Here is a 288,358-nt window from a genome sequence, read left to right on the forward strand (position 1 = left end):
GGATCCATAGTAATTGGTAGTTTGGATTCAGAATTGGCCTGCCCACAGAAGACAGAGGGTGTTAGTCAAGCTGGAGGTCTGTGACCCGTGGTGGTCTGCAGGGATTGGTCTGGGACCTCTGTTGTTTGTGATGTATATAAATGACTTGGATGAAAATGTAGATGGTGGGTTAATGAGTTTACAGACTGCATGAAGATTGGTGGAATTGTGGAGAGTGTAGACGGCTGTCGAAGGATACAGCAGGATATAGATCAGTTACAAATATGGGTGGAGAAGTGGCAGATGGAGTTTCATCTGGACAGGAGTGAGGTGTTGCACTTTGGGAGGTCAAATGTAAAGAGGAAAGTATACAGTTAATGGCAGGACTCTTGACAGCATTGATGTACAGAGGAATCTTGGGGTACAAGTCCACAGCTCCCTGAAAGTGGCAAAGAAGGCGTATGGAATGTTTGCCTTCATTGGTCTGGGCACTGAGTATAAGAGTAAATGAAGTCATGTGGCAGCTGTATAAAACTTTGGTTAGGCCCCACTTGGAGTATTGTGTGCAATACCAATCGCCCCATTACAGGACAGATGTGGAGGCTTTGGAGAGGGTACAGAAGAGGTTCACCTGGATGCTGCCTGGATTTGAGGGTATGATCTATAAGGAGAGGTTGGGCAAACTTGGCTTGCTTTCTCTGGAGCATCAGCGTCCGAGAGGAGACCTGGTCCAAGTTTATAAGATTATGGGGGGCATGGATAAGGTAGTCAGTCAAAGTATTTCTCCCAGGGTGGAAATATCAAATACAAGAGGACATAGTTTTAAGGTGAGAGGGGAAAAGTTTAAAGAAGGTTGAGGAGGCAGATTTTCTTGCACAGAGTGGTAGCGCCTGAAGCGTGCGGCCAGGGGAGGTGCAGGTAGGTACAACTGCAGCATTTAAGAGTCATTTAAGCAGGCACATGAACAGGCAGGGAGTGGAGGGACATGGACCATGTGCAGGCAGAGGAGATTTAGTGTAACTTGGCATTGTGTTCGGCACAGACATTGTGGGCTGAATGGCCTGTTCCTGTGCTGTACTGTACTGTTTGATGTTCTAAAACTGCACAGTATTCCAGGTGTGGTCTCACGGCAATTGGTGGCAGATCTTTGGAATTCTCGACCTGAGGTTCCCGGCGTCAGCTGCTGAGTTTATTGGATTTTCAGATATTCGGGGAATCAGAGGATATTGGAGCTGGTGCAGGAAAGTGGGGCTGAGGGAGAAATTAACCGTGATCTTACTGAATAGCAGAGACAACATGAAGAGCTGAATGGTCTACTCGTGTTTCTCTTTCTTATGCTGTTATCTTCAAAGCCATTGGTGAGCAGTTGCAGCCCGAGCCTTAAACTGAGCCACATTCATGCAATACCACCCCACAAGCCTCCCCATCCAACACACCGCCACCTCCAACGGGATCCCACCACCAGGCACGTCTTCCCCTCCCCTCTCTCCGCTTTCCGCAGCGATCGCGCTCTCTGCAACTCCATTGTCTGCTCATTCCTCGCCACCGATGACCCTCCCAGCACTTATCCCTGCAACCGTGCAGTGTCACACCTCCCCCCTCACCACCATTCAGGGCCCCCAACAGTCCTTCCAGGTGAGGCAACGCTTCACCTGTGAATCTGAGAGAGTCATTTATTGCATCCGGTGCTCCTGGTGCAGCCTTCTATACATCGGTGAGACCTGACACAGATTGGGTGACCGCTTCATCGAGCACCTTTGCTCCGGCTGTCACAACAGCCAGGACCTCACGGTGGCCACCCACTTCATTCCCACACTGACATGTCTGTCCATGGCTTCCTCTACTGTTATGTTGAGGTCAGACGCAGGTATTGGTATGGTATTGGTTTATTATTGTCACTTGTACAGAGGTACAGTGAAAAACTTGTCTTGCATACTGATCGTACAGGTCAATTCATTACTCTGTGCATTGAGGTAGTACAGGGTAAAAACAATAACATAACTCCTGTCCAGGTGTTGTTCCTCCAATAGGTTGGAGGAGCAACACCTCATATTTCTGTCTTGGTAGTTTCCAACCCGATGATTTCTCTAAACTTCTGGTAACCCCCCCCTCACCCCTTCTGGTCACCCTCACGACCTGCCCATCTTTTCCCCACCTCCCTCCCTTTATTCCATGGTCTGCTGCCCTCTCCTACCAGATTCCTCCTCCTTCAGCCCTTTGCCTCTTCCACCTATCACCTCCCAGCTTCTCACATCACTCCCTTTCATCCCCCCTCCCTCCCCCACCTACCTTCCCCACTCACCTGGACTCACCTGTCACCTGCCTGCCTGTGCTCTTCCCCTCCCCCCACCTTGCTATTCCAGCTTCTGCCCTCTTCCTTTCCAGCCCTGATGAAGGGTCTCGACCCGAGATGTCGACTGTTTATTTTCTTCTGTAGACGCTGCCTGACCTGCTGAGTTCCTCTAGCGTTTAGTGAGAGTTTTGAAAGAAGTGGCTTTAGAGGTAGTAGAAGCTCCATTGTGCCTGTAGGTTGCAGGCAGCAAATACTTAGGAAGGGAGGGAGAGAGAAAACAGCAAGCTAAGGACCTGTTAGCCCAATGTCAGTAATCGTGCAAATGCTGGACACTATAGTGAAGGATGTAATGACAGGACCCCTGAAAAAAATAGTCATAGAATCCTATGGTGCAGGAACAGGCCCTTCAGCCCACCATGACAATGCTGACCAGCAAGTCCTAGCTAAATTGATCCCATTTACAGGCACTTGGTCCATAGCCTGCTGGGCCTTGTTGTTTCAAGCTCTCATCAACATGGTCCTTGCCTGCTGTGAAAGTACCTACGTCCACCGTGCACCACCTTCTCGGTGTGTTCCAGGTGGCAAACAGTTCTTCCTCAGATCCCCTCTAAACCCAACCTTAAACCAATGCCCTCTCAGATGCTCTAGCCCTGGGGAAAAGTTAACTACTCCCTACCCTACGTATGCCTCTCCTAGTTCTGTACTCCTCTCTCAGGTGTCCCCTCAGTCTGCTTGAAGGAAAACAAAGCCAGCCTCCTCACAACTGAAACATTCCATCCTAGGCAACCTCCCAGCGGATACCTTCTGTAATTACTCTCATAGAGCCATACACCACAGACACAGACCCTTCCATCCATCCATGCTGACCAACGTTTCTACCTGAGCCAGTCCCACTTGGCCCTGTTTGGCCCATATCCCTCCCAACCTTTCCTATCCAAGTACCTGTCTAAATGTCTTTTAAACGTTGTAATTGTATCCACCTCTCCCACTTCCTCTTAGGATTCTCCTTTACCTTATCTACCGAGGATACCTGATGTCCCTTTTTTGACCTCCTGATTTCTTTCTTAAATGTACTCCTACATCCCTTATAATCCTTATGATGCTAGCTGCCCATTCCTGACAAATGCCACTTTTTCCTGACCAGATCCTTTAATATCCCTAATCAGCCAGGGTTCCCTACTCCTGCCAGCCTTGCCCTTCACTCTAACAGGAACATGCTGGCCCTGAACTCTCCCTTTACCTGCTAACAGTCTCTCCCAATCCTTTGCAAATTCCTGTCTAATGCCTTCAAAATTAGCCTTGCCCCAATTTCAGACTTTAACTTGTGGACCAGTTCCATCCCTTTCCATAACTATTTTAAAACTAATAGAATTATGGTCACTGTTCCCAAAGTGCTCCCCCACTGATGCATCAGCCACCTGCCCAGCCTCATTTCCTAAGAGGAGGTGGAGTGTTGCCCCCCTCTCTAGTAGGGTCGTCTACATGTGCTTGAGAAAACTTTCTTGTACACACTCAAGAAATTCTGCTTCAGCTAATTCCTTAGCACTGTGGCAATCACATCCTTACTACAGTGGTGGAACTGCACACAAAAGTCCAGCTGTGGCCTCAATAAAGTTAATGTCATAGTCACAGTCATACAGCACAGAAACAGGCCCTACGGCCTGACGGGTCTGCACCAACCGTTAACCACCCGCTTACACTAATCCCACATTAATTCTTTTTTTATTATTCCCCCCCACATTCCCATCGACTCCCCCCAGATTCTATCCACTCACCCATACACCAGGGGCAATTTACAGCGGCCAAACGTCTGTGGGATGTGTGAGGAAACCAGAGCACTCAGGGAAACCGATGCAGTCACGGGGAGAATGTGCAAACTCCGCATAAACAGCACTGGGGGTCAGGACTGAACCCGGGTCACTCAAGCTGTGAGGCAGCAGCTCTGCCAGCTGCACCTCTCTGTTGCCCTTTTTCTAAATTAATTTTTAAGTTGTTTAGGTAACTGGAAGCTTAGGGTTATGCCTGCAGAGAAGTTCAGCAAACATTTGTTCTTTCCAGCATAGAAGAGACTTCATTGTGAGCAGTGAATACAGTATCCCAAGTTGAAAGAAATACATATTACCTTGAAGGAGTGCTTGGGGAGCATCTTTACTTGTGATGTTGGTATTTCTTTTGAATTGGGGGATTGTCCAATGAGGAACAAGTAAGCAGATTGGGCCTTTAGTCCCTAAAGTTCAGAAGAATGAGAGGTGATCTCATTGAAAACTATAAGATTTTTATGAGGCGTTTAAGGTGGAGGTGTATAGAACCATGCACCACAGTCTCAGAGTAAAGGGTCAGCCATTCAGGACTGAGATGAGAAGACATTTCTTCACACAGAGGGTAGTGAGTCTTTGGAATTCTCTAAAGGTGATGAGGAGACTCAGTCATTCAACACATTCAAGACAGAAATTGATAGGCTTTTTTTGAATGTTAAGTGAATCAAGGGATACAGGGTCAGTCACAATTCTAAATTAAAATGAATTTAGAAAAAGGGCAACAGAGAGGTGCAGCTGGCAGAGCTGCTGCCTTACAGCTTGAGTGACCCGGGTTCAGTCCTGACCCCCAGTGCTGTTTATGAGGAGTTTGCACATTCTCCCCGTGACTGCATCGGTTTCCCTGAGTGCTCTGGTTTCCTCACACATCCCACAGATGTTTGGCCGCTGTAAATTGCCCCTGGTGTGTGGGTGAGTGGATAGAATCTCGGGGGGGGGGGGGGGTCGATGGGAATGTGGGGGGGAATAATAGAAAAATAGAATTAATGTGGGATTAGTAAGTGGGTGGTTAACGGTTGGCGCGGACCTGTCAGGCCGTAGAGCCTGTTTCTGTGCTGTGTGACTGTGACTGTGACTTTTCCAAGGGTGATCTCGGCGTTGTTTCCTGGTGAAGAGATTGGAGTCCTGTACCTGAGAGCAGAGTCTGGGAGAACTTGTGTAAACTTGGATTTTCCTGAGTCAGGTTTTCCGTAACCTGGGATCCCCCTGCCCTCCCCGGGGCCTTACCATTCATGGGAATGTCCTTACCCCTCTTAGAGCTCCCAAAATATATCACCTCACACTTATCACGTTTAAATTCAATCTGCCATTGCCCTGTCCAGCTGACTGACTGATCAATATCGTCCTGTAGCCGAACACTACCATCCTCACTATCAACAGCACCACCAATTTTCACGCCATCTGCAAACTTACTAACCTTACTGCCTACATTCACATCTGAGTCATTAATAAATACAGCAAACAGTAAGGATCTCATTGGCAACCCCCCAGTGGTCACATATGTCCAAACACAAAAACAACTCTGTCTCCTAGTACCAAGCCAATTTTGGATCCAATTTGACAATTTGTCTTGGATCCAATGGGCCCTAATGTTTTTGGACCAGTCTACTGTGTGGGATCTTGTCAAAGGCCTTACCGAAGTCCATGTAAACCACATTAACCACACTGCCCTCAGCCATATGTTTAGTTACCTCTTCAAAAATCTCCATTAATTTCATCAGACTGCATCTCCCACCATCAAAACCACGTCAACCATCACTGATCAATCCCTGCTTTTCCTGTCCCTCAGAATATTTCCCAATAATTCCCAAGGATTGAGTAGTGTCAACATGGATTTATGGAGGGAAAGTCATGTTTGACTAACCTGTGGGAATTTTTTTGAAGACAGTACACTCTTAAGGGCAAGACAGTGTTGAAGAGCAGAGAGACCTTGGGGTGCAAGTCCATGGCTCATTGAAAGCGGCTACACAGGTTGATAGGGTGGATAAGAAGGTTTATGGAATGTTTGCTTTCATTAATCAAGGTATTGAGTCAAGGAGTCAAGAAGTTATGATGCATCTCTATAGAACTCTGGTTAGGCTGCATTTAGAGTATTGCGTGCAATTCTGGTCACCTCACTGATGTTGAGGCTTTAGAGAGGGTGCAGAGGAGGTTTACTAGATGCTGCCTGGATTAGAGGGCATGCGCTATCTCGAGAGGCTGGGCAAACTTGGGCTCTTTTCTCTGGAGCGGCGGAGGCTGAGGGGTGATCTGTTGGAAGCGTATAAAATTATGAGGGGCATAGATAGGGTGGACAAGCAAAATCTTTTTCCTATTATTGAACGATCCAATACAAGAGGGCATGAATTTAAGGTGAGGGGGGTAGGTTCAGAAGAGATGTGAGGAGTAAGTTTTTTATTCAGAGAGTGGTGGATGCCTGGAATGCGTTGTCTGATAGGATGGTGGAGGCAAATTCATTGTGGGCTTTTAAGAGGGGCTTGGATGGGCACATGAATGAGAGGAAAATGGAGGGATATGGGCTTTCTGTAGGTAGGAGGGATTAGCTATGGCGGCACAACATTGTGGGCTGAAGGGCCTGTTCTGTGCTGCACTTTTCTATGTTGTTCTATGTATAACTAACAGATAAGGCGGACCAGAAAATTTGATTTTGGAAGGCTTTTGATAAAGTTGGGCACAGGAAACTGGTTAACAAGGTAAGGATACACGGAATTGAGAATTGGTTATTGGACAAAAGCGAAGATTGGGAATAAGCAGATCCCACTCGGGTGACTGGGTGTGACCGGTGTCGTACCACAGAGATCAGTGATCTGGCTGAGGGTGCAAAACGTCCTATTTCAAAGTTTGCTAATGATACCAAACTGGGAGGTGTGAGGACGGGGAAGGATGTAAAGAGACTTAAGGGGGATATGGGCAAACTGAATGAGTGTACAAGAACATGGTGGATGGAATGAAATGTGGTTTATTATGAGAGGGTTTGCTTGCAGGTGTAAGCTGCAATTGTGTGGAGTGTTGATGAGATCCCAGGAGCATTGTGGACAGTTGAGGTCACTTACCTAAGAAAGGATGTCCTTGTCATAGAGAGAGTGCAGCGAAGATTCACGGGACTGGTTCCCGGGATAGCGAGTTTTCCGTGAGATTGAATAGACTGGGTCTATACTCCCTGGATAAGGAAGAATGAGAGGAATTCTCATCCAGAATTCCTGCAGGGCTCCATGGGCTGGATGCTGAGGACCAGGGACACCGGTTCAGATGGAGGGGGACCATTTACCACTGAGTGGAACAGAAAGGGCTCCAGTCAGGGGGTGTTGGGGGCGGCCCAGCCGGGAGGCAGCAGGGCTGGGCCCAGAGCAGAGGTGGTGGGACAGGGGGAGGGGCTCTCAGGGATAGCTGTCACCTTGGGGCAGGGAGGAGGGGCTGCATGGCCTCCTCTCCCCGGCGGTGGGCGGGGCCTGTCAGAGGGCGGGGTCTGGGGATGGGCGTGTCCTGGTGTGAGGGGCCAGTCAGTGGGCGGGGCCTGTGGTGGGCGGGGTCTGGCTGTGTGAAGAGCCAGGCGGTGGGCGGGGCCTGTCGGCAGGCGGGGCCTGGCGGCGGGAGGAGCCAGGTGGTGGGCGGGGCCTGTAGGTGGGAGGAGCCAGGTGGTGGGCGGGGCCTGCGCTGCCTGTCAGTCAGTCGGGCGGCCGGGCGCTGGCGGCAGGATGGGGAGCGCCGACTCCAAGCTGCACTTCAGGAAGGCGGTGATCCAGCTCACCACCCGGACCCAGGTGGGCGGGGGACCGGGGATCTGGGCCGGAGGTCGCCGGCGGCTCCCGTCAGGCTGCCGCCTCCGTGGGATCGGGATCGGGCCCGGGCCTGCGGTCGGCGGCCGCAGGTGCCCGGTGAGGCCTCCCGGGACGGCGGCACTGAGCGGCTCTCCCTGCCGCCGCACCGCCTTCCCCTCGCCCAGTCCCTCTGCCGGCGCCCTGAGTCTCTCCCTGTCCCGATCCACCCTCGATCCATCCCCCTTCCCTCCACCTTCCCCTCCCCTCCCACCCCCACCTCCCCCTCCTCTCCCACCCCCATCTCCCCTTCCCCCCCACCCCCACCTCCCCTTCCCCCCCACCCCCACCTTACACCTCTCCCTGTCCTGATCCCCCTCCTCACACCTCCCATCCCTCCCCCTTCCCCCCACCCTTTCTCCCCTTCCCTCAGACCCCTTCACTCCCTCACTCAGACCCCCTCCCTCCTTCCCTCCCTCACACAGAACCTCCCCTGCCCTGCCCTCCCTCACTCCCTCAGACCCCCTCCCTCACTCTAACTTGCATCCACAGCCCTGGGTGACATCTTCCAGATGGGATGTTGCTCGGGAGCAGAGAGAACAGGGACGCTCCTCACTTAATCCTCTTAAACTATCGTTCACTGAGAGCGTTGTTATTTGTGTGAATTTGCTGCGTTTCCCGTGTACCTTTGGCTGAAAAACTCATTGAGATGGTCTGCTAATTTCTACCTCAGTTTTGGTGTTGTAGTCATCCTGTTACGGATATTGAATAGCCTTTTCACTTTTGTGTTTGCAGTCGGCTTGATAGCTTTGTAATTTTCTTTGGAGCTCTGTCAGATGTGTGACGACAGTACACTTGTCAGGGTACACCATTCATCAGCAGAGAACAGCCACTGTCCATTTCACATCTGCCACGTAGGTTTAGATTGTTTGTCACCAAATCATAAATAAACTGTTCACTGTGTACTTAACTGGGTTTGAGCAAGGTTATTACTGGGAATACTGTGGCTATGAAAATTGTAACTAGCAGTCAACAGCAGTTATCAATTTTGATCAAGCAAACTTAGATTTTGCCTGTTGAGAGCATTTCCTCTTGTGTAACGTTGGTAATGTTGGAGACAGGTCTGTCGCTGTATAACACCGGGGTACAGTACTGGTGTGGGCGGGTCTGTTGCTGTATAACACCGGGGTACTGTACCTGTGTGGGCGGGTCTGTCGCTGTATAACACCGGGGTACGGTACCTGTGAGGGCGGGTCTGTCGCTGTATAACACCGGGGTACGGTACCGGTGGAGGCGGGTCTGTCGCTGTATAACACCGGGGTACGGTACCGGTTGGGGCGGGTCTGTCGCTGTATAACACCGGGGTACGGTACCGGTGGGGGCGGGTCTGTCGCTGTATAACGCCGGGGTACGGTACTGGTGGGGGCAGGTCTGTCGCTGTATAACACTGGGGTACATTGTGGAGCCCGTCCAGGAATGGGTTGTTTTAGATTTGGTCTTTTGTCACGACAAAGGATTAATAAGGGATCTTGTGGTTAAAGATTCCCTTTGGGTAGTCACACAGTTCGCTAGAATTCCAAATGTAGTTTGAGGTTGAACAATTTAAATAATTGCAACTATAATTATTGAGGAAGGAGTTGTCTAAGGTGAACTGGGTAAACAAGCTAAGTGACAGGTCAGTCGAGTAACCGTGGCAGACCATTCAGACAGCTGGTCTACAATTCTTAGCAAGAGTTTATACCAATCAAAAAAAGGATTCCATGAGAAAGAGGCACGTTCTGTGGTTAATTGAAAACAAAGTGGCAAGGGCTGATGTTAGACCAGAAGACTGGGAAGTTTTAGGATCCAGCAGCAGAAGACTAAAAAGCTTGTAACAAGGGAGAAAATGAATTTTGAGAGAAACCTTACATGTACCATAGAACAATACAGCACAATACAGGCCCTTCGGCCCGCCATGTTGTGCCGACCTTCAAACCACTCATATGAAAGCAAATCGTGAAAGTTTCTGTGGTTTCCTGAATAGGGAGAGGGTGGCTCAGGTAAATGTGAGGTCTCCAGAGAATGAGGCTGGTGAATGAATAACAGCAAAGAAATGGCAAATATGTTGAATAAATTTTTTACTTCAGTCTTCACCATGGAAGGCATTGCTAATATCCCTAAGATATCAGACAGGCTAATTCCAAATAACATGGTAGAACCTATAAAAATCCCAATTACAAAGATAAAGTATTGGAGAAGGTCAGGTGGCTAAAGGTGGACAAGTCGCCAGGACCCGAGGGACTGCACGCTTGGGTTTAAATAGTGGACAGATTAGTTGAAAATTTTAATGATATCTGGGGGGGGGGGGTACCAGAAGATTGGAAAACAGCCAAAAAGGGAGAACTGCAGAAGGCAGGAAACTACAGACCAATTAGTTTAAGTTATTATTGACAAGATGGAAGAGTCAATAATCAAAGAGAAAATAGCTAATCATTTAGGAAAGCTGAATATAATTATACCTAGTCACAAAGTTATATGAAAGGTGAATCACGTTTGACAAATTTGCTTGAATTCTTTGAGGATGTGACGGAGAGTTGATAGAGGGGGACCTGTAGATGTAGTGTACTTAAATTTCCAGAAGGCATTTGACAAGGTCCCTCATACGAAGCTGGAAGTGAGTTAGAATGGATTGAAAACTGGCTGTCTCATAGGAAGCAGAGTTGGAATAAATGGGTCTTTTTCATACTGGAAGGAGGTCAGTAGTGAAGTACTGAAGGGATCGGCCCTTGGCTTGCAGTTGTTCACTATTTACACTGATGACCAGGAGGAAGGAACATAGAACATAGAAAGACTACAGCACAATTCAGGCCCTTTGGCCCACAAAGCTGTGCCGAACATGTCCCTACCCTAGAAATTACTAGGCTTACCCATAGCCCTCTATTTTACTCAGCTCCATGTACCTATCCAACAGTCTCTTGAACGACCCTATTGTATCCGCCTCCACCACCATTTCCGGCAGCCCACTCCATGCACTCACCACTCTCTGAGTAAAAAAAACTTACCCCTGACATCTCCTCTGTACCTACTCCCCAGCACCTTAAACCTGTGTCCTCTTGTGGCCACCATTTCAGCCCTGGGGAAAAGCCTCTGACTATCTACCCGATCAATACCTCTCATCATCTTATATACCTCTATCAGGTCCCCCCTCATCCTCCGTCTCTCCAAGGAGAAAAGGCCGAGTTCCCTCAAACTAGGTGGAAACGCCTGCTGTGATTCTGTAATGGGATACAGGTGGAGTGAATATGAAAAAGACTGACAAATGGAGTTTAATGTGGGGAAGTGTGAGGTCATGCACTTCGGTAAGAGAAAGTAAAGGGAGAATATTATCTAAATCTAAACTACAAATGAGTGAAGTAAAGAAGGGTCTAGCTGTTAGAACATAGAACTGTACAGTACAGCACAAGAACAGGCTCTTCAACCCACATTGTCTGTGGTGACCATGTTGCCAATTTAAACCAATCCCATTTGTCTGCATGTGATCTATATCCCTCCATTCCCTCCCTAATCATGTGCCTGTCTAAATGACTCTTAAACATTGCAGTTGTATCTGCTTCCACCACTTCTCCTGGCATTGGGTTCCAGGCACCTACACATCTCTGTGCAAAGAAATTTGCCTCGTAAATCTTCTTTAAACGTTTCCCCTCCTAGCTTTAAGCTATGCCCACTTGTATTTGACATTTCCACCCTGGGAGAAAGTCTCTGACCATCTACCGTATCTATACCTCTCATAATTTTATAAACTTCTATCAGATTGCTAGAATTGTAGAAACTAGAATTGTTGGGGGGTGGGATCCGTACTGGAGAGACTGGGGAAGAGGTGTTTGGCTCTCAAATAGAAGAAGCTAGGAGTAAGTACCATAGGCAGGTGATAGAAAAGGGAAGTGTTCAGACAGGCTTGAGATGTGTCTATTTTAATGCAAGGAGTATTGTGAACAAGGTGGATGAGCTTCGAGCTTGGATCGATACTTGGAGCTATGATGTGGTGGCCATTATGGAGACTTGGATGGCTCCGGGGCTGGAATGGTTGATTCAAGTGCCAGGTTTTAGATGTTTCAGGAAGGACAGGGAGGGACGTAAAAGAGGTGGGGATGTGGCACTGTTGATCAGAGATAGTGTCACGGCTGCGGAAAAGGTGGACGTTGCGGAGGGATTGTCTACGGAGTCTCTGTGGGTGGAGGTTAGGAACAGGAAAGGGTCGATAACTTTACTGGGTGTTTTTTATAGGCTGCCCAATAGTGACAGGGTTATTGAGCAGCAGATAGGGAAGCAGATCCTAGAAAGGTGTGAGAATAACAGAGTTGTTGTGATGGGAGATTTTAATTTCCCAAACATCGATTGGCATCTCCAGACAGTGAGGGGTTTAGATGGGGTGGAATTTGTTAAGTATGTTCAGGAAGGGTTCTTGACACAGTATGTAGATAGACCTACAAGAAGAGAGGCTGTGCTTGATTTGATATTGGGAAATGAACCTGGTCAGGAGTCAGATCTCTCAGTGGGTGAACATTTTGGTGATAGTGATCATAATTCTATCTCCTTTACGTTAGCACTGGGGAGAGATAGGAAGAGACAGACTAGAAAGGCGTTTACTTGGAGGCTCTCAGGCAGGTAATTGGAAGATTAAATTGGGAACAGATTTTCTCTGGAAAAAGTGAAGAAATGTGGCAAATATTCAGGGGGTATTTGTGTGGAGTTCTGCATAGACATGTTCCAATGAAACAGGGGAGTCATGAAAGGATACAGGAACTGTGGTGTACGAAGGCTATAATAAATCTAGTCACTCAAAAGGAAAAGAAAAGCTTACAAAAGGTACAGAGAGCTAGGTAGTGTTAGAGATCTGGAAGAGTACAAGCCTGAAAGGAAGGAACTTAAGAAAGAGATTAGGAGAGCCAGAAGGGGACATGAGAAGGCCTTGGCGGGCAGGATTAAGGAAAACCCCAAGGTGTTCTACAAGTATGTGAAGAGTAAGAATATGAGATGTGAAAGAATAGGACCTATCAAGTGCAGCAGTGGGAGAGTGTGTATGGATCCAGAAGAAATAGCAGAGGTACTTAATGAATACTTTACGTCAGTATTCACTACGGAAAAAGATCTGGGGGATTGTAGCGGGGACTTGCAGTGGCCTGAAAAGCTTGAGCATGTAGATATTAGAAAAGAGGAGGTGCTGAAACTTTTGGAAAGCATCAAGTTAGATAAGTCGCCGGGACCAGATGAGATGTACCCCAGGTTGCTGTGGGAGGCGAGGGAGGAGATTGCGGAGCCTCTGACAATGATCTTTGCATCGTTGATGGAGGTGGGAGAGGTTCCGGAAGATTGGAGGGTTGCGGATGTTGTTCCCTTATTCCAGAAGGGGAGTAGGGATAACCCAGGGAATTATAGACCGGTGAGTCTTACCTCAGTGGTTGGTAAGCTGATGGAGAAGATCCTGAGAGGCAGGATTTATGAACATTTGGAGAGGTATGATATGATTAGGAATAGTCAGCATGGCTTTGTCAAGGGCAGGTCCTGCCTTACGAACCTGATTGAATTTTTTGAGGATGTGACTGAGCACGTCGATGAAGGGAGAGTAGTAGATGTAGTGTATATGGATTTCAGCAAGGCTTTTGATAAGGTACCCCATGCAAGGCTTATGGAGAAGGTGAGGAGACATGGGATCCAAGGGGACACAGCATTGTGGATCCAGAACTGGCTGGCCCACAGAAGGCAAAGAGTGGTTGTTGAAGGGTCGTATTCTGAGTGGAGGTCGGTGACCAGTGGTGTACCTCAGGGATCTGTACTGGGACCCTTGCTCTTTGTGATTTTTATAAACGACCTGGATGAGGAAGTGGAGGGGTGGGTTAGTAAGTCTGCGGATGACACGAAGGTTGGGGGTGTTGTGGATAGTTTAGAGGGCTGTCAGAGGTTACAGAGGGACATAGATAGGATGCAGAGTTGGGCTGAGAAGTGGCAGATGCAGTTCAAGCCAGATAAGTGTGAAGTGGTTCGTTTTGGTAGGTCAAATATGTTGGCAGAATATAGTATTAATGGTAGGGCTCTTGGCAGTGTGGAGGATCAGATGGATCTTGGGGTCCAAGTCCATAGGACGCTCAAAGCGGCTGCGCAGGTTGACTCTGTGGTTAAGAAGGCATATGGTGTATTGTCCTTCATCAATCGTGGAATTGAATTTAGGAGCCAAGAGGTAGTGTTGCAGCTATATAGGTCCCTGGTCAGACCCCACTTGGAGTATTGTGCTCAGTTCTGGTCGCCTCACTACGGGAAAGATGTGGAAGCCATAGAGAGGGTGCAGAGGAGATTTACAAGGATGCTGCCTGGGATGTGGAGCATGCCTTATGAAAGCAGGTTGAGAGAACTCGGCCTTTTCTCCTTGGAGAGATGGAGGATGAGGGGGGGACCTGATAGAGGTGTATAAGATGATGAGAGGTATTGATAGGGTAGATAGTCAAAGGCTTTTCACCTGGGCTGAAATGGTGGCCACAAGGTGACATAGGTTTAAGGTGCTGGGGAGTAGATATAGAGGAGATGTCAGGGGTAAGTTTTTTACTCAGAGAGTGGTGAGTGCGTGGAATGGGCTGCCGGCAACGGTGGTGGAGGCGGATACAATAGGGTCTTTCAAGAGACTCTTGGATAGGTACATGGAGCTAAGAAAAATAGAGGGCTATGGGTAAGCCTAGTAATTTCTAGGGTAGGGACATGTTCGGCACAGCTTTGTGGGCCGAAGGGCCTGAATTGTGCTGTAGTTTTTCTATGTTTCTATGCTCCTCAGCTTCTGATGCTCCAGAGAAAACAACCCCAGTTCGTCCAACCTCATTTTACAGATAATAGTCTCTGAACCAGGCAACATCCTGCTGAATCTCCTCTGCACCCTCTCCAAAGGTTTCACGTTCTTCCTGTAATCGGTGACCAGAATTGCACACAATACTCCAAATTGGCCCAACCAAAATTTTATACAGCTGCAACATGATTTGCCAACTTTTGTACTCGATGCCCTGACCAATGACGGTCCCTTTTACCACACTATGTACTTGTGTTGCCACTTCCAGGAAGATATGGACTTGCATCCCAGGATCGCTCTGTATACCAATGCTCTGAAGGGTACATTTTCTCTTAAATTTGACCTCCGAAAGTGCAACTTGTCCAGGTTAAACTCAATCTGCCATTTCTCCACCTATTTTTCAATTCACCTATATCCTGCTGTATCCTTTGACAACTTCCCTCACTGAACACAACTCTGCCAATTTTCTTGTTTGCAAGCTGTCTAATCAGCCCACCAACAATTTCATTCAATTCATTTATATCGCAAACAACAGAGGTCCCAACACTGAGCCCTGTGGAACACCACTGGTCACAGAACTCCAGTCAGAATAACACCACTCCACCACTACCCTCTGTCTTCTGTGGCCAAGCCAATTTTGAATCCAGTCAACCAAGTCATCATGGATGTCATGTACCTTAATCTCCTGGATCAGCCAACCATGAGGGAACTCTTGTGTTCCAGTGCATGAATTACATAAAACTAGTAGTTTTATGGTCCAACAAGTAGTGAAGATGGTGAATGGCAGTTTGCAAAGGGATTGGAAAGTAGTTTTATGGTCCAACAAGTAGTGAAGATGGTGAATGGCAGTTTGCAAAGGGATTGGAGTTTAAAAATAGGGAGGTTGTGTTGCAGTTGTACAGGGTGTTGGTGAGGCCTCACCTGGAGCACTGCAGACAGCTTTAGTTCCCTTATCCATACTAAATAGTTTGGATCTGTATTTGTGGATGATGGGTGACCTTATTTATACACGTAAGATCCTGAGGGGGCTTGACAGGGTAAATATTGGGATGTGTGTTTCCACTAATGGGAGAGTTTTGAACAAGGGTTCATGGGTACAAGATAATGGGCCAGTCATTTAAAGTGAGTTGTATAGAAATTTCTTCTCACAGAGGGTGGTGAATCTCTGGAATTCTCTCCCCCTGAGACTGGATCATTAGAAGTATTTAAAGTGGAGGTGGATAAATATTTGATAGACTGAGGAATAGAGGGGTATGGAGAATATAGAGATCCATTTGGTAACATTTTAAGGATTGAATTCTGCCTGATGGCCAATATATAATCCTCATCACAAAGGGTTATTTTGTTAATATGAGTTGACTTTTTTGGGAGCTTCCTGTGGACACACCCCTGCCTCATTCCTCCATTGCAACAGCGACCTTGCTCTGAAAAGCTTCATTGGGGATGTAAAGTGCTTCAGGGCGAAGGTGCACGAAAGGCACTTTGCTTTTCCACTGTAAAAAGGTGATGATTTTGAGATGAACTGTCCCCCAAGCACAAAGGTGGTTGTTCTGATCTCTTGCTGTTCTCTGCTCTTGATTACTGACGTGGCCTAAAAAGTGATATCAGTTTAAGTGAATCTTGTCACTGAGCATCTAAAATGACCTCCATCTAACAATGAGATGAAGCCTTTCACTTGGAGTACTGGGACTGGCAACATGAATGAATCACTTGTTTTCTTGAACATTGTGGTGAGAGGATCTTTACAATGGTTGGGAGTGTCCTGAAAGTAGTAATTTATTTAGCCTGCTGATGTCAACGGCTCTGCCAGCTTCAATTACAGTGTCATCAGATTCACCAGATTGATAATAAAGGATGTTTGTGGTAAATAAAGTGCTGGAATTGATGAACAAATCCCAGTGGCTACAGCACAGTCAAGGCTGAAGAGAGCTAAAGGAAATAAAAAAAAGAGAATTAATTAATAATTATACATTATGATAGAAGTTTATAAGATTATGAGAGGCATAGATAGAGTAGACAGCCGGTACCTTTCTCCCAGGGTCGAAATGTCTAATACCAGAGGGCATGCATTTAAGGAGAAAGGCGGGAAAGATCAAAGGAGATGTGTGGGACAAGTTTGTTTACACAGAGTGGTGGGTGACTAGAATGTGCTGCCAGGGGTGGTAGTGGAGGCAGATACGTTAGTGGTGTTTAAGAGGCTCCTAGATAGGCATGTAGATAACAGAGAATGGCGGGATATGGACCATGTGAAGGCAGAAGGCATTGTTGAACTTAGGCATCATTAGCTCAACACAATTAGTTCAACACATCGTGGGCTGAAGGGCCTGTTCCTGTGCTGTACTGTTCTATGTTCTATCATGCCCACAGTGAAGTGTTTCCTAACTTTAAACTTTCTGACCAGTAACTAAATTAAAATTAGCAAGGCAATGCACTGGATGTAAATGTTTGATTCTGTCACAGCTGCTTCATCCTTCAATTGTCGTCAGGTTGGGACGGGCAAAGGCCACAGCAATGGGATGTTCGGTCTACTGTGCCCTGCCCTAGCTTGCTGGTGGTATCCTGCATTTTCTAAAGCTGTGCAAGCCTGTTTATATTTGGGGAGGCTCGTCTGACACTGTTGGACGTGATACAGGAAAAAAAGATCAGTAGATTACCAGAGGAAGGAAAGACCAAGGATTCAAGTATTGAGGAGCTGGGAAATTACATCAGAGTTTGGCCAAACATTCTGTGAGTGTTTGTTTTCTGCAAATCTCTCCCAACTTCATTCCTCTAACCTTCTACTGAAAGCTCCCAAAGGCTGAATTAACATGAGAGATGAAGGGCTGAGTCTTGATTTCTGCACTGTGAAGATATGGGAAAGGGGAAGAACGTGTGGGACGGGGTAATTGGCATTTTAGTAAAACAGGAAAAGGGTGATTTGAGGAGCAAAGATAGTACAAACACTAAACTTGAGAGATGAGTAAAAGTTTCAACAAAAGTAGGCTAGCTTTGATACTTGATTACTTGAATAATCATTGTTATTTGAGCACTAATTTAAAGTTGTAGTTTTTATTACCTCTGAATGAATGTTTATGACAGTGCACTGGGAAGGCTTGGGGTTGACAAGGTTGCAGTGGTATGATTGGAAGTAGGCAGACTTTAATGGCAGGAGTCACTAGTAATGGTCAAAAAAGGGATGAGGTCTTGCAGTGTGAATAAGATAAGATATCTTTATTAGTCACACGTACATCGAAACACACTGTGAAGTGCACCTTTTGCGTAGAGTGTTCTGGGGGCAGCCCATAAGTGTCGCCACGCTTCCCGCGCCAACATAGCATGCCCACAACTTCCTAACCCATACCTCTTTGGAAAGCGGGAGGAAACCGGAACATCTGGAGGAAACCCATGTAGACACGGGGAGAACGTAGAAACTCCTTACAGACAGTGGCCGGAATTGAACCCGGGTCACTGGCGCTGTAATAGCATTACGCTAACCGCTACACTACCGTATGGGGAAAAAAAAGAAGGGCCCCATGGGTTGTAATCTTTGGATTACTCCCAAGTGCAAGTGAGGAATAGAAGGACAGGGCAGATGAGTGTGTGGCTGAGGAGTTGGTGCAGGAGGGAGAGATTCAAGTTCTTGGACCATTGGGATCTCTTCTGGGGCAGAGGTGACCTGTACAAGAGGGACGGTTGCACCTGAACTGGAGGGGGACCAATAACCTGGCAGGGAGATTTGTTAGAACTACTTGGGAGGTTTAAACTAGTCTGGCAGTGGAGCGGGAGCCAAAGTAGTGTGTGACATATGAGAAAGTTGAGGAAAATATAAAAGTTAAAGAGAGCAAGTCCTGCAGGCAGGGGCAGGATAGGGAACAAAGGTCTGATAGATTTTCTGCATTTATTTTAATGCAAGAAGCTTGACAGGTGAGACAGGTGAGCTCGGGGCAAGGATCGGCACATATTGTAGCTGCTACAGAGATGTGGTTGAGGGAGGGACAGGACTGGCAGCTCAATGTTCCAGGGTACAGGTGCGCTAGAGGTAGAGGTAAGAGCGGAGGGGCAGTGATGTTTTTGGTTAGGGAGAACATCATGGCAGTACCTAGAGGGGATATTCCCGTGGGATCGTCCAGTGGGGCCAGATGGGTAGAACTTAGAAAGGGGTGATCACTTTGATGGGATTGTACCATAAGTCCGCCAAACAGTCACCAGGAATTAGAGGAGCAAATATGTAGAGAGATTGCAAATAGTTGTAGTAAAAGAACGGCCACAATACTATGGGGCAGAATTTGTCCAGGAAAGTTTCCTCAAGCATAGATGGCCCTACTGGAGAGGGGGCAACACTCGACCTCCTATTGGGAAATGAGGCAGGGCTAGTGGCTGAAGGGTCAGTGGGGGAGAACTTTGGTACCAGAGATCATAATTCCTTTAGTTTTTAAGTAGTTATGGAAAGAGATAGGACTGGTCCACAAGTTAAAGTCTGAAACTGGGGCAAGGTTAATTTTGAAGGCAATAGACAGGAACTTGCCAAGGCTGATTGGGAGAGACTCTTAGCAGGTAAGGGAGTATCTGCCAAGTGGAAGGTGTTAAAAAGTGACATAGGAGAATTCAGGGCCAGCATGTTCCTGTCAGAGTGAAGGGCAAGGCTGGTAGGTTCAGGGAACCCTGGTTCATGAGAGATATTGAAACTGGTCAGGAAAAAGGAGGAAGCATATGTCAGGTACAGACAGCTGGGATCAAGCAAGTCCCTTGAGTATAAGGGATGTAGGAGTTTACTTAAGAAGGAAATCAAGAGGGGGACATGATATCTTTGGCAGATAAGGTAGAGGAGAATCCTAAGAGAGTCTATGTGTATTAAGAGTAAAAGGATAAGTAGGGAAAGAATAGGTTCCCTTAAGGATCAATATGGATGTCTACACGTGGAGTCACAGGAGTTGGGTGAGGTCTTAAGTGAATATTTCTCATCTGTATTTGCCATTGGAGCAGGTCATGGAAGCTCGGGAATTCAGGAAAGGGATTTGACACATGTTGGCAGTGTTGAGGTGCATAAAGGTGGCATGCTATGTCGGCGCCGGAAGCGTGGCGACACTTGCGGGCTGCCCTCAGAACACTCTATGCAGAGGAAGCATTTCACTGTGTGTTTTGATGTACATGTGACTAATAAAGATATCTTAAATCCCCAAGGCCTGACTAAGTGTACTTTAGGACATTGTGGGAGGCCCTGGCCGAGAATTTTGCATCTTCCACAGCTACGGGTGAGGTACAAGAAAGCTGGAGGGTGGCTAACGTTGTGCCTTTATTTAAGAGGGGCTGCAGGGACAAGTCATGGAACTACAGGCTGTTGAGCCTGACATCAGTGGTGGAACAGTTACTGGAGGGGATTCTGAAAGATGGGATCTACCTGCAATTGGAAAGGCAAGGACTGGTTAGAAATAGCATGGCTCTGTGCATGGAAATTTAACTCAAAGTGTGAACATTGCATTTTAGGAAGTTAAACCCTGGCAAGAATTACAGTGTAAATGACAAAGAACTAGGGGTACAAGTACATAGTTCCCTGAAAGTGGCAACGCAGGTAGATAAAGTGGTGAAGAAGGCTTGTGGCACGTTTGTCTTCACCGGACGGGGCACCTTCAAGATATCTGCCTATTGGCCTTCAAGTGCCGTTGTCCTAAACTTTCTAATTCCTCCCACCAGTTTTTTTCCCCTCTCTATCTCTGATTTTAAAATGCTTCTTCCAGCCTACCACTTTGACCAAGCATTTGGTCATCTGTGCTTTCACCAATTTCTTTGATAATTGTCCTGTGATGGTTTAATCCCAATGGTTTACCACATTAAATCAGTCTATAAATGGAAGTGATTGTGGTGTCAAAAGTTGTTTAATGATGCATATATAAAAGTTGAATGCAGTAAAGTGAGATCTGCTTTGCCTCTGTAAGCCATGCTGCTTGTGTTTTGCAGCCAGTGGAGGCCACTGATGATGCTTTCTGGGACCAGTTCTGGGCTGACACAGCTACATCCATCCAGGATGTGTTCACCTTGGTGCCAGCAGCTGAGATAAGAGCAGTCAGAGAGGAGTCGCCCTCCAACTTAGCCACCTTGTGCTACAAGGTAAGCAGTACATTTGGGTCTTTGCTATGAACTTGGAGTAAGAGGAAGGCTGAGTGTGATAGCTGGAATGTTTCTCTCTTCTGTAACATGCTGTCTTTATCTCACACTCCCAATATGATGCGAGTTGATGCTTGGATATATCGTAAGGCTTCCACAATGCCGTCCCATCAAACTCCTTCCAAGGGAGTATAGTACAAATTAGATACCAACTAAAGCTTTCTCTACACTGACCCATTGCTAATGTACCTAAGGACCCTAGAATTCATTGTTTCAAGAAAAAAATCTGCAACAAACCCAATAAAATTTTGGGACATGTGCTAGTGAAAAGTTTCTTGTGCTTGGTCCCCTAAGGCGCAGGTCCTTGGCTGTGACCTCAGTGAAGAGGATGAGGCATTAAGGTGCGGATTGACTACAGTTGTCCAGAGCTTGCTGGGCATTCATGAAATCCTGAATCAGAACCCCTTTCACTGCTCCACCATTCAGTACACCTGATTTCTTACCTCAGCCCACTTTCCTGCACCAATCACACGTCCCCTGAATATCCAAAAATCTACCCACATCTGCCTTGAATACATTCAGTTGCTGAGTCTCCAGGGCCTCCTTGGGCAGAGAATTCCAAAGATTTACTGTTCTCTGGTGAAGGAATTTCTCCTAATCTCCATGTTGAATGTCCAACTGCTTATTGTGAGACCATGACCCCACTAGAAGAATATGACACACAATTACATCATTAACTGAGCCCTTCTGGCACAGTGGTACCAGCTTAATTGGTAAATCAGGTAACAGCACCAACTAGTTCATAAACTGAGTTTAAAACCATCCTCCCATAGTCCAAGATGTATGGATGGAAAGGACTGTGGAGAACACAGGTGCAGACCCCAGAGAACTGCAAGCCAAGCACTCTCCCTCTTCACTGTGTCTGCACCTCTTGGCTGCTGGCTCTCTGTCTTCACCTATTGCACCCCAGTACTCCCCTCATCAACTGTTAGCTGTCTTTTCCCCCTCATTGTGTCCACACCTCTCCCCCTCCCCTGACCAGTCTGTAGACCACTGGCCCTCACCGCCTGTGGTTGACTGCTGGCTTCCACCCCACACTCAGGTTGGCTCTATGCTCTCCCACCTTCACCTTGGTGACCACGATCCTAGACCCTCTTCCCTCACTGAATGTGAACTCCTGATAATGTTGCATTGACACCTGTGACTGAATCCAGGGCAACAGCTGTAAGCAGTCCAGTGTTAAACAGGGTTTATTGCATCAGCTGCTGGCAAGGTGAAATGGGGCTGAAGTTGGGGAGAGTTGTGGAATGTTCCATTTTGTTCACCAACTTCCCTGAGGACCTGTGAAATGACACAGTCATCGTGTGGTGCAGCGCTTGACACCAATTGCCCCCATGTTGACCTGATTTTCTGCTACTATGAGACTCCATGCAAAACCAGTATTGAAGCTGGAAATTTGCATGGCCCAAGCTCCCATACTTATCCTCAGAACAGTGGGCATGGGGATTCCACACCTTGTTACTGTTAGTTTTTGTTCATGGCTTTATAATCATGTTACAAAGAAGGTGGCCATAAGGCCCAACGGACTGATGCTGACTCTTTTAAAGAACTATTCCAATGGTTAATCTCTTGTATTTTACCTAAAGCTTTGCAATTATTCTCTTTCAAGTATTTATTTAATTCCCTTTTGAAATTTGAATCTGCTTTTCAGTGGTGCAGTTCAGATCCTACAACGTGGTGGGAATGGTCATTCCCTCATGTGCCCCTTTTGCCAGTTGTCATCAAACTCCCTTTCCCTCGAAGCAGACTGAAGGTGATAATGAAGTTCACTATGCCAGTCAGGACAGCATCTCCTTTTTCACTTTATTAAACCCTTCCATGATTTTGATGATCTTCTTTTATCTTCCCTGCTCTGCGGGTAACTACTTCATGTTCTTTGGTCTCTCCATATGACAAATCTCATCCCTGGAAGGACTCCAGTAAATTTCTCTGCACACTATCTGCTCTTCCTTTTCTGTGCTTGTGTTTCATTGCTGTTCTTGTTATTTGCTGGGAGGCTCTGTGGTGTGGGAAAACCTCAGCCTTTCAGTAATAGGAAGTAATGCGCGTTTCCTTCCTCGGCACCGCCACTGGCTTCCGTTACTGCTGGTGCACTGTGGTTTTCTGAAAACCACTTGGACTGAAGAATGTTGTCTAGTTTCCTTTGAATAAACCAGTGATGATCCAGGGGATGGAGTGATTACTTAATTAGTAATCCTGACCTCTACTTGAATTACTTTGCCATTTGAGAATTTGAATTCAGGGTAAAATGCTGTTCTTGTCAAACTGCCTGTGGAACAATAGTGGAAATGGCACCAGTTGTTCACATGCTGTTTGTAACATGCATACATCATCTCGTGCAGCATTGAGGTGAGAAAGGTGAAAAAAATGTCAGGGCCAACAAGCTTCCCACTGGAAGAGACCTAATCTGCAAGATCAATAGGAAACTTCTACCGATGTTGTTTCCACTCCAGAGTCCCAACCTCAGTGGCCGAGCTGCAGTACAAAGCCATTGTTTGCATCTGTGAACATTCAGAAGTGGAGCTCCAAGTCATTGTTGACTTGGTCACTGAAACATATGATGGAATGGGTCTTATGTTCAACATCTGCAAAACAAACATCCTTCAACAACCCACCCTGTAGAACAGTGTCACCTGACAATAGAAGTTCATGGCAAATGTGGACCACTTCCCATATCTCAGGAATCAATCTCAGTGAAGGGAGACATTGATGATGAAATTCACTGTTGCCTTCAGTGTGCCCACGCTGCCTCTGTCTGTCTGAGGGAAAAGGAGTTCGAAGATCAAGATCTCAGACGCGACACAAAACTTGTATTCTATGGGGAAGAAGTAATCCCTGCCCTTCTACATCTTCTGAAATTTTGCCTAATCACAGGAGGTACCTCACAGCAATGGAAAAATACCATGAACATTCTCCACAAAATTCTCCAAATCCACTGTCAGGATAAGCAAACTGCGATCAGCATCTTTTCCTGGACCAATGTGCCCAGTATTGAGGCCCCAGTCACACTCGGTTGGCAATGTTGCTCACATTCCTGAAATACTCTGTGACCAGAAGAGGCTATCTGATGGAAACAGCACAATCTTCAAACCCTCCTTGGAAATAATCCAACCTCCTCACCTTCTCCTTGGAATTTCTGGCCCATCAGCCCTCAAAAGTGGTGGTGGAGCACTTGTGAGGTTCTCCGTGCTCTTGAGTCCATGCATCAAAGCCCTACGTTAACGTTGGGAGTGCTCCACCTTTCAATCTACCCGCCTGCGAGGGTCTTCTTCCCTACTTGTGGAAAAGCTTTTGTGTCTCACACTGGCCTTTGAACCTACCCGGAGTGGAAGCAAATCATCCTTGATCCCGAGGGACTGCCTCAGGAACAGTAAGACATCAATTCATCCTGGATCACAAACGTTGCAACCTATTTCACATGACGTACAAGTCTGATGAGCAAGTATGCAAAATGGGCTGAAACAAATCTTCACAAACTTGTGAGGTTTGACCCTGAGTTGAGTTTCTGATCACACTGAGACTATCTCTCTCCATACTACCACTCCTTCAGCTCATCTGATAATGGATCTCTCAATCTTGCATTTGTCATTTAGAGGCTTAATTATTTGATCATCACAGATATATCTTCCATAAACTTAAGGTTATACAAAACATTTCCCATTTTTGAGGATGCACAGGATCCTCTGCTCTCTAGTCTGCATTGGCTTCCATTGAAGCATGACCAGGTTTTGAAATTATAATCTTTAATTTCAAATATCTTCATAGCTTTGTACCTCCCTATCCCAGAAATTTCCTCTAACCCTACAGTCCTTTGAGAAGCTGTGCCCTTTTAGTTAAGACCATAATAAGAGGTAGGAACAGGAGAAGGCCATTCAGCCTGTTCTGTCACTCCAACATGATCTGACATTCCTCGTCCACTTTCCTGCCCTTTCTCTGTTACCTACGATACCCATACTGCTGAGAGTTCTCGCTCAGCTTTGAATACACACCCATTCTCTGCCCCCACAACTCTCCACGGTAAGGAGTTCCAAAGACTCACAACCACTGAGAGCAAAAATTCTTCCTCAGCTCAATCTTAAACAGATGTCCCCTTATTCAGAGACCATGTCCTCATGTTCTAGACTCCCACAAGATGAAATATTCTCTCAGCTTTTACCCTGACTAGACCCATAAGAACCATTTGTTTCAATAAGGTGATCTCTCATTCTCCTAAGCTCCAGTCAGTAGAGTCTCAGCCCATCTAACCTTTCCTCATAGAATGATCCCTCCAAACCAGGACTGTCCTATTAAACCTCCTCTGAACCATCTCCAATGGACTCGTATCCTTCCTTAAATGAGGGATCAAAACTGATCACAGTTCTCTCTAGATTGGTCTCAGTAGTGCCTCGTTCAATTCCAGCACGACTTCCCTACCCTGAGAGTCCAATCCCCTTGAAATCAGGGTGAACATTCCATGAGCTTCTCTATTTTCTGCTGTTTCTGTTTCCAAATCCCTTTGTGCTGCAGTTTTCCTCCATTTAAATAATACATTGTTCATTGTTCTTTGTTCTTCAGTCCAAGTGGAACAGCTGTACACTGTCCCACACTGTGCCCAGGTTGCCAACACTTTCTTACTTTCCCCTGACCTGTCTGACTGGTGTCTTGAGCACCCCCTATTTTAATGTCACTTCCAGTTATCAAGGGTTTCAGCTCTGGAATTTCCTCCTGAAACCTCTTCCTCTCCGTTTCTCTTTCCTCTAAGATATTACTTAAAACCAATCTCTGCATGTGTTTACCTGATGTGTACTTTTTTGGTCTGGTGTCATATTTTGTTTGATTTTAACAGTTGAAAAATGCTGAACAGATGTGGTTGTTTTCGTACTAATACACACGTGTTATGCTGGAACGAACCTATATGCAGCACTCCTGTATTCTGCATCATACAGCATAGAAGCGGGCCTTTCGGTTCACCACAGACATGATGACCCCATCAATATTCATCCGGTTTGCCAGCACTTGGCCCATAGCCTTCTGTACCTTGAAATTTCAAATGCTTCTCTAGAGGCTTAAATGCTGTGAGAGTCTCTGCCTCCACCACTCCCTTTGGCAATGCGTTCCAGAATCCAGCCATCCCATGGATGAGAATTGTTTTCCTCAGATCTCCACTAAACCTCTCATCCCTTACCTTAGACTGATGCCCTCATTTTTAGACCCCGCTGTTGTGGGGAAACATTTCCTACTATCTACCCTCACAAATTCCCTGCGTAAGTTTGTGTACCTCCGTTGGGTTCCCCCTGAGCATCCTGTGCTGTCAGGAGAAGGAATTTAGACTATCCAGTCTCTCTGGTGTCTGCACAAGTCTCTGTGTATAAAACAAACCCAGACTATCCAGTCTGTCTGGTGCCTTGTGTGTGTGAAAATATAAATAACTTGTATTTTGTTGCCCAACCAGGCTGTTGAGAAGTTGGTCCAAGGAGCAGAATCGGGTTGTACAAGTGACAAGGAGAAGCAGGTTATGATAAACTGCACCCAGCTGCTGACTCGCATCTTGCCGTACATCTTTGAGGACCCAGACTGGAGAGGCTTCTTTTGGTCGACGGTCCCAGGAGCAGGACGTGGAGGGGTAGGTCTTTGCTGTACCTTTCCCTCGGGCTGTGTGGAGTCACGGAGTGGTAGTGGTTGCTGGACCAGTGAGTCAGGCCACTATTCATGGGGGAAATAAAATGAAGTAAACTGCAAGCCAGTTAGACTGACTTCTGTCATGGGGGAGTGCTGAAATCCATTACTAAGGAGGCAATAGCAGGAATTCATCAGACAATCAAGCAGTGTCATCTGGTTTTATGAAAGGAAATCATGGTCGTCAAGTTTGCCGGAGTTCTTTGAGGGTGTAATAAACAGAGTGTGTGAAGGGGAACAAATAGGTGTTGTGTATTTGGACTTCCAAGGGCTTTCGATAAGGTGCCACGTACAAGTTTACAGCATAAGGTAGGAGTGTATGGGGTGATATGTTGGCATGGAAGGGGAATGCGAGTCAGTTTCAGATTGACAGTGTAATACAGTGGCACAGCAATCATTGCTGGGGCCTCAACTATTTACACTCCATGTTAGTGACTTAATGAAGGGACCAAGTTTACTGCAGACAAAGGTTAGCAAACCCTGCAGAGACGTAAAGAGCCTGCAAAGGGATATGGGTGGGTTCAGGAGTTGGCCGATGGAGTACAATGTGAAAAATTGTGAGGTTATCACTCTGGAAGGAAGAATAAGAAAGCAAATTATTATTTATATTGAGTAAGACTACAAAATGCTGTCAGTTAAAGGGATCTGGAGCATGAAACAGAATCAGCATGTACAACAAGTGTTAGGAAGATTAATGCAACGTTGACCTTTATTGCAAGGGGTATGGAGTGTGAAAGCAGGGAAGTTTTGATCTAACTTCACAGGGCACTGGTGAGAATGCACCAGGACTACTGTGTATAGTTTTGGTGTCCATATTTAAGGAAGGGTGGGTTTGCACTGGAGAAGAGGTTTACTCGGTTGACTCCTGGGATGAAGGGTTTGACATAGAGGTTGTGCAGATTGCACCTATGTTCCAGTGGATTACAAAAAAATACAAATGATTGTGAAGGGGGTTGACAGTGTGGACCCAGAGAAGATGTTACTCCGAGTGGGGATATCTAGAATTAGCTGGCATAGTTTCAGAATAATGGGTACCCTTTTAATACAGATGAGGAGGAACTTCTCTCAGAGGGTTGTGAATCTTTGGAATTCTGTACTAGAGAGCTGTGGATGCACAATATAATCAAGGCAGATACTGATAGATAAACATGAGAGTCAAGAGGTAGGGGAGAGTGCAGGAAAGTGGTCGTAGAGTCATACAGCATGGAAACAGGCCCTTCAGCCCAACATGCTGTCTAAGATTCCCATCTAAGCTGCATTTGCCTGCATTTGGCCCATATCCCTCTAAACTTTTCGTACCCATGTACCTGTGCCTTTGTCCTATCCATTCCTCTTGCCATCTTTCTGCCACATAAAATTTCCTTGTTGCTCTTTCTCTGTTCTGTTGGAGGCACTGTGACCGCTGACTATTTCCACCACTTTCTATTTTGATTCTTATGGCCTGGTTTTAATTTTAAGATTTCACCTTTCTGTTCTTGACTTCCACTGCCAGAGAAAATATTTTCCTGTCACTGTGAGCAACCCAATCACCGTCAGCTGTCAATTTCAGGACATTTTCAATTGCCGTATTACCTTTAAATGAAGGAGCCATTTCAAACTTGTAATGTGGGTTGTATCAATGAATATATTCTGTAACTTTAGCTTGCTTGCTAACTACACAGATCAAGCTTTATCTGCAGGCACCAGTTCATGTCAGCCTGTACTGAGAAACAAAGACTTGGTTCCCTTTGGCAAAGGCCCCACAGTCCTCTCAAATGGTGGAACCAAAGGCATTGGAGAGGTTGAAAGAGGTCATGTAGAATGGTCAGTGAAATCTGTGCTGTTGTTGTGCAGTGAATATCGTGACCACTGTGCCTCTAGATGGATGGAACCCAGACTGAGATTTGGGGAGCAGCTCTTCAGCCGTAGGGAGAAGGCTGTTGAGGAGATCCTGGCAATGACACTTGTGGCAGATAGCAAGGAAAGCAATGCATAGCTAACAAAGTTGGATTTGCCTCCTTTTTTTTTTGAAGAATGTATCTGCTCAAACAAAGTTACCTCCTCTTGTGTATGCTCTGTTATGGTATGCAAGCTGTGATCCTAACCAACAGATCCACAAGGGATCCAATCTCAGTGCAGACAAGTGCCAAGAGAAGTTGTGCCATGTGCCAACACTCACTCAATCTTTCTCAATGTAATGCTGCACCTTCCACTAGTTTCCCCCCACGTGGAGCATTTAACAGGACAGATGGGAAACTCCTCAACCTACATCACCTCATGCCAGAAAGGTGGTCACTTCAACCTCAGTGCTCGAGCTGCAAGCTGCAGATGGTTTCTTTCATCTGCGCTCATTTGGAGGCTAGACTTCAAGTCATTGTTAACTGAAAATTAACAATGCACTGAAAATTATAAGAGATTGAACCTTGTATTCAAAATCCACAAAACAAAAGTGCTATGCCAACCTGCCACCTTCCAGCAATAAAGGTCCACACCAAGACTCTGGGAAATATGGACCACTTCTTATCTCACAATTACTGAGGAGCCATCTCTCAGAATGTATGAACTTAAGTGGGAGCATGAGTAGGCCAGTTGTTCCCTAGAACCTGCTCAACCGTCCAACAAGATCATGGTTGATCCCACCTAGGCTTCAACACCTCTCATACCCCTCGACTACCTTGTTAAAATGTCTATCAGTATCTGCCTTGAACATATTCAATGACTTCCCTTCCACGGCTCTCTTGGACAGAATGCTAAAGGGTTGCAACCCAGTGACAGAAGAGATTCCTGCTTGTCTGTCTTAAATAGGAATAGATAGAGTGGACAGCCAGCGCCTCTTTCCCAGGGCACCAATGCTGAATACAAGAGGGCATGGCTTTAAGGTAATGGGTGGGAAGTTCAAGGGAGACATCAGAGGGAGGTTTTTCACCCAGAGAGTGGTTGGTACATGGAATGCGCTGCCTGGGGTGGTGGTGGAGGCTGATACATTGGTCAAGTTCAAGAGATTGTTAGATAAGCATATGGAGGAATTTAAGATAGAGGGATATGTGGGAGGAAGGGGTTAGATAGTCTTAGATGTGGTTTGAAGGTTGGCATAACATGGTGGGCCGAAGGGCCTGTATTGTGCTGTGCTCTATTGTTCTATCAAATAGGCGATACCTCATTCTGAAGCCATGTTCTAGATATCCCACAGGAGAGGTATCCACCCGTCAATCCCCCTCCGAATCTTACACGTTTCAATATGATCACCTCTCACTCTTCTAAACAACAGTGAAGGTGGCCCAGCCCGTTCAACCTCTCCATGTGTCAACTCCTTCATCCCAACAATCATCTGAGTGAACCCTCTCTCCACAGACCTCAATGTAAGTCCATCCTCCTCTAGCTGTGGAGACCAAAACTCTACATGGTTCCAGAGTGGCCTCACCAGTGCTGCGCAAAGTTGCATCGAAACTTCACTACTTTATACTACATACTCTTGCATTAAAGACCAACCTGTCATTAGCCTTACGAATCGCACACTACTTGTGTGTCATCCCTTTGTTTCTCACCCTGTTCCACTAGGATTCCCAGATCCTTCCCTGCCACAACATTTTGTTGTCTCACTCATAATTGTCTTCTCATTCTTCTTTCCAAAGAGGAAAACTGCAGATTCTGCCACATTTTACTCTCTCAGTCAAGGTGTCCACTGCTGATGAGATTCATCACTGCCATCAGTGCAGCAGGACCACCTTTGGACGATTGAGGAAAAGGATATTTGAAGATCAAGAGCTCAAAGCTGCTGACGTACTGGTCAGTGGTGACCCCTTTGTCTTTTGTGTCTGTGCTTCTGAGACATAGACCACCTACTGCAGCCACCCCAAAGTACTAAAGAGATCCCCCAACATTGTCTGCAAAATCCTTCAAATCCATTGTCATCAAACAAACACCAGAGTTCTCTCCTAGCCTAACCCCCTACCCCCCACCACCCCCCCGCAGTGTTGAGGTCTTAATTGTATTCAGTTAGTTCCCTCGGGCAAGACCATTTGCACTCCGATACCAGAGTCTTGGAATAGACACTCTATTTTGAGCTCCATCAAGGGCTAAGTTTTCCAAGTGGATGACCTCAAAACCACTTTGGAAAAGGCGGCATCCCTACTGACCCCTGGGAATATGTGGCTCAGAGTTAGGAAGGAGCATTTGGGATGTTACAGAGAACCTGAAGTGTACATGTTAGGAGCAGATGGGTGCCCAACATCAATGGCAGAAGGAGCTCGTCACCCCCAAAGTGTCGTCCCGAAATTAATTTTCCCCTTCTGTCCGCTGTAAGTAACACAGTGCCACGAGGTCGATTCGAACAAATACCTTTATTAGCAGTGCACCGCCAGGAGAATTCTCTTCAGCACTCAGTAAGAGTCGCTTCCCGAGTTCTCCCCGCACAAAGGGCAGACAGACATTTATACAGGAATTGTCACGCGCATCCCATGCAAACGGCGCCGCGAATTTCGGTCAAGCTATAGAGATCCCGAGACAGCTATCACACCTCTTGTCTTAGTATAATTGAGTTATAATCAAGGTATTCAAAGGCAGGTATCACCCTTCATTGTTCAGACCAAGCCTTCACCTTGATGTTAATTACACCCAGTATCGCCACCGTCTGACAAAACGGAATGGTCCGTTACCCGAAACAAAGGCAGTTAACATACTTAACATTCCAACCTAACTAGTGGGTCAGCAGCTTGCTAGTCCTTGCTAGAGAAATATAAATGCATATAGGTATGGTTGCAATTCTTAACCCTTCACTTCCTCATTCCCTTTTTATCATTTCATGATAAACTAGAGCGGCGCTGAGAACGGGGCCGAGAGATTATTAATAAGGACCTTGCAACAGGTATTTAGACAGGCCAGCACCACACAGCATACTACTATAATCACGACTAGTCCCACAGCTCCATGCAGCAGGTGTGATGCCCACGACCCTCCTAGCAGCCACCCCAACCAACTTGTCCCTCCTGTAAATCCCTGTCTAAAGCTATCTGCTTGCGTCTGAATGTGCTGAATGGCATAGGAGATGTTGTAGGACTCGTCTCTCACGTTGGTGATACATTTGTCCCCAACTATAGCACATACTCCTCCTTGCTGAGCCAACTGGTAGTCCACAGCATACCGGGTCTGCTGGGCATAAAGTCAAAGCTCTGCCAGTTCCCAGTTCACCACCTTCAGGCCCTCCATGGTACTGTTTCCCAGTGCAGCCAGTCCACAGATAAGGTAGTTCCGTTTTTTTGCGGCTATACTTCCTGCCGAACCCCCCAGAGAGAGAGTACTCAGGAATCCATAGCCTAACAATGCTAAGGGAGATCCCAATGACATAGGATCCCTCCAATCCTCACAGAACTCCTCACTAACTGACCGCACCACAAGTCTTCGTCGGACATGAGCCTTCTGGGGGCAGGGGACCGTGACCGGCCCGATCGTTCCTATTGCAAACCAGGCTGGCAGAGTGGGGGTGGCTGTGGTGTAAGTGCCATTAAAGAGGAACACATACCCCTCCTTAGCCCGGTAGCAGGTTACATTACCCGAGTGCCGTGGACTGGGCATTTGAGAATACCAAGAGATCCCAGCAACATTTCTCCCATGCTCCCCCAGGTAATTCTCCCTGGTTAGCCATTCTAAAGAGACATTAGACAATTTCACATGGGTCCCGTTCCCTTCCCCACAAACCCATCACTCTCCTGCAAGTAACGTAGCACACCTGGTGGCAGCGCACTCACAGCTAAACCATCTCCCTTTAAACCCGCAATTCCTCTCTGTACAGGTAGTGGCAGCACATGCTATTGCTAGCCCACAACCCCACCCTGTGCCGGTGAAACAGTGGGAGAAGGACTGGTGGTGGGCTGTACTACTAGGTCCTGTTACTGTTCCTTGCAAGCATTTACCCGGCAGCACCCTCCTGTAAGTTCCCATCTGTCCAACACACTTTGTTTTTGAAAATTCATACTTTAAGAGGGCCCTGGGGCTCCAGCTTGGTGTGGCTACAAAAAGGCCTTCCACTGACTCTGCCAAGGGGTAACAAACGGTGCGATTCCCATGTAGCTGCATATGCATTTTGTAAAACAAATTATCCTCTAACTCCCACACAAGAGTACTGGTAATGGTGAGGAGTCCGAATTTACGAAGTATTATCTTTCCTCTGGTGGCCATCGTTTGCAGTCGCTCAGATGAATCCAACGTTCCTGGCCTTTTACTTTCACGGCTGTCGGTGTTTGGAGTAGTATCTGGAAGGGGCCTTTCCATCGAGGTCCCAGTTTAGGGCGCTCCCAATCCCGTATCAGTACCGAGTCTCCGATTTCCAGGTCAGGCAATTCCGTGTTCTGCCCTTCAGGTGGTTTGAAGGCACTCTCCACCTGTGAATGAAGAAACTTTAAAGAGGACATAAGTTGTCTGAAATATCTTTGTAGTTCATCCCCCATGATATTAAGGTCAACCTGTGTGGGGGTTTGGGTGGCGGCGTCCCATGGGGTTCTTCCCGGACGCCCATAGACAATTTCAGCAGCCGATACCCCGGTGGCTGAGTGGGGGGTGATTCTCATATGGTATAATGCTAAGGGGAGAACCTTCAACCAGTTTAGACCTGTTTCTGACACTAATTTGGTTAGTTTATTCTTAAGGGTGCTGTTAGCTCTCTCTACTGCACCTGCTGATTGAGGGTGGCAGGTGCAGTGGAACTGCTGTTCGATATGCAGTGCCTCGCACAATTCCTTATTTATTTTCCCTATGAAGTGGGGGCCATTGTCAGAATTTATCCGTCGGGGTACCCCAAACCTTGGTATAACCTCTGTAAGCAATAACTTTACCACCGTTGAGGCCTTATTGTTGGTTGTTGGAAAAGCTTCAATCCATCTACTAAATACATCAACAATAACAAGACAGTACTTGTAACAATGTACATGCGGTAATTCAATAAAGTCGAGTTGTATGCATTCAAAGGGACCACCTGGCATAGGGGTTTTGCCTGGGGTGCACTTCACCCCTTTCCCAGCATTGGTTTGTTGGCATATCAAACACGACCGTATTTTGCCTTGTGCTACTTCCTCCAATCTGGGGTGCCACCAGGTACGTAGTAAAATGTTACTCATTCCCTCCTTGCCAAGGTGGGTGTCAGAATGTAGACACTCAATAAGCATTGGTAACAAAGAATCAGGTATACATACTTGACCGACTGGAATAACCCAGAGGCCGTGTGGCGCAGAGTGCGTACACCCGTGCGCCTTCCACATTTGTTTTTCTGAGTCAGGGGCGTCCCCCTGTAAGTGCTGCACAGTGACCATGTCTGGGATGCCCGGCGTTGCTATCTTTGGCTTGCAAACAACTGCTTGTTTTTCCACAGTGGAAACAATTTTAGACCCCTGGCGTGCTGCCAATTTCGCTTCTGTATCTGCCCTGTTATTGCCCTGGGTTATTAGGGAGGCATCTGAAAGGTGAGCGGAGCATTTAATGATGGCCAATTTGTTTGGGAGGAGGTTCTTTACATAAGCCGCATTTTGTATGGGGCTACCTGTAGAGGTCAGAAATCCCCTGCGTGCCCAGAGTTGGCCAAAATCATGGGCAACTCCAAAAGCATAGCGGGAGTCAGTGAAGACGTTAGCTACTTTGTCCTTGGCTAAAATGCAAGCTCGGCTCAGGGCAAAGAGTTCTGCTTTTTGGGCAGATACTGGGGGCTGCAGAGATGCAGATTCCACACTCTGGGAGTCGTTTACCACGGCATAGCCACTAAGGCGGGTGCCCTGTTCAGAAATGTAGGAACTACCGTCGACGTACAGGTTTAAGTCGGCTGACTGGATGGCCTTATCTGAAAGGTCCGGGCGGGGTGCAGTTAAAAAATGGTTACGCATTAAACAGTCATGAGGTGGGTCCGCAAGATCCTCAGGTGGGGCCTCTAGGAAAGTGGCAGGATTAATGGTCGTACAGTAGGCAAAAGTGAGGAGTGGGTTATTCAGGAGTGCTACCTCGTATCTGTTTAAGCGGGCCTGGGTAAGGTGTTGCGTCTGGTGAGAGGTTAAGAGTGCCATTACAGTATGGGAGGAATAAACCATCCACTGCCTGTTGCAAGGTTATATTGGAGGCTGCTGTTACTAGGGAATAAATGGCTGGAAGCATTTGTGAGCATGGTGGAAGTCCCCTTGCAACTGGGTGCAGCCGAGTGGAGTAGTATGCCACCGGTCTTTTCCTATCCCCATGGGTTTGAGTAAGGATGGCTGTAGCGCAGTCCTTCAGGACATTCACGAAGAGCTGAAATGGGGGATCATACAAAGGGCGTCCCAGGGCCGGGGTGCTGGCAAGGGCCTGTTTGAGGCTATCAAAGGCCTCCCTTTGTTCCTTGGTAAGTTCAAAGGGTCCCACAGACTGGCTTGAGGCCAAGGGTGTGAGGTGCTTGGTAAGGAGCGCCACGTTAGGTAGCCACTGTCTGCAGAAATTTACTAACCCTAAGAAGGCGCGCATACCCTTTGGGGTAGTGGGCGGTGGGGTGGCAACGATGGGCATAATACACTCGGTAGCACTTAAGAGGGTGCCCAGAGATTTTACCTGGCGCTGGGTTTGTTTTACTTTCTGTGGAGGTATTACGTATCCCCAAGAGTGGAGCGCGTTAAGTAGTCTATTCATGTCCGCGATGTTTGTGGGCTCCGAGGGGCTTGCTAGTAAAAGGTCATCTATATACTGGACAATGGTGGATTTATCAGAAAGGTGCAACCCTTGGAGTTGATTATGTAAAACTTGGGGAAAAAATAGTCGGAGTGTATAAAACCTTGTGGGAGGCATGTCCAAGTGTATTGCTGACCTTGGAAGGTGAAAGCAAACAGGTACTGCGAGTCGAGAGAGAGGGGAATTGCGAAAAATGCATGCTGCAGGTCCACAATGGTAAAAACGCAAGAGTCGGCGGGGATACTGCTGAAAATGGTAGCTGGATTCGGGACCATGGGATGTAGTGGCTCCACTATCTTGTTGACCTTAGTTAGGTCTTGTACAAGGCGCCACTCTGTCTGTCTGGGTTTGGGGACGGGTAAAATAGGGGTGTTACAAGGTGATTGGCAAGGAACCAGGATGCCCTGTTTGCAGAACGAATCTATTAACTGAGTTATTCTGTCGACTGCCTCTCTCCGAAGGGGATACTGTGGGACGGAAGGCAGTTGTGCTCCCGGTCTTACACGGATCTGGACTGGGGTCACTGGGGTGTACCCAACCTCGGACTTCGATGCGGCCCATAAATCGGGGGTGGGCTCATCCAAAGAGAGTCGATGGGGCCGGTGATGGTGTAAACAGACCGTCACCAAGAAAGGGATGAGGTAATAAGTCAGGGTCCCCCCTGGCAGAGCCTGAGGAACCCCGAAAAGGCCTTTGTCTGCCTGTACCTCAAGCCGGTGGGCTAGGAATCCCAGTTCCTTTGGTTTATGTCCCTCGTTAACTGACAGGGTAATGTGAGGGGACATCAAGCCTGACTGATTCCACAATTCATTAGGCACTTGGACTAGAAGTGCTGCCCCCTCCTTTCCCACTACTTCCCCTAAAATAGTGACGGTCACCATGCTACCCAGGAGAGGAGCATACAGCCCTTCTAGTTCCCTTGAGGCCCTGGTGGGGTCGTAAGCTAGCGTCACATGCGGGTCAGTGGTTTCCAAGGGTGGGTCAAAATCGCTGCTCTTGAAGTTCACCGTCCACCACTGAGGAGGCTGGTGAATCCAGAGGATCCTATGGTTTTTAGGACCAGTAATAGTAATACCTTCATCCAGGCATTGTATTTTGAGTCGGAAGGAGCAGAGCAGGTCCCTCCCAGCTAGGTTAACCCCCAGGCTTGTGGATACCGCAAACTGGATCAGGCATTCCCGATCTTCAAATTTAACTTGTAAGGGTTCAGTTAAGGGGTAGGATCTTTCCTGTCCCTCCAGCCCGCTCAATGGAACTGAAGCAGTGGACAGTTTAAAATCATGCTGGGTAATACAAGGGGCTTCAAGGGTTGAAGTATTTGCTCCCGTGTCTATCATAAGGGGAATTGGCTTTCCTTCAACTAAGAAATTGACGATGGGTTCATCATCTGGGTTATCGGTAAAGGCAGGGTACATGGAGAGGCTACTCTCCACGTCTAGTCAGGCAGAAAACGGGTTGTCGTCTACCAGGGGTCTCGTCTGCCAATGACGGTAGTGGGGGCAGTCCCTCCGCCAATGGTCAGGTGTCCCACAAAGGTAGCATCCCGTCGGCCTGGTGCTCGCCAGTGCGGGTTGTTGGGGTCCCCTGGGTCCTAGGTAATTATGAGAGGGTGGTGGTGGTGGCCCACAAGGGGGCCTGTACACTGGGGCTCTTAAGTCATTGGGGTACAGTGGGTATCCTTTACCAGACCAGTCAACCCCTTCTGGAACGCAAAATTGCCACTCCATTTGATAGCCCGTATTGTCGGAGTAGGAAGGTTGGGGCCGAGGGGGTCTCTACACCATTTCCTGTTTTACCTTTGTGGCTTTCGAATCGCGCCCGTTACTCCAGAAGTGTACTAGCGCCCTCCTCATGGCTTGTTGTGTGTGATCGGTCAGTTCATGTTATTAGTGCGGATGGCTGAGGCCACTCCCGCAGGGATGCATTGTAATAGGAGGGCGTTAAACTGGGGGGAGGATTGCCTCTGTTGTAGGCATCGTCCCCCGCATAGGTACCGTAAAGTGAATAGAAGCGGTCCCAAAAGTCTGTTTCGGTCGGCATTCTAAAACTTTAGTTCTGTCAATAGGCTGTTGAAGGGTTTTACGAAGGGCAGTTCTAATAGTGGCCACCTGGTCCTGAGGCCGGACGGCTGCCTGAAAGGCTGTCCAGTCAGCATAGTTCCCCAGGTGTTCTTTCCACCGTGCCACTTCATTAGTTGTAAGGGCCATACAACAAAGACTGAAAAGGTCTTGGGGGGGGGGGGGGGGGGGGGGGGGGGGGGAGGGGGGGCATGATACATCTGAATTGTTCCGATCACATAATCTATGAAATCCTCCGGGTTGGTTTTACGGTTGGGCGCCTGACTCACGATTAAGCACATCTCCTGAGGTTTCCAAGGGGTGTAAATTTGGATTGTAGGATTAGCGCTGGCTTGGGCTGGATCGGGATTGGGAACACTCCTGTTGGGGAATTGTTTCTTAACCTTGGCTCCCTTAACCCCGTTCAACATGGCTGGGATCTGCAGGGTCGCCATAATCAGTGGTAGAATCAGAGTCGGTGTCCGTCTGAGAATCTATTGAAGGACTGTCCCTTGCCAAAAAGCTTCGTCGCTTGTCTGTGGCCTTAGAGCTACCCGTCTGTGGGCTTTCCCTTCAACTAAGCCGCATCCTGGTTCGGGATGCAATAGGGCCATGGACTTGTCCCGGGGGTGGGACTTGGCTAGCAGTCGCTGGTGGTAAGGGTGGGACGGCTGGCGGGCTAGCCGCATTATATGGGGGCGGCAATGAAACGGGGTGGTAGGTAAGGGCTGTGGGTCGGACCATCCAATCCTCCTCCTCTTTGTCCGTATCATTACTTTGGAACAACAGGGGCACAGCAGACATGTCGGGAGGTACCTCCACTTTATCCTTACTACTTTTATTTTTACTTCTGTGTTTCTTCTTATGCACCTCATTTACCTCTTCTCTCTCCCTTCTGGTCGTTTCAGCATCGTGGTCTCCGCACTGAGACTTCAGGACTTCCCAGCTCTTAGGATTTCTGTGCGTATTATGTTCCCAGCTAGCCTGCTTAGATTTATTTGTTAGGTCTTCGGCCGTTTTTCTCCAAGTGGACATTAATAATTTCCATTTTTCCCCTGTATTCCGCTCCCAAATTGTCTTTTCTGCCTTTAAGCATTTATCTACGTCCCAAGTTCCCCCCAATGGCCATATTTCATTTCCCAATTTCTTATTGAGGCATGCTGATAATTTACAGAAGTTACTCTTGTTCTTCGGATCGTCTTTACATAACTTAGATAGTGGGGTATTGGACCCAGACTTATCGAGAGTTTGTCCCATTTTGTATTCTTTCCGATCGGACGGTACGAATCGCTGCGATTACCTATAAGATTGGTCTCTTTCCTTCGCCCACTTCAGGTTCCCAACCTTTCTGTGGGGGATTTCCCCTCTTAAGAACCGGTCTAAGGCAGGTTGGTAGTACAGGAGAACCGATCTCAGAACTTAGAGCTCAAAACCTTGAAATTCACAAACTTAAAAACCCCGAACCCGAAACTGGGGACTCGAACCCCGAACAAACTTAACTCAACTCAACTCAACTCAACTTGGGACTCGAACCCCTCCTTACCTGTGGCACTCGGACAGGTTTGCGAGGAGTCCGTCGGAGGATTGTCGGTAAGCGAAGGGATCGATCAGGTGTCCGACTCCCTGATAGGGATCAAGGTGAATCGTACCTTGTGGGCCCGTCCGTCTCAGGTGGCCGTTATCCCCGTTGGTCGCTCACGCCGCTTCCGAAACCTCGTCTTGGACTCCTGGCTGGCTCGCCAAATTGTCGTCCCGAAATTAATTTTCCCCTTCTGTCCACTGTAAGTAACACAGTACCACGAGGTCAATTCGAACAAATACCTTTATTAGCAGTGCACTGCTAGGAGAATTCTCTTCAGCACTCACTAAGAGTCGCTTCCTGAGTTCTCCCCGCACAAAGGGCAGACAGACATTTATACAGGAATTGTCACGCACATCCCATGCAAATGGCGCCGCGAGTTTCGGTCAAGCTTTAGAGATCCCGAGACAGCTATCACACCTCTTGTCTTAGTATAATTGAGTTGCTGAGGGGAGACCTGATAGAAGTTTATAAGGTTATGAGAGGCAGAGATAGAGTAGACAGCCAATATCTTTTTCCCAGGGTCGAAATATCTAATACTAGAGGGCATGCATTTAAGATGAAAGTTGAAAGGAGATGTGTGGAGCAAGTTTTCTTTACAGAGAGTGATGGGTGCCTGGAATGTGCTGTCAGGGGTGGTGGTGGAGACAGATATGATAGAGGTGTTTAAGAGGCTTGTAGATAAGCACATGTATATGCAGAGAATGGAAGGATATGACCCATGAGCAGGCAGAAGGGATTAGGTGCCACTAGCTTAATTCTTTCAGCACAACCTTGTGGGCCAAGGTGCCTGTTCCCGCACTGTACTGTTCTATGTTCAAAGCATGAGTGTTTCTAGCAGCGTAAAATCCAAAAGTAGTAAAGTGACATAGAATGATATTTCGACCACACTGGAGTATTGCACCATTCTGGCTTTATTATAAAGATATAGAGGCACCGGGGAAGATGCCGAGCAGATCTGCAATCTGGATTGAGAATGACTTGTGACCACTCCATTTCTGTGGGTTCTGAGGTGACTCATGAGACCGCAGTACAATCTGCAGACTCAGCTCTCAGTTGCCAGAGGGGCACAGTTCACTCAGCAGGTGGAGCTGCTGCCTCACTACTTCAGCAGCCTCTGGGTACTCTGGTTTCTGCATACGTCTCAAAGATCTCTGGATTGGTGGGTTAATTGGCCAACATAAATTGCCTCTCGTGTAGGTGAGTGGTCGATTCTGGGGGGGGGGGGGGAGTTGATGGGAATGTAGGGAGAATAAAAATGGGATTGATGTGAATGGGTGCTTGATGGGCAGCATAGACTTGGTGGGCCGAAGGCCCTTCTTCTGAGCTATCTGACCCTGACACCGGGGAAGGCTGCAAGGCTGTGGTTGTTTTTCCTGGAAAAGGAAGGGCCGAGTGATGACCTGTTGAAAGTCATCAAGAGGAGCTGGATAGAGTAGAATTAGAAAAGATTTGAACACGTGGACTTAGAATCTTGATGTTGTAAATGTAAAATGGTCACTATCAACCTATTAAGGAAAACAAGAGAAACTTACTCATGTGGATTAAACACTCAGCAGATTGTTCAGGTTGGTAGGTTAATATAGATCACAAACAACAAAGGTCCCAGCACCGATCCCTATGGTACACAACTAGTCACAGACTTCCAAATAGGAAAGCACTCTTCCACCACTACCCTCTGCCGCTTGACACCATGGTAATTTTGGATCTAATTAGCTAGCCTTGGATCCCATGTGCCTTAATCTTTTGGACCAGCCTACCCTGTGGGACCTTGTCAAATGTCTTAAAGTCCATATAGATGACATCAGCTGTCCTGGCTTCATCAATCTCCTTTGTTAACGCCTCAAAAAAAATTCTGTCAAATTAGTGAGACAGGATTTCCCCTCGCAAATCCATGCTGACTCTCCCTATCAGTCCCTGTATTTCCAAATGAACATAAATCCTGTCCCTTAGAACTTCCTCCAGTAATTTCCCCACCACCTGTAGATACCTGGCTTATCCCCGGTGCCGTGCCTGTGGCTAATGAAGATGCCAAAATCTTTGTCAGGACCCCAGCAATCTCCTCCTCTGCTTCCCCAAGCATTCTGGGATTGATTTCATCTGGCTCTGGGGATTTATCCATCCTTCTGTGTTTCTAGATGTTTAACACCTCGACCTTCTTAATATGTACCTGATCCAGATGATCAACATATCCCTCTTTGAGCTGACTATCCTCAACGTCCTTCTCCTTGGTGAATACAGACAAGAAGTATTCATTTAGGATCTCATCTGCATCCCCTGGCTCCACACACAGATTCCCCCTTTGGTCCCTAAGGGACCCACTCCTTCCCCAGATACCATCTTGCTACTAATATAGAATGATCTGGGATTCTTCTAAATCTTACTTGCCAAGGATACTTCATGGCCGCTTTTTGCCCTCTTAATTTCTTTCTTAACTACTGTCCTACACCCTCTGTATTCCTCGAGGGATTCCCTCAATCCCAGTTGCCGATACCTGTCATGTGCTTCCTTTTTGTTCCCTGATCAAACCATGAATCGTCGTCCAAGGTTCCCTAATCTTGCCATCTTTTCCTTTTGTCCTTACTGGAACATGCTGTTCCTGAATTCCTGCTAACTCTTTAAAAAAAATATTGTAAAACGTTGGTTAGGCCACAGCTGGAGTGTTGTGTGCAGTTCTGGTTGCCATGCTATAGGAAGAGTATGATTGCAGTGGTGAGGATGCAGAGGAGATTTACCAGGATGTTACCTGGATGGAGTGGTATGGGTTGGGTTTGTTTCCCTTGGAGCAGAGGAGGCTGAAGGGGACCTGACAGAGATACTAAATTATGGAGGGTGGATAATAGCAAATGTTTCTCTGTGGCAGAGATGCCTAAAACCAGGGAGCATAGGCTGGGGGTGAGGTTTAGGGCAGGGAGTAAGAGGGTTAGAGGTGATTTGAGGAAACATTCTTTCACCCACAGCTGCAATCTGGAACGCACTACCTGAGGAGATGGTAGAGGCAGGTACCCTCACGACATTTAAGCATTATCTGGATGAGCACTTGAATCACCAAGGCAGTATCGATGGTACTTAATTGCTGCCATGGTGAGCCAAAGGTCCTGTTTCTGTGCTGTACAACTCTCTGATTATGAGCAAAGCATCCACTATCTCAGCAGCCATTTCTTTTAGGATCCCAGGATGCAAGCCATCTGAGCCAGAGGACTCAAAGCCTCTTCGTTTGCCTGCTACTATTCCTCTTGTGATTGTGATGATGAGGGTGATCGTATTTAATTCCTCCCTGGCATTATTCAGTATTAATGAGATGTTTATAGCATCTTCTGCCTAAAAGTCTGAAATAAAATGTGTTTATCTTCTGTGCTGTGTCCTTGTTCGCCATAACTATTTCCCCAGCCTAAACGGTGGGAGATTGCAAAGGGATCTGGGTATCCTTGTGCATCCTTCGCAAAAGACCAACATGCAGATACTCCAAGTAATTAGGAAAGGTTACAGAATGGTATTGTTCATTGTGCTGATAATTGAATACAAAAGTAGGGAGGTTTTGCTCTAGTTCTGTGGGGCATTAGTGACACCACACTGGTCCACATTGGTCTCCTTATTTAAGGAAGGATGTAATGCATTGGAAGCTTGAGGAAGTGGTAGAGGTGGGTACCGTTACTTCATTTGAAAGACACTTGGACAGGTACATGGATAGGAAAGGTTTAGTGGGATGTGGGCCAAACACAGGCAAGTAGGACTAGCTCAGGTAGGCACCATGGTCGGCATGGATGAGTTGGGCCGAAGGGCCTGTTCCATGTTGTATAACTCTATGATTCTCTAGTCTAGTACCTGGAATGGGCAAGTTGTTACATGAGGGAAGGTTGGACACACTCGGTTTGTATCCACTGGAGTTAGAAGAATGAGAGGAAACGTGATTGAAAGGTATAAGGTGTGGAAGAGTAGTGACTGGGTGGACTATGGAGACAGTGTTTCCCCTTGTGGGAAAATCTAGAACGAGTTTAACTGTTTAAAAATTGGGTGGTAACTTCTTAAAAACAGAAAAGAGATTAAGTATTTTTCTCTGAGGGTTGTGAATCTTTGGAACTCTCTTCTTCAAAAAGCGGGAGAAGCAAAGTCTTTGATTATTTTAAAAAGAGTGGCAGATGGACACATAATTTGGGGGTGAAAGGTTATCACAAAGAGACGGGAATACAGAGTTAACAATCAGATCTGCATAAATGCTGCAGCAGACTGGAGGTGCTGAGGTGCCTTCTGCTCCCAGTTTGTGCGTTGAGGATTCAGCTACCTTGGAATTGGTTTATTATTGTCATTTGCACTGAGCTACAGTGAAAAACTTGTCTTGCATACCGTTCGTACAGATCAATTCATTACACAGTGCATTGAGATAGTATAAGGTAAAACAATACAGAATGTAGAATAAAGTGTCACAGCTACAGAGAAAGTGCAGTGCAGGTAAACCATAAAGTGCAAGGTCATAACGAGGTAGATTGTGGGGTCAAGAGTCCATTTTATCATACTAGGGAACTGTTCAATAATCTTTTAACAGCAGGATAGAGCCTGGTGGTAGGTGTTTTCAGGCTTTTGTATATTTTGTCTGATGGGAGAGGGGAGAACGGAGAATGTCCTAGGTGGGTTGTGTCTTTGATTATGCTGGCTGCTTTACTGAGGCAGCGAGAAGTATAGACAGGGTCCAGAGAGGGGAGGCTGGTTTCCGTGATATGCTGGGCTGTGTCCACAACTTTCTGCAGTTTCTAGCAGTCCTAGGCAAAGCAGTTGCCGTACCAAGCCGTGATGCATCCAGATAGCATGCTTTCTATGGTGAATCGATAAAAGTTGGTGAGTGTCAAGGGGGACTTGCCAAATTTCTTTAGCCTCCCGAGGAAGTAGAGGTGCTAGTGAACTTTTTTGGCCATGGCTTTTACGTGGTTGGATCAGGACAGGCTATTGATGATGTTCAGTCGTTGGAACTTGAAGATCTCAACCCTCTCGACCTCAGCACCGTTGATGTAGACATGTGCACCTCCTCCTTCCTGAAGTCTATGACTAGCTCTTTTGTTTTGCTGACATTGAGGGAAAGGTTGTTGTCATGCCACTATGTCACAAGGCTCTCTATCTCCTTCCTGTACTCCGACTCGTCATTATTTGAGATATGGCCCACTATGGTGGTATCATCTGTAAACTTGTAGATGGTTCTACCATTACATGGCTTGACAGTTTACTAAGCATTATTAATCCTATTCCCTTTCTGCTTTTGATTTGAAAATCTATTGATCTCAGCCTTGTTTGTGCTCCAGAGCTGAAAGTGAAAGTTGAGTTTATTGTCACACATACACCAGCACATGTGTGCACAGGTGCAACGAAAAACTTACTTGCAGCAGCACCACAGGCACGTGGCATCATACAAGCAGCATTCACAGGAAAAACATCAATATAAATTGAACAAAATTTTTACAGGAAGGAACACAATTGGAACAAAAACAAAGTCCATTTTAGTGCAAAGTGATCAAAGTGGTCATAGCATTGCTAAACTGTAGTGACTAGGGTTGTGCTGGTTGGTTGATGGGAAGTAGCTGTTCTTGAACCTGGTGGTGTGGGACTTCAGGCTTCTGTACCTTCCGCCCGATGGGAGCTGCGAGAAGATGGGATGGTGGGGATCTTTGATAGATGTTGCCTCCTTGAGGCAGTGCTTCCTGTAGACTCTACCACTGGTGGGGAGGGATGTACCTGTGATGTATTGGGCTGAGTCCACTACTCTCTGCAGCTTCTTGCATTCTTGTGCATTCAATTTGCCGTACCAGACCTTGATGCAACCAGTCAGGATACTTTCAACATCTGTAGAACTTCATTAGCGTGTTCGGTGACAAGTCCAGTAAACTGACTCCTCATCACGTGTGATTTGTCCAACGACAGTGGTGTTGTTGGCAAATTTGCATATGGCATTGGAGCTGTGCTTAGCCACACAGTCTTGAGGTGAAAATGTTAAAAGAAAAGAAAACAGAAATGCAGGAAGAACTCGGCCAGTCAAGCAGCATCTGTGGAAAGGGAAAGCAGTTAGCTGCAGTTCTCAGGAAGGTTCCTTGACCTCAAACATTGACTAGTTTTCCTTTCCACAGATGCTGCTTGACTGGCTGAGTTCTTCCAGCATTTCAGTTTGTTTCAGATTCCAGCATCTGTAGTTTTATTTGTTTTCTGAAATTTTAAAAGGCTTATTGCCCCCGCATAAAAAAATTCTCCTTTCATCAAACAGCGAGTACTTCACCCTGAGGCACTGTTTCCTAGTGCTAGACCAACCAGCTAGAGCAAACCCAGGTAACACCCTCATTCTCCAAACTCCAGTGAGTAATAAGACAGTTTAAATGTCTCCTCACAAACTGTTAATCCCCAGAATCAACCAAGTGAATCTACACTGCACTGACTTCAAGGCAGTGGTACAGCTAGTGGGGCTGCTGCCTGACAGCTCTAGTGACATGGGTTACATCCTGACCTTTGGTGCTGGCTCTGTGGCGTTTGCATGTTCTCCCTCTGAGTTTCCTCTGTGTGCTCTAGTTTCCTTCCACATCCCAAAGGTGTCCAAGTTGGTTGGTTGATTTGCTGCTGTAAATTTTACTTACACTTGGGGCATTGGAGAATTTGGGGGGTGGGGGGAGTTATGGGAATATGGGGAGAATCTATTTTGCTTTGGCATAGAGAGGGAAGGAGTGCTGCTGCTTGTGTGTCAGCATTTGAATTAGTTTCATTGCTTAGGCCAAGCAGATTGTTTCAGTGTGGTGTTAGTTAATTTGCAATGTAGCTTTGCTTTCCCGTTTACACTCTAAGCATATTACTGAGAAGTTCTTAAAGCACCAGGAGTGGGATGTTGGCACAAAATATTTGAAGCTGAAAAATATGGAGTAAGGGAGAGACTTAAAAATGGAAGCTTCCTTTTAAACCTCTGTCACCCAGGATTGTACTGGTTAGGTCAGAACCATGTGTGCCTTTCTTTGACTTTGATCCAAGGTGAGGCCTGTTTCCCTCAAGGTGTGCCTCTTGCCAGTTCCGAAGCAGTCTTTTTGTTTCAGCAGCTATGATTAAAACTCACTCAGGATACTGTAAATACAATTAGCTCTGAGCGTTTCCTCTCCATGGTCTCCATCTTCCTTGAAATGGCATCATAAAAACCTACAGCTTTGACAAAGATAATAGGATTGTAAAATGTCCTAATAGGATTGTAGAGCAGAATTTGTAGGGTTAGAATTTGTTAGGTATGTCCAAGAGGCATTCCTGAAGCAGTAAGTGCATAGTCCAACTAGAGGGGAGGCTATCCTGGATCTTGTACTGGGGAATGAGCTTGTCCAGGTGACTGACCTTTCAGTGGTTGATCATCTGGGAAAAGGTGATCACAACTCCTGAAGCTTTAAGATGGCTGTAAGAATGGACCTTACAGGAAAGCATTACATTGGGGGAGGGCAAATTATGAGGGCATCAGACAGGATCTAGGGAGAGGTAATTGAGAAGAGTTGTTTTTGGGCAAATCCACATGTGACACGTGGAGGTTGTTTAAAGACCAGCTGCACAGAGTTCAGGACTAGTTTGTTCCAGAAAGGGGAAAGGACAAGGATGGCAAGGTACAGGAAGCTTGGAATGACGAGAGAGGTAGTTAATTTAGTCAAGGAGAAGAAGGGATCATATGTAAGGCTCAGGAAGCTGGAATGGAACAGGGCACTTGAGGACTATAAAGGAGCTAGAGGGGAACTCAAGAAGGGACTTAGAAGAGTAAGAAGATTTCATGAAAAGTCCTACCGAGTAGCATTAAAGAGAATCCCAGGGCATTCTACACGTACATCAAAAGCAAAAGGATAACAAGGGAGAGGGTAGGACCACTCAAGGATAAAGGAGGGAACATATGCTTAGAGGTGGAGGATGTGGGCGAGGTCCTAAATGAGTACTTTGTGTCAGTATTTACAGAGGAGACGAATGCAGAGGATAGTGAGATCAGTGTGGAGTGTGCTAATATGCTTGGGTATTTTGAGATTATGACGAGGTAGTGTTAGGTCTCTTGAAAAACATTGAGGTGAATTAGACCCCAGGGCCTGATGGGATATACCCCAGGTTATTGAGAGAGGTAAGAGATGAGATTGCTGGGGCCTTGTTGAAGATTTTTGTGTCTGCTAGCCATAGGTGTGGTGCTGGAGGACTGGCGGGTAGCTAATGTTGTCCTTTGTTCAAGAAGGGAAATGGGGATAATCCTGGAAATTATAGGCTGGTGAGAGTCACGTCAGTGGTAGGGCAAAGTAATGGAGAGAATTCTTAGGGATAGGATATATGGGCATTTGGAGATGTATGATCTAATTGGGGACAGTCAGCCTGGCTTTGTGCGGGAAAGGCCACGTCTGACTAATACGAGTTTTTGAGGAGGTGGTGAAGGTGATTGAAGGTAGAGCTGTGGATGTTGTCTACATGGATTCTAGTAAGTTGTTTGACAAAGTCCTGCGTGGGAGGCTCATCCAGAAAATTAGGATGCATCGTATCCATGGTGACTTGGCTGATTGGATCCAAAATTGGCTTGTCCGTAGCAGTCAGAGGTAGTGGCGGATGGGTCTTATTCTGGATGGAGGTCTGTGACTAGTGGTGTTCCACAGTGATCTGTGCTGGGACTTCTTATAAATAAATAAATAAATAAATAAATAAATGAGTTGGATGAAAATGTCATAGGGTGGGTAAGTAAGTTTGCAGATGACACAAAGATTGGTGATGATGTGGATTACATAAAAGATTGCCAAAGGATACAGATCAGTGGCAGATATGGGTGGTGGAGAAGTGGCAGATGGGGTTTAATCTGGGCGAGTGTGAGGTGTTGCACTTTGGGAGATCCAACATAAAGGGACAGCACACAGTTAATGGCAGGATCCTTAACAGCACTGATGAACAGAGGGATCCTGGGGTCCAGGTACATGGCTTCCTAAAAGTGACTGCACAGATTGATAGGGTGGTAAAGAAGGCTAATGGCATGCTTGTCTTTATTAGTCAATGCACTGAGTTCAAGAGACAGGAAGTTATGTTACAGCTTTATAAAACTCTGGTTAGACCATATTTAGAGTATCGCGTTCAGTTCTGGTCACTTCATTATAGGAAGAATGTAGAGGCTTTGGAGAGGGTGCAGAGGAGGTTTACGAGGATGCTGTCTGGTTTGGAGGACATGTGCAATGAGGAGAGGTTGGACAAGCCAGGGCTGTTTTCTCTGGAGCAGCGGAGGCTGAGGGGAGACCTGGTAGAAGTTTATAGACTTATGCAAGGCAGAGTAGACAGCCGGTATCTTTTTCCCAGGATTGAAATGTCTAATACTGGAGCGCATGTATTTAAGGTGTAAGGGATAAGTACAAATCTTTTATACAGAGAGTGGTGGGTGTCTGGAATGCCGTGCCAGGGGTGGTGGTGGAGGTGATGGGAATGTTTAAGTGTCTCTTAGATAGGCACATGAATATGCAGAGGAAGGAGGGAATATGTGGGGAAGAAGGATTAGATTAATTAGGAGTCATAGGTTTAATTAGTTCAGCACAACATTGTGGGCCAAAGGGCAGTGGGAGGCCTTTGGCTCATCAAATCTATGTTAGCCCTTTATCCAGTAAGTCCCAGTGCCTGCACTTTTCCCATATTCTCCTCTCCAACTAGTTATAAAATTCCCTTTTGAAAGCTGCAACTAAATCAATCACACACTTGGGCAGTTTATTGCAATGACAGGAAAAACAGTTCTTGCTTCTGCCACCTCGAGTTCTTTTGCCAGTTACTTGAAATCTGTGCCCTGAAGTTGTAAATTCTTTGGTTAATGAAAACAGTATCCAGTTTATCCAAACAATAAGTTTAAACACCTTCACAAGGTCTCCTCCCTCTCAGGAAAACATCAGTTTCTCGGTGTGCCTGCATGATTATAAACCCTGTTTCTTGAAACTATTTGGGTTTTTCTGCTCCATCCTCTCTGCAAAGCCTCTGTAACCTCAATGTGCGGTGCCAGGAATTGGATATAATGCTTAGCTGGGACTGGACTAGGTTCTGCTTAACTTCCTGGTTTTTGATCTTGCTTTATGTACCTTTATATTTATTCAGTCTCAGGATGCAGACTTTATTAGAAAGATTAGCATTTTAATGGCTAGTTACCCTGGAGGTGGTAGCACTGACCCTCAGCCTCAAATCATTGCAGTGCTGGAAGTGCTCCAGCAATGCACTTGGATTCCAGTGCTCTCATGCAGTGATGAAGCATTGCAATATACTTCCAAGCTGACCTGAAGGGGAAATGACCAATGGCAGAGTTCACATGGCATTGCTGCACTTGTCTTTTGAAGTGGTCAAGATCCTGGGTTTTGGCGATGCTGGTGAGAGTTGTACCTCGTAAACAGTACGTGTGGCAAGTGTGGTGCGGGAGGAGGCCGTTAGTGTCTGGTGTGGCTCATGGGATACCAACCAAATAAGCTGATTTCTTTTTCCTCAATATTAACTTTTTGTTTTTTTTCTGCATTTATCAGACAAGTTTGAAATAATTCCAGTTTGTGATTTGTCAGTGAGGGTCAGAAGTCAGGAGGTCTCTGATCAGTTTCTCATATTCATTATATTTCTGTGGCTGGTCTGGTGAAGTTTGTAATCAGTAGTCATCCCCAGGATGGTTGAAGTGCCTTTGAATGCCAGTCCTCACTTTAGATGTGGTCATGGTCTACATATTTTGGCCCAAAGGATCCCTGAGAAACTACAGCAGCCAAGTGCTAAAGCTGAGATGTACTTGGCAGCAGCAGTCTCTCAGGGATACCTTCCTTGTATCTCTGGAGTCTACTTCCTGGCTTCCATTGACTTCAGTTTTAGTTAGAAATGGCTAGGACATAAGGTACAGAGACAGACCATTCAGCTCAAGCAGACATATGGTGTTCCTACCACATTTCCTCTGTCAGCTTACTCTCTGTTCCCTGCTCTTTAACATGCCTGACCAAGTACATCTACAGTATTTGCCTTGACCACTCCCTGTACAACTGAGTTTCACGTTCTCGCCACTCTTTGAATCAAGATGCTTCTTTCCAATTCCTTATTAGATTCCTGGGAACTATCTTATATTAACACCCTCTAGTTATGCTCTTCCCCACGTGGAAAGATTTTTTCTGTATCTAGTCAAATCAAACTTTCCATCCTTTATAAGACCTCTGACCTCCATTAGGTCACACTGTAGTCTTCATTTTCAAGAGAAGGAGACCAAGATTGTTCTTCCTTTTCCAATATGTTTACGCTCAAATTTCTGTTATCAACCTTTTAAATCGTCCCTGCACCCTCTTCATTGCCACAGGATTCTTGTTATAATATTGCAGCCAGAATTGTACACAGCATCCCAAAAGCAGTCGAAGCAAGTTTCGATCCAGGTTTACCAGAGTTTCCCCACTCTCAACTTTTTCCCTCCATGAGTGTGCCCCATCTCTTGGTTTGCTTCTCTGCAGGCTTTGCCAACCTGAGATCCAGTGTCCAGTGGCTTATTCCACTGTGAACACCAACCCTTCACTTCTCCTCTCTCTCTGTTTTATCTTGAAACCAGCTAGCTTTTACCATTTTGCCATGTCACCCATGTTGCATTCTCTGCCATTTTGCTGCTCAGAACTGTAAGCAGGTCAAATATAAATCAAACAAGCAAAGAGAGTGCAAAAGGACACTGACAGCAGGGAATGAGCAGAGTTAATAGAGTCTAAAAATGTGTTTAACCATAAAGTTTCAAAAATTCTATTAAAAAGAGTTAAATGCATCTACAGCCATGCACAATACCTGTGATAAAACGATCGAACTGAAGCTATGTATTGGGGGGATCCAGGCACACTGACTATTACTGTGACACTGTTACAATACCATCTGTCTAGGAATCAAAGACAGACAAGGTTAAAAGGGTATCCCAAGTTATGCCACTTACCTGGGATAACGTAAGGCAGTCAAAACGCAACACTATTGTAAGGATGACAAAAACAGAAGCCATCTGGACGTAGACATGAGATAATAAAAGGGTCAATTACACTAATAGTCATGGTTTACAGATCATCTGATAACAGACTGGAAGTGCAGGAAGAAGATTGCAGATAAATTAGTGTTTGAAAAGGACAGGTATGTAGAACTGAGAACTGGAGAGGTCCTTCAGGAGTTCAGAAAGTGTCTTTGAATGCTTACAAAAATAATTAAGAGAGTAAGAAGGGACCACGAAGTATTTCTTGTTGTCAAGATTAAGGAAAAATCCCCAAACATTTTATAAGCATATTATGAGCAAGGGGTGGGGTAACCAGGACAAGAGTGGGCCATTGGGGATCAAAGGAGCGATGTGTGTCTGGAGCCAGAGAACATCAGTGAGGTTTTAGACAAGCACTCCTTCCCTGTCTTCACTATGGAGAAGAGCACTGTAGTTGGAGAATTTAGGTAGGGGACAGGGAAACTCTAGAATAAACTGAAAAGGAAGAAGTATTGGATGCCTTTAGTGGACTTAAGGGTGGAGAAGTCGGTCTGCAGGTGACACAAAAAACAATGGTAGTAGTGAGGAGGGAAATCTCAGGCCACAGAAAGATATTGATGAGTTGGTAAAATGTGTAGGGCAATGGCAGATAGAATTTAATCCGAAAAATGTAATGTATTTTGGGAGGATAATTACTGAGCAATTACTATTAGGGAAGGACCTATATAAAGAATGGTTAGATGCTAGGAGATATTGAGGAACACAGGGACCTTGCTGGGCTAGTTCAAGAATCCCTGAGGCAGGTGGATAAGGTGGTGAGGAAGGCATATAGGATACTTGCCTCATTAGCCTGGACACTGAGTACAAGAGCAGGAAGGTTATGATACAGTTACGTGGAGCAGTTGGGACACAGTTGGGACAAAACTGTAGGGAAGATCTTGAAACAATTCTATTGGCCTGGTTTGAGAAAAGATGTGGTGATGTTTTGTCGAACCTGTCACACATGTCAGATGGTAGGTAAACCAAATCAAAAACCCCCTGTGGCTCCTTTGAAACCAATTCCTGCTTTTGGTGAACCCTTTTCGAAGGTGATTGTGGACTGTGTTGGTCCATTACCAAAGGATAAAGATTGCTACAAAGCTAAACCTTATTATGAGATGGAATTGAAGAGGATGGAGCTGGATAGTGAGGAGAAGGAGAAACAGAGGCAGCATGATTTACAAATGATGCAAAAGAGTGTGGAATCTGATTCTGATGATGGTTTTTCAGCCAGCAGGGAGGTTCGATTAGTCCCTCCTTTTGAGGAAGATCAGGTTGATCAGTATTTCCAACATTTTGAAAAGGTTGCTGTGAGTTCAAACTGGCCAAGGAAAGGATGGGCTCTTATGGTACAGAGTGTGATTAAAGGTAAAGCTCAAAAAGCTTATTCTGCTTTGTCTGTTGAGGATGCAGCTGATTATACCAAGGTAAAACAAGCTATATTGAAGGCCTATGAATTGGTACCTGAAGCTTACAGACAGAAATTCAGAGACTTGAGGAAATCTGCAGATCAGACTTATATGGAATTTGCCAATGGAAAGAGAATATGTTTTGAACGATGGTACATGGCTAAAAATGTAGATGGGGATTTTGATAAATTGAAAGAATTGATGTTAGTGGAAGACTTTAAAAGATGTGTTCCAGCTAAATTAACAACATATTTAAATGAAAAGGGAGTGGAAACTTTAGAAGAAACTGCTAGGTTGGCAGATGATTATGCTTTAACCCATAAATCCAAATGGGGACAACCTAAAACCTTTTAAAAGAGTTACAAGGACAATCCAGGTAAACCGGAGATTAAATTGGGAGGTAATCAAAAAGGAAAGGATGAAAAGAAGCCAGGGCTGGAGAAACCTGTTGAGCGTACTTGTTATTACTGTAAGAAACCTGGCCATGTGATAGCTAATTGTGCCCTTTTGAAGAAAAGGAAGGAAGCTGTGCCCAATGCTTGCTTTCAGGCAATTAAAAATCAAAAAGGTTTAGGAGATGCTGTTAAAGATCAGGCCTTGCAAGAGGTAAAAGCTGAAAAGTTGGAGGAGGTGAGAAAGGAATTCTGTTCTTATGTATCAGAGGGTTTTGTTTCACTGAATGATGGGTCACCCCAGGTGCCAGTGAAAATTCTTAGAGATACTGGGGCTTGCCAATCTCTCTTGCTGGACAGTGTTTTAAATTTTGGTAAAGAAAGTGACACTGGTAAGGTAAATCTAATACGAGGCGTTACAGATGACACCATATCTGTCCCTTTACACAGGGTGATTTTAAAGTCAAAGTTCGTAGAAGGACCAGTCGAGATAGGGATAAGACCTAGGTTGCCAGTGGAAGGAGTTTCTTTGTTATTGGGAAATGACCTTGCAGATGGAGAAATTGTTCCTGTGGTACAGTTAACGACCCAACCAAGGATTGATGAGTCTGAGAATGATCCAGATGTTTACCCATCATGTGCGGTGACTCGAGCTAGAGCTAAAGAATTAGCCAAGACCGACAGTCCGGTGCAGTCTGATGTGGTTCCTTGTGACAGTCCTAAACAGGAAGAAAATTATGATGCCTTATGTTGTTCAGCTCTGGGCATGTGATTGTGCAGGAGGTGGATAGAATGTTTCCCTGCCTGTTCCTGTGTCTGTCTGAATGCCTCTTAAATGTTGCTAGCATACCTACTTCTGCCACCTCCCCGGTGGCACGTTCCAGGCACCTACCACTCTGTGTAAAAAAAACTTACCTCATAAATCTCCTTTAAAGCTCTCTCTCTCACCTTAAAGCTATGCCGTCTACAATTTGACATTACCATCCTGGGAAAAACATTCTGACTGTCTACCTATGCCTCTCATAATTTTATAAACTTCTATCAGGTCTCCCCTCAATTTCTGCTGCTCCAGAGAAAACAATCCATGTTTGTCCAACCTCTCCTTATAGCTAATACTCTCTAATCCAAGCAACATTCTGGTGAACCTCTTTTGCACTCTCTCCAAAGCCTCCATGTCTTGATGAGACAATATAGTCCAGGTTAACAGTCTCGGCTCAAAACATTAACTGTTCATTCCCTCTATGGACACGCTGAATTCCTCCAACCATTTGTTTTTTTGATACCTAAATGCCACTCTCCCTCCAAATATGGGGAGATCTTCCAAGGGTCCCTCAAAATATGGAGATCCCATCCCTCAAAATTCAGTGTTAATATTCATAGGTCCACTAAAACACAGAAATCCCCTACACCAAAACACAGGGTGATCCTGTCGATGGATCCCCAAAGCACAGGGTCATCCTGTTAGTAGTTCCCCAAAATATGGGGAGATACTTAGCAATAGTCCCCAAAACATGGGGTAATCCCATCAATGGATCCCCCAAAACACGAGGAGAACCTTTAGGTAGGTCCCCAGATCACAAGGTGATCCCTTAAAAGGGTCCCACAAAAACACAAGGAGAACCTGTCAATGGGTGCCCTGAAACACAAGATCCATCCTGTGTGTCTCAGAAAGTATTGTGAATCTCTCTCCAAGAGTTCCAGCTCGATTTAGGCTAAAGGTTTCCCAAATTGTAACAATGCTCTGTCCCTGGGCCTTCACAGAGGACAACACTCAGAATAAAGGTGTCCCCAAATCACAGAGCGATCTTCACACTTTTCACATAAGGTTGGCCATTTCACATTACACTGCGCACACACTGGTTCTGAGTGACCACTTGCCTGTAGCTCCACGTAGCTGAAGGCAGAACAACTCAAGGGTTGTCTTTGACCTCTGCCTGAACACCAAGTAAGAATTGGGTGGAGGGTGTCTGGTATGCTCTCATGATTGAAGAAACCTGCATTTCTATTGCATCCTTCACATGCTTAGGATATTTAGAACATCTTACAGTCAATGAGGTGATTTTCAGGTTCAGTCATACATTCCAGGTTTTTTCGTATTTTGCCATATTTCTTTAAGGCACAGAAGGAGGTCATTTCGGCCCATCGAGTTAATGCCGGCAGGCCAAGCAATCCCATTCCCTTGTAATTGTCTCAGTAGCCCAGTTTATTCTCCTCACGTTCCCAGCAACTCCCCCCAGATTCTACCCCTCACCTACACACAAGGGCCAACTTACAGTGGGGAATTAACCAGGTGTCTGTACTATTCCAGCTGCAGTAATCCACTGGCAGCCCTGGCCTGTGGAGTGCAGTGTAGGCCAACATGGGTTGCTGGGACTTAAAAGTGGTAAGGTGTGAGGGGGAAAGCTCATAAAGGAACAGACCTGAGGAGGGAGTTGATTGAGGGCAGGGAGTAACCTGGAAGGAGGAAACTCCCAGGGCAGGTGTCAAAGAGAGAGCAAAGGGTTGGAAGGGGAAAGTAAGGCGGATGGGAGCTGAGAGAAAGGGGTGCGTGAATACATTGCAAGCGTTAGAAAGGGCAGACCACCGCAGCGGAAATGACGCCAGTTTTATGGTGGTCATGATAAGCTGGTTGTACACAGACTTCACTGATCAAAGATTCACCCTTGCCTGGAGCAGCAGTATCACGACCAGTGGTCTGACCGAGAGCAGCAGGTATCACGACTGAGAGCAGCTAATGTTGCACAGAACTTGCTTTGTGAAATCGAAAGGGAGCAAAAGAGAAGCAAAAACAGTGGATACTGGAAATCTGAAATAAAACCAGTGTTGGAAATACTCCAACACTGGAAGAGGAAGTGTTCCCTGAGCACCTTCATATCGGGCCATCTAAACACATTCACACTGTTGCCACGTGTGCAGAACAGTCAAGTAATCCTGTTACTTTTCCTTCATTCGGGAGAATTTCCAGTGTGGGCAGCTGTTTGTCTCAGGTGGGGTCGGGTTTAGCTGCCTTTGCTGACGACTGTTTTTCTCTTTGCACATTCAGGCCTGCGAAGATGATGAGAATGCTCGACCTCTGGCTGAGTCGCTGTTGCTCGCTATCGCTGACCTGCTCTTCTGTCCTGATTTCACCGTCCAGAGTCACAGGAAGCCTGGGCCGGTATGTCTCTCCTGAAGCTTCCAGCTGCTTTCTGGTCAGAATCATTTTTGTGTTTGGCAAGTTGAGAAAAGAAGGATAAGACATTTTGCATTTTGGGCATCTTGTGTCAGCCCCAAATCTTTCAGGGCAGGGTCAGCGTGGCTAAAGGGGAAAAAAGATTGGATACAGTGCAACGATCCCCTGGCACTGTCCTATGATACGCTCCCAGGGTAGGACATATTATTGGTACCCCTGTGATACGCTCCCAGGGAGAGCATGGGCTGGACACAGTAACCCTCCCTCTCCACAATCCTGTGATCCGCTCTCAGGGAGAGCATGGGCTGGTCACAGTAACCCTCCCTCTACACAGTCTTGTGATACACTCCCAGGGAGAGCATGGGCTGGACACAGTAACCCTCCCTCTACACAATCCTGTGATACACTCCCAGGGAGAACATGGGTTGGAGACACCGTGACAGTCATTGCTGGTGGCAAGGCTCACTTGCAGTTACGCAGCTGCACGTGCTCCTTTGACATTGTCACCTTTTAATTATTAATGCCAAAGAATGGGGTGAACATCATAAAACCAATCTTCCCCCCACCCCACCTCAGTGATGTGCATCCCAACACTGAGGCACCAGCTGAGGTTTTCTGCCCCTTGGGCACTGCCATCACCTCTAATTAACAGAAAGGCTGTCTTTTCCCTAAAGACCAAGTGGGGGGGGTGTCCCTGGCTCTGACTATATGGGCTGCTGAGGGGGGAATCCTTCCTGCAGGTAGACCTCCTGGAGGCCACTATTTGGTGAGTCATACTCTCCCGTGGAATTCCTTCAGCCGGAGGGTGGTGAGTCTGTGGAATTCGTTGCCACAGACTGCTGTGGAGGCCAAGTCATTGGGTGTATTTAAGGCAGAGATTGATAGGTTTTAGATTGGTTAGGGGGTTAAAGGTTACGGGGAGAAGGCAGGAGAATGGCAATGAAAAATATCAGCCAAGATTGAATGGCAGAGCAGAATTGATGGGCTGAATGGCCCAATTCTGCTCCTATATCTTAAGGTCATGTCCTGCCCTCCACGTCCGATGCGTTACCCCTCCCCCACCTGCACTGTCTGGGGGTGGTGGTGTCAGAATCACCCGATCTCGCTCAGTGTTCGGGAGAGCGGTCTCCACCAAGTCGCCTTCTGCTGCCAGCTATTCCTCTGGGCTTCAGACGGAGTGCAGTGCTACACCTGCGGGAAGTGGGGCAGGTTCGGAACTGTCCCAACCACCACCCCGCCAACCCCACCTTGCTGCCCCTTCCCCCTCCCCTCCGCCCTACTAATCCCACCTCACTGCCCCCTCCCCTCTACCCCACCAACCCTACCTCGCTGCCCCTTTCCCTCCCCTCCGCCCACCATCCCACCTCGCTGCCCTTCCCCTCTGCCCCGCCATCCCCGCCTCATTGCCCGCCAATCCCACCTCGATGCCCTCTCTCCTCTCCTCCCCCCTTCCCTGCCACTCCCACCTCGCTGCCCCATCCACTCCCCTCCCCCAATCCCGCCTCTCTGTCCCATCGCCAATCTCACCTCGCTGCCCCCTCCCCTCCGCCCCATGCCTGAGGTAGTGGGTGCTGGGGCTGAGGGTGACGACAGGTGACAGGTTGGGGGTTACTCTCTGGATGGGAGGAGGATGCAGAGGAGGGCAAAATCCTTCAAGGCACATTCACTGGACACCCAGGCCATGCCTGAGCTTACCCTGGGCCTGACCCCAGGGAACCCACCTGTCCCGAGGCTGAGCAAGAGTCTGAGGGAGCCCAGACAGGATGGCAGAGTCACTGTCCGAGATTCATAGGCCCAACTCATCCATGCTGGCCAGAGTGCCTATCTACGCTAATCTCATTTGCCTGTGTTTGGCCCATATTGCACTCAACCTTTTCTGTCTGTGTACCTGTACAAATGTCCTTTAAAGATTGTAATTGTACCCGCCTCTACCACTTCCCCTGGCAGCTCGTTCCATATACCCACCACCCTCTGTGTGGAAAAACTTTCCGCTCAGGTCCCCTTAAATCTTCCCCTCCCACCTTAAACCTATGCCATCTAGTTTTGGACTGCAGTACCCTGGGATAAGGTGTGAGGGGTGGCGTTCCAGCTGCATGCTTCTCATCTTCGGGAAGCCAGTGTGGGGAGTCAGTCAGGGGACCTGCCATATCGGTTTGTTCCTGGGCTTGGCTAAGGTGGGTTCCATCTGAGGTGACAGCCTGCCCCCCTCTAGAGGAAATGTTTGTGCTGGTCGTTCCTGGAGAGGGAACATGCGGAGTCCGCTGGCTTGCCGAAATCCTTTAGGACTTGCAGGGACCTTCGGGGCTGGAGTGGATCCGAGACAAGGGTGATAATTTTTAATTTGAAAATGCTGTAAGTATGTAAATAATGTTATTTTTAAAAAGAAGATGGTCAAAGGGGATAAAGGCCAACAAAATATAGGTTCGAGAAAGAGCAAAGCCGAAGAAAAATGGGTTTGATGCAGAGTAAAGCTCCCTTTAACTGGTCTGTCCACTGCCTTTAGTTTCATTGCTGTTACTGTTGTACCGACCTGTGATGACTGGTGCAGCCCATGACTGTCCTTTGTGCACTGGTTCTGTGTTGTTCCCAAATGCACTGGAATGTGTGTGTCCCAGTCCTGTGAAGAGGCTGCTCTGTGCCCCGTTGTATTGTACTCCATTGTTACAAGGGAACAATCATCTTCTGATGTTGGGCGTTGAGTCGGTTATGACACTATGGATGTTGTTGGGCTCAGCCACAGACCCAGCTGCATTATGTTGTTGTGCTCCAAGTGGCTTTCTCCTACTCTGGATGGTACAGTCAACAGCTGCACTGCTGGGGGGGGATGGGGGGGGGGGGGAAGGAAACGCTGCTGGTTTGGTCAAGGTGTAGGTCGGTGCAGAGAGCAGCAACTGTTTGTGCAGAGTCAGCAGTTCCTGCTGGATATTTCCCAAAGGCACCCTTCATTTACACAACCCCACTGGTACACCAGCACTGAGAGACCGCTGGCGGGTCCACCGACCCCACCAACTCTTCAGTTCTCCCTCTCACACACTCTGGCAACCAGTCCAGAGGCTTCAGCTCCTCCCTCAATGTGAGACTAGATGAGGGACGGTGGGGGGAATGGAAGGAAGGGGAGTGGGGGCTTTGGGGAAAGAGCCTGGAAGAGGGTGTCGAGGAGGGGGAGGTGGTTGATTCCAGTCATTGACGATCTCAGACACCCCCCACCAATCCCAGACCTCCCCTGATCCAGACTCGTTCCCCCTTGATTCCAGCCTCCTCCCACCCCCCCCAATCCCCTCAGATTTTTAACCACTTCCACAATGATCAGCTTTCTTGCCCCTCCTCTCATCGCCATCCCTAGCCCCTCTTTGTTCCCCCCCCCACCCCTCTATTGGAAGGCGGTATATAAATGCAGGTTGTGGCTGCTGATGTGGGTCTGGCTCCAGACCTGAACCAGTGTCTTTGTTTGAGTTGGGTCTGGGATCAAAAACGATCCATCCTCCGGTCAGCTGGGGTTTGGGTTCTCTCTTCAACAAACCTTGACTGCTGCTCGCTCTCGCTCAGTGTGGTGTTGGGTTCTGCTGCCTCCTGCTGTTTGAATCACTCTGACAGTTAAGTAAACCCATTAGTGTCTTTTGGGTAACTTCAGGCCATTTGATTCTAAATGCCCTTTGAACAACTGGAAACAATAATATTGGTCTCCCGGGGAGTTCTTCTGCTTCTATTTCTGAATAACTAAACCACATAAATACCTCATCCTTTAAAGATTTTCACACCTCTGAACAACCTGAGTGTTGAAAACAGCACCAAGAATTACCCACAGTGAACAGAGTAAATCCAGTTGATCAGTACTAATCATTTTAGTACAAAGGCAGAATACAAAGAAACAACACTCCACCCCCCCCCCCCAATTCTTTTGAAATAGCCCTTTGAGTAGGCCATTCGGCCCCTGGCACCTCCTCCACAGCTCAGTACATCCGGGCCAGTCTTTCACCCCAGCCCCACTTTTTTGCACCAACTGCCTATCCGTGGATTCCGTCAATATCCAAAAATCAATGGATTTCTGCCTTGAATATACTCAGCAACTGAGCTTCCTCAGCACTCTTGGGGAAAGAATGCCAACCATTCACCACTCCCTGAGTGAATAGCCCAAGGCTTTGTATTGAGCCTGTGACCCTTGGGTATTGGTATTTAGTATTGGTTTATTATTGTCACTCGTACCGAGGTACAGTGAAAAACTTGTCTTGCATACTGATCGTACAGGTCAATTCATTACACAGTGCAGTTACATTGAGGTAGTACAGAGTGCATTGAGGTAGTACAGGTAAAAACAATAACAGTGTCACAGCTACAGAGAGTGCAGTGCAATAAGGTGCAAGGTCACAACAAGGTAGATCGTGAGGTCAGAGTCCATCTCATTGTATAAGGGAACCGTTCAATAGTCTTATCACAGTGGGGTAGAAGCTGTCCTTGAGCCTGGTGGTATGTACCCTCAGGCTCCTGTATCTTCTACCTATGGAAGAGGAGAGAAGAGAGAATGTCCCAGGTGGGTGGGGTCTTTGACTATGCCGGTTCATGATGCTTCCCCAGGAAAGCATCAACTCTTCATCTGCCCCCTCAAGTAACAGAGTCACAGTCAAACAGCACAGAAACAGGCCCTTCATCCCAACTGGTCTATGCCGACTGTGTTGCCCAGCAAGTTTGTCCCATCTGCCTGTGTTTGCCCCATAACCCTCTAAACTTCTATCCACGGATTTATCCAGATGGCTCTTAAATGTTGCTAATGTGCCACCTCAACCACTATTTCTGGCAGCTCATTCCAAATACGCACCACCCTTTGTGTGAAGAAGCTGCCCCTGATGTCCCTTTTAAATCTCCTCCCCTCTGATCTTAAGCCTATGCCCTCTTGTTTTTAGCTTCCCATCTCTGGGGAAAAAAGACTCTATGCTTTCACCCTGTCTATGACCCTCATGATCTTATACACCTCTATTGGGTCACCCCGCAATCTCCTACGTTCCAGGGAATAAAGTCCTAGTCTACGCACCCTCTCCTTGTAACTCAGGCCCCCAGATCCAGGCAACATCCTGGTAAATCTTTTCTGCACATCTTATAGTTTAATAACATCTTTCCTATAACAGGGCGACCAAAACTGTCCACAGTACTCCAAGTGTGGCCTCAACAACATCTTATGTAATTGCAACATAATGTCCCAACTCCTATACTCAATGCCCTGACTGATGAAGGCCAGTGTACAAAATGCCGCCTTCATCATTCTATCTACCTGTGACACCACTTTCAGCGAACTATGCACTTGCACTCATTGGTCCCTCTGTTCCATAACACTCTCCAGGGCCCTACCATTCACTGTACAGGTTTGATCTTCCAAAATGCAATACCTCACATTTATCTGGGTTGAAAGCCATTTGCTAATCCTCAGCCCACATACCCAGCTGATCAAGATCCCTCTGTAACTTTTCATAACTTTCTACACTATCTACAACACCACCTATTTTAATATCAGCACCTATTTTAACCCTGCAAGAATTTTGTACATTCCAGTGAGATCACTTCTCATTCATTTATACTCGAGCACATACTTTGTCTGCTTAATTTCTCCTTGTATGGCAGTTCCATCAACCCTGCAATCAATGTGGTAACCCTTCACTGTACTCCTATCACAAGTAGGAGGCCAGACCTGTATTCAGCATTCCAGATGTGACTCTTCAGATCCTTATTCCATTGGAGCTAAACATCTCTACCATTGTACTCAAATCCTCTTGCAATAAAGGCGAACGTACTTCCATATGTCGTCTTGTGGCATGAGAAGGCAATTAACCCATCAATCTATGCCACCTTTCAGCAATCCCATCAATCCACTCCCCCACTTCTTTCCCTGCAACCTATTCTCTCTCATATGCCAATCAACTCCACCTTGACTCATCTCTCTCCCACCCACCCCAAGGGTAATTTACAGTGACCAATTAACTTGCCAACTAGTCTTTGGGATGTGTGAGGAAACTGGAGCATTTGAGGGAAACGTGGTCACAGAGACAATGTGCAAACCTCTCGCAGACAGCAGCAGAGAGCAGGGCTGCACCCAGGTGACTGGAGCAGCGATGGTAGTGCCAGCACTACCTGCCGTACCAGCGTACTGCTGAGTTTTGCTCTTTGTCTTTCTGATTGCTTGATGTTATCCATTCATTAACTTCACCGATACCCAGATCACTGAACACAAACTTCTTTCTAGCTCTCACGATGTAAAAAAATAGTTTCTATTTTGTGTTACTAAAATGCACGACCAGACATTTTTCCACATTATATTCCATCTGCCAAGTTCCTGACCATTCACAACCTCTCCTCATCCCCTGAAGCCTCTCTGCATCTTCCTCACAGCCCACAGGCACGGTAGTGTAGAGGTTCGTGCGACGCTATTACAGCGCCAGCGATTGGGGTTCGATTCCCGTCGCTGTCTGTAAGGAGTTTGTACGTTCTCCCATGTCTGCGTGGGTTTCCTCCGGGTGCTCCGGTTTCCTCCCACATTGCAAAGACGTACGGGTAGGTTAATTTGGGTTTAAAATGGGCAGCGTGGACTCGTTGGGCCGGAAGGGCCTGTTACCACGCTGTCAATAAAAAAAAATTTAAATTTCCAACCCTAAACTGGGCAGTTTGCCCCTGCTCCCCTTCTGCTCATGTTTCTTCAGTCTGTGCTGTTATGTTACTCCCAGTATCACACGTTCCAATCGAGTTTCATAATCTCTTGCATGACATCTTATCGAAGGCCTTCTGAAAGTTTTTGAACATCACAGTGATACATCACATCACCTGATTCATCCTAAACTAATCTGCTGGTTACAACTTCAAACAACGCTTAACAGATTGGCAGGAATGATTTTGCTTTTATAAATCATGTGACTCTGCAAATCCTATTTATATTTTCTAAGTGCCATTGACTTCACAAGAGATTCCAGGATTTTCCCTACTGCTGATGTCAGGCTAATTGATCTCTGGTTCCTTGTTTTCTCCCCCCTCCTTTCAAACAATTAGATGACCAGTGTAATGTGGAACAATATGGATTGTAGGTTGCCAGCTGGTGCTGAGCTGATACCAATCTGAGGCAGTGCCACTTCTTGCCGCTCAGTACTGTGTCCCAAGGATACTCTGCACTGCTGGCTGAATTATGTAGCCCTGTAATTCCCACCAATGTATACTGGGACTTGGTACAGGCCCATCTGCAAGGGCTTAGAATGAGATGCCCTTTGCAGTCAGTAAACTTGTTAACACTCATTGCTAAGACTGGCACCCCCAAAATACAGGTTCTAAAACAATTTCTAGACTTTGAAGAAAAAAACATGACCAAAAGAAAATAAACTTGTGACTTCAAACACTGTGACGGGGGAAGTATAAGCAATTCTAGATAGAATAGAAATCAATATTGTATTCTTGAGTTTTGCATCCGAATGAAGTGAGCAAAAGCAGGTGTTTCATTGTAAAGGGGAATTGATTAACTCAGGGCCAGTTGTCAATCAGTATCCTGATGGGATGTCCCCTCCCCAGACGGAGCACGTCTATCGGCAATAACATCAGCTGCCATCTTCTCCAATTTGTCAGTTGGAATCAGGGACATGAACTCTACTTGGTTCTTTCTTTGGCTCACAGGTTCTGAGGTGAAGTTTAGCCTCCTTATTAAACACTTTATTTAATCAGATGCTTTATGATTCAGTGAAGACTTACATAATTAAAAGGCATGCAGTAGTATGGACAGAAGACAGATCAAAGGTCAAGAAGCAGGGTAGAGCCGTTAATGGATGACGGCACACTGGAGAGGTGCAGTGTTATCCCTCAGGGTTCAATGTGGACACCATTGATGTTCGCAGTGTACAAAAATAGATGTTAGAAGCAACATTACAAAAGTTGTAGGTGAAACAAAAAAAAAGCAATTGAAAAGGCATTTAGGATGTTGTTGTAAATAAGGGCACAAACAGCAGCAATGATAAGTGTGCATAAACCTTCAGGTGGATCCCAGTTACCATATTGAATCTTTTATACTAAAATAAAAAAAATGTTAGAAATGCTCAGCAAACCAGGCAGCATCAATGGAGCATCAGCATTTGAGGTTGATGACCTGTATCAGAAGTGTGTTTGCACTGCTTGTTTTAGGGAGGATGTCAAGGCTGCAGGGAGAGTTCAGATGTGATTCACGAGGTTGGCTCAAAGGAGAGGAGCTCCAGTTGTAAATGGCAACAGAGAGAAGTTGTTACATAGAAAAAAAGTTAAAATGGATATTTCAGTGAGGCATTGAAGGTTGCAAGGGTTGGGGATAAAACATCCTATCAGGAATGGATCTAAAGGGAGAACTCTTCCAATGGTCCACTACAAAAGTGACGGACAGAATGATTGCCACCTGTGCCGTCTAACACAGGATTTGATGGTGGCTTGTCATTTCCTCAGGGGTTCTACTGTAATCATGCGTTGCCTGCAGGCAATATTTAGGCTGATGTCTCAAAGCATTAACAACCAAGATCTGCTGACAGCTTTGTTTCCAGATCCCCTCTCCTTCATAAGCACATGTGGACAATTGTGTACTCACAAAAACATTCCAAGTCTTTCCCAGCCAGAAGCCCTGGATGAACCAGGAGATGTGTAATCTGCTGAGGGCTAGATCTGTGGAGTTTAGGGCTGGCGACCCAGAGTCATGTAAGAAGTCCAGCTATGATCTCCAGAAGGCCACTGCGAGTCCAAAGGAGCAATTTCGGACTAAGCTGGAATCACAGACGGATGTTCAACACCTGTGGCAGGGCTTGCACAATATTACCTCTGATAAGGCGAGATTGGTTGGCACAACTGGCTATGACCCATCACTCCCAGATGAGCTCAATGCCCTTTATACACGCTTTGATAGGGAGAACTATGACACACGCACACAAGCCCCCACATCTCCGGATGACCCTGTAATAGTCTCTGAGGCTGACGTCCAGGCATCCTTCAAGAGTATGAACCTACGAAAGGCGTCTGGTCCAGACTGCATACCCGGCCCAGTGAGGATCGGTAACAACACCTCCTCCTCAATGACCATCAACACAGGTGCACCTCAAGGCTGCATGCTCAGCCCCTTGCTCTACTCACTATACATACATGACTACGTGGCTCAGCACAGCTCCAATGCCATCTTCAACTTCCAACAGTGGTGTCGTTGGTGGTGACTCCAGGAGATGATGAGCCAGCTTACTGGAACGAGATAGGACATCTGGTTGAGTTGTGCTGAAACATCAACCTCTCGCTCAATGTCAGTAAAACGAAAGAGCTGATTGTTGGCTTCAGGAAGGGGAAGGAGGGCGAACATGCACCAGTCTACATTGGGGGATCAGCAGCTTTAAATTCCTGGGCATTAACATATCAGATGACCTGTCCTGGGTCCAGCACATAGATGCAATCACAGGGAAGGCGCGCCAGTGTCTTTGCTTTCTTAGGAGGTTCGGCTTGTTCCGAACATTCTAACTAACTACTACAGATGTACTGTTGAAGGTGTCCTAACTGGTTGCATCATGATCTGAACAGCCATTCAAATGCGCAGGAATGCAAGAAGCTGCAGAGAGTAGTGGACTCAGCCCGATACATCATGGGCACAACCCTCCCCATCATTGGTAGTGTTTACAGGAGTTGCTGTCTCGAGAAGGCAACATTTATCATCAAAGATCCCCACCATCTGGGCCATGCCATCTTCTTGCAGCTACCATTGGCCAGGAGGTACAGAAGCCTGAAGTTCCACACCACCAGGTTTAAGAACAGCTACTTCCCTTCAACCATTCGGTTCTTGAACCAACCAGCACAACCCTAATCACTACAACACTATGACCATTTTGATCACTTTGCACTAAAATGGACTTTGTGGTTTTTTTGCTCTACTTGTGTTCTTTGTTGTAAAAGTTGTGTTTGTTTTTCTTGTGAATGCTGTTTATCTGATGCTCTGTGCCTGTGATGCTGCTGCAAGTAAGTTTTTCATTGCAGCTGTGCACACATGGACTTGTGTATATGACAATAAACTCGACTTTGACTTTAACCCAATACCACCTCTTAGTGATCAGGTCACTCCTGTTTACATCAAGGGTGCTGAGGTTGAGAGGGTTTCTAGGACTGAACATCATTGATAACCTGTCCTGGTCCAACCACATAGACACCATGGCTAAGAAAGTTCACCAGCGCCTCTGCTTCCTCAGGAGGCTAAAGAAATTCAGCATGTCCCCGTTGATCCTCACCAATTTTTATCCATGCACCATAGAAAGTATCCTATTCAGATGCATCTTGGCTTGGTATGGGAACTGCTCTCAGAGACTGCAAGAAATTGCAGAGAGTTGTGGACACAGCTCAGCGCATCACGGAAACTAGTCTTCCCTCCGTGGACTCTGTTTACACTTCTCTCTGCCTCGGTAAAGCAGCCAGCATAATCAAAGGCCCCACCCACCCCGGACATTCTCTCTCCTCCCCTCTCCCATTGGGCAGAAAATACAAAAACCTCAAAGCAGTTACCACCAGGCTCAAGGACAGCTTCTATCCCGCTGTTATGATTATTGAATGGTCTTCTTGTACGATAGGATGTACTCTTGACCTCAAAATCTACCTCGTCATGGCCTTGCACCTTATTGTCTACCTGCACTGCACTTTCTCTGTTACACTTTATTCTGCATTCTGTTATTGTTTTCCCTTGTACTACCTCAATGCACTGTTGTAATAAAATGATCTGTATGGATGGCATGCAAAACAAAGTTTTTCACTGCATCTTGGTACATGTGACAATAATAGACCAATTTAATTTTTAAAATTTTTTAATTTTTTAAAATTTTTTTTATTTACAGTGTGATAACAGGCCCTTCTGGCCCAACGAGTCCGTGCCGCCCGTTTTAAACCCAAATTAACCTACCCGTACGTCTTTGCAATGTGGGAGGAAACCCACGCAGACACGGGAGAACGTACAAACTCCTTACGGACAGTGACGGGAATCGAACCCCGATCGCTGGCGCTGTAATAGCGTCACGCTAACCACTACGCTACCATGCTGCTACCAGTTTACCTTATGCCCTTGCAGTCATCACTGTACTTTTACCTTTTGTCATTTGAGAATGCCCTTGGTGGCACTCTGGGCAGTATAACTCAGCCAGTCCTGTTGCTGGGCATGCACACGTGCCGTATGGTGGAACTGACTCTGCCTTCTACTACAGTGCCACATGATAACAAATGTGTTTGATAGGTCCATCTAAAGGGAGTTTTACTCTGTGTCCAACCATGCTGTTTCTGCCTGAGGTGTGTTTGATCAACCAGTACAGAGTAAACTTCACTGCTTTCTTAGGGTAGGGAAGTCTAAAACTAGAGGGCATAGGCTTAAGGTGAGAAGGGAAAGATTTAAAGGGGACCTGAGGGGCAAGTTTTTCACGCAGAGGGTGGTGGGTATGTGGAATGAGCTGCCAGAGGAAGTGGTAGAGGTGGGAACAATAACAACATTTAAAAGACATTTGGACAGATGCATGGATAGGAAAGGTCTGGGGGAATACAGGCCACACACAGGCAAATGGGACTAGATCAGGCAGGCACCTTGATCGGCATGGACAAGTTGGGCCAAAGGGCCTGTTTGCGTGCTGTATAACTCCATGACTCTGTGTGTAGCCAGAGTTATTCCAGGTGTGGGGTGTGTTTAGTGAGACAGAACAGAGAGGCCTTTATCCTGTGTCTAACCCATTCTATGTTTAATGGGACGAAGTAGAGGATGCTTGATGCTGTTTCATAACCCTGCTGTTCTTGATCTATGAGTGATTAGTAAGCTACTGTAGTGGGAATTGTATTCTGCAGCCAGTTCATGCTGGGAATCGTTCATGCTGACACTGGTTGCTTGATGTGGAATGTACCCCATTGCCAGCACTCCATACCTCACCGATGAACACCCGTCGTTCAGTGGTTGAGGCTGGCAGAGCAGGGTGGAGGGTGATGGTGTAGAAATGTGACAGAATGGTGGGTAGGGGAGGAAGGAGAGATGGAGGAGGGTGTGCAGGGGAGGCTGGGTGGTACAGGAGAGCAGGGAATGGGTGTGTATTGGATTTGGATGGAAGATGATTGGGAAGTGGTGAAGTTGAAGGTGGGGTGGGGGAGGAGGGTACTGGTGATGATTGAAGCTGGTAGCAAATGTGAGCATGCCAGTGGTGTTGTGTATTGAATCACTGACTCTTGGATCACATTTCCCACCCAACAGGAGACTGCTGAGGACCTTCACTCTCTCGACAGCTGTGAGTACATCTGGGAGGCCGGTGTGGGCTTTGCCCATTCACCTCCTCACAGCCACATCCATGACATGAACAGGTGAGGACATAGAAGCAACACTGCTCAATGCGACAACAATTGTAGCCCTGGTTTGATCGTTGCCCTTCCTCCTCACCTCACTGCAACCTCCTGTGGTTGTTGCTGGACTGGGCCGAGGGTGGACCTGGCTGAGGGCTGAGGCTGGATCTGGTCGAGAGTGGATCTGGCCGTCAGTTCCAAGGCAAGTTGGCATATTGTGTATTTAGACTTTCAAAAGGCCTTTGATAAGGTGCCTCACAAGAGACTGATTAATAAGATGAGAGGTCATGGAATTACGGGTAGGATAACAGAATGGGTGGAGCATTGGCTGGTTGACAGGAAGCAAAGAGTGGAAATAAAAGGATCTCGTTCTGGTTGGTTACCGGTTACTAGTGGTGTGCCGCAGGGGTCGGTGTTGGGACCGCTCCTTTTTACCTTGTACATTAACGATTTGGATGATGGAATAAATGGTTTCGTGGCTAAGTTTGCGGATGACACCAAGATAGGGGGAGGAGTAGGGAGTATTGAAGAGATAGGAAGGTTGCAGAGGGACCTAGACAGTTTAGGAGAATGGGCAAGGAAATGGCAGATGAGATTCAATGTGGGGAAATGTGTAGTTGTACACTTTGGAAGCAGAAATAAACGGGCAGATTATTATCTAGGAGGAGAGAAAATCCAAAGCACGGAAGTACAAAGGGACTTGGGGGTACTCGTGCAGGAAACCTTAAAGGTTAACCACCAGGTCGGATCGGTGGTAAAGAAAGCGAATGCTATGTTGGCAGTCATTTCGAGAGGTATAGTGTATAAAAGTAAGGAAGTGTTGATGAGGCTCTACGGGGCACTAGTGAGGCCTCATTTGGAATATTGTGCGCAGTTTTGGGCCCCACATCTTAGGAAGGATGTGTTGACGTTGGAGAGGGTTCAGAGGAGATTTACGAGGATGATTCCAGGAATGAAAGGGCTTAGGTATGAGGAGCATTTGTCGGCTCTTGGACTGTACTCGCTGGAGTACAGAAGAATGAGAGGGGACCTCATAGCGACATTTAAAATGGTGATAGAAAAGGACAGAGTAAATGTGGCTAGGCTGTTTCCCTTGGTGGGTGAGTCCAGGACCAGAGGGCACAATCTTAGAATTAGAGGGTACAGTTTCAAAACAGAGATGAGGAAAAATTTCTTTAGCCAGAGGGTGGTGAATTTGTGGAACTCCTTGCCACATACAGCAGTGGAGGCCAGATCAGTGGGGGCGTTCAAGGAGGTGATAGATAGATATCTAAATAGTCAGGATATCAAGGCCGGAAATTGGGATTAGAATAGTTTTTTTTTCTTCTTCCCCCATTCCCCATTTCTCATTTCTATTTCCCTTGGAGCAGACTCGATGGGCCGAATGGCCTGCTTCTGCTCCCTTGTCTTGTGATATTGGATCCAAAATTGGCTTGTTAGTAGAAGATGGTGGAGGGTTGGGAGGGTGGAAGTTTTGTGACTGGAAGCCTGTGACCACAGGAATCGGTGCTGGGTCGCTTGCTGTTCGTTATGTACATTAACGACTTAGATTTGAATGAAGAACGAATGATTGGTAAGTTTGCAGACGACACAGATATTGGTGGTGCCTTTGGGAAAATGGAGGGTAGTGCTCGGCTACAGCATGATGTTGATCAACCGGTAATACGGAAAAGTAACAGCAGGTGAAATTTAATCCTGATAAATGCAAAGTGATGCATTTTGTGGGGAGGGTAAAATGTACACCATAAGTGGTCAGGCCTTGGGGAGAATTGGGGAACAGAGGGACCTCAGTGTACAAGTCCAAGGACCCCTGAAGCTGGCAGCACAATATGAAGAAGGCATAGCAGATACTTGCGTTCATTAGCCAGGGCATAGAATATAAAAGCAGCAAAGTCTTGGTAGAACTTGATAAAACATTGGTTAGATCAGGGCTGGAGTAATGCGTGCATTTCTGGTCACCACACGATGGGAAGGGTGTGATTGTATTGGAGAAGGTGCAGAGGAGATTCACCAGGATGTTGCCTGGGCTGGAGCATTTCAGTAATGAGGAGAGACTGGACAGGCTGGGTCTGTTTTCTTTGGAGCAGAGGAGACTGAGGAAGAATCTGATAAAGGCATCCCAAATTATGACTTGCATTGATAGTAAAAAACTTCTCCCCACGGCAGGGATGTCTGAGACCAGAGGGCATCGATTTAACCTGCGGAGCAATAAATGCAGAGGGGATCTGAGGGGAGAAACATAGAACATAGAAAAACTACAGCACAGTTCAGACCCTTCGGCCCACAAAGCTGTGCCGAATATGTCCCTACCCTAGAAATTACTAGGCTTACCCATAGCCCTCTATTTTTCTCAGCTCCATGTACCTATCTAACAGTCTCTTGAAAGACCCTATCGTATCCGCCTCCACCACCATTGCCAGCAGCCCATTCCATGCACTCACCACTCTCTGAGTAAAAAACTTACCCCTGACATCTCCTCTATACCTACTCCCCAGCATCTTAAACCTGTGTCCTCTTGTGGCCACCATTTCAGCCCTGGGGAAAAGCCTCTGACTATCTACCCGATCAATACCTCTCATCATCTTATATACCTCTATCAGGTCTCCCCTCATCCTCCATCACTCCAAGGAGAAAAGGCCGAGTTCTCTCAACCTGCATTCATAAGGCATGCTCTGCATTCCAGGCAGCATCCTTGTAAATCTCCTCTGCACCCTTTCTATGGCTTCCACATCCTTCCTGTAGTGAGGCGACTAGAACTGAGCACAATACTCCAAGTGGGGTCTGACCAGGGACGTATATAGCTGCAACAATACCTCTCGGCTCCTAAATTCAATTCCCCGATTGATGAAGGACAATACACCATATGCCTTCTTAACCACAGAGTCAACCTGCGCAGCCGCTTTGAGCGTCCTGTGGACTCAGACCCCAAGATCCCTCTGATCCTCCACACTGCCAAGAGTCCTACCATTAATACTATATTCCGCCATCATGTTTGACCTACCAAAATGAACCACTTCACACTTATCTGGGTTGAACTGCATCTGCCACTTCTCAGCCCAACTTTGCATCCTATCTATGTCCCTCTGTAACCTCTGACAGCCCTCTATACTATCCACAACACCCCCAACCTTCGTGTCATCCGCAAACTTACTAACCCACCCCTCCACTTCCTCATCCAGGTTGTTTATAAAAATCACAAAGAGTAAGGGTCCCAGTACAGATTCCTGAGGTACACCACTGGTCACCAAACTCCATGCAGAATACGACCCTTCAACAACCACTCTTTGCCTTCTGTGGGCCAGCCAGTTCTGGATCCACACTGCAATATCCCCTTGGATCCCATGTCTCCTCACCTTCTCCATAAGCCTTGCATGGGGTACCTTATCAAACGCTTTGCTGAAATCCATATACACTACATCTACTGCTCTCCCTTCATCGTTGTGTTTAGTCACATCCTCAAAAAATTCAATCAGGCTCGTAAGGCAGGACCTGCCCTTGACAAAGCCATGCTGACTATTCCTAATCATATTATACCTCTCCAAATGTTCATAAATCCTGCCTCTCAGGATCTTCTCCATCTGCTTACCAACCACTGAAGTAAGACTCACCGGTCTAATATTCCCTGGGCTAATCCTACTCCCCTTCTTGAATAAGGGAACAACATCCGTAACCCTCCAATCTTCCGGAGCCTCTGCTGTCTCCATCGCCGATGCAAAGATCATCGTCAGAGTCTCCGCAATCTCTTCCCTTGCTTCCCACAGCAGCCTCGGGTACATCTCATCCGGTCCCGGTGACTTATCCAACTTGATGCTTTCCAAAAGTTCCAGCACCTCCTCTTTCCTAATATGTACATGCTCAAGCTTTTCAGCCCCCTGCAAGTCCCCACTACAATCCCCCAGGTCTTTTTCTGTAGTGAATACTGACGTAAAGTATTCATTAAGTACCTCCGTCATTTCTTCTGGATTGATACACACTTACCCACTACTGCACTTGATAGGCCCTATCCTTTCGCATCTTATCCTCTTGCTCTTCACATACTTGTAGAATGCCTTGGGGTTTTCCTTAATCCTGCCTGCCAAGGCCTTACACTCTTCCAGATCGCTAACATTTACCTAGCGCTCTGAACTTTTTGTAAGCTTTTCTTTTCCTTTTGACTAGATTTATTATAGCCTTTGTACATCACGGTTCCTGTATCCTCTCGTGACTCCCGTCTCATTGGAACATGTCTATGCAGAACTCCACACAAATACCCCCTGAATATTTGCCACATTTCTTATGTACTTTTCCCTGAGAACATTTGTTCCCAATTTAATCCTCCAATTTCCTGCCTAAGAGCCTCATAATTCCCTTTACTCCAAGTAAACACCTTTCTAGCCTGTCTGTTCCTATCTCTCTCCAGTGCTAACGTAAAGGAGATAGAATTATGATCACTATCACCAAAATGTTCACCCACTGAGAGATCTGACACCTGACCAGGTTCATTTCCCAATATCAAATCAAGCACAGCCTCTCCTCTTGTAGGCCTATCTACATACTGTGTCAAGAACCCTTCCTGAACACACCTAACAAACTCCACCCCATCTAAACCCCTCACTGTCTGGAGATGCCAATCGATGTTTGGGAAATTAAAATCCCCCATCACAGCAACTCTGTTATTGTCACGCCTTTCTAGGATCTGCTTCCCTATCTGCTCCTCAATAACCCTGTCACTATTGGGCGGCCTATAAAAAAACACCCAGTAAAGTTATTGACCCCTTCCTGTTCCTAACCTCTACCCACAGAGACTCCGTAGACAGTTCGTCCACGACGTCCACCTTTTCCACAGCCGTGACACTATCTCTGATCAACAGTGCCACTCCCCCACCTCTTTTGCCTCCCTCCCTGTCCTTTCTGAAACATCTAAAACCCGGCACTTGAAGCAACCATTCCAGCCCCAGAGCCATCCAAGTCTCTGTAATGGCCACCACATCATAGCTCCAAGCATTTATTCAAGCTCCAAGCTCTAATACACTGCCTCAGGAGGTGGTGGAGGCAGAGACCCTCACAACATTTAAGAAATACCTGAAGGCATTAGAAGGCTCCAACCACGTGCTGGTAAACGGGATGTCTACTCGACGGTCAATGTGGACATGGTGGGCCGAAGGGCCTTTTTCTGTGTAGTGTGACTCCGTAGCTGGAGCAGAGGAGCCAGTGGCTGGAGCAGCAGCAGTGGGCTCCTCAACTGTTAGTCAGAACTGAACCCAGATCCCTAGCCTGCCTTACACAGAGGTAATTCTAATTGTCAGAGGTGCTCCCCCCGACTCCCACAGTGTTCTGGAGCTGTACCTGCCGACTCCCACAGTGTTCTGGAGCTGCTCCCGCCGACTCCCACAGTGTTCTGGAGCTGCTCCCGCCGACTCCCACAGTGTTCTGGAGCTGCTCCCGCCGACTCCCACAGTGTTCTGGAGCTGCTCCCGCCGACTCCCACAGTGTTCTGGAGCTGCTCCCGCCGACTCCCACAGTGTTCTGGAGCTGCTCCCGCCGACTCCCACAGTGTTCTGGAGCTGCTCCCGCCGACTCCCACAGTGTTCTGGAGCTGCTCCCGCCGACTCCCACAGTGTTCTGGAGCTGCTCCCGCCGACTCCCACAGTGTTCTGGAGCTGCTCCCGCCGACTCCCACAGTGTTCTGGAGCTGCTCCCGCCGACTCCCACAGTGTTCTGGAGCTGCTCCCGCCGACTCCCACAGTGTTCTGGAGCTGCTCCCGCCGACTCCCACAGTGTTCTGGAGCTGCTCCCGCCGACTCCCACAGTGTTCTGGAGCTGCACACTGGGTAGTGATCGGGAAAGAACCTCTCTGCACCCTCTCCACCCCACCCAACCCCAGCCAATCAGTGACGCTCTCGTCCTCATCTGGGACCTCTACTTTTCGTGATATTTGTTAATGACTTGGATGAGGGGGTGGAAGGGTGGGTTAGCAAGTTTGCAGACGACACGAAGGTCGGTGGTGTTGTGGATAGTGTGGAGGGCTGTCGAAGCTTGCAGAGGGATATTGATTGGATGCAGAGCTGGGCTGACAAGTGGCAGATGGAGTTCAATCTGGAGAAGTGAAAGGTGGTACACTTTGGTATTGGTTTATTATTGTCACTTGTACCGAGGTGCAGTGAAAAACTTGTCTTGCAAACCGATCGTACAGGTCAATTCATTACACAGTGCAGTTACATTGAGTTAGTACAAAGTGCATTGATGTAGTACAGGTAAAAACAATAACAGTACAGAGTAAAGTGTCACAGCTAAAGAGAAAGTGCAGTGCAATTTGGTGCAAGGTCACAACAAGGTAGATCGCAAGGTCATAGTCCATCTCATTGTATAACGGAACCATTCCATAGTCTTATCACAGAAGGTTAGAAGCTGTCCTTAAGTCTGGCGGTATGTGCCCTCAGGCACCTGTATCTTCTACCCGATGGAAGAGGAGAGAAGAGAGAATGTCCCAGGTGGGTGGGGTCTTTGATTATGCTGGCTGCTATACCAAGACAACGAGAGGTAAAGACAGAGTCCAAGGAGGGGAGGCTGGTCTCCGTGATGCGCTGGGCTGTGTCCACAACTCTCTGCAGCTTCTTGCGGTCCTGGGCAGAGCAGTTGCCGTACTAAGCCGTGATACATCCAGATAGGATGCTTTCTATGGTGCGTCAGTAAGAGTTGGTGAGAGTCAAAGGGGACAAACCAAATTTCTTTAGCCTCCTGAGGAAGTAGAGGTGCTGGTGAGCTTTCTTGGCTGTGTCATCTATGTGATTTGCCCAGGACAGGACAAACTCCAAGGCAGAGTACAAGGTTAATGGCAGGATACTGGGTAGTGTGGAGGAGCAGAGGGATCTGGGGGTTCGTATCCACAGATCCCTGAAAGTTGCCTCACAGGTGGGATAGGGTAGTTAAGAAAGCTTATGGGATGTTGGCTTTCATAAGTCGTGGGATCGAGTTTAAGAGTCGCAAGGTAATGATGCAGCTCTACAAAACTCTGGTTAGACCACACTTAGAGTACTGTGTCCAGTTCTGGTCGCCTCAGTATAGGAAGGATGTGGAAGCGTTGGAAAGGGTGCAGAGGAGATTTACCAGGATGCTGCCTGGATTAGAGAGTATGGATTATGAGGAGAGACTAAAGGAGCTAGGGCTTTATTCATTGGAGAGAAGGAGGATGAGGGGAGACATGATAGGGGTGTACAAGATATTGAGAGGAATAGATAGAGTGGACAGCCAGCGCCTCTTTCCCAGGGCGCCTATGGTCAATACAAGAGGGCATGGCTTTAAAGTAATGGGTGGGAAGTTCAAGGGAGATATCAGAGGGAGGTTTTTCACCCAGAGAGTGGTTGGGGCATGGAGTGCGCTGCCTGGGGTGGTGGTGGAGGCAGGTACATTGGACAAGTTCAAGAGATTGTTAGATAAGCATATGGAGGAATTTAAAATAGGAGGATATGTGGGAGGAAGGGGTTAGATAGTCTTAGGCGTGGTTCAAAGGTCGGCACAACATTGTGGGCCAAAGGGCCTGTATTGTGCTGTATTGTCCTATGTTCTCTGGTAATCCTGCTCCGTTTTGTTCATTGATTTATTTGTTTACAGGAGGTGAATGTCTGTGATTACCCATCTTTCTTGTTGAACCCTAACTTTTTCCAAACTGGGGAGGCAGTTCAGAGCCAACATACTGAGTAGTTTCAGATCACTGTTATTAGTTCTTAAATTCCTTCTTTGATTCAGTTTTTATTGCATTGATTTGCCTTAAGTGGGTAACTTCATTAAAGCCTTTCGTTTGTGTTACCTGTCCCAGGAAGAGTCAATCTTTGGCATAACCTCTGTTAACCAGTTGTACCGGGCGGGTGCTGGGTACCCTCCTTCCTGGGGGTAGTTTGACATGTTTGCGGGGCTTGTAAGGCCAACGTACACGGCAGTTAAATGTCCTCTACACTGGTGAAAGGCTGAATTCACAATGAAAGTCTTTAGTGAACCTGTTGGGTGTTCAACAAAGACCTGAGTCATGGGCTGAAAGTTGATTGGATGGTTCATCCAGGGCAGACGGGCTTGGATTAGAGATCAGTCACTGAATGATCAAAGATGTTGGCAGCAAAAGAGGACACAGGAGTTGTGGACCAGGAGCGGGTGACTAGGTTCAGTTTGGTTTGCTGTGGTTCTACGGAGAGGAAGCAGTCTCAGAGAGATCTGTTGACAAAGTCAGTTGTGTAGAAGTTTCCAGGAAGGGAGGCAGCAGGGTGGGCTGTTTAGTGGGAATAGGGTAGAGGGAGCTGGAGGTGTGTTTTAAGGTAGGGATGAATTCAGCACTCAGGTGGGTGAACCATTGACCCCGTGGGTGGGGGAGGTGGCAGGGGCAGCTGACTGCATGGCCCCACTCTTTGTGGGCGAAGAGCACTTGGGCTCCTCACCATTGGAAGCCAAAGGATGGGGTGAAGAAGATGGCTTGCAGTTGAGAGAAGGAGCTGTGTTTGCCTTTTGTAGTCAGGACAGCAGGGCTGCAGTGGCACTGGTTTGTGATCAGTCTGTGCAGTTGGACAGGGTAATCCCCAGTTTGGCAGTTTGAGACATGTTAATGGAATAAAGGCCGAGGGGCATTTGCTGTTGTTTTAAAGCACGGAGTGGATCTCCCTTCCTCACCCAGGCTTTCTCTGGTTCCCTCAGGACAGAGCTGCTGAAACTGTTGCTGACCTGTTTCTCCGAGGCCATGTACCTTCCACCCACATCTGAGGGGAATGTTCTCAATCCCTGGGTCCAGTTCTTCTGCTCAACAGAGAACCGGTGAGGCTCATCAGACATGCGGAATGGGAAATGGTGTGATGTTCCTGGACACTGTGGACTTTTGATCCCACTTCCCCCTTAGCTCCCATTGCTCTGACCCCCCCCCCCCCCCCCACCGTGTGGTCACTGATCACCCCCCCCACCGTGTGGTCACTGATCACCCCCCCCCCACCATGTGGTCACTGATCACACCCCCCCCACCATATGGTCACTGCTCACACCACCCCCCCCCCACCTTATGGTCACTGCTCACACCACCCCCCCCCCCACTGTGTGGTCACTGATCCCCCACCATGTGGTCACTGATCACCCCCCTCACCATGTGGTCAGTGACCCCACCCCCACCGTGTGGTCACCAACTGTCCATCTGTACCTGGACTTTATATCCGTTGTGGATTGTACATCTGCTTTGTTTGCCCACGGTGTTGGGTTTTATTGTAATGCCCACTCCCCACCGTGAGCTGCCGTGTAGTGCCCACTCCCCACCGTGAGCTGCCGTGTAATGCCCACTCCCCACCGTGAGCTGCCGTGTAGTGCCCACTCCCCACCGTGAGCTGCCGTGTAGTGCCCACTCCCCACCGTGAGCTGCCGTGTCTCACCTGCCTGCGGTTGCTGCTTTTTTGCAGACATGCATTGCCGCTGTTTACGTCACTGTTGAACGTTGTATGTGCCTACGACCCTGTTGGCTATGGGATCCCATACAACCACCTGCTCTTCTCTGACTACCGGGAGCCCCTGGTGGAAGTGGCTGCCCAGGTTCTCATCGCTACCCTGGACTATGATGCCTCCACCAGCCTGAGTCCGTCAGTGGATGGGACCACAACAAGTACCGCCATGGATGACACAGAGGTGAGCTCTCATGGCACACACTCACAATGTGATCAACGGCTTCACTGCTTCCGGCAGGCACGCCATGTTCAGGGAATCAGATATTCACATCGGGATGTGGCAGTAAAATGGAGCTGAGGCCAAGATCAGATCACGGCCTGCTGCTATTCCCACTTTCTGTGTCCACCCCCATGTTAAAGGGAGAAGGGGATTCAGATTTATGAGGATGTTATGAAGGATGGCAGAGTTTTGTTATTTAGTTTTCCACATTGCTGGCAAGGCCAAAATTTATTACCTGTCCTTAACTGTGCTTGAGAAGGTGGTGGTGAGCTGCCACCTTGAACCACTGCAGTCCTTCTGGTGAAGGGGCTCCCACAGTGTAGTAGGGGAGGGAGTTCCAGTATTTAGTCCCAGTGAAGGGTCAATGATACATTTCCGAGTCAGGACAGTACGTGACTTGGAGAGGAGCTTGGTGGTGCGCCCATTTGCCTGCTTGCCACATCTGTCTTGTGGTAGAGGTAATATAACAACTTCTGAAAGACAGACAGGTATGTGGATAGGAAAGGTTTAGAAGGTTGTGGGCCAAACACTGGCAAGTGGAACCAGCTTGGATGGGCATCTTTGGGCCGAAGGGCCTACTTCTGTGTTCTATGACTCTCTATGACTCCAATGGGTTTTGGAGCTTCTGTTGGAGTCACTTGGGCCAGTAACAGCAGCACATTTAAGGGATGATATACAGCGGTGCGCTGCAGGGTTGGTGGATCAGTGGTGGAAGGAATTAACGTCGACAGTTGTCAATAGCATGTCAATCAAGTCGGCTGCTTTGCAGTATTGAGTTTCTTGAGAGTTATTGCAGCTGTACTCATCCACACAAGTGAAGGGTATTCCATCACATTCCTACCTGTGCCTTGCTGATGGAGAAAAGGCTTCAGGGTGTCAAGAAGTGCGTCATTTGCCACAGAATACCCAGTGCCTGAACTGCTCTTGTAGCCACAGTGTTTTATTTGGTTGGTCTGGTTGAGGTCAAAGATCACACCCAGGATGTTGCTGGTGGAGGATTTGGCGACGGTAATGTCATTGAATGTCGAGAGTGCATGGTTGGACTCTGTCACTTTTGTGAGATGTATGTTTCTAGCCACTCTGTCAACCTGTGCCTTCGATCTAAAAGTCTTGCTGAGTGCAGGCAGGGGCTGCTTCATTTGCTGAGGAGTTGCAAATGAAATTGAACATTGTATAAGCACTACTGAACTGCCCCAGTTCTGACCTTGTGATGGAAGGAACATCACTGATGGAGCAGCTGAGGATGGTCGGGCCCAGGACACTGCCCTGAGGAACTCCTGCAGTGATGTCCTGGGGCTGGGATGGGCGACCTCCAACAACCACAATCATCTTCCAGCCACCGAAGGCCTTTTCCCCTTGATTCCCAGTTGGATCACAGAATGCTCGCAGTGTGGAAGGAGGCCATTTAGCCCACATTCTGTGCCAGCTGTATGCAAAACAGCTCCAGCTCGTCCCATTCCCTGCCGTCACTCTGTGGTTTTACAAATTCTTTCCTTTCAGCTACTTAACCAGTTCTCTTTTGAATGCTCCGGTTGTATATGTCTGCAGTACCATGCATTCTAGACCCTCACCACACATTGCATGAAAAGTTTTCTCCTCGTATCATTTTTGGTTCTTTGGCAGTCGCCTTCATTCTTCATACGTAGGGTTTTCACCCTTCTACCAATGGGAGCAGTTCTTTATCCATTCCCTCTATACCCTTCCTGATTTTAGATAGCTCCATCTGACCCATGTGTGACACGTAAACACACAAGACTGCAGATGATGAAAGTCCAGGTGAAGAGTCTTGACCTGAAACGTCGGCTGTCCATTGTCCTCCACAGATGCTGCCTGACCCGCTGAGTTCCTCTGGCATTTTGTTTTTTGCCCCATGTGTAACGTACTCTGTTCTAAAGAGAACAGCCCTACTGCCCACATCACTGAAGAGCCTTGACACTGGAATCATTTTTGTTCATCCCATAGAGCCCTGGTGTTATGTAGCCCTTCACCCACCACGTCCATCTCGGCCGTGTCCTTGGAGCGGAGGAATACAAAATTATGGGAGGCACAGGTAGCGAATCTAAGACCAGAGGGATAGGATTAAGGTGAGGAGTGAGGTTAGAGGGGATCTGAGGAAGATTTTTTTCCTTCCGGAGGGTGGTTGGAGTCTGGAACGTGCTGCTTGAGAAGTGGTGGCGGCAGAGACTCTCACAACATTTAAGGAGCATCTAAGCACCTTAATCACCAACATATAGAAGGGTCTGGACCACGTGGTAAATGGGATGAGTGCAGATAGGTACTTGATGGTTGGCATTGGATGAGGTGGGCAGAAGGGCCTGTTTCTGTGCTGCAGGACTTAGTGATTTACAGGAACAGGTTGGCCCTGAACTTTCATTATTTTACTTTAAAAATACTGAACTTCTAAATGCACTTTACCTGCAAGCAGCTGCTCCCAGTCTAATTTTGCCAGGTCAGGTCAAATGATATTGAAATCAGCCTTCACCCAGTTCATAGAATGAAAGAATGGTATAGCACAGAAACAGGCCCAGGGCCCACCGCGCCCATGCTGACCATGGTTGCCTGTCTACACGAGTCCCATTGCCCACATCAGGCCCGTGTCCTCTGCACCTTTCTGTCCTTGTCTGAATGTCTTTTAAACATTGTAATTGTATCTGCCTCTACCACCTCTCCTGGCAGCTCGTTCCAGATCTTCAATATTTACTCCTCAGATCTCCTTTAAATTTCTCCCCTCTTACTTTAAACTTGTGCCCTCTAGTTCTAGACTCCCCTGCCTGGGGAAAAGACTGTGTATCCTATCTCTGCCTGTCGTAATTTTATAAACTGCCTCAAGGTCACCCCTCAGCTGCCTACGTTCCAGTGCGAATATCCAATCTCTCCTTATAGTTACAGCCCTGCGTTCCAGACAACATCCTGGTGAATCTCATGTGCACTCTCCATATCACCCTCTGTATTACTACGTCCTGTAGTGAGGTAACCAGAACCGTACACAATACTCTGTGAGACCTAACTAATGATGTCTCAACTCTTATACTAAATGCCTTGCTCTATAAAGCATCATGGCAAGTACCTTTTTCATTACCCTATCCAGCTGTGCCATTTACTGTACTCGTCCTACTAGAATCTGTGCATTACCTCACACGTGGATTATGCCATGCATTTACCTTGTTCCTCAGGAGCACGTGGCACTGGAAGTCATCCAGAAATTCCAACCTTAGTGGTCCAGCTCTTTGATCTGCTGCCCAGCTCCCTACATTCATGTTGCAGGACCTCATCCCTTTTGTTGTTGGTACTGACATGCACTGTGATCATTGGCTCCTCCCCCTCCCCCTTTAGAATGTCCTGCAGCTGCTGTGAGACGTCCCTGACCCCGGTACCGGGGAGGCAACCTACCATTTGAGAGCCTCTTTGACAGCCACAGAAACACCTGTCTGCTCCCCTTATAATGGAATCCCCTATCACTGCATCTCTCCTTGTCTTTCCCTTCCCCTGCTGTGCAGCGGAGCCAACTGCGATGCCACAACTTGACTGTTGTTGCTTTGCCCTGAGAGGCTGTCCCCCCAACAGTATCCAACACAGTTTATCTTTGTGAGGGGAGGGTGTCACAGGGGACCCCCGCACTACCTCCCTCACCTACTGTACTCTTCCTGGTGGTCACCATGTTCAACCATTGCTTGTGGAGTGACCAGCTCACTGAACGTGCTGTCCATGATGTCCTCAGCATCGTGGATGCTCCACAGTGAGTCCGTCCGCAGTTCTAGCTGTACAATGCGGTCAGTCAGGAGCTGCACCTGGACACATTCCCTGCACACGTGTTTGCCAGGGATACTGGAAATCTCCTGAATTTCCCATGTGTTGCCAGAGAAATATTCTATGGGTCTGAGTTCTACAGACAAACCCTTGGACTCAGCACTTACTTGCCCCCTTTAAGTTATTCTGGTTATGTTAGGAGTCTTCCAAATTAAACACTAGCTACTGCAATCTAAGTTCCCTGAAATAGATAAAGAATGGGCTAGAATAACCATCTGTTGCCACTCACCAATCCACTGCCTCCACTGCCACATCGCTTCCTGAAAAGTCATGTCACTTCAAGCTCCCATCTACACTTCCCACCTTCACAACACTTCATGATCAGTCCTTTGCCCTCATATCCTGCAGCTCTACTCATGAAGTCCAGGAGTCCATGTGCTTTTTTTAACCATTTTCTCAACCTCTCTGCCGCCTTCAATGCACATATACCCACATTTACCTCTCTCTTGTTGTTGCTCTTTTTATCCTTAGGTTATATTCCCTATTGCCGGTCTTCTGACCAAAGTATGACTGTGCCTGAAGGTTCATCCGCCCATTCCACCAGTCTGTCCGGAACACACTCAAGAAACTCCTCACCCCTCTCTGCCTCTTGTGATGTCACTATCAACATATTCAAGGCCCCCTCCCATCCCAATCATTTTCTCGTCTCCCCCCTTCCATTGGGTAGAAGATACAAAATCTTGAGAATACATATCATTAGGTTCAAAGACAGCTTCTGTCTCACTGTTATAAGACTCTTGAACAGACATCGTATATGATAAAGATGAACTCTTGCTCTCTTGGTCATGGCCCTTGCACCTTATTTGTCTACCTGCACTGCACAGTAACATGATATTCTGCAGTCTGTCTACCTCAATATACCTCAGTATGGAATGATCTGTCTGGATGGCACACATGCAAAAGCCTTTCACTGTATCTCGGTACATGTGACAATAATAATTGTCGGTTATCCCCAGATGGTCAAATGGGCTAGTTGCAGTCCCCCATTTTCTCCACTCTTGTGGTTTTTGGACATCTCTGCAATTTCCCTGCAAATTCTCTCCCCAGTATCCTCCCCAGTACTTGCAGACCTATAAAATAGTCCCACTGTTGTAATCTGCATCTCTGTGGTTGCTTGATTCTGAAGAGCCAGTTTCCGTCTTTGGTCATTCCAGGACGTTGTACGGTACGATAACGTTCTCTTTAATCAATGCCTCTCCTTCCTTCCCTTCCCGATCGTTCCCTTTGCAGAAATGGAAGGGGTGTAGAGAGGGGATGCAGAAGCAGATTGAGGATGCTGAGGGCCTGGAACTTGCTGCCTCACCAGGTGGCTGTAGCAGAAGCTCTCCACACATGTCTGAGCAGCTGTCGTGATGTAGAGCTGCAAAATCAATGAATCTTGGCCGGCATGGCTGCAGTGGGCAGGAAGGCTTCCTCCACTTCCCCTTCTCATTGAAACCAGTTGTATCCCTCGGCTCCTGTTTCCCTTGGATCAGGGGGCGTCTAGTCTGCTTATTGAGCACCATGTCGGCCGTGGTCTGACCTACAAAGCCATCAGGGAAGGAAGGTGAAATGTTGGAACTATCCCCGTCTACATGGTTCTTGGTTCAAAACTTTGTTCTTTTGTCCCTTCCAGCCTCCTGGTCCTGAGAATCTGTTTGTCAACTACCTTTCCCGAATCCACAGAGAGGAGGTAAGAATCCTTACTCTGCAGAGTTCTCGCTGCGAGGGTGACAGGGGACTGGAACACTGATGCAACTGTTGACCGGGAAGGGAGAGAAGGATAAACTAGTCAACAGTAGAACAATCCCAATGTTACCATTGACTTGGCAGAATCTTTAGTCTAACAATGCTTTTGAGAAGGACCTTTCTGGTTAAAGGTTCCCTGTAAGTGCAGTTTATCGTTGCTATGGCTGTGCGTTGAGAGGTGGGGTGGGAGGCATCTTGGAGGTGGGAATCGGAAGTGTCCACAGATACCACCCAGGTGAGCACCAGAGATAACAATACAGGAGGAAGGAGATGAACAGCAGGATGTCCTCTGACCTCACTGGATAGATACAAGTGGAACTATGAATTTTACAGGGGATGTTAAGATGGATTCATCAGGGTGATACGGTTAGATCATAGAACAGTACAGCACAGGGACAGGCCCTACAGCCCACAATGTTGTGCTGAACTAATTAAACAATAATTAAATGCCTAACTAAACTAATCCCTTCTGCTTACACAATGTCCCTCATTCTCTGTACATTGATGTGCCTTTTAAATGCCTCTAGCATATTTGTCAACATTACCACATCTGGCAGCACATCCCAGGCACCCACAGCTCTCTGTGTTTAAAAAAAAATTGCCCCGCACATCTCCTTTGAACTTACCCCTCTCGCCTTAAATGCCCCTCTGGTATTAGATGTTTCGACCCTGGGGGAAAAGATACCGGCTGGCTACTCTATCTATGCCTCTCGTAAACTTATAAACTTCTGTCGGATCTCCCGCAGCCTCCGCTGCTCCAGAGAAAACAACCCAAGTTTGTCCAACCTTTCCTTATAGGACATGCCCTCTAATCCAGGCAGCATCCTGGTAAACCCCTTCTATACCCTCTCCAAAGCCTCCGCATCCTTCCTATAATGGGACAACCAAAACTGAATACCTAACCAGAGTTTTATAAAGCTACAACATAACTTTGTGTCTCTTGAACTCAATACCTTGACTAATAAAGGCAAGCATGCGATATGCCTTCTTTACCTGTGCAGCCACTTTCAGGGAGCTATGGACTTGGACCCCAAGATCCCTCTTTACAAGGTCCCTCTTAAGGGTCCTTGACAATTGATCTCTTGACATTTGACCTCCCAAAGTACAACACCTTACACTTAGCCGGAATTAACTCCAGCTGCCATTTCTCTGCCCATATCTGCAACTGATCTATATCCTGCTGTATCATTTGGCAATCTTCTACACCATCCACAACACCACCAATCTTTGTATCATCTGCAAACCTATGAACCCACCCATCCACATTTTCATCCAGGTCATTTAAATATATATCTCAAACAGCAGAGGTCCCAGTATGGATCCCTGTGGAACACCACTAGTCACTGCCCTCCAGCCAGAATAAGTCCCATCGTCCACTACCCTCTGCCTTCTATGGGCAAACTAATTCTGAATCCAAACGGCCATCACCATGGATCCCATGCATCTTAATCTTCTGGATGAGCCTCCCATGAGGGACCTTGTCAACCGCCTTACTAAAGTCCATGTAGACAATATGCACGGCTCTACCTTCATCAATCACCCTCGTCACCTCCTCGAAAACCTCAAGTTAGTAAGGTACGACTTGTCCTGCACAAAGCCAAGCTGACTGTCCCTAATTAGGCCATGCTTTTCCAAATGCTCATCAATCCTATCCCTGAGAATCCTCTCCAATAGCTTCCCCACCACCAACGTGAGACTCACTAGTCTATAGTTACCAGGATTATCCCTAGATAAATTAGTGTAATTGAGAGTTACTGCACAGAAATAGGCCCTTCGATTCTGCACCAACCACCAATTTACACTAATTCCATGTTAATCCCGTTTTTTATTCTCCCCACATTCTCATCAACTGCCCCCAGGTTCTACCCCTCACCTACACACTAGGGGCAAGTTACTGCTGCCAATTAACCTACCGACCCCTGTCTTTGGGATGTGGAAGGAAACCGGACGACCTGGGAGAATCCCACAGTCACAGGGAGAATGTGCAAACTCCACACAGACAGAGCCAGACGTCAGCATTGTACCCGGGTCTGTAGCCCCGTGAGGCAGCTGCCCATGGATCCACCATATTTATTTACCATCTTTTCTGTTTATGCTGATCAATTCAATTTACAACGCCAGTTAACTTACCAACCTGCATGTCTTTGAGATGTGGGAGGAAACCGGAGCACCGGGGGAAGCCCACAGGGTCACGGGGAACATGCAAACTCCACACACACAGAAGCTGTGATGAGGACTAATCCTGGGTCGCTGGAGCTGTGAGGTAGTGGTTCTTCTAGCTGAACCACACTCCACCTCAGGTGCAAATGTGTTCAGTTGTAATGTTAATATTTCTGCAATTTTATCCCCGGTGGCCCAACCCCATTCTGATTTTATTATTTCTTTAAGTCCTGTACAGTGTTTTAATTTTTTTCATTTTGTTAATTTATTAATGGAATGAGAGCACCACTGGAAAGATGAGCAGCTATTGTTTAGTTTACTTGGTCCTGTCAGAAGATGTTTAAAAACCACTCCCTCACTGGGCCTGGAGTCACATGCAAGCCAGGCTGGGTAAGGGGAGCAGATTCCCTTTCCTCAGGCATCAGTGAATCAGATGGGTCTTCATGACAGTCCAGTCATCTTGTCTGCGCTGGTACTGTTAGTATCGTTCAGCTTCAAGTTACTTAATTAACTGAATTTAAATTCTGCAGCTGTGGGACATAACTGTGTCTCCAGCTCAGGCTTCTTGAACTTAGAACTTTATGAGTATATCATCATTTAATGTTCCTTGATAATTGAACGTCATAATTCATCTTTGACTTTCTAATTATTCCTTGCCCCGTCTGACTGATTTGAGTTGTCCCCTGCTACCTCTGCTCCCCTGACCGTGTCCCTGCTGGATGCCTGACCCCTGATATTCAGCTTGTTCCTCGTGACATCTTTCATCCATGGTACAGCATTGACGTCAGCTTGTTATTGCTTCTCAGCTGAATATGTTTTTAACAAACATTACTGAACACCAAATGTATTTCCTTGATTATCTGTCCTCCAGTATTTAAGATTTTAATAATTTCCTACTGCATTTTACTTCTGCGGTGGAGGTTGTGCTGGTCTGTTGAGCTGCACCAAGATGGTGCCATTGAACCTGCAAAGATGTTGGCTCTTGATGGAACTGTTCCAGGGGGGCTTTCTGACCGCCTTGTTGTCAGTCTGTAGAGCAAAAAAATAAGTGATGGCTGTTTCTGATTTTTACTGCACAGGATTTTCAGTTCATTCTGAAGGGCCTTGCTCGCCTGCTCAACAATCCCCTGCTACAGACTTACTTACCCAACTCCACCAAAAAAATCCAGTTCCACCAGGAGCTGCTGGTCCTCTTCTGGAAACTGTGTGACTTCAACAAAGTAAGGACTTTACACAGACTGGTAACCATTGAAAGCAAAATGGGATAGACAGGGATAAATTACAACAGGTAGCCAGTGTCACTGCGATACCTGGGGAGGGAGGGAGGGTCACTGCGATACCTGGGGGGGGGGAGGAGGGAGGGAGGGTCACTGCGATACCTTGGGGGGGGAAGAGGGAGGGAGGGTCACTGCGATACCTGGGGGGGGAGGGGGGAGGGGGGGAGGGTCACTACGATACCTGGGAGGGAGGGAGGGAGGGTCACTGCGATTGCTGGGGGTTCACTGCGATGCCTTGGGAGGGTCACTGCATCGATACCCAGCGAGGGTCACTGCAATATCCAGGATGAGAGGTGGGTCACTGCGATACTTGGAGGGTGAGAGTCGCTGTGACGCCGGGGCAGGATGTGTGGGGCTGGTCTGTGACACAGCTTTTTATTATTGTTCTGTGCACTCCAAGTATGTTTTATGTTAAATTGTTTTGCTGGTTTGTGTACGAGGTTTGCAGAGCCAGCAATGTTTCAGCTGCTAGTGGATAACAATGAAATGCAACTGTTGGAAATGATGTGGCATGACTAGTCTGGTTTTCTTCTTTTCCAGAAATTTCTTTTCTTTGCGCTGAAGAGCAGTGATGTCCTGGATATCCTGGTGCCCATCCTGTATTACCTGAATGACGCCAGGGCTGACCAGTGTAAGCATCGCACCCACGTCACTTACACAGCCTCCAGTGAGCCCACCTGGGTAGATCTAGAAATAAGAAGGGGGTGCTCACCTTGGGATTGTACTACAGGTCCCCTAGTAGTCAGTGGGAATTAGAGGAGCAAATATGTGGGGAGATTGCTGATAGCTAATGGATTAATAGGGTTGTAATGGTAGGTGATTTTTAACTTCCCTGATATTGACTGGGACTGCCGCTGGAGGCAAGCACATCATACACCTTCTTCACCACTCTGTATCCCCAAGTCACCACTTTCGGGGAACTATACCCTGAGGTCTCTCTGTTCTACAACACTCCCCGGGCCCTGCCATTCACTGTGTAGATCCTGCCCAGGTTTAACTTCCCAAAGTGCATCACTTGGCACTTGTCTGGGTTAAGCTTCATCTGCCATTCCCTTGCCCAGTTTTCCAGTTGATCTGGTAGCGGTCAGCGTAACGCTATTACAGCACCAGTGACCCAGGTTTGTACGTTCTCCCTGTGTCTGAATGGGTTTCCTCTGGGTGCTCTGGTTTCCTCCCACATTCCAAAGGTGTACGGGTTAGGAAGTTGTGGGCATGCTATGTTGGCGCTGGAAGCGTGGTGACACTTGCGGGCTGCCCCCAGAACACACTACGCAAAAGCTGCATTTCACTGTGTGTTTCGATGTACACGTGACTAATAAAGAAATCTAATCTTATCTGTTGTAACCTTAGACCACCTTCTTCACTGTCCACAACACCACCAGACTGGAGCGTAGGCATTGTACTGGGACTGTATTGATTGAATGTTTGTTTTATATAAACCATCAGTGAGTTCTCCCCTGGGCTGGCATGGTTTTCCCAGTGAGTGGGTGGTGTGGTTTGGTGGTGATTTGCCTTATCTAAAGTAAAGCAGTAGTGGGTGGGTTGCCATTGCCTTGGGGCCCTGGGACAGGTGGTTACCCCTGCTGCAACTGGCTGGATGGGTCTTGACTCTGTTCCCTTGGTGCTTGGAAGCCCCACTGGCTACATTCAGACATGAAGCACAGTCATGTAAGCAGTTAGCCACCAGCCATTGGTTCTTTGGTTCGGGGTGTGGGTCTAACTGACAGAAAGGGAGGGAAACATCTCATCATTTTCCTTTCCTCTTGTAGCACGAGTGGGTTTGATGCACATCGGGGTCTTCATCCTCCTGCTTCTCAGTGGAGAGCGTAACTTTGGTGTCCGACTGAACAAACCTTACTCGGTTCGTGTGCCCATGGACATCCCGGTATTCACTGGAACACATGCCGACCTTCTTATCGTTGTATGTATCAGTGATCCCTGGTGTCACTTGCGATCTGAGAATGACAACTCCAATCCCAAATAGTCAACTGAGGATTTGAATAGAGTTTAAACCATTGTAAAAGAAAGGCAGAAATGCAATGAAACACTATTTTTAAGATGTCTGAAAGCAGTTTATAATTCTTCAGAACAGTAACTGCTGTTGTAGTCAGGTAAACATGACTTGCCCACTGCAGGATGCCCTTCAGTGCAATGTGACAATGACCAGGTGACCTGTTTCTGTTCTTTTGGCTGCAAAATAAATTTTATCAAGGAGACAAGGGAGCACTCTTCAAAAGCTGGTCCTGGGAACCTTTCCCCTCAGTACTGTTACTGAGTCAATCCTGACACCAATTAGGGCAATTCCAGTCAGTTCTGCCGGAGGTGCTGTCTTTCAACTGGGCTATTGAGTCACCTGTGTGTACCAGATCCATGCCATTATTTCGGAGAAGACCAGGAATTCTCCAGTATCTGGGCCAAAGTTAATCTCATTCGATAATCATCAGTAATAGATGACTTGGTTGTTTAATGCATTGATTTATCAGGGAATTCTCTGTGCACAAAGTGGCAGGCAAGATTCCAACGTCACTGTAGTAGATGCGCTTCTAAGATATTGCATTGTCTGTAAGATGGCTAGGGAAGTCCTGGGATTATTCATGAAACAGTACAAATTATTCACATAAAGCATTAACGATCTTTTGCACAGAATCAGACCACTTCAGTTTTGGAGACACAAGAGACTGCAGATGCTGGAATCTGGAGCAATAAACAATCTGCTGGAGGAGCTCAGTGGGTCGAGCAGCATCTGTGGGGGGGAAAGGAATTGTCGACAATTCAGGTCAAAACCCTGCGTCAGTCCTTATGCTGCTCGACCTATGCTGAGTTCCTCCAGAAGATTGTTTGTCACTTAAATTTTGGTCTTTCTCCCAAATTAATTATCTCTTCCAGCTCTGCCTCCTGTCCCTCCCTGTACTTACAGGGGCCGAGATAAAAAGTTGAACAGGTTTAATTGGTGAGACAGTTGACCAAAGGCTGGGTAGTCGTGGTGAAGGTGGGAAGAATGGGTTTGAATGCAGGAGAGTGAAAGTCAATGCTAACAGAGGAGCAAAGGGAAGAGGAGTAAATGGGGTGGAGGGAGGTGTGATGTGGGTCTGGAAAGGTTGGTGAGTACAAAATGGGCAGGAATTTGATATGGATTGTACTAGAGTACAAATCGAGCGGAATGGCTGCATTTGAGGGATCTGCAGTGGGGAGGGGAAGGTTGTGGCCGTGTATGAATTATCTGCTCTGAATTTAGACTGTTGTTTTATGACAGGTATTTCACAAGATCATCACAAGTGGGCATCAGCGTTTGCAGCCTCTGTTTGATTGTCTGCTCACCATTGTTGTTAATGGTATGTCTCAGGAATTCTTCACTCAAGTTTCTCACTGTTAACTGAAATGTTTTCTTTAATGGCAATAAACTGTTTTTGTTTACCACTTGTTGGTTTAACCATCCATGGCCCGAGACGCACCCTTGCCTCTGAACCAGTAACATGGGTTCAAGCCCCATTGCAGTGCTGAACCAATGATTTAGGTTAGCAGGACTGCAGGTATCTCTTTTCTGAGAAGACACTAAAATTAACCGCTGCCTGTGACCCAGAGGTAGGAAAGGTCCCATGGGGCTGCTTCTGAAGAAGAGCAGGAGTTCTCCCATTCTTTAACCCTCAGTAAGCATCACTAAACCCTTTGTTTAGAGATCATATCATTGCTGTTTATGGATCTTGCTGCATGCTCACTACCTGTCACTATTCCTCCAGTCTAGAAAGCCCGTATCTTTTGGAGGATACATCTCCTGTTTGCTGAGACGGCCTTCTGTTTCTTGCCACTGTATCCTACAGAAGTGTTGATAGGAGTGGCTGTTATAGTAGGTGAGCTGGGAGTGAAGGTCTTTATCTGCACACTTGCAGGATTTTGAAGGGTCACGACATGAAACCTGAGCGAGGTTATGGAATATCGTTTCTGGTCTTGCTCCTTGGAGAATTGCTCTTAGAACTTGGGTCTTTTGCAACCTCCTCCTCGTTCCTCTTCATTTCTGGTACATACCATAAACTTCCCAACACCCCTGGACATCATCAATTAGGACACAGATCTGCATCAGTAATCCTGGGGGCACACTCCCTGCCCGGCTGAACATCTATTACAGAATCCTCCAGACTCACTCCCACCAGAAGTGTGCCTGCAAGTACTTAGTGTGCAGTAATCAACAAAGCTATGCGCCATGTGCCAAACATGTTTGGGCATGCTTGAAATCTGGGCAGCAGTGATACCAGCAGCAATGGATGCAGGTAGCCCCGCGCAGCGCCTCTTAATTATCAGCAGAATAGCACGTTCGTAAGGTCTGTGTCATTCTTGTACCAGTGAATAGAGTCCTGCATTCTCAGGTTGCTGCCGTGTAAATTAAAGCAAACGGTTGGAAGACTACAGAACAGAGATTGCTAGTACATACTACAAGCTTTTCAGTCAAACAGGTTGTTGGATCAGGAAGGTTGTGATGCCATGAAGCCTCACATGATGCTGAGGGAACAGAAGGTAGATCCCACTGGGATTCAGATCTAATGGAGAACAAACTCCCCCAAGTGAGGACCACCTCCACCTTGTGTCCTTAATTGCTCTCATCTGGATGTGACTCCGGTCTTGGTGGCAGTTAACTGCCATCTGAGGTGGCCTAACAAGCATCTCATTTGCATGAGATTCCAACCCAGGGTTCTGGAGGGTAAACAGAATGATGGAGATACTCAGCAAGTCAGGCAGCATCTATAGAGAGAGAGAGAGGGAGGGTCAGCATTACAGTTCAGTGACCTTTCATCATGACTGACGAAGGTCATTGACCTGAAGTGTTAACACATTTTCTGTTTTTGTTTCAGATTTCCAGTATCTCAGTTTTTTTTGCTTTCCAATCAGGATTCAAGTAGAGCTGCCCCCACTGGCTCAGGAGAACTAGGGATGGGCTACCAATGTCCATCTCTCTGGCCCCACATTTATATGAGAGTAAAGAATTGTATGGATTGTCTGAGATGAACGAGAATAGGTTTCAAATGGATTACATATGTATTGTGTATCTGGTTTTTGTTGTAGTCTCTCCGTATCTGAAGAGTTTGTCCATGGTTGCTGCAAATAAACTTCTGCACCTACTGGAAGCCTTCTCTACAACATGGTTCCTGTTCACAGCCTCTCAGAACCACCACCTGGTCTTCTTCCTTCTGGAAGTTTTCAATAACATCATCCAGTACCAGTTTGATGGTAAGTATGTTCTCACTGTCTGAAAACTGTACTGTAAGTTGCTTTGAATGTCAAATGATATTACATTGTAAATAAATCGGCATAAGTTGACTGCATAAATGGTCTGCAAGTTTAGGTGAACGATCATATTAAGATGCTGTGAATGATGCTGTTGGAACTGAAGACTAGGTCGCTGGGAGGTAATCTTCTGGGGTTGGAGCTGAGCTGAGCACCGTTGTGATTTTAATTTATAATGTCCCTGCCCACGGAGTGTGCGATGGGACAGTGCAGAGGGAGCCTTGCTCCTTGTCTAAACCATGCTGCCTCTGCCTGGTACTGGAGTGTCATTGAGTCTCAGAGTGATACAGCACAGAAACAAGCCCTTCAGCCTACCGTGATCGTGCCAGCTGTCAATTGCCCATGTCCACAAATCCCGATTACTACACTTGGCCCGTGGCCTCCTGTACCTTTGTGGTTCAAGTGTTCGTCCAGATGCTGCTTAACTGTTGTGAGGGTCTCTGCCTCCACCACCCCCTCAGGCAGTGCGTTCCAGATTCCACCCCCACCTCTGGGGGAAAAATTCATTTCCTCAGATCCCCTCTGAATCTCTTAAGCTGATGCTCCTTAAATCCCTGCCCTGTGGTCTTAGACGTTGCAGTCTTGGGGAAAAGTTTCTCACTATCTACCTTGTCTGCACCCCTCGTAATTTTGGATATCTCTGCCAGGTTCCCCTCAGCCGCCTCCTCTCCAAGGAAAACAGACCCAGCCTCTCCTTGTAAAGAAACACTTCATCCCAGGCAACACCCTGGGAAATCTGTGCACCCTCTCCAGTGTAATCCCATCCTTCCTACAGTGCGGTGACCACAACCGCACACAGTATTTGAGCTTTGGCCTAACCAATGTTTTATGAAGCTGGACCAGGACCTCCCAGCTTTTATACTCCAGGCCCCTTTGTCACCACTCTATCTACCTGTGCTGCCACCTTCAGGGATTAGTGGACTCTTACACCAAGGTCCCTTTGTTCCCCAATATTGTCTCCGTTCCTACCATTCATGGTGCGTGTCTGACCCTTATTAGACTCCCCAAAGTGCATCAGCTTGCACTTACTGGGATTAAATTCCATTTGCCATTGTTCTGCCCAATTTACCAGCCGATCAATATCATTATGTAGCCTAAAACTAACCTTCTCACTATCGACAACACCACCAGCGTTCGTGTCATCAACTTATTAATTATGCCTCCTGTTTCACATCTAATTGTTAATGGATATAACAAACAGCAATGTTCCCAGCATTGATCCCAGTGGTGCATCACTGGTCATGGGCTTCCAGTGTGTGATGGGGCAGTGTAGAGGGAGCTTCACTCTGTCAAACCCCTGCCCTGGGAGTGTGTGATGGGACGTGGCAGAGGGAGCTTCACTCTGTCAAACCCCTGCCCTAGGAGTGTGTGATGGGACGTGGCAGAGGGAGCTTCACTCTGTCGAACCCCTGCCCTGGGAGTGTGTGATGGGGCGTGGCAGAGGGAGCTTCACTCTGTAGCTGCTCTTGGTGCATGTAGTGTCAGATATTTGCTGAAATACAGATTTATTGATTATTGACCGATGAGTTAAGGTTAAGGAGGGAGGTTAATTGGGATAAGTTGTGGAAGCAATGCTGTGTTGTATGTAACTCAGTGAATGATGAGGGGCTCGTGGGAGTAATTCCCACAGCTGTGACTGTGGCTTGGTGGGATGGTGTTAGCTGCTCTGTTTTGAACTGACCTTTCCGCAGACTGAGACCATTCCTCCTTGTTTAGGGAATTCAAACCTGGTATACGCCATCATTCGGAAGCGCAATGTCTTCCACCAGCTCGCCAATCTCCCGACTGACCCTGCTGCCATCCAGAAAGCCTTACAGAGGAAGAAGAAATCAGCTGAGCCCATCTCACGGACTAACTCACAGGAGGGAGTGTCCATGGAAGGATCACGGCCGGCAGCTCCTGCAGAGCCAGGCACTTTGAAGACCAGCCTTGTTGCAACCCCAGGTACTGCCCCGTAAACACTGCCCCACTACAGCACCGGACAGAGCAGTCACACACCAGGCAAGAACCCTGTCTCTCCCCACACCACTGGCTTTACACAGCCATCCGTTACTGCTCTGGTAACTGGTTAACTCTGGTCACCGGCTATCACTGACCTCGGCTCTGGTTAACACTGAGCTCACTCTCCTCACTTTGTGTTCAGGTATCGATAAGCTTACAGAGAAATCACAGATCTCGGAGGATGGGACGCTGAGCCGTGTGGATCAGGGTCAGGCTCAGACTGAGGACGGTAGTCTTGCAGTGACCAGCGACACTGAATCGTCAGGCGGGGTTTGTGATGTTCAGGTATTACTCCAATGTTACTCCCTCTCTGTCACTCCCTGTCTCTTTTGCTGGGTCAGTCCTATAGAACTGCTGAACCTTCTCCTAAACAAGGAAAAAGGCTTGAGTCATATTGCAATTTCCCTGACTTCAAGAGGCCCTGAAGAGTTTTTCAACTAATGCAGTGAAATAGAGATAATGTTGTGGGAAAGGCCATTGTTTACCTGTTTAATTAGATACTCTCAGCAAGATCATCAGGGTTTTCTTATCTCAGTATGTTGAGATAATGTGGTGGGAAATTGGCTGGGAATGTGCTGTAATGTCATTATTGCCTCCTCTGACAGTTAGCGCTATCTCGTTCCCTTGTAGGGACGCTGATACAGTCGCTGTTAATCAACCATGCTGGTGTGAGGCTGGAGCCACACAGACTAGGGAAAGCAGGGCAGATTTAGATTCTGCTGTAATGCCTTCCGCAGGTGCTGGCTGAGCTGTTGGTTTGCTATCCCTGGGGTTACCTAACATCACCCAGAGCTTAATGTCTTGGCAGTAATCACTTTCTACAGCCTATCTACTTTCTTCTCAGTAGCTGATGGCAATCATCTGCAGCTTTATTAAATTTATAGAGAGATCTCCACATTATAAATTGCTCCAAAATCCATGGCCTGGATTAACAAAAGACATGAATTTGAGGTAAAGGGCAAGAGGGAACCTTTGAAATCTCGGTTCAGGAGGGAGGAGAATTGTAAAGTTTGCGTTTAATGTTTTGAACTGCGTATTGTGGAGAAATCCAGTTTTAAAATCATGAAATTGAAAGAAGGGATGACAGTGGCTGATCAGGCAGAATGTGTGGAGAGAGAAACAGATATTGTTTGAGATCAATAACCTTTCATCAGAGAGGTGAAGCAAATTCTGAATTGCAAAGCAAGTGGGGAGGATGGAGAGGGTGAAAGTGACGTCTGACGAAGGAAGGCAGGGACTGAGTGAAGAACGGGCGATGATGCATGGTTAATTGGTTTCTTATTGTCACATGTACCGAGATACGGTGAAAAACTCTGTTTTGCGTACCATCCATACAGATCATTTCATCACATCAGTGCACTGAGGTAGTACAATAACAGAATGCAGAATAAAGGTGAGAAGAAATGGTAACAACACAGTTAAAGACAATAGATCTGGATCTTCAGGAGGAGAAATCCTGTTTATTAATCCTTTAGACCCAACTTCAGTCTGTAAATGCCAGCCTCACCCACTTCTGTTTTGCACTGTTCTCCCTTTCATCACTTGCCTGCCTCCCTTCTTCACACTAACCTCCTCTTTTGGTATTTTCTCCCCTCCCCACTTCTGTTGTAGCTTTAAGTCTATTTAATTCTGTGTAAGGTCTGCTGATAAGGTCACTAACCACTAGCGTTGAGTCTTTCTCCACTGATGCTGCTGAGTCTCTGCAAAATATTCTGTTTTTATTTCACATTTCCTGCTGTTTTAGGTTTGTATTCATGTGTTTTCTTTTCTGCCACCAGGGAGATGCAGTTGCCTGCCAAGCAGTATGGGTAAGCATGATCATACCTTTCACGAGCAGCCGTGCACGTGTTTCTCCCTGCCTGTCTCTCTGGGTCAGCCATGCAGTTCTGATGTCGTAGCTCTGAGCTGGTACCAGTGCTGTGTCTACAGCTCTGGTTGCAGTGCTGTGTATGGCTGGAGCTGGGTGTCTCTGACCGCACTGGCTCAGGTAGGGGATGGGACTGCCTGCAGGAAATACAGCAGCTGTGGAGACCATGGAAGAGGGCGTGCCAAGAACTAGGATAAACAATGAAGCTCAGCAGATTGCTGATGCTGTAATTTAGCAAATTTAGCGATAGAAGACAGAGGGTGGTGGTTGAAGGGTGTTATTGTGACTGGAGGTCTGTGACCAGTGTTATTCTGCAGGGATCAGTGCTGGGACCTCCATTGTTCGTACTGTATAAAAATGACTTGAATGAAAATGCAGATGGGTTGGTTAGTAAGTTTACAGACAACACAAAGATTGGTTGTGGATACTGAAGAAGCTTGTCAAAGGTATAGATCTGTACAGATATGGTCAAAGAACTGACAGATGGCATTTAATCCGGACAAGTGTGAGGTGTTACACTTCTGGAGATCAAATGTAAGGGTAAATGTATACAGTTAATGGCAGGACCCTTAACAGCATGGATCTAGGGGTCCAAGTCCGTAGCTCCCTGAAAGTGGCTGCTCAGCTTGATAGGGTGGTAAAGAAGGCACGTGACCTGCTTGCCTTCACTGGTCCGGGCATTGAGTATAAGATTCAGGAAACTATTTTGCAGCTGTGTAAAACTTTGGTCAGACCACACTTGGAGTGTTGTGTGCAGTTCTGGTTGTCCCATTACAGGAAGGATGTGGAGGCTCTGGAGAGGGTGCAGAGGAGGTTCTCCAGGATGCTGCCTGGATTAGAGGGTATGAGGTATAAAGAGAGGTTGGACAAACTTGGGTTGTTTTCTCTGGAGCGCTGGAGGCTGAGGGGAGACCTGATGGAGGTTTATAATGTTATGAGAGGCTTAGATAGAGTAGACAGTCAAAATCTCTTTCCCAGGGTACAAATGTCAAATATTAGAGAACATGCAATTAAGGTGGGAGGGGGAAAGTTTAAAGGGTGATGTGCGGGGTGAGTTGTTGTTGGTGCGTGCCTGGACCGGGCTACCTGGGGTGGTGGCAGAAGCAGACACAGTAGTAGTGTTTAAGAGGCTTTTAGACACATGAACAGGTAGGGAATAGAGGGAATTGGACCATGTGCAGGCAGATGGGATTAGTTTTATTTGGCAACATGATCAGCACAGACATCGTGGGCCAGAGGGCCTGTTCCTGTGCTGGACTGTTCTGTGTTTTATGTTGTAGAGGTGAACACTTCCCAATCCTCATCGGCCCCTGTCTCCCTCAGACCCCCCGTCTCCCCTGGACCCTCTGGCATTTCTCTTCTCTGACTTCCCTCCTCTGGCTCAAACCTCCCGTGGCTCTTGCTTCTGTCCACAGGCACCGAGGTCCCATCGCTCTCCCCTTCAACACCCAGCTCCAACCTCCAATAGCTATCTCCTGCCACTCTCCACTCCGACACCCTGGTCCAGCTCCCACAACTCCCACCGCCGACCCCTGTCTCTGGCCCCTGTTTTGAGCCACATTTCTGTCTCTTGTTTCTGGCTCCCAGATTCCACCACCAAGGAACAGAATACCGTGGATACTGGTGTTCTGAGTAAACATCCTTCACTGGAAACGTTATTTTCTGCTCTGTCTGCCTGACGTACTGACTATTTCCAGCATTTACTGGTGTATATAAAATCATGAGAGGCATAGAGGGTGAATGCACACGGTCTGTTTCCCAGGGATGGGGAATCAAGAACCAGAGGGCATGGGTTTAAGGTGAGAGCGGAGAGATTTAATAGGAACTTGAGGGGCAACTTTTTTACACAGAGGGTGATATGTATGTGGAAAGAGCTGCCAGAGGAAGTAGTTGAGGCAGGTACAATAACCATTTTTAAAGAATGGTTGGACAGATACATGGATAGGAAAGATTTAGATGGATATGGTTTAAACGTGGACGGATGGGACTAGCTGGGATGGGGTATCTTGGTTGTCATGGACCAGTTGGGCCGAAGGGCCTGTGGCTGTGCTGTATGACTCTAGGATTTACCCTTTAGCGTCTGGGTGTGCCTCTACGTGTCCCAGCTCCACATCATGTTCTGGATCACCCCACCAGATAAGCAGCTACTCTGCTTCCCCAGCCAAAACATTTCAGGCTTAATCACCCCTCAACCTTCCAGACAGAAGCAAGTGCAAATCAACTGCCCTCATAATTTAACCTTTCCACGCACTGATAACCAGGAGGCGTGTATCCGCATGTTCAAACAAGTAATTCTGGCAAACCCCCCTCTCAGACCAAAGCCCACATTTTGTACAGCAGTCTTATCTTTTCAAAATCACATTAGGAATCAGATCACAAGGGTAGGAATCTCTGGATTGCTACCTGTGCCACGTGCCAGATGAATGAGTGGCTGAGAAATTGGTGCAGGGGGCAGAGTTTCAGATTTGTTGATAATTGGGATCTCTTCTGGGGAAGGTACAACCTGTACAAAAGGGATGGGTTACACCTGAACTGGAGGGAGACCAATATTTTTGCAGGCAGGTTTGCTTGAACTGTTGGGGAGGGTTTAAACTAGTTTGGCAGGGGGATGGGAACCAGAGTGATAGGTCAGAGCGTGGTTTATTTAGTGTACAAGTAGATGCAGAGTGTAGAAAGACTGTGAGGAGGGATAGGCAGTTGAAAGGGCAAAATTGCAGTCAGTTGGATGGGCTGAAGTGTGTCTACTTTAATGTGAGAAGTATCAGGAACAAGGCTGATGAACTTAGAGCATGGGTAAGTACGTGGAACTATGACGTGGTGGCCATTAGAGACTTGGCTGTCGCAAGGGCAGGAATGGCTGCTGGATATTCCGGAGTTTAGATGTTTCAGGAGGGACAGGGACGGAGGTAAAAGAGGTGGGGGAGTGGCTTTGCTGATCAGGGACAGTGTCACAGCTGTAGAAAGGGAGGATGTCCTGGAGGGATCGTCCACAGAGTCAGTGTGGGTGGAAGTCAGAAACAGGAAGGGAGCGATCACTATATTGGGAGTATTCTACAGATCCCCCAATAGCAGCAGAGATGCTGAGGAGCAGATCGGGGGGCAGATTTTGGAGAGGTGCAAAAATAACAGGGTTGTTGTCATGGGTGATTTCAACTTCCCCAATATTGATTGGCACCTCCTTAGTGTAAAGGGGATAAATGGGGCAGAGTTTATTCCGTGTGTACAGGAAGGATTCCTGACACAGTATGTGGACAGGCCGACTAGTACTGGACCTGGTACTGGGCAATGAGCCTGATCAGGTTTCAGATCTCTCAGTGGGAGAGCATTTTGGAGACAGTGACCATAACTCCTTGACCTTTACCATAGCCTTGGAGAGGGACGGGAGCAGATGATATGGGAAAGTCTTTAACTGGGGGAGGGGGAATTATTATGCTATTAGTCAGGAACTTGGGAGTATAAATTGGGAACAGATGTTCTTGGGGAAGTGCACAGCGGAAATGTGGAGGTTATTTAAGGAATCCTTGCTTGGGCCTCTGGATAGGTTTGTCCCATTGAGGCAGAGTAAGGATGGTAGAGTGAAGGAATTGTGGTTGACACGAGATGTAGAATATCTTGTCAAGAGGAAGAAAGCATGGATCAGGCAGGGCTCTGGAGAGTTATAAGGTAGCCAGGAGGGAGCTTAAGGATGGACTTAGGAGAGCTAGAAGGGGGCATGAGAAGTCCTTGGCAAGTAGGATCAAGGAAAACCCCAAGGCGTTCTACACATACCTGAAGCATAAGAGGATGACTAGTGTGAGGGTAGGACCGATCAGGGATAAGAGGAAACATGTGCCTGGAGTTGGAAGAGGTGGGGGAGGTCCTTAAAAAATACTTTGCTTCAGTATTCACCAGAAAGAGAGACCTTGACGTTTGTGAGGATGGCATATGACAGACATGTTAGGGCATGTTGACGTGAGGAAAGAGAATGTGCTGGAACTTTTGAAAAACATTAGGATAGATAAGTCACCGGGGCCGGATGGGATATATCCAAGGTTATTATGGGAAGCTGGAGAGAGATTGCTGCGCCTTTGGCGATGATCTCTGCGTTCTCACTGGCCACAGCAGTAGTGCCAGATGATTGGAGGGTGGCAAATGTTCCTTTGTTTAAGAAAAGGAGTAGTGATAACCCTGGGAATTACAGACCAGTGAGTCTTACTTCAGTAGTGGGCAAATTACTGGAGAAGATTCTTAGAGACAGGATTTATGGGCATTTAGAGAAGCATAGGCTGATTAGGGACAGTCAGCATGGCTTTTTGAGGGGCAGGTCGTGCCTCACAAGCCTGATTGAATTCTTTGAGGATGTGACAAAGCACATTGATGAAGGTAGAGCAGTGGATGTGGTGTACATGGATTTTAGTAAGGTATTTGATAAGGTTCCTCATGGAAGGCTTATTCAGAAAGTCAGGAGGCATGGGATCCAGGGAAACTTGGCTGTGTGGATTCACAATTGGCTCGCCCATAGAAGACAGAGGGTGATTGTAGATGGAGCATATTCTGCCTGGAGGTCGGTGACCAGTGGTGTTCCGCAGGGATCTGTTCTGGGACCCCTGCTCTTTGTGATTTTTATATATGACGGATGAGGATGTGGAAGAGTGGGTTAGTAAGTTTGCTGATGATACAGAGGTTGGTGGAAATGTGGATAGTGTAGAAGGTTGCTGTAGATTACAACCTTGATAGAATGCAGAGCTGGGCTGAGAAGTGGCAGATGGAGTTCAACCCGGATAAGTGTGAACTGATACACTTCGGGAGATTGAATTCAAAGGCAGAATACAAGGTTAATGGCAGGACTCGTAGCAGTGTGGAGGAGCAGAGGGATCTTGGAGTCCACGTCCATAGATCCCTCAAGGTTGCCACACAAGTCAATAGGGTTGTCAAGAAGGCGTATGGAGTGTTGGCCTTCATTAGTCGGGGTATTGAGTTCAAGAGCCGTGAGGTGATGTTGCAGTTCTATTGAACTCTGTTCAGACCACACTTGGAGTATTATGTTCAGTTCTGGTTACCTTATTATAGGAAGGATGTGGAAGCTTTAGAGATGGTACAGAGGAGAGTTACCAGGATGTTGCCTGGATTGGAGAGCATGTCTTATGAGGATAGGTTGAGTGAGCTAGGAATTTCTCCTTGGAAAGGAGAAGGATGAGAGGTGACTTGATAGAGGAGTACAAGATGATAAGAGGCATAGATAGAGTGGACAGTCAGAGACTTTTTCCCAGAGCGACAACGGCTAACACAAGGGGGCATAATTTTAAGGTGATTGGAGGAAGGTATAAGGGGGATGTCTGGTAAGTTTTTTTTACACAGAGAGTGGTGGGTGCGTGGAATGCACTGCCGGCAGAGGTTGTGAGGGCAGATTTATTAGGGACATTTAAGACACTCCGAGATAGACACATGAATGATAGAAAAATAGGGGGCTATGTGGGAGGGAAGGATTAGATGGATCTTAGAGCAGGATAAAATGTCGGCACAACATTGTGGGCCGAAGGGCCTGTACAGTGCTGTAGTGTTCTATAAACAGACAAAGATTTACCACCAGGAGGTAATAGGTGTATGGATGCCAGCTAGCCCACCAGTGTCAATAAACCAGCTGACAGAGTGGAACCGTACTCTGCCCGGTCAGTGTTCCGACCCAGGTCAGGGAGGTGTGCGATTTCCACACTGGGTAAAAGTTTAGCACGTACAGGCTGCAGCCCATATCACAGCACAGTGGTAATAAACCAGAGAGTAATAATCCTGTTCTAATTGCTGTAAACTGAGAACGTACCAACCTGTAGCTTCCCATGCAGTATGCTATACTTTATAACACCGGGGTACAGTACTGGTGGGGATGGGTCTGTTGCTGTATAACACCAGGGTACAGTACCAGTGGGGACGGGTCTGTCGCTGTATAACACCGGGGTACAGCACCGGTGGGGACGGCTCTGTCGCTGTATAACACCGGGGTACAGCACCGGTGGGGACGGGTCTGTCGCTGTATAACACCAGGGTACAGCACTGGTGGGGACGGGTCTGTCGCTGTATAACACCGGGGTACAGTCCTAGTAGGGACGGGTCTGTTGCTGTATAACACCGGGGTACAGTACCGGTGGGGACGAGACTCGCTGTATAACACCAGGATACGGAACTGGTGGGGACAGGTCTGTTGAGGTATAACACTGGGGTACAGTACCGGTGGAGACAGCTCTGTCGCTGTATAATGACATTTAGTAACTTAGAAACATAGACAGCCTACAGCACAATTCAGGCCCTTCAGCCCACAAAGCTGTGCCAAATATGTCCCTACCTTACAAACTACTAGGCTTACCCGTAGCCCTCTATTTTTCTCAGCTCCATGTACCTATCCAAAAGTCTCTTAAAAGACCCTATCATATCCACCTCCACCACCGTTTCCGGCAGCCCATTCCACACACTCACCACTCTCTGAGTAAAAAAACTTACCCCTGACATCTCCTCTATACCTGCTCCCCAACACCTTAAACCTATGTCCTCTTGTGGCCACCATTTCAGCCCTGGGGAAAAGCCTCTGACTATCCACCCTATCAATACCTCTCATCATCTTATACACCTCTATCAGGTCCCCCCTCATCCTCCGTTGCTCCAAGGAGAAAAGGCCGAGTTCCCTCAACCTGCTTTCATAAGGCATGCTCCCCAATCCCGGCAGCATCCTTGTAAATCTCCTCTGCACCCTCTCTATGGCTTCCACATCCTTCCCGTAGTGAGACGACCAGAACTGAGCACAGTATTCCAAGTGGGGTCTGACCAGGGTCCTGTATAGCTACAACATTACCTCTCGGCTCCTAAATTCAATTCCACGAGTGATGAAGGACAATACACCATATGCCACCTTAACCACAGAGTCAACCTGTGCAGCCGCTTTGAGCGTCCTATGGATTCAGACCCCAAGATCCCTCTGATCTTCCACACTGCCAAGAGTCCTACCAGTAATACTATACTCTGCCATCATATTTGATCTACTAAAATGAACCACTTCACACTTATCTGGGTTGAACTCTATCTGCCACTTCTCAGCACAGTTTTGCATCTTATCTATGTCCCACTGTAACCTCTGACAGCCCTCCAAACTATCCACGACACCCCCAACCTTTGTGTCATCTGCAAACTTACTAACCCATCCCTCCACTTCCTCATCCAGGTCATTTATAAAAATCACAAAGAGTAAGGGTCCCCGAACAGATCCCTGAGGCACACCATTGGTCACCGACCTCCATGCAGAATACAACCCGTCAACAACCACTGTTTGCCTTCTGTGGGCCAGCCAGTTCTGGATCCACAAAGCAATGTCCCCTTGGATCCCCTGCCTCCTTGCTTTCTCAATAAGTCTTACATGGGGTACCTTATCAAACACCTTGCTGAAATCCATATACTTTACATATACTGCTCTCCCTTCATCAATGTGTTTAGTCCCATCCTCAAAAAATGCAATCAGGCTTGTAAGGCAGGACCTGCCCTTGACAAAGCCATGCTGACTATTCCTAATCATATTATACCTCTCCAAATGTTCATAAATCCTGCCTCTCAGGATCTTCTCCATCAGCTTACCAACCACTGAGGTAAGACTCACTGGTCTATAATTTCCTGGGCGCTCTCTACTCCCTTTCTTGAATAAGGGAACAACATCTGCAACCCTCCAATCTTCTGGAACCTCTCCCTTCTTCATTGATGATGTAACGATCATTGTCAGAGGCTCCGAAATCTCCTCCCTTGCCTCCCACAGCAGCCTGGGGTACATCTCATCTTGTCCCAGCGACTTATCCAACTTGACACTCTCCAAAAGCTCCAGCACATCCTCTTTCTTAATATTTGCTTGCTCAAGCTTTTCAGCCCACTGCAAGTCCTCACTGCAATCACCAAGATGTTCTTCCACAGTGAATACTGACGCAAAGTATTCATTAAGTACCTCCGCTATTTCTTCCGGATCCATACACACTTTCCCACTACTGCACTTGATAGGCCCTATTCTTTCGCATCTTATCCTCTTGCTCTTCACATACTTGTAGAATGCCTTGGGGTTTTCCTTAATCCTGCCCGCCAAGGCCTTCTCATGTCCTCTTCTGCCTCTCCTAATATCCTTCTTAAGCTCCTTCTTGTTAGCCTTATACTCTTCCAGATCTCTAACATTACCTAGCTCCCTGAACCTTTTGTAAGCTTTTCTTTTCCTTTTGACTAGATTTATTATAGCCTTTGTACATCACGGTTCTTGTATCCTATCATAACTTCCCTGTCTCATTGGAACATGCCTATGCAGAACTCCACACAAATATCCCCTGAATATTTGCCACATTTCTTCTGTACTTTTCCCTGAGAACATCTGTTCCCAATTTAATCTTCCAATTTCCTGCCTGAGAGCCTCATAATTCCCTTTACTCCAACTAAACGCCTTTCTAGTCAGTGTGTTCCTATTTCTCTCCAATGCTATCGTAAAGGAGATAGAATTATAATCACTATCTCCAGAATGCTCTCCCACTGAGAGATGTGACACCTGACCTGGTTTATTTCCCAATACCAAATCAAGCACAGCCTCTCCTCTTGTAGGTCTAGCTACATATCGTGTCAAGAACCCTTCCTGAACACACTTAACAAACTCCACCACATCTAAACCGCTCACTGACTGGAGATGCCAATCGATATTTGGGAAATTAAAATCCCCCATCACAACAACTCTGTTATTCTCACACCCTTCTAGGATCTGCTTCCCTATCTGCTCCTCAATATCCCTGTTACTATTGGGCGGCCTATAAAAAAACACCCAGTAAAGTTATTGACCCCTTCCTGTTCCTAACCTCTACCCACAGAGACTCCATAGACAGTTCATCCACGACGTCCACCTTTTCTGCAGCCGTGACACTATCTCTGATCAACAGTGCCACTCCCCCACCTCTTTTGCCTCCCTCTCTGTCCTTTCTGAAACATCTAAAACCCGGCACTTGAAGCAACCATTCCTGTATGAAATTATGAGAGGCATAGAGAAGGTAGACAGCCAGAATCTTTTTTCCAGGGTAGAAATGTGGAACACTGGAGGACATGCATTTAAGGAGGGATGTGGAATGTTTACAGGACATGTACAAGGCAAGATTTTTAAACAGAACGATAGCTGCCTGGATCGCACTACCAGGGGTGGTGGTGGAGGCAGATGCGGTCGTGGTGTTCGAGGCTGTAATACACGTAAATATGTGGGAAAAGGAGGGATGTGGACCGTGTGCAGGGAGAAGAGGTTTGATTTAATTCAGCATTGTGTTCGGTGCAGAATTGGTGGGCCGAAGGGTCTGTTATTGTGCTGGACTGCTCTGTGTTCACACTTGATCCAGTTACAGACTCAGGAACTCTGGTTTGATAATAGTTAATGAAAGTAAAAATCCTCTGTTCCCACAGGACATGTTCAGTTTAGGCTGATCATTTTATTGTTGGTCTGCTTTTGGTCTATCCCGGTTTCCTTTTACAACGTAAGTAATTCAATTTTTTTGCTACCGTCCAGGAGACAATTCCACCGAACTCAGAGAGGAGAAGGAAGCCATCGGGCCTTTCGTCGAGCCATCACTGGTCACCAAGCCCCGAATGGGTGAGTAGATGTGAACACCGGCTGCTGGTTCTTCTCCTTGGGTAGCCCCGCGGCATTGAGGATGACTGACTTCACTCTGATTCTGAGCAGTGGAATGGATGTCGCACGCCAGCTACCACATGGGCCTGGCAGGGCAAGGTCCTGAGCCCAGGCTCTGCGTGTACTTGGTGCGTACATGTACATGGAAACAAATATTCTGAGCACCCACTCACAAACATACCTTGCCCCCTCCCCTCAGTCCATCCTTCCTACTTCTGCTCCCCTTCCTCTGTCTCCCTGCTCTCTCCCCCCCTCACTCACCTTTCCCTCTTCCTTTCTCTCTGATTCTCCTCCTGCTCATCGTGTTCGGTGCAGACGAAGGGCCTGTTCCTGTGCTGGACTGTTCTGTGTTCACATTTCAGTCTAGTTACAGACTCGGGAATTCTGGTTTGATAATAGTTAATGAGAGTGCTTCTTGCATGCCGACTATGTCCCCTTCTGCTTCCTCCCCACTGTCAGCCCCCACTGTCCCAAGTCCCAGCAGCTGCACACCTGAAACCTTGCCTCTCAACCAAACCCCCAGACCAGGTGTTGATTGGTGAGCACAGCCTGGACACCTAGCCCTGACTGGGTGGGTGGGTGGTGCCATCGGTGGACGGAACGCATTGATGTTGAATAGTCATTGAGCACTTACACCTGATTGCTTGAGCAGTCTGTGACATTACAATCCACTTGCATCATGAGGGACAACAGAAGAATGAGGACCAGGAGGGTATCATCTGGCCCTGGCAGTCCACTCTATGTTCATCAGGATCACGGCTGATCGCCTCCCTCTGCTCCATTTTCCTGCACTATCGCAGATAGATGAGGGGTCTAGATAGGGTGAATGCAGGCTTTGTCCCCTCGGGTTGGGTGAGACTAGAACTAAAGGTTGTAGATTTAAGGGGAATCTGAGGGGGAACTACTTCACTCAGAGGGTGATGCAAGTGTGGAACGAGCTGCTGGTGGAAGTGGTGGATGCGGGTTCAATTGTAAAAAGTCACTATTTGGGTAGATGCATGGATGAGAGAGGAATGGAGGACAATGGTCTGGGTGCAGGTAGATTGGACTAGGCAGAAAACCAGGCCGGCTTAGTCTAGATGGGCCGAAGAGCCTGTTTCTGTGCTGTAGTGCTCTGTGGCTCTATATCCCTCGATACCCTTTGTGTCCAGAAATCTACCCATCTCTCACTTGAATGCGTGGAATGGGCTGCCGGAAACGGTGGTGGAGGCGGATACGATAGGGTCTTTTAAGAGACTGTTAGATAGGTCCATGGAGCTGAATAAAATAGAGGGCTATGGGTAAGCCTAGTAATTTCTAGGGTAGGGACATGTTCGGCACAGCTTTGTGGGCCGAAGGGCCTGAATTGTGCTGTGGTTTTTCTATGTTTCTATGAATGAATTCACTGACCGAGCCGTCGTGGCTCCCCGGGACAGAGAATGAGTCTCAGTCCCGAGTACCCCACCACTTATTATGAGACTGTGATCCCTGGTTCTGGACATCCAGCCAGGGGAGATGTCTCCTCTGCATCCAACCTGTCAAACCTGTAAGAATTTTGTAAGTTTCGATGAGTTCTCCTCTCTTTCTTCTTAACTTTAGAGATTACAGACCTAACCTACTCAGACTCTCCTCATGTCGATCATCCCAGGGAGAGAGGTGAACCTTCCCTTTGTGGCGAGTACTTTGTTTTCTCAGATATCCAGATATACAGGTTTGTGATCTTCCTTTCTGAGAAAAGGAGGCCAAAACTATCTACTGTAGTCCAATTGAAGTTTCATTAACCTTGGTGTAATAGCAAGAAGACATCCCTATCTTGTACTCAAATCCTCGAGTAATAAAGACCAACATTCCAGGGATTAGGATGTGGAACTAGGACAGTGGTACTCTTCTCCTGCATGGTGTGGGAGATCAGGGATATTTCTTAAAAAAGTGTAGGTGAACAGTAATGGTGGGGAATTTGTTAATGAGGGAACAGACAGATGCTTCTGTGGCTGAGAGTGAGACTCCGGAATGGTGTGTCACCTCCTTGGTGCCAGGCTGAGGGATGTCTCGGATCGGGTACAGAACATACCAAGGGGGGAAGGAGAACAGCCAGAGGTCGCAGTACTTGTTGGTCCTAATGACAGAGGGATGAGGTCCTGCAGAGTGAACTTGGGGAGATGACAGAAAGTTAAAAAGCTGGACTCTTTAGGATCGTAATCTTGGAATCAGCTTCTGGGGTAAGTGTGACCTGTACAAGGAACACAGGTTACACCAAAGTAAGAAGGGAACCAATATCCTTGGCGGGGGTGGGAGTGATAGGAAGCATAGTAGCAGTGCCATAGAACAGTACAGCCCAATACAGGCCCTTCGGCCCACCATGTTGTGCCGACCTTTAAACCACACCTAAGACTATCTAACCCCTTCCTCCCACATATCCCCCTATTTTAAATTCCTCCATATGCTTATCTAACAATCTCTTGAACTTGACCAACGTATCAGCCTCCACCACCACCCCAGGCAGCGCATTCCATGGCCCAACCACTCTGTGGGTGAAAAACCTCCCTCAGACGTCTCCCTTGAACTCCCTCCCACCACCACCCCCCCCCCCCCCCAAGCCCATTACCTTAAAGCCATGCCCTGTTGTATTGAGTATTGGTGCCCTGGGAAAGAGACACTGGCTGTCCACTCTATCTATTCCTCTTAATATTTTGTATACCTCCATAATGTCTCCCCTCATCCTCCTCCTCTCGAATGAGTAAAGCCCTAGCTCCTTTAATCTCTCCTCATAATCCATACTCTCCAGTCCAGGCAGCATCCTGGTAAATCTCCTCTGCACCCTTTCCAACACTTCCACATCCTTCCTATAGTGAGGTGACCAGAATTGGACACAGCACTCCAAGTGTGGTCCAACCAGAGTTTTGTAAAGCTGCATCATTACTTCGCAGCTCTTAAACTCGATCCCACGATTTGTGAAAGCTAACATCCCATAAGCTTTCTTAACTACCCTATCCACCTGTGAGGCAACTTTCAGTGATCTGTGGATATGAACCCCCAGATCCCTCTGCTCCTCTACACTGACCAGAATCCTGCCATTTACCTTGTATTCTGTCTTGGAGTTTGTCCTTCCAAAGTGTACCACCTCACACTTCTGTGGATTGAACTCCATCTGCCACTTGTCAGCCCAGCTCTGCATCCTATCAATATCCCTCTGTAAGCTCCGACAGCCCTCCACACTATCCACAACACCACCGATCTTTGTGTCATCTGCAAACTTGCTAACCCACCCTTCCACCCTGTCATCTAAGTCATTAATAAATATCACAAAATGTAGAGGTCCCAGAACCGATCCCTGTGGAACACCACTAGTCACAGCCCTCCAATCTGAATGCACTCCCTCCACCACAACCCTCTGCTTTCTACAGGCAAGCCAATTCTGAATCCACACGGCCAAGCCTCCCTGGATCCCTTGACCTCTAACTTTCTGAAGAAGCCTACCATGTGGAACCTTGTCAAATGCCTTACTAAAATCCATGTAGACCACATCTACTGCAATACCTTCATCAATCTTCCTTGTCACCTGCTCAAAGAACCCTATCAGGATTGTGAGGCAAGATCTTCCCTTCACAAAGCCATACTGGCTGTCCCTAATCAGTCCATGATTCTCTTGCCCACCACAGACGTAAGGCTCACTGGTCTGTAATTCCCTGGACTATCCCTACTACCATGCTGGCTGTCCCTAATCAGTCCATGATTCTCGAAATGATCATAGATCCTGTCTCTAAGAATCCTTTCTAGCATCTTACCCACCACAGAGATAAGGCTCACTGGTCTGTAATTCCCTGGACATCCCTATTTCCTTTTTTGAATAAGGGGACAACATTTGCCACCCTCCAACCCTCCAGTACCATCCCCGTGGACAACGAGGACTCAAAGATCCTAGCCAATGGTTCAGCAATCTCCTCCCTCGCCTCACAAATCAGCCTGGGGAATATTCCGTCAGGCCCCGGGGACTTAACTGTCCTAATATTTTCTAACAGCTCCAACACATCCTCTCTCTTGATGTCTACATACTCTAGAACATCACCCTTACCAACACTGTCCTCAGCATCATCAAGGCCATTGAAGTATTCATTGAGAACCTCACCCACTTCCACAGCTTCCAGGCACATCTTCCCACCTTTGTCTCTAATTGTACCTACCTTTACTCTCGTCATCCTTCTGCTCTTCACGTACGAGAAAAAAGCCTTGGGATTCTCCTGAACCCTACTCGCCAAAACCTTTTTATGTCCCCTTCTCACTCTCCTCAGCCCCTTCTTAAGTTCCTTCCTTGCTACTCTATATTCCTCACGAGCCCTATCTGCTCCTTGCTGCTTACACCTTATGTATGCTGCCTTCTTCTTCCTAACTAGTTGTTCCACCTCTCTCGTCACCCACAGTTCCTTCACCCTGCCATTCTTTCTCTGCCTCACCGGGACAAATTTATCCCTAACATCCTGCAAGAGATCCCTGAACATTGACCACATCTCCATAGTACATTTCCCTTCAAAAATGTCATCCCAATTTACACTCTCAAGTTCTCGCCTTATAGCCTCATAATTCGCCTTTCCCCAATTAAATATCTTCCCGTCCTCTCTGCTCCTATCCCTGTCCATGACAATGCTAAGCCTCAGTGCGGCAGGTTGTGAGAAAAATGTAGAGGATAAATCAAGCAAGTCCAGTGGGCAGAGCAGACCGAGGCAGGTGAGGGTGCACGGGAGGGCTGGCAGGATCAACTGCATTTACTTTAATACAAGGGTAAATCAGATGAGCTTAGAGCATGGATCAGCACTTAAAGCATGTTGAAGGTTTGATTAGGAATAAAGCAAATATAGGCAACTGGGATTGAGGGAGTCTCATGAGAGAACATGAGGAAGAAACTGGGAGGGCAGAAAGGAGCTACAAAGTACCCTTGGTAAGTAAGAGTAAGGAGAATCCTGAAATATTCTTTATCAGGAGCAGGAGGGTAGCCAGGCTAAGAGTGGGTCCCCTTGGGGACCAGAGGGGTAATTCATGTTTGGAGGCAGGGGGTGTGGTTAAGCTCCTCAATGAATACTTCTCATCTGTATTCTCCAAGGAGAAGGACGTGGAGGGTGGTGAGTTCAGGGAGCAGTATGTGAATCTGGAGCAGGTCAGTATTAAGAATGAGGAGGTATTAGATGTCATGGGATAAATATCCCCGATAAATCCACAGATCTATCCCAGGACGTTATTGAAGCGAGCTAGCTGGGGACCTGATGGAGATTCTTGCACCTGATGCCTGGACAAGGTTGTTAATGCTATCCCAAATGATTCCTCTCCACTTGGAGTGGACGTGGGCCAAGGATTCCCAGGAGTCTATGAGAATTTTCAAAGAGGCTTCAAGCATGGCCTGGATTCATTGTCAGGGGGCGGTGAATCTGTGGAATTCATTGCCACAGGCGGCTGTGGAGGCCAAGTCATTGTGTATACTTAAAGTGGAGGTTGATAGGTTCTTGATTAGTGAGGACATCAAAGGTTACAGGGAGAAGGCAGGAGAATGGGGCTGAGAGGGAAAAATAAATAAGCCATGATCGAATGGCAGAGGAGATTCGATGGGCCGAGTGGCCTCATACTACTATGTCTTATGGTTCTTTTCCTCTGCCTGCCTGGAAAAATTTTCCCATGACAGAATTCAGAATAGTCTGTCTGTTTTGGGAGTTTCCAAATAATGTGACCCGCCCCTTGTAGCCAGTGGAGGGCACCCAGGGCATCAGTGCTGGGCTGTTGGTCTTGGAGAGGGTGTTGGCCTGGAGGGCGCTGAAATTGGTTCACTCACCCTGCCAGCAGATTTGGAAGATTTTGCAAAGACACTATTGGTGGTATCCCTGCAATGTCTTGAAGTGCTGCCATAGGTACTTCAAGTGGCAGAAGCATTAAGCACAAGGATCACTGCGGCCTGGCGGTCCATAAACCTTGTGCCAGATTTGAGGTCTTGATCTTGCATTACTCATTTGCTGTGAGGTGATGGTGAAGTTCATGGTCCATGTATGCCTTCGCTGAGAGGTGGCTCCCTGGGTATGGGAAGTGGCTAACGGTGAACCTCCCTAGGTATGGGAAGTGGTTGACCTCTCCGAGGACTAACTGAACCATTATTGTGGAGGGTGGTGATGTACGAAGGAAGACAGTTTTGTATGGAGCCTTCATTTGTGGGTGCATTCTCTCTTGTACTTCAGTGAATGAGCTAATGACTTAGAGCCCAGTCTCATCTGCATACTGCAGGTTGACCACCAAGTTTGTGGTGATCTTGGTTCTGGAGTGGAAGCAATACAAGGTCAACAATTTCCCAGTAGCGCCAATCCATTGGGAAGCTGGTTGGAGTGAGGTGCAGCATCGCAACGAAAAAGATTGCAAGAAATACTGGGACAATGGCACGACCTCGCGCAACACCGGTCTGCACTGATTGGGTTTGTTGTAGACCCTTTGGTTCGGACCACAGGCAGCCAGGTGTGAAGGTGTTCGATGGAGTCAGAAGCCTCAGTGAGGTCATTGTTCTGTACCCTCTCAACATCCATGCTGGGACTATACTCACTGGAATTCAGAAGAATGAGAGGGGGTCTTATGGAAACACATAAAATTATGAAAGGGATAGCTAAGGAAAGTTGTTTCCACTGGTAGCTGAGACTAGAACTAGGGGACATAGCCTCAAGATACGGGGGAGTAGATTTAGGACGGAGATGAGGAGGAGCTGTTTTTCCCAGGGGTTTAGTGAGGCTGTGGAATTCTCTGCCCAGGGAAGCAGTAGAGGCGACCTCATTGAATATATTTAAGGCAAAGTTACATAGACTTCTGCATAGTAGGGGAATTAAGGGTGTGGGGAAAAGGCAGGCAGGTGGAGCTGAGTCCACGGCCAGATCAGCCTCTATCTTATTGAATGGCGGAGCAGGCTCGACGGGCCATGTGGCCTCCTCCTGCCCTTATTTCGTATGTTCTTGTGTTCCTATATTCTTATGCTGAGTGGAAGTCAGGGACACAGCTGCCATCTGACTTCTGTCCCCTCAGCAGCCCAGAACTATCAAAGCCATTTGGAGCACTCGTAATTCCTGTAGAAGCCAAGATTCTAGGAAGGCAGGAACAGGTGCCAGCTGTTCATCCCTGGATCTCTTTCACTGAGATCATGGCCGACCCTGTACCTGGAGATCACCTTCCACCCAGTTCCCGTCTCCCTTAGTTCTGTTGTATCCAAAAATGGTTCAAATCTCATTCCTGAATATGCTCAATAACCAAGTTTCCACTGCCCTCAGGGAGAGAGCGTTCCGAGACTTTGCAGTCCTTCCACTAATGAAATTTCTCCTTGCTTTAGTTCCCCATCCTGAGACTAAAAACGTGTCTACTCCCGCCTGCCCCGGACCGACCCCTGACCATCCACAGAAACTTTCATACTTCAATGAAATTGTCTCTTATTCTTCCAAACTTAAGTGGGCTGCACCTGTTGTAAAACAGCTTAATCCTTCCTGTAATTTCCCAGGTGTGAGCAGAGCTTGCAACAAGATTTTTTTTTACTTTCTTATTTTTGTACCTTGCAATAAAGACTTAAATTTGCAACTTGTCTTCCTAATTGCCTGCTTTATCAACCCTTTAACTTTCTACAATTAATGTACCACCACACCATATGTCTCTGCACACCAGTATTTGCATGTTATTCCCTGTTTAAGAACAATTGCAGTTCTTTGCATCTTTTAAATTAATCCACAATGCACTCCCTCCAAAACCAGTCCAAGCTTCCCCAAGTGCAGTGTCCAGGGCTGCTCCAGAAGGGGCAAAGCAGGACTGGATTAGCTGCAGCATAATTTCCACCCCTCTATAGTCATTCATTTGATACCATGATCAGCGTCCCATTGGCTTTTTGATTATTTTCTGTACCTGTTGACGATATTTTTGTGATAACATTGTACATGGTTTCCTGTTGCACTGCTTTTACTTCTAACTTTTCACCAATAAGAAAATATTTTATTCTGTCCTTTATAGGATGACCTCACATTTGCCTACATTGAAATCTGTTTGCCACAGTTTTACCTTTTTATTCAATATATTTCTGATTTAACGCTTCCGCCTGCTCTGATTATAATGGCACTTATCTTTGTTCATCAGCAGAGTTGGATATTTGGCATTTTCCCCCTTCCATAAATCACTTAGAAGTAATTGCGGTCCAACACAGATCCTTGTGAGAAGCTTCCAGTTCCATACTGCCCATAATCTCTTGCTGTTCAGCCAAGTTCCCAACTGGGAACCAATTTGCCTTCAAATTCCATGAACTTTAAGAATAAAGCAAATGGGAGCAGGAGCAGGCCTTGAGCCTGCTTCATGGTTCAACAGGTCTTCAACCTGGACATCATACTCCTGTCCTGACCCAACTTTTCTTCTGCAGGGGAAGAACACTGTAATCTCTGCTAATTATTCCTTATAACAGATCTTATGAAATATCATTTGAAAGTCTGCATTAATAATCTAGTTGGAGCTTCTCCTTCATCCCATCATACAAATATTCACTGATTGCTCAGCAAATGAAGCAGGCCATACACCTGGACCACAATCAGCCATGGGGTGGTAAGAGGCAAGTAATAACGTGCCACAAAGGTGCCAGGCAACGATCCTCTCCAACAGGAGAGAGTTTATTCACCTACCATACTTTAGGGCCCCACTATCCAACACCCCAGGAACCAGAGCTGGGAACTCGGCCAGCCACGTGGCTACAGGAGCAGGTCAGAGGCCGGGGATCCTGTGGTGAGTGACTCACTTCCTGATGTCCCAAAACCTTTCCACCAGCCACAGGTCAGGAATGTGACTGAATACTCTTCACTTGTCTGGAGGAGTACTCAGTACCATCCAAGACAAAACAGCCGCTTGGTTGGTATCGCATCCACTCCACAACATTTGGAAGGCCAAGGACTGACTAGTGACAGTCAGCACGGCTTTGTGTGTAGGAAATCGTGCCTCACAAATTTAACTAAGGTTTTTTGAAGAGATGACCAAGAAGATTGATGAGGGCAGAGTGGTAGATGTTGTATACAAGGCCTTTGACGAGGTCTTGCATTGTAGGCTGGTTTGGAAGGTTAGATCACACGGGACAAAATTGTTCTTGGTGGAAGGAGGCAGAGGGCGGTGGTGGAGGGCTGTTTCTCAGATTGGAGGCCTGAGACCAGTGGTGTGCCCCAGGGATCGGTGCTGGGTCGCTTGTTGTTTTCCTAGTATATTAATGATTTGGAGGAAAGTGTAGTTGGCGTGGTTTGTAAGTTTGCGGATGGTGGAGTGGTAGGCAGTGAAGAAGGTTATCGCAGATTACCACAGGATCTAGGTCAGTTGGGAAAGTGAGCCAAGAAATAGCAGATGGAATTTAACCTAGACGAGTGATGCAGTTTGGGACTTTAAACCAGGACAGGACTCACATGGTGAATGGCAGGGTGCTGGGGAATGTTGTAGAACAGAGTGATCTAGGAGTTCACGTACAGAGTTTCCTGAAAGTGGCATCATAGGTAGACAGGGTGGTGAAGAATGTGTTTGGCACACTTGCCCTCATTGATCAGCGCATCGAGTACGAGAGCTGGGATGTCATGGGTTGAAATGTCTGACACTAGAGGGCATGCATTGAAGGTGAGAGGGGTAAAATTCACGGGAGATGTGCGGGGCAGTTTTGTTACCCAGAGGGTGGTGGGTGCCTGGAACATGCCGCCAGGGGTGGTGGTGGAGGCAGATACGATAGAGGGGTTTAAGAGGCTCTGAAGTCCTTGAATATGCAGAGAATGGAGGGATATGGACCTTATGGAGGCAGAAGGGGTTAGTTAATTAGTTCGGCACAACATCGTGGGCCAAAGGGCCTGTTCCTGTGCTGTACTGTGAAATGTTCTATGTCATGTTACAACTGTGCTAAATGTTGGTGAGACAGCACAAGAGAGTCAGAGCCACAGGAAGGATGTCATTAAACTGGAGAGGATGCAGAAAAGATTCACGAGGATGTTGCCGGGACTGGAGGGCTTGAGTTATAGGGAGAGACTGGATGGGCTGGGGCTGTTTTCCCTGGAGCGAAGGAGGCTGAGGGGTGATCTTCTGGAGCTATATAAAATCATGAGGGCAGCAGATCAGGTGGATGGTTATAGTCTTTTTCCCAGGGTAGGTGAAACTAGAACGAGAGCACACAGGTTTAATGTGAGAGAGGAAAGATTTTCCACAGGGTGGTGGGCGCCAGAGCATGTGGTAGAGGTGGCTGCAAATATAATGTTACATAGAACATAGAACAGTACGCACAGGAATAGGCCCTTTGGCTTGTTGTGCTGAACTAATTAAGCTAGTAGTTAAACACCTAACTAAATTAATCCCTTCTGCCTACACATGGTCCATGTCTCTCCATTCTCTGCACGTCCATGTGCCTATCTAAGAGGCTCTTAAATGCCTCTATCGTATTTACCTCCACTACCACTTTGGCAGCACATTCCAGGCACCCACCACTTTTTGTACAAAAAAAAACTTGCCTCACATCTCCTTTGAGCTTGCTCCCTCTCACCTTGAATGCATGCCCTCTGGTATTTGACATTTTGACCCTAGGACCCTAGCAAATAGATACTGACTGTCTACTCTATCTATGTTCCTTGTAATCTTATCAACTTCTATCAGGTCTCCCCTCAGCCGCTGCCGCTCCAGAGAAAACAACCCATGTTTGTCCACCCTCTCCTTATAGCGCATGCCCTCCAATCCAGGCAGCAACATAACTTCCTGACTCTTGAACTCAGTGCCTCAACAAATAAAGGCAAGCATGCCATAAACTTTCTTCACCACCCTATCAACCCATGCCGGCATTTTCAGAGAGCTACGGACTTGGACCCTAGGGTCCCTCTGTATATCAACGCTGCTAAGGGTCTTGCCAGTAAAAGTGTACCGTCCCTTTACATTTGATCCCCAAAGTGCAACACCTCACACTTGGCCAGCCTAAACTCCATCGGCCATTTCACTGCCCATATCTGTAAATGATGTATATTTCCCCTGTATCCTTTGGCAATCTTCTACACCGTCCACAACACCACCAATCTTTGTATCATCTGTGAACTCACTAACCCACCCATCTGCGTTTTCATCCAGGTCATTTACATATACTACAAACAACAGAGGTCCCAGTACAGATCCCTGTGGAACATAACTGGTCACAGACCAACAGCCAGAATAAGTCCCATCGACCACTACCATCTTCAATGGGCAAGCTAATTCTGAATCCAAGCAGCCAAGTCTCTGTGGATCCCATACCTGGACTGCATTTCTAAATTTCTAAATGCATTTCTGCATTTCTAAAGGCTGTAGGACCTCGACGGGGAGAATAGCTTCCTTCCCTTGAGTAACCTTTCTGCCATTCTGTGTTGTCTCAGAAAAGTCCTACAAATTATTACTGACTAAGCTCACCCATGAGACTGGGTATTCTGGGCAACATTGGGCCTGTGGGCCCTGTGGAACAGTGTCCCAATAAATCTGGAGTCTGCAGGTGAGGAGGAGAAAAGCACTGGGAAATAGCTGGCAAAGGACAGGGAGAGAGGCTTCCAGAGGGAATGTGGCAGTTGTTTGTGCTGCAGTTTGTGTCTGGCTTTCACATTCCATTTAAGAGGTGATGTGTGGGCCTTTGGCCAGTATACCTTGTTAATGATTGACTTGCTTTATATGTGACCGGGGTCGTTTGTGTTATTTGTTGCAACACATCCTTGACAGATGTATTGGCCTGTCAATTCGACAAATAAAATGTTCAGATACAGTAAAGGCCACTTGACTCAGTAGTCAATCTGATCCTCTCTGGGAGGTCAATATATCAGAACCACTGTACTACTGCTTTTCAGTGTAACCATTTCCTTGTCAATGTAGTCAGTAGACTGACCGGAGGGTGAGCAGAAACCACAGTGCACACTCCCACAGGCAGAAGTTCCAAAGAATGGAACCTAGCACCACGGGAGAGTCAGTCTGAGCCACAGTGGCTGCGCCAGCTCTTCAAAATCACTCTTCAGTTGGTCCCTTTCCCCTCCTCTTCCCCTATTGTCCACATTTTTTTAAATTTTGCAAGCATTAAATCTACTTCCTCTACTTCATCAGTGCATTCCAGATTATAACACGTTTCTCCATAATCAAAAGCTTCTCCTACCTCCTGGTTCCTTTGTCGATTATCCTGTGTTCCCTGTCACAGACCCACCTGCCTTCCATGTCTTGCTCGTCCAGATACTTAGCTGTTATAGAGTCATAGAGCAATACAGCACAGATACAGGCCTTTCAGCCCAACCAGTCCATGCTGACCACAGTGCCCACCCATCCAGTCCTCATTTCCTGTGTTCGGCAGATATCCCTCTAAGCTCCAACCCTCCATGTACCTATCCAAGTGCCGCTTAAGTGACACAGTTGTACCTGCCTCAACCACTTCCTCTGGCAGCTCGTTCCATATACTCATCACCCTCTGCATGAAAGCGTTGTCCCTCAAATCCATTTTAAATCTTTCCCCTCTCACCCTAAACCCATGCCCCTGAGTTTTGGACTCCCCTACCCTGAGGAAAAGACTTCTACTGTCCACCTTATCTGTATCCCTCATTAATTTTATAAAGCTCTATAAGGTCTATGTTCCAAGGAATGAAGACTTAGCCTGGCCAACCTCTCCCTGTAACTCGCCCTCTAAGGTTTGAACTAGATTGTGAGGGGGAAGGGAACCGGAGGAGTAGGTCAGAGGAAGAAGGGGGTGGGGAAAAGTCAGATCTGACAGGTAGAGAGGCTTTGAGGAAGGAGAAGCAGAGTACAGGCTATAAAAGTAGTAAGGTGGATGGGCTAAAGTGTATTTACTAAAATGCAAGAAGCATCAGGAATAAGGGTGATGAACTGAGAGCTTGGATAAGTATATGGGACTACGATATTGTGGCTATTACAGAGACATGGCTGACACCAGGGCAGGAATGGATATTGAATATTCCTGGTTTTCAGTGTTTTAAAAGGAACAGGGAGGGGGGGAGAAGAGGAGGAGGGGTGGCGATACTGGTCAGGGACACTGTTACAGCTGCAGAAAGGGTGGATAATGTGGAAGGATCCTCTCTAGAGTCAATATGGGTGGAAATTAGGAACAGTTACTCTACTGGGAGTATTCTATAGGCCCCCCAGTAGCAGTAGGGATACTGAGGAGCAGATTGGGAGACAGATTTTGGAAAGATGCAAGAATAACAGGGTTATTATAATGGGAGACTTCAACTATCCAAATATTGATTGGCACCTGCTTAGTGCCAAAGGTTTAGATGGGGCAGAGTTTGTTAAGTGTGTCCAGGACGGATTCCTGTCACAGTATGTTGACAGGCCGACTAGAGGGAATGCCATATTAGATCTAAGTTTTAGGTAATGAACCGGGTCAGGTGACAGATCTCTCGGTGGGTGAGCATTTGGAGGACAGTGACCTCATTGTCATGGACAGGGATAGGAGCAGAGAGGACGGGAAGATATTTAACTGGGGAAAGGCGAATTATGAGGCTATAAGGCGAGAACTTGCGAGTGTGAATTGGGATGACATTTTTGAAGGGAAATGTACTATGGAGATGTGGTCGATGTTCAGGGATCTCTTGCAGGATGTTAGGGATAAATTTGTCCCAGTGAGGCAGAGAAGGAATGGCAGGGTGAAGGAACCGTGGGTGACGAGAGGTGGAACAACTAGTTAGGAAGAAGAAGGCAGCATACATAAGGTGTAAGCAGCAAGGATCAGACAGGGCTCGTGAGGAATACAGAGTAGCAAGGAAGGAACTTAAGAAAGGGCTGAGGAGAGTGAGAAGGGGACATGAAAAGGCTTTGGCGAGTAGGGTTAAGGAGAATCCCAAGACTTTTTTCTCGTATGTGAAGAGCAGAAGGATGGCGAGAGTAAAGGTAGGTCCGATTAAAGACAAAGGTGGGAAGATGTGCCTGGAAGCTGTGGAAGTGGGTGAGGTTCTCAATGAATACTTCTCTTCGGTATTCACCAAGGAGAGGGGTCTTGATGACACTGAGGACAGTGTTGGTAAGGGTAATGTTCTAGAGTATGTAGATATCAAGAGAGAGGATGTTTTGGAGCTGTTAGAAAATATTAGGACAGCTAAATCCCTGGGGCCTGACGGAATATTCCCCAGGTTGCTTCGCGACGCGAGGGAGGAGATTGCTGAACCATTGGCTAGGATATTTAAGTCCTTGTTGTCCACGGGGATGGTGCCGGAGGATTGGAGGGTGGCAAATGTTGTCCCCTTATTCAAAAAAGGTAGTAGGGATAGTCCAGGGAATTACAGACCAGTGAGCCTTATGTCTGTGGTGGGTAAGCTGTTAGAAAGGATCTTAAGAGATAAGATCTATGATCATTTAGAGAATCATGGACTGATTAGTGACAGCCAGCATGGCTTTGTGAAGGGCTTGCCTCACAAGCCTGATAGGGTTCTTTGAGGAGGTGACCAGGAAGATTGATGAGGGTAGTGCAGAAGATGTGGTCTACATGGATTTTAGTAAGGTGTTTGACAAGGTTCCGCATGGTAGGCTTCTTCAGAAGGTCAGAGGCCAAGGGATCCAGGGAGGCTTGGCCGTGTGGATTCAGTATTGGCTTGCCTGTAGAAAGCAGAGGGTTGTGGTGGAGGGAGTGCATTCGGATTGGAGGGCTGTGACTAGTGGTGTCCTGCAGGGATCGGTTCTGGGACCTCTACTTTTTGTGATATTTATTAATGACAGATGAGGGGGTGGAAGGCTGGGTTAGCAGGTTTGCAGATGACACAAAGATCGGTGGTGTTGTGGATAGTGTGGAGGGCTGTCAAAGCATATAGAGGGATATTGATAGGATGCAAAGCTGGGCTGACAAGTGTCAGATGGAGTTCAATCTGGAGAAGTGTGAGGTGGTACACTTTGGAAGGACAAACTCCAAGACGGAATACAAGGTAAATGGCAGGATTCTGGGCAGTGTGGAGGAGCAGAGGGATCTGGGGGTTCATATCCGCAGATCACTGAAAGTTGCCTCACAGGTGGGTCGGGTAGTTAAGAAAGCTTCTGGGATGTTAGCTCTCATAAGTCGTGGGATCGAGTTTAAGAGCCACGAAGTAATGATGCAGCTTTACAAAACTCTGGTTAGACCACACTTAGAGTACTGTGTCCAGTTCTGGTCGCCCCATTATAGGAAGGATGTGGAGGCGTTGGAAAGGGTGCAGGGGAGATTTACCAGGATTCTGCCTGGATTGGAGACTATGGGTTATGAGGAGAGACTAAGGGAGCTAGGGCTGTTCTCATTGGAGAGGAGGAGGATGAGGGGAGACATGATAGAGGTGTACAAAATATTAAGAGGAATAGATAGGTGTGGACAGCCAGCGCCTCTTTCCCAGGGCACCAATGCTCAATACAAGAGGACATGGCTTTAAAGTAATGGGTGGGAAGTTCAAGGGAGGTATCAGAAGGAGGTTTTTCACCCAGAGAGTGGTTAGTGCATGGAATGCACTGCCTGGGGTGGTGGTGGAGGCTGATACGTTGGTCAAGTTCAAGAGATTGTTAGATAAGCATATGGAGGAATTTAAGATCGAGGTATATGTGGGAGGAATGGGTTAGATAGTCTTAGGTGTGGATTGTAGGTTGGCACAACATGGTGGGCCGAAGGGCCTGTATTGTGCTGTATGGTTCTATGATTCTAGTCCTGGTAACATCCTCGTAAATCTTTTCTGCACTGTCTCCAGTTTAACCACGTCTTTCCTATAACAGGGTGACCAAAACTATACACAGTGCTCCAAGTGGGGCCTCACCAGTGACTTATACAACTGTAACATGATGTCCCAACTCCTATACTCAATACCCTGGCTCATGAAGGCCAGTGTGCTAAACACCTGTTTCATCACGCTGTCTACCTGTGACACCACTTTCAACAAACTATGCACTTGTACTCTTAGGTCCCTCTGTTCCATTACACTCCCCGGTGCGCTGCCATTCATGGTATAAGTGCTATGCTGGTTTGACTTTCCAAAATGCATCACCTCACACTTATCTGTGTTGAAGACACAAGAGATTCTGCAGATGCTGGAATCTAGAGCAACACACTCAATGCTGGAGGAGCTCAGCAGGTCAGGCAGCATCTATGGAGGGAAATGAACAGTTGACATTTTGGGTATCTTAATTGAAATCCATTTACATAAGAACCTGAGAAATAGGAGCAGGAGGAGGCCATCTGGCCTGTTGAGCCTGCTCTCTGCCATTCAATAAGATCATGGCTGATCTGGCCATGGACTCAGATCCACCTACCTGCCTTTTCCCCATAACCCTTAATTCCCCTACTATGCAAAAATCTATCTAACTGTGTCTTAATGAGGTCGCCTCTACTGCTTCCCTGGGCAGTGGGTTCACTAACATGCTGGTCAAGAAAGCTATCACGGATGCATTCTATGAAGTCCTCCTCAAGACTGCCTCGACCAACTTGATTCACCCAATCTATGTGCAAGTTAAAGTCCCCCACGACAACTGCTGTTCCATTCTTACATGCATCAGATATTTCTTCATTTATTGCCTGTGCCACTGTAATGTTACTACTCACTGGCCTATAGACAACACCCACCAGTGATTTATTTTCCCTTTACTATTCCTAATCTCTACCCAGATGGACTGAACATTCTGCTCCTTGGATTTTATATTGTCTCTCACTATCACCCTGATCTCATCCTTAAGAGCGCTACCCTACCTCCCTTACCTTCCTGCCTATCCTTCTGTATTTCCTGATACCCTTGGATATTTAATTTCCACTCATCTCCACCCTGCAACCATGTTTCTGTAATAGCCACTAAATCATACCCCTTTGTACTGATTTGTGCCACAAGTTCACTGACCTTTTCAATACTATGGGCATTCAGATAAAGTGCCCTTACAGTCATTGTCCTTTTAGAGTCTGGTAACCTTTGTGTCCTTTGCATTTGACTTTTCTGTTCTCCACTCTTACTTTTCTCTTTTCTAACTTCTGCTCTGGTCTCTGCTTTGCTTCCTGCATGGATTCCCATCCCCCTGCCATATCAGTTTAAACCCTCCCCAACAGCACCAGCAAACAATCCCCCAGGGACATTGATCCCAGTCCTGCCCAGGTGTAGGCTGTCCAGTTTGTACTGGTCCCACCTTCCCCAGAACCGGTTCCAATGCCCCAGGAATGTGAAACCCTCCCTCCTGCACCACTGCTCAAGCCACATATTCACCCTAACTATGCTGCTGTTCCTACTCTGACCAGCACGTGGCACAGGTAGCAGTCTAGAGATTATTACCTTTGAGGCCACTCCTCAACTAATCTGGATCCCCCTGTAATCTACGATAACCTTCTTCACTATCAACGTGTTGTGAGAGCCTCTGCCTCCACCACCCCCTCAGGCAGTGCTTCCAGATTCCACCCCCTCTGCATGTAAAAATTCTTCCTCAGATCACCTCTAAACCTTCCACCTCTTACTCTAAACCTATGCCTTCTGCTTTGTGGAAAAGTAAGCCTACTGTTTATCCTATCTATACCCCTCAGCCTCCTCCGCTCCAAGGAAAACCAGCCCAGCCTGTCCAGTCCCTCCTCATAACATCCTGGTAAATCCCAGATAACATCCTGGTAAATCTCCTCTGCATCCTCTCGAGTGCAGTTATGTCCTTCCTATAGTGTGATGACCAGAAAGGTTCCATCTGTGGCCTCACCATCGATCACACTGCCTTCATCATACACTTTGTAACTTCTTTGAAGAATTCAATTGAGTGGTCAAACAGAATTTCCTCCTAACAGAGCTATGCTGACTGTGTTTGTTTAATTCCTGCCTTTCCAAGTTTTGATTAATCCTGTCCCTCGTATTTTTGCAATAACTTCCTGACCACTGTAGTTAGACTCACTGGCCTATAATTACCTGGCTTTACCTTGCTGCCCTCCTTGATTAAAGGTACACACCTGCAGTCCTCCTGTGGCTGGGGAAGATTTAAAAATCTCTGAGAAACCCCAGCGATCTCCTCCCTGGCTTCCTATAGCAGCCTGGGATACATTTAATCAGACCCTGAGGATTTATCCACTTTTAAGCCTACAAAGATATCTAATGCATCCTTTTTAATGATCACATGTTCTGGAATTTCATCGTCTCCCTTCCTGAATTTGCCAAGTATATGTCAGTGTGCTTGGTGAATGCAGATTACAAGTCGATAGCGTGGTAAAGAAGACGTATGGCATGTTCGCCTTCATTAGTCCAGGCACTGAGTTCAAGAGTCGGGAAGTTAGGTCGCAGCTTTATAAAACTCTGGTTAGGCCGCATCTGGAGTATTGCATTCAGTTCTGGTCGCCCCATTATAGGAAGGATGTGGAGGTTTTGGAGAGGGTGCAGAAGAGGTTTAGCAGGATGTTGCCTGGATTAGAGGGCATGTGCTATACGGAGAAGTTGGACAAACTTGGGTTTAAGGTGAGGAACCAGAGGTTTAGAAGGGATCTGAGGAAGAAACTAGGCCAGTGAGCCTTATGTCAGTTATGGGGAAATTATAGGAGAAAATCCTAAGGGACAGGATTTATCTACACTTGGAAAGATGGGGACTGATTAGTGATAGCCAGCATGGGTTTCTGCAGGGTAAATCCTGCCTCATGAGTATGATTGAGATTTTGAGGAGAACATTGATGAAGGTAGGACAGAAGACAATGTCTGTGTGGACTTCATTGAGGCAATTGACAATTCCTGCACAGTCAGCTGGTCCAGAAGGTTAAGGCACATGAGATCCAAGGTGAGCTGGCTAATTGGATCCAAACTTAGCTTGGTGATGGGAGGCAGAGGGAGGTGGTGGAGGGGTGTTTGTCTGATTGGAAGTCTGTAACCAGTGGTGTACGGCAGGGATCAGTGCAGGGACCCTTGCTGTTTGTGATGTATATTAATGACTTGGATGTGAATGTCGGAGGTTTCATAGAATCATAGAACAATACAGCACAATACAGGCCCTTCAGCCCACAATGTTGTGCCGACCTTTAAACCTCGCCTAAGACTATCTAACCCCTTCCTCCCACATATCCCTCTATTTTAAATTCCCTTATATGCTTATCTAGCAATCTTTTGAATTTGACCAATGTACCTGCCTCCACCACCACCCCAGGCAGCGCATTCCATGCCCCAACCACTCTCTGGGTAAAAAACCTTCCTCTGATATCTCCCTTGAACTTCCCACCCATTACTTTAAAGCCATGCCCTCTTGTATTGAGCATTGGTGCCTTGGGAGAGAGGCGCTGGCTGTCCACTCTTATCTATTCATCTTAATATTTTGTACACCTCTATCATGTCTCCTCTCATCCTCCTCCTCTCCAAAGAGTAAAGCCCAAGCTCCCTTAGTCTCTCCTCATAATACATACTCTCGAAACCAGGCAGCATCCTGGTAAATCTCCTCTGCACCCTTTCCAATGCTTCCACATCCTTCCTATAATGAGGCGACCAGAACTGGATACAGTGTAGTCTAACCAGAGTTTTGTAAAGCTGCATCATTACCTCGCGGCTCTTAAACTCGATCCCACGACTTATGAAAGCTAACATCCCATACGCTTTCTTAACTACCCTATCCACCTGTAAGGCAACTTTCAGGGATCTGTGGATATGGACCCCCAGATCCCACTGCTCCTTCACACCACCAAGAATCCTGCCATTAACCTTGTACTCTGCCTTGGAGTTTGTCCTTCCAAAGTGTACCACCTCATACATCTCCAGATTGAACTCCACTTGTCAGCCCAGCTCTGCATCCTATCAATGTCCCTCTGCAAGCTTCGACAATCCTCCACACTATCCACAACACCACCAACCTTTGCGTCGTCTGCAAACTTGCTAACCCACCCTTCCACCCCCTCATCCAAGTCATTAATAAATATCACGAAAAGTAGAGGTCCCAGAACCAATCCTTGTGGGACACTGCTAGTCACAACCCTCCAATCTGAATGCACTCCCTCCACCACAACCCTCTTGCTTTCTACAGGCAAGCCAATTCTGAGTCCACATGGCCAAGCTTCCCTGGATCCTATGCCCTCTGACCTTCTGAAGAAGCCTACCATGTGAAACCTTGTCAAATGCTTTACTAAAATCCATGTAGACCACATCTACTGCACTACCCTCATCAATCTTCCTGGTCACCTCCTCAAAGAACCCTATCAGGCTTGTGAGGCAAGATCTTCCCTTCACAAAGCCATGCTGGCTGTCCCTGATCAGACCATGATTCTCTAAATGCCCATAGATCCTATCTCTAAGAATCCTTTCCAACAGCTTGCCCACCACAGACGTAAGACTCACTGGTCTATAATTCCCTGGACTATCCCTACTACCTTTTTTGAATAAGGGGACAACATTCGCCACCCTCCAATCCTCCGGTAGTATTCCTGTGGACATTGAGGACTCAAAGATCCTAGCCAAAGGTTCAGCAATCTCCTCCCTCGCCTCACAAAGCAACCTGGGGAATATTCCGTCAGGCCCCGGGGACATATCTGTTCTAATATTTTCTAACATCTCCAATACGTCCTCTCTCTTGACATCTACATACTCTAGAACATTAACCTTACCAACACCGTCCTCAGCATCATCAAGGCCTCTCTCCTTGGTGAATACTGAAGAGAAGTATTCAGTGAGAACCTCATCCACTTCCACAACCTCCAGGTCCCTCTTCCCACCTTTGTCTCTAATCGGACCTACCTTTACTTTAGTCATCCTTCTGCTCTTCACATGTGAATAATGCCTTAGGATTTTCCTTAACCCTACTCGCCAAGGCCTTTTCATGTCCTCTTCTTGCTCTCCTCAGCCCCTTCTTAAGTTCCTTCCTTGCTACTCTATATTCCTCAAGAGCCCTGTCTGATCCTTGCTGTCTAAACCTTATGTATGCTGCCTTCTTCCTCCTAATTAGATGTTACCCGTCTCTTGTCACCCTGCCATTCTTTCTCTGCCTCACTTGGACAAATTTATCCCGAACATCCTGCAAGAGATCCCTGAACATCGACCACATCTCCATAGTACATTTCCCTTCAAAAATGTCATCCCAATTTGCACTCGCAAGTTCTAGCAAAGCCTCATAATTTGCCTTACCCCAGTTAAATATCTTCCTGTCCTCTTTGCTCCTATCCCTGTCCATGACAATGCTAAAGGTTAGGGAGCGGTTTGATTAGTAAGTTTGTGATAACACAAAAATTGCTGGTGGTGTGGATAGTGAGGAAGGTTATCGAAGGCTACAGCAGGATACAGATCAGATGGAAAGTTGAGTGGAGCATTGGCAGATGGAATCTAATCCTGACAAATGTGAGGTGATGCATTTTGTGAAGTCAAGTCATGTGCAGTAAATGGTAGGGCACTAAGGACTGTTGATGAACAGAGAGACCTTGGGGTTCAGGTCCATAGATCCCTGAAAGTGGCAACATAGGTCCAAAGGGTGGTGAAAAAGGCATATGCCATGCTTGTCTTCATTGGTTGGGGCATGGAATTCAATAGTTGGGACATTATGTCCAACACACTGCTCAGGCTGCTCCTGGAGCACTGTGTACACTTCTGGGCACCACACTACAGGAAGGATGTGGTTGCACTGGAGAGGATGCGGAGGAGATTCACCGGGATGTTGCCTGGATTGGAGCACTTTAGTTATGGGGAGAGATCGCAGAAGCTGGGCTTGTTTTCCCTGGAGCGAAGGAGGCCGAGGCTGATAGAAGAGCATAAGATTATGAGAGGCATAGGTAGGGCCAGAAGTGAAATTCTCCTTCCCACGGTAAGGGTATCAAAGCAAAAGGGCACAGGCTTAGGATGAGAGGAAGGAGTTTTAAAAGGAAGCTGAAAGGCAATCTTTTTCACCCCTTGGATGAGATCAGGAACGTGCAGCCAGAGAAGATGGCAGAATCAGATACAGTGACTGTGTTTAAGAAGCACTTAGACAGACATTTAAGTAGGCGAGGCATTGAAGAATACAGTCCTAATGTGGGCAAATGGGATTAGTGTGTCGGTGGGCAAACAGATCAGCATGGCTGTGGTGGGCCGAAGGGCCTGTTTCTGCGCTGTACCACTCTGTGACTGGGAAATACTTCACCCAGAGGGTGGCTGGAAACTGGAATGCCCTGCCCCAGATCGGGTGGTGGAGGTAGGTGTTCACAACATGTAAGAGGTACCTAGACCAGCACAAATCACCAAGGTGTAGAAGGCCATGAGCCATGTGCCGGTAAACAGGATTAGTATCGACAGATGGTTGGCATGGATGGAGTGGGCCGAATGGACTGTTGGGTGCTGTGTGACTCCGACTTCTGGATTCCCAATGATCCTCATTTAAATCCTCTGCTTTACACGTCAGAACTTGGAGCGAAGGGATGTGGTGGGAATGAGTGGAGGGAGTTTCCTTGCCAGTGAACTGTGTTTTGGTTGTTTTGGCTGGGAGGTCTCTTTCACCAGCAGCTGGCCGGGTGGGGTTTGAGCAAAGGTCAGAGTGTGAAGGGGTAGAGCACGACGTGTGAATCCCCGCGGTTCGTGCCAACAAATGCACTAGGTTTGGCTTGATGTTGACTGACTGGCCCTGGAGTTGGACTGACAGCAGAGACTTGGCATTTGCTGTATTTTAATTGTCTGCATGGCAGGCTTTGTGTGGTACCAACCCTGCCCTTACTGTGTGTGACATTTGACCCACAGGTGATATCATGGAAATCAAAACTCCCGCTACAAACAATCATGCGGCTGTTGCAGGTCCTGGTTCCACAGGTGGAGAAGATCTGCATTGACAAGTAAGCACTTGCATCGGCCGTCTCCAGCAGGAGGGCCAGCAGCTCTTGGTTGTTCTTGGAAAGTTGCTGCTGGAGGGCAGGGGGCAGCAGGGTGTCCCTCCTGGTTAGTGTGGGTGGATCAATGTAACTCTTCAGTCGTTTCAGTCAATGCCTGGATGTTGCTGCTTCCATCGGTGATGCCCATGTTACCGTACCCTGGTAACTGCTCCAACAACCACTGGTGAAATGTTGAGCGGCTAACTGCTGGGAAATGGGCGTTCATTGCACGAGAGGCAGAGAAGGAGCTGAGACCCCATCTCCTGCAGCTAGCTGGCCCCAGGTTTGCTTGTCCCCCGCTAACCTGTCCCTCCTCGGCCTTCTCCACTGCCGGGGTGAGGCCCAACGAAACAAGAGGAACAACACCTCATGTTCCGCCTGGGTAGTGTACAGCCCAATAGCATGAACGTTGACTTCTCCAGTTTTTGGTAACCCTCCCCTCTGGTGGGGTTTTCTCCCATTTTCTCCTCCTGACCCTCTCTGGTCCTCCCACCTTTTGAAACTTTATTAAAACAGCACAGTAACAGGCCCTTCCGGCCTAACGAGTCCACGCCGCCCAATTACACCCATGTCAACCCACCCGTACACCTTTGAAATGTGGGAGGAAACCGGAGCACCTGGAGAAAACCCATGCAGACACAGAGAGAATGAACAAACTCTGTACACACAGCGACAGGAATTGAACCCGGGTCGCTGGTGCTGTAATAGCATCACGCTAACTGCTGCACTACCGTGCCACCCCAGCCCCGCATCACCCATCTTCGTTCACTCCCCTCCCCCTCCCCACTAGTTCCATCCCCGGCACAACCTGCCTGTCATCTTACACTCCTCCTCAGTCCACCAATCACCTCAAACTCCTGTTTCAACACTCCCCCTCTTTATACTGCCTGTCTTGCCTCTCCATTCTCAGTCCTGATGCAGGGTTTTAACCCGGAACGTCGACAGTTCCTTTGCACACCCCCCCCACCCCCACAGATGCTGCTCGACCTGCTGACTTCCTCCAGCAGATCCCAGCATCTGCCATCTCCTGTGTCTCACTCATGACGTCGCTGTTCCATTTCTCTGCAGTGTTCTTTTGCTGATTACCTTCTACGATCACTACCTGTTTGTTCATATGCGTCAAAGCACTTCATATCTATAGTGTTGGTAACCAGTGGTACTTTGCTCACTGTGCCAAAGGTATGTTGATAATTTCACACACTGGGGCCCAGGCTGAAAGTCTCGACTGAGACCTGCTGCAGTTTAAGAAGAACCAGAAGTAGGAGTGGGCTCCAATGTTCTGGAAGTCCATGGCTGATTTGAATTAAATTTTTTTTAAATTTTATTTACAGCATGGTAACAGGCCCTTCCGGCCCAACGAGTCCGCGCCACCCATTTTAAACCCATATTAACCTACCCATACGTCTTTGGAATGTGGGAGGAAACCCACGCAGACACGGGAGAACGTACAAACTCCTTACAGACAGTGACAGGAATCGAACCCCGATCGCTGGCACTGTAATAGCGACGCACTAACCGCTACACTACCGTGCCGCCCCATCTTTTCCCTCAGTGCCATTCTCCCACACAAACCCCCTATCCCTTGGTTGACTTCATGTCCAGAACACTATTCCTCTCTGTCTTGTACATACTCAGCAACTGAGCCTCCTCGGCTCTCCTGGGTTAGAAATCTCCCCTGTGGGTGGACATATTTCTCCTCATTTCCGTCCTGAATGGCTGACCCTTTATCTGTGATCCCTGTTTTCAGACATCCCATCCAGGGGAAATACCATCTCTGGATCTACCATGTTAACCTCTGAAAGGACTGTGTATGTTTCAATAAGATCACATCTCGTGCTTCCAGAGAGGATAGACCTAGTCTACCTAATCTCTCCTCATATGAGGGCCTCAGCATCCAATCCCAGGAGATAATGTGGTGAACTTTCACTGCACTTCTCAGGGATACCCTTCCTGAGAGACACGAGACTGGAGATGCTGGAATCTGAAGCAACAACCAATGTGCTGGAGGAACTCAGTGCGTTGAGCAGCAACTGTGGGGAGATGTTTTGGGTTGAACTCTCTGCTGCTCCTCTGTGGTTGCTACACATAATGCAGGGTTTCAACTGGAAATGTTGACAGTTCCTGTCCCCCCACAGTTGCTGCTGGACCTGCTGAGTTTCTCTAGCAGGTTGTGTGTAGACCCTGCCTGAGGTGGGATACCAGCCTGCACTTGATGTTCCAGCCAGTCTCAAAGCAAAAAGAGTACAGATGCTGGAAATTTGAAATAAACACAGAAACGCTCAGCAGGTCAGATAGCATCTGTGGGGAGAGAGAAAGGGTTAATGTTTCAGGATGCTGACCTTCTCCAGCTAGAAAAATGAGAAAACAAATGTGCTTTAATTTGTAGGGAGAAGGGTGGGGAGAGGGGACGCGCGCAGCGGTTGGGAGGGGAGAGAGAGGGGATGTGCATGACGGGGTGGGGTGGAAAGGGGATACACGCAGCAGGGTGGGGGGGAGAGAGAGGGGATGCGTGCGGCGGGGGTGGGGGGGGAGAGAGAGAGAGGGGACGCGTGCGGTGGGTGTGGACCCATTATTCCAGGGACAGATGTGTTGTTGATGCTATTCCCAGCAAGGGACATGGAAGCTGATCTATCTGGAGATGAATCAGAGCAGTGGAGGAACAAGTGCACAGACTGTGGGACAGGGATTGCTGGAAGTCTGACTGACAGCAGGACACTGGAAATACTCAGCAGGCCAGTCAGCATCTGTGGAGAGCAAGAAACAGAACTGATGTTACAAGATGATGAGCTTGCTTCAGAGCTGGCCAGTTGTGACACAAATGGAAAGGCTGGTCACCCGAACTGGTTGAGTCCAGAGGGCTGCAGTGGGCTCAGACAGAAGCTGAGGTGCTTCCTGTGCAACCATAGACCTCGTCCTTGGAGATCTTCTCTGCACGGCTTCCAGTACCATAGTCCCTGTGCCCAGATTCTCCATTCTACCTGGTCCCCAACAGCCACGTGGACGGCCATCCTGTAACCCACTGTGTCTGCCTGTTTGGAGTCCGTTCTTTCTCCCCACTCTCTCTCCATTTCGACTCTCCCATCTTTGCCATGGGTGTACAATGCCTCTCTACAGCTCCGTCCCACACCAGGGCCTTTCAGAACCCTCTGCTTCCCTCTCGAACAGAGGCCCAACCAGTTCCTCTCTGACATGGCATCATTTATCTGGCTGAACACTTATGGTGGTGTCGGTGTTGCTTTCTGCATCCAAACAAACTTGAAAGTTTCATCACTTTTGCTGCCAATTTCCACCTGTTCCCACTTCCCCAATGGTCTGTTTCTGATTCATCCTTTCCCTTTGTTGACATCTGATTTTATCTCAGGTGATAGGTTAGTGACAAGTATTCCTAACGAGCCCGCAGACACCTACAGCTACCCTGACTACACCACTGACTCTGCTTCCTGTAAGAACTCCAATCCATTCTCCCAGCTTCTGTGTTTCCATCATTTCCGTTCTGCAACACCACTGCCTTTGTGGTGTCTTCCTTTCTCCTCGACTGTGGCTTCCCCTCCACTATAACAGGGCTCCAAACTGTGTCTGCTTAGAACGTTACAGTGGGACTGACCCACCCTTCTGAATGCTCTGCTCTCCACTCCCTCCACACCAACCCTGACATTGTCCATCTCCCTATCACCACCCTGTGCCCACCCCGCCTCCTCTCTTTTGTCCACCTATCACTGCTCTGCTTTTCCATCCTATATATTGGGCTTCCCCTTTTCCTATCTTCTGTCCTGAAGAAGGGTCCTGACCCAAAACGTTGACCGCCTGCTTTTCTCCACAGATGCTGCCTGGCCTCCAGCATCATCGTCTTTTTCATATATTCATATAGAACAGTATAGCACAGGAACAGACCATACGGCCCATGATGTTGTGTCAAACTAATTAAACGAGTATTAACATGTAACTAAACCAATCCCTTGTGCCTACACAATGTCCGTATCCCTCCACTCTCTGCACATTCATGAAACACCGCTGTTGTATCTGCCTCCACCCCCCACCCCTGGCAGCTCATTCCAGGCACCCACCGCTCCGTGTGAAAAAAAACAACTTGCCCCACACATCACTTTTGAACTTACCCCTCTCACTGTAAATGCATGCCCTATGGTATTAGAGGTTTTGAACCTGGGTAAAAGATACCGACTGTCTACTCTGTCTATGCCTCTTAATCTTCTAAACTTCTGTCAGGTCTCCCCTCAGCCTCTGCCACTCCAACCCGAGTTTGTCCAACCTCTCCTTATAGCACGCTGTTAAGGCTTCTGCCATTAACTGTGTACTGTCCCTTTACATTCAATCTCCTAAAACACAACACCTCACACCTGGCTGCATTAAACTCCAGCTGCCATTTCTCTGCCCATATCTGCAACTGATCTATATCCCACTGTATCCTTTGGCAATCTTCTACACCATCCACAACACCACCAACCTTTGTATCGTCTGCAAACTTACTGATCCACCCATCCACATTTTCATCCAGGTCATTTATATCCATCACGAACAGCAGAGGTCCCAGTACGGATCCCTGCAGAACACCACTGGTCACAGACCTCCAGCCAGAATAAGTCCCATCGACCACTACCCTCTGTCCTCTATGGGCAAGTAATTCTGAATCCAAACAGACAAAGTCACCGTGGATTCCATACATCTTAATCTTCTGGATGAAGGACCTCCCATGAAGGACCTTGTCAAACGCCTTACTTAAGATCCATGTAGACAACATCCACTGCTCTCCCTTCATCAATCACCCTCGACACCTCCTTGAAAAAACTCACTTATTAATGAGTCATGACTTGGCCCACACAAATCATGTCTTACATGCTGACTGTCCCTAATTAGGCCATGGTTTCCCAAATGCTCATAAATCCTATCCCTAAGAATCCACTCCAATAGCTTCCTCACCACTGATGTGAGACTCACTAGTCTATAGTTTCCAGGATTATCCCTATTTCCCTTCTTGAATAATGGAACAACATTGGCTACTCGCCAGTCCTCCGGGACCTTGCCTGTGGCTAGAGAGGACACAAAGATCTTGGTCAAGGCCCCAGAAATCTCATCTCTTGCCTCTCTCAATAACCTGGGGTATATCCCATCAGGCCCTGGGGCCTTATCCACCTTAATGCTCTATAAGAGACCCAACACTGCCTCCTTCCTTATCTCAAAATACCCCAGCACATTAGCACGCTCCACACTGATCTCACTATCCTCCTCGTCCTTCCCCTTGGTAAATAATGAAGCAAAGTACTCATTTAGGACCTCGCCCACATCCTCCACCTGAAAGCACATGTTCCCTTTTTGATCCTTGAGGGGTCCTCCCCTCTCCACAGTTATCCTCTCGCTCTTGATGTGTGTATAGAATGCCTTGGGATTCCCTTTAATCCTACTTGCCAAGGACTTTTCATGGCCCCTCCTGATTCTCCTAATTCCCTTCTTGAGTTCTTTTCTGGCTTCTTTATAATCCTCAAGGGCTCTGTTTGATCCTAGCTTCCTAAACCTTACATATATTTCCTTTCTCTTCTTGACTAAATTCACCACCTCTCTCGACATCCAAGGTTCCCTTCCTTTGCCATATTTGTCCTTCCTTCTCACTGGAACATCCCTGTCCCGTACTCTGTGCAGTTGGTCTTTAAACACCCTTCACAAGTCAGATGTGGACTTGCCCAAAAACAGCTGATCCCAATTAACTCTCCCTAGTTCCTGCCTAATACTCTCGTAATTTGCCCTGCCCCAATTTAATACTCCCTCGCAAGATCCATATTTATCCTTATCTAAAGCCATCTTAAAACTTAAGGAGTTGTGATCACTGTTCCCTAACTGTTCTCCCACTGAAAGGTCGGTCACCTGGCCAGGCTCATTCCCAACACCAGGTTCAGTATGGGCCCCCCCCCCCCCCCACCCCAGTGGTTTATCTACCTACTGATTTAAGAAACCCTCTTGGATGTATGTAACAAATTCTGCCCCATCTAAACCTCTTGCTCTAAGGAGGTCGCCATCTATATTGGGGAAGTTGAAATCGCCCGTGACAACAACCCTGTTGTTTTTACACCTTTCCCTAATCTGCCTGCATATCTGTTCCTCAGTGTCCTGGTGTGATATTGGGGGGTCTGTAGTATAATCCCATCAGAGTGATTGCACCTTTCTTATTTTTGAGTTCTACCCATCTTGACTCAGTGGACGAGCCCTCCATCATGTCCCCTCTGAGTGCAGCTGTGATATTGTCTCTGATTAACAGTGCGAGTCCGCCCCCGCCCCCTTACCTCGCTTTCTATCTTTACTAAGATATCTGCTTCATTTTCTACACTTCTGCTCTCACTTCCTCTCCTCCCAGCTGGAGCAGGGGTAGGATTCCCTGTGTCCTTGCTTTCCATCCCACCAGACTCTGCATTCAAGGGATTCTGTAATTCCCACCACCCTTCAGCATTCAGAAGGGACTGTTCCCTTTTCAGTTTCCATTTCCACGAGTCCCTGCTCCCCTTTCCACTGCACCCTTCAGTACAACTGCTCTCTTACCTCATCCTCACCCACCATGCAGGGACCCAAACACTCCTCAGGTGAAGCAGCGAATCACCTGCATTTCTTCCAGTTCGTAGTGTTCGATGCTCAAGCTGTCGTCCCCGCTGCAGGGCAAACCTGACGCAGGCGGCACACGTGCACGCTGTCTGCACATGTGATCCTGAGCTTCCAGTTACCTGTCACCTTAACTCTCTATCCCACCCCAAATTGGCCTCCTGTACTGTTTCAGCAAGGCCCCACATCCAGGCACATTGCAACCCTTGGGACTCAATACTGAGTTCAACATTCTCAGATCACCAGGCTCTCCAGCTTGGATCAGCCTGGCCAGCTGTGGCGAAAGGTCATCAGGTAATATTACCTCAGCTTTTGTCTCTTGGTAGAAGCTGCCCGATCTGCTGAGTGTTTCCAGCAGCTGCGATGTTCTGCATCTCACAGTTGCAGCACTGGTGGTTCCTTCTGTCCTCATTGACCTCCATCTATTTACTCTTCCTCTGGACAGATGAGCTCTGATTTATCCGCATTCACTGCCCTCGCAGATACACCAACAGGATTCTCTCAGTCTCCTCAGTTACAAACACCCCATTTGTTCCCTCCACCCTCCCCCTTCCCTGCAATTTGAAACATTTGTTTTCTCATTTTTCCAGTTTATCAACCTGAATCATGAACCATTCCCCTCTCCACAGATGCTACCTGACCTGCTGAGTTTCTCCAGCATCTTCTGTTTCTATTCCAATATATTCCAAGTGCAGCCTCACTAGAGCTCAACATAATTATAAAGTATCTTTATTCTTGTACGCAAATCCTCCCACAATAAATAAAAACAGAAACTGCTGAAAACACCCAGCAGGTCAGGCAGCATCTGTGGAGAGAGAAGCAGAGTCAACATTTTGGGTGGAAGACCTCGACCTGAGTGAACATTACAGGTTGTGTTCTATATCTGCAGTGGTTTGTGTACAAGGACACCTCTGACACCAACACCTCTCATGCCTTTCTCTTTGTGCTACTAAAATGGGTGATGGATCTGTTTCCATGTTCTATTCCATTTGCCTAGTCCTTGCCAATTCACTTAGCTGTTCATATCCTGGGAATCTTCCCTGTACCCTCCGTGACCCAGGCTGTCCCGCTTCCTGGTCATCGTGGGCAGCTGTGGTCCCACCACAGGTCCCTGTGCGATGCCATCAGACACAGCCTCCCAACCCAAAGATAACCCATCTATTCCCACTCTCTGTTAAGCAGTCCTGAATCCATGCGAGTACACCTCCGCAATCCTCTGTGCTCCAGTTTTGGTTAAAGCCCCTGTGGGGCTTCTTATGAAAGGCCATCGAAGAATCCAGATACACCATGTTCGTTGGCTTACTTTATCACTTCTGGTCATTGCAGCCTCGAGAAACAATCACAGATGTGACAAACCAGGTTTCCCTCTCATGACTCTGTCCAGTCCCGGTTCCAATGACTTCCTTCGTAACATTTTCCAGCATCTTCCCTACTTTAGACGTCAGGTTACAGGCTGTGCAGTTCCCCAGTTTCTCTCCCTCTCCTTTCTTAATTAGTCAGGTTACGTTTGCTCCCTATGGAATCTATGGAACATTCCAGACTCTGGAATTTTCACATTTCATGACCATTCAAACCCATCTGTTTCGTCAGCCGTAGTGACTGAAGTGTGGAGCTGGAGATGGCGTCTTAAACAAACGCATCACCTGTGTTCACAATGCACGAGGACTCTGTAGTTGGAAAATTCAGGGAAGGGGCCACTGGAATTCTAGAACGTATTACCATTGAAATGGAGGAGGTATTAGATGTCTAAGGGGTCTTAAATATGGATAAATCCTTAGGGCCTGATGAGCTGTATCCCAAAGAAGCAAATGATTGCTTGGGCCCTGTGATCAGCCCCTCAGGCCTGCCCACGTGGCCTCATCGGATGATCCCACGGTCCCTCCAGGACATCCTCTCTACATACTGCCATTATGTTCTCCCTGATCAGCATTCCCCCCACACTACCACTCCCCTCCTCTTGCATTCTCCTCGGTCACGCCTGAAGCTTCCACATCCTGGAACGTTAAGCTGCCAGTCCTGCTCCTCCCTCAGCCACACTTACATCATTGCAGTAACAACATAATTCCAAGTGCTGATCAAGAGCTCGTCGCTGTCTGTAAGGAGTTTGTACGTTCTCCTATGTCTGCGTGAGTTTCCTCCGGGTGCTCCGGTTTTCTCCCACATTGCAAAGACGTACGGTTAGGTTAATTTGGGTTTAAAATGGGCGGCGCGGACTCGTTGGGCCAGAAGGGCCTGTTACCATGCTGTAAATAAAATTTTAAAAAATTTTGAAAGATCAAAGATTGCCTGACTCACCCATGAGGCTCCTTGCAGTAAAGTCCCCGCAGTTGATCCTGCCAGCCCACCCCTGCTCCCTAACCTGCCTCTGTCTCCCGGCCCACAGGACTTGATTATCCTCTACACTGAGGTCGACCTCCCTACCTGCCACATTAGGTGCAACCCTCCTAGGCAGTGAGCAAACCTCCCTGCAAGGATATCGACCTCCTCCCAGTTCAGGGGTAAACTGTCCCTCTTGTACAGGTCACCCCTGCCCCAGAAGTGATCCCAGTGACCCAAGTACCTGAAGCCCTCCTTCCTGCACAAACTCTTCAGCCACACATTCATCTGTCCCACCCGATTCCTACCCTCACTGCACCTGGCACAGGGAATGATCCTGATCCTGTGCCTAACTCCCTAAGCTCCCCCTGCAGGGACCTCATCCCTCTGTTGTTAGGCCCAACTAGCACTGGAACCTCGGGCTGTTCTCCCCCCTCAGTACGTCCTGCACCCGTCCCTGACCCTGGCACCAGGGAGACAACACACCATTATGGAATCTCACTCTGGGCCACAGAAATGCCTGTGTGTTCCCCTCACTAACGAATCTGTCACGGTGAGCACTCGCCGAGACCCTTCCCTCCCTGGCTGGGGAACGGAGACGACTGTCATGCCACAGACGTGGGCGCAGCTGCCACTCGTGTCTGAGAGGCCGTCTCTCCAAGGGCATCCAGCACGGTTTACCTGTGTGAGGGGGAGTGACCAAGGAGTGTCCTGCACCACCCACCTCGCCGAGGCCGCACTTTAACCTCAGCAGCCCCTCTCGAGATGGCCACTCCCACCCTACCTGGCGCTCCTTTTACACCAGGGCTGCTGTCCCCACAGGTGCCGCCTGTCTCACTGACTCCTCCGGCTCTCCTTCCGCTGCCCCCTACCCAACACTCCTCCTGTACCGCACATCCTGTGCGTTCGTTCTCCACTGGGTGGGCCCTGTGGCCAACTCCCACTTGTGTTTTCTGGCCCTCGCCATTTCTCCGTTCCACCCAATCTGATTCCCCCCGACCTCTGCTGCCTCTGTTCCATCCACAGAACTGCCCCAACTCATCCTCCACTCCACTTGTCCATCCGAAAATGCAGCGTCCTGGGATATTTCACTCCCAACCACTTCCTCAGTGCATTAGATTGCAGCCTTTTATTTCCAGTTGTGCCACTAATTGAGCTGCTTTGTTCTGAATGCGGAGCAATCCTCCGTGTTTATGGAGTGTGCCTTCCTGACAGTCCCTTGAAAATCTGCCAGTGTCCCAAATAGGCGCAGGCTGCACCACCCCTGGATACACTGCACCCGGCTGGATCATGGAGGTCAAAGGTTGGCAACTCTGAGCCAGAAACCGTGGGTGAAAGTTGTTGGCTGCTGGGGACACATGGCCCGTGTCATGTCCCTGCACAAGGCCAGCAGATGGTGTGGGCCTCAAACGTTGATGCAGGTTCTAAACCAGCAGGATCAGGGCCTGCTGATGATCAAAGTCATCCCCAGAACTCCCCCAGTCACAGGGAATGAAACCAGGAAATGCTGGAAACACTCAGAAGGCCAGGCAGCATCTGTGGAGAGAGAAACAGAGTTAATGTTTTGGACTGAAGGCCTTTCAGCAGTTTGTTGAACGGTCTGTGACCTGAAACATCGGTGCTGGTGGAATTGAGTGCGCAGGGATATCACACGGACAGTGTTGGTCGGGTGTGGAGACCATGTCACCAGCAGGCAACAGCCTGGACACGTGGTCTCCTGCTCCATCTGAAAATGCTGCCTGTCCGGCTCAGCATTTCCTGCATTTCTCTGTTGGGTTGGACATTGTGGTGTGTTTATGGGCCCATCTCCATACAGGCCGCCAGGACGATGAGAGACCTCCCTACCTTTCCTCACTGAGACCCTCCCCACTCCCACTGCTGATCCCTCAGAACCCCCCCCCCACCCCCCACCCTATTGTCTTTGATACGCCCAGACTTCCAGCCCAGGTTCTCACTGTCAAGTATTCCTCAAAACACCTCTGTCTGACACCTCCCCTCCCCTCCAGACCCGTACCCACCACTCTCCTCCCCTCCTATCCCCTGCCCACCCCTCTATCCCTCACCAACCCTTAGGCCTTGGGCACTCCCGATAGCCGAGCCTCCCCTGCACCCGCCCCTGAACTGGGCCAGGAGATGTCAGCTTGGCCCTAGGGTTGGTGTCTCCGTTGAAGTGATCACTTGTTGGGTCATTTCCCGTGCCGCTTCCTGCCCGATCTCATCCCGGGACAGTACCTCCTCCTGTCAGGAGGCGCAGGGGAAATGTCAGGGTGCAGCGATGGCTTCTAAACTGCAGACTGTTTCTGTTGAATGCAGAGGTCTGACAGATGAATCGGAGATCCTCAAGTTCCTGCAGCACGGCACGCTTGTGGGATTACTCCCAGTGCCACATCCGATCCTCATTCGCAAGTACCAGGCCAACTCGGGCACCGCAATGTGGTTCCGGACCTACATGTGGGGGGTCATTTACCTGAGGTGAGCACTCTCCTGGAAGTGGGGCGTGGTGTGGGCAGCGTGTTGCACTGTGCAGAGTTCTGGGCCAATGAGTTGATTGAAATATTCCCACTGTTGAAGGAAGTGTGTACAAAGCGATGGGGGAAGTGAGCAGCTTCCTGTGATGTTGACAGGGGGTTCGTCATGTCCGAGGGAATGGCCTGCTGTTCCGTTCTTGCCGTGGGTTAGGGTTAGGTTTCCCTGCAGCAGAGGGCCGGTGTGATGGTCACTGACACTGCAGCGTTGTCCAGCCCTGTACTGACCTGCCCCAGCACCAACCTGATGTCCTGCTGCAGGGTGACACTCCCACCCCCTCGGCGGTGGGCTGGGGGGGGGGGGGGGCAGTGGAGATGGAGATGATCAGTTGATCTGGACGTGGCCAGGAGCCACAGTCTATGCAGGAGAAACCGAGACCAAAGTCAGGACGTCCTGTGGCCCAGACCTTCCCTCCACACCTTCCTGCCTCTCCCATGGAATAGAAACCTAGACGTAGGCCACTAGGCCCATCTGTCTGCTGGTCATGAAAGAACTCTCCACCAAAGACCCCTCCCCTTACACCCCCCCCCCCCCCCCCCCCGCACAGTTTGCACTGTCAGGCAGTGATCTCCGGGCCCCCAGTCCCCTCCGGCGATACACCTCTCCTCTCCACCCCTGTGTTCCCCCTGCTGCTCAACTGATCGCTTTCAATCTCTGCTCTCCCCCACCCCCGCCCCAGCAGTTGGGTCCCTCTGCTGGAGGGTTCCTAATTACTCTATCGAGGACCATGCTAACTGCACACACTCAGTGAAGTGCCTCTGCAGCCTCCTGCAGAGCTGCAGTGTTCCAGTCCTGCCACGTGCTGGGCAATCACCTCCCGCACAGTCACATCCTTAGTGGTGAGCAGAACCTTCGCCACTGCACTGCTGCCCTGCTCTTGTATTCTGTCTCTCTCTCTTTTAGATGGAGACAGAGACTGCAGATGCTGCAAATCTGGAGGAACTCCATGGGTCAGGCAGCATCTGTGGCAGGAAGTGGACAGTTGACATTTCAGGTCACCTGGACTGGGATCTCATGGGATGCTGCTTACACCCACTGCCCCTTTGCTCTGGGCACCTGTCCTCCGTGTTATCTCCCTCACCATCTTCTTTGATGTTGCTGTGAAGTCCATTAGGGCTGTTACGTTGTTAAACGTGCAAATGCCAGTAGCTGTTGCTGTGTTCTGTGCCTCATGGTGTAAACACTGAGCCTCTGTTTGTTCCACAGGAATGTCGACCCACCCATCTGGTATGACACTGACGTGAAGCTCTTTGAAATTCAGCGGGTTTAAGGAACCAAACTGGATTTGAGCAAATATTTCAGCCAAATTTCTTTTCCACTTTAATTCTCATTCCTGCCTCTGTCCACACTGACCTTCCCTTTCCCCGGTGCTTGCTGCTGTGTACTGCCTCTTCCCTGGGCACAGCTCTTCTCATCCCTGACCCCGCCACTCCCCTTCCGCTCACTGAGCTGGGACTCCACCAGCTTCCCACCCTGAGGCAGACCCCTCCCCTCCCACACTGACGGTTGTGGCTGCCCCAGCACTGAGCTGCATCCTCCTCCTCATGACCTTTGCTTGCCACAGTTCTCCCTGGACAGTCTGTCTGCTCACGCTGGTTAATGAGAGGCAGCGGCTTGTTGCTGCCCTCTTGTCCTTGGCTTCAGAGAACTTTACAGCCACCAAAGTCCATCTCAGCAGCACAGTGGCCGCCAGCTGTGACAAGAATCCCCCCCAGAGGCTCACCCTCCACCGCTCTGCACTGGAACGTGCTTGCAAACGTTGACGGGGATGGTGAATGCCAGATGATTTCCATGGACACTGGAGGCTGAAGATACCTGCTGGTGGCTGCGCCTTCAACAGGCTCGTCTGACATCCCTATTTAAGGAGAGGTTGAACAGTTTGAAACGGGAGGGTGTTACATCTGCCTGTGGCTGTAGGTGGGCAGACTGCCAGTGGCGCCCTGGTGTGGGCGTTCACTGACTGGCCGCATGGTTGTTCGGGTTACATGGGTGGCAGTCGGTGTTGGAGTGTTTCCCGGCTGTGTCTGAGGGAGAAAATCGCAGCAGCAACAGAAAACCAGAGTCATTATGTAAATCAGTGTTTGATTCCAGCCTGAGTGTGTTCTCTTTCCCCATGTTAATGCACGGTAACTCACCTCCCTGTCCATCTCTCGGGGGTGTGGTATTGTGTGAATCACGGTAAAACAGCCCGTGTGTGCCTCAGCCCATCCCCTCGAGCAGCTTTGTACAGTTGTGAAATGTCTCCACTGATACCACTGGAATATATTGAGTCCTGAGAGTTTGTTGCTGAAGCCCAGTAAATGCTTTACATTGCAGGCTTTACTACAGCGTTAGTTTGCTGCAGGGAACACGGTGCATGTTCAGAGGCTGATGCCCTTAGCTCCCCCATTATCAGTGTTCCCACCCATGATACGAGCTCAGAGCAGGCTCAGAAGATGTGGCCCACTCACCTCTGGCCAGCCTGCACCCTCTTCCTCCTCCCCCTCGTACTCCCTCCTCATCCTCCCCCTTGTACTCCCTCCTCCCCTCCCCTCATACTCCCTCCTCCCCCAGTGACTAGGTGTTGGGTGACCTGCTACTGCTTGCTCTCCTGTCCTCTGCAGAGGCCGTTACCTTCGCCAGTTCAACACAAGCCCAGTGTTTGGGTGTTTCCCCAGCTCATGTGGACACAGAATGATTCTTGCAGACAGATCATTCAGCCCGTCGTAGCTTTGCTATCTGACCCCGCTTTTCCCCATTTTCTTGCCCTGTGGAATTGTATTATTGACTCTCCCTCCACCGTCCTTTTAACCTCTCATCTTTTGGGTAAAAGTCTGCTCATTTTATCTTTGGTTTATTACCAATTATTTTAAGCATTTTAACATGCTCCTCCATGAGTGAGATCCAAATGACTACAACACCCCTTCATTTAGCTGCTGTATGCTGTAAGTCCGCATTTGGACAACACTAACTGCAATGTTAAAAACACTGAGACCGTTCTGAAATGTATTTACAGAAACGATTGCCTTCTGACACTGGATGTACTGTAAGTTGCATTCTTTTAGTGCCGTCCCACACTACTCTTTCACAAAAGCTTGGATTATCTGAAATTGTTTCTGGTGTACTGTTGCAGGGACTGTTCCACCCAGTTAGGTGGGTGAGTACCCTGCCCAGCAGGAGCTGAATTGTATACAGTTGGAATGTCCTTAGTTTCATCACTAGTTTACGCTGTTAACTGGACTCAAGATCCTCGACTAGCGAGGTGAGAAATTGATTCTGATTTATAGTCGGTAATTGGGCCACCCACATGATATGACTAATCGCTGCTATAGGCAGCACCTTCAGGCTGTCCCTGCCCCAGGAGTGTGTGACAGGACAATGTAGAGGGAGCTTCACTCTGTGTCCTAGCACATGCCCTGGGAGTATGTGACAGGACAGCATAGAGAGAGCTTCACTCTATGTCTGACCTAGGGAATGTGTGATGGGATGGTGTAGAGGGAGCCTGTCTAGCCTGCCAGTCCCTGCCCTGGGAGGTTTAAATGCAAACACTGACTGGAGTGGAAAGTGCCCCATTCACCAATGTTGACATCCATTATCACACTAAACAGCCGAAGATTTAAAAGATTTTAATATATTTCTATTGGGAATTGGTTCCTACGTCGCACAGGAACATTAACTGTGCTGTGGTGTATGGTGATATTTAAATCCACTGAGTTACCTGAATCTGTGCCTGATGTTAACAGATATGTGATAGCACTTTAGAAAGTACTTTGTTATTGTAATGTAAGGAATCTTAAAGGGGAAGGGTCCTCTACAGGTAGCTGCATTAAATTTACTTGCCTATAGAATTACTTTTCTCTTTAAGGACCTAATATCGATCTATCTTTGTCTATTTTGTTTGCCTGGTTACACTGTTCTTATTTATATTGTTTCTAAGTGGTGATATCTGTTCTCTACATGTGAATCATTTGCAAACTGTTGGTAATATTTAAAAAAAATAAATTCTTCAGAGAGTGCAATGCAGCCAGAGCCAATGTGTTCCTGTCTTGTCAATAATGGAATATGATCAGTATCCATGTCACCACTCTGAAGAAGGTATCATGTAGCCCTGAGCTGTACTAGCAATTTTTGGACTCGTTCTGTTCTATCACGGCAGTGCCCTGACCTAGGGAGGGAAACATGGAGTCAGAGGTGAGGGTTGTGTTGCATATTCTGGATCTGGCACCAGAAACATCTTTAAATCTCACTGGGGCAGCAGAATTGCCCGTCTGACAATGGAACCACTCTCTGCATTGCTTTTGGAACCTTGCACAACGTTAGTCCAAATCAATGTTGCTGATAGGTCTATTTTTCTCAGTATTCATTGTTATGTACTAACTTGCACCAGACAGAATGTTAACTGCACCCTGCCTCATTTACATGAAGCAGTGGTCTGGGAGCCCTGAAGCAGCGTCTCCTTCCCACCCCTGCACTAAACAGGCACTTCCAGCAAAGTACCGGTGACACATCATAATCCTCTGTTCATTGCTGCTGTTTGCAGTTACTGCTGCATCAAGACATGATCAGTCCAGCGACAGTAAAACATGAGGGTTTCGTGAGCACTATTTGTCCCAGAGCACTTCACAGGTAATGAAACTGCTGTTGTGACGTAAGAGAGGTGGCAACTAATTTGTGTAGAGCGCCTTGAACCAAGACAGTCTACACGTCTGACTTGCAGTCCCAAACATTATTATGGTGTTGGATTGGATAAAGCTGCTGTACTGCAAGACCTTAAGTCATTAAGTTATGTTCAGATAATAAATCTGGTTGCCAGACCCAAAGCTCGCTTCCTTTTCAGGCTGCCTGTTTGACTGCCCTTCTACACGGCATCCGATGGTTAGATGAGAGACAAACCACATCCCATTCTCAGACTATTTGCCTAACTTGAGTTACATCTGTCACAACAACATTGCTCATTGAACAGCACAGCACAGGAACAGGCCCTTCGGCCCACAATGTTGTGCCAAACTAATTAAACCAATGAGACCTAATCCCTTCTGTCTGCACAAAGTCCATTATCCCTCCATTCCCTGCACATTCATGTGCCTGTGTAAGAGCCTCTGAAACCCCTCTCTTATCTGCCTCCACCCCCACCCCTGGCAGCACATTCCAGGCACCCACCACTCTTAAAAAACCTGCCCCACACATCTCCTTTGAACTTTCCCCCTCTCACCTTAAATGCATGTCCTCTAGTATTAGATATTTCAACCCTGGGAAAAAAATACTGGCTGTCTATCTGTGCCTCTCGTAATGTTATAAACTTCTCTCAGATCTCCTCAGCCTCCGACAGTCCAGAGAAAAGAACCCAAGTTTGTCTGACCTCTCTTTATAGCACATGCCCTCTAATCCAGGCAGCGTACTGGAAAACCTCTTCTGCATCCTCTCCAAAGCTTCCACATCCTTCCTATAATGGGGCGACCAGAATTGAATGCAATACTCCAGATGCGGCCTAACCAGAGTTTTACAAAGCTACAACATAACTTCCTGACTCTTGAACTCAGTGCCTCAACTAATCAAGGCAAGCATGACATATGCCTTCCTTACCGCCCTATCAACCTGTGCGGCCACTTTCAGGGAGCTATGGACTTGGACCCCAACATCCCTCTGTACATCAACACCATTAACTGGTTTAGGGAAATATTTAGGGAAATCAAATGAAACACCTCACATTCAGCTGAATTAAACTCCATCTGCCATTTCTCTGCCCATATTTGCAACTGATCTACATCCTGCTGTATCCTTTAGGAATCTTCTACACTATCCACACCACCACCAATCTTTGTATCGTCTGCAAACTTACTAACCCACCCATCCACGTTTTCATCCAGGTCCTTTATATGCATCACAAACAGGGTCCCAGTACGGATCCCTGTGGAACACCACTAGTCACGGACCTCCAGCCAGAATATGTCCCATTGACCACTCCCCTCTGTCTTCTATGGACAAGTCAATTTTGAATCAAAACAGCCAAGTCACTGAATCCCATGCATCTTAATCTTCTGGATCAGCCTCCCATGAGGGACCTTGTCAAACACCTTCCTACAATCCATGTAGACAGCATCCACAGCTCTACCTTCATCAATCACCCTCATCACCTCTTCGAAAAACTCAATCAAGTCAGATGTGTGTACCCCACACAAAGCCATGCTGACTGTCCCTAACATCTTGGTATAGAACATAGAACAATCACAGCACAATTCAGGCTCTTCGGCCCACAAAGCTGTGCTGAACATGTCCCTATCCTAGAAATTACTAGGCTTACCCATAGCCCTCTATTTTACTCAGCTCCATGTACCTATCTAACAGTCTCTTGAAAGACCCTATCGTATCCGCCTCCACCACCGTTGCCGGCAGCCCATTCCACACACTCACCACTCTCTGAGTAAAAAACTTACCCCTGACATCTCCTCTATACCTACTCCCCAGCGCCTTAAACCTATGTCCTCTTGTGGCCACCATTTCAGCCCTGGGGAAAAGCCTTTGACTATCTACCCGGTCAATACCTCTCATCATCTATCAGGTCCCCCCTCATCCTCCATCGCTCCAAGGAGAAAAGACCGAGTTCCCTCAACCTGCTTTCATAAGGCATGCTTGGCATTCCAGGCAGCATTCCTGTAAATCTCTTCTGCACCCTCTCTACGGCTTCCACATCTTTCCTGTAGTGAGGCGACCAGAACCAAGCGAGGCCTTGGTGCTTGTCAACTAATGGAAGAACTAGAGCTGTTGACAGGTTTCACTGAATAGTTGAGGGTAGTGTTCAGTTAATTGGGTAACTATAAAGTTAAAGGACAAGGTGATAGGGCAGGGTAAAAAGATGCATAATGATACCCAGTGTCTGTCAGGAAGGGACACAATATTGGGTGGATTGCACCTGAACTGGAGGGGGACCAATACACTGGCAGGCAGATTTGCTGATGCTAATAGGGAGGGTTTAAGCTAGATTGGCAGGGGGGCTGGAATCCAAAGCAGAAGTGAGTCAGATGGGAGGCTGGAAGTTGATACCGAATTCAATGACAGTAAGGTCAGTTGACAAGACAGGCAGCCTGGCAGGTCTGCATGTTCCTGTTAGAGTGAAGGGTAAGGCTGGTAGGGGTAGAGAACAACGGATGATGAGGGATATTGAGGTACAGGCAGCTGGGATCATCAATCCCGGGAGGAGTAGAGAGGATGCAGGAGTCAAGAAGAAAATTAGGAGGGCAAAAAGGGGGCCTGAGGTCACTTTGACAGAGAGGGTTAAGGAGAATCCAAAGAGATTTTAGAAGTACCTTAAGGGAAAAAGAGTAATTACAGAGAGAACAGGGCCCTCAGAAACCAAAGGGGACATCTTTGTGTGGAGCCAAGGAGATGGACGAGGTCCTCAGTGAATATTTCTCCTCTGTTTTTACTGTGGAGAAAGACATGAAGACTTTGGAACTTGAGATAATTGATGGGGATATCTTGAGGATAATCCACATTACAGCAAAGGAGGTGCTAGACATTTTAAAACGTATGAAGATAGCTAAATCTCCAAGGCCTGATCAGGAATATCCAAGAACACTGTGGGAGGCTGGAGAGGAAATTGCAGGAGTCCTGGCTGAGATATATGCACCATCATCAGTAACGGGTAAGGCACTGGAAGACTGGAGGGTGGTAAATGTTGTGCCTTCATTTAAGAAGAGCTGCAAAGAAAAACCAAGGAACTAGAGACCGGTAAGTCTAACATCTGTGGTGGGTAAGTTACTAGGGGGGATTCTGAAGGGCAAGATGTACAAGCATTTGGAAAGACAGAGGTTAATTAGGGATAGTCAGCACGGCTTTGTGTGTGGGCGATCATGTCTCACGAATTTGAGTTTTTTGAAGAAGGTCGATGAGGGCAGGGTGGTAGACAGGGTCTATATGGACTTCAGTAAGGCCTTTAATAAGGTTCCACATGGGAGGCTGCTCTGGAAATTAGATCACATGGGATCCAGGGACAGCTGGCTAATTGGATACAATTGGCTTGATGGTAGGAAGCAGAGGCTAATAGTGGAAGGTTGTTCTTCAGACTGCAGTATCCCAGGGCTCAGTGCTTTGTTGTTGGTCATCTGTATCAATGATTTGGGTGAGAATGTACAAAGCATGGTTAGTAAGTTTGCAGATGACACTAAAATAGGCGGTGTCATTGACAGTGAAGATAGTTACCAGGTTTTACAGAGGGATCTTGATCAGCTGGGTAAGTGGGCAGAGAAATGGCAAATGGAGTTGTCCATTTTCCCAGGGTTGGGGAATCAAGAACTAGAGGGCACAGGTTTAACATGAGAGGAGAGATTTAATAGGAACCTGAGGGGCAACTTTTTCACACAGAGAGTGGTCCGTATATGGAATGAGCTGCCGGAGGAAGTGGTTGAGGCAGGTACATTAACAACACTTAAAAGATACTTGGGCAGGTACATGGAGAGGAAAGGTTTGGAGGGATATGGGCCAAACGCGGGCAAATGGGACTGGCTTAAGTGGGCATCTTGGTCAGCACGGACCGGTTGGGCTGAAGGGCCTGTTTCTGTGCTGTATGACTATGACTCCAGAGTGTACAGTACCTCCCATACAGTCAGAGCAGGAGCAATGGTAAAAAGAAAAAGGTGAATGTGTTTTACCTGAATGCACGCAGTATTCAGAGCCAAAGAGCAATGCAGCATGGATACAGGCCCTTCGGCCCAACCAGTCCATGCCGACCACGGTGCCCACCCAGCTAGTCCCAATTTCCTGCATCTGGCCCATATCCCTCAGCCCCACCCGTACAGGAGTACGGGAGGGAGGTGAATTACTGACACAAATAGAAATAAATAGCTACAATCTTCATGCCGTTACAGAGAACTGGTTGCAAAGTGACACCAGTTGGAAGTTAAATATTCTTAGATACTTGCAAGAATTAGGCCCAAGTGGAAAAGGAGGTGTGGAGCTTGGACAATTAAGATTGGGATAAAGGCCACAGAGAGGAGGGGTCCCAGCTCAGAAGATGCCAAAGTGGATTCCGTTTGGAGGGAATAAACTGTTTTATATCTGGTATTATGTTATGAGAAAGGGTTGATAGATAAGTGGCCTTTCGGGAGGGGTGAACATAATACGATAGAATTCTACAGTATATACAGTGATTTAGTCTAAAATCTAAATCAAATAAATGACAACGAAAGAAGATATGATTTGAATAACTCCGATTGACGATCCACATTAAAAGGTACAGCAGCAAACAAGCAACAGGTGCTGTTTAAAGAATTAATACGGAGCCTACATGAAGTGTATGCACATTTCTTTAAGACACAAAAACCAGGAAAAGCTGTGGCTTGATTCACACAGACAGAAACCACCCCTCCAGCCCACCCATCCACACCAATCCCACTTACTCACACTTGGTCTGTAGTTTTCTCTGCCTTGGCGATTCAAGTGCTCACCTAGATTCTCCTTAAGTGTTGTGAGAGTCTCTGCATCCACACCCCTTCCCCCCCAAGGCAGTACATTCCCAATTCCAACCCCCCTCTGGGTGAAAATGTTCTTTCTCAGATCCCCTCTGAACCTCTGACTGCTTACCCCAAACCTGTGTCTTTGGCATCTGCCACGAGGAGAAGTTTCCTACTCTCCACTCTATCTCTGCCCCTCAGGATTTTGTACACCTCAATCAGGTCGCCCCTCAGCTCCCTCCACTTCAAGGACAACAAAACCCAGCCTATCTAGTCTCTCCTCATTAGTGAAACACTCCATCCCAGGTATAGCTCCTCTCCACTCTCTCCAGTACAAGCATGTCCCTCCGATAGTGTGGTGACCAGAACTGCACACAGTGCTCCAGCTGTGGCCTGACCAATGTTGTGTGAAGTTGTACCATAACCTCCCTAATCTATATTCTATGCCCCTGTAATGAAATGCAAGCCTACCGTATGCCTTCTTCACTGCATTATTTACCTGTGCTGCTACCTTCAGGCATCCTTTGGAAACTGGTTTATTATTGTCACATGTACTGAGATACAGTGGAGAACTTTGTTTTGCTTGCCATCCAGACCAATCATTCCAAACACAAGTACACCAAGGTCGTACAAAGGGAAAAGCAATAACAGAAAGCAGAATATAGTGTTACAGTTACAGAGGAAGTGCAGGTAGACAATTAGGTGCAAGGGCCATGATAGGGCCATGATGAGGTAGATTAAGAGGTTCATTCAAGAGTCTTATAACAGCAGATAGAAGCTGTCCCTGAACCTTGTGGTTCGTGTTTTCAAGCTTTTGTATCTTCTGCCCAATGGGAGGGGGAAGCAGAGAGAGTGTCTAGGGTGGGTGGGGTCTTTGATTATGTTGGCTGTTTTCCTGAGGCTGCAAGAGATGTAGACAGAATCCATGGAGGAGAGGCTGGTTTCCGTGATAGACTGGACTATGTTCACAACTCTCTGCAATTTCTTGTGGTCTTGAGCAGAGCAGTTGCCATATCAAGCTGTGATGCATCTGGATAGGATGCTTTCTGTGGTGCATCAATAAAAGTGGTTGAGGGTCATGCAAATTTCCTTAGCCTTCTGAGGAAATAGGGGCACTGGTGAAGCTATCTTGGCCATGTCCTGTGGGGCTGGACCGGGACATATTTACACTTAGGAACTTGAAGCTCTCAACCATCTCCACCTCAGCACCATTGATATAGACAGGGGTGTGTACACTGCCCCCTTCTTGAAGTCAATGACTGGCTCTTTTATTTTGCTGACATTGAGGGTAACGTTGTTTTCATGACCCCATGTCACTAAGCTCACTATCTCCTTCCTGTACTCTGACTCATCATTATTTGAGATATGGCCTACAACGGTGGTGTCATCTGCAAACGTAGATGGAGTTAGAGCAGAATCTGGCCATGCAGTCATGAGTGTACAGGGAGTAAAGTAGAGGGCTGAGGACGCAGCCTTGTGGGGCACCAGTGTTGAGAATAATCGTACTGGAGGTATTGCTGCCTGTCCTCACTGATTGTGGTCTGTTGGTCAGAAAGTCAAGGATCTAGTTACAGAGGGAGGTGTTGAGTCCTAGGTCTCAGAGTTTGGTGATAAATTTGTTTGGAATTATGGTATTGAAGGTGGAGCTGTAGTCAATAAATAGGAGTCTGACGTAGGTGTCTTGGTTATCCAGATGTTCCAGAGATGAGTGTAGGGCCAGGGAGACGGCATCCGCTGTAGACCTGTTTCAGCGGTAGGTGAATTGCAGTGGGTCGAGGTTGTCTGGGAGGCTGGAGTTAATGCGTTCCGTAACCAGCCTCTCAAAGCACTTCATGATGGTTGATGTCAGAGCCACCAGTCGGTAGTCATTAAGGCACATTATATTGTTTCTCTTTGGCACCATGATGCTTGTGGTCTTCTTAAAGCAGGTGGGAACCTCATACTGGAGGCAGAATCCAATTGTCAGGAATCCTTGAACTTGTACACCAAGATCCCTCAGTTCCCCAACACTCCCGAGGGTACTATCGTGCATTGTGCATAACCTACCCTCATTAGTGCTCCCAAAGTGCCTCACCTCGTGTTTATCAGGATTAGCTGCTATCTGACCAAGATCAATTATATTTTTAGATGAAAGGACAAGGTTTACAACGTTCCAAAAAGAGCAGGTAATCCTGGGGATTGGGCAGAGGTGGACCATGGAATGGATGAGGAAGGGGAAAATGGAATGCAAGGACTAACTAGTGAGAAACAAAAAACCACATGTAAAAAGAAAAAGAGAAAATGTAATGTGGGTCCCTTACAGATTGGGAGAGAAGTTATACTGTGGAATGAGGAAATAGCAGGCAAAGTAATCAAGTAATCCGGTGATAGAAGCCTCCAGTGACTTCACGTGTCTGAGATGGAGAAAGGGAATAGAGCAATGAGGTACCTTTCAGTAAAATAACATGGGCAGTTAGATGGTGATTTGCTCTTGGGGGTCATGGAGTTTCAACCAGTGTAGGATCAGGTGTTGTCTTCAGTCACGGCGAATGTGGTATCTGTGGGGAGCGGGCATCAGGCAGACAGGTAGATTTCCAGCAGATTGCCAGCAGAATGCATCCTGTAAAAGACCCCCAGTGGTAGACCAAAGTTTAGAATGGCAAACCAGACGGAAAACCCGTAGAATTGTTTCTCCAGTCCATTTTCAAACTGGGGCTGAGCTCCAAATGCTGGCATAATCCACAGCTGAAGAGGAAATGAAGAAACATTACTCAGTCTGCTGGCTGATGCCCGTCAGAACAAAGGAGCAAAGTCTGGTTGTTGAGGGAGAACTGTGGAGTGCGCCCGAGGGAAGCAGTGTCTTTGGATTGTGAGGGTGGAACCAAGATTGTTGTTTGAGTTCTGTGATCAGCGAACGTGTGAAGGGAGAGCGTAAAAGGATCTTCCTTTGTTTAATGCACACTGCAGTGACCAGGATGGTTCAGTGGGACGATGTTTAAGAACTATGGACTGGAGCTTGTTTCTGCAGCTGCCCTGACTGTGTTTGGTGAGATTATGGAGAGAGTTTTACTCTGTATCCAAGCCACATTGTGGCCGCTTCTGGACTATCTGCGGAAGATCGGCAGTGAAACTGTACCAGGCTGTAATGGCTGAAAGGTGTTATCGGGAACCCCGGGTCAATTACAAAACCTTAAAAATACAATTACCAACTCAGCCAGAAGACATGAGACAGAAGTGAGAAAGTGACTTGAGTGCAGTGACGTTAATAAAATCTGACCTTGGTAGGCTGGTCCAGAATGTCGGGGCACAAGGCATCCGAGGCAGGTTGACAAACTGGATCCGAAATGGGGTTGGTGACAGGAGGCAGGGGGTAGTGGTGGGTGGGTGCTTCTCTGACTGGAAGTGGTGTACCGCAGGGATCGGCACTGGGACTTGGATCAGAACGTAGGTGATGTGATCAGTAAGTTTGTAGGTGAGTTGCAGATAGTGAAGAAGGTTGTCTAAGGATACACCGGGACATGGATCAGCTGGGAAGTGGAGCAGAGAGCAGTGGTGGATGGAATTTAATCCAGACCAGTGGGAGGTAATGCACTTTGGGAGGTCAAATTCTGGTCGGACACATCGAGTAAATGGCAGGGACCTTCAGAGCGTTGATGTACAGAGAGACCTTGGGGTATAAATCCATAGCTCCCTGAAAGGGATGATGCTGGTGGATAGGGTAGTGAAGAAGACATTTGGAAATCTTGCCAAAAGATGTTGGGACATCATGTTGCAGTTGTACAAACTGTCGGTTCGACCGCACTTTGTGTTGTGAGCAGTTCTGGTCACTGCACTAAGGGCTGGGGCTGTTCTCTGGAACGAAGGAGGCTCAGGGGTGACCTTATAGAGGTTTATAAAGTCACGAGGGACATCGATAAGGTGGACGGTCACGGTCTTTTCCCCAGGGTAGGGGAGTCTAAAACCAGAGGGCATGGGTTTAAGGTGAGAGGGGAAGACTTAAAGGGGACCTGGGGGGAGGGGCAGGGGTCAGGATTTTCACACAGAGGGCGGTGGGGATGTGGAGCCAGCTGCCAGGTGGGTGCAATTGTAACATTTAAAAAGACATTGGGACAAGTCCATGGATGCGAAAGGTTTAGAGGGACACGGGCCAAACGCGGGCACATGGGCTTCAGTCAGGCACTTCGGTCAGCATGGACGAGTTGGGCTGAAGGGCCTGTTTCTGTGCTGTAAATTTCTGTGCCATTACAGTTCGTATAAATACCCGCGGTTATTTGTGGTTTCATAAATAGAGCGCTGAGTGCAGGGATTACAAGGTAATAATAAATCCCCACTAGGACAGCCGTGGCCTGGGTAAACTGGAGCCACAGCGGAACAGGCAAAGCTGGCGTCGAAAGCAAGGGGCTGCATGGTGAGGGAGCTGCAAGGACACAAACAGGGAGACCTGGGGAGGTGGGCGGTGGTAAATTGCAGGACGTGGTTCTACCATGAGGGGACTTGGGGCGCTGAATTGTTGATGGTCAGTGAGCTGAGCCCAGGCGGAGGAGCTGAGGCCAGGTTAGCGCTCGGTGTCAGGCCTGACCCACTCTGAGTGAATGTGCCGTGACCATGGAAGTGTGGCAGCGCGCTGGAAATGGGGAAGTTGGGGCCTCACCGGTAGAAGAGATCAGACTAACTTACGATAAGGTTGGACATGATCATAAACATGGAGACCTCCTTCAGGAATTTCCGTTTCCAGTTGAGTGTACTGGTCGATGGCGGAGGCAGCTGAGAGAGTTTCCTCAGGTCGGGGCTGGGGGAGCCATCCAGCGCTGCGTTCGGTGGCTGGTCAGCCGGCGCGTCGGTCTGAAGGTTCCCCGCGGCGGCCGGGGGGTCTTGGGCCAGGTCTGGGGACGGCGCTTGCTGGTCCACCAGGTTCTGAAGGTTAATGGTGGAATCCTTATCACAAGCCCCAACAAAGCGTGAACGAGCGTCCTCCGGAACACACTGCCTGTGCAGTCCCTCAATGATGAAGAGGTTCTGCAGAACGTGTTCGATGATCATGAGCAGGGAGTAGGTCAGGTTGAGAAGATCGGCGGGGCGCTGGGGATGGGTGGACACGACGGCCACGATGGAGAAGTAGCTGACACAGAGCTGTCCGAGGGCGGCCACCTGCAGCAGGACCACGTCCAGGCTGCGGGTGGGGCTCTCCCTGCTGTCCATCTCTCTCACCTCCCACCGGTGCACGGACAGTGCCGCCAGCGAGCACAGCGACATCACCGACAGCAGCGCGATGTGGAAGGTGTAGAACTGGAGGAAGGGCGTGGGCCGTCGCGGGTGGGCGGACACCCCCAGCTGATACAGGACGAAGATCACCAAACCAGCGACCATCACCAGCGCCCCCAGCAGCGGCCCCACAACAAGCCCATGGCCCCGGAACCTGTAGCTGGTGTGAGTGCCGTGGCTGCCGATGACCCTCCCCACGTTCCTCCACAGAATGTACAGCATAGTGGAGGAGATGAGGCAGTACTCGATGTTGAAGGGGTACATGATCACAATGGCCTTCCGTAAAACGGCGCACAGCTCACTGCGGCAGCCCAGCTCCGACCTGTTCCCACCACCTGCACAGACGGGACATGTGCCCGGCATTAGGAACGGCTGGTGTCGGTCCGCCGCACAGACCGCGCTCGAATAATGTACAGCACGGAAACACCGTCCCGAACACCGAACGTCCCGTACGCTGACCGTCCCGTACACTGACCGTCCCGTACACTGACCGTGCCGTACACTGACCGTGCCGTACGCCGACCCGTCCCGTACACCGACCCGTCCCGTACGCTGACCCGTCCCGTACACCGACCGTCCCGTACACCGACCGTCCCGTACACAGTCCCTGGGCACAGCTGGGGCGTCAGAGGTTACTGTAGGGCCTGATTAACGCCCAAAAAATGAAAGGGGAGGGTGGGCAGTCAGCTGCAGGGCGACAGGGAGATGGGGCAGTGGGTATAGGACCGATGGGATCACTCTGCTGGGGGTGGTGTGGACCTGATGGGTCGAATGGCCTCAGTAGTATCAGAAGACAGCAGGAGTTGGTGACGGGAGGGGGGGAGGGAGCGGGGGTTTGCTCCTGGTCCTCCTGCTCTCCGGTACAGGGACCCCGGGCTTACCCGGTCTGACACTCGGGGTCTGACACTCGGGCTCTGACTGATTGGTGTCCCGCCCCCCGCCCCCTGCACTGCCCCAACATCTCCAGTGTAGCCCCGGCAACAGCACCTCGTCTTCTGGCGAAGCAGGTCACAGCCCTCGGGACTCTGCACTGAATTCAACAATTATGGGCTGTTCCAGCTTGTGCCAGACCCACTAACTGAGACATTAACTCTGTCTCTCCCTCCACAGATGCTGACTGACCTGCTGGACATCTCCAGTATTTTCTGTCTTTATTTTAGGTTTCCCAGCATCCGCAGAGTTTTACTTCTGACATAAGGAGTTGCCAGGGTCCCCTGAGGTGTGACTGCCCTTTGTAAATGTAACTAACTGTCTGCAGAGAGTGGCCTCCAGCTTCTGTGTCACTGTGGCGTTTGGAGGGAAGGCATTAATTGAAGCAACTCCCTCCATCATTTGCCCCAGTACGGGGCATTGGGATCTTCATTCTGCACCTTTCACATGAGCTCCTGACCGAGTAAAGCGATAAATGTGGAAGGTCAGCGCTGTGCGCTGCAATAAAGCCAAGCCGTGAAGCAAGGGGTGCGGAAGTGCGCTACCGGTACAGTGGGAGCCTGTACCTCCGAGCTGCGAGCTGCTCCTGTTGTGTGCTGCCTGCTCCTCAGCCTCTAATTCCATGTGAATGGAGTCATCAGTAACTGCGGTCATCCACACCACCAGGTCTGTGGCCAAGGTCACCATCAGCCCACACCTACGGCGGGAGAGGGAGGGGAACAAAGTGACGACCAACCTTTACATATGACAGAGTCACACGGCACGGAAACAGGCCCTTCAGCCCAACTGGTCCAGGCCGACCACGATTCCCATCTAAGCCAGTCCCATCTGACTGCCTTTGGCCCATATCCCTCTAAACCTTTCCTATCCATGGACCTGTCCCAGTGCCTTTTAAATGTTGTTAATGTACCTGCCTCAACCACTTCCTCTGGCAGCTCATTCCATGTACTAATCACCCTCTGGGTGAAGAAGATGCCCCTCAGGTTCCTATTAAATCTTCCCCCTCTCACCTTAAACCCACTAGTTCTTGATTCCCCGTCTATGTCCCTCAGGATTTTACACACCTCCAGAAGATCAGCCCTCATTCTCCTTCACTCCAATGAATAAAGTCTCAACCTGCTCAACCTCTCTCCATAACTCAGTCCCTCGAGACCCGGCAACATCCTCGTAAATCTCCACTGCACTATTTCCAGCTTCATGGCATCTTTCCTACAGCAGTGTGACCAAACCTGAACACAATGCTCCAAATGTGGTCTCACCAACGTCTTGTACAACTGCAACACAACATCCCAACTTAGTGCCCTGACCGATGAAGGCTAGCTGCCAAGCGTCTTTTTCACCACCCTATCTACCTGCGATGCCATTTTCAGGGAACTGTGTACTTGCACCCCAAGGTCCCTCTGTTCTACAACACTCCCCAGGGCCTTGTGGTTCACTGTGAAAGTCCAACCCTCATTTGTCTTCTCAAAATGCAACACCTTGCACTTATTGGGATTAAACTCCATTTGCCATTCCTCAGCTCACTTACCCAGCTGATCAAGACCCCCCTGTAATTTTTGATAACCTTCTTCACTGTTCACTCTACCACCTATTTTAGTGCCATCTGCAAACTTACTAACCGCGCCTTGTACATTCTTATCCAATCATTGATATAGATGACAAATAGCAATAGACCCAGCACCAAGCCCTGGGGATCACCACTGGTCACGGGCCTCCAGTCTGAGAAACAACCTTCCACCATCAGCCTCTGCTTCCTACCATCAAGTCAATTGTGTATCCAATTAGCCAGCTCTCCCTGAATCCCTTCAATCTAACTTTCCGTGGCATCTTTCCTATGGAATGGTGACCAAAACAGAACACAATATTACATATTATTCCACATCAGATACCATGTGGAACCTTATCAAAGACGTTACTGAAGTCCGTATAGACTACGTCTATCACCCTGGCCTCATCGACCTTCTTGGTTACTTCAAAAAACGCAATCAAGTTCATGAGACATGATCTCCCATGCACAAAAAGCCATGCTGACTATTCCTAACTAATCCCTGTCTTTCAACTGCATGTATATCTCGTCCCTCAATAACGTACCCACCACAGATGTTAGGCTTACTGGTCTCTAGTTCCCAGGTTTTTCTTTGCAGCCCTTCTTAACTAAAGGCACAACATTAGGCACCCTCCAGTCTTCCGGGACTTCACCCATCACTGATGATGATGCCTGTACCTCAGCCAGGGCTCCTGCAATTTCCTCTCCAGCTTCCCACAGTGTTCTTGGATAGACCTGGTCAGGCCCTGGAGATTTATCTACCTTCATATGTTTTACGACAGCCAGCACCTCCTCTGCTGTAATGTAGACTGTCTCCTAGAGCTCCCCATTAACTACCTCAAGGTCTGAAGTCTTCATGTCTTTCTCCATGGAAAAACAGAGGAGACATACTCATTGACGACCTCGTCTGTCTCCTGTGGCTCCAACACAAAGATGTCCCCTTTGGTCTTTGGGGGGCCCTATTCTCTCTCTAGTTACTCTTTTTCCCTGAATATAAAATCTCTTTGTATTCTCCTTAATCCTCTCTGCCAAAGCGATCTCATTCCCCCTTTTTGCCCTCCTGATTTCCTTCTTGACTCCTGCAGCCCCGATACTCCTCCCAGAATTCATGATTCCAGCTGCCTGTACCTGACCCATGCCTCCTTTTTCCTGACCAGGGGAAATCCCTCATCATCCAGGGTTCCCTACTCCTACCAGCCTTCACCTTCACTCTGACAGGAACATGTAGACCTTGAGCTCTCACTATCTCACTTTTAAAGTCTCCCACTTGCCAGATGTCCCTTTGCCCACAAACAACCTACTCCAATCAACCTTTGCAAGTTCCTGTCCAATACTGTCAAAATTCACCTTGCCCCAGTTTAGAACTTTAACTTGTGGACCAGCTCTATCTCTTTCCGTAATTAGTTTAAAACTAAACAGAACTATGGTCACTGGTCCCAAAGTGCTCCCTCACTGACACCTCAATCACTTGTCCTGCCCCTTTACCCAAGAGTAGGTCGAGCTTTGCCCTCTCCCTGGTTGGGCCTTCAATATACTGTGTGAGGAAACATTCCTGAACACATTGAACAAATTCCACCCCATAGCCCTCAGCACTATGGAGTCCCTGTCTGTGTTAGGAAAGCTAGTCCCCCACCATGACAATCATATTATTCTTGCAACGTTCTGGAGTCTCCCTGCACATTTGTTCCTCTAATTCCCATTGACTATTTGGGGACCCACAGTACAATCCCAACAAGGTGACCATCTCCTTCTTATTTCTCAGCTCCACCCATAAAGCCTCACTGGACGATCCCTCAGTAATTTCATCTCTGACCACTCAGGCTATGATACAACATAGAACATTACAGCACCGTACAAGCCCCTCGGCCCACGATTTTGTGCTGACCTTTTAACCTTCTCTAAGAATCTAACCCTTCCCTCCCACATAGCTCTCCATTTTTCTATCATCCCTGTGCTTTCTATGAGTCTCTTAAATGTCCCTAATGTATCTGCCCCCACAACCTCTGCCGGCAGTGTGTTCCACACACCCACCACTCTCTGTGTAAAAAATGTACCTCTGAACTTCCCCCTGTATTTTCCTCCAATCACCTTAAAAGTATGCCCCCTTTTTGCCCTGGGAAAAAGTCTCGATCTATACCTCTTCTCATTTTGTACACCTCTATCAAGTCACCTCTCATCCTCCCTCGTTCCAAAGATAAAAGCCCCAGCTCGCTCAACCTATATAGACATGCTCTCCAATCCAGGCAGCATCCTGGTAAATCTCTCTGCACCCTCTCTCAAGCTTCCACATCCTTCCTATAATGAGGTGACCAGAACTGAACACAATACTCCAAGTGTGGTTTAACCAGAGTTCTATAGAGCTGCAACATTACCTTGCGGCTCTTGAACTCAGTCCCCAACTAATAAAGGTCAACATGCCATACACCTTAACAACCCTATCAATCTGCGTAGCAACTTTGAGGTATCTATGGACGTGGACCCCAAGATCCCTCTGTTCCTCCACACTAAGATTCCTGACAATATCCTTGTATTCTGCCTTCAAATTCAACTTTCCAAAGTGAATCACTTCACACTTCTTCTGGGTTGAACTCCATCTGCCACTCCTCAGCTCAGCTCTGCATCCTATCAATGTCCTGTTGTAACCCTCAACAACCTTCTACACTATCCACAACACCACCAACCTTTGTGTCATCAGCAAACTTACTAACCCTCCCTGCCACTTCCTCATCCAAGTCATTTATAAAAATCACAAAGAGCAGGGGTCCCAGAACAGATCCCTGCAGAACACCACTGGTCACTGACCTCCAGGCAGAATATGCTCCATCTACAACCACCCTCTGTCTTCTATAGGCAAGCCAATTCCGAATCCACACAGCCAAGTTTTCCTCGATCCCATGCCTTCCGACCTCCTGAATGAGCCTATCATGGGGAGCCTTATCAAATGCCTTACTGAAGTCCATGTACACCACATCCACTGCTCTACCCTCAATGTGTTTTGTCACATCCTCAAAGAATTCAGTCAGGCTCGTGAGGCACAACCTGCCCCTCACAAAGCCATGCTGACTGTCCCTAATCAGAAACTATGCTTCTCCAAATGCTCATAAATCCAGTGTAGTGGTTAGCGTAATGCTATTACAGCACCAGTGGCCCGGGTTCAATTCCGGCCACTGTCTGTACGTTCTCCCCGTGTCTGTGTGGGTTTCCTCCGGGTGCTCTGGTTTCCTCCCACATTCCAAAGACGTACAGGTTAGGAAGTTGTGGGCATGCTATGTTGGCGCTGGAAGCGTGGCGACACTTGCAGGCTGCCCCCAGAACACTCTATGCAAAAAGATGCATTTCACTGTGTGTTTCAATGTACATGTGACTAATAAAGATATCTTACCCTATCTTATCCAATAATTTGCCTACCACTGAAGTAAGACTCTGTACTTCCCAGGGTTATCCCTACTCCCTTTCTTGAACAAAGGAACAACATTTGCCACTCTCCAATCATTTGGTACTCCTATGGCCAGTGAGGAGGCAAAGATCATCACCAAGGGCTCAGAAATCTCTTCCCTCACTTCCTGTAGTATCCTGGGATACATCCCATCTGGCCCCGAGGAATTATCCATCCGAATGTTTTGCAAAGGTTCCAGCACATCGTCCTTCTCAACATCGTTGTGTTCTAGTTTATCAGCCTGTTTTACGCTGTCCTCACAAACGTCAAGGTCTCTCTCACAGGTGAATACTGAAGCAAAGTGTTCATTAAGGACCTCCCCTACCTCTTCCGATTCCAGGCACGTTTCCTTCTTTACTCCTAATTGGTCCTACCCTCACTCCAGTCATCCTCCTGTCCCTGATCAGCAAAGCCACTCCCCCACCTCTTTTACCCCACCCTGTCCCTTTTGAAATATCTAAACCCCGGAATATCCAGCAGCCATTCCTGCCCTTGTGACAGCCAAGTCTCTGTAATGGCCACAACATCATAGTTCCATGTACTGACCCACGCTCTAAATTCATCACCCTTGTTCCTGATACTTCTCGCATTAAAATAGACAGATTCAGCCCATCCAACTGACTGCAATTTTGCCCTTTCTACTGCCTTTCCTTCCACAGTCTCTCTACACGCTGCATCAACCTGTACACCAACTGCCCCATTCTCTGACCTGTCACTCGGGTTCCCATCCCCCGCCAAACTAGTTTAAACCCTCCGCAACAGTTCCAGCAAACTTGCCCACATAGAACACAGAACAGTACAGCACAGGACAGGACCTTTGGCCCATGGTGCTGTGCCAAACTAACTAAACCCAATGACTACCAATTAATCTAATCCCCCTTCCTCACACACTGACCATATCCCTCCGTCCTCTGCCTATCCATGTGCCTATCTAAGAGTCTTTTAAACGTTCCCATGCTCTCTGCCTCCGCCACTCCCCTCATGTTAAATACATGCCCTCTGGTGCTGGAAATAATCAGAAATGCAACTCCCCCCTCTCTTACCTCCACCCCTACCCCACCTGAAGCACCTGTATCCTGGAACACTAACCTGCCAGTCCTGTCCCTCCTTTAGCCGTCAAAGTCACATTTATTGTCAGATACACAATGAGGTGTACGCACAGGTTTGTTGTAATGTTACAGCCATGTGTCTGTAATGGCTGTAATATCCCAGTCCCACGTACCTACCCATGTCCTGAGTCCATCTGCCTTACCTGCCTCTTGCATTGAAATAAATTCAATTTAATCCCACAGCCTTTCCTCACTCCCTGCCAGGCTGCCTGTCCTATCCACTGACCTTATTGTCATTGATTTCGGTATCAACTTCCAGCCTCCCATCTGACTCACTTCTGCTTTGGATTCTATCCACTGCCAATCTAGTTTAAACCCTCCCTAGTAGCCAAATCTACCCACCAGGCTATTGGTCCCCCTCCAGTTCAGGTGCAATCCGTCCCTCTTGTACAGGTCACCCCTGCTCTGGAAGAGATGCCATTGGTCCAAAAATCTGAATCCCTGCCCCCTGCACCAACTCTTCAGCCACTCGTTCATCTGCCACATCCTCCTATTCTTACCCTCACTCGCTCGTGGCACTGGGAGTAATCCAGAGATCACAACCCTCGACTCCTGCTTTTTAACCTCTTCCCCAGCTGCCTACGTTCCCTCTGCAGGATCTCATCCCGTTCTCTACCTGTGTCATTTGTGCCAACGTGCACAACGACTTCTGGCCGCTCGCCCTCCCCCTTGAGAATGTTCTGCAGCCCCCCCACCCCCCCCCCCCAGAGACATCCTGGACATCGTTCCGGAGTCCCTTTTGTGGCCACAGAATCTCCTGTCTGCCCCCCCTAACAATCGAATCTCCTGTCACTGGACTCCTGTCTGTCTTCACCCTTCCCCGCTGAGCCTCAGAGCCAGTCCTGGTGCCACAGACCTGGATACTGCTGCCTTCTCCTGAATGGTCACCCCCCAACAGTATCCAAAGCGGTAGACTTGTTTTCCAGGGGAATGGTCACAGGGGAATCCTGCACTGTATGTCCACCCACTATACCCTCCCTGTTGGTCACTCCAGGCTCCACCCTAGGTGTGACCACTTCATTGAAACTTCTGTTTACGATGCTCTTAGCATCACAGATGATCGTAAGTGTGCCCAGCTTCAGCTCCTTCATGCAAGTCAGTCAGGAGCTGCAGCTGGACACACTTCCCACAGGTGCAGTCCTCAGGAGCACTGGAAGTCTCCCTCATCTCCCACATCCTGCAGGACAAGCACACCACTGCCTCAAGTGGAGGACTACAGCTGAAAGACCTCACCTGTGCTTACCTTGACCCTTACCTCTGCTCAGCCTCTTCGCCGAAGGCTCACAGCCAAAGCCTCAAACACTGCACTTCAAACTCAAACAGGGCTGCTCCCAAAATGGCCACTGCAAAGTGGTTAGCTAAAGGCTGAGAACACTGCAGAACTGCTGACAGTTTCTGGAATTATTGAACAATCTCACTAACACTTGCAAACCACAAGAGAAAGGTCACATGGGCACATAGAAATGGGGGAAATGTAGTATACCTGTAACAAAGTTGGGTATGAGCTCCCAAAACTCCATCCCAGGGACGTTAGTATCCTGCTGACAATTAATTTTAATTGAATCCTTTTCATTTTGATACCTTCCAAACTAGATGAGGTTCACTGTAGGTGACTTTGAAGGGCCAATTCTGGACAGGGACTGAAGTCCTTAAGCAGAGAGGGACTCCTCTATGTGGGATTGTGGTGTTGCAATACACCAGCCACACAACGCTCTCCCTGAAAGGGATTGCCCATCGAGTGACCATTGTTAACCAGGTGCTCAACATCACTAGTTGAAGCTACACAAAGTCCGAGGGAGCATCGCACTGCTCCAGGCCCGGGTCCTGTGTCACCCTGCTGGGCTGCTCGTTCCTCATTAAAAACCAGGGCTCGTTCCGACCTACCTGGTGGCATCTCGATGCACGTGGAGGCAGTCTCTCGAGTGAAACCACAGTAGGTTTGCCTGAAAATAACAAGACTTAATCAGACGTTTCACACTCCATGTCGACCTTAAGAATCACATCCAACAACTCGCGACATTTTGCCCACAGTTCCCATGGTTGACCCTTGTCTTTCTGTGGCCCTTTGTAACTGTGGCTGTGGGAAGCTTCAGTTTCCTGCCTTACAGAGAGGTGTTGAATTGGATGACAAGCAATGAAATCTTTGTCTTGAGGAGTCCAGGAAACTTCCCTTTATTCCATATTTTCTCTGTGCCGAGGACACTGTTCCTTTGGACTTGGAGGGAAGGTGCCCTGGTGAATGGATCACACAGTGGTGGACCCAATCCCTGCTGGAGTGTGTTCTCACAGGTATTGTTGAGAACACCATCAGATGATTGAGTTGGATTCACGCCAAGGACTGAGCTGTTGGCCAGTTGGGTGGGATCCTGAGATTGTTAAAGTTCAGCAGGAGCCGGGAACAGCGGGGGGGGGGGGGGGGGGGGGGCGGGGGGAGGAGGGGGGGTGGTGGGGGGAGGTGGTGAGTTACAATTTCTCCATATAATACATTGCTGTTCGTTTTCCTTCATTTTACACGGCTGGGGCTCCTTGCGCTTCATTTGGGCGATGACACAGGAAAAGTGACTGGGACTGCGATCATCTGGAACCTTGGGGCAACCTGACCATGATTGTCAGAGCCAATGAATCAAATCTTGACCTGCCCTGATCCATTCACTCAGTCACTGAGTCTGTTGTCAAATCAAACTACTCTCCGACCCCTTGGGATGGGAGCCTTTCATCCCCATTGTTCCGGAAGTATGGAAAATCTGGAAAATAAAGGGAAGGATTTGCCTCACACGGAGTCTTTCTGCCCTCGGTACACAGTGTGAGCAGCAGGTCTCGCTGTCCGACTGTTAAGACCAGATGGGTTGACTAGCCTTGGACACCTGAGGATCCACCGGCGCATGTAAAGTCCGGGCTGCGAGTCCGTTTTGAGTAATGAAAGGGGTTGGATATAGGGTTAGAATCCCCATTAACTAGTGCAAGGGCTTCGGGTCCCCACCACAGTAAATGATGGGAGGGTCGGAGTCTGGGGACAGTGGACCCACTGAGGGAACACCGGTCGGCTTTGAAACTATTTATACAGCGCGGTAACAGGCTCTTCCGACCCAATGAGCCCGCGCCGACCAATTACACCTGTGTTAACCTACTGACCCAAATGTCTTTGGAATGTGGGAGGAAACCGGAGCACCCGGAGGAAACCCGCACAGACACGGGGAGAACGTACAAACTCCTTACAGACAGCGGCGGGAACTGAACCCGGGTCGCTGGCGCTGTAATAGCGCTACAGTACGTTACTGCGCCTATATGTACTTACATTGTGTTTCGGAAAGTGTACTGGGTTCAGTGGGCAAGAGATAACGGAAAGCCCTTGCCTCGGGAGGGAACCTTGATTTGGGATGGGACAGGGGCTGAAACCGCGAAGGGCAGAGAACCGGAGTAAAACCGCCGGGTGCTCGGCAGATTGGAGCTGGGAAGCAGAGAAACGAGGGGAGAAATCACGGAGGAGGAGGGAGTAGAACAGGGATTGTAGAAGCAGGGAGCGAGAAGGAAGAGGAACAAAAGATAAGCAAAGAGCTGGAATTCCGGTCGGGAAAGAGACCGGCTGGGGGGTGGGGCATGGTGGGGTGGGGGCTGTATGTGTGTTTGTGGGGGGGGGGGGGGGTGGGGGCTGTGTGTGTGTGTGTGTGGGGGGGTGGGGGCTGTGTGTGTGTGTGTGGTGGGGTGGGGGCTGTGTGTGTGGGGGCTGTGTGTGGGGGTGGGGGCTGTGTGTGTGTGGTGGGGTGGGGGCTGTGTGTGTGGGGGGGTGGGGGGTGGGGGCTGTGTGTGTGTGGGGGTGGGGGCTGTGTGTGTGTGTGTGGTGGGGGCTGTGTGTGTGTGTGTGGTGGAGGGGTGGGGGCTGTGTGTGTTTGTGTGTGGGGGGGCTGTGTGTGTGTGGGGGGGCTGTGTGTGTGTGTGTGTGTGTGTGGTGGGGTGGGGGCTGTGTGTGTGTGTGTGGGGGGGGCTGTGTGTGTGTGTGTGTGTGTGTGGGGGGGCTCTGTGTGTGTGTGTGTGGGGGGGGCTCTGTGTGTGTGTGTGTGGGGGGGGGGGCTCTGTGTGTGTGTGTGTGTGTGGGGGGGGGGGGGCTCTGTGTGTGTGTGTGGTGGGGGCGATTTCCACATGTGGACCAGACAATGACCGGGACCGAGCTGACGGTGACGGGGAACAGGCACAGATGGTGCCCTCATTATCTGCCTTTCTCCGGCGGACACAACAACCCCGAGGGTGCCGCGGGCCCTCGGGTATCACCTCCTCCACCCTCGGCGCCGTCCCCTCCCCATTATGTCTCCCCCCCCCCCCACCCCCGCCCCTGAGCCGGACTCCTCCACCGGCTCCCCTCCTCCCCACTACCAGGGCTCTGAAAGCCGCCCGTCGAGTGAGTTCATCGAAGTCGGGCAGTGATCCTGCACAAACCATCCCCCCCCCCTCCCTCCCTCCCCCCGTCCCCCCAAGACCCTCCAATCCCAGCAAGAGCCTTTCCAGAATGGAAACCCGACCACGTTTATGGATCCTGGACTCCCTCCAAATGAAGAGCCACAGTGCAGTCCCTGCTTCATCCCCGGGAAGACGTGACAAAGTCCCGGCGGAAGAAGCGCCACAGTCCCACCGAGGACACTGCGGTGGTGATGTTTGCGGACTGTGCAATGGAGGCAGGAACGCGATGTGCAACTGGCCACAGGGCGCTGTGTCGGAGGCCGCTCTGAATGCCTTGTGGACTGATGTCCCCACCGCGGTAGAGAGCTGTTTCCCATCTGTTATGGATTGGCATGGTATCCATCGGATGAGGACGCTGGCGATTGAGCGCATGTGAATGGTGTTTGACTGTCATGCGGGCCTTGCCTCTAATCCAGGCGAGCCCGCGTCGATCAGTGCTACTGTAAACAGATTGAACACGCTGTGTACTACTTGTATTGGATGGGAGCGCCAAATCCACCCTCAGCAGCAAACGCAGAGGGGCCAGTGTGATAAAGTTTTATCTACAGGCCCAACGGGACCACAAAATGCTCCGCAATTCAAACAACCAGCGGTCTGTGGGTCACCCACTGCGGTTGCCCCGAGCAACCTTCTCTCTCGGCTTTACACATGCGGCAAATGGGGCAATGAATCATTCTTCAACAAACCCGGTGTGCACCAGACTTTGCTGCTGACGCCGATAAAGTTGGGACGATGATCTCCCAGTCCCCAGAACCAATCCACAGCCTGAGTTCATCCACCTCACCTGTCAAGCCTCTTGCAATGAAATAAATGCAGGTTAAACCGATGGTCTTTCCTCTCCTTCACTGTGCTCCTGTCTATCCCGACGACTAAACTTGTTCTCACTGGCTAGCAAACTAATTAATTAAAATAAATAATTAAATTAATGAAAAATACAGCCACGATAATAAGTATGAGTGTGACACTAAGAACTCCCCTAGTTCCTTAAACCTCTTCAGGAGAGGAGATCGTCTGTCAGTCCCCAATATGGTAATGATGACTCCAGACCCACCAATGTAATTGACTCTCAACTAACCCCTAAAGTAGCCAGCGGGTCTCTCAGTTCCAGGCCGCTACGGGATGGGCAATAAGTCTTGGTCATCGCAGTCTGAGAACTGAAACCGTGCACTGCTACTGTGAGGGAGCCTCACCTGAATGCTGATGAAGATGGCTTCCACAATGGGGTAAATGATCTTCACAGTACATGCGCCGTTCTGGTGCTGAAGATAGTAGCCAAACTTGAAGGCATCAAGCAGAACAGTACACACCCCGAACAGCAGCACTGCTCCTGAGGTCAAACCCAGAACATGATGTTACAAATAGCACTTGGAGCAAAACGGAAGATGTTACAAATCAAAAACAAAACCGGAAAACACTGAAGCACTCAGCAGGTCAGGCAGCGTCCGTGGGGAGTGAACCAGTGTCAGCAGGGGCAATGTTACACTGGGGCCAGTGAGTCAGCCAGGATGAGTGAGGCCCTTTGGGAAGGCATTTGATTGGCTACATGGATGGATTAACAGATTAGTGTTTGATTAAAATCTAAATAAATTGGATTCGTTTGTTTCTCATTGGATAGATAGTGGGTTGGACGGGGTGGCGTGTGATTGGATAGATTGTGGGTTGGACGGGGTGGCGTGTGATTGGATAGATTGTGGGTTGGACGGGGTGGCGTGTGATTGGATAGATTGTGGGTTGGACAGTTAGATTTGTTTATCTTCCACACTTCACAGCCACTGTATGTCACAGAAAAGCCGATACAGTAGATTTGAAGTCTTGCACTGCAGGAAATGCAGCAGCCAAATTGGGCATAGCAAGATCCCACAAATAGCACTGTCAAACCAACGGTGAGTTTTAGTGATGTTGTTCAGCACAACCTTCTCTTCCAGTCACATCATGTGACCTTTCACATTCAGTAGCGAGCAGTACTTTTACATTCAGTAGTGAGTACCACTTTCACAGCTCATTTGAGAACTGGCACCTGCAGCAGTGCAGCACTCCTCCAGCACACTCTGGGGCTGTATCTCGGGTACGTATCAAAGCCTCTGAAGTGGAACTGGAAGCTGTGACCTTCTGGCAGAGAGGTGAGAGCCAGAGCATTGGTCACCTGGTTACTGGTTAAGGATGGTCATGGAGTAAGACCTCGCAAACTCTTCACAGCTACAGAGCAAGCTCCATTTATCTGGACTTGAGGACAGGACCAAGCTGAAGATAGCTCTTGAACAACATGGCTGTTTACTTCAACCCCCATATCTTGGGTGCCCCAATCACCCTCTCACCATGGAGACGCCAATCACCATCTCAGGGGAAAAAGAAAACTAAAATACTTTCATTGGAACAATGAAACAACATCAAAATATGGCTATGATAAAGCAAAATCTTTAGATGCTGGAAATCTGAAATAAAAATGAAAATGCTGGAAACACAGCAGGTCAGGCAGCGTCTGTGGGGAGAGGAACTGTCAGGGTTTCAGTCTGAAGATTATTCATCAGGACTGAGAAAGGTAAAAGGTTTGTTGCTTTCTTTGTTTTCTCTCTTGCTCAGTTCGAACAATCCCACTCCATAAAACCATAAGACACAGGAGCAGAATTAGGCCATTCGGCCCATCGAGTTTGCTCCACCATTTGATCATGGCTGATTTATTTTTCCCTCTCAACCCCATTCTCCTGCCTTCTCCCCGTAACCTTTGACATGCTCATTTATCAAGAACCTATCAACCTTCGCTTTAAATATACCCAATAACATGGTCTCCACAGCTGTCTGTGGCAATGAATTCCACAGATTCACCACCCTCTGGCTAAAGAAATTCTGAGGCTGTGCCCTCTGGTCCTAGACTCTCCCACTACTGGAAACATCCTCTCCACATCCACTCTATCCAGGCCTTTCAATATTTCAGTAGGTTTGAATGAGATCCGCCCTCATCCTTCTAAACTCCAGTGAGTACAGGCCCAGAGCCATCAAATGCATCTCATATGTTAACCCTTTCATTCCCAGGATCATTCTTGTAAACCTCCTCTGGACCCTCTCCAATGCTAGCACATCCTTCCTTAGATATGGGGCCAAAAACTGCTCACAATTCTCCAAATGCGGTCTGACCAATGCCTTATAAAGCCTCAGAATTATGTCCTTGCTTTTATATTCTAGTCCTCTCAAAATAAATGCTAACATTGCATTTGCCTTCCTTACTACTGACTCAACCTGCAAGTTAACCTTTAGGGAATCCTGCACTAGGACTCCCCAAGTCCCCTTGCACCTCTGATTTCTGAATTCACTCCCCATTTAGAAAATAGTCTACACCTTTATTCCTTCTACCAAAGTGCATGACCGTACACCTCCCTACGCTGTATTCCATCTGCCACTTCTTTGCCCATTCTCCCAACCTGTCCAAATCCTTCTGCAGATTCCCTGCTTCCTCAACACTACCTCCCCCTCCACCTATCTTTGTAACATCCGCAAACTTGGCCACAAAGCCATCAATTCCATCATCCAGATCATTAACATATAATGTGAAAAGTAGGGGACCCAACACCGACCCCTGTGGAACACCAACCAGAAAAGGCCCCCTTTATTCCCACTCTTTGCCTTCTGCCAGTCAGCCAATCTTCTATCCATGCTGGTACCTTTCCTGTAATACCATGGGCTCCTATCTTGTTTAGCAGCCTCATGTGCTGCACCTTGTCAAAGGCCTTCTGAAAATCCAAGTAAACAACATCCACTGACTCTCCTTTGCCTATCCTGCCTATTACTTCCTCAAAGAATTCCAACAGATTTGTCAAGCAAGATTTTCCCTTGAGGAAACCACACTGACTTCAGCCTATTTTCTCATGTGCTTTCAAGTACCCCGAAACCTCATCCTTAATAATCGACTCTAACATCTTACCAACTGAAGTCAGGCTAACTGGCCTATAATTTCCTGTATTTTGCCTCCCTCCCTTCTCAAAGAGTGGAGTGACATTTGTGATTTTCCAGTCCTCTGGAACCACTCCTGACTCTAGTGATTCTTGAAAGATCACTACTAATGCCCCCACAATCTCTTCAGCGACCTCTTTCAGAACCCTGGGGTGTAGTCCATCCAGACCAGGTGACTTATTCACCTTTAGACCTTTCAGCTTCCCAAGCATCTTCTCCTTAGGAATAACGACTACACTCACTTCTGCCCCCCGACTCTCTCGAATTTCTGGCACGTTGCTTCCACAGTGAACACTGACGCAAAATACTTATTCAGTTTGTCCCCCATTTCTGTGTTCCCTATTACAACCTCTCCAGCATCATTTTCCAGCGGTCCCATGTCCATTCTTGCCTCTCTTTTACTCTTCATATATCTGAAAAAAACTTCTCTCCCTCCAGACCTCAGGCTAGGTTCACAGAGCAAAGAAATCCATGGTCTTGTCTCCGCTCTCCTTTCCATTCCTCGCGTCCTTCCCTCCTCTGTCCAGGTTGCTGATCTACACCTTGCCCAAAGTGGTCCAAACCAGACACTCAGATGTTCAGCTGGGAAAGAATGGGAAGGAGGGGAAGGAGGGGCAAAGAGAGAGACCAGATAGAGGGAAAATATGAGGGAGATAAGGGACAGGGGAGTTGGGGTGATGGAGAAGAGGAAGAGGGGAGTTGGGGTGAGGGAGATGAGGGAGAGGGGGTGTTGGGGTGAGGGAGAAGAGGAAGAGGGGAGTTGGGGTGAGGGAGAAGAGGAAGAGCGGAGTTGGGGTGAGGGAGATGAGGAGGAGGGGGTGTTGGGGTGAGGGGGATGAGGGGGAGGGGAGTTGGGGTGAAGGAGATGAGGGGGAGGGGGCTTAGGGTGAGAGATATGAGGGGAGGGGGGTTGGGGTGAGGGGGATGAGGGGGAGGGGAGTTGGGGTGAGGGAGATGAGGAGGAGGGGGTGTTGGGGTGAAGGAGATGAGGGGGAGGGGGGTTAGGGTGAGGGAGATGAGGGGAGGGGGGTTGGGGTGAGGGGGATGAGGGGGAGGGGAGTTGGGGTGAGGGAGATGAGGGGGAGGGGGCTTAGGGTGAGGGAGATGAGGGGAGGGGGGTTGGGGTGAGGGGGATGAGGGGGAGGGGAGTTGGGGTGAGGGAGATGAGGAGGAGGGGGTGTTGGGGTGAAGGAGATGAGGGGGAGGGGGGTTAGGGTGAGGGAGATGAGGGGAGGGGGGTTGGGGTGAGGGGGATGAGGGGGGTTAGGGTATGAGGGGGAGGGGGGTTGGGGTGGGAGATGAGGGGGAGGGGTGTTGGGGCGAGGGAGATGAGGGAGAGGGAGGTTGGGGTGAGGGAGATGGGGGATGGTTGGGGTGAGGGAGATGAGGGGAGACGGGTTAGGGTGAGGGAGATGAGGGGAGGGGGGTTGGGGTGAGGGGGATGAGGGGGGTTAGGGTATGAGGGGGAGGGGGGTTGGGGTGAGGGAGATGAGGAGAGGGGGTTTGGGGTGGAGACAGCAGGTTGGTGAGAATAGAACAGGAGGGAGGGCTTCTGCACAAAGGACGTGCTGGCCACAGACCCACTTTATCCACCCTCATTTCTTCAACATCCCTCAGTGTTTTTGTTTATTGAGAATCAATTCATTTGAGAAACACCCCATCCACAGTGTAAAGTCCAAGTCACCACCTGACAGGAAGGGTATGGTTGCACTGGAGAGAGTGCAGAGGAGATTCACTGGAATGTTGCCTGCATTGGAGGACTTTAGTTAGGGAACAGTCTGGGCTTGTTTCCCCTGGAGCGAAGGAGGCTGAGGGGTGACCTGATAGAGGTATACAAGCAAGGAAATTATGAGGCTATCAGGCAGGAAATTAGAAGATTAAATTGAGAACAGATGTTCTCAGGGAAAAGTACGGAAGAAATGTGGCAAATATTCAGGGGATATTTGTGTGGAGTTCTGCATAGGCACGTTCCAATGAGACAGGGGAGTCACGAGAGGATACAGGAACTGTGGTGTACAAAGGTTATAATAAATCTAGTCAAGAGGAAAAGAAAAGCTTACAAAAGGTACAGAGAGCTAGGTAATGTTAGAGATCTGGAAGAGCACAAAACTAATAGGAAGGAGTTTAAGAAGGAGATTAGGAGAGCCAGAAGGGGACATGAGAAGGCCTTGGCAGGCAGGATTAACGAAAACCCCAAGGCGTTCTACAAGTATGTGAAGAGTAAGAGGATGAGATGCGAAAGGATAGGGTCTATCAAGTGCAGCAGTGGGAAAGTGTGTATGGATCCGGAATAAATAGCGGAGGTACTTAATGAATACTTTACGTCAGTATTCACTATGGAAAAAGATCTGGGGGATTGTAGTGGGGACTTTCAGGGGGCTGAAAAGCTTGAGCATGTAGATATTAGGAAAGAGGAGGTGCTGAAACTTTTGGGAAGCATCAAGTCGGATAAGTCACCGGGACCAGATGAGATGTACCCCAGGATGCTGTGGGAGGTGAGGGAAGAGATTGCAGAGCCTCTGCTGATAATCTTTGCATCGTCAATGGAGATGGGAGAGGTTCCGGAAGATTGGAGGTTTGCCGATGTTGTTCCCTTATTCAAGAAAGTGAGTAGGGATAGCCCAGGAAATTATAGACCGGTGAGTCTCACCTCAGTGGTTGGTAAGTTGATGGAGAAGATCCTGAGAGGATTTATGAACATTTGGAGAGGTATAATTTGATAAGGAATAGTCAGCATGGCTTTGTCAAGGGCCTTATGAGCCTGATTGAATTTTTTGAGGATGTGACTAAAGACATCGATGAAGGGAGAGCAGTAGATGTAGTGTATATGGATTTCAGCAAAGCATTTGATAGGGTACCCCATGAGAGGCTTATTGAGAAAGTAAGGAGGCATGGGGTCCAAGGGGACACTGCAGTGTGGATCCAGAACTGGTTGGCCCACAGAAGACAAAGAGTGGTTGTTGAAGGGTCGTATTCTGTGTGGAGGTCCAGTGGTTTACCTCAGGGATCTGTACTGCGACCCTTATTCTTTGTGATTTTTATAAACCTCCTGGATGAGGAAGTGGAGAGATGGGTTAGTAAGTTTGCAGATGACACGAAGGTTGGGGATGTTTTGGAGAGTTTGGAGGGCTGTCAGAGGTTACAGAGGGACATAGATAGGTTGCAGAGTTGGGCTGAGAAGATGCAGTTCAACCTAGATAAGTGTGAAGTGATTCATTTTGATAGGTCAAACATGATGGCAGAGTATAGTCTTAATGGTAGGACTCTTGGCAGTGTGAAGGATCAGAGGGATCTTGGGGTCTGAGTCCATGGGACACTCAAAGCGGCTGTGCAGGTTGTCCCTGTGGTTAAGAAGGCATATGGTGTATTGCCATTCATCAATCGTGGAATTGAATTTAGGAGCTGAGAGGTATTGTTGCAGCTATATAGGTCCCTGGTCAGACCCCACTTGGAGTATTGTGCTCAGTTCTGGTCGCCTCACTACAGGAAGGATGTGGAAGCCATAGAGAGGGTGCAGAGGAGATTTACTAAGATGCTGCCTGGAATGCAGAGCATGCCTTATGAAAGCAGGTTGAGTGAACTCAGCCTTTTCTCCTTGGAGTGACGGAGGATGAGGGGGGACCTGATAGAGGTGTATAAGATGATGAGAGGTATTGATCGGGTAGATGGTCAGAGGCTTTTCCCCAGGACTGAAATGGTGGCCACAAGAGGACATAGGTTTAAGGTGCTAGGGAGTAGGTAATGAGGAGATGTCAGGGGGTAAGTTGTTTTACTCAGAGAGTGGTGAGTGCGTGTAATGGGCTGCCGGCAATGGTGGTGGAGGCGGATACAATGGGGTCTTTTAAGATGGAGGCGGATACAATGGGGCTGAGAAAAATAGAGGGCTATGGGTAAGCCTAGTAATTTCTAGGGTAGGGACATGTTCGGCACAGCTTTGTGGGCCGAAGGGCCTGAATTGTGCTGTAGTTTTTCTATGTTTTTATATAATTTGGCATGTCACATTTTACCTTGTCAAATTTTATCGATGCACCATAGAAAGCATGCTACTCAAATGCATCACGGCTTGGTATGGCAACTGCTCTGCCCAGGACCGCAAGAAACTGCAGAGAGTTGTGGACACAGCCCAGTGTGTCACGGAAACCAGCCTCCCCTCCATGAACTCGGTCTATACCTCTCACTGCCTCAGTAAAGCAGCCAGCATAATCAAAGACCCCTCCCACTCCGGATATTCTCTCATCTCACTACTCCCCCCCTCCCCCCACCACCATCGGGCAGAAGATACAAAAGCCTGAAAGCACGTCCCACCAGGCTCAAGGACAGCTTCTATCCCGCTGTTATAAGGCTATTGAAAGATCCCCTACTACGATAAGACCTTGACCTCACAATCTACCTCGGTAAGACCTTGCACCTTACTGTCTACCTGCACTGCACTTGCTCTGTATCTGTAACACTTTATTCTGCATTCTGTTATTGTTTTCCCTTGTACTGCCTCAATGCACTGATGTGATGAAATGGTCTGTATGGATGGCATGCAGAACAAAGTTTTTCACTGTACCTCTGTACATGTGACAATAATAAACCAATTTAAACCAATTCCTAAGTATATAAGATTATGAGAGGAACAGAAAGGGTAAACTGTCTTTTTCCCATGGTAGGGGTGTCAGAAACAGGAGGGCACAGGTTTAAGATGAGAAGGTGGAGATTTAAAGGGGATCTGAGAGGTAAGTTTTTACACTGAGGGTGGGTGATGTGTGGAAGGTGCCGCCAGAGGAGAAGGTGGAGTCAGATACAGACACTGTGTTCAAGATACGTTTGGATAGACACATCAGTAGGGAAAGTATAGAAGGATACGGTCCTAATGTGGACAAATGGGATACGTGTAGGTGGGCAAACAGGTCAGCATGGACGTTGTGGGCTGAAGGGCCTGTTTCTGTGCTATACAACTGAGGCTATGAAAAGTTTTGGATAAAACTTTGGATAAAATAATCTTGGGAATTATAGACCAGTGAATCTTACATCAGTGGTGGGCAAGCTATTGGAGAGGATTCTTAGGGACAGGATTTATGAGCATTTGGAGAAGCATAGTCTTATTAGGGATGGTCAGCATGGCTTTGTGAGGGGCAGGTTGTGCCTCACAAGCCTAACTGAGTTTTTCGAGGAGGTGACAAAACAAATAGATGAAGGTAGAGCGGTGGATGTGGTGTATATGGACTTCAGTAAGGCATTTGACAAGGTTCCCCTTGGTAGGCTCATCCAGAAAGTCACGAGGCATGGGATCCACGGAGACTTGGCTGCCTGGATTTGGAATTGGCTTGTCCACAGAGGGTGGTGGTAGATGGGGCGTATTCTGCCTGGAGGTCAGTGACCAGTGGTGTTCCACAGGGATCTGTTCTGGGACCCCTGCTCTTTGTGATTTTTATAAATGACTTGGATGAGGAAGTGGTGGGGTGGGTTAGTAGGTTTGTGGATGACACAAAGGTTGGTGGTGTTGTGGATAGTGTCGAAGGCTGTTATAGGTTACAATGGGATATAGACAGGATATAGAGTTGGGCAGAGAAGTGGCAGTTGGAGTTCAATCTGGAAAAATGTGAAGCAATAAACTTTGTAAGAATGAACATGAAGGTAGAGTACAAGGTTAATGGCAGGATTCTGAGCAGTGTGGAGGAACAGAGGGATCTTGGGATCCACGTCCACAGATCCCTCAAGTCGATAGCGTGGCTAAGAAGGCGTATGGTGTGTTGGCCTTCATTAGTCAGGGTATTGAATTCAAGAGCCATGAGGTAATGTTGCAGCTCTATAGAACTCTGGTTAGACCACACTTAGACTATTGTGTTCATTTGTGGTCTCCTCATTATAGGAAGGATGTGGAAGTTTTAGAGAGGGTGCAGAGGAGATTTACCAGGATGCTGCCCGGATTGGACAGCATGTCTTATGAGGAAAGGTTGAACAAGCTGGGGGTTTTCTCTTTAGAGCAACACAGGATGAGATGCGACTTGATAGAGGTGTATAGGGTTATGAGAGGCATAGACAGAGTGGACAGCCAGCACCTTTTCCCCAGGGCAGCAATGGCCAATACCAGAGGACATCAGTTTAAGGTGAGAGGAGGGAAGTTCGGGGGAGATATCAGAGGTAGGTCCTTTTCACAGAGAGTGGTGGGTGCCTGGAAAGCACTGCTGGGGTGGTGGGAGAGGCTGATACAATAGGGACATTCAAAAGACTCTTAGGTACATGGATATCTGAAAAATGGAGGGTTATGTGCTGAGTAGGAGGGAAGGGTTAGATTTATCGTGGAGTAGGTTTATGTAGGTCGGCACAACATCGTGGGCCGAAGGTCCTGTGCCGTGCTGTGCTGTTCTATGTTCTATGTTGTATAAAATCCATTCACCGACCTCTGAGCCAGATGGCGCCGGCGTGCAGGTCTCGGTGAGGGACGGCGGGCGTGACAGCTCGGTGACACAGCATCCAGCTCACGGCCAGGGCTGCCAGCACCATCAGCAGGATCAGGACCCTGGTCCCCGGGACCGACGAACGGTTGAAGATGGAGCTCAGGACAAGAGCAGCTCCCAGGAAGAGGATGTTGATGGCCAGCAGCCCTGACAGCAGCCGGCTGCGTTTCTCCGCCGTCTCTGTGCTCCCGCCGACTCTCCCAGCTCCCCGACCCTCGCTGATATTGTCCTGTTTCTGGGGCTGCTTGGCGTTAGTGCCGGTCTCATCGGCCTCCACTTCGTCCGGATCCACCATCTCCCACACCAGGGTTGGGATCTCAGCTCGGCCTCGCCGTTCCTCCCGACCACAGATTCCACAGCCTTTTGGGGGAGAGAATTGTGTCCTGATCAGCCGATCCCACTTTGTGAGCACCTGCTCCTGGCCTGCCCCCTCCAGCACAGAGGCCACACTTTGCATCAACGCTCCCGACCGTCGCCCTGCAGCCCGCCCGGAGGTGGCTGACTCGGTGCACCAGTGGCAGGCAGCCGGGGAGTCTACCCCTGGTCATTGCCCACCGCCCTTTCTTGGAATGGGGAGAGAAATCGGGAGCAAAAAGGGAGCCAGGGAGAACAAGAGGGAGAGGAGAGGGAGGGGAGCTGGGGGGCGGGGGGGGGGGTGGGGGAGACAACAGGGTGACGAAAGATCAGGAGGGGGAGCATTCACCGTCTATCTGTGTCCATCTCAGCCCCCTCTGTTCGATGCCTCTCCATACATTTGCTGATTGATTGTCATTTGAGGGAACTCCTGATCCGGTGTGAAGTGCGTGTCGTTACCAACGCTGGTGTGAACCCTTGCTCGGTGCAGACTCCCCCAGCCGATCCCTCATCCCGTAATGTGCAAACCCAGCAGAGGTGAATCCCGGCACCTGGTCTCTGCTCGCCCTTTCTGACCCCTCCCCATCCCACCCCCGCCCACACTCACTGCACTTGTGATTCTTTCGCAGGGTGCTAGCGGATGGGACAACTCAATTTCTCACAGAGGGTTCAATGCAGCACCTGACGGAGTCCTGTGGCAGTTACCGGATCAGTTCCAGCAGTACAGAGACAGATGGAAACGACTGACACCACACCCCTGATAACACGTCCCAGGTTCAAACCTACAAAGGTTTACAGTGTGAGGCATTAACAAGACCGAGGGCTCGAGACTATGAAGAGGCAGATGCTTACCTGCTTACTGGTAAGTAAAGTCTATTTGTTCCGATCGGATCCAAATGCTGCTTCCGAGCTGCCTTCAGCAGATTGTAATGGTGCGTGTGCAGGGGAGTGTTGCAAGATTCTGCACCTCACCTCTGCCCAGATAAAGGAGCACCAATCAGTGGTCTGTGGATCAATGAAAGACCCAGTCAACAACTGTAATGTAAAACGCCCCAGTCAGCATCAAAGTGGTCGGCTGCACCCACTGCCCTACTGATCTCTCCCCGGCTTAATCAACCAGCGAGGCACATAAATTCATAAATCTACTGAATTACTGCATGCTTCATGAGTAATAAACCAAATCTTATCACAAATACTATGGAACCCTTGATCCAGTAACTCTGCAGGCGTTGAGCCGCCTGCTGTGTTTCAGCAGAGGTGCGACCTGAGACACAGGACTTTCCAACATCTGAGACAGGAATGTTTCCGAGGCCGACCTGCCATCGCAGACCACCGGCAGATCTCTGCTGCTGGATTTGAGAGACATTCCACACTTCTCCCGCCGTTCCCAAACTTCCCGAATGCCTGCCACTGGGTGTGAACTTTGTGCCTTTGTACCAGACTGCCTCCATGAGAAGTCACCCTCCCCTGTGAGTGCTTTCCCAAAGGAAACGGTCCCAGCCTCTGATCAATCCTTCGAACTGTGGTTACTGGACAAAGTTCCAAGGAGCAGTAAAACAAAGGCAAAATTCAATCAGCAGCCCGGATTTGTTCAGTCCCAAATTTAGCTAATCAGATGGTTTGAAGGGTCTCCGAGCATGGTGAACAGGAGGGTTAATGAGGGCAGCACAGCTGAGGCACTCTGGATTTTAGTACGGCGTTTGACAGGCCCCTCATCTTATTTGATGAGCTAACGGTGAAGGTTATCGTAGGGAACAGAGGTGTTATCTACGTGAATTTTCAGAAGGTGCTGGATAAAGTCCGTCACAAAATACACGACAGGGTATGAAAGATTCACCAGGACAGATGCAGGACAAGGGACTGCAGTCCAGGGTAAGACTGCAGACGTGGTGTTTGGAGCAAAGAAGGGTGAGAAGAGCTTTTGTAGAGCTGGATGAGATCATGGCAGGTTTAGACCAGAGAAACTCTTCCATCAGTGAGGGAAACTCTTCCATCACAGTGGGGGAAACTTTCATCAGTGAGGGGAACTTCCATCAGTGAGAGAAACTCTTCCATCAGTGAGGGAAACTCTTCCATCAGTGGGGGAAATTCTTCCATCACAGTGAGGGGAACTTTCATCAGTGAGCGGAACTTCCATCAGAGAGGGAAACTCTTCCATCAGTGAGGGAAACTCTTCAATCAGTGAGGGAAATTCTTCTATCAGTGAGGGAAGCTCTTCCTTCAGTGAGGAGAACTTCCAACATAGAACCGTAGAACACTACAGCACAGAAAACAAGCCATATGGCCCTTCTAGTCTGTGCCGAAACTTTATTCTGCAAGTGTCATTTACCTGCACCCAGTCCATAACCCTCCAGACCTCTCCCGTCCATGTATCTATCCAATTTATTCTTAAAGCTTAAGAGTGAGCCCGCATTTACCACGTCAGATGGCAGCCCGTTCCACACTCCCACCCATTTTTCAGTGAAGAAGTTCCCCCTACACCTTTCCCCTTTCACCCTAAAGCCATGTCCTCTCGTACTTATCTCTTCTAATCTAGGTAGAAAGAGCCTACTCGCATTAACTCTGTCTATACACCTCATAATTTTGTAAACCTTTATCAAATCTCCCCTCATTCTTCTACGCTCCAAGGAATAAAGTCCTAACCTGTTCAGTCTTTCCCTGTAACTCAACTCCTGAAGACCCGGCAACATTCTAGTAAATCTCCTCTGCACTCTTTCAATCTTACTGACATCCTTCCTATAGTTAGGTGACCAGAACTGCACACAATACTCCAAATTTGGCCTCACCAATGTCTTATACAACCTCACCATAACATCCCAACTCCTATACTCAATACTTTGATTTATAAATGCCAGGATGCCAAAAGCCTTCTTTACAACCCTGTCTACCTGTGACGCCACTTTCAGGGAATTATGTATCTGAACTCCCAGATCTCCTTGTTCCTCCGCACTCCTCAGTGCCCTACCATTTACTGTGTATGTCCTACCTTGATTTGTCCTTCCAAAATGCAGCACCTCACACTTGTCTGCATTAAATTCCAGCTGCCATTTTCTGGTCCATTCTTCCAGTTGGTTCCGATCCCTCTACAAGCTTTGAAAGCCTTCCTCGCTGTTCACTGCACCTCCAATCTTAGTGTCATCAGCAAACTTGCTGATCCAATTTACCACATTATCATCTAGATCATTGATATAGACAACAAACAACAATGGCCCCAGCACAGATCCCTGAGGCACACCACTAGTCACAGGCCTCCAGTCTGAGAAACAATCATCCACTACCACTCTCTGTCTTCTCCCACACAGCCAATTTCGAATCCAGTTTACAACCTTTCCATGGATACCTAGTGACTGAACCTTCTGAACTAACCTCCCATGTGGGACCTTGTCAAAGGCCTTACTAAAGTCCATGTAGACAACATCCACAGCCTTTCCTTCATCTACTTTCTTGGTAACCTTCTCGAAAAACTCTACAAGATTCATTAAACACAATCTACCACACACAAAGCCATGCTGACTATCCTTAATCAGCACTTGGCTGTCCAAATACTTGTCTATCCAATCTCTCAGAACCCCTTCCAATAATTTACCTAATACTGATGTCAGGCTCACCGGCCTGTAAAATTACCTGGTTTACTTTTAGATCCTTTTTTAAACAACAGAACAACATGAGCTACCCTCCAGTCCTCTGGCACTGCATCTGTGGCTAAGGACATTTTAAATATATCTGCCCAGGGCCCCTGCAATTTCTACACTAGTCTCTCTCAAGGTCCGAGGAAATATCTTGTCAGGCCCAGGGGATTTATCTACCTTTATTCACTGTAAGGCAGCAAGAACCTCCTCCTCTTTAATCTCTGTATGTTCCATGACACTATTGCTTGTTTCCCTTCCTTCCATATCCACTGTGCTAGTTTCCTGAGTAAATACTGATGCAAAAAAACTGTTCAAGATCTCCCCCTCATACAGACCAATTTCGCTACTTAATGTGGATGTTAAAATTTTATCTAAAGTTCTAGCTCGTAGATTAGAAATTATTTTACCTACAATTATATCCGATGATCAGACTGGTTTTATTAAAAATCGATGTTCTCATTTTTATATTTGTCATTTATTGAATATTATCTATTCTCCATCTAATGAAATATCGGAATGTGTGATATCTCTGGATGCTGAGAAGGCCTTTGATCGGATTGAATGGAATTACTTATTTAAAACTTTAGAGAAATTTAACTTTGGGCCCAATTTTATCCAATGGATTAAATTACTTTATTTATCCCCTTCTGCTCGAGTTCTTACTAATTTTCAAAATTCTAAATCTTTTAAACTGCAACGTGGAACCAGACAGGGGTGTCCTTTGAGCCCTTTGCTCTTTGATTTGGCCTTAGAACCTTTAGCTATTTCTCTCCGAGAATCTAGAGATATCGTTGGTATCTCCAGAAGAGGTATTAACCATAAAGTTTCTCTATATGCTGATGATTTACTACTCTTTATATCTAATGTTGAAGCCTCCTTACCTCCTGTGCTTTCTTTACTTTCTCGCTTTAGTCATTTTTCAGGCTACAAATTGAACTTATACAGGAGTGAACTTTTTCCTCTGAATAACTTGGTACCATTTGATATTAACATTCCTTTTAAAATTGTAAGAAATCATTTTACCTATCTGGGGGTGTCAATTACTAAAAATTATAGGCATTTATTGAAAGAAAATTTTTTCACCTCACTGCACTTTGTGAAAAGGGTTTTATCAAGTTGGTCTCCCCTTTCTATTTCATTGATTGGCCGAATTAATGTTATTAAATTAATATTTTACCTAAATTTATATATCTATTTCAGGCTTTACCTGTTTTTATTCCTAAATCCTTCTTTGGCTCTCTTGATTCAATCATATCTTCTTACATATGGAATAATAAACATCCCAGATTAAATAAAGTTCACCTTCAGAAGGTTAAAAAGAATGGAGGTTTAGCCTTACCTAATTTTAGATTTTATTACTGGGCAGTCAATATACAAAATCTTACGTTGTGGTTACATTACATTAATCAAGAGGCTTGTCCAATATGGGTCTCTTCGGAAATTAATTCTGTTAAAAAATTTCTATTATCTCTTTGATTAGTTCTTCACTTCCAATATCATTAAGTAAACTAACAGATAATTTAGTAGTTAAACATGCCTTGAGGATTTGGTTACAATTTAGAAAATATTTTGGTTTATTGAGTTTTTCTTTGTCCAGTCCCATTTTCTCTAATTACTTTTTTAAACCTTCTATGACTGATGTAGTTTTTAAAGAGTGGGACAAATTAGGCATTACTTGTTTTCAGGATCTGTTTGTTGGAGGAAATCTTGCTTCGTTTGAACAATTGTCTACGAAGTATAATTTACCAAAAACTCATTTTTTAAGATATTTACAAATTAGAGATTTTCTTCGAATCTCAATTACATTCTTTTCCTTTGAGTCCTGATAAGAATTTATTAAATGTAATTTTTAATTTGTAACCTTTTCAGGATGGCTCAATATCTAATATTTATGACAGATTACTAGGAATGAGTAAGGTGCCACTAGATAAAATTAAAAACGCTTGGGAACAAGATTTGCAGATGTTAATTTCCGAGCAACCTTGGAATGAAATTTTTAAATTGGTCAATACTTCATCATTATGTGCTCGTCACTCTCTCCTTCAATTTAAAGTGGTCCATAGAGCTCACTTGCCTAAAGATAAACTATCCCGTTTTTATTCTGATACATCTCCTTACCGTGACAAATACAATAATGGAGTGGCTTCCTTAATTCACATGTTTTGGACATGTCAGAGTCTTAAAAAATATTGGACAGAGGTCTTTCATACTTTTTCTGTACTTTTCAAAATAAAATTTAAACTTAATCCTTTGACTGCATTATTTGGGATCATTGGAGAAAAAGATATAACTTTGAAGGCTTCTGATTTACACATTCTGGCTTTTATTTCTCTTATAGCCAGGAGAGCTGTGTTGCTTAAATGGAAGGAAGTTACTCTGCCTGCTCATGCTCAGTGGTTACAGGATGTTATGTCATACCTGAATCTAGAGAAGATTCGCTGTTCAGTTTTTGAACCCAACCTAGACTTTCAAACCCTGTGGGGACCCTTTTTGAACTATTTTCAAAATCTCTGATTTGGGGACCAAAACGTAGATATTGGCTGACACGGTTACATTTTTAAAGGTTTTTCCTTGCTGTTTTTTCCATCTAACAGCTTCGGGTTTTGGTAGTGGGTGTAGATTTTTTTACATAATAAAATATTTCAATGTTTTTTTCCTTTATTAACTAACCACTATATGTGATTATTGATTTAGAGTATTGTAATCCAAGTATGATTTAACACAACATATTCAGTAGTATTTTTACTCTCTTTCTTGATGCATGTACTCTGTATTTTTTTCATGGATTCAATAAAAATATTGTAAAGAAAAGATCTTCCCCCATCTCCTGAGGCTCCACACATAGACGACCACCCTGATCTTCCAGGGGACCAATTTTGCCCCTTACTATCCTTTTACTCTTGATATACTTGTAGAAACCCTTCGGGTTTACCTTCACATTATCTGCCAGAGCAACCTCACGTCTTCTTTTTGCCTTCCTGATTTCCTATTTTAGTATTTTCTTATATTTTCTGTACTCTTCAAGTACCTCATTTGTTCCTAGTTGCCTATACCTGCTATACACCTCTCTCTTTTTCTTAACTAGATCGCCGATATCCCTTGAAAACCAAGGTTCCCTATGCTTGTTAACTTTGCCTTTAATCCTGGCAGGAACATGCAACTCTGCACTCTCAAAATTTCACCTTTGAAGGCCTTCCACTTACTGAGCACATCCTTGCCAGAAGACAACTTATCCCAATCCACTCTTCCTAGACCCTTTCTCATTTCCATAAGATTGACCTTTCTCCAATTTAGAACCTCAACTCGAGGACCAGACCTGTCTTTATCCATAATTAACTTGAAACTAATGACATTATGGTCACTGGACCCAAAATACTCACCTGCACATACTTCTGTCACCTGACCTGTCTGGTTCCCTAATAGGAGATCAAGTATTGCATTCTCTCTTGTTGGTACCTCTATATATTGATTTAGAAAACTTTCCTGAACACATTTGACAAATTCCAAGCCATGCAGCCCTTTCACAGTGTGGGAGTCCCAGTCAATATGTGAAAAGTTAAAATCCCCTACTATTACAACTTTATGTTTCTTTTATTGGTCTGCTATCTCACTACAGATTTGTTCCTCCAATTCTCTCTGACTATTGGGTGGTCTATAATACAACCCTATTAGTGTGGCCACACCTTTCCTGTTCCTCAGCTCCACCCATATGGCGTCTGTAGACGAGCCCTCCGGGCTGTCCTGTCTACGCACAGCTGTGATCTGTTCCCTGACCAGTAACGCCACTCCTCCCCCCGTCATCCCTCCCCCTCTATCACGTCCGAAACAACGGAAGCCCGGAACATTAAGCTGCCAGTCCTGCCCCTCCTGCAACCAAATCTCACTAATAGTAATAATGTCGTAATCCCACGTGCCAATCCACGCCCTAAGCTCATCTGCCTTACCTACAATACTCCTTGCATTGAAATAGATGCACCTGAGAACATTTCTATCATGTACAAACCTTTGATTTCTGTCGATACCTGCAGATCTCGCATGACCTTCTTCCTCCTCCTTCTCACTATCTGCTCTAACACTCTGGTTCCCCTCCCCCTGCAAATCTAGTTCAGGTGTAAACCGTCCCGTTGGAACAGGTGCCATCTTCCCTGGAACAAAACCCAATTGTCCAGAAACCTGAAGCCCTCCCTCGCCATGTATTTAGCTACATGATCCTCCTATTTCTAGCCTCACTAGCACGTGGCACGGGTAGCAATCCTGAGATTGCAACCTTGGAGGTCCTGTCCTTCAACTTTGCACCTATTTCCCTAAACTCTCTTTGCAGGACCATGACATCTGGCTGCTTACCCTCCCTCCTGAGAATATCAAGAACTCGATCTGAGATATCACAGACCCTGGCACCAGGGAGGCAACAGACCATCCGGGATTCTTGATCTCTCCCACAGAACCTCCTATCTGTCCCCCTAACTATCGAATCCCCTATCACTACTGATCTCCTCTTTACCCTCCCTCCTATCTGTGCTGAGGGTCCCGTCTCGGTGCCAGTGATGTGACCACTGCAACTTGTCCCTGGTAGGTCATCCCCACCAGCAGTATCCAGAACGGTATACTTATTGTTGATGGGAACGGCCACAGGGGTGCACTGCTCCTTCTGTCTAATCCCCTTCCCTTTCCTGACAGTCACTCAGCAACCTGCTTCATGACTTTTAGGGGTGTTTATCTCCCTGAAACTCCTGTCTATTTCCGCCTCTGCCTCACAATGATCCGAAGTTCATCCAGCTCCAGTTCTCTAACGCGGTTTGTCAGGATCTGCAGCTGGATGCACCTTTTACAGGTATAGTCATCAGGGCAAGTGTGCTGTCACTGACTTCCCACATACTGCCCTAACTGCTGCCTTCATTACTTACTCCTAAGTTAATTAAATTAATTAAAGGAACTTACCCAGCCTTACCTCCTGAGAGCAAGCGCATCCTTAGCCTCTGCTTGCCGAAGCCTCTCAAGTTCAGTGAGAGAAACTCATCCATCAGTGGGGGAAACTCTTCCAGCAGTAAGGGAAACTCTTCCATCAGTCAGAGAAACTCTTCCATCAGAGAGGGGAGCTCTTCCATCAGTGAGAGAAACTCTTCCATCAGAGAGGGGAACTCTTCCTTCAGTGAGGGGAACTCTTCCATCAGTGAGAGAAACTCATCCATCAGTGAGAGAAACCCTTCCATCAGTGAGGGGAACTCTTCCATCAGTGAGAGAAACTCTTCCATCAGTGAGAGAAACTCTTCCATCAGAGAGGGAAGCTCTTCCATCAGAGAGGGAAACTCTTCCATCAGTGGGGGAATCTCTTGCATCAGTGAGGGGAACATTTCCATCAGTGAGAGAAACTCTTACATCAGTGAGGGAATCTCTTGCATCAGTGAGGGGAACTCTTCCATCAGTGAGAGAAACTCTTCCATCAGTGAGAGAAACTCTTCCATCAGAGAGGGAAGCTCTTCCATCAGTGAGGGAAACTCTTCTATCAGTGAGGGAAGCTCTTCCATCAGAGAGGGAAACTCTTCCATCAGTGGGGGAATCTCTTGCATCAGTGAGGGGAACACTTCCATCAGTGAGAGAAACTCTTACATCAGTGAGGGGAACTCTTCCATCAATGAGGAAAATTCCATCAATGAGGGGAACTCTTCCGTCAGTGAGAGAAACTCTTCCATCAGTGAGGGGAACTCTTCCATCAGTATGAGAAACTCTTCCATCAGTGAGGGTGATCATCTTGTGATCAGAGTGAGTGGGTGGTGTTGCTTAAATGGGCCACAGGGAGCTGGGTGACTGGAAGGAGGATGTCCCAAGTACCTCTGGGCATCGAGAGGAGGAGAAGGAGGTTGACAAATGGCAGCAAGGTGAGCTGTGCAAGTATTGGTGAGGGAGGATCTGTGGACTGCAGTAACACATCAGGGGTGATTTCATGGTCCTGGGGGAGGGTGGGACAATTCTGAGAGCTGGCCTGGATTTGAAGGGGTGATTGGCCTCAATGTTGTAAAGGAAATATTAGAAATTCTGTTTTTGGTTCATCCTCCCTGGAGTGAGGGATGACTGACGGACGGATGACTGGAGGGACCGGAAAAGTTGACCCCCTGCTTTTCTCCACGGATGCTGCCTGGCCTGCTGAGTTCCTCCAGCATCATCGTGTTTTTCATCTTGATTCCAGCATCTCCTGTCCTTTGTTTCTCATTGTGTTGTACACCTCTGCCAGGACCTCTGACACTCCATTGAAAACACACCTCATCAATCCATAACTGGAAATGGACATCAGTGCTGGGACCTCTGCTGTTTGTGATGGATGTCAATGTCCATGGGGGGGGGGGGGTTCACAGGCTCGCAGGTGACACAAAGCTTCGTGGTGTTGTGGACGGTGTAGGAGATCGCCAAAGGATTCAGTGGGATACGGATCAGTTGCAGATATGGGCAGAGAAGTGGCAGATGGAGCTTAATCCTGGCAAGTGTGAGGTGTTGCACTTTGGGAGATCAAATGTAAAGGGACAGGACACAGTTAATGGCAGGACCCTTAACAGTGTTGAAGTACAGGGGGGTCTTGGGGTCCAAGTCCATAGCTCCCTGAAAGTGGCTGAACAGGTTTATAGGGTGGAAAGAAAAAGGTATGGCATGCTTGTCTTCGTTGCTTGGGGCATAGAGTCTAAGAGTCAGGAAGTCATGCTGCAGCTATATAAAACTTTAGTCAAACCGCACTTGGAGTATTGTGTACGGTCCTGGTCACCCCATTACAGGAAGGGTGTGGATACTGTGTAGAGGGTGCAGAAGAGGTTCACCAGGATGCTGCCTGGTTTAGAGGGTATGTGCTATAAGGAGAACCATAGAACCATACAGCACAAAACAGGCCCTTCGGCCCACCGTGTCGTGCCGTCCATCAGACCACCCTCACACTACCTAACCCCTTCCTCCCGCATATCCCTCTATCTCACATTCCTCCATATGCCTATCCAACAAGCTCTTGAACCTGTTCAATGTATCTGCCTCCACCACCACCCCAGGCAGTGCATTCCATGCACCAACCACTCTTTGGGTGAAAAACCTCCCTCTGACATCTCCCTTGAACCTCCCACCCATAACCTTAAAGCCATGACCTCTCGTCTTGAGCATTGGTGCCCTGGGAAGGAGGCGCTGACTGTCTACTCTATCTATTCCTCTCAATATTTTATATACCTCTATCATGTCTCCTCTCATCCTCCTCCTTTCCAGTGAATAAAGCCCTAGCACCTTAAGCATCTCCTCGTATTCAATACCCTCCAATCCAGGCAGCATCCTGGTAAATCTCCTCTGCACCCTCTCCAATGCCTCCACATCCTTCCTATAATGAGGCGACCAGAACTGAACACAGTACTCTAAATGTGGCCTAACTAGAGTTTTGTAAAGCTGCATCATAACCTCGCGGCTCTTAAACTCAATCCCACGACTTATGAAAGCCAACATCCCATTGGCCTTCTTAACTGCTCTTTCCACCTGTGAGGCAACTTTCAATGAACTGTGAATATGAACCCCCAGATCCCTCTGCTCCTCCACACTGCCAAGTACCTTGCCGTTTACCCTGTACTCTGCCCTGGAGTTTGTCCTTCCAAAGTGTACCACCTCACACTTCTCCGGATTGAACTCCATCTGCCACTTGTCAGCCCAGCTCTGCATCCTATCAATATCCCTCTGTAAGCTCCAACAGCCCTCCACACTATCCACAACACCGCCTATTTTAGTGTTGTCCACAAACTTACTAACCCAGCCCTCCACCCCCTCATCTAAGTCATCTATAAGTATCACAAAAAGTAGAGGTCTCAGAACCGATCCCTGCGGGACACCACTAGTCACAGCCCTCCAATCCGAGGGCACTCCTTCCACCACAACCCTCTGCTTTCTACATGCAAGCCAATTCCTAATCCACACAGCCAAGCTTCCTTGGATCCCTTGGCCTCTGACCTTCTGAAGAAGCCTACCATGAGGAACCTTATCAAATGCCTTACTAAAATCCATGTAAACCACATCCACCACACTGCCCTCATCAATCTTCCTGGTCACCTCCTCAAAGAACTCTATCAGGCTTGTGAGGCAAGATCTTCCCTTCACAAAGCCATGCTGGCTGTCCCTAATCAGTCCATGATTCTCTAGGTGTTCATAAATCCTATCCCTTAGAATCCTTTCTAACAGCTTACCCACCACAGACGTGAGACTCACTGGTCTATAATTCCCTGGCCTGTCCCTATTACACCCCCATAGACAACGAGGACTCAAAGATCCTTACCAGCGGTTCAGCAATCTCCTCCCTAGCCTCTCGAAGCAGCCTGGGGAAAATCCCGTCAGGCCCCGGAGATTTATCTGTCTTAATATTATTTAACAACTTCAACACATCCTCCCTCTTGATATCAACAACCTCGAGAACATTACCCCTACCAGCACTCCCTTCCGCATCATCAAGACCCCTCTCCCTGGTGAATACCGAAGAGAAGTACTCATTCAGAACTTCTCCCACTTCCGCCGCCTCCAGACAAATTCTCCCACCTTTGTCCTTAATTGGACCTACCTTCACCCTAGCCATCCTCCTACCCTTCACATACTTGAAAAAGGCCTTGGGATTTTCCTTAACCCTACTAGCCAAAGCCTTTTCATGTCCCCTTCTAGCTCTCCTCAGCCCTTTCTTAAGTTCCTTCCTTGCTACCCTATATTCCTCACGGGCCCTGTCTGAACCTTGCTGCTTATACCTCACGTATGTTACCTTCTTCTCCCTAACAAGTCGTTCCACCTCTCTCGTCACCCACGGTTCCTTCACCCTGCCATTCCTTCTCTGCCTCACCGGGACATATTTATCCCTAACATCCTGCATAAGATCCCTGAATATCGACCACATCCCCATGGTACATTTTCCTTCAAAAAGGACATCCCAATTTACACTCCCAAGTTCTCTCCTTATAGCCTCGTAGTTAGCCCTTCCCCAATTGAAAAACCTCTTGTCCTCTCTGCACCTGTCCCTGTCCATGACAATTTTAAAGGTTATGGAGCAATGGTCACTGTCCCCCAAATGCTCACCCACCAATAGATCCTTCACCCGTCCCAGTTCATTTCCTAAAACTAGATCTAATATGGCATTCCCTCTAGTCGGCCTGTCAACATACTGCATCAGGAATCCCTCCTGGACACATTTAACAAATTCTGTCCCATCTAAACCTTTGGCACTAAGCAGGTTCCAGTCTATATTTGGGAAGTTGAAGTCTCCCATTATAACAACCCTGTTATTTCTGCTTCTCTCCAAACACTGCCTGCCAATCTGCTCCTCTATATCTCTACTGCTACCGGGGGGGGGGGGGGGGGGGGCCTATAGAATACTCCTAGTAGAGTAACTGCTCCTTTCTTGTTCCTTAACTTGGACAAACTTGGGTCGTTCTCTGTGGAGCTGCAGAGACTGAGGGGAGACCTGATAGAAGTTTATAAAATTATAGAGGCAGAGATAGACAATCTTTTTTCTCACTGTAGGAATGTTGAATACTAGAGGACATAGCTTTAAAGTGAGAGGTGGAAAGTTTAAAGGAGAAGTGCGGGGTAAATGTTTTACACAGAGATTGGTGGGTGCCTGGAATGGGCTGTCAGGGGTGGAAGCAGATACGATAGTGGCATTCAAAAGGTTTTTAGGCAGACGAATATGCAGGAATGGAGCAATAAGGATTAGGTGCAGACGTACGGGTAGGTTAATTTGGCGGTTTAAAGTGGGTGGCGTGGGCTTGTTGGGCCAGAAGGGCCTGTTACCATGCTGTAAATAAAATTTATAAAAGAAGCAATTAGTTTAAATTGGTATCAGCTTGGCACAGACATCATGGGTTGAGCATGCATTGTTCTATGTTCTATGTTCTATGAAATGCTCCATCCCAGGCAACATAGGGCAGGCACAGTAGTGTAGCGGTTAGCGTAACACTATTACAGCGCCAGCGACCTGGGTTCAATTCCAACCACTGTCTGTAAGGAGCTTGTACGTTCTCCCCGTGTCTGCGTGGGTTTCCTCCGGGTGCTCCGGTTTCCTCCCACATTCCAAAGACGTACGGGTTAGGAAGTTGTGGGCATGCTATGTTGGCACCAGAAGTGTGGCGACACTTGTGGGCTGCCCCCAGAACACTCTATGCAGAAGATGCATTTCACTGTGTATTTTGATGTACCTGTGACTAATAAAGAAATTTTATCTCTTATCCTAGTGAGTCTCCTCTGCACTCTCTCCAGTGTCCTATAGTGTGGTGACCAGAACTGCACACAGTGCACCGTGTGGCCTAACCAATGTTTCATAAAGTTATACCATAAATCTCCAACCAAAATGTCGTTCTCCTTAGCGAATATACAGATGTGAAGTCGTCATGTCCTCTGGCTCCACACACAGATCGCCCCTTTGTGGGCCCCACTCTTCCCCTGGTTACCTTCTTGCCCTTAATGTACTTGAAGTCATAGATTTATACAGCATAGAAACAGGCCCTTTGGTCCATCTTGTCCATACTGACCAAGTTGCCCAGCTGAACCCGTCCCATTTGCAGCATTGGGCCCATAGCTCCTCAAACCTTTCCTCTCCTTGTGCCTTCTAAGTGCTGTCATTGTACCCACCTCTATCATCTCCTCAGGAAATTTGTTCCAAATACCCACCACCCTCTGAGTGAAAAAGTTGCCTTTCAGGTCCCCTATAAATCTTTTCTCTCTCTCTTTAAACTTCTAATTTTGAACTCCCTTATCCGGGGGAAAAGACTTTAGCTATTCGCCTTATGATTTTATAAACCTCTATAAGGTCATCCCTCAGCCTTCGATGGTCCGGGAAAAAACCTCTCAGCCTATCCAGCCTCTCCTTATGCCCCAAACCATCCAGTCCTGGCAACATCCTCATACACTTTTTTGCACCGTCCCCAGTTTAATGACATTATTCCCATAGCAGGGTGAATGGAACAGTGTTCAGTTCTCCAAACGTGGTCTTACCAACGTTCAGTACATCTGTAACATGACATCCCAACTCCTGTACTCAGTGCCCTGACCAATGAAAGCCAGCATGTCAAACGCCTTCTTCATCACCCTGTCTACCTGCGTTGCCACTTTCAAGCAACTGTGCACCTGTGCCCTTAGGTCTCTCTGTTCTACAGCACTCCCCAGGGCCCTGCCATTTACTGTGTAAGTCCTGCCCTGGTTTGCCTTAGAAAAATGCAACACCTCACATTCATCTGAATTTAACTCCATCTGCCATTCCTCAGCCCAGTTTTCCAGTTGATCCAGATCCTGTGGTAACTTTAGACAACCTTCTTCACTGCGCACCACACCACCGATGTTGGTGTCACCTGCAAACCTACCAACCAGGTCACTACATTCTCATCCAAATTGTTAATATACATGACAGACGGTGGACCCAGCACCAATCCCTGCAGCACACCACTGGTCACAGACCTCCAGTATGAGAAACACCCCTCCACCACCGCCCTCTGCCTCCTTCCACCAAGCTGATTTTGTATCCAATTGGCCAGCTCACCCTGGATCCCATGTGATCTAATTTTTTAGACCAGTTTGTCGAAGGCCTTGTTAAAGTCCATGTAGAGAACATCCACCGCCCTGCCCTCAGCTCACTTCTTGGTCACCTCTTCAAGAATTTCAACCCAATTTGTGAGACACAATTTCCCACACACAAAGCCGTGCTGACTGTCCCTAACCAGTCCTTACCTTCCTAAATGCAGGTAGATCCTGTCTCTCAGAATCCCCTTCAGTAACTGTCCCACCACTGACATCAGGCTCACCGACCTGTAGCTCCCTGGCTTGTCCGTGCCGCCCTTCTTAAGTAAAGGCACAACGTCTGCCACCCTCAGTCTTCTGGTACCACACCCGGGATTAACGATGATACAAATATCTCTGCCAGGGCCCCACAATTTCTTCCCAAGATTCCCACAATGTCCTGGGACATTAATTATAAAATGACTTGTGATTTTCCTTAATTGTATCTATCAACAATACTTCCTGGTCTCTCTTTGCCTTGTTTAAGCACCCCCTCTCCCACGACACTCTCTATACTCCTGCAGGGCCTATCTCGTCTCCGGGGCTCCATAACTACTGTGCACTTCCTTCTTTTCTTTATCAAATGCTCAATATCCCTTGACATCCAGGGTCCCCTGGATTTGCTCTCTTTAACCTTCACCCTTATGGGGACACGTTGGCCTGAACTCTCACTATTTCACTTTTAAAAGGTGTCCACATAGACCCATAGAGTATTACAACACCGAAACAGACCCTTTGGCCCAACTTGTCCATGCTGTCTACCTGAATTAGTCCCATTTGCCTGTGTTGGGCCCATATCCCTCTGAACATCACCTATCCATGTACCCATCAGAATGTCTTGTAAACATTTAAGTATGTAAACAGAAAAGCTTACAAAAGGTACAGAGAGCTAGGTAATGTTAGAGATCTGGAAGAGTATAAGGCAAATAGGAAGGAGCTTAAGAAAGAGATTAGGAGAGCCAGAAGGGGGCATGAGAAGGCCTTGGCGGGCAGGATGAAGGAAAACCCCAAGGCGTTCTACAGGTATGTGAAGAGTAAGAGGATGAGATGCGAAAGGATAGGGCCTATCAAGTGCAGCAGTGGGAAAGTGCGTATGGATACGGAAGAAATAGCAGAGGTACTTAATGAATACTTTACGTCAGTATTCACCATGGAAAAGATCTGGGGGATTGTAGTGGGGACTTTCAGGGGGCTGAAAAGCTTGAGCATGTAGATATTAGGAAAGAGGAGGTGCTGAAACTTTTGGAAAGCATCAGGTTAGATAAGCCGCCGGGACTGGACGAGATGTACCCCAGGCTGCTGTGGGAGGCGAGGGAGGAGATTGACGATGATCTTTGTATCGTCGATGGAGATGGGAGAGGTTCTGGAAGATTGGAGGGTTGCGGATGTTGTTCCCTTATTCAAGAAAGGGAGTAGAGATAGCCCTGGGAACTATAGACCGGTGAGTCTTACCTCAGTGGTTGGTAAGCTGATGGAGAAGATCCTGAGAGGCAGGATTTATGAACATTTGGAGAGGTATAATATGATTAGGAATAGTCAGCATGGCTTTGTCAAGGGCAAGTCCTGCCTTACGAGCCTGACTGAATTTTTTGAGGATGTGACTAAATACATCGATGAAGGGAGATCAGTAGATGTAGTGTATATGGGTTTCAGCAAAGTGTTTGATAAGATACCCCATGCAAGGCTTATTGAGAAAGTAAGGAGGCATGGGATCCAAGGGGATATTGCAGTGTGGATCCAGAACTGGCTGGCCCACAGAAGGCAAAGAGTGGTTGTTGAAGGGTCGTATTCTGCATGGAAGTTGGTGACCAGTGGTGTACCTCAGGGATTTGTTCTGGGACCCTTGCTCCTTGTGATTTTTATAAACGACCTGGATGAGGAAGTGGTTAGTAAGTTTGCTGATGATACGGAGGTTGGTGGTGTTGTGGATAGTTTGGAGGGCTGTCAGAGGTTACAGAGGGACATAGATAGGATGCAAAGTTGGGCTGAGAAGTGGCAGATGCAGTTCAACCCAGATAAGTGTGAAGTGGTTCATTTTGGTAGGTCAAATATGATGGCAGAATATAGTCTTAATGGTAGGACTCTTGGCAGTGTGGAGGATCAGATGGATCTTGGGGTCTGAGTCCATATGACGCTCAAAGCGGCTGCGCAGGTTGACTCTGTGGTTAAGGAGGCATATGGTGTATTGTCCTTCATCAATCGGGGAATTGAATTTAGGAGCCGAGAGGTATTGTTGCAGCTATATAGGTCCCTGGTCAGACCCCACTTGAAGTACTGTGCTCAGTTCTGGTTGCCTCACTACAGGAAGGATGTGGAAGCCATAGAGAGGGTGCAGAGGAGATTTACAAGGATGCTGCCTGGAATGTGGAGCATGCCTTATTAAAGCAGGTTGAGGGAACTGGGCCTTTTCTCCTTGGAGAGACGGATGATGAGGGGAGACCTGATAGAGGTGTATAAGATGATGAGAGGTATTGATAGGGTAGATAGTCAGAGGCTTTTCCCCAGGGCTGAAATGGTGGCAAGAAGAGGACATAGGTTTAAGGTGCTGGGGACTATGTATAGAGGAGATGTCAGGGGTAAGTTTTTTATTCAGAGAGTGGTGAGTGCGGGGAATGGGCTGCCGGCAACGGTGGTGGAGGCGGATACGATAGGGTCTTTCAAGAGACTGTTGGATAGGTACATGGAGCTGAGTAAAATAGAGGGCTATGGGTAAGCCTAGTAATTTCTAGGGTAGGGACATGTTCGGCACAGCTTTGTGGGCTGAAGGGCCTGAATTGTGCTGTAGGTTTTCTATGTTCTATGTTCCTATCTGCGTCGAACCATTCCTGTGTCTCCTTCGGAGGAAGTTGACGGTCTGGTTCTGCGTGAGCCGGACATGGAGGTCATCCTCTCGGCCTACGCCGACTACGTACTCCTGATGATGACAGACCCTGTCGACCTGCGGAGGATGCGCGAGTGCCAGGAGGTTTTCTTGGCAGCATCCCCCGCCAGGATCAACTGGGCGAAATGTTCTGGACCCTTATTGGGTCAGTGGCAGGTGGACTCCCTGCCGGAGGAGATGACTCCGTTTGCGTGAAGCACCACACATCTCCTCTACCTGGGAGTCTACCTGAGTCCCTCTGGGGAGACCTGGCTGGCAAACTGGCAGGACCCGGAGACAAAAGTCGTGGCCCGGCTGGGGCGCTGGTCAGGCCTCCTCAGGGTGCTTTCCTATCAAGGCAGTGTGGTGGTTATAAACCATCTGGTGGCCTCCATGTTGTGGTACCGGATGGTCACCTTGACCCCACCCGCAGCCTTTGCCACGAGAATGCAGGTGAAGTTAGTGAACTTCTCCTGGGGCCATAGGAAACACTGGGTCTCTGCAGCGGTTCTGAGTCTCCTGTTAGGGGAGGGCAAACAGTCGCTGGTGTGTGTACGTGCACGGCTGGCGGCTCTCTGCCTCAGGACACTGCAGTTTCCTGTACGCTGAATATCCTCCCAGGTGGCACGTGCTGGCGAGGTACTTTCTGCGACGGGGCCGCTGCCTCCATGAGGTGACGTGGCTACCACTGGCGGGCGTCAGCCGTGCTGCTCTGTGGAAGCTGCCCAACTTCTATCAGGACCTGCTGAGATCCTGGAACATGGTTGCCTCTGGCCAGGAGCCCCCTCCGCTGGCGGAGGACAGTGCCCTGGCTGAGAGTTCAGATCACCCCGGCCCTACCTCATCGGGTGTTGGTGTGGCTCGGTTGTGTGGAGTGATTCTGGTTACTCAGCAGAGCTGCTTGTTGGGCCCAGGCCCCGGAATCTTATCCGAGAGCCGGCCCCACACAACATGAGCTGCCTTTCATCAGCACCCACTGCGCCCTTCTGGGATGCAGGTAAGAGTTACCTGTATGGGCTGCTGCTCCACACCCTCCACTTCCTAGCCCTTGTCCACCATCCCGACACACTGTGGCGGGTGGTTTTTCCACCTGCAAGCGAGGGGGGTCCCCAGTGGAAGTCCCTTTACCGGGGTGTACTTCCCATGTACATCAGGGACCTGGGGTGGAGACTGCTGCACAGAGCAGTGCCCTGTAATAAGTTTCTCAGTTTGTGCACGGATTGTCCAGCCGACTGTCACTTCTGTGGGCTGGAGGAGACAGTGTACTACATGTACATGGAGTGTGTGAGGTTGCAGCCCCTTTTTGCATATTTGCAGGGGCTGCTCCTTGCCTTCTGGCTGAACTTTAGCCCCCACCTGTTTATCAGTGGTCATTCAGTAAGGAGGCGGGGGCAAGGAGGGCTGAGGATATCTTGGTGAACTTGCTCCTGGGGCTAAGGTGGCTATCCGTGGGTCCTGGAAGCAGGCAACAGAAGGTGCTGCCCGGGCGGACTGCCTGGAGATGTTCTGGGGTTTTGTCCATGCCTGGGTAGCTGTGGAGAGGGAATATGCAGTGTCTACGGGCACCATGGAGGTTTTCTGGGATCGTTGGGCACCGTGGGGAATAAATGCCATCCTTGGTAGAGATGGGGATATTTTAATTTAGTTTAGTTGTGTTAGTGACTGTGTTTAGTCACTGTTATTGTCTCTGTCTGTTGTAGTTTTGTAGTATTGTTGATTGTGTTTTGTAATAAAGGAATTTGAAAAGGGGTCAGACACAGGGTGAAACTCCCTCCACCCCGTCTCATCGCACACACCTGGGGTCAGACACAGGGTGAAGCTCCCTCTACACCGTCCCATCACACAGTCCCAGGGTCAGACACAGAGTGAAGCTCCCTCCACCCCGTCCCATTGCACACACCTGGGGTCAGACACAGGGTGAAGCTCCCTCTACACCGTCCCATCACACAGTCCTGGGGTCAGACACAGGGTGAAGCTCCCTCCACACACTACTGGGGTCAGACACAGAGTGAAGCTCCCTCTACACCGTCCCATCACACAGTCCCAGGGTCAGACACAGAGTGAAGCTCCCTCTACACCATCCCATCACACAGTCCCAGGGTCAGACACAGAGTGAAGCTCCCTCCACACACTACTGGGGTCAGACACAGAGTGAAGCTCCCTCTGCACCGTCCCATCACACAGTCCTGGGGTCAGACACAGGGTGAAGCTCCCTCTACACCGTTCCATCACACAGTCCCAGGGTCAGACACAGAGTGAAGCTCCCTCTACACCGTCCCATCACACGGTCCTGGAGCTGTGACTGAAAGATGGCAGTACTTTGAACTGCAGCTTTGAAATGCTCTGGTACAAAGTTCACTTCCGTTTTCCTCTCCTGTACTTGTTGGAAGTTGTTTTCCTGCAGTGTTCTGTGTGCAATGGGAATGGTTGTATGCTGTGGACATCAGTCTCAGCCACCGGTTACTTGAACAGAACATGGAGCAGGTTTAAGCATTTCCACACAGGATCTGTGTTAAGGTGAGGTCTGGGGTTGCCCAGCACAGTCGGTGAATAACTGGAGACACTGCAGATCCTGGAATCTGAAGCAATGCCGGAGGAACTCAGTGGGTCGAGCAGCATCTGTGGAGGGAGAGGAATTGTCGACTCTTCAGGTCGAAATCCCAAATCAGATGCTGCTCAATCCACCGAGTTCCTCCAGCAGATTGTTTGTAGCTGTGAATAATCGGGTCGAGTTGTTTGTTTACAAATTAATCTTTAATAGCTGTGTCCATTTGAAAGAACAATAAAGTCATTTAGATCACTGGAGGCAGTGAATGGAGCTGGGATGAGCGCAGACTGCACAAGGTGAACTCTGTCCCTGCCATCCCTCTCTCTGCAGCCTGATCCCGGGACAACTCGGTTTCATTTATTTGGTTCCTGTTGTTTACGTCTGTGGCTGTCCTGGGAGTTTGCCAGCTCATGAATGGGGGGGCTCTGTCCTGCCCCAGAGGGTGGTTGAACCCTGTGTCCTGCACTAACGTTGCCCACACAGGGACTCGGTCACAGAGTTCAACCTCCTGATATCTTCCCTCAAGCCCTGGGTCCTGCACTGGCTGTGACCCCACCTCTGCCACCCCAGGACCCATCCCCTGGACCCACTCACCCACCTCACCCCCTAACCCCCAGGATCCACCCCCAGGACCTGCCAACCCCACCCTGGGAGCAACATCACTCCTGCCACCACCTCCCAGGATGGGCCCATCTCCTCGGGCAGTCCCTCAGCATCCTCCGTCAACAGCACTGCTCCCAGCCAGACTCGCACCCCCCACACCTGACACCCACCTCTTACCCCCACACCTCACTGTTGACACACTCACCCCTGAACCCCCACTCCCACCCCTCATTCCTATCCCTCATCCCCCACCCTTCACCCCCACACCCCTGAACCCACCCCGACACCCTCACCCCCTCATCCCTGACACCCCACCCTCACCACTAACCCCCCCCCCCCCATCTTGCATCCCTCACCCCTGACACCCTCACCCCTGACACCTTAACCCTTGGCTGTGCTAAGGTGGATGCAAGCTGTCAGGCAGTGGACAGCGGTGGGACCCTGGTCTCCGGGACGTCCCGATCCCTCACTGCTCAGTGGTCCTCCCATCACTTCAGTCTGTGGATTGGTGCTGCAGCTTCCCCCTCACCAGCAGTGCAGCCTCCAAATCACTTCAACTGCTCCAAACCACTGTGATGGTGCTACATAAATCTGTGGTTGGGAAGGGTTAATGGGTGGGTTGAGGGGTGGTTGGGAGGGGGTGAGGGGTGGTTGGGAGGGCGTGAGGAGTGATTGAGAATTGTTTGAGGGGATTTTGCTAAGAAAGATCCCATTGACCCTGGTTAGATGCCAATTGAACAGCACAAGGTTTGACTGAGGGTTGAAGGTCACTTGAGGAGAGACTCTGAGTTGAACTTCAGGATGTGAGGGAAATCTCCAAGAGGCTGGCGGCTGAGTGCATCCTGTAAAATATTCCCACCGGGAGGCCGGAGTTGACGATGGCAGCCCACATCTGGAAGCCGTAGAACTTCTCCTCAATGCCATTGGCAAACTGTGGTCGAGCACCAAAAGCAGACATGGCCCAAAGCTGGGGAAGGAAAAGCAAGAGCTCACGACCTCTGTCATCTCCTCGGGTAACCAAACCACGAAGGACAACTCCCAAACAAATGTCTCTGTTCCAAACCACCACTAATCTAATGTAAGGTCCCAGCACAAGTTGTGGTTTCGGGGGTGGGGAGGTGACAGGGAAACAGGGTGTGGTTTAATGTTGCTGCCTGAGATGTCTCAAGATGGTTCCCAGGATGGACTCCAATGGACTGAGCTAAAGAAAGAGACTTTGGAACAGTTGGCCAAAAACTTGGTCAAAGTGGAAGGTTTGGAGGGAGGTCTGAACAGAAGAAGCAACTGGAGAGGTTAGGGGAGGGAATCGGAGAGTTTGGGCGCTACTTGGAGGTGGTGGGTGGGGAGGGGATGGACATGGTTTGGATGGAGTGGTTGGTGAGGGACAGAGCTTGTGGCACAGAGCACATCGGTCATCCCACCGTTGACTGAACCTTTTCAGTACTCCACAGCATTCAGGTCTGTGAAGCTGGTGGTAGCTGCGGATTAGCCGAGGGTGAGGTACGGAAGGTGCGCCAGGTAGAGCAGGAGTGGCCATCTCGAGAGGGGCGGCTGAGGTTAAAGTGCGGCTTCGGCGAGGAGGGTCAGTGGGGACCAGGTGAGGTATTTTTCTCTTCCTTGGAACGAGGGCCTGGGGAGAAAGGGTATGGAGGCTGGGGCAGTGGGATGGCCCACTCGGTGACCACAGCTGTGGGGTGTATCCAGCTGCAGCTCCTGTCAGGCCACACAGAGCAGCTGGTGCTGTGGTTGGACCAGCTGTGGAGCTGAAAAGGTGGTAGGCAGTACATTGAGAGAGTTGGTCACCCTGTGGGTACAGACAGCGAGGGGGTGGGTGACCATCAGGAAGGGAACCAGTGCAGGCAGGTGGTGCAGGAGACTCCTTGGTCACTCCCCCTCACACAGGTAAACCGTGCTGGACGCCCTTGGAGAGACGGCCTCTCAGACACGAGTGGCAGCTGCGCCCACGTCTGTGGCATGACAGTCGTTTCCGTTCCCCAGCCAGGGAGGGAAGGGTCTCGGCGAGTGCTCACGGTGACAGATTCGTTAGTGAGGGGAACACACAGGCCCAGAGTGAGATTCCATAATGGTGTGTTGTCTCCCTGGTGCCAGGGTCAGGGACGGGTGCAGGACGTACTGAGGGGGGAGAACAGCCCGAGGTTCCAGTGCTAGTTGGGCCTAACAACAGAGGGATGAGGTCCCTGCAGGGGGAGCTTAGGGAGTTAGGCACAAAGTTAGCAGCAGGACCTTTAGGATCAGGATCTCGGGAATATTCCCTGTGTCAGGTGCAGTGAGGGTAGGAATTGGGTGGGACAGATGAATGTGTGGCTGAAGAGTTTGTGCAGGAAGGAGGGCTTCAGGTACTTGGGTCACTGGGATCACTTCTGGGGCAGGGGTGACCTGTACAAGAGGGAAAGTTTACCCCTGAACTGGGAGGAGGTCGATATCCTTGCAGGGAGGTTTGCTCACTGCCTGGGAGGGTTGCACCTAATGTGGCAGGTAGGGAGGTCGACCTCAGTGTAGAGGATAATCAAGTCCTGTGGGCCGGGAGACAGAGGCAGGTTAGGGAGCAGCGGTGGGCTGGCAGGATCAACTGCGGGGACTTTACTGCAAGGAGCCTCACGGATGAGTCAGGTGATCTTGGAGCATGGATCAGCACTTGGAATTATGTTGTTACTGCAATGGCGCAAGTGTGGCTGAGGGAGGGGCAGGACTGGCAGCTTAACGTTCTGGGATGTGGAAGCTTCAGGCGTGACCGAGGAAAATGCAAAAGAGGAGGGGGGGTTGGGGGGGTGGGGGGAATGTTGATCAGGGAGAACATAATGGCAGTATGTAGAGAGGATGTCCTGGAGGGACTGTGGGACCGTCCGATGAGGCCACGTGGGCAGAACTTAGGAATGAGAGAGGGGTGTAGGTCCCCCAGTAGTCAGTGGGAATTAGAGGAGCAGATATGTAAAGCAATCACAGAGCACTGGGGTTATAGTGGTGGGGGATATTCACTTGCCCAGTGTTGACTGGATTGCCTTCGTGCAGGGGCTTAGATGGGGTGGAATTTGAAAAGTGCATCCAAGATCATTTTTTGAGTCGGCATGTACTGTAGAGAGACCTACCAGACGGGGAAGTCCTCAATCTTATCGTAGGAAGTGAAACCAGGCGGTGGTGGAAGTGTTGGAGGGGAGCTCCTTGTGAACAGTGACCACAGTTCTGTAATTTCAAGGCAGTTCGGGAAAGGGATGAGCTCGGTCCTCAGGTTAAGGTCCTAAAATGGGGGAAGGCTGATTTCGTCAGCACAAGGGAAGACCTGTGAAAGTAGATTGGGAGCAGATGCTTATGGGTAACACAACATCTGATAAGTGGGAGACTTTTAAATGAGAGCTAGCCAGAGTGCAGGGTCAGTGTGTTCCAGTAAGGGTGAAAGGTAAAGGTGGAAAGGTCAGGGAACCTTGAAGGTTAAAAAAAGGAAAGGGTATGACAGGTTATAGGCAACTGGAATCGAGTGAGTCCCTTGAGGAATATAGAGGGTGTGAAGGAGAATTTAAGAAGTTTGAAGAGGCCATGAATTGTCCTTGGCGGGTAAGATTAAGGAGAAATCTAAGTCATTTTATAAGAACATAAGGAGCGAGAAGGTAGCTGAGAAAAGAATGGGTCCCCTTAGGAACCAAAGGGGTAATCTGTGTGTGGACCCAGGGGGTGTGGGAGGTCCCAAAGGAATACTTCTCCGCTGTACTCACCAGGAGAAGGACGTGGAGGGTAGTGAGTTCAGGGAGGGAAATGTTGATATTCTGGAGCAGGTCATTGTAAGAAGGTGGAGATGTTGGATAGCCTGCAAACAGGATAAATCCGCAGGCCGGATGAGATCTGTCCCAGAATGCTGTAGGAAATAAGGGAGGAGGTTGCTGAGGAACTGATGGAGATTTGTGCATCATCGTTAGCCTCTGGTGAGGTACCAGAAGACTGGAGAATACGTAATGTTGTTCCCTTAACAAAGGCAGCAGGGATAAGCCAGGGAACTCCAGCTGGTGAGCCTTAGTTCGGTGGTAAAAGTAGGAGAAAATTCTAAGGGACAGGATTTATATTCACTTGGAATCACAGGGATTGATTAGGGGGAGTCAGTACGACCTTGTATGGAGAGCTCCTGTCTCACTAACTTGAGGAGATACCCAAGAAGATTGATGAAGGCAGGGCTGTAGATATTGTCAATATGGAGTTTGGTAAGGCATTCAACAAGGTCCCACTTGGTAGGCTGGTCCAGAAGATGGGATCCAAGGCCAGCTGGCTGATTGGATCCAAACTTAGCTTGGTGATGGGAGGCAGAGGGAGGTGGTGGAGGGGTGTTTGTCTGATTGGAGTCTGTGACCAGTGGTGTACGGCAGGGGTCGGTGCTGGGAGCTCTTTTGTTTGTGACATACATGAATAATTTAGGAGGTATGATTTGTAATTTGCAGGTTGGTGGTGTTGTGGGTGGCGAGGAAGGTTGTCGAAGGCTACAGCAGGATATAGATCAGGCGGAAGGTAGGGCAGAGGGAGTTCAATCCTGACAGGCGTGAGGTGATGCAGTTTGGGATGTCAAATAGGGGTAAGACATGTAGGGTGCTAAGGAATGTTGATGAACAGAGAGACCTTAGATTTGAGGTCCATAGTTCTCTGAAGGTGGCAACACCGGCGGACAGGGTAGTGAAGAAGGCCTGTGGCACGCTGGCCTTCATAGGTCAGGGCACGGAGTTGGCATGTTAAGCTGCAACTTTACAAACCACTGCTCAGGCTGCACCTGGAGCACTGTGTGCAGTTCTGGTCACCACACTGCAGGAAGGATGTGGTTGTGCTGGAGAGAGTGCAGAGGGTTATCAGGTTGTTGAGTTTCAGGACTTTGGTTATGGGGAGAGATTGGAGAGGCCGGGCTTGTTTTCCCTGGAGTGAAGAAGGCTGAGGGGTGACCTGATAGAGGTGTATAAGATTATGAGAGGCGTAGACAGGGTAGATAGTCAGGGTCTTTTAAAACAAGGGGGCAGAGGTTTATGGTGGAGGAGAAGGGGTTTTAAAGGGGACTGAGGGGCAAGTTTTTTTACACAGCGAGTGGTTGATGTGTGGAATGGCCAGAGGAGTTGGTGGGGTCAGATACAGTCAGTATGTTTAAGAGACATTTAGACAGACAGGTAAGTAGGCAGGGCATAGAGGGATACGGTCCCAATGCAGGCAAATGGGATCAGTGTAGATAGGAAACAAGGTTGGCATGGCTATGATGGGCCAAAGGGCCTGTTTCTGGGCTGTCCAATCTGATTCTGTGACCATATGAAACATTGTTGTGCTTCTCCTGCACTTTGTGATGTGGATGTGGGGTGTCGGGTTTGAGGCAGGAGGTGGGAATCAGAGTCACAGAGAGAAACAACACGGAAACAGGCCCTTCAGCCCATCGAGTCTGTGCCCAGCGTTAACCACCCATTTATACCCATCCCACATTAGTCCCACTTTTTAAACTCTCCCCTCGTTCCCATTAACTCCCCCAGATTTTACCCCTCACTGACAGACCAGGGGCAATTGACAGCAGCCAGTTAAACCACCAACCCGCACGTCTTTGGGATGTGGGAGGAAATCGGAGCCCCTGGGGGGAAACCCATGCAGTCACAGGGAGAACGTGCAAACTCCACACATACAGCGTCAGAGCTTGGGGTTGAACCAGGTGCCTGGAGCTGTGAGGTAGCGGCTCCACTGGCTGCGTCACGGTGCTGTGTTCCGCACGATCTCACCAGGACTGAATGAGAGGGACAGGATTGAAGGGCTGAGTGGTCTCATCCTGAACCAGATCCCTATAAGCTGATGGCAGGAGCAGGTCCCGAACTGCTTGTGGAATCAGGCTGGGATGGTTCCTGCACTATAGAAAGCATCCTATCTGGATGTATCACGGCTTGGGACGGCAACTGCTCTGCCCCGGACCGCAAGAAACTGCAGAGAGTTGTGGACACAGCCTAGCGTGTCATGGAAACCAACCTCCCCTCCTTGGACTCTGTCTTTACCTCTCATTGTCTTGGCGTAGCCGCCAACATAATCAAAGACCCCACCCACCCGGGTCATTCTCTCTTCTCCCCTCTCCCATCAGGTAGAAGATACAGGAGCCTGAGGGCACGTACCACCAGACTTAAGGACAGCTTCTACCCCACTGTGGTAAGACTGTATAGAATGAGATGGACTCTGACCTCACGATCTACCTTGTTGTGACCTTGCACCTTATTGCACTGCACTTTCTCTGTAGCTGTGACACTTTACTCTGTACTGTTATTGTTTTTACCTGTACTCCATCAATGCACTCTGTACTAACTCAATGTAACTGCACTGTGTAATGAATTGACTTGTACGATCGGTGTGCAAGACAAGTTTTTCACTGCACCTCAGTACAACTGACAATAATAAACCAATACCAATACTTCCACTTTGCCCCATTTGCTCCCACACCCTGTTCTACACACAAGTCACACACAGTGGGCCTGCCCGAGAGGGTCAGCCTCACAGACTTACAAGGACATTGCACAGGAGTAAGAAGGAGGAGATCACCCTCAGAATCCTGGGCTGGCGCTCGAGGGTGTGGGGTGAGGCAGGCTGGGGACACTGTCTGCTCTCCCGGCTGCTGGCCACACTCTCCGGTACACTGACACTGCCAGCCGAGTCCCTGTGAGAGTGGGGAGAACTCCTCTGGAAGGAACGTTCCGTCACAGCCTCTGGAAAAGATCTGCTGGCACCTGAAACGGTGTACACCGGACTGGCAGGTGTCGGAGGATCGGAAAGGGGATTCCCAACGCCCGGCCGACTCCCCTCCAGGACCGGCAGCCTCCGCAGGCTTCCGAGGATGAAGATGTTCTGCAGCGTAAGCTGAACGATGGTGAGCAGGGAGGAGAGGAGGTTGAGGACATTCACCGGCTCACTGCACTGGCTCCACACTAGAGCCACAGCACTGAAGTAGGAAATGAGATACTGCCCCAGGGCCGCAGCCACCAACAGCCCCTCGTCCAGACTTCTGGCAGGACCTGTGGAATGGTTCCCACTGCTTCCACCCAGCCTGTGGGCGAGACAGCCAACTAGGCAGCTGATGCACATCAGAGAGAGGGTGGCACAGTTAAAGGTGTAATAGGTGAGCAGGCCACGGGTCCTCGTTGCTCTGTCCGACACTTCCACCTCGTAGATGACAAAGACGGCCAGACCTGCCAGCAGCAGGGCCGCTCCGAGCACCAGCCCTGGGGCCGTCCCACCCAGACGCAGCTTCACGTTGGCGTGCTGCTGACGGTCTGTGACCTGGCCCACGTTCCTCCACATCTCACCACACAGCATGCAGGCAAACAGACTGTACTCGATGCTGAAGGGGTACAAGTAGGAGGAGCCGGTCTGGACGATGCGGCAGAGCTGGGTGGAGCACAGACAGTCACCGGCTGCGGCAGCTGTGGAGGGAAAGAGACAGGGTCAGTGCTGGAGATGCACTCTGACCTCACAATCTCCCTTGTTATGACCTTAACGTCTGCCCGCACTGCACTTCTCTGCAGCTGTGACACTTTGTACTGTTATTGCTTGTACCCTGTACTACCTCAATGCACTCTGTACTACTTCAATGTAACAGCACTGTCTAATGAATTGATCTGTATGGATGGTATGAAAGACACATTTTTCACTGTCCCTCAGTACAAGTGACAACAATAAACCAATACCAATACCATGCAGAGAGACAGCAACCCGCGGTTGTCACGGCTCACAGCTCCGGGCTACACTTACAATGAATGAAGACCCAGTCAGCAGATGAGCTTAGCTGTGATCAATGGCAATAACACTGGGGTACAGTACCGGTGGGGACGGGTCTGTCGCTGTATAACACCAGGGATCAGGAGTGAGAGGCGGGTGAGCGGAATCAGCCGAGGAGTTCTGAACAGATAAGTTTTTTTTTCCTAACAGTTTTGGGATAGCGGGGAGTAACTGTGCAGGCGCGTGACGTCAGTCAGTAGTGTGCGAACAGTTTAAAAAGAAGACCGCCATATCCAGCGGGCAGCGTTTGGAGATGGCAGCTGAATGTGCGGGAGCAGAGTGATTGGGCTTTGGATCAAGGGGCTTAGGCGGTAAAGGGGCAAGGCGGGTGAGTAGCTGGCAGGTAAAGGTAAGGTTTACCTGTTATCTGTTATTGTTATAAATTTTAAGTAGGATAAAGTTGGTGCAGGAGGGAAGGTTTCAGATTTTTGGATCATTGGGATCTCCTCTGGGGTAGGTGGGACCTGTACAGAGAGGTTTGCAGCCTTGTTTGCTAGGGTGGTTCAGGAGGGCTTAAACTAGTTTGCGAGGGGGATGGGAACCAGAGGGGGAGGTCAGAGGAAGAAATGGATGTGGAAAAGTCAGATCTAACATGTAGAGGAAGGCTTGTAGGCTTTGAGGAAGGAGAAGCAGAGTACAAGGTATTAAAGTAGAAGGGTGGATGGGCTAAAGTGCATTGACTTAAATGCAAGAAGTATCAGGAATAAGGGTGTGACTAAGCACATCGATGAAGGGAGAGTAGTAGATGTAGTGTATATGGATTTCAGCAAAGCGTTTGATAAGGTACGCCATGCAAGGCTTATGGAGAAGGTGAGGAGACATGGGATTCAAGGGGACATTGCAGTGTGGATCCAGAACTGGCTGGCCCACAGAAGGGTTGTTGAAGGGTCATATTCTGAGTGGAGGTTGGTGACCAGTGCAGGGGTCTGTACAGGGACGCTTACTCTTTGTGATTTTTATAAACGACCTGGATGAGGAAGTGGTTAGTAAGTTTGCTGATGATACGGAGGTTGGTGGTGTTGTGGATAGTTTGGAGGGCTGTCAGAGGTTACAGAGGGACATAGATAGGATGCAAAGTTGGGCTGAGAAGTGGCAGATGCAGTTCAACCCAGATAAGTGTGAAGTGGTTCATTTTGGTAGGTCAAATATGATGGCAGAATATAGTCTTAATGGTAGGACTCTTGGCAGTGTGGAGGATCAGATGGATCTTGGGGTCTGAGTCCATATGACGCTCAAAGCGGCTGCGCAGGTTGACTGTGGTTAAGGAGGCATATGGTGTATTGTCCTTCATCAATCGGGGAACTGAATTTAGGAGCCGTGAGGTATTGTTGCAGCTATATAGGTCCCTGGTCAGACCCCACTTGGAGTATTGTGCTCAGTTCTGGTCGCCTCACTACAGGAAGGATGTGGAAGCCATAGAGAGGGTGCAGAGGAGATTTACAAGGATGCTGCCTGGAATGTGGAGCATGCCTTATGAAAGCAGGTTGAGGGAACTCGGCCTTTTCTCCTTGGAGCAACGGAGGATAAGGGGGGACCTGATAGAGGTGTATAAGATGATGAGAGGTATTGATAGGCTTTTCCCCAGGGCTGAATTGGTGGCCACAAGAGGACATAGGTTTAAGGTGCTGGGGAGTATATATAGAGGAGATGTCAGGGGTAAGTTTTTTACTCAGAGAGTGGTGAGTGCGTGGAATGGGCTGCCGGCAACAGTGGTGGAGGCAGATACGATAGGGTCTTACAAGAGACTGTTAGATAGGTACATGGAGCTGAGTAAAATAGAGGGTTATGGGTAAGCCTAGTAATTTCTAGGGTAGGGACATGTTCGGCACAGCTTTGTGGGCCGAAGGGCCTGAATTGTGCTGTAGTTTTTCTATGTTGTTCTATGTTCTGGCTGAGAGCTTGGATAAGTACATGGGACTATGATATTGTGGCTCTTGCAGAGACTTGGCTGTCACCAGGGCAGGAATGGATATTGAATATTCCTGGTTTTCAGTTTTTTAAAAGGGATAGGGAGGGGGGGAGAAGAGGAGGAGGGGTGGTGATACTGGTCAGGGACAGTGTTACAGCTGCAGAAAGGGGGGATAATGTAGAAGGTTCCTCTCTAGAGTCAGTGTGGGTGGAAGTTAGGAACAGGAAAGGAGCAGTTACTCTACTGGGAGTATTCTATATGCCCCCCGGTAGCAGCAGGGATACTGAGGAGCAGATTGGGAGGCAGATTTTGGAAAGGTGCAAGAATAACAGGGTTGTTATCATGGGAGACTTCAACTTCCCAAATATTGATTGGCACCTGCTTTGTGCCAAAGGTTTAGATGGAGCAGAATTTGTTAAGTGTGTCCACCACGGATTCCTGTCACAGTATGTTGACAGGCCGACTAGAGGGAATGAACCGGGTCAGGTGACAGATCTCTCGGTGGGTGAGCATTTGGGGGACAGTGAGCACCGCTCCCTAACCTTTAGCATTGTCATGGACAGAGATAGGAGCAGAGAGGACAGGAAGATACTTAATTGGGGGAAGGTGAGTTATGAGGCTATAAGGCGAGAACTTGAGAGTGTAAATTGGGATGACATTTTTGAAGGGAAATGTACTATGGAGATGTGGTCAATGTTCAGGGATCTCTTGCAGAATGTTAGGGATAAATTTGTCCCGGTGAGGCAGAGAAGGAATGGCAGGGTGAAGGAACCGTGGGTGACGAGAGAGGTGGAACAACTAGTTAGGAAGAAGAAGGCAGCATACATAAGGTGTAAGCAGCAAGGATCAGACAGGGCCCGTGAGGAATATAGAGTAGCAAGGAAGGAACTTCAGAAGGGGCTGAGGAGAGTGAGAAGGGGACATGAAAAGGCTTTGGCAAGTAGGGTTAAGGAGAATCCCAAGGCTTTTTTCTTGTACGTGAAGAGCAGAAGGATGGCTAGAGTAAAGGTAGGTCCGATTAAAGACAAAGGTGGGAGGATGTGCCTGGAAGCTGTGGAAGTGGGTAAGGTTCTCAATGAATACTTCTCTTCAGTATTCACCAAGGAGAGGGGTCTTGATGACACTGAGGGCAGTGTTGGTAAGGATAATGTTCTAGAGTATGTAGATATCAAGAAAGAGGATGTGTTGGAGCTGTTGGAAAATATTAGGACAGATAAGCCCCCAGGGCCTGATGGAATATTCCCCAGGCTGCTCTGTGAGGCGAGGGAGGAGATTACTGAACCATTGGCCAGGATCTTTGAGTCCTCGTTGTCCATGGGAATGGTAGCGGAGGATTGGAGGGTGGCAAATGTTGTCCTCTTATTCAAAAGAAGGTAGTAGGGATAGTCCAGGGAATTACAGACCAGTGAGCCTTACGTCTGTGGTGGGTAATCTGTTGGAAAGGATTCTAAGAGATAGGATCTATGAGCATTTAGAGAATCATGGACTGATTAGGGACAGCCAGCATGGCTTTCTGAGGGCAAGATCATGTCTCACAAGCCTGATAGGGTTCTTTGAGGAGGTGACCAGGAAGATTGATGAGGGTAGTGCAGTAGATGTGGTCTACATGGATTTTAGTAAGGCGTTTGACAAGGTTCCACTTGGAAGGCTTCTACAGAAGGTCAGAGGGCATGGGATCCAGGGAGGCTTGGCGGTGTGGATTCAGAATTGGCTTGCCTGTAGAAAGCAGAGGGTTGTGGTGGAGGGAGTGCCCTCGGATTGAAGGGCTGTGACTAGTGGGGTCCCACAAGGATCAGTTCTGGGACCTCTACTTTTCATGATATTTATTAATGACTTTTAAGATGGGGTAGAAGGGTGGGTTAGCAAGTTTGCAGACGACGCAAAGGTTGGTGGTGTTGTGGATAATGTGGAGGACTGTCGAAGCTTGCAGAGGGATATTGATAGGATGCAGAGCTGGGCTGACAAGTGGCAGATGGAGTTCAATCTGGAGAAGTGTGAGGTGGTACACTTTGGAAAACAAACTCCAAGGCGGAGTACAAGGTAAATGGCAGGATTCTGGGTAGTGTGGAGGAGCAGAGGGATCTGGGGGTTCATATCCACAGATCACTGAAAGTTGCCTCACAGGTGGATAGGGTAGTTAAGAAAGCTTATGGGATGTTAGCTTTCATAAGTCCAGGGATCGGGTTTAAGAGCCGCGAGGTAATGATGCAGTTCTACAAAACTCTGGTTAGACCACACTTAGAGTACTGTGTCCAGTTCTGTTCGCCTCATTATAGGAAGGATGTGGAAGCGTTGGAAAGGGTGCAGAGCAGATTTACCAGGATGCTGCCTGGATTAGAGAGTATGGATTATGAGGAGAGACTAAAGGAGCTAGGGCTTTACTCATTGGAGAGAAGGAGGATGAGGGGAGACATGATAGAGGTGTACAAGATATTAAAAGGAATAGACAGAGTATACAACCAGCGCCTCTTTCCCCGGGCACCAATGCTCAATACGAGAGGGCAAGGCTTTAAAGTAATGGGTGGGAAGTTCAAGGGAGATGTCAGAGGGAGGTTTTTCACCCAGAGAGTGGTTGGTACATGGAATGCGCTGCCTGGGGTGGTGGTGTAGGCTGATACGTTGGTCAAGTTCAAGAGATTGTTAGATAAGCATTTGGAGGAATTTAAGATAGAGGGATATGTGGGAGGAAGGGGTTAGATAGTCTTAGGTGTGGTTTGAAGGTTGGCACAACATGGTGGGCCGAAGGGCCTGTATTGTTCTATGGTTCTATGGTACAGCACTGGTGGGGACTGATCTGTCACTATATAACACCGAGGTACAGTACCAGTGGGGACAGGTCTGCCACTGCATAATACCAGGGTACAGTACCGGTGGGGACAGATCTGTCACTGTATAACACTGGGGTACAGTACTGGTGGGGACGGGTCTGTTACTGTATTACACTGGGGTACAGTACTGGTGGGGTCAGGTCTGTTGCTGTATAACACCGGGGTACAGTACCAGTGGGGACAGGTCTGTCACTGCATAATACCGGGGTACAGTACCAGTGGGGATGGATCTGTCACTGTATAACACTGGGGTACAGTACTGGTGGGGACAGGTCTGTTGCTGTATAATACCGGGGTACAGTACTGGTGGGGATGGGTTTGTCGCTGTATAACACCGAGGTACAGTACTGGTGGGGACGGGTCTGTCACTGTATAACACTGGGGTACAGTACTGGTGGGGACGGGTCTATCGCTGTATAACACCGGGGTACAGTACTGGTGGTGATGGGTCTGTCGGTGTACAACACTGGGGTACAGTACTGGTATGGACGGGTCTGTCTATGGGATAGAAGTTTGGGCTGACATAAATTTGATGAGTTAATTTTCTATATTTTAACAGTAAAGGCTGCTTCAGGATGTTTTGGGTACTGGCACTGAATTGTGTGAACTGGGAGTATGGAATGGACCCTGACCATGCAGAGTGCACATTAAAACATTAACAGGGTCTCGGTAAATGACAGACAACTCCCATGGAGTGGCCAATGTTCACCGCTGGGAACTGCGTTTTGTTCTGAAGGCTGTGTCACCAGCACCTGCCACGTGGGTGGATGCCCAACCTACGGTATCTCTGCAGGGTCTGAAGGTGGAGAGTCACCACCTGGGTACGGATGCACTCCTGTGACTCACCACCCTCCTCGATCGCGAGACCCAGAACCACTGCAGATACCCCGTGCTTGCTGCTGCCCCAGGAGAAATCCACCAACTTCTGGATCTTGGTGGCAAAGGCAGGGGCAGGACCAAAGTGGCCTCCTGGATCCACAGAGTGGAGTCACCAGTCAGTTTATGACCAGCGCTTGGCCCCTGCAGGACAGCACTGGCAGGGGTCGTGTCCAGTGCCCTTGCCGGGCAGTGATTTCTCCTCCAACTCTGGCCAGTTTGCCGGCCAGGCTTCCTGAGTGGGGCTCAGGTTGATCCCAGGCAGAGGAGTACGTGGTCTCATCTACTCTGGTGAGGAGTCTGTCTGCCACCGAACTTGCTGGGACAGGAACCTTTCTCCCAATTTATCTGTGCATCCTCCGCAGACACGGTATGGCACGGTAGTGTAGCGGTTAGCGTGACGCTATTACAGTGCCAGCAATTGGGTTTCGATTCCCGCCGCTGTCTGTAAGGAGTTTGTACGTTCTCCCCGTATCTGCGTGGGTTTCCTCCGGGTGCTCTGGTTTCCTCCCACATTGCAAAGACGTACGGGTAGGTTAATTTGGGTTTAAAATGGGTGGCGCGGACTCGTTGGGCTGGAAGGGCCTGTTACCACACTGTAAATAAAAATAAAATTAAGACCAACGGGAGTGCCTGAAACCGGCTGCACTTTGTTTCCCAGATCAACACCCGATGAACAAGAAGTCGACCAAGGGTCATCAAAGACTGTAGATCGGTTGCTTGGAGCTGTCAATGTTTACCTGTGAGCACTTGACTTTGGTCTGCACCTTGTCCCCCGGTGTGATGGAGAGACTCTTCTGCTACAGCAGACATCCACAGCATCAGGTTAGTGACCAAGGTCATGGTCAGCCCGCACCTGAAGACAAAATGCCCAAGGAATCAGTCCATGGGTCACAGCAACCAGCCAGGAATCCATTCACTGTAACCACATAAGACAGCCATCTGGTTGGTATATGGAGGGGCACAATAAATTAATCAATGGATGTGGAAGGTGTCAACCAGGTAATTCAAAACTAAAATATTGCAGGTGCTGGAAATCAGAAATAAAACAGAAAATGATTGAAATCCCCAGCAGGTCAGGCAGGGTCTGTGGAGAGGCCTTCACTCAGAATTTGATAAAGTTACTGCTAGACAAGTGGATGAGATGTTGAGAGAGGAGGGAGGGCAGAGCGAACAAAAGGGAGAATGTGTGTGTGTGTGGGATGTGTGTGTGGGGGGGGTGTGTGTGTGTGTGTGTGGGGGGGGTGTGTGTGGGGGTGTGTGTGTGTGTGTGGGGGGTGTGTGTGTGTGGGTGTGTGTGTGTGTGTGTGTGTGTGTGGGGGGGGGGGTGTGTGTGTGTGGGGGGTGTGTGTGTGTGGGGGGGTGTGTGTGTGGGGGTGTGTGTGTGTGGGGTGTGTGTGTGTGTGGGGTGTGTGTGTGTGTGGGTGTGTGTGTGTGTGTGTGTGTGTGTGGGGGGGGGGTGTGTGTGTGTGGGGGGTGTGTGTGTGTGGGGGGGTGTGTGTGTGGGGGTGTGTGTGTGTGGGGTGTGTGTGTGTGTGGGGTGTGTGTGTGTGTGGGTGTGTGTGTGTGTGTGTGTGGGTGTGTGTGTGTGTGTGTGGGGGGGGTGTGTGTGTGTGGGTGGGTGTGTGTGTGGGGGGGGTGTGTAGTGTGGGGGTGTGTGTGTGTGGGGGTGTGTGTGTGTGGGGTGTGTGTGTGTGTGTGGGGGGGGTGGGGGGAAGGCAACAAAATGGGATGTTGGTGCAAGTCAGTCGAGGATTGTACTGGGAGAAATGAAGGGGATGGGTCCAGGAAAGGTGTAAATGGGAGGAGAATCATTCTGGGAAATGACTGAAGGGAAATGGAATTACCGAGGATGTGAAATTGCTGACTTTGGTGTTGTTTGATGTCTCTGCATGTATGTCCATGTATGTCCATGTATGTCCATGAGGACAAGTTGGTTAGGACCAAGAAAGTGGAAACTGCTGGAGTCGTAGACGGCAGGGCCCTGGAGAGTGTTGTTGAACTGACAGACTCAGGGGTTCAGGTCTCGAGCTCCCTGAAAGTGGCGACACAGGTAGACAGGGTGGTGAAGAGAGTATTTGGCACGCTGGCCTTCATCAGTCAGGGCACTGAGTACAGGAGTTGGGATGCCATTTTGCAACTGTGCAAGATGTTGGTGAGACCACCCTTGGAGTATTGAGTGCAGATCCGGTCACTGAGCTATGGGAAGGGTGGCATTAGTGGGAAAAGATGCAGAGAAGATTCATGAGGATGTTACTGGGAACGGAGGGCTCTAGTTATTTGGAGAGGCTGGATGGGCTGGAGCCGTTTTCCCTGGAGTGTAGGAGGCTGAGGGGTGACTTTATGGAGATCTATAAAATCATGAGGGGCATAGATAAGGTGGACAGTCACCGTTCTTTTCCCCAGGGTAGGGAGTCTACATCGAGAGGACACTGGTATAAGGTGAGAGGGGAAAGATTTAAACGGGACCCAAAGGGCAACTTTTTCACACAGTGAGGGTGGTGGGTACATGGAACGAGCTCCCAGAGGAGGTGGTAAATGCGGGCACAATTGTAAAGTTTAAAAAGACAGGTTCATGCATAGCAAAGGTTTAGAGAGATGTGGGCAAAATCCAGGCAAGTGGGACTAGCTTGGATAAACATCTTGGTCAGCATGGACGAGTTGGGCTGAAGGGCCTGTTTCTGTGCTGTATCACTCTACACCTCTGGTGGAGGGCATCAGAAGTATTCATGGAAGTAAGTGGACAGGAATGGGGGGAGGAAGGACAGGGTGAAGGTGGGAAGCAATAATTTTGTTGGGGGCAAGAGCAGGCTGAAACCATGGGTGTGTCCTGCTTGTGAATCTTGGGCAGGAGGTAGAAGTGGGCTGTGCGGGATAGGGAACTGAGGTTGGAGGCTGTGGGGGGATGAAGTCCACGACTGTGTGCGAGACGATGGCCTGATGTGCAACGGAGGGAAGTATGAGGAGGGTTAGCACTGAGCATTTAAAATAGAACACCACCATTGACACCAGGTTCAATGAGCAGGTTCTGGGCCTTGGTGAGCAGAGTGCTGCAGGTTCAGAGGAGGGAAGGTTTGAGCAAGGGACGGACAACAGTAAATCTGGACAGACTGGATGGGACAATGCAGGGGGACCAGGAATTCTGAAGATGGAGAAAGGATCTAATGTCTGAAGTGAAGACTCCTGACCAAAGTGGTGAACAAGAAGGCAAAGCTTGTGGAAAAAAACTCATTGTGTCGAACCTGAAAGTCATCGTACGGGTCGAAGTCGAGATCATAGAGATGTTACAGACAGTGAGGGTAAGTTCGGTCAAGGTTTGAGTTTCAGAGAATGTTTCTACAAAGCAGCAAAGTTAGAGGAGGAGGGCTGGTGCAGGTGGAGTTCAGGGAAGTGCCGATATCACAAGTAATGTTGGAGCAAGTGATGTGGGGGTGCACAGTAGGTCAGAGAGTGGGAGCGAGGTGCTGAGTTGGAAGTTTCCTGAGTATGGGAATGAGGATCCACAAGGAGAGAACAAAGAACTGGAGCTGCGAGGGATCAGTAGTCAGTGCGGGAGTTCTGGCTGAGGGAATGGACGGGGCTGGGACGTGGGCACTGGATGCCGCTGAGGAAGTTTTTGCACAGTTGGATATGGAGATGACGAGGACTCAGGAACAAAGGAGATAAGGTGGGCAATGTTAGAAAGGTGGGGGTGAGGACTTCCTGACGGAGCAGTGATGTGTTTGCAAGCACTGGTGGAGACAGAATAGGATGGCAAAGTTGGAATTGTCCCACTGAGGCCAAGAGGGGAAGAACAGGGGCTGGCGACAACATTGTGCACTCCCATTGCACCAAGATTAGAGTGGAGAGGGGCAACAGGGTGGGTGGGAGGGGTGGAGGCATGGAGGTGTGGAGGGTGTGGAGGGATGGGGTAGGGTAGAGGGATGGAGGGAATAGGGTGGAGGGGTGGATGGTGTGGAGGGTAGTGGAGATAAGGAGGGGTAGGTGTGGAGGGTAATGGAGGGGTGGAGGAAGGGTGGAGGGGTGGAGAGGGGTGGAGGGTGATGGAAGATGGAGGGGTTGAGGGTGGTGGAGGGGTGGAGAGTGGTAGTGGGGTGGGTGTGGAGGGTGGTGAAGGGGTGGAGGGTGGGTATGGAGGGTTGTGGAGGGGTGGAGGCGGGTGGAAGGGTTGAGGGTGGTAGTGGGTGGAGGGTGGGTATGGAGGGTTGTGGAGGGGTGGTGGTTGAGGGGTGGAGGATGGTGCAAGGGTGGAGTGGTGGAGGGTTGTTGGTTGAAGGGTGGAAGGGTGGAGGGGTCGTGGAGGGGTGGAGGGATGATGGAGGGGTGGTGGTTGAGTGATGGAGGGTTGGAGGGTTGTGGAGGGGTTGAGGGTGGTGGAGGGGTGGAGGGATGCAGGAGTGGGTGTGGAGGGGTAGAGTTGAGGGGGTCTGGAAACATAGGGGCTTACCTGGTGGCGCCCTGTTGTACCTGAGCACAGTCTTTGGAATGGACGCAGAGGAAGTACGACTGGATTGGGACAGAAAACACAGAGTGGTTGGTCAGACCGCTCCCAAACAGTGGAAGGAACGTGTCAGTCCTCCTGAACCAAAGCATCTTCTCACCACTCACCTGTGTGAACACAAACATGATCTCGGCACAGGGGAAGAGGATTTTAATTGGATGCTCACAGCCAGCAGATCCGGCAGCACGGACAAGTCTGAAGATGTCGAGCAGGAGAGTGCAGGCCCCAAGGACCAGTAGTCCAGCTGTCAGTCAGAGCACAGGGCAGGTTAGCTTCGGACGAACTGAGTGAGGCAACGGCGGGTCTGATGTGTGGGTGGTGGGGGAGCTGGAGGTGGGACATGCCCTCCCTTGACACCCTCTGTCCCACACCAGCACTGTCTGAGGGACCTTCCGTGAACTGGAAGGCCCAACAATCCTCTCCTGCCATCTGAAACACAAAATGCTGCAACTCAGGTCAGTCAGCACCTGTGGAGAGAGAAACAGAGCTAACGTTTCAGGTCAGAGCTGGGAACGAGAGACGCCCCCACTCAGATACCTCCCCATCCCCACCCACCCACCCAGCTCCTTTTGTCTCCGTCCCAGTTCTGACGAAGGGTCTCCCACCGGAAGCGTTGACTCTGTTTCTCTCCCCACAGACGCCGCCTGACCTGCTGTTTCCAGCACTCAGACCGAAGTGACAGAAAGAAACCAAGTTAATTTTAGGCTGCAGAGGGGGTGGAAAGGGTGGGCGGGACAGAGGGAACATCTCTGATTGGGTGAGGCAGAGCCCTCTGAACTCAATATTTTTTTTGGGAGAACCTTTTGTTAAATTCCAAAATAAACTTTATTCATCATAAAAAACAAACTATATATAACACGAATGTGATAAATCTCGGCTCCGTTTGCAGCAGGACTGGTCAGTTCTGGAAGTTATCTGTCAGCTTCTCCCCTCTCCATTCCCCTGACCTGCTACTGGCAACACTTCTTCCTCACCTCTCAGTGCCTGATTATAACAGCTCGTCCCCTCAGCAAACCCGACTCCTGCTTTGGGACACACTCGTTATTCAGCACTTTTGTGGCACAAATGTTAGTTGCTACATATCAGCCAACGGCTGAATGTTAAATTAGAAACAGAAAATGCTGGAAACACCCAGCAGGTACGATTTTCACAGGACTTACTGCCTGCAGGCAGGGGCTGCTTCACTTGCTGAAGAGCTGTGAATGGAGTCAAATGTGGTGCAACCCTCAGTGAACATCCTCACTCCGGACCTCCTGACAGAAGGAGGGTAAGTGGTGAAGCAGCTGAGGATGGTTGGGCCCAGGACACTGACCTGAGGAACTCCTGCAGTGATGTCCGGGGCTGGGATGGTCGCCCTCCAACACCCACATCCTTCGTGTCAGGTCTGACTCCACCTGCAGGAGTGTTTACCCTTTGGTGCCCATTGACCAGGTTTCCCAGGGCTCCCTGATGCCTCAACTCAGCCACACGCTGCCTTGGCGTCAAGAGCGGTCACTCTCACCTCACCCTTGGACTTCCGCTCTCTGGTCCGCGTTTAGACCCAGGCTGGGATGGGGTCTGGAGCCGTCAGACCCAAACTGGGCAGCGGCGAGGAGGTGATTGACAGGCTGTGTGCCAGCACACACCAAGTTAAGATTAAGATTTCTTTACTAGTCTCGTACATTGAAACACACAGTGAAATACATCTTGTGTGTAGAGTGCTCTGGGGGCAGCCCGCAAGTGTCACCACGCTTCCGGCGCCAACAGAGCATGCCCACAACTTCCTAACTCGTACGTCTTTGGAATGTGGGAGGAAACCGGAGCACCCGGAGGAAACCCACGCAGAACACGGGGAGAACGTACAAACTCCTTACAGACAGCAGCCGGATTTGAACCCGGGCTGCTGGCGCTGTAAAGCATTACACTAACTGCTACACTAACATGTCTGCCCCCTCCTAGCCCCACAAAGTCCATCACCAAGGATGACACATCCTTCTGCTCTCCAGGACACACAGCTCACAGTCACTTTACTGGTGCTGGATCACCTGACAATGTGTCCTGACAAACGTCACCACCACATTTGCTCCCCCACCATCTGCATTCCTGCAGGTTCTCTCTCCTGGATACCCTGCTGCTGACTTCTGGGTCCCCTAGATGCCAAAATGGGGGCAGGAAGCAGGTACTGTTCTTACCTCTCAGCCACACTGGAGCTGCATGGGAGTCCTTGTAGGGAAGGGCTTGCTTCTGCCGAGCTGTGAACAACATATAGAACCCCATCCAGACCCCAGCGAGGACCATCATTATGGTGAGCATGACCAGAACCTGCTCCTGGTGCACTGGCACCTCACTGAAAACCCCTCCACAGACCAGGACACCACCGAGGAAGAGAATGTTGAGGGCAAGCAGGCTAGAAAGCAGCCTGCCTCCCTGACTTTGGAGCTTGCTGGGATGGGGATGTGGACACTGGGGGATTCCTTGCTCACTGCCTGGTGGCCAGTAGTTCCTCCTCCCTGCATGTTGGTCAGGGGCTGCCTCCTCTGTGGTTCCAATACCTCCAGCGTGGCTCGTGTCCTCTGCCATTTCTGGTACTTCTACACATGGTGATGGAGAGAGGGGTCAGGTCAGCTCCACACAAAGCCCAATGCTGTCCACTCACCAAGATCACTCCCTCCTGCATCCCTCTCTCCCTCCTCTGCCCCTCACTCCCTCCTGCATCCCTCACTCCCTCCTCTGTCCCTCACTCCCTCCTGCATCCCTCACTCCCTCCTGCATCCCTCACTCCCTCCTCTGCCCCTCACTCCCTCCTGCATCCCTCACTCCCTCCTCCACCCCTCACTCCCTCCTGCATCCCTCACTCCCTCCTCCACCCCTCACTCCCTCCTGCATCCCTCACTCCCTCCTCTGCCCTCACTCCCTCCTGCATCCCTCACTCCCTCCTGCATCCCTCACTCCCTCCTCTGCCCCTCACTCCCTCCTGCATCCCTCACTCCCTCCTCTGTCCCTCACTCCCTCCTGCATCCCTCACTCCCTCCTGCATCCCTCACTCCCTCCTCTGCCCCTCACTCCCTCCTCTGCCCCTCACTCCCTCCTGCATCCCTCACTCCCTCCTGCATCCCTCAGTCCCTCCTCCACCCCTCACTCCCTCCTGCATCCCTCACTCCCTCCTCCACCCCTCACTCCCTCCTGCATCCCTCACTCCCTCCTCCGCCCCTCACTCCCTCCCCTCCGCCCCTCACTTTCTCCCCTCCATGTCTGTCACCCTCTGACCTTCCTCCCTCTGAGCCCCTCCCCCTGCCCCCTCAGACCTTTCTCCACATTAGGTCCCAGTGTGAACACCCCACGTCCAGTGCATCCATGTCCCTGTCTCTATCACATCCCGAGTCCTGTTGCGAGTTCCTAGTGACCACTCCTTTACCCTGTTCCAGTTCCCCACATCAGTCAGCCCATTCCCTTCTGTTTCCCACCACCTTATCCTTTGTCCCAGACCCATCAGACCCCCCACTCTCAGTCCCTCCTCCAATACACTTGAAGCCTTCTTGTCCCCTTCCACCATTCCTTTGTACCATGTTGTTTGGGCCAGTTACTCCATGACCTCAGCCGATCTCAGTATGTTCCTCAGAGTGTACAACAGAACCTTTCAGTCACACCCGTCACCATTTTACTATTGTCACTTGCACTGAGGTACAGTGAAAAACTTGTCTTGCACACTGATCGTACAGGTCAATTCATTACACAGTGCAGTTACATTGGGTTAGTACAGAGTGCATTGATGTAGAACAGGTAAAAACAGTAACAGTACAGAGTAAAGTGTCACAGCTACAGAGAAAGTGCAGTACAATAAGGTGCAAGGTCACAACAAGGTAGATTGTGAAGTCATAGTCCATCTCATTGTATAAGTCTTATCACAGTGGAGTAGAAGCCCACTTGAATGGCTAAAGTCTTTTCCCAAGGTATGGGAATCCAAAACCAGAGGTCATAGATTTAAGGTCATAGATTTTGGATTCAGAATTGGCTCACCCATAGAAGACAGAAGGTGGTGGTAGATGGAGCGTATTCTGCCTGGAGGTCGGTGACCAGTGGTGTCCTGTAGGGATCTGCTCTGGAACCCCTGCTCTTTGTGATTTTTATAAATGACTTGGATGAGGAAGTGGAAGGGTGGGTTAGTAAGTCTGCTGATGACACAAAGGTTGGTGGTGTTGTGGATAGTGTAGAAGGTTGCTGTAGATTACAACAGGATATTGATAGGATGTAGACCTGGGCTGAGAAGTGGCAGATGGAGTTCAAACCGGAGAAGTGTGAAGTGATTCACTTTGGAAGCTCAAATTTGAAGGCAGAATACAAGGTTAATGGCAGGAATATTTAGCAGTGTGGAGGAACAGAGGGATCTTGGGGTCCATGTCCATAGATCCCTTAAGGTTGCTGCGCAGGTCGATAGGGTTGTTAAAAAGGTGTATGGTATGTTGGCCTTCATTAGTCGAGGTATTGAGTTTAAGAGCTGTCAGGTAACATTGCAGCTCTATAGAACTCTGGTTAGACCACACTTAGAATATTGTGTTCAGTTCTGGTCACCTCATTATAGGAAGAATGTGGAAGCTTTAGAGACAGTGCAGAGGAGATCTACCAGGATGCTGCCTGGATTGGAGAGCATGTCTTATTAGGACAGGTTGAGTGAGCTAGGGCTTTTCTCTTTGGAGAGAAGGAGGATGAGAGGTGACTTGATAGAGGTGCATAAGATGATAAGAGGCATAGATCGAGTGGACAGTCAGAGACTTTTTCCCAGGGCGACAATGGCTAACACGAGGGGACATAATTTTAAGTTGATTGGAGGAAGATACAAGGCGGATGACAGAGTTAAGTATTTTACACAGAGAGGGGTGGGTGCATGGAACGCACTGCTGGCAGACGTTGTGGGACCAGATACATTAGGGACATTTAAGAGACTCTTAGATAGGCACATGAATGATAGAGAAATGGGGGGCTCTGTGGGAGGGAAGGGTTAGATAGATCTCAGGATAAAATGTTGGCACATCATAGGCTGAAGGGCCTGTAGTGTGCTGTAACGTTCTATGTTCTAAGTTCAATGTCCTTAAGGTGAGGGAAAGATTTAAAGGGTATGTGAGGGACAAGCTTTTCACACAGAAAAGGGGAAGGGATATGGAACAAGCTGCCAGAGTAAACTTTTCCTATCCATGTAATTTTTAAATGTGGTAATTGTACCTGCCTTTACTGCTTCCAGGGATATGGGCTAAACACAGGCAAATAGGACTAGCTCAGTTAGGCATGTTGGTCAGCACAGACGAGTTGGGCCGAAGGGCCTGTTTTTGTGCTGCTTAGCTTAATGACTCTATGACTCATATCACTGCTCCTGTTCACCTTGGCCCTCAGAGAAGGTGAGGTGATCCATTTTGGGAAGACAAACAGGGGTCAGACAGATACACTAGCTAGTCGGGAGTGTCGATGAACTGAGAGACCTGGGGGAGCAATTCCATAGTTCCCTGGAAGTGGAGACACAGGTACATAGGGTGGTGAAGAAGCGTACGGCATGACCTTCATAGGTCAAGGCACAGAATATACCAGTTGGGATGTTATGTTGCCACTTTATTAGACCGCATTGGAGCACGGTGTGCAGTTCTGGTCACCACACTATAGGAAGGATGTGGTTGCACTGGAGAGGGTGCAGTGGAGATTCACCAGGATGTTGCCTGGATTGGAGGAATTTAGTCATGGGGAGGGATTGGACAGGCTGGGCTTGTTTTCTCTGGAGTGAAGGAGGCTGAGGGGTGTATAAGATTATGAAAAGTATAGATAGGGTAGAAGGTCAAAATCACTTTCCCATAGTAGGGGTGTCAGAAATAAGAGGCACAGGTTTAATGTGAGAGGAAGGGCTTTTAAAGGGGATGTGAGGGGTAAGTTTTTACACAGAGAGTGGGTGATGTCTGGAAGGTGCTGCCGGAGGAGGTGGTGAAGTCGGATACAATTACAATTAAGAAACATTTAGACAGACAAGTAAACAGGCAGGACCTGGAAGGGTCCACACCAATGTGGGCAAATGTGATCAGTGTAGATGGGCAAAAAGGTCGGCATGGACATGGTGGGCCGAAGGGCCTGTTTCTTGGCTGTACACTCCATCGCTCAGTGAGCCCTCACTTTCTCCCTCAGATCTCTCTCCATGTCTCAGACCTCACCAGATCTTTGTCCCTTCTCTCTGTGTCTCTCAGACACTTCCCATCTGACCATTCGTCATTCTCATCTGTGCCCCGTCCCCACATCTCTCCGCCCTGCTCACTGTAGCCTTCACACCTCGTTACTACTTCCTGCTTTTCTACCTTTCTTCTACTTTTCCTGTAATGTTCCTCACTAACTCAACTCCCTGTTCCTCAGACCCTTTTAACCCTGCCCATTGTCCCTCTCCCTATTCCCAATTCCTGTTGCTCTGAATATTTCACCAAACTCTTCTTATCATCATCCCTCCCTCCTCACCGTTCCTCCCTGTTTGCTCTCCCCAGTCTCTATGCACCATAGAGTCCAGAATGTACGGGGAGATCATCGTTAACCATTTGAACTGATTAGAACATCTTACCTGATGAGCCAGGGTACATCTTCTGTATGGGTCACATCCCCAATCCGTTTGGCATTTATACTGGCGGCTGACGAGGCTATGTGTTTTGGAAGTGGTATATCTCCAATGTCTATCAGCGAGAGTGACAGCCCCATAAACTGCAGATCAACATCACCCATTTATCAAGGTCTAAAGCTGTGTGAAGTCTGGAAATGTCGCAACACTGGTGAGTGATTTATGAGAATAATTCACTATGGCATAATTTGCAATTTGAAGCCTTGATGAATTAGTGTTAATCAGGGTGAGGTTTGACAATGCAGATGAGCAGAAAATTGTCCCAAGAAATATTTTCCCAGATTTAAAAATAAATCCAATGGTTATTCTTCCTTTGATTGCCTGTAGCAACACAGCCATGTTTCTCACAATATTACAATTGTAATTTAATATTTAAAATATAATATTAAATATTAAACTTATAATATTGAAGTTGACATAATATTAAAATTGTTGCATTAACAATTGTGTTACAAACTGGTGACAGATGAGAATGAATGAAACACTTCAGGATAAGAAGCAGAGAGCCGATGCAAAGTAAAACCCTGCAGTTCCCTTCAACATTCACGGGGTAGCAGAGATAAAAGTTACTGAGTAAAGGCCCCTCTACACATTCTCATCAAACTTTCTCAAATTATGTACAACAGAGAGGCTATAGATCTCCTCCTAAATCATTCATTAATTATTCCCTGGGGCAGGTGGAACGGAGATTGTATCCAGGTTAAAGGCCCCGTTGCATTGCCCTTTCAAAGTTACCTAGGCAGCTGCAGAGAGTCAGGCTCCCTCTACAGTGCAGCATCAAACAGGGCTACACTGAACCAGAATAGTCCCCTCTATATTAACAACACTTTTTTTGTTTACTGCAGGAAAATTTCACAACTATTCACAAGAATCTTGTCAAACAAAACTTAACCAAACCACCTAAGATATTACAGTGACAAGCAAAGACTCAGTGAGGGAAAGGTTTCATGCCTTAGGAAGAAAGAGGTGGAAGTGTTCAGGAAGGGAATTCAAGAGCCTTGGGTTCTGGTCGAAGATATACCTGCCAAAGTCAGATTAAAATTGGGAATGTCTAGTGGAGCTCAGATATATATGGAAACAAGGAAGGACAGGTCAACCAGTGATTATAATGAATGATAGAGAAATAGGGGGCTATGTGGGAGGGAAGGGTTGGATAGATCTTAGAGCAGGATAAAATGTCAGCACAACATAGTGGGCTGAAGGGCCTGTACTGTGCTGTAATGTTCTATGTTCTAAGATCAGAATTTTAAAATTGAGCCACCAGTGAACCAGGATTTCATCTAATGTGAAAATTGATTGAGAGCAGAGGGAGCTGGAGGGAGCAGTAGGTCTGGTGTCCTTAGCTGGAGGGCAGCCTGTGCTGGACAGGCAACTTGAGAGGGAACAAAGCCTTGGCAAGGCTTTCTGCAGCCAACCAGATGGAGCAAGTGATGGTTCAATGAAGGTGGAAGTAAGATGTGTGTGGTGGGCAGGATGGGGCAGCTCTTGCTGCCACCCACCGTTACCACGTCAGCTCCCCGCTGCCTCACTCCGCTGCTTGCTGATTTCAGGCCATCCAGCTGCTCCCCACCCCCGTGGGGCTGTGCTGACCCACTACTGCCAGCTGTTCCCACCCGCGGGGCTGACCCACTGCTGCCAGCTGTTCACCCCCCGTGGGGCTGTGCTGACCCACTGCTGCCAACTGTTCCCCCCCATGGGGCTGTGCTGACCCACTGCTGCCAGCTGTTCGCCCCCCCGCGGGGCTGTGCTGACCCACTGCCGCCAGCTGTTCACCCCCCCGTGGGGCTGTGCTGACCCACTGCCGCCAGCTGTCGGGCCTGATGTGGGGGCTCAGTGTTGTCGTCAGGCCTTCTCTGCGGGGGGGGGGGGGGGTTGGGGGCAGCTGGTACCCCCCGTCCCTTGCTCCCTCTCTCCGAGGGTGGTCACTGTCTCCAGTGTTGCAGCCGGGATGGGCACCAACTGAGGCACACTGGCTGAGATTCCCCGGAGACCGGTGTCCCATCGGGGTGGGCACACGGGGTCGGACTGGCGGGCAAGCAGCCGTGTGTGAGCCAGCAGCTTCTCACATCTGGTTTCAAACACTGACCTTCAACCTTCGCAAATGGCTCTTGTGGCAAAAAGGGGCAGTGCGGGGTTCCTGTGAACTGGGAGATGCTCGGGGAGGTGAGGTGTACCTGCTCCGTCAGTTGGAGCCACCACAATCCTGTCCGGGCGTCGGGGTTTAATGAGGTGATGGAGTTTGTGGTGGGATCTGACGTCCATGGACTTTCAGAAAGCTCGCAGCAATGTGTCCGCAGGGTCGAAGCACATATGGAACAAGCTCAGGTACAACAACAGACGGGCGGAGCCGGCGAATTGGAGCCGGGACCCCCGGTGTTCTTTGATCCAAACCGGGACGTGCAAAGGTGGACTTTTAAATTTGCAGCGAGCAGACCCCAAGAGACGGCGGCCGCCGGAGCCCGGAGCCCTGAGCCCGAGCGGGCGGAGCGAAGCCCACGGTGGGCGGTGCCCGGGCGCAGCGCGCTAGGACCCGCCCCGCGCCCGGTCGCTGCCGCCGCCCGGAGCCTGGCTCCCGGCCCCCGGCCCCGCCGCCGACCATGAGCGGGGGGCTGCGCGGTGCGGCCCGGGACGGCCGACTGAACGCGCTGCGGGAGGCGACCCGCCGGCAGCTGAACGCGGCGGACGAGGACGGGATGACCCCCGCTCTGTGGGCGGCGCATCACGGAAACCTGGCGGCGCTGCGGCTGATCGTCAGCAGAGGGTGAGGGAGGGGTGAGGGAGGGGGTGAGGGGGGAGGGAGGGAGGGGGTGAGGGGGGGAGGGAGGGAGGGAGGGGGTGAGGGGGGGAGGGAGGGAGGGAGGGAGGGGGTGAGGGAGGGAGGGAGGGAGGGGGTGAGGGGGGGAGGGAGGGAGGGAGGGGGTGAGGGGGGGAGGGAGGGAGGGGGTGAGGGGGGGAGGGAGGGGGTGAGGGGGGGAGGGAGGGAGGGGGTGAGGGGGGGAGGGAGGGAGGGGGGGGAGGGAGGGGTGAGGGGGGGGGGAGGGAGGGGTGAGGGGGGGAGGGAGGGGTGAGGGGGGAGGGAGGGAGGGAGGGGTGAGGGGGGAGGGAGGGGTGAGGAGGGGGGAGGGAGGGGTGAGGGGGGGTGAGGGGGGAGGGGGGGGTGAGGGGGGGGAGGGGGAGGGGGGGGTGAGGGGGGAGGGGTGAGGGGGGGGAGGGGGGGAGGGAGGGGTGAGGGGGGGGAGGGAGGGGTGAGGGGTGAGTGAGGGAGGGAGGGAGGGGGGAGGGGTGAGTGAGGGAGGGGTGAGGGGGGAGGGGGTGAGGGAGGGAGGGGTGAGGGGGGAGGGGTGAGGGAGGGAGGGGTGAGGGGGGAGGGGGGAGGGAGGGGGGAGGGGGGAGGGAGGGGTGAGGAGGGAGGGAGGGGTGAGGGGTGAGTGAGGGAGGGAGGGGTGAGGGGTGAGTGAGGGAGGGAGGGGTGAGGGGGGAGGGGGTGAGGGAGGGAGGGGTGAGGGGGGGAGGAGGGGGGGAGGGAGGGGTGAGGGGATGGGAGTAGGGGAGGGGAGGGAGGGGTGAGGGAGGGAGGGAGGGGTGAGGGGATGGGAGTAGGGGAGGGGAGGGAATGGGGAGGGGGAGGGAGGGGGTTGGGGGATGGGTGAGGTGTGGGGAGGGGGTACGGAGGGAGTGGAGGTAGGGAGGGGGCGGAGGGGGAGGGGTGTGGTAGTGGGGATATGGTGGGGGGGGGGTGGTTTGATGGTCAGTCTGTGGACGTGACCTGGGCTTCCCGGTTGCCCACCCTCGGTGCCTCATCCAGCAGGAGCAGTGCTCCACCCACGGCTTCCCACTGGGAAGCCAGCTGATGTTCCGAGGCAGTGCCGGTTCTGGGCACAGCTGGTGGACTCTGCTCCTGCACTGCTTCCAGATGTTGAAGCTCCAACAGCATCAGCAGCTGTTGGGTTGCATGTTTGTGGATGTCAAAACCAACAGAAACAGCTGCATGTTAAACTTGACGAACGATGTCGAAAACAAAGGACAGGAGACAGTTCCTCACGGTTCAGTGCATTTTAATCACAAAAGGGACATTACCTGTGCCTGACCAACCAGATTATCCTGATGCAGGTTCAGCTACGATTCCCTGCCAAGGCACTGGGAAATGGGTGGAAGTTCATCTGAGGCTGCAGTTGTCCCGGGATTCTGAGTAGAAGTTTGGCACTCTGCCTTCTCTTGCCCAGGAATGTGGGCTGTTCTTGTACCTACTCGCACCGTACTGTACGCCAAACCAGACTGTACATTCTATAACCCAACAGCACAGTGCACAAAACTTCTCCAGTTAGTTACCTTTAATCCATTGCCTCCACCTATTGACTGTCCTGCCAGTGGAGCTGGTTTCTGTCACAATCTGTCATAGTTAGTCTCCTCGTTCTGACAGAGGAAGTTTAACCCCAGTTAGATATTTCCTGCATCCCCTCTGAGCTCTTCTGAAGGTGTGGTGCCTGCTTATTGAACACAGTCCTGACATGTTGGCTAACTGGTGATTTTAAAAGGTTGAGTATAATTCATGCAGTTTCCCCCGCGTATAAAGCCATGATTCCCTGCACCCTTATCCTGCCAGCTGTCAGGGTTTCTGAAGATTCAGCGGAAGGTGATGCTTTTCCTGTGTGTTTATATCGCCTCTCCCAATTCTTTCTCTCAAAGCCAATCACTTTGCACTTCTGTATTCGTACCGCACAGAAACAGGCTGTTAGGCCCACCTTGTGCAAACCAACCAGAGGGCACCTATCTGCATGAATCACATCTACCAGCCTTCTGTGCCTGGGAGATGAAAGTGCTCCTTTCAACAGTGAGGGACTGTGTGTGTGTGTGTGTGTGTGTGTGTGTGTGTGACCCATCCCCCAGCAAGGCCAGTGTGTGTGGGACCTCTCCCACAGCGAGGGTCAGTGCGTGTGTGTGTGGGACCTGTCCCCCAGTGAGGGTCAGTGGATGTGTGGGACCCGTCCCTCAGCAAGGGTTGGTGTGTGTGTGTGTGTGTGTGTGTGTGGGACTGTCCCCTGGTGAGTGTGTGTGGGACCCATCCTTCGTTGTGTGTATGTGTGTGTGTGAGAGACCCATCCCCCAGTGAGGGTCAGTGTTGTGGTATTTGTTCACTGTGGACAGTTATTAGAGACGATGGACTGTGGTGATCTGTGCCATGAGACAAGGGGGTCTCGTCCCCCAGTGAAGGTCAGGAATAGAATCAGGTTTATTATCACGACATATGTCATGAAATGTGTTGTTTTGTGGCAGCAGTACAGTGCAAAATACAACAATTTCTATAAGTTATAAAAATAAATAGTGCAAAAAAGGAATAACGAGGTAGTGTTCATGGACCATTCAAGAATCTGATGGCGGAGGGGAAGAAGCTGTTCCTGAATCATTGAGTGTGGGTCTTCAGGCTCCTGTACCTCCTCCCCGATGCTAGTAATGAGAAGAGGGCATGTCCCGGGTGGTGAGGGTCCTTAGTGATGGATGCCGTCTTCTTGAGGCACCACCTCTTGATGATGTCCTCAATGGTGGGGAAGGTTGTGCCCGTGATGGAGCTGGCTGAGTCTACAACCCTCTGCAGCCTCTTTCGATCCTGTGCATTGGAGCCTCCATACCAGGCAGTGATGAAACCAGTCAGAATGCTCTTCTGAAGAAACTTTCAAGAGTCCTTGGTAACATATCAAATCTCCTCAAACTCCTAATGAAGTAGAGCCACTGGTGTGCCTTCTTCGTGATTGCATCAATGTGTTGGGCCCAGGATAGATCCTCCGAGATGTTGAAGGAACTTGAAGCTGCTCACCCTTTCCACCGCTGACCCCTCAATGAGGACTGGTGTGTGTTCTCCCGACATCCCCTTCCTGAAGTCCACAATCAGTTCCTTGGCCTTGCTGACGTTAAGTGCGAGGTTGTTGTTGTGACACCACTCGACCAGCCAATCTGTCTCATTCCTGTACGCCACCTCATTGTCGTCTGAGATTCTGCCAACAGCAGTGGTGTCATCGGCAAGTTTATAGATGGCGTTTGAGCTGTGCCTAGCCATACAGTCATGAGTGTAGAGAGAGTAGAGCAGTGGGCTAAGCACACATCCTTGAAGTGCACCTGTGTTGATTGTCAGCGAGGAGGAGATGTTACTACCGATCTGCACTGACTGTGGTCTCCCGATAAGGAAGTTGAGGATCCAGTTGCAGAGGGAGATACAGAGGCCCAGGTTTTGAAGCTTGTTGGTTAGTACTGATGGTGTTGAACGCCGAGCTGTAGTCAATAAACAACAGCCTGATGTATGTCTTGCGGTCGTCTAGGTGCTCCAAAGCCAAGCGGAGAGCCAGTGAGATTGCATCCGCTGTGGACCTGTTGTGGTGGTAGGCAAATTGATGCGGGTCCAGGTCCTTGCTCAGGCAGGAGTTAATTCTAGCCAGTGTGTGTCTGGGACCCGTCCCCTGGTGAGGGTCGGTGTTGTGGTGTTTGTACACTGGGGACAGTTATTAGAGATGATGGTCGGTGCCGAGAGACATGGTCACCGACGTCTGGCTTCAGCCCCTCGCAGGAGCGTCACCAGCCCTGGCCTATCCTTGTCCTGACTTGCCTTCGAGCTGTGACACTTGTTCCTGGTCGATCCTGTCACCTCAATGCGCTACGATGTGATTGAGACAGCTGGGTCTGTGCTGTCTTTGCTCATTTGCTGTGGGATTGAACCAGGATGGTCAGCAGCGTTTCTCGCAGTTTGTTGACTTCTGGTCTCGGGGGGAGGTGGGGGATGGGAGTGGTTGAGGGAGGGAGCAAGGGTGGGGAGGGGAGTTAAAATCAGTTCTGACCACAGAGTGTCCCCACCCCTTGCCAGCCCTCCACCGCCCTCCCTCGGCCCTCCCCACCCCCCCCGCTGGCCCTCCCCACCCCCTGTGGGCCCACTGGCCCAACGTGTTACAGACATTCTGAGCCCAGTGAAAGTGAGCACGTTGTCCGGTGTCCTGCCCAAGGTTCATTGCAAAGCCCACCCGACCAGTGACGTGGTCACTTCACCAGCAAGGCTTCCACATTGCAACACTGACCACACCTCCAGAGCTCTGCTTGTCCGTAAAATGTTGTAGGGGTGGGCTGAGGTAGGGCGCCGTCCGAGGTGGGCGAGGGGCGTGGGCCGAGGTGGGTGCAGAGACAGGGCTGAATGGCCTGTTTCTACAGTATGGCTCTCCGATGCGGTGAGGTGTGGCAGAAATGCTGATTGGTCCATGTTCTCAGGAGGTAGTTCTGGAGCCCAGAGAGAAGGCGGACCCATCAGTGGGGGGGGAGGAGGGAGCAGTGAAGTGACACAGATCCCACCTCAGCTGCTCACTGATCCCAGGCAGTGGGTTGGGTGGGCACCGACACGTGCATGAGGCTGAGGCCATGTACGTAGAACGGTACAGCACAGGAACAGGTTGTTGTATCAAGCTAACTAAACTAGTAATTAAGCACCTAACTAAATGAATCCGTTCCACCTACACAACGTCCCATGTCCCTCCATGGTGTAGCTGGTGTCGGGCCAGATGCACAGGTTGTTACCGTGAGGCAGGTGAGACTCGAGGGTCCCTCCTGCCCAACACGCCTCTTTGCTCAGACGACATCTGATGTTCAATGCAGTAATCTCCCATTTAAATCCACTTTGCTTCTAGGAGACACGTTGCGGGTCAGTTCTGAATTAATTAGGACTTTGCAAGCAGCTTGTTCTTCAGTTGAGTGAGCTTCAGGGCAAGTGAGTGTGTTTGACGAGTCAGGCTGCAAGATTTAACGTGCTGGGTGCAGTCAGCCATTGATGAGCCTGATAGACTCAAAGGTCGCACACACAGTACACAGCTGTTCGCCCAACGCAAATGGGCTCCAGATAAAATAACAGCACCGAGAGGCTGACAACTGATAGTGACAGTGAGCTTCCCAGAGAAACCTCCGACTCCTACAGTCAATTTGCAGCTCCATTGAACCAAATGTGATTTTAATGTTTGGTACAAGTTTCCTCCATCTCCACTCTTAAAGAGCAGACTCATACAGGAAAATGAACATAAATCCTTACCCAAGCAACAGCTCATAACAGTTACTCCCAATGGCCTCAGATTCACAAAGAGTAATTTTTACAGGGGACGGTCCCACACACACTGACCCTCACTGGGGGACGGGTCCCACACACACTGATCCTCACTGGGGGACGGGTCCCACACACACTGACCCTCACTGGGGGACGGTCCAACACACATGCTGACCCTCCCTGGGGGATGGGTCCCACACATGCTGACCCTCCCTGGGGGACGGTCCAAGACACACACTGACCCTCCCTGGGGGACGGGTCCCACACACACTGACCCTCACTGGGGCATGGTCCAACACACATGCTGACCCTCCCTGGAGGACGGGTCTCTCTCTCTCACACACACACACACACACACACACACACACACACACACACACACACACACACACACACACACACACACACACACACACACACACACACACTGAGGGGCAGGTTCCACAAACTGGGGGATGGATCTCACACAAACTAGTTAGGAAGAAGACGGCAGCATACGTAAGGTGTAAGCAGCAAGGATCAGACAGGGCTCGTGAGGAATATAGAGTAACAAGGAGAGAACTTAAGAAGGGGCTGAGGAGAGCGAGAAGGGGATATGAAAAGGCTTTGGCGAGTAGGATTAAGGAGAATCCCAAGGCTTTTTACTCGTACGTGAAGAGCAGGACGACGAGAGTAAAGGTAGGTCCGATTAAAGACAAAGGTGGGAGGATGTGCCTGGAAGCTGTGGAAGTGGGTGAGGTTCTCAATGAATACTTCTCTTCAGTATTCACCAAGGAGAGGGGTCTTGATGACGCTGAGGACAGTGTAGGTGAGGGTAATGTTTTAGAGTATGTAGATATCAAGAGAGAGGATGTGTTGGAGCTGTTAGAAAATATTAGGATAGATAAGTTCCTGGGGCCTGACAGAATATTCCCCAGGCTGCTTTGTGAGGTGAGGGAGGAGATTGCTGAACTGTTGGCTAGGATCTTTGAGTCCTCGTTGTCCACGGGGGTGGTACCGGAGGATTGGAGTGTGGCGAATGTTGTCCCCTTATTCAAAAAAGGTAGTAGGGATAGTCCAGGGAATTACAGGCCAGTAAGCCTTACATCTGTGGTGGGTAAGCTGTTAGAAAGGATTCTAAGAGATAGGATCAATGATCATTTAGAGAATCATGGACTGATTAGGGACAGCCAGCATGGATTTGTGAAGGGAAGATCTTGCCTCACAAGCCTGATAGCGTTCTTTGAGGAGGTGACCAGGTGATTGATGAGGGTAGTGCAGTAGATGTGGTTTACATGGATTTTAGTAAGGCGTTTGACAAGGTTCCACATAGTAGGCTTCTTCCGAAGGTCAGAGGTCAAGGGATCCAGGGAGGCTTGGCCGTGTGGGTTCAGAATTGGCTTGCCTGTAGAAAACAGAGGGTTGTGGTGGAGGGAGTGCCCTCGGATTGGAGGGCTGTGACTAGTGGCGTCCCACAGGGATCGGTTCTGGGACTTCTACTTTTTGTGATATTTATTGATGACTTAGATGAGGGGGTGGAAGGCTGTGGAGGAGCAGAGGGATCTGGGGGTTCATATCCACAGATCACTGAAAGTCACCTCACAGGTGGATAGGGTAGTTAAGAAAGCTTATGGGATGTTAGCTCTCATAAATCGTGGGATCGAGTTTAAGAGCCGCGAAGTAATGATGCAGCTTTACAAAACTGAATGCGCTGCCTGGGGTGGTGGTGGAGGCTGATACGTTGGTCAAGTTCAAGAGATTGTTAGATAAGCATATGGAGGAATTTAAGATAGAGGGATATGTGGGATGAAGGGATTAGATAGTCTTCGGAGTGTTTTGAAGGTCGGCACAACATGGTGGGCCGAAGGGCCTGTATTGTGCTGTATTGTTCTATGGTTCACACAGACCCTCATGAGGAATGTGTTCCACACACAGCGACCCTAACTGGGGACAGGTGCCACACACACGCACTCTAACCCACACTTGGAGTTGTGTCCAACAAACATGCCTACCCTCGCTGGGGGGCGGGCCCTGCACCTGCTGACCCTCACCTGCAAGGGTCGGTGCTGGGCCCACTGTTTGTCATCTATATCAATGATTTGGGTGAGAATGTACATGTCATGGTTAGTAAGCTTGCAGATGACACTACAATAGGTGGTGTCATTGACAGTGAAGATGGTCATCGGGGTTTACAGAGGGATACAAGTGGGCCAAAGAATGGCAAATGGAGTTTAATTTGGAAAAGTGCGATGTGTTGTATTTTGGGAAGACAAATGAGGGTAGGACTTTCACCTGGGGAGTGTTGTAGAACAGAGGGACCTTGGAGTACAAGTACATGGTTCCCTGAAAGTGGCGTCACAGGTAGACAGGGTGGTGAAGAAGGCTTTTGACACGTTGGCCTTCATCAGTCAGGGCACTGAGTAAAGAAGTTGGGATGTTATGGTGCAGTTGTACAAGATGTTGGTGAGGCCGCATTTGGAATATTGTGTTCAGTTTTGGTCACCCTGCTTTAGGAAGATGCCATGAAGCTGGAAGGAGAGCAGAAGAGATCTACAAGGATGTTGCTGGGACTTGAGGGACTGAGTTATGGAGAGAGGTTGAGCAGGCTCGGACTTTATATATTGGAGTGTACAGAGGTGTACAAGATCATGAGGGGCATAGGTAGGGTGAATGTGCACAGTCCTTTTCTCATGGTTGGGGAATCAAGAACTAGAGGGCATAAGTTAAGGTGAGAGGGGAGAGATTTAATCGGAACTTGAGAGGCAACGTTTTCACCCAGAGGGTGGTCAGTATATGGAACAAGCTGCCAGACGAAGTGTTTATTGCAGGTACAATAACAGCATTTAAAAGCCATTTGGATAGTTTCATGGATAGGAAAGGTTTGGAGGGATATAAGGCAAACTTTGGCAAGTGGGACCAGGTTAGATGGGAATCTTAGTTGGCATGGACCAGTTGGGCCAAAGGGCCTCTTTCCGTGCTGTAAGACTCTCTGACCTGTTCGTGTAGCCACATTGTGGCTCCTCCAGTTCAGTTTCTGGTCAGTGGGAACCCCCCAGGATATTGGCAGTGGGGGGTTCAGTGAGGGTAACGCTATTGAATGTAAAGGGATGAAAACTTGATTTTCTCTTGTTGGATATTGTCATTGCCTGGCACTTGTGTGGTGGGAATGTTACTTCCCAGCTATCAGCCCAGGCCTGGATATTGTCCAGATCTTGCTGCATTTGGATGTGGACTGTTTCATTATCTGAGAAGTTGTGAATGGTGCTGAGTGTTGTGCAGTTACCAGTGAACATCCCAACTTCTGACCCTGTGACTGAAGGAAGCACATTGATGAAGCTGCTGAAGATGGTTGGTCCTCGGACACTCCCTTGAGGAACTCCTGCTGAGATGATTGACCTCCAACCACCACAACTCTCTTCCTTTGTGCTCGGTATGAAATCAGTGGAGGGTTTTCCCCCCAGATTCCCATTGTCTCCACTTTAGCCAGGTCTCCCTGATGCCCGACTTGATCAAATGCTGCCTTGATGTCGAGGGCAGATACTCTCGCTTCACCTCTGGAGTTCAGCTCTTTGTCCATGTTTGCACCAAGGGTGTAATGAGGTCAGGAGCTGAGAGACTTTGGTGGAACCCAAACTGAGCTTCTGTGAGGAGGTTGTTGCTGAACAAATACCACTTGATGGCACTGTCGATTTTCCCTTCCACCTCGTTGCTTTGAGCGAGAGTGGACACATGGGGTGGTAATTGGGCAGGTTGGATTTGTCCTGTTTCTTGTGGACAGGATGTACCGGGGCAGTTTTCCACATTGCAGGTAGATGCCAGTGTCGTAGCTGCACTGGAACAGCTTGGCCAACGGTGCGACAAGTTCTGGAGCACAAGTCTTCAGTACTACTGCTGGAATGTTGTCAGGGCCCAGAGCCTTTGCTGTGTCCAATGCCTTTAGCTGTGTCTGGATATCACATGGAGTGAATCAAATTGGCTGGAGACTGGCATCGATCATGCTGGGGACCACTGGATGGATCATCCACTCGGCACTTCTGGCTGAAGATTCTTGCAAACGCTTCAGCTTTCTCTATTGCATTGATGTGTTGGGCTCCCCCGTCATTGAGAACGGGGATACTTGTGGGGCCTGCTCCTGCAGTGAGTTGTTCCATTGTCCACCACCACTTGTGATGGATGTGGCAGGACTGCAGAGCTTAGATCTGGTCTGCTGGCTGTGGGATCGCTGAGCTCTGTCTATCGCAAGCTGTTTGCGTCATAGAAGTGGTCCTGTCTTGTAGCTTCACCAGGTTGATCCCTCATTCTGAGGTGTGCCTGGTGCTGGTCCGGACATGTCTTCCTGTACCCTTCATTGAACCATGGTCGATCCCCTGGTTTGATGGTTGGAGAGGGAGGTGGGGGAGCATGAGGCGATGGCTTGGTGGGGGCACAAGACGATAGCTGAAGGTGGGGTGTCACAAGGCAATGGCCAAAGGAGTGGGGGGGGGGTCACAAGGCAGAGCGGGGCTCAGGTTACGGTTCAGCACAATCCAACTGCTGTTGATGGCTCACAGCATTTCACAGATGCCCAGTCCTCAGTTGCTGCATCTGTTGAGGGTCTGCCCCAGTTAGTCCAGTGATAGTTGCCACACCACACAATGTGTGTTTTCCATGTGAAGACAGGATTTTGTCTCCACAAGGACTGTGCAGTACTCCCTCCTACTGATGCTGTTGTGGATGAGGGAGGGTGGAGTGGGAATGATGTCCGAGGCTGGGAGGTGATGGGTGGAAGTGACGATAAGATTTCTTTATCAGTCACATGTACATCGAAACACACAGTGAAATGCATCTTTTGTGTAGAGTGTTCTGGAGGCAGCCCGCAAGTGTCACCACACTTCCGGTGCCAACATAGCACGCCCACAACTTCCTAACCCGTACGTCTTTGGAATGTGGGAAGAAACCGGGGCACCTGGAGGAAACCCACTCAGACACAGGGAGAACATACAAACTCCTTACAGACAGCGGTGGGAATTGAGCCTGAGTCGCTGGTGCTGGCACTAACCGCTACACTACCATGTCTGCTGAAGATGGTGGAATCTGATGGGAGAGGATGGTGCAGCATGGAATAAAGGGAGGGAGGTGGGGAGGGGAAGCAGTGGGAGGGGTGTGTGGGTGACTGGGGAAGGGGAAAGAGATATGGTGATGGGGGCCAGGTGGATCAGGAGGAGAGAGAAAAGGGACAGCGGGGGAGGGATTACCGGCAGTTTGAGAATTCAGTGTTCCTGCTGCTGGGTTGGAGACTACCCGGGGGAGTATGAGGTGCTGTTCTTCTAATGTTCAAGGACTTGTCTAGATGCTTATTAAATGTCATGAGAGTATTGGCCTCCACCACCTTATCGAGCAGCACATTCCAGACTCCAACCACCTCCTGTGTGGGGGAAAAAATCCCCCTCGGGTCCCTTGTAAACTTTCTACCGCTTGCCTTAAACCTATCTTGCCTTAGACAGCCCTGCCATGGGAAAATGATTTTGACTATCTAGCCTATCCATCCCCTTATAATCTTATACACCTCAATCAGGTCAGCCCTCGGCCTCCTTCACTCCAGGGAAAACAAACCCATCCTGTCCAGTCCCTCCCCATGGCTAAAGTCCTGCAATCCAGGCAACATCCTGACACTCTCTCCAGCGCAGTCACATTGTTCCTATGGTGTGATAACCAGAACTGCGCATGGTATTCCAAGGGCAGCCTAACCAGTGATTTGTAAAGCTGCTGCATAACCATGAGACGTAGGAGCAGAATTAGGCCATTCGGCCCATCGAGTCTGCTCTGCCATTCAATCAAGGCTGATTCTTTTTTAATCTTTCAACCCCATTCTGCTGCCTTCTCCCCGTAACCCTTAACCCCCCCCTTACCAATCAAGAACCTATCAATCTCTGCCTGAAATACACCCAATGACTTGGCCTCCACAGCCCTCTGTGGCAACAAATTCCACAGATCACCACCCTCTGGCTGAAGAAATTCCTCCTGATATTGGTTCAAATGAGGCATCCCTTTGTTCTGAGGCTGTGCCCTTGGATCCTTGACTCTCCTACTAATGGAAACATCTATCCAGGCCTTTCAGTATTCAGCAGGTTTCAGTGACATCCCCCGCCCCCCCCCCCCCCCCCCCCCCACCCATCCTACTGAACTCCATCGAGTACAGGCCCAGAGACACCAAACACTCCTCATATGTTAACCCTTTCATTCCTGACATCATTCTTGTGAGCCTCCTGTGGACCCTCTCCAGGGCCAGCACATCCTTCCTGAGATACGGGGTCTAAAATTGCTCACAATATTCCAAATGCAGTCTGACCAACGCCTTACAAAGCCTCAGTGGTACATCCTTGGTTTTATGTTCTAAGTCCTCTTGAAATGAATGCGAACATTGCATTTGCCTTCCTTACCACCAACTCAACCCGCTTGTTAACCTTCAGGGAACCCTGAACTGGGACTCCCCAGTCCCTCTCCACCTCTCATTTCTGAATTCTCTCCCCATTTACGAAATAATCTGCACCTTTATTCTTCCTACCAAGGCGCATAACCCCACACTTCCCTGTGCTGTATTCCATCTGCCACTTCTTTGCCCACTCTCCCAACCTGTCCAAGTCCTGCAGACTCCCTGACCCTGCACACTACCTGTCTCTCCACCTACCTTTGTATCGTCTGCAAACTTGGCCATAAGGCCATTGGTTCCTTCATCCAGATCATTAATGGATAAAGTGAAAAGTTGTGGTCCCAACACTGACCCCTGCGGAACACCACTAGTCACCGACAGCCATCCTGAAAAGGACCCACTTATCCCTACTCTCAGCGTTCTGCCAGTCAGCGAATCTTCTACCATACTAGTACCTTGCCTCTAACACCATGGGCTCTTGTTCAGCAGCTTCATGTGTGGCACTTTGTCAAAGGTCTTCTAAAAATCCAAGTACATGAAGGTTGGGGGTGTTGTGGATAGTTTGGAGGACTATCAGAGGTTACAGAGGGACATAGATACAGTTGGGCTGAGAAGTGGCAGATGCAGTTCAACCCAGATAAGTGTGAAGTGGTTCATTTTGGTAGGTCAAATATGTTGGCAAATATGTTGGTAGGACTCCTGGCAGTGTGGAGGATCAGAGGGATCTTGGTGTCTGAGTCCACAGGACGCTCAAAGCGGCTGCGCAGGTTGACTCTGTGGTTAAGAAGGCATATGGTGTATTGTCCTTCATCAATTGGGGAATTGAATTTAGGAGCCGAGAGGTATTGTTGCAGCTATATACGTCCCTGGTCAGACCCCACTTGGAGTATTGTGCTCAGTTCTGGTCGCCTCACTACAGGAAAGATGTGGAAGCCACAGAGAGGGTGCAGAGGAGATTTACAAGGATGCTGCCTGGAATGTGGAGCATGCCTTATGAAAACAGGTTGAGGGAACTGGGCCTTTTCTCCTTGGAGAGACGGAGGATGAGGGGGGACCTGATAGAGGTGTATAAGATGATGAGAGGTATTGATCGGGTAGATAGTCAGAGGCTTTTCCCCAGGGCTGAAATGGTGGCCACAAGAGGACACAGGTTTAAGCTGCTGGGGACTATGTATAGAGGAGATGTCAGGGGTAAGTTTTTTACTCAGAGAGTGGTGAGTGCATGGAATGGGCTGCCAGCAACGGTGGTGGAGGCGGATACGATAGGGTCTTTTAAGAGACTGTTGGATAGGTACATGGAGCTGAGTAAAATAGAGGGCTATGGGTAAGCCTAGTAATTTCTAGGGAAGGGACATGTTCGGCACAGCTTTGTGGGCTGAAGGGCCTGAATTGTGCTGTAGGGTTTCTATGTTCTATGTTTCTATGTTCTAAACAATGCCCACTGACTCTCCTTTGTCTAACCTGCTTATTACCTGCTCAAAGAATTCTAGCAGATTTGTCAGGCGAGATCTCCCCTTAACCAAACTGTGCTGACTTTGTCCTATGTTATGTACTTCCTCTGGGGTGTAGTCCATCTGGTCCAGGTGATTTATCCACCCTTAAGCCTTTCAGCTTCCCCAGCACCTACTGCTTAGCAATGGCAATGGCCACTACACTCACCTCTGCCACCTGACTCTGTTGAACTTCTGGCATGTTACTGGTGTCTTCCACTGTGAAGACTGATGCAAAGTACTTACTTAATTCCTCCGCCATTTCTCGGTTCCCCATTACAACTTCTCCAGTGTCATTTTCCAGCGGGCCAGTGTCCACTCTCGCCTCTTTCTTACCCTTTATGTATCAAAAAAAAAGTTTTGGAATCTTCTTTTATATTTTTGGCTCATTTACCCTTTTATTTCATTTCCTCCTCCCTTAGTTCTCCTCTGTTGGCTTTTAAAGGCTTCCCAGTCCTCTGGCTTCCTACTAATCTTTGCCGTTGTCCCCTAGTGTGCTGCTGCTTCCTTGGGATGAAATTCGGCTGTGTCTCCCGAATTACTCCCAGAAACTCCTGCCATTGCTGCTTCACCGTCTTGCCTGTGAGGGTCCCCTTCCAATCAACTTTGGCCAGCTCCTCCCTCGTGCTTCTGTAGTTACCTTTACTCAACTGTAACACCGATACATCCAATTTCAGCTTCTCCCTCTGAAACTGCTGGGTGAGTTCTATCATATTATGGTCACCGTCTCCTAACGGTTCCTTCACCTTAAGGTCCCCGATCAAGTCTGCCTCATTACACAACACCACAATCCAGAATTGCCTGTTCCCTAGTGGGCTCTACCACCAGCTACTCTAAAAAGCCATCTCGTAGACATTCCATGAGTCCCTTTTCTTGAGTCCACCACCAACCTGCTTTTCCCAGTCAACCTGCATATTGAAGTCCCCCCATGATCACTGTAACATTGCCTTTCTCACATGCCTTTTCTACCTCCTGGTGTATTTTGTATCCCACATCCTGACTACTATTTGGAGGCCTGTTCGTAACTCGCATCAGAGTCTTTTTACCTTTGTGGTTCCTCAACTCTACCCACAAAGATTCCACATCTTCTGATCCTATATTGCTCCTCACTATCAATTTAATTCCATATTTTACCAACGGGGCTACCCCTCCCCCTCTGCCCACCTGCCTGTCTTTTCGATAGGATGTGTATGCTTGGGTGTTTAGCTCCCAGCTCTGATCCTCTCTCAGCCACATCTCTGTGAAGCCCACAACATCATGCCCACCTATTTCAATCTGCGCTATAAACTCATTTCCCTTGTTACGTATACTGTGCGCATTCAAATACAACGCCCTCAGTCCTGTATTCACTGCCTCCTCTTTCAAAGTCATGCCCTTGTTGCCCTTGTTCCTCACCCTTTCTGAACTCCAAACTCTATACCCTTTGCTCTAACTTGCAAAGATCGGCATGTCATGTGCTGCCTTCACCATCCTATCCATCTGTTTTACCACTTTCAGGGACCTATGGACTTGAAATGCAGGTCTCTCAGTTCGTCAACAGTCCCTCGGCCTCTACCATTTACTCTGTATGTCCCATCCTTGTTTGATCTTCCAAAATGCATCATTTTGCGCTTGCTGGGATTCAATGCCGTCCACCAGCACTCTGCCCAACTTCCTGACTGATTTATATCGTGCTGGACCCTATGACAACCGTCCTCACTCATCACAACATCACCAATTTCGTGTCACCTGCAACTTTATAGAAACATAGAAAACCTACAGCACAATCCAGGCCCTTTGGCCCACAAAGCTGTGCCGAACATGTCCCTACCCTAGAAATTACTAGGCTTACCCATAGCCCTCTATTTTACTCAGCTCCATGTACCTATCCAACAGTCTCTTAAAAGACCCTATCGTATCTGCCTCCACCACCGTTGCCGGCAGCACATTCCACACACTCACCACTCTCTGAGTAAAAAACTTACCCCTGACATCTCCTCTATATCTACTCCCCAGCACCTTAAACCTATGTCCTCTTGTGGCCACCATTTCAGCCCTGGGGAAAAGCCTCTGACTATCCACCCGATCAATGCCTCTCATCATCTTATATACCTCTATCAGGTCCCCCCTCGTCCTCCGTCTCTCCAAGGAGAAAAGGCCGAGTTCCCTCAACCTGCTTTCATAAGGCATGCTCCGCATTCCAGGCCACATCCTTGTAAATCTCCTCTGCACCCTCTCTATGGCTTCCACATCCTTCCTGTAGTGAAGTGACCAGAACTGAGCACAGTACTCCAAGTGGGGTCTGACCAGGGATCTATATAGCTGCAACAATACCTCTTGGCTCCGATTGATGAAGGATAATACACCATGTGCCACCTTAACCACAGAGTCAACCTGTGCAGCCGCTTTGAGCATCCTGTGGACTTGGACCCCAAGATCTCTCTGATCCTCCACACTGCCAAGAGTCCTACTATTAAGACATCATATTTGACCTACCAAAATGAACCACTTCACACTTATCTGGGTTGAACTGCATCTGCCACTTCTCAGCCCAACTTTGCATCCTATCTATGTCCCTCTGTAACCTCTGACAGCCCTCCAAACTATCCACAACATCCCGAACCTTTGTGTCATCCACAAACTTACTAACCCACCCCTCCACTTCCTCATCCAGGTCATTTATAAAAATCACAAAGAGTAAGGGTCCCAGTACAGATCCCTGAGGTACACCACTGGTCACCGACCTGCACGCAGAATACGACCCTTCAACAACCACTCTTTGCCCTCTGTGGGCCGGCCAGTTCTGGATCCACACTGCAATGTCCCCTTGGATCCCATGCCTCCTTACTTTCTCAATAAGCCTTGCATGGGGCATCTTATATACCTCTCCAAATGTTCATAAATCCTGCCTCTCAGGATCTTCTCCATCAGCTTACCAACCACTGAGGTAAGACTCACTGGTCTATGATTCCCTGGGCGCTCTCTACTCCCTTTCTTGAATAAGGGAACAACATCCGCAACCCTCCAATCCTCTGGAACCTCTCCCGTCTCCATCGACGATGCAAAGATCATCGTCAGAGGCTCCGCAATCTCTTCCCTCGCCTCCCACAGTAACCTGGGGTACATCTCATCTGGTCCCGGCGACTTATCCAAGTTGATGCTTTCCAAAAGTTTCAGCACCACCTCTTTTCTAATATCTACATGCTCAAGCTTTTCAGGCTGCTGCAAGTCCCCACTACAATCCCCCAGATCTTTCTCTGTAGTGAATACTGATGTAAAGTATTCATTAAGTACCTCCGCTATTTCTTCCGGATCCATACACACTTTCCCACTGCTGCACTTGATAGACCCTATTCTTTCGCATTTCATCCTCTTACTCTTCACATACTTGTAGAATGCCTTGGGGTTTTCCTTAATCCTGCCCGCCAAGGCCTTCTCATGCCCCCTTCTGGCTCTCCGAATCTCCTTCTTAAGCTCCATCCTATTAGCCTTGTACTCCTCCAGATCTCTAACATTACCTAGCTCTCTGAACCTCTTGTAAGCTTTTCTTTTCCTTTTGACTAGACTTATTATAGCCTTTGTACACCACGGTTCCTGTATCCTCTTGTGACTCCCCTGTCTCATTGGAACATGCCTATGCAGAACTCCACACAAATATCCCCTGAATATTTGCCACATTTCTTCCGTACTTTTCCCTGAGAACATCTGTTTCCAATTTGATCTTCCAATTTCCTGCCTGAGAGCCTCATAATCTCCTACAGTCTGTAGAAGGATCATACCTCCTACAGATATACTGTACATGGAGAAGGGGCATTTTATAAGAACATAAGGAGTAAAAGGGTAGCTGAGAAAAGAATGGGTCTCCTTCGGAACCAAAGGGGTAATCTATGTGTGGACCCGGGGGGCATGGGTGAGGTCCTAAAGGAATACCTCTCCGCTGTACTCACCAGGAGAAGGACGTGGAGGGTAGTGAGTTCAGGGAGGGAAATGTTGATATTCTGGAGCAGATCATTGTAAGATGGTGGAGATGTTGGATATCCTGGAAACAGGATAAATCTGCAGGGCCAGATTTTCTCTTGTTTCCCCATACTTCAGGATACTATGGGGAAACAAGGGAGGAGATTGCTGGACCCTGAGAGGGATTCTTGCATCTCCGTTCACCGCAGGTGAGGTGCCAGAAGACTGGAGGATGGGTAATGTTCTGAGGGCAGCAGGGATAAGCCAGGTAACTACAGGCTGGTGAGTCTTGTGTCAGTGGTAGATCGGTAGGTTATTGGAGAAGTTTTGAAGGGACATGATTTACGTACATTTGGAAAGATTAGGGATAGACAGCAAACCGATGTGTGGAAATCCTGTTTCACTAATTTGACTGAGTTTTTTGAGGAGGTGACCAAGAAGATTGATGAGGGCCCAGTGGTAGATGTTGTCTATATGGACTTCAGTAGGTGTTTAGTAGATGCTGTGTGCCTCCCATCCAACCTGGTCTATTGCATTTGGTGCTTGCTGAAGAAGTGGTACTTGTTGAGAGTCCTGAAGAAGAATCTAGACCCGAAATGTTGACCGCCTGCTTTTCTCCACAGATGCTGCCTGGCCTGCTGAGGTCCTCCAGCATCATCGTGTTTTTCATTCAGATTCCAACATGTGCAGTCCTTTGTGGCCTCCTGTACATCAGTGAGACCAAGAACAGACTAGGTGACCTGTCCTTTGCCCACAACAACCGTCTCCAGCTTATGGCTGCAGGTCATTTCAACTCCCGTTCCCACTCCCACACCGACCTGCTGGTCCTCAGCCTTCTCCACTGCCAGGGTGAGACCCAACACGAACTAGAGGAAGACCACCTCGTTTTTCACTTGGGTGGTCTACACCCTGTGGATGAATGTTGAATTTTCCAATTCCAGGTACCCACACCCCCATGTTCCTGTCCCACTCCCATGTCACCTCAGGTTCTCTTTTCCTTTGTTCACCTTTGCTGTCCCCCCCACCCACACTGGCTTCATCTGCCTATCTTCTCCCCCGTGCCCGCGCCCCCCCCCCCAACCCCCAAAAATAAATCTGGAAATCTGGTTCGACCTATCACCTACCAACTCCTGTGCCACTCCTTCCCTGCACTTCTGTACACCGGCCGTCTTCCCTCTCTTCCCCTAACCTGTTGTCCGGTCTTGATTCAGAATGCCAACACATCCCTTTTGCCTCCATAGATGCTGCTCGACTCACTGAGATCTTCCAACCATTTAGTTTTTGCTCCCACTTGGTAGGCGGTGCAGAAGGTTAAGGCACATGAGGTCCAAGGCAAGCTGGCTAATTGGATCCAAAACTGGCTTGCTGATGGGAGGCAGAGAGTGGCGGTGGAGGGGTGTTTTTCTGACTGGACGTCGGTGACCAGTGGTGTACCACAGGGATCGGTGTTGGGATCCCCGCCGTCTCTGATGTATGTTAATGACTTGGATGTGAATGTCGGAGGTAAGGTTAGTATGTTTACAGATGACACGAAAGTTGGTGGTGTTGTGGACAGTGGTTGTGTAAGGAGCACGATGTCCACTGTAGGACTAGGTCAGATGGAAAGCTGGCAGATGGAATTTAATCCTGATGTGCAAGGTGATGTATTTTGGGAAGTACAATAGGAGTAGGACATGTATAGTAAATGGTAGGGCACTAGGGACAGTTGACAAACAGAGGGACGTTGGGGTTCAGGTCCATAGTTCCCTGAAAGTGGCAACGCAGGTCAGTAGGGTGGTGAAGAAGGCATATGACATGCTTGTCTTCATAGCTCAGGGTATGGATTAGGATGTTATGTTGCAGCTTTACAAAACACTGGGTAGGCTGCACCTGGAGCACTGTGTGCAGTTCTGATCACCACACGATAGGATATATGTGCTGTAAATATATATAAAATATATATACTTTAAATATATATATTTTATAAGGTATGTATATGTATAATATAACAACACTATAGGTGGTTGTGCTGGAGAGGGTGCAGAGGAAACTCACCAGGATGTTGCCTGGGTTGGAGGACTTCAGTTATGGGGAGAGATGGGACGGGCTGGGCTTGTTTTCCCTGGAGTGAAGGAGGCCGAGGGGAGACCTGATAGAGGTGTATAAGATTATGAGAGGAATAGATGGGGTAGATTCTGATAATCTTTTTCCCGTGGTAGGGGTATCTGAGGCAAGAGGGCACAGGTTTAAGTTGAGAGTGGTAAAGGGGATGAGGGGTAAGTTTTTTTTACACAGAGTGGGTGGTATCTGGACTGCACTGTCAGAGGAGGTGGTGCAATCGGATACTGTCACTGTGTTTAAGAGGCAACTAAACAGGTTCGTAAATAGGGAAGGCATAGAGGGATACAGACCTAATGTGGGCAGATGGGTTAGTGTAGATGGGCAAACAGGTCAGCATGGCTGTGGTGGGCTGAAGGGCCTGTTTCTGTGCTGTGCCACTCTGTGACTCTGCACATACCCCGGTTCTGTCTGTTCCTCAAGGGTCTCTCCCGTTTTCAGTCGCCGATACCTGCCATTGTTTTTTCTTTATCAGACTTCCTCTTGCTTGTCATCAGAGACATTAATCTCATCATTCTTGCCCATCACCCCCACAGGAATGTGTTGGCCCTGAACTCTCACCATCTCCCTGTTAAGAGGCTCCCACTTGTTGGATCTTGTTCTACCTGCCATCAGCTGCTCCCAATCTACCTCTGTCAGACCCTGCCTTGTGTCACTAAATTGGCCTTCCCCTAATTTAGAACCTTAACTTCTGGATAACCCTTTTCCTTTCCATAACTGGCTTGAAAGTTACAGATTTTTGATCATCATCCCCAAGATGCTCTCCACTGTCATGTCCACCACTTCCCCGGCTTCATTTCCCAAGCTTATGTTCGGTAAAGCCCCATCTCCAGGACTACTAACAGCACTCTCCTGTTTAGTCTCACTGGGGCCCTGTTTCCCGCACTCCCTATAATCTCTCCAGGGCCCCATTTCTTGCGCTGTCTTGAAGCTCACGAGGTTCACCGAAAAATTTAAATTATTACTGTGTGATGTTTTAAAATAGGTGATAACAGTGGTGCATGATGGTACTAACAAGAAAAGGGATGAGGTCCTGCATCATGAGTTTAGGGAGCTGGGCAGCAGATCAAAGAGCAGGATCTCTAAGGATGGAATCTCTGGATGACTTCCAATGCCATGTGCTCATGAGGAACAGGGAGACAAGCCAGGTGAACGCATGGCTGATGAGCTAGTGCAGGAGGGAGGTCTTTAGGTACTTGGATCATTGGGATCACTTCTGGGGCAGCTGAGACCTGGACAAGCAGCATGGATTGTACCTGAGATTAAACAGTGTGGGAAACGGGCAATCGGTGAGATCAACGGGAGCACAGGAAATGGGGGCCCTGGTGAGTTTGACAGGTGTGTGGATGTGGGGCCCAGTAAGTTTACACATCCTCCCCACGTTTCGATAGGGATCCATCGTTCCTGAGATCTGGCCCTAACCCAAACAGTTCACAAGTTGGAAACGTGGCCGTCCGACGATATACTTAAGTAAAGGCACCGGTCAACCAGAGGCAATGTGTAGTTAAACCAGGGCATTTAACATCCATTCAGATTTCTTTGCTGCCAAGAAAGTGCACCAACACCTCTACTTCAGGGTGCCAAGGAAGTTTGGCATGTACTGATGACCCTCACCAGTTTTTTACAGGTGCACCACAGAAAGCATCCGACCCAGATGCATCACAGCCGCTCTGCCCGGAGCCGCAGGAAACTGCAGAGCTGTGGACACAACCCAGCGCGTCACGCACACCAGCCTCCCCTCCATGGACTCTGCCTACACTTCCTGTGGACACAGCCTAGCACGTCACGGACACCAGCCTCCCCTCCATGGACTCTGTCTACACTTCCTGCTGCCTTGGGAAAGCAGCCGACGTAATCAAGGACCCCTCCCACCCCGGACATTCTCTCTTCTCCCCCCTCCCATTGGGCAGAAGATACAAAACCTTGAGAATACGTACCACCAGGCTCAAGGACAGCTTCTACCCCACTGTTATAAGGCTATTAAATGGTCCCCTAGTACGATAGGATGGATACTTGACCTCACAATCTACTTCGTTAAGACCTTGCACCTTATTGTCTGCCTGCACTGCACTTTCCCTGTAGCTGTGACACTTTACTCTGTATTCTATTATTGTTTTTACCCTATACTACCTCAATGCACCGTGTAATGAATTGATCTGTGCGAACGGTATGCAAGACATGTTTTTCACTGGACCTTGGTACATATGACAATAATAAACCAATAACCAATATCACCACCAACAGAGTTCCCGGACAGCGGCAGGTGTCTGCAGTCCTGCCTCCCAAATCCTCGTTCGTATGTACCTGCTGTCCATGTTGGGTCTCTGTCTCCTGCACTATCACCAACCTCATCACCTCTGGATGGCTTCCCTCCACAGCCTCCGACCTCAGTTCCCCACTCCCGCACTGCCCGTTTCTACCTCTGACCCAAGATTCATACATCAAACTGTCTCGGTAGGCCCATTGTTTCTGCCTGTTCCTACCCCACTGAACTCGTGTCCTCGAATCGTGACTCCATCTTGTCCCCCGGTCCAGTCCCTTCCCACCTACATCCGTGACACCTCGCACGCTCTCCGCCGCTTCGACAACTTTCAGCTCCCTGGCCCCGACTGCTTCATTTTCACCATGTATACCTCTGTTCCCCCATGAGAAAGGCCTCAGGCCTCTCCGTTTCTTTCTGGAACACAGACCCAACCAGTTCCCCCCACCAACACCCTCCTCCATCTGGCAGAACTGGTTCTCACCTTCAATAACTTCTCTTTTGGCTCCTCCCACTTTCTGCAGGTCAAAGGTGTAGCTGTGGACATTCGCATTGGCTGCAGTTGTGCCTGCCTTTTCGTTGGCTATGTGGAGCAGTCCATGTTCCAAACCTTACCCCGGCACCACTGCCCAACTCTTTCTCCACCACATTGGAGCACTGTGTGCAGTTTTGGTCACCCTGTTATAGGAAAGATGTGGTTAAACTGGAAGGAGTGCAGAAAAGATTTACGAGGATGTTGCCAGGACTGGAGGGCTTGAGTTACAGGGAGAGGTTGGCCAGGCTGGGTCTTTATCCCTGGGAACGTAGGAGAATGAGGGGTGAACTTATAGAAATGTTTAAAATTATGAGAGGCAGAGATAAGGTGGACGGTAACAGTCTTTTCCCCAGGGTAGGGGAGTACAGAACTAGGGGGCATAGATTTAGGGTGAGAGGGGAAAGATTTCAAAGGGACCTGAGGGGCAACTGTTTCACACAGAGGGTGGTGAGTGTATGGAACGAGCTGCCAGAGGAAGTGGGTGAGGCAGGTACAACAGTATCATTTAAGAAGCACTTGGATGGGTACATGGAGGGGCAGGGCTTAGAGTGATATGGGTTGAATGCAGGAAATTGGGACGAGCTGGGTGGGCACTAGCACGGACTGGTTGGGCCGAAGGGCCTGTATCCGTGCTGTATCGCTCTATGACTTTGATGACTGTGTCAGTGCCACTTCCTGCACTCATGCGGAAGTTGTCGATTTTATCAACTTCACCACCTGCCCTCAAACTCACTTGGTCCATCTCCAACACCTCTCTCCCCTTTCTTGACCTCTGTGTCTCCATCTCAGGAGACAGATTGTCCACTGACATCTACAGCAAACCCTCTGACTCCCACAGCTACCTCAACCACACCTCCTTCCACCCTGTCACTTGCAAGGACACCATTCCCTTCCCCCAGATCCTCTGTCTCTGCTGCCTCTGTTGTCAAGATGAGGCCTTCCACTCCAGGACATCCGAAATGTCCCTTTTTCAGAAAACAGAGTCCCCCCTTGCACTGCTATTGATGGAGCCCTCACCCGCATCTCCTCTATTCCCCATGCGTCTACCATTGGCCCATTTCCACCCTCCCCCCACAAGACCTAACAGATAGCGTTCCCCTGGTCCTCACCTACCCCCACCAGCCTACCCATCCAACACTGGTAAGTGTAACTAGGTAAATTGGTTTATCATTGTCACATGTACCAAGGTACAGTGAAAAACTTGTCTTCCATACCATCCATACAGATAGTTTCATTACAACAGTGCATTGAGGTAGTACAAGGTAAAACAATGCAGAATAAAGTGTTACAGGGAAAGTGCAGTGCAGGCGGACAATAAGGTGTAAGGTCATAACGGGGTAGATTGTGAGATCGTACTAGGGAACCGTTCAATAGTCTTATAACAGCGGGAAAGAAGCTGTCCTTGAGCCTGGTGGTATGTGCTTTCAGGCTTTTGTATCTTCTGCCCAATGGGAGAGGGGAGAAGAGAGAATGTCCCAAGTGGGTGGGGTCTTTGATTATGTTGGCTGCTTTACCGAGGCAGCAGGAAGTGTGGACCAAGTCCACGGAGGGGAGGCTGGTTTCTGTGATGTACTGAGCTGTGTCCATAACTCTCTGCTGTTTCTTGCGGTCCAGGGCAGAGCAGTTGCCGTACCAAGCTGTGATGCATCCAGATAGGATGCTTTCAATAGTGCATCAATAAAAATTAGTGAGGTCAAAGGGGACATACCAAACTTCCTTAGCCTCCTGAGGAAGTAGAGGTGCTGGTGAGCTGCCGTGGCGTCTACGTGGTTGGACCAGGACAGGCTATTGGTGATGTTCACTCCCAGGAACTTGAAGCTCTCAACCTTCTTGACCTCAGCACCGTTGATGTAGACAGGTGCATGTACACCGCCCCTTCCTGAAGTCAATGAGCCGCTCTTTTGTTTGGCTGATATTGAAGGGAAGGTTGTTGTCAATGACACCATGTCACTAAGCTCTCTATCTCCTTCCTGTACTCTGTCTCATCGTTATTTGAGATACGGCCTATGACGGTGGTATCATCTGCAAACTTGTAGATGGAGTTAGCAGAATCTGGCCACACAGTCGTAAGTGTACAGGGAGTAGAGTAGAGGGCTGAGGACGCAGCCTTGTGGGGCACCAGTGTTGAGAATAATCGTGCCGGAGGTATTGCTGCCGATCCTCACTGATTGTGGTCTGTTTGTTAGAAAGTCAAGGATCCAATTACAGAGGGAGGTGTTGAGTCCTAGGTCTTGGAGTTTGGAGATGAGTTTGTTTGGAATTATAGTATTGAAGGTGGAGCTGTAATCAGTAAACAATAGTCTAACATAGGTGTCTTTACTGTCCAGATGTTCCAGAGCTGAGTGTAGGGCCAGGGAATGGTGTCTGTTGCAGACCTGTTTCGATGGTAGGCGAATTGCAGTGGGTTGAGGTTGTCTGGGAGGCTGGAGTTGATGCATTCCTTGACCAGCCTCTCGAAGCACTTCATGATGGTGGATGTCAGAGCCACCAGCCAGTAGTCATTAAGGCAATTTATATTGTTTTTCTTATTTCCGGGATGATAGTGGCCTTCTTAAAACAGGTGGGAACCTCAGACTGAAGCAGGGAGAGGTTAAAAATGTCTGCAAATACCCCCACCAGCTGATCTGTGCAGGATCTGAGGACACCATCCGGGCCAGGTGCCATCTACAGTGGGATCCCACCACCAGCCACATCCCCCTCCCCTCTCCGCTTTCCACAGAGGTCACTCTCTCTGTGACTCCCTGGTCTGCTTGTCCCTCCTCACCCATCCCCTCCCTCCCTCCCTCCTCACCCATCCCCCTCCCTCCCTCCCTCCATCCCCACCCATCCCCCTCCCTCCCAGGCATTCTCTCCTGTAACCACACTAAGTGTAACACCTGGCCCTACACCTCCTCCTTCACCACCACCGCCCAGGTGAGGCAGTTTTCACATGCGAATCCCACGGCATTATCTGTTACATCCCGTGCTCCCGTTGCAGCCTCCTCTCCATCGGTGAGACCGGACACAGGGTGGGTGACCGCTTTGCCAAGCACCTTTGCTCCATCCGCCATGGCTGCCTGGATCTCCCGGTGGCCGGCTATTTTAATTCTTCTTCCCATTCCCACACCGACACGTCTGTCCATGGCCTCCTCCACTGTCAAGTTGAAGCTGAACACAAAGTAGAGGAACAGCACCTCATATTCCATCTGGACAGTCTCCAAGCTGGGGTCATGAACATTGTGGTCTCCACCTTGCAGTAACCACTCCCCCTCTGTCTCTGTTCTCCCTCCTCCTGATCCACCTGGCCCCCATCACCCTATTCCCCCCCCCCCCACCCTCTCCATCTGCACGGGATCCACAGTGACGGCCGTTTGGATTCAGAATTAGCTTGCTTGCAGATGGCAGAGGGGGGTGGTCGGTGGGACTTATTCTGGCTGGAGGTCCGTGACTAGTGGTGTTCCACAGGGATCTGTATTGGGACCAATGAAACTGTGGATGGGTGGGTCAGTAAGTTTGCAGACGGTACAAAGATTGGTGGCGTCGTGCATGGTGTAGAAGGCTGCCAAAGGATGCAGCGGGATATACAGTAGATCAATTGCAGCGAAGTGGCAGATAGAGTTTAATCTGGGCAAGTGGCAACGGCTAACACGAGGGGGCATAATTTTAAGGTAATTGGAGGAAGGTATAAGGGGGATGTCAGGGGTAAGTTTTTTACACAGAGAGTGGTGGGTGCGTGGAACGCACTGCCGGCAGAGGTTGTGGGGGCAGATACATTAGGGACATTTAAGAGACTCTTAGGTAGGCACATGAATGATAGAGAAATGGGGGGCTCTGTGGGAGGGAAGGGTTAGATAGATATTGGAGCAGGATAAACTGTCAGCACAACATTGTGGGCCGAAGGGCCTGTACTGTGCTGTAGTGTTCTATGTGTGAGGTGATGCGCTTTGGGAGATCAAATGTAAAGGGACAGTACACCGTGAATAGCAGGACCATTAACAGTGTTGATGTACAGAGGGATCTTGGGATCCCAGTCCACAGTTCCCTGAAAGTGGCTGCACAGGTTGATATGGTGGTAAAGAAGGCATATGGCATGCTTGCCTTTATTAGTCAAGGCACTGAGTTCAAGAGTCAGGAGCTTTATATTATTGCAGGTTTATAAAACTCCGGTTAGGCTGCATCTGGAGTATTGCATTCATTTCTGGTCACCCCATTAGAGGGAGAATGTGGAGGCTTTGGAGAGGGTGCAGAAGAGGTTCACCAGGATGCTGCCTGGATGAGAGGGCACGTGCTATGAGGAGAGGTGGGACAAACTTGGGTTGTTTTCTCTGGAGCGGTGGAGGCTGAGGGGAGACCTGATAGAGGTTTATAAAATTATGAGAGACACAGACAGACAGCCGGGATCTTTTTCCCAGGGTTGAAATGTCTAACACCAGAGGGCATGCATTTAAGGTGAGAGGGGGTAAGTTCAAAGGAGATACGCGGGGCAAGTTGTTTTACACAGAGAGTGGTGGGTGCCTGGAATGTGCTGTCGGTGGGGGGGGGGGGGGCGGGTGGTGGAGGCGGGTGGTGGAGGCAGATAGAATTGAGGGGTTTAAGAGGCTTTTAGATAGGCACATGGATGCGCAGAGAACGGAGGGATGTGGACCTTGTGTCGGCAGAAAGGATTAGTTTAGTTAGGCATTTAATTACCAGTTCAATGAGTTCAGCACAACATGGTGGGCCGAAGGGCCTGTTCCTGTGCTCACTGTGCCTCTTGTCTGGTCTGCACATTTGCAGACAGAGTGTGCACTGTGATTGGAGAATTGCTCCTGTCAAAGGCCTGCAGTCCTTCCTGAGCCCCACCCCCAACCCTCCCCCAGTCCCAACCCCAGCCCCAACCCCAACACACCCCGAACCCTCCCCAGCCCCCACCCCCACTGCCCCTTGCCCACCCTCTGCCGCACCCCCACCGCCCCACCCTCTGACCCTTCCCCAACCCCCACCCTGACACTCTCCCACTTCCCACCACCCACCCCCATCACCCCTGCCACCCCGCCAACCCCCTCGCCCCCCCCCCGCCACCCCCACCCCCACTCCATGTAAATGGTGAAATGATCCGTCAGTGACGTTAGGTTGCAGAGGGGAGAAGGCCATTCGGCCCTGTGGAAGAGCTGAGGTGTGTGGCTGCTCCTGCTGGTGTGTGGGCGGCTGTGCCTGCATCCCGCTCAGAGAATGGATTACGCTGCACTTACCGCTCAGGCTGGATCGGATTCCTTGTTGAGCCTTCGGCTGTTTGAAACTCAACTCCAACGTATGTATTGGATTTCTAGCAAGGATCGTTGCTTTGCTGTCGTTCCCTGGGATAACTTCTGCATCAGGCAGTTCCTGGATCCACTGATCGTGAGGACAGATTCCTGCTGGTTGGGAAATGTAAACACTCTATGTTTCAGAAGCCGTGGTGTTTACCTGACTCAGGAGAAAGGTGGCACATTTTTGTCGTCCTGTTGTAGAACTCTTCACGTTACATTGAGCAGTTATCAGATTCCTTGCAAGCTGTTTATTGCCAATACATGAAAATTATTGTGAGCTGCTCTCTGATTCCCTGTGGTGAACTGCGACAAGGAGCAGTGGCTCGGATCTCTGCCCTCTGTTGCATTAGTTATGTTGGGTCTTTTTCCTGGTTGACCTCCAATGTTTGGGCTGAATAATTAATGATGAATGAATTACTGCACAAATAAATTATTTATGTGAAAAAATTCTCAGAGTGCTTCAAGAGGGGAGGTTTTTTCAATTTTGTACATTAGCCAGGCTGATGAGAGTAAATGGATAAGAAGTAAATTGGTTTGTTATTATCACATGTACCAAGGCAGAGTGAAAACATTTGCACATCGTTCGTGCAGATCCTTTCATTACAACAGTGCATCAAGGTAGTACAAGGTAAAACAATACAGAATGCAGAATAAAGTGTCAGAGCTACAGAGAAAGTGCAGTGCAGGTAAAATGCAAGGCCATAACGAGGTAGATTGTTAGGTCAAGAATCTTTCTCATTTACTAGAATTGTTGGGGGGTGGGATCCGAACTGGAGAGACTGGGGAAGAGGTGTTTGGCTCTCAAATAGAGAAAGCTAGTAGTAGGTATGCGAGGGAGGACAGGCAGGTGATAGAGAAGGGACGTGCTCAGACTGGTTTGAGATGTGTCTATTTTAACACATGGAGTATTGTGAACAAGGCGGATGAGCTTCGAGCTTGGATCAATACTTGGAGCTATGATGTGGTGGCCATTACAGAGACTTGGATGGCTCTGGGGCTGGAATGGTTGCTTCAAGTGCCGGGTTTTAGATGTTTCAGAAAGGACAGGGAGGAAGGCAAGAGAGGTGGGGGAGTGGCACTGTTGATCAGAGATAGTGTCACGGCTGCAGAAAAGGTGGACGTTGTGGAGGGATTGTCTACAGAGTCTCTGTGGGTGGAGGTTAGGAACAGGAAGGGGTCAATAACCTTACTGGGTGTTTTCTGTAGGCCACCCAATAGTAACAGGGATATTGAGGAGCAGATAGGGAAGCAGATCCTAGAAAGTTGTGAGAATAACAGAGTTGTTGTGATGGCGGATTTTAATTTCCCGAACATCGACTGGAATCTCCAGACAGTGAGGGGATTATATGGGGTGGAGTTTGTTAAATGTGTTCAGCAAGGATTCTTGACACAATATGTAGATAGGCCTACAAGAGGAGAGGCTGTGCTTGATTTGATATTGGGAAATGAACCTGGTCAGGTGTCAGATCTCTCAGAGGGTGAACATTTTGGTGATAGTGATCATAATTCTATCTCCTTTACGATAGCACTGGAGAGAGATAGGAACAGACAGACTAGAAAGGTGTTTACTTGGAATAAAGGGAATTATGAGGCTCTCAGGCAGGAAATTGGAAGATTAAATTGGGAACAGATGAAATCAGGGAAAAGGACGGAAGATATGTGGCAAATATTCAGGGGATATTTGTGTGGATTCTGCATAGGCATGTTCCAATGAGACAGGGGAGTCACGAGAGGATACAGGAACCGTGGTGTACAAAGGCTATAATAAGTCTAGTCAAAAGGAAAAGAAAAGCTTACAAAAAGTACAGAGAGCTAGGTAATGTTAGAGATCTGGAAGAGTACAAGGCTAACAGGAAGGAGCTTAAGAAGGAAATTAGGAGAGCCAGAAGGGGACATGAGAAGGCCTTGGCGGGCAGGATTAAGGAAAACCACAAGGCATTCTACAGGTATGTGAAGAGCAAGAGGATAAGGTGTGAGAGAATAGGGCCTATCAAGTGCAGTAGTGGGAAAGTGTGTATGGATCCGGAAGAAATAGTGGAGATACTTAATGAATACTTTACGTCAGTATTCACCACAGTAAAAGATCTGGGGGATTGTAGTGGGGACTTGCAGTGGCCTGAAAAGCCTGAGCATGTAGATATTAGAAAAGAGGTGGTGCTGAAACTTTTGGAAAGCATCAAGTTGGATAAGTCGCCGGGACCAGATGAGATATAACCCAGGTTGCTGTGGGAGGCGAGGGAGGAGATTGCGGAGCCTCTGACGATGATCTTTGTGTCGTCCATGGAGACGGGAGAGGTTCCGGAAGATTGGAGGGTTGCGGATGTTGTTCCTTTATTCAAGAAGGGGAGTAGGGATAACCCAGGGAATTATAGACAAGTGAATCTTACCTCAGTGGTTGGTAAGCTGATGGAGAAGATCCTGAGAGGCAGGATTTATGAACATTTGGAGAGGTATAATATGATTAGGAATAGTCAGCATGGCTTTGTCAACGGCAGGTCCTGTCTTACGAGCCTGATTGAATTTTTTGAGGATGTGACTAAACACATTGATGAAGGGAGAGCAGTAGATGTAGTGTATATGGATTTCAGCAAGGCTTTTGATAAGGTACCCCATGCAAGGCTTATTGAGAAAGTAAGGAGGCATGGGATCCAAGGGGACATTGCAGTGTGGATCCAGAACTGGCTGGCCCACAGAAGGCAAAGAGTGGTTGTTGACGGGTTGTATTCTGCATGGAGGTCGGTGACCAGTGGTTTACCTCAGGGATCTGTTCTGCGACCCTTACTCTTTGTGATTTCTATAAACGACCTGGATGAGGAAGTGGAGGGGTGGGTTAGTAAGTTTGCAGATGACACAAAGGTTGGGGGTGTTGTGGATAGTTTGCAGGGCTGTCAGAGGTTACAGAGGGACATAGATAGGATGCAAAGTTGGGCTGAGAAGTGGCAGATGCAGTTCAACCCAGATAAGTGTGAAGTGGTTCACTTTGGTAGGTCAAATATGTTGATGGAATATAGTATTAATGGCAGGACTCTTGGCAGTGTGGAGGATCAGAGGGATCTTGGGGTCCGAGTGCATAGGACACTCAAAGCGGCTGCGCAGGTTGACTCTGGTTAAGAAGGCATATGGTGTATTGTCCTTCATCAATCGGGGAATTGAATTTAGGACCTGAGAGGTATTGTTGCAGCTATATAGGACCCTGGTCAGACTCCACTTGGAGTACTGTGCTCCGTTCTGGTCATCTCACTACAGGAAGGATGTGGAAGCCATAGAGAGGGTGCAGAGGAGATTTACAAGGATGCTGCCTGGAATGCAGAGCGTGCCTTATGAAAGTAGGTTGAGGGAACGACGGAGGATGAGGGGGGACCTGATTGAGGTGTATAAGATGATGAGAGGCATTGATCGTGTGGATAGTCAGAGGCTTTTCCCCAGGGCTGAAATGGTTGCAACAAGAGGACATAGGTTTAAGGTGCTGGGGAGTAGGTTTAGAGGAGATGTCAGGGGTAAGTTTTTTACTCAGAGTGGTGAGTGCATGGAATGGGCTGCCGGCAACGGTGGTGGAGGCGGATACGATAGGGTCTTTCAAGAGACTGTTAGATAGGTACATGGAGCTGAGAAAAATAGAGAGCTATGGGTAAGCCTAGTAATTTCTAGGGTAGGGACATGTTCGGCACAGCTTTGTGGGCTGAAGGGCCTGAATTGTGCTGTAGGTTTTCTATGTTTCTATATTTCTACTAGGAGACCGTTCAATAGTCTTATAGCAGTCGGATAGAAGCCGTCCGTGAGCCTGGTGGTACGTGTTTTCAGGCTTTTGTATCTTCTGTCCGATGGGAGGGGGGAGAAGAGAGAATGGGGTAGGTGGGGTCTTTGATTATGTTGGCTGGTTTACTGAGGCAGTGAGAAGTGTAGAGAAACAAAGGACTGCAGGTGCTGGAATCTGGATGAAAAACACTTTGATGCTGGAGGAACTCAGCAGGCCAGGCAGCATCTGTGGAGAAATGTAGGCGGTCAACGTTTCGGGTCTGGACCCTTTGCTGCCTGGCCTGCTGAGTTCCTCCAGCATCAAAGTCTGTGGAGGGGAGGCTGGTTTCCATGATGTGCTGAGTTGTGTCCAGAACTCTCTACGGTTTCTTGCAGTCACGGGCAGAGCAGTTACCATAGCAAACCGTGATGCATCCAGATTGGATGCTATCTATGGTGCATCGATAAAAATTGGTGAGGCTCAAAGGGGACATACCAAATTTCTTTAGCCTCCTGAGGAAGTAGAGGTGCTGGTGAGCTTTCTTGGCCATGGTGTCTACGTGGTTGGTCCAGGACAGACTTCTAGGAACTTGAAGCTTTCAACCCTCTTGATGTCGTGAAGATCATGTGCACCGCCCCCCAATGACCAGCTCTTTTGTTCTCTTAGAGCATAAAGAAGGGAGGACATCACTATTGAACACTCTGACCTCAGAGTGGCTGAAAAGACATTGAGTATTTGCTGGTTACAGACTGTGAACATGGCAGCCCATGTACACACAATGGTCTCTCAGAATCAGCAGTGAGACAGTGACCAGCCAATAACTGGGGAACGAATGTTGGCCGGGTCCCAGGGAAAATCCCCTGCGCTTCAAATAGTACTGTGGACGTAAATCGGCTTTCAGTGATTTACGTACAAGGCTTGAGGAGAAGTGTCAAAGCATGATTCATTGTTTTGTAGACCAAATGGAATTGTGAAAGGATATTGAGAAGGTGGGAGTTGGGCTAAAATGGTGCAGATTGAATTCGGTTTGTGTGTGTGTGTGTGTGTGTTGGTAAATAAAAATTGCAGAGTGAAATGAAAATAAGATCAGTGCTGGGAATAGCAGAGCGCTTTGGAGAATCTGTTTGCAAGATATTAAGATTGAGAGTTGTTAAAAAGTAGAATTTGGAGTTTTTTTTACTCAGAATGTATAATTTAAATGTTCCCAGGTGATTCAATATAAAATGATGTCCTTGGAGGAAGTTGTGCAGCCACAGAATGGTACAGCCACTCGGCCCAGCTCCTCTGTGCCAACCAGAGGGCCCCCTTCCACATTAATCCCATCTCCCAGCACTTGGTCCAAAACTTCAATGCTTGGGCTATTCACTGCTCACCTCGACACATTCTAAACCTGACTATGTCCCAGCTTCCACAACTCCCTGGGGCTGTGCACCCGGTACTCGCACCTCTCGGGGTGAAGAAGGTGCCCCTCACCCTAAACCTATCTCCCTCTGATATGGGGAAATGTTTCCTGCAGTCTACCCCATCTATAGCCCTCATCATTTTACACACCTCAGTCGTGTCCACTCTTAACCCCCTCTGCTCCAGGGACAACAGACCCAGCCTCTCCTCATAAGTGGAGAGACTGGACTGGGTTGAAATGTCTATGGGCTGAAGTGTGTCTATTTTAACGCAAGAAGTATCAGGAACAAGGGCGGTGAACTTAGATCATGGATCAGTACATGGAACTACAATGTTGTGACTTGACTGTCACAAGGGCAGGAGTGACTGCTGGATGTTCCAGGGTTTCTTGGGTCTCTAAGGTAGGGACATATTCGGCACAGCTTTGTGGGCCAAAGGGCCTGAATTGTGCTGTAGGTTTTCTATGTTTCTATGTTTAGATGTTTCAAAAGGGACAGGGACGGAGGTAAAAGAGGTGGGGGAGTGGCTTTGCTGATCAGGGACAGTGTCACAGCTGTAGAAAGGGAGGACGTCCTGGAGGGATCGTCCACTGAGTCAGTGTGGGTGGAAGTCAGAAACAGGAAGGGAGAAATCACTCTATTGGGAGTATTCTACAGACCACCCCCCACCCCCAACAATAGCAGCAGAGACACCAAGGAGCAGATTGGGAGGCCGATTTTGGAGAGGTGCAAAAATAACAAGGTTGTTGTCATGGATGATTTCAACTTCCCTAATATTGATTGGCACCTCCTTAGTGTAAAGGGGATAGATGGGGCAGAGTTTGTCAGGTGTGTTCAGGAAGGATTCCTGACACAATATGTAGACAGGCTGACTGGAGGAGAGGCCATTCTGGACCTGGTACTGGTCAATGAACCTGGTCAGGTGTCAGATCTCTTGGTGGGTGAGCATTTCGGAGAGAGAGACCACAACTCCCTGACCTTTACCCTTGCCTTGGAGAGGGATAGGAGCAGACAATATGGGAAAGTATTTAATTGGGGGAGGGGGATTTATGATGCTATTAGGCAGGAGCTTGGGAGTATAAATTGGGAGCAGATGTACTCAGGGAAATGCACAATGGAAATGTGGAGGTTGTTTAGAGTTCACTTGCATGGGGTTCTGGATAGGTTTGTCCCATTGAGGCAGGAAAATGATGGTAGGGTGAAGGAACCATGGTTGACAAGAGATGTGGAATATCTAGTGAAGAGGAAGAAAGAAGCTTACCTGACGTTTAGAAAGCATGGATCAGACAGGGCTCTGAAGAGTTACAAGGTAGCCAGGAAGGAGCTTAAGAATGGATTTAGGAGAGCTAGAAGGGGGCATGAGAAGGCCTTGGCGAGTAGGATAAAGGAAAACCCCAAGGCATTCTACTCATATGTGAAGAACAGGAGGATGACTAGAGTGAAGGTCGGACCGATTAGGGATAGAGGAGGAAACATGTGCCTGGAGTCAGAAGAGGGAGGAGAGGTCCTTAATGAATACTTTGCTTCAGTATTCACCTGTGAGAGAGACCTTGACGTTTGTGAAGACAGCATAAAACAGGCTGATAAGCTAGAACATGTCGATGTTAAGAAGGAACTTTTTAAAAACATTAGGATAGAGAAGTCCCCAGGGCCAGACGGGATTTATCCCAGGATACTACGGGAAGTGAGAGAAGAGATTTCTGAGCCCTTGGTGATGATCTTTGCATCCACGCTGGCCACAGGAGTAGTACTAGATAATTGGAGGGTGGCAAATGTTATTCCTTTGTTCAAGAAAGGGAGCAGGGATAACCCTGGGAAGTACAGACTAGTGAGTCTCATACCAGTGGTGGGAAAATTGTTGGAAAAAATTCTTAGGGACAGGATTAAGAGCATTTGAAGAAGCATAGTCTGATTAGGGACAGTCAGCATAGCTTTGTGAGGGGCAGGTCGTGCCTCACGAGCCTGATTGAATTCTTTGAGGATTTGATAAAACACATTGATAAAGGTAGAGCAGTGGGTGTGGTGTATATGGACTTTAGTAAGGCGTTTGATAACGTTCCCAATGGTAGGCTCATTCAGAAGGTTGGGAGGCATGGGATCCAGGAAAACTTGGCTATGTGGATTCAGAATTGGCTGGCCATAGACAGAGGGTGGTCGTGGAGCATATTCTGCCTGGAGATCGGTGACCGGCGGTGTTCCGCAGGGATCTGTTCTGGGACCCCTGCTCTTTGTGATTTTTATAAATGACAGATGAGGATGTGGAAGGGTGGGTTAGTAAATTTGCTGATGACATAAAGGTTGGTGGTGTTGTGGATAGTGTAGAAGGTTGTTGAGAGTTACAACAGGACATTGATGGGATGCAAAGCTGGGCTGAGAAGTGGCAGATGGATTTCAACCCAGAAAAGTGTGAAATGATTCAGTTTGGAAGGTTGAATTTGAGGGTAGAATACAGGGTTAATGGCAGGACTCTTAGCACTGTGGAGGAACAGAGGGATCTTGGGGTCCACGTTCATAGATCCCACAAAGTTGCCGTGCAAGTTGATAGGGTTGTTAAGAAGGCGTATGGTATGTTGGCCTTCAATCGGGGTATTGAGTTCAAGAGCTGCGAGGTAATGTTGCAGCTCTATAAAATCCTGGTTAGACCGCACTTGGAGAATTGTGTTCAGTTCTGGTCACCTCACTATAGGAAGGATGTGAAAGCTTTAGAGAGGGTGCAGTGGAGATTTACCAGGATGCTGCCTGGATTGGAGAGCATGTCTTATGAGGATAGGTTGAGTGAGCTCGGGCTTTTCTCTTTGGAGAGAAGGAGGATGAGAGGTGACCTGATGGAGGTGAACAAGATGATAAGAGGCATAGATCGAGTGGACAGTCAGAGACTTTTTCCCAGGGCGACAATGGCTAACACGAGGGGACATAATTTTAAGGTGATTGGAGGAAAGTACAGGGGGGATATCAGAGGTAGCTTTTACACAGAGTGGTGGGTGCATGGAACACGCTGCCAGGGGTGATGGTAGAGGCCGATACATTAGGGACATTGAAGAGACTCTTAGATAGGCATATGGATGATAGAAAAATGGAGGGATATGTGGGAGGGAAGGGTTAGATTGATCTCAGAGTAGGCTACAAGGTTGGCAGCACATTGTGGGCTGAAAGGCCCGTGCTGTGTTGTAATGTTCTATAATTGACCACCATCCCAGGCACCGTCCTGGGGAGTCTCCTCCGCACCCTCTCCAGCAGAGTCACATCTCTCCTATCATGTGGCTTCTGTACTCAATGGCCCAACTAATGAAGGCCAGTATCCTACATATGCGTCCCTAACCACTTGATGTTTTGTGACCCCTCTTAGGTTTCCTAATCTCGTTTTTAAGCACCTCCTTACACCTTTTATACTCTTGATGGCTCTCCCGTCATTCATTCCTTGCACTTGTCATGTGCTTCCATTCTACTCTTTATCCTGCTAGGAACATGTTGGCCTTGACCTCCTGCTGTTTCTCCTTTGACTGCTTCGCCCTGTGCTGATGCAGCCTTCCCTGCAGGTAGATGCTCCCCGTCTACATTTGCCAGGTCCTTGTGTTAATGGTGTTGGCCTTCCCCTGATGTAAGACCTTAATTACTGATCCATTACGACCCTTCTCCATAACTATTGAAAAATATGTGCTCCCCCACTGACAGCCCCCCCCCCCCCCCCACCTGACCACAAGTCCAGTAACTCCTTCCCTCGTGGGCCTATCTACACTCTGTCAGATAGCTCTCCTGGTCACACCTCAAAAGTTCTGCCTATAAAGCTAAGGCAGTCCCAGTTACTGTTTGGAAGATTGAAATCCCCCAGCTCAATAACCCGATTTTAATTGCATGTCTGATATTTGCCGACATATCTATGGGCTCTGACCTTGGGGAGGATTCTGAAGTTTAAGGTACAGGACTGCTGTTTTTAAGGAAGTACAAACACCTTGCTGAAATAACTGGGATCACAGGCTGAGAGAATGGCTATTCTTGCAAAGTTGTTACATAACCCTGGCGCAGTGCACTGTGACCAAACCCTCTCCAGTTACACATGCAGCCTTTTAAATACTCGCCTATGATACATACTTAGTCATTCTAAACCCTAGTGTCCCAGAAATGCCCACTGCACTCCTTGTATGTATAACACCATGATGTAGCATGCTTGCTTTCTGTTCTGATGAGATATCCTTAGCAGATAAGGTAAAGGAGAGATCCTAAGAGATTCTTCAAGTATTTTTAAGAGCAAAACTAGGGAGAGAACAGGGCCCCTGAAAGATCAATGTGGCTGTCTAAGTGTGGAGCACAAGGGACGGGTGGGATCACAGATGGATATATCTCCTCTGTATTCACTGTGGTGAGGGTCATGCAAGCTGAGGGATTAAGGGAGATGAGTAGTGATGTTTGGAACATATCCACATTACAAAAGAGGAGGTACTGATGGTCTGACAGTATATTCAGTTGGGCAGCACCTGTGGGCCTGACTTGGTGTATCCTTGGACCTTGGGAAGACTTGTAAATCTCCTCTGCACTCTTTCCAGCTTCATGGCATCTTTCCTATAGCAGGTGACCAAAACTGAACACCATATCCCAAATGCAGCCTCACCAATGTCCTGCACAACTGCAACATAACATCCCAACTTCTATACTCAGTGCCCTGACTGATGAAGGCCAGCGTGCCAGAAGCCTTCTTCACCACCCTGTCTACCTGCAGCGCCACTTTCAGGGAACCATGTACTTGTACAACTGGGTTTCTCTGTTTCACAACACTCCCCAGGGACCTACCGTCTATTTTGCCACAACCTGTTGAATCACGATTGCCACAAGTTTTTTTTTGTCTGTTGTGAAGACCGTGGTAAAATGGTGTGTCTTGTGCCTTTTCAGTGGTGATCCTGACAAGTGTGACATTTGGGGAAACACAGCTCTACACCTAGCAGCGGCCAATGGCCACCTGGACGTCCTCTCCTTTCTGGTGTCGTTTGGGGCAAACATCTGGTGCCTGGACAATGACTACCACACGCCCCTGGACATGGCAGCCATGAAGAACCACATGGAATGCATCCGCTACCTAGACTCCATTGCTGCCAAGCAAACCACTCTGAACCCCAAAATGGTCAGTAAGCTAAAGCAAAGAGCCTTCCGAGATGCTGAGAAGCGCATCAAGGAGTGTGCAAAGCTGCAGAAGAGGCACCAGCAGAGAATGGAGAAGAGGTACAAGAAGGAGCTGGACTGCTCGGACGCCGTGAGCTTCAGCAGCATGTCCAGCAGCTCGCTGAGTCGCCAGCTGCAGCGTCTCTCCCTGGTGACGGCAGTGCCTTACTCACAGGCTACCCTCACCGCCACCACCAAGGGCAAGACCAAGATCCAGAAGAAATTAGAAAGGAAGAAGCAAGTGGATGGGAGCTTCAAGATCTACGAGGATGGGCGGAAGAGTGTCCGTTCCCTCTCCGGCCTCCAGCTCAATAACGACGTGATGTTTGTCAAACAAGGGAGCTCTGTCCACCCGAAGGAGCGGGTGCGGTGTAATGTGCGGGACATGTTCGCGAGAGAGGAGGACACAGCGTCGCATGCTGCCAGTGACCCGGGTCTGCACGGCGACACCGCCTTCTCTGAAGTCAGTACTGACTCGGGTCATGAGTCGCTCTTCAACCGGCCAGGCCTGGGCACCATGGTCTTCCGCAGGAACTACATCAGCGGCGGCCTCTTCGGGGTGGGACACAGCGGTGGGGAGGCTGACAACACGGACGGGGTGAAGAGTTCGGGTGTCAGGCTGCGCAGCCGACTCCGGCGATCCATCAGCCTTGACAGTATCGGCAGTGCCCAGAGTCTGCAGGAGGAGAGTGCTGCCGAGCTGCCCTGGGAGGACGTGGAGCTGGGTCTGGACGATGACCTGGAGCCAGAGACAAGTCCCCTGGAAACATTCCTGGCCTCCCTCTGCATGTTCGAGTTTGTACCAATATTTAAAAGGGAGAAGATTGACCTGGACGCGCTCTCACTTTGCTCCGATGAAGATTTGAAAAGCATAAAAATCCCTTTAGGGCCCCGAAAGAAGATCCTGGAGGGTATCGAGAGGAGGCGGCAGGCTCTGGGGCAGTCTGACAGACTGCAGGACACCAGTCTATAGGTGCCGGCAGGTCGGCAGGCGAGTGCCAAACTGTGGAAGAGCAACCTGTTCACTGGCACGTCCCGTCCCGCACCATTGGTCTCACCCCAGCCACGGGAGGGAAGCAGTGGTGACAGTAAGTACGTGACTCAGAGGTGAGAAAGAGGTCTCGGTGTGTGCTGGATCTACACCGTGGTCAAGGCACAGGTCTCCTGGAGCAAGAAGCAGTCTGCCGGAGGAACTCAGCGGGTCGAACAGCATCTGTGGGGGGGATAGGAGTTGTCGACGTTTCGGTTCGAGACTCTGGAGGACTTGCGGTTCCTACAGTTTGATGGTAAATTTGCAAAACTGTCTGTCCAGCTGTGAAATGACAGCCAGCTGGTTAGGTACAGAATTTGAGCTGGTGGAGTGTTAGAGCAGAGTGTGGGAGCTGGTGGCTGGCACAAGTGGTTGGGTCTTTTAGAAAGGGCACAGCGTGCCAGGTAGTGAAATGTTCGACCATTGCAGTGTATGAACTGGTGCCGTGTGTGTGCATGTGAACTGGTGCCGTGTGTGTGCATGTGAACTGTTGCATGCTTGTGTGTACGTGTGAATTGGTGCCAGGCATTTGAACTGGTGATATGCATGTGTGTGTGTGAACCGGTGCCGTGTGTGTGAAGTGATCCTCTGCTGCAAGGGGTCCCACGTGAGGCAGGAGGCGGCTGGTGGTGAGGGTGTGCGGGACGGAGTGTGCGGGTGTGCGGGACGGAGTGTGCGGGTGTTGTGTGAAAAGGTGCTTTTTGTCTCTTAAAGATAGAGGGCTCTGGACACAGGCTTTGGATTTTAAATGTAGTTTAATCACAAAGGCAAACGCGGGGACAGGATGGATGAGAACAGATGCACTCACACACACGCAGGAGACCGTGAACGTGAGAGGGGAATTGCAACGAGGATGAGATACCATAGAACAATACAGCACAATACAGGCCCTTCGGCCCACCATGTTGTGCTGACCTTCAAACCACACCTAAGACTATCTAACCCCTTCCTCCCACATATCCCTCTATCTTGAATTCTTCCATATGCTTATCTAACAATCTCTTGAACTTGTCCAATGTATCAGCCTCCACCACCACCCCAGGCAGCGCATTCCATGCACCAAACACTCTCTGGGTGAAAAACCTCCCTCTGACATCTCCCTTGAACTTCCCACCCAATACCTTAAAGCTATGTCCCCTTGTTTTGAGCATTGGTGCCCTGGGAAAGAGGCGCTGGCTGTATACTCTATCTATTCCTCTTAATATTTTCTATACCTCTATCATGTCTCCCCTCATCCTCCTTCTCTCCAATGAGAACAGCCCTAGCTCCTTTAGTCTCTCCTCATAATCCATACTCTCTAATCCAGGCAGCATCCTGGTAAATCTCCTCTGCACCCTTTCCAATGCCTCCACATCCTTCCTATACTGAGGCGACCAGAACTGGACACAGTACTCTAAGTGTGGTCTAACCAGAGTTTTGTAGAGCTGCATCATTACCTCGTGGCTCTTAAACTCGATCCCACGACTTATGAAAGCTAACATCCCATAAGCTTTCTTAACTACCCTATCCACCTGTGAGGCAACTTTCAGTGATCTGTGAATATGAACCCCCAGATCCCTCTGCTCCTCCACACTGCCCAGAATCCTGCCATTTACCTTGTACTCTGCCTTGGAGTTTGTCCTTCCAAAGTGTATGACCTCACACTTCTCTGGATTGAACTCCATCTGCCACTTGTCAGCCCAGCTCTGCATCCTATCAATATCCTTCTGCAAGCTTCAACAGCCCTCCACACTATCCACAACACCACAAATCTTTGTGTCATCTGCAAACTTGATAACCCACCCTTCCACCCCCACATCTAAGTTGTTAATAAATATCACAAAAAGTAGAGGTCCCAGAACCGATCCCTGTGGGACACCACTAGTCACAGCCCTCCAATCCGAATGCACTCCCTCCACCACAACCCTCTGCTTTCTACAGGCAAGCCAATACTGAATCCACACAGCCAAGCTTCCCCGGATCCCTTGGCCTCTGACTTTCTGAAGAAGCCTACCATGCGGAACCTTATCAAACGCCTTACTAAAATCCATGTAGACCACATCCACTGCACTACCCTCATCAATCTTCCTGGTCACCTCCTCAAAGAACCCTATCAGGCTTGTGAGGCAAGATCTTCCCTTCACAAAGCCATGCTGGCTGTCCCTAATCAGTCCATGTTTCTCCAAATGCTCATAGATTGTTTCTCTGAGAATCCTTTCCAACAGTTTACCCACCACAGACATAAGGCTCAGTGGTCTGTAATTCCCTGGACTATCCCTACTACCTTTTTTGAATAAGGGGACAACATTCACCACCCTCCAATCCTCCGGTACCACCCCCGTGGACAACAAGGACTCAAAGATCCTAACCAACGGTTCAGCAATCTCCTCCCTCGCCTCATGAAGCAGCCTGGGGAATATTCCGTCAGGCCCCAGGGACTTATCTGTCCTAATATTTTCTAACAACTCCAACACATCCTCTCTTGATATCTACATACTCTAGAACATTACCCTCACCTAGACTGTTCTCAGCATCATCAAGACCCCTCTCCTTGGTGAATACTGAAGAGAAGTATTCATTGAGAACCTCACCCACTTCCACAGCTTCCAGGCACATCCTCCCACCTTTTTCTTTAATCGGACCTACCTTTACTCTCGTCATCCTTCTGCTCTTCACGTACGAGAAAAAAGCCTTGGGATTCTCCTTAACCCTATTCGCCAAAGCCTTTTCATGTCCCCTTCTCGCTCTCCTCAGCCCCTTCTTAAGTTCCTTCCTTGCTATTCTACATTCCTCATGAACCCAGTCTGATCCTTGCTGCTTACACCTTATGTATGCTGCCTTCTTCTTCCTAACTAGTTGTTCCACCTCTCTCGTCACCCACGGTTCCTTCACCCTGCCATTCCTTCTCTGCCTCACCGGGACAAATTTATCCCTAACATCCTGCAAAAGATCCCTGAACACCTCTCCATAGTACATTTCCCCTCAAGAATGTCACCCCGATTTACACTCCCAAGTTCTTGCCTTATAGCCTCATAATTCACCTTTCCCCAATTAAATATTTTCCCATCCTCTTTGCTCCTATCCCTGTCCATGACAATTCTAAAGGTTATGGAGCAATGGTCACTGTCCCCCAAATGCTCACCCACTGATAGATCTGTCACCTGACCTGGTTCATTACCTAAAACTAGCTCTAAGATGGTGTTCCCTCTAGTCGGCCTGTCAACGTACTGCATCAGGAATCTGTCTTGGACACACTTAACAAACTGCGCCCTGCCTAAACCTTTGGCACTAAGTAGGTGCCAATCAATATCTGGATAGTTGAAGTCTCCCATTATAATAACCCTGTTATTTTCGCATCTCTCCAAAAACTGTCTCCCAATCTGCCCCTCAGTATCCCTACTGCTATCGGGGGGCCTATAGAATACTCCCAGGAGGGTAACTGCTCCTTTCTTGTTCCTAACTTCCACCCATATTGACTCATAGAGGATCCTTCTACATTATCTACCCTTTCTGCAGCTGTAACAGTGTCCCTGACCAGTATCGCCACCCCTCCTCCTCTTCCCCCCCCTATCCCTTTTAAAACCCTGAAAACCAGGAATATTCAATATCCATTCCTGCCCTGACGTCAGCCATGTCTCTGCAAGAGCCACGATATCATAGTCCCATGTACTTATCCAAGTTCTCAGTTCATCACCCTTATTCCTGATGCTTCTTGCCCATCCACCTTACTACTTTTATAGCCTGTACTCTGCTTCTCCTTCCTCAAAGCCTCTCTACCTGTCAGATCTGACTTTTCCCCATCCCCTTCTTCCTCTGACCTACTCCTCCAGTTCCCTTCCCCCTCGCAATCTAGTTTAAACGCTCCCTGAACTACCCTAGCAAACCTGGCCACAAGGATATTGGCCCCGCTCGGATTCAGGTGTAACCCGTCCTCTCTGTACAGGTCCCACCTTCCCCAGAAGAGATCCCAATGATCCAAAAATCTAAAACCTTCCCTCCTGCACCAACTTCTCAGCCACGCATTTATCTGCCATCTCCTCCTATTCCTACCTTCACTATCGCATGACACTGGCAGCAATCCCGAGATTGCTACCCTCGAGGTCCTGTCCTTCAGCCTTCTGCCTAGCTCACTAAACTCAATTTTCAGGACCTCATCCCTCTTCCCACCTGTTGTTGGTACCAACATGAACCACGACTTCTGGCTGTTCTCCCTCCCGCTCTAGAATCCTGTGGACCCGATCAGAGACATTCCAGACCTTGGTACCTGGGAGGCAACAAACCTGGGATTCATGCTCACTGCCACAGAACCTCCTATCTGTTTCCCTGACTATCGAGTCCCCCATCACTGCTGCCTTCCTCTTCTCCTCCCTTCCCTTCTGAGCAGCAGGACTGGTCCCCGTGCCATAGACCTGGCTACTGCTGCTTGATCCCAACAGCTTCCAAAGCGGAAAACCTGTTACTGAGGGGAACAGCCTCCGGGCTCCTCTGCTCTATCTGCCTCTTCGTTTTCTTTTTCCTTTTCTCTCCCCTGACAGTCACCCTTCTATCTGCTTCCTGGACCCCAGAAGTACCTGCTCTAAGGGGGGGGGGGGGGGGGGGTGACTGTCTCCTGATGTACAGTATCTACAAAACTCCCTCCCTCCCTGATGCTTCGCAGTGTTTGAAGCTGCAGCTCCAGCTCATCAATTTTGAGTCGAAGTTCCTCCAGCCTCCAGCACTTACTGCAGATGTGGCCATCGTGGACCGCAGCAAGGTCCACTAGCTCCCACATCAAGCAGCTGCAGCACACCACCATGTCCTCCATCTGAACTAATTCTTTTATCTTCCCCTAGTTTTTCCTACTTAAATATTTATCACAGATAACAGGTGAAACCTTACCTTTACCTGCCTACCAGCTACTCACCTGCCTCACCCCTTTACGCCGAAGCCCCTTAAGCCAAAGCTTGACCACTCTGCTCCCTCTCACTCCGCTGCCTGCTCTGACACTGCCCACTGGATATGTGGTCAAGGGGGGATGCCCACTGGTACACACACACTCACACACTCACACAGACGGGACCACGAACGTGAGGGGGGATGGCAATGAGGATGAGATACTCACATTTACACACAATAAACAGGGTACAGCTTATCAAGGGATGAACACTTCAATGCCTGAATACCCTGACCCAAACAAGCATTGGCCCTAACACTCCCTGGAGTCTGACTAAGACGCTCCCAAACCACGTGGTGGTGCACACTCTTACCAGTGGTCTCTGCAGCATGGTTTCACTACTCTTGGGGCAGTCGAAAGAGGGAGACCAGGGGGTTGCAACACTCTTTATAGTGCTGGGGGGCTGTGTGGAGCCTGGCAAGATGATTTTAGACAGGCCAATGGTTTGGAGGTCAAGGACAAAGGTGCCTGCCACGGCCAATGGTCAGGCAGGTTCAGGAACAAAGGTGCTTTTCCAAAGCCAATCCCTATGCCCACGCCTGATGGGTGGGGTGGAGCCACACCTTGATTGACAGTGATGTCACTTCCGATCCGAGGAGCAATGCTGTCCTCTGGCCAGCAGGGTCAGTGTTGTTACTGTCACTTGACAGCCATGTGCTCTACTACATTCCACCCCTTGGAAGTTAGATCACCTGCCAATCAAGGGGAGAGCTACAACTAAGGTCAAGAAATGTGCGTCAATGGTAGCAGAATACACAAAAAACTATAACAACTAAAACGAGGGCAGTGGCCAGTGGGTGACAGTTGCCCAACATCCCCCAGTGACCCAAACGGCCACCTGTGTCCCCATAAGGTGTCGTGCTGGAGGCGCTGGTCCCTTGGTTCTGAGTTTTGGCCGCCGAGCCCCTGAAGTGAGCAGCCAGGTTGGAGGGGTTGCTGGGTTTATCAGAGATAAGAGTGCAGTACTCCTTAGTAATCACCACACGTGTACCACCATCCGCAGCGGGTGGAGCATCCAAGGCTGTCTGATTCTACTGGGCTACCAGCCTAATGGCAGCCAGCTCCACTGCCATCGTTGTTTCTCATGGGACAGTCTGGCTGTGCAATACGGGGGGGGGGGGGGGGTGGGGTGGGGGGGCAGGCTATCGTCTAGAACCTCTCCGATCTGCGATGGCCCTGCTGTCCCTGTACCCGCTTTATGCCAGGTGCTCCCCCTGTTCATCGAGCATGGGTTCGGGGCACCACAAACACTGGGAAACAGCAACTGTACCAGCCCGTGGGGAGCCACAGGTAGGTAATGTAGCTGCAAATCCAGTGGGTCCCGTTCGGAGTTTAGGGAGCCCCAGCTTAGCGGCACCATCGGCAGTGGTCGTGGAGGCACCCGGATACCAGTCTCGCTCAAACTCACAATGGCCAACTGAAAAGGTGGAACTGCTCATTCTGGAGTCTACACCAGCATTCCCTCGGCGTACTCAGTGACTGTGGAAATGCTCTGAGGGTCAGGACTCGCGTGGAGGTCAAATTGTATGAAGGGAAATACCAGCTTCTGAAACACCCACCCCACTCGGAATCTTTGGAAGGAATGTGCAGTGATGGGGGACTGCCATCTACCTCCACCCCCCCCCCCCCAGAACACCGATATACCGAACCTGACAGGTGCAACAGAGAAAAAATGGGTCCATGTAAACAGTTCATTCTGACACGTATCCCGTGTGCTGGGGTTCGGAGGTAGATCCAACTGTTCGATATATTCAACAGTTCCATATATTCAAGGTGCTGGCGGATTCGTGGGTAATTTCGAGGAAAGGTTGAGCAGACATCTCGATGTCAATCATCACGGTCAGCAGGAGGAGGGGGTGCAGCAGTGCCATCATCCTGTAGTGGGGGGGGGAACAATCTCATTCCCGGCGGGTCAGGTGTTGGGTATGAAGACAGGACAGGTTAATTCGACCTGGAATCGCAACCCACCGAGTGTCCCCGGGACTGCACGTAATGACTTCTCCCTTCTGCAGGGGGCCTTGTGGCTGTCGGACCCAGACCCTCCCGGACTCCTCGGTCCCGGGAGGTTCGGGGTCTCGCAAGTCAGGTGGTGGGGAGTGTTCCAGATGGCTGGATAATGGAGACCCCCCTTGGCCAGTGGGCCATGTGTTCAGCTGGTCGACGGCCTGCTGTAGCACGCCCGACCACCCCTGCAGTGTGCGGGAAGGCATTAGCGTGCATACTGTTTCTTTCAGCAGGCCATTCATTCTTTCTATCAGGCTCGATGCCTGGGGATGGTAGGGGATATGGAACAGCCATGAGATCCCTGCCTTCGCCGCCCAGTTCTGTACCTCAACCCCCGCGAAGTGTGAGCCCTGATCGGATTGCACCTCCGATGGGACTCCATAGATGGAGGGGAGGTGCTGCAATCCTTTGATGGTGCTGTTCTGGTCGGCCCTCTCACAGGGCACCGCCACCAGGACACCCGAGTATCTATCCACCATCGTCAGGGCATATTGCTTTTTATTGTGGTGTGGGAGCGGTCCAATATAGTCTATCTGCCACACGTGACCCGCTCCCGTGCTGCGGCGAATGTGACCCGGTGGCCCCGCCGGCCGGCCTCGTGGTTTTACCTGGTGGCAGATGGGGCAGTTAATGACAGTGGTCTTGCACTGATCCACTGTGAAGGCGACCCTGAACTGTTCTGCCCAGCATCGCATACCGTCAGCCCCTAGGTTACTGCTCTTATGGTGTGCCCATGCGGCTAGGGCACTGAGGTCAGACCCATCTGGGGAAACAGTAGCGCAGCATATTTGGGCAGCCTGGTCCACAGCGGCATTACGGATGGCCTCTTGGGTATTATTTTGTGTATGGGCATCCATGTGGTGGACTGATATGTGTCTTTGGGCGGCTTGGTCCCAAATATAGCACCAGTGTTCCTGCCCCCAGAGGGGGCGTCTGTGAATTTCCCACCCTGCTTCATGCCACTGTGCTACCCACACCATCAGTATAGATGTGGACTGGCCCGGTGGTGTCCTGTAAAGTGAGTGCTACTGCCACTAGCTCAGCCAATTGAATGGATCCTCCCGCTCCCTCTTCTGTTAATGTTTTCCCCGTGGCGGGATGAAGTGCCGCCGCTTTCCAATGTTGTTTCCCGTTTTCCCAGCATCTGGAGCTGTCTGTGAACCAGTCGTGCAGTCTCTGTTCGGGGTCAAGGGAGTCGAAAGGTTGGCCCCAGGATATGGGGGAGGGCGCGATCTCGGGTATGTCTGGGAGTGGTTCCTGGGACTGGGGGAAGGAAATGACCTCTTCATGGAGGCGGCTGACCCCTTCCAGCCCGGCCTGTGGTTTACCACTTCCACTTCACTACCGAGGACCTCTGGGCTCGGCCCTCTTTGTGAGTGGAGTCAGGGGACTTGACCCATCGCATTATGGGCAGGTGGGGGTGAAGAATCATGGGGTCGGTACCAGTTTGGTGCTCGGTTGCGAGGAGCGCCATGTAATCGGCCAGCAGCTGACGCTCGAATGGGCTGTAGCGAGCAGCGGCCTCAGGCAATGACTTGGTCCAGAAGCTGAGCGGGACTCTGTGCCCTGGGCCTTATGCCAGAGGCTCCATTCAGCAACCGACTCACTACTGGAGACCTGTAATTCAAAGGGGACCCCTTCCTGCTGGGGGGCAAGGGGCAGGGCTTGCTCCACAGCTTGCTTTGCTGTCTCAAAGGCAGCCTGCTGTTCAGGCCCCCAGGAAAAGGTGGCCATTTTCTGAGAAACCCTATGGAGGGGTCTCAGGAGCATAGTGAGGTGGGGAATATGCTGCCGCCAGTAGCCAAGGAGGCCCACGAGCCTCTGTGCGTCGGTCTTGTTAGTGGGAACAGCAAAATTTAAAATCTTGTTCTGTGCAGATTCAGGAATGTCTCTCCTGCCTGCGTGCCAATGGATCCCTAGGAACAATACATCCTGGGCTGGTCCTTGCACCTTTTCCATATTAATGGCCCAGCCCCACTCTGAGAGAGGATATTACCATGTCAAGGGCTTCTGCAACAATGGCCTCAATGTCCTTACAGGAGTACGTCATCAATGTAATGGGTGGTGACCTCCCCCTGGGGAGTTGAATGGTTTGCAGGTCCCGTGCGATTAAGCCATGGCATATCATTGGACTATAGATGCACCCTTGTGGTAAATGTTTAAATGGCTCCTGTCCCAGGTGAACGCAAACTGGTCCTGGGGGGTGTCATGAAGGGGGGACGGAGAAAAAGGCATTGGCCAAATCCACAATGGCATACCATGGTTTGTCTGGGCGCCCTGAGATATTGTCCATGAGGGTGGCTATATCGGGTACTGCGGAAACGAGGGGGGAGCCTTGTTTAAGTGCTGGCAGTCCATCGTCATACGCCAGGTCCTGTTCTTTTTACGGACGGGCCAGACAGGTCTCTTAAAAGGGGGGGCTGTGGGCCTAATGATTCTCTCCCGCAGCAAGGCTTGGACAGCCTCTGTGATATCTTGGTGTCCCCCGGTACCCTATACTGCCAACTGCAGATGACCTTGGGGGGAGGGGGGACGACAACCGGTTCCCATTTGGCCGCCCTGACTACCACCGTGGCTCGGGCGACCCGAAAGGTAAACTTGCCTAGGTTGGCGTGTAGGGACTGTCCCTTTATGACATTTGTCCCCAGTATACATTTGGGTGAGTCTGCAATTAAAACGGCCACGGTTTGGGGAGGTTGGTTCCCGATGACCATGAGGACCTTGAATCCTTCGCGGGCAAAAGGGAAACCCCAACCCCTCTATCTGCATCTGCGGCCCCTTCCAAATAGCGGAGTTCCCCGGTACGATGGTGCGCTGGGCACCCATGTCAACGAGTGCCATCCACCTCTGCACGTTTCCCTTCCCCCAGTGTATCGCTACGGGTATGTGTGGCGTCAGGTCCCCCGGGCGTGGAAGGGTGATGGAGCGGGCACGCTGGGGACCCTGGCCTCCATCCTATGGGAGGGGGCTAGGGGCCTGCCATTCCGTGGGTGAGGCTTCCTGTTAGTGGAAATGGGACATCAACAGGTCCCGAAGCTGAGCCATGAGCGCAGGGGAGGGGCAGAGGCAGAGGCAGCATCAGTATCTGCATGGGCAGCCCACGTGGTCCAGCTGTTGGGGACGTCCCCTGAGTCGGGCTTGGAGCCGGGTTGGCTCTGGGTCTTCCCACAGCTGGGCTTCCCCCCCCCCCCCCCAACACAAAGCTCCTCCCAGCACACTTGGAGAGCGGAAGTCAGGACCCCGCCTATGCTAGCGCGGTCCACCCCTGTGCGCAACAGAGCTGCTTGTACGTGTGATGGGGGGTCACGGCCCCAGCCCTCGTCTCCACTCTGCGGACCTGGGCGGGTGCCCCTCGCTTCATATACTCCAACCCATCCAGGAGGGTGATGGCGTCCCACACAGTCTTCCCACTAATTGGTTCCATGAGGAGCAGGACCACTGGTCTCAACTTGGGGTGCGCGGTGGCGACCAGGTAACCTGCTAACGCGCCGGTTGCTGTGGTGTTTTCTAAGAGCTCCAGGTCACCGGCCCTCTCATAAACACCTGTCACTAGCGCCCATTCCCTAGTGACCCTGGTGCCCTCACTGACCGTACTCCACTGGGGTCGCCCGTACAAACCCCATTCAAGGAGGGTAGGGTACTGGGTCCTTACCGCAGTCACTACCCGGTTCCACAGCACAACATTGTTCCCAGTCTTCCCCGGTGGCACCCGCATGGCATTGTTAATGCTTTGTTGGTTGGACAGGCTCCCCAGGGCGCTCGCCTCCTGGTGGGAGAGGCTCACGTTGGAGGCCTCCTCATCCCAGTCAGAGCAGCCACATGGCCAGGTGTTTGCCCGGCTGCTGGCGGTACTGGTCCGCCAGCTGGGTTAGCTCCTTGATGGAGAAATCTCGGGTCTCCGTGACCTCGGAGGGTCTCCATGTATTTTCCCCTGGGGCGACCTCATCCCTGTTCCCCTCCCTTGTGGGCTGGACCTGGGACCGTGTTCAGACAGGTCGAGCCACAGGGTGGCGGGCGGGTGTGAAGGGGCCCTGCACTTTGGGCGCCCCCTCCTCGTCCGTATCCATCCATATATCCCCATCCCCCAGCTATGCATCCAGCCCATCACCACGCAGTGCCAGGGCTCAAATTTTAAGTGGGTCTGGCTGGGCAGCTTGTGCCTGCTGTGCCTGGATCAGTCGGCAGATGACCTCGGTGCCCTGGACCTTGAGGGCATTGGCCCGAGTCTGGGCAGTTTGTCCTGCAGTGTGCAACATCGTTGCCAGAGGGTCTCTATCTCTTTTTCCCTCTGTAGGCAGGTATCCTGCAACTGGCCAGTAATCTTGACCTGGCACCTCAGGAGGGATGCCAGGAGCCAGTGAGCACCCCTCGGACTCCCTTTGGCACTAGGGAACCCTGTCTGCTGGAGGAGGCCCACCACTTGGTGTCCCAGTTTCTCACTACATGGATCTAACCGCTCAGCCCAGTCCACTGGCTTACCGTGGTCTGCCAGCATACTAGCCAAGCTCCCAAATCCCTCACTCTCATCTGTCGACCCAGGGATTCTCTCCTCTGTATCTGTGCTAGCCTCATACCCCCAGTTCCAAAACATTCTCCCGTGTCTGTGTCCAGCCAAGATCTTCAAGACCCTGATCGCAGCGCCAAATGTTGTGTGAAAAGGTTCTTTTGGTCTCTCAAAGATAGAGGACTCTGGACACAGGCTTTGGATTTTAAAAGTAGTTTAATCACAAAGACAAATGCGGGGACAGAATGAATGGGAACAGACACACACACACACTAAACAGGGTACAGCTTATCAAGGGATGAACACTTCAATGCCTGAATACCTTGACCCAAACAAGCACTGGCCCTAACACTCTCTGGAATCTGACTAAGACGCTCCCAAACCACATGGTGGTGCACACTCTTACCAGTGGTCTCTGCAGCGTGGTTTCACTACTCCTGGGGCAGACAAAAGAAGGAGACCAGGGGGTTGCAACACTCTTTATAGTGCTGGGAGGCTGGGTGGAGCCTGGCCAGGTGATATAGACAGGCCAATGGTTTGGAGGTCAGGCAGGTTCAGGAACAAAGGTGCTTCTCCAAAGCCAATCCCTATGCCCACACCTGATGGGTGGGGTGGGGTGGAGCCACACCTTGATTGACAGTGGTGTCACTTCCGATCCGAGGAGCAATGCTGTCCTCCGGCCAGCGGGGTCAGTGTTGTTACTGTCACGTGACAGCCATGTGCTCTCCTACTACAGCGGGTGTGGGATGTGAGTGGGTGGGTGTGAGGGTGGCGGGCAGTGTGGGTGAGATGGGACGCAGAGTGTGGCTCAGGTCGGTGCTCCCCGCCGGGGCTGACTGCTGTGGGCAATTTCCTGGAGCGATGTGTCTGCAGTCGCTTGTGTCCCCCAGTGTTTGCCCCCCCACCTTCCTGCTTCCCCCCTCCCATTTCCCCCTCCCCCTCCCCTTCCCCTCTTCCTCCTTTCCCCTCTTCCCACCTCCCTGCACCCCAATCTTCCCCTTTCCCACCTCCCCTCCCCTCCCCCCTCTCTTGTTCCCCATCCCTCAATCCCCCCCCCCCCCCAGCTGAGGCCCCAGTGACCCCACTGCTGCTGGTTGCCCCGACTGAAGGTGTCTCCCTCTTCCCCTGCAGGTCCTCCTTGTTGCTCCCTCGGCACCTGACGCCGCCAGGACCCCTTCACCCTTTGGACAACCTGATCGTCATGGAGTCACACGGCACGGAAACAGGCCTTTCGGCCCATCGAATCCTCTACTGACCCCCTCCACCCCTGCCTGAGCTCTCACCCTGCTGTTCACCTGTCCCACATCTGACCCCGACCACTGCCAACCCCTGAAGAGGTGCCCTCCGTGTACTGATCCCCTGACCTCCCCACTGGCCCCCACCGATCCCCCCAGTCTCCTGGTCCTGAGGGCAGGTGGGGGACATCCAGACTCCATGTTGTAACCTCTCTACATCTGTGTGTACACAGCACTGTCCTGAACGCACTCAGTTCCCCCGGTCTGATGGGTACCTACATTCCCGATGTCCCGGGGTGGGGTGTGGGGTGCAGTGCAGTTGGGCAAGGCTGCCGCTCAGACTGGGACCAAGGGGCCATCGTGAATACTGTGAAGTTGTTTAAACTTTGAACCCTCCTCCTGGTGGTGAATTGTGTCCACAAACTGGTGTGGGAGGGAAACGCTCCTGAGGCTGACACCCTCCTACACACTGCATGTGTGTGACAGGCCCTCAGCAGCCCACCCCTGTTGCTCCAGCTGTTGGTAAATAACCTGGTCCCTGGAGGGGAAAACACTCGGAACAGACTGGACTTTCACTAAGCCAGGTTAATTCTGAGCCCTTCTGTCGGCAGAGCCAATGGTGAACCAGGCAGGCACCTGGGACCCCCCTGTTGCTGCTTTGACAGAGGAAAGCACCAGCATCTTTGTAGGACAGCTGGGACCAGCGTGTGTGTGCACACGCGCGCACACACACACAAACACACTCTGCGCACACACACGGCTCCCACATACGGAGCCTGCCTGGCCCTCTGTCAGGTTTGGAAATGGATGTCCCTTGCCACAGACCTTGGTCTGATTGCTCGCCGTGGAACTGTGGAGACGAATGAATCCATCCACCCCCCAGTGTGTTGACCAGCGTGTCTGATCCTTTTCGCTGTCGGACTCCGATCCCGGGACTGCCGTCTGTTGATCACCATCTTTATCTGCAGTCAGAGACCCGGGCAGCACAGAAACAGGCCCTTTGGCCCATCACGTCAATGCTGACCCTCTGCTATCCATCTACATTGATCTCACTTAATCGTTAACCTTTTATGCCGTGGCAATATCGGGATGCTGCATCAATGTGGCAGCCTCTGCCTCCACCCCTGGGGCAGTGAGGGCAGGATTCCCACCACCCTCTGTGTGACAAGCTCCTCTTCAGATCCCCTGTAAACCTAAACCCACCCCCTCTAGTTTTAGACACCTCTGCCATGGGGAAAAGTTCCTTCCTGTCTGCCCTGTGTATGGCTCACACCGCTACAGGGGAAACAAACCCAGCCTCTGCTGCTGCTTCTCAGAACTGAAACACTCCATCCCAGGCCACATCCAGTGAACCTCCTCTACAGCAACACACACACAGTGCTGGGGGAGCTCAGCAGGTCAGGCAGCGTCTGTGGAGGGAAATAATCAGTCGACACTTCAGGTCAAGACCCTGCATCAGGACTGGAGAGGAAGAGGGCAGAGGCCAGAATAAGAAGGTCGGGGGAGGGGAGGAGCACATGCAGGCAGGTGACAGGTGAGTCCAGGTGAGGGGGGAAGGTAGGTGGGTGGGGGAGGGAGGGGGATGAAAGGGAGTGACGTGAGAAGCTGGGAGGTGATAGGTGGAAGAGGCAAAGGGCTTGAGAAGGAATCCAGTAGGAGAGGGCAGTGGACCAGGGAATAAAGGGAAGGAGGTGGGGGACCAGAGGGAGGAGATGGGCAGGTCATGAGGGCAGGGGAGGGGAAAGAGAGGGAAAACAAAAGGGGGGAGAAAGGGGGAAGGCAGAGGGGAGGGGTTACCGGACGTTAGAGAAATCGATGTTGGGGCCGTCAGGTTGGAAATTACCAAGACAGAATATGAGGTGTCGTTCCTCCAACCTGCGTCTGGCCTCAACGTGACAGTCAAGGAGGCCGTGGACGGACATGTCAGTGTGGGAATGGGATGTGGAATTGAAGTGGGTGGCCACCGGGAGGTCCTGGCTGTTGTGACGGACGGAGCAAAGGTGCTCGACGAAGCGGTCACCCAATCTGCATCGGGTCTCACCGATGTAGAGGAGGCTGCACTGGGAGCACCGGATGCAATAAATGACACCCTCAGACTCACAGGTGAAGAGCTGCCTCACATGGAAGGATTGTCTGGGGCTGGTGAGGGAGGAGGTGTAGGGACAGGTAGAACACTTTGCATGGTTGTAGAGATAAGTGCCGGGAGGGTGATCAGTGGGGAGGGATGAGTGGACAAGGGACAAGTGGAGAGAGGGATCCCTGTGGGAAGCGAAGAGATGGGGTGAGGGGAAGATGTGCCTGGTGGTGGGATCCTGTTGGAGATGGTGGAAGTTGCGGAGAATGATGTGTTGGACGTGGAGGCTCGTGGGGTGGTAGGTGAGGACAAGGGGCACCCTGTCCCTGTTATGTCAGCGGGGGGAGGGGGGGAGGGCAGATGTGCGGGAAGTGGAGGAGATACGGGTGAGGGCAGCATTGATGGTGGTGGAAGGGAAACCCCGGTCACTGTAAAATGAGGACATCTCAGATGTCCCAGAATGGAAAGCCTCATCATGGGAACAGATGCGGCGGAGGCAGAGGAACTGGGAGAAGGGGATGGCGTCCTCGCAAGTGAGAGGGTGGGAAGAGGTGTTGTCAAGGTAACTGTGGGAGTCAGTGGGTTTGTAGAAGATGTCTGTGGTTAATCTGTCTCCGGAGATGGGGACAGAGAGATCCAGAAAGGGGAGAGAGGTGTCGGAGACAGACGGAGTGAATCTGAGGGCAGGGGGGAAGTTGGAGCAAAGTTGATGAAATTGCCGAGCTCAGCACAGGTGCAGGAAGCAGCCCCAATGCAGTCATCAATGTAGCGGAGAGAGAGTTGGGGGCCGTTACCGGTGTAGGCTTGGAACATGGACTGTTCCACGTAGCCGACAAAGAGGCAGGCACAGCTGGGGCCATGCGAGTGCCCATGGCTACACCTTTGGTTTGGAGAAAGTGGGAGGAGCCGAAGGAGAAGTTGTTGAGGGTGAGAACCAGTTCTGCCGGATGGAGGAGGGTGGGGGGTGGAGGGAACTGGTTGGGTCTGTTGTCCAGAAAGAAGTGCAGAGCCTTGAGGCCTTCCTGATGAGGATGGGGGTGTACAGGGACCTGACATCCATGGTGGAAATGAGGTGGTCAGGGCCGGGGAACTGGAAGTTGTTGAAGTGACAGAGAGTATGCGAAGTGTCACAGATGTAGGTGGGAAGGGACTGGACCAAGGGGGACAAGATGGAGTCAAGATATGAGGACATGAGTTCAGTGGGGCAGGAGCAGGCAGAAACAATGGGCCTTCTGGGGCAGTTAGGTTTGTGGATCTTGGGCAGGAGGTAGAAACGGGCAGTACAGGGTGGGGGTACGATGAGGCTGTGGATGGGAGATCTCCAGAGGTGATGAGGTTGGTAATGGTGCAGGAGACAGTGGCCTGATGCTCCTCGGTGGGGCCCTGGTTGAGGGGTAAGTAAGAGGAGGTGTCCAAGAGCTGCTGTCTGGCCTCGACAAGGTAAAGGTCAGTCCGCCAGACAACAGCACTGCCCTTTGTGGGTTTGATGGTGAGGTTGGAATTAGTGCGGAGAGAGTAGAAGGCAGTGCATTCCAAGGGGGTGCGGTTGGGATAGGCGAGGGAGTGAAGTTGAAACGGTTACTGTCCCGTCAACAGTTGGGACAGTACAGTTCTGGAGACGGCACTGATGTGTACAGCCCTGCGACCAGAACCAGTCACATTACTCCAGCTGTGGCCTAACCAATGTTTAATAAACAGACGAAGGGTGTCGACCCGAGGCATCGACTGTCCATTTCCCTCCACAGATGCTGCCTGACCTGCTGAGTTCCTCCAGCAGCTTGTTTTTTACTCCATTTTTACTCCCTGCATTTATAGCCTAGGCCCTGGCTAATAAAGGGAAGCATCTGATGGGCCTTCACCACCACAGCTACATGTGCTACCACCTTCGGGACCTGCACAGTAAGGTCCCTCTGTTGGTTAACACTCCCTCAGGCTCTGCGGACAGGAGAGACCTGCAGATGCTGGAATCTGGAGCAACGCACCATCTGTTGGAGAAACTCAGGGGTCAGGCGGCTGTGCAGGGGAACAGATTCTGCTGGACCCACTGAGTTCCTCCAGCTGTTTGTGTGTTGCTCCCTTCGGATCTTTCTTTTCTCTCTTTTCCGATCTTTTTATTAGTTTTCAAATTAATACAGATTGATATATAGCATCAATATTTATCCATGGAATACAAAGAGATCAGGATAACAATCATAGCATATATAATCATAAAGAACAATAAAATATAAAAAAAACTGTAAATCCAACGATCTCTTAGTAAATGAATATAATATAAAAGAAAGGAAAGAAAAAGATTTATTGCAAGGGGGGACATTGAATCAGGAGAAGTAGAGTCAGTGTGGATAGAACTGAGGAACTGTAAGGGCAAAAAGACCCTAATGGGTGTTATCTGCAGGCCTCCAAATGGTGGCATGGATATTGGGTGCAAGCTGAATGGTGAGTTAATGTTGGCATGTGGCAAGGGTAATGTCACAGTAGTTATGGGGGATTTCAATGTGCAAGTGGACTGGGAAAATCAGGCTGGTACTGGACCCCAGGAAAGGGAGTTTATAGAGTGCCTCTGGGATGCATTCTTGGAGCAGCTGGTACGAGAGCCGACCAGGGAGAGGGCTATTCTGGATTTAGTGCTGTGTAATGAGCAGGATTTGATAAGAGAACTCAAAGTAAAGGAGCCATTGGGAGGTAGTGACCATAAGATGATAAGTTTTTATCTGCAATTGGAGAGGGAAAAGGGCAAATCAGAAGGGTCAATTTTGCAGTTGAACAAAGGAGACTATGGATCCATGAGGGAGGAGCTGGCTAAAGTTGACTGGGCGGGCATCCTAGCAGAATTGTCAGTAGAAAAGCAATGGCAGGTATTCTTGGGAATAATGCACAAGGTGCAGGATCAGTTTATTCCACAGAGAAGGAAAGACTCAAAGAGGGGAAAGGGGCCACCGTGGCTGACAAAGGAAGTCAGAGACAGCATTGTGTTAAAAAGGAAGACGTATGGCAGAGCCAAGCTGAGTGGGAAGATAGAAGATTGGGAAATTTTTAAGGTGCAGCACAATTTAACCAAAAAGGTAATTCGGGAAGAAAAAATGAGGTACGAAAGCAAGCTAGCCAGGAATATTAAGGAGGATAGCAAAAGCTTTTTTAGGTATGTGAAGGGAAAGAAGTTAGTTAGGAACAATGTTGGGCCCTTGAAGATCGAATCGGGTGAAATTATTATGGGAAACAGGGAGATGGCAGTCGAATTTAATAAGTACTTTGGATCTGTCTTCACGGGGGAAGACGTAAGAAATCTCCCAGAGGTAAGGATGGACAAAAGGCAGAGGGTGACAGAGGAACTGAAGTGGATTGACATTAGGAAAGAAATGGTGATGGGTAGACTAATGGGGCTGAAGACTGACAAATCCCCAGGTCCAGATGGTCTGCATCCCAGGGTACTAAAGGAGTTGGCTCTAGAAATTGTGGATGCATTGGTGATCATTTTCCGATGTTCCTTAGATTCGGGGTCAGTTCCTGAGGATTGGAGAATGGCTAATGTTATCCCACTTTTTAAGAAAGGAGGGAGGGAGAAAACGGGGAACTATCGTCCAGTTAGTCTAACATCTGTGGTGGGCAAGATGCTAGAGTCCATTATTAAGGATGAAATAGCGGCATATTTGGATAGCAATGATAGGATTGGGTCGAGTCAATATAGATTTACCAAGGGCAGATCATGCTTGACTAATCTACTGGAGTTTTTTGAGGATGTAACCAGGAAAATAGACGAGGGAGATTCAGTGGATGTTGTATACCTCGACTTTCAGAAGGCATTTGATAAAGTGCCGCACAGGAGATTGGTGGGTAAAATTAGGGCTCATGGAATTGGGGGGCGGGTATTAACATAGATAGAAAACTGGTTGGCAGATAGGAAACAAAGGGTAGGGGTGAATGGATGTTTCTCAGAATGGCAGGCCGTGACTAGTGGGGTGCTACAGGGCTCGGTGCTGGAACTGCAGCTGTTTACGATCTATGTTGGTGATTTAGATGAAGGCATTGTGAATAACATTAGCAAGTTTGCTGATGATACAAAGTTGGGTGGCAGTGCGACATGTGAAGAGGAAGTTAGGAGAATTCAAGGTGATTTGGATAGGTTGGGTAAGTGGGCAGATACTTGGCAGATGAAGTTTAATGTGGATAAGTGTGAGGTTCTCCACTTTGGGAGCAGGAACAGGAAGGCGGATTATTATCTGAATGGTGTGGAGTTAGGTAAGGGGGAAATACAGAGGGATCTAGGAGTCCTTGTTCATCAGTCACTGAAAGTGAATGAGCAAGTGCAGCAGGCAGTGATGAAGGCTAATGGAATGTTGGCCTGTATTACAAGGGGAATTGAGTACAAAAGCAAAGAGATTCTTTTGCATTTGTACAGGGCCCTGGTGAGACCACTCCTGGAGTATTGTGTACAGTTTTGGTCTCCAGGGTTAAGGAAGGATATCCTGGCTATAGAGGGCGTGCAGTGTAGGTTTACGAGGTTAATTCTGGGGATGTCGGGACTGTCTTATGCTGAGAGGTTGGAGAGACTGGGATTGTACACGCTGGAATTGAGAAGATTGAGAGGGGATCTGATTGAAACATACAGGATTATTAAGGGATTGGACAAAATAGAGACAGGAAATATGTTCCAGATGTTGGGGAAGTCCAGGACCAGGGGGCATGATTTAAGAATAAGGGCTAGGCCATTTAGGACAGAGGTGAGGAAAAACTTCTTCTCCCAGAGGGTTGTGAATTTGTGGAATGCACTGCCTCAGAGGACAGCGGAGGCCAATTCTCTGGGCACTTTCAAGAAGGAGCTAGATAGGTTTCTTATAGATAGGGGAATCAGGGATATGGGGACAAGGCAGGAACAGGATATTGATTGTTGAGGATCAGCCATGATCTCAAAATGGCAGTGCAGACTCGAAGGGCCGAATGGTCTACTCCTGCTCCTATTGTCTATTGTCTATATACATTTAAAAAAAACAAATCAATAGAAAAAAATTATAAACAATATAAACTAAACAAAAAAAACTTTTTCCTAAAAAAAACAAACAACTAAAAAAATGAAGAAAAAAAACTGGGCTAAAATTTCTCAGTAGAAGCAGAACAATATTATGTCGCAAGTCCGTTCCTCCAAGTTTGAAAGTTATTGAAAGGGAATGAAAATATTGAATAAATGGACTCCAAATATCTTCAAATTTAAGTGAAGGATCAACAGTACCACTCCTAATTTTTTCCAAGTTTAAACATGATATAGTTTGAGAGAACCATTGAAAAGTAGTAGGGGGTATTGGATCCTTCCATTTAAGCAAAATGGATCGTTTGCCCATTAATGTAACAAAGGCAATCGTACAGTTAGTGGAAGGAGATAAATGGCCAAACTCTACCCTTGGTAATCCAAAAATTGCAGTGATAGGGTGAGGTTGTAAGTCAATCTTCAATACATTTGAAATAATGTTAAAAATGTCATTCCAATATTTTTCCAAGAGAGGACAGGACCAAAACATATGTGTCAGAGAAGCCACATTCAATTTACATCTGTCACATATAGGATTTATATGGTGATAAAAACAGGCTAGCTTATCTTTGGACATATGGGTCCTGTGAACTACCTTAAACTGTATCAAAGAATGTCTGGCACACATTGAAGATGTATTAACTAAATGAAGAATTTTCTTCCAAGTCTCTGTAGGTAAAGGTGTCTGGAGTTCATTTTTCCATTCATTCTTAATTTTGTCCAATGATTCTGGATGTATTTTCATAATTAACTCATACATTATCGCTATCAAGCCCTCCTGATATGGATTAAGACCTAAAAATTTTTCCATAGTTTCAATTTTGTAAGGTGTCAGAAAAGAGGGTATAGTAGTTCTTTAAAAATTTCTAATCTGCAAATATCGAAAAAAGTGTGATCTAGGCAAATTGTATTTATTAGACAATTGTTCAAAGGATGAAAAACAGTTATCAATGAATAGATCCCGAAAACATACTATTCCCTTCCTTTTCCATATGGAAAAAGCTGAGTCAGCTCTGGATGGATGAAAGAAAAAATTAAATTGAACGGGACTTGACAAATTAAATTTATTCAATCCAAAAAATTTACGAAATTGAAACCATATTCGTATTGTATGTTTAACAATTGGGTTAGTCACATGTTTACTTAACTTGGTAAGTGCAAAAGGGAGTGAAGCACCCAAAATAGAAACCAATGAAAAGTCAAGAACTGATTGGTGCTCAAGGCATACCCATTTGGGGCATTGAACTCCCTTGGGATCTATCGTTCATTGTGTGTACCTCCCAGAGTACACTTACTAGGATTAAATTCTGTCTGTAATTGCTCTGCCAATCTTATCAACTAATCAGTATTGCCCTGTAGCCGAAGGCTGCCCTATCCACTGATTCATGTGTCATGGTCAGACTAATCATGTCCTGCATTCGTGTCCAGATCTTCAATGTAATGGTCGCAACACCTGTCCCTGTGGCCCACCACTGTCACCCCCTGCCTCCTGTTACCAAACCAACTTATCAACTTCCCACAGATCTCATCGGCTCGAACCTTTTGGACTAGTTTCCCATGTGGGACCTTGTCAAAGGTCTACAAAGGTCTCTGTCGACAACATCAACACACTTTACCACTGCTTCAAAAAGCTCGGACAAGTTGATCAGATGGGATCTCCCCCCAACAAATGCTGATGAGCTTTGATTAACACCTTCCCACTGAGTGCAGATTAACCCCGTCCCTCAGATTGAAGCAAAAACACAAAACAACAAGTGTTGTTGAGTCCCAGAACCACTTGAGAAACCTAAGCATGTGGTGCTTCATTCAATGAGAAGATACCCAAGGATTAGTGGGTGAGGGGGTCCACTGTCCTGGCTACAAGGGGCAGCTGCACAGAGTGTGCTCAGGGCCAGTGAGCTGGCAACAAGCACCTGTGTGGGCACATTGCGGAACACCCGGTGCACAAGTACTGGAACAGGCTGCAGTGCTCACGGACGAATGGCTGCAAAGGTGGGGTTCAGGAAATGTGGATGCTGACATGTTCCATGCCCAGGGAGGGAGGGAGGGAGTGGAGTGTCAGGGGTGAGGAAGGAAGGATGGACCTTCCCAGCAGCCTTGCACAGAGCCAGGGTACAGAGGTCACCAGGAGGTCGGCTTGGCCACGACGTGCGGTCGGTCCGGCATGGTCGAGGGGTCGGGACTGCCTGAGCAGGAAGGTGGACTTCCTCTGGTCATGTCAGGAAGTACCTGGTGTTACAACACTGCCAGTGGTCCCATTTGTAACAAAAGACTTTGCAAAATAAGAGGCTTTTTGTGTTGCCTTAGATCCAGAGAGGTGCCCGGCACGGAAATAGGCCCTTTGGCCCAATTCATCCGTGCCGACCAAGGTGCCTGACGGAATTAGTTCCATTTCCCTGTGCGTGGCCCATATCCCTCATGTACCTATCCACATGGCTTTCAAATGTTATCGTTCCCCCTCTCACACCTCCTCTGACAGCTCAGTCCACACACCCACCACCCTCTGGGTGAAAAACTCACCCATCAGGTCCCCTTTAAATCTTCCCCCCTCACTTAAACCCACACCCTCTAGTTTTAGACTCCCCTACCCTGGGGAAATCTGTGACCATCCACATTATCTATGCCTCTAATGAATTTATAAACCTCTGTAAGGCCACCCTCAGTCTCTTACACACCCTGGGTACACCCGGTCCGGTCTGTGTGTGAGTCCCACAGCCCAGGTACACACCCAGTCTGGTCTGTGTGTCCCATACCCCAGGTACACACCCGGTCCGGTCTCTGTGTGTGTCCCATACCCTGGGTACACCTGGTCCGGTCTCTGTGTGTGTCCCACACCCCGGGTACACGGGGTCCGGTCTGTGTGTGTGTCCCACACCCCGGGTACGCCAGGTCCGGTCTGTGTGTGTGTCCCACACCCCGGGTACACCAGGTCCGGTCTGTGTGTGTGTCCCACACCCCGGGTACACCCGGTCTGGTCTGTGTGTCCCACACCCCGGGTACACACCTGGTCTGGTCTGTGTGTACCACACCCTGGGTACACACAGTCCCTGTACACACCCCTGTCCCTGATTAATCTGTGCCTTTCCAAAGGAAGGTTTACACTAGGCCTTAGAATAGATTCCAATAATTTGCCCACCTCTGAAGTTAAACTAACTGGCACGTAGTTAGTTGGGTGATTCATGCCCTTTTTGAAGAACAGTACAATGTTTACAAACCCCAGTCCCCCGTCACCATCAAAGAGACATGCACCCAGACCTCTGCAGATCTGTCCCTCGCCTCTCTAGCAGCCCAGCACAGATCGTCTGGACCTGATTTGTTATCCACTTTAAAGGATGATTAACCCTTGAGCACTCCCCAGGCCATGTTTACCCCATCCAATGCCTCACTCATTGGCCCCAATGTCAGCATCACCCCTTCCCCTTCTAAGAAAACATTTGCCAAAAAAAGCATCAAGAGCCTTTGCCACAAGCTCTGCAGCCCTGTTCTCCACCCTCCCGCGCTCCGTGTACATGGGATGTGCTTGGACTTTCTCATCCCTTCTCCTTTCCCGTTTCCTTTTACCCCCTTTTCTCTCTCTCTCTCTCTCTCTCTCACACACACTCATTCTTTCTGCTGTTTTCAGATTTCAGCCTCTGACAAAACCTTCCTCTTCCTCTGGTCCTCCCCCTCTGCACCTGATCACCTGCCCATCCAGATTTGCCAACCCTCACCTTTGTGTGGGAACAGGTCACCCTGAAACCCGAGTCCTGTCCCCCGCTGCTTGGAGATCGATTCACTTTCCAGTAGCTGGAGTCTCATCACCCAGAGTTAGACCCGCCTTTTGTCCTTTTCTTGTGACTGTCCTAAAGCTAATGCTGAGATCATGCTCACATAACCTTCACCCACTGACGAGGGTATTTGACCTGAAACGTTGAGTCTGGTTCTGTCTCCACACACACTGCCTGACCTGCTGAGTGTTTCCAGCATTTCCTGGTTTTATTTCAGATTTCCGGGGTCTGCAGGTTTCTGATTTCCACTCTCCCGCTGACACCTGTCCAGCTTCAATCCTGAAGCTCAGGTGGCTGCTGCTTCTTGCCCTCCCACTTGGACTGAGTGACGAATAGCTGGAGAAGTTCTTCAGATTGCAGTTTGGGAATCCTGTGCCCTCTGAATCTTTCACTTTCATCCCAGTTAACATTCTGCAGATGGAATCTCCCACTGATCCCACCCTTGCTCTGAAGTTGCTCTTCTGTCTCCACTCGCAACAAGTTTAAAGCACACAGCCCCATTCTATGACCGTTCACTCCGTTACTCCCAGTCTCCTGAAATCTTCTGTTCTGTTTAAATGCCCTCATTAACCTATCAACAGGCTTCAACAACAACCCATCACCATGGCAACCCTGTCAGATATCACAGGTATTCCTTTTGTCACATCGCTGTACAGCACAGAAACAGGCCCTTCGGCCCTCCTCCATGCCGACCTGTTTGCCCATCTACACTCATCCTATTTGCCCACATCAGGTCTGTATCACTCTGCCTCCCCTGATTGTATCCGACTCCACCACCACCTCTGGCTACCCGTTCCGGACATCACCCACTCTCTGTGTAAAAACTTACCCCTCACATCCCCTTTAAATCTCCCACCTCTCACTTTAAACCAATGCCTCTTGTTTTTGAAACTCCTACTCTGGAAAAAAGGTTTTGACAATCTCCACGATCTACGCCCCTCATAATCTAATCTTCAATCAGGTCTCCCCTCGGCCTCCTTCACTCCAGGGAAAACAAGCCCAGCCTCTCCGATCTCTCCCTGGGACTAAAGTCCGCTAATCCAGGCAACATCCTGGTGAATCTCCACTTCACCCTCTCCAGTGTGACCACATCCTTCCTGTAGTGTGGTGACCAGAACTGCACACAGTACAAATTAGTGATACTGTCCTTTGAGTAAAATTAAGGACAGGCAGAGAAGCCAAAACTTGGGGGAGACAAGAATGGAATTTTTCCCAACTTTGCACTTCTCCTCAGCTCCCAGTGAGCAAACCTCTGCACAAGAACATTGGTCCCACTCTGCTGAGATGTGACTGGTGCAGACTGTACAGGCCCCACCTCTCCCTCCACTGCCCCAGGGAGCCAAAGCAC

At 48.9% G+C, this 288,358-nt stretch overlaps 4 protein-coding genes across 4 annotated transcripts; 2 read left to right on the forward strand and 2 right to left on the reverse strand.

Annotated features, from left to right (window-relative positions):
* Positions 1 to 7,745: 7,745 nt before the first annotated feature.
* On the forward strand, positions 7,746 to 143,575 carry LOC127579785 (protein HID1). Its single transcript, XM_052032713.1, has 20 exons — positions 7,746 to 7,847; positions 20,584 to 20,733; positions 26,222 to 26,392; positions 55,549 to 55,662; positions 67,895 to 68,001; positions 76,639 to 76,755; positions 77,382 to 77,604; positions 83,066 to 83,122; positions 86,418 to 86,558; positions 87,156 to 87,246; positions 88,385 to 88,536; positions 89,869 to 89,947; positions 91,671 to 91,835; positions 93,609 to 93,836; positions 94,036 to 94,178; positions 95,672 to 95,701; positions 105,287 to 105,370; positions 128,005 to 128,096; positions 139,362 to 139,520; positions 140,781 to 143,575. The coding sequence occupies exons 1-20, from the start codon at positions 7,782 to 7,784 to the stop codon at positions 140,842 to 140,844; spliced, it is 2,433 nt and encodes an 810-aa protein (XP_051888673.1). The 5' UTR covers positions 7,746 to 7,781; the 3' UTR covers positions 140,845 to 143,575.
* A 7,947-nt stretch (positions 143,576 to 151,522) lies between these two features.
* LOC127580148 (proton channel OTOP3-like) lies at positions 151,523 to 176,300 on the reverse strand (the record flags this gene model as incomplete). Its single annotated transcript, XM_052033360.1, has 6 exons — positions 151,523 to 151,726; positions 153,659 to 154,578; positions 155,740 to 155,870; positions 163,149 to 163,207; positions 166,907 to 167,043; positions 176,051 to 176,300. Coding segments are annotated over 6 exons (1,668 nt in total), but the record flags the coding sequence as incomplete, so codon positions are not given.
* A 22,125-nt stretch (positions 176,301 to 198,425) lies between these two features.
* Positions 198,426 to 218,085, reverse strand: LOC127580149 (proton channel OTOP2-like). The gene is made up of 6 exons (XM_052033361.1): positions 217,698 to 218,085; positions 215,634 to 215,770; positions 215,473 to 215,531; positions 211,766 to 211,881; positions 204,144 to 205,057; positions 198,426 to 198,603 (listed from the first exon to the last, which is right to left on the reverse strand). Exons 1-6 carry the CDS (start codon positions 218,083 to 218,085, stop codon positions 198,433 to 198,435), a joined length of 1,785 nt encoding a protein of 594 aa, XP_051889321.1. The 3' UTR covers positions 198,426 to 198,432.
* A 6,601-nt stretch (positions 218,086 to 224,686) lies between these two features.
* ush1ga (Usher syndrome 1Ga (autosomal recessive)) lies at positions 224,687 to 277,687 on the forward strand. The gene is made up of 3 exons (XM_052032714.1): positions 224,687 to 224,900; positions 262,198 to 263,750; positions 276,046 to 277,687. The coding sequence occupies exons 1-2, from the start codon at positions 224,737 to 224,739 to the stop codon at positions 263,435 to 263,437; spliced, it is 1,404 nt and encodes a 467-aa protein (XP_051888674.1). The 5' UTR covers positions 224,687 to 224,736; the 3' UTR covers positions 263,438 to 263,750; positions 276,046 to 277,687.
* The last annotated feature ends 10,671 nt before the right edge of the window (positions 277,688 to 288,358 follow it).

Source organism: Pristis pectinata, chromosome 18 (genome assembly GCF_009764475.1).
Source record: "Pristis pectinata isolate sPriPec2 chromosome 18, sPriPec2.1.pri, whole genome shotgun sequence".
NCBI classification, from domain to species: domain Eukaryota; kingdom Metazoa; phylum Chordata; class Chondrichthyes; order Rhinopristiformes; family Pristidae; genus Pristis; species Pristis pectinata.

Bases quoted from the DNA above. Each gene is read 5' to 3' on its own strand.
- LOC127579785 (XM_052032713.1), top strand. From the start codon at position 7,782: ATGGGGAGCGCCGACTCCAAGCTGCACTTCAGGAAGGCGGTGATCCAG. The intron at 20,734-26,221 runs GTAAGCAGTACA...TTGCCCAACCAG, and splicing joins TAGCCACCTTGTGCTACAAG to GCTGTTGAGAAGTTGGTCCA. The intron at 88,537-89,868 runs GTATGTATCAGT...GTTTTATGACAG, and splicing joins ATGCCGACCTTCTTATCGTT to GTATTTCACAAGATCATCAC.
- LOC127580149 (XM_052033361.1), bottom strand. From the start codon at position 218,085: ATGGCAGAGGACACGAGCCACGCTGGAGGTATTGGAACCACAGAGGAG. The intron at 215,771-217,697 runs GTAAGAACAGTA...TCTGACTGACAG, and splicing joins AGCTCCAGTGTGGCTGAGAG to CTGGACTACTGGTCCTTGGG. The intron at 205,058-211,765 runs GTAAACATTGAC...TTCCCTCCACAG, and splicing joins CCAAAGTCAAGTGCTCACAG to CTGCCGCAGCCGGTGACTGT.
- ush1ga (XM_052032714.1), top strand. From the start codon at position 224,737: ATGAGCGGGGGGCTGCGCGGTGCGGCCCGGGACGGCCGACTGAACGCG. The intron at 224,901-262,197 runs GTGAGGGAGGGG...GTGCCTTTTCAG, and splicing joins CGGCTGATCGTCAGCAGAGG to TGGTGATCCTGACAAGTGTG.